This window comes from Polypterus senegalus, chromosome 2 (assembly GCF_016835505.1).
Source record: "Polypterus senegalus isolate Bchr_013 chromosome 2, ASM1683550v1, whole genome shotgun sequence".
Lineage (NCBI taxonomy): Eukaryota > Metazoa > Chordata > Cladistia > Polypteriformes > Polypteridae > Polypterus > Polypterus senegalus.
Window position 1 is genome coordinate 188299206 of NC_053155.1, and position 288358 is coordinate 188587563.

Genomic DNA, 288358 nt, shown 5'->3' on the forward strand with positions numbered 1-288358 from the left:
ATATTTAATTATTCCATCCATCTATCCATCCAGGGTCATGCCAGTCCCAGCAAGCATACAGCACAAGGCAGGAACAATCCCTGAATGAGACACCAGCTCATTGCTACTTTTGTGCCACCATGTCCTCACATGTTTAATTATTAACAGTATACATTATTTAAATGAAGTTAAAATGTATCTCTATAATGTAATACTTTACTGCATTTCATCTTAAAAATGATATCAAGAGCTCCAAGAAGATAGCATTTGGAAATCAAAAACAACTTAGAAGCCAGTTGTCATCATATGTAAATATATGCTTTCTTCAATTAAATTTAATTAAATTCCTTTATTGTTACTGTATGGTACAATGAGATTCAATATGCAAATTCTTCAAAATATAATAATAATAATAATAATAATAATAATAATAATAATAATAATAATAATAATGCGATAAAAAATGAAACATACAATATGAAAGAATAAGTACAATATAATGTACATGTACATATACCTGTAGTGCAGATATTGAAAATGGTTCGAAAATTGGCTCAGGCTGTGCAATATTACAACTGTAGTGCAAGTTTGCAGTGAGGTAATTGTACTTATAAGTACAAACAGTTCCACCAGGAACACTTGTTGGACTGATTGAGTATGCTAGAGCTCTTGGGAAGACATTGTTTCTGAACCATGAGGTCTTCATAGGAAAGGCTCTGAAGTGTTTGCTGTATGGGAGAAGTTGAAATAGACTTGGCTGAGGCTGCATGTGATAGATGTATCCCAATAATCCTCTTTCTATAATCCAGCCTGTATCGCTGGATTGCTGTGATTCCACATTCCGATTCAGTGGGTTAAAATACTCTGAGTGGTGCACTCAAAGTAACAACGCTAAAGCACCTATAGTATTTGGAACAGTTTGGCCATTCCGTGGATCATTATATTGTTACATGTTGATGACAATCAGATGCCTTAAACTAATAAACGATATATGGTTAATTTCAATGTTTTTGATAAAGCTGTATCAGAGATGTGAATCTAAAAAATAAAGGGAAAACACACAGGTACAATTTTCCAGATACAGTAAAACATTTAGAAAACTCAGCCGATGTAGATGAAAGGGAAATTGACAAATGGATGATTTTTTAACCTTTATTTAAATCTCTCTGAAAACATACATTAATGGAATCCCTTATTTTTAATGGTACAGAGTTACATCAAATTGTAAAAAGACCAATATCATAAAATAATGTTAAAACACTACAAGTTACATAAAACAGAGTATAAAAAAATCTAATAAAGCACGCTTCAGTACTACCAAATTCATAATTAGAAACTTTAAATATTGTTGAGTAATAAGTGCTTTCAATTTCAAATTCCAAATACAGTGTAACCTCGGTTCACGACCATGATTTGTTCCAAAACTCTGGTTGTAAACCAATTTGGTCATGAACCGAAGCAATTTCCACCATAGGATTGAATGTAACTACAATTAATCTGTTCCAGACTGTACGAATTGTATGTAAATATATATGTTTTTAGTTTTTAAGCACAAATATAAATAATTATACCATAGAATGCAGAGCGTAATAGTAAACTAAATGTAAAAACATTGAGAAAACCTTGAACAACAGAGAAAACTAACACTGCAATAGTTTGCGCTATAGTGCTAGGAACCGCTCACTAAAAACACTTTTTTTTAATGAGTTTTAAGCACAGGGAAAAAAATGAACATTTGAAAAATCTGTAATTTAATAAACCACCAAGAAAAGTAACATTGCCACAATGCACACTATTAACCGATCGCTGTAAACAGAACTGAAAACAAAAACAAGCCTTTTCTACCTTATGCGTCCAGCCTTCCCTCTCTCACTCGCTCTCTCTCTCTTTCGTGTGTGCATGTGTCTCTTTCGCGAGCCTGGAGTGCCTGTGTGTGTGCCTCTGTCTCGCATGCCTGTGTGTGTGTGTTTCTGTCTCGCGCGCCTCTGTGTGTGTGTGTCTCTTTCGCGTGCTTCTGTGTGTGTATGTCTCTCGCGCACGCGCCTGTGTGTGTGTGTCGCGCTCTCTCTCTCTTGCTCACTCGCTCACTGCACAGGAAATGAACAGGGAGAAACTGAACATGTACAAACCTAAAGGGAAACTGGCTTGTTCGTATACTGAGCGTTTGGTCGTGAACCAAGGCAAAGGTTTTGGCGAACTTTTTGGTTGTATACCGAGTTGTACGTGTACCGAGACATTCGTGAACCGAGGTTCCACTGTACTGTATATGGGGTTGTCTTTCTCAGGTAAGAATAAACAGGAGAATATCAAGTACAAATAATTACATAGGCCGAGTATTATAGGCACAAGTCTTAAAATGTAACAAGATTATATATGAGGGCAGTTTGCTGAAAGAGGCTTTAATATGTAAAACAAGTACAAATGGTGGTCCCTTCTAATACTAGGAGAAGGCCAATTTACTTTTCTATATATATCTATCTTCACTTGATCTAAATGAAAGGTATAACTGGGTGTCATCTGCATACGAGTGAAAATTAACATTATGTTTCCTATTGACAGATCCCAGTGGAAGTATGTAAAGTGAAAATAGTAAAGGTCCCAGTACTGAGCCCTGTGGGACACCATATCTCACTTCTGTGTATAATGATGGAGTACTGTCAGCACATTTCTGTACATATTGGAATCAATTTGATAAATAAGAACTAAACCTGACAAGGACATTGCCTGTAAGTCCAATGTAATTTTCCAGTCTGTACAGTAGTATAGAATGGTCAATGGTGTCGAACACTGTGCTTAAGTCTAATAACATAATTACAGTGGAGTTTCCTTCATCAGAGGATAAGTAAGGGGATAGATGAAGACAGTATCCCTTCGACTTTGAACTCTAGTTTAGTCATTAAAAATCAAACACTAAATATTGTTAATTATATCAAAAATGTCCACAAAAAAATATTCTTTTATTGTGTATCAACACCAGCAGGTAAGTTAAACTAAATATTCAGCCAAAAAACTGGAAATATTCCTAACATGTTCACCTAGAAGTGGTGAATGACCCATCTTACCAAAGCTTCACAATGATAGTGTCATAAGAGCTGATGAGTCACATATTTTAATAGTTTCGGTCATTTTTTTCTATATTGGGCTCCTTTTGTCTTTGAGCTATTTGACATTTTTTTCCCTCAGTCCTGAAAGTTACAACTTGCATACAAATACTTTACCTGGGTAAAATAATGTAACATGGGACATGATCTCATGTTTTAATGGAGTACATAGATAACAAAGTTCCTTATATTATAGGCTTCTATGGAGACTAACATTGAACAAATAGCAGATCATATCAAAATGCACATAAAAAAATCTAAATTTACTTGTATTGCATAATCTGTACATCATGAATCCAGTTGAATGCTCATAACAAATGTACTGTCATGCCCTGATTTATAGCTTAATTTGTGACCGGACATTTGGTGGTATGACAAATTAGATGTATTTGTTTCATAAAGTGTACAGGTCGTTGTAATGGGTCTGGTGTAAGTCAATGGTACACATAATGTAAGTTTACAGACCAATTTTTGAAAGACATTTAAAACAATAGAAGTGACCAAAGTGCTGTATACTTTCCATAAATACACCTATATATATATTGTGGCACCCGGACGGGGCAGGAGCCCGGCCGGAACGCCCAGGAGGACCAGAGGAGGGCTTGTACCTCCTCCAGACCGTGAGGAGGTGTCCGTCCTGGTTACGCTGGTGGCCTCGGGTAGAGGGCATGGAAGCCCAGCCCTGTAGGGGCCCGTGGTCACCACCAGGTGGCACCCCACTTCCAGACCATCTGCCACATCCGGCCAGGACGCCCAGGAGGACCGGATGAGGGCCTGTACCTCCGCCAGACCATGAGGGGGTGTCCGCCCTGGTTATGTTGGTGGCCTCGGGTAAGGGGCATGGAAGCCCAGCCCTGTAGGGGCCTGTGGCCACCGCCAGGCGGCGCCCCGCTGCCTAAATATCCCGAGAGCCCAGCACTTCCGCCACACCAGGAAGTGCTGGGGGGAAGACTTTGGGAGACACCTGGAGAGCATGCCGGGAGGACAGCCGGCACTTCCGCCACGCTGGGGCGTGGCCAAGGGAGGAATGCTGGGAACACCTAGTGCTCATCCGGGAGCTGTATATAAGGGGCCGCCTCCCTCCAGTCATTGGCAGAAGTTGGGTGGAAGAGGACGGAGCTGGAGTGAGGACTGGAGGCGGCCAGGAGAGGACTTTGGGGGATCGGTGCTGGAGGCACTGGGGTTGTGAGTGCACGGAAGACTTTGTAAATAATAGTGGAAATAAACGGTATGTGGTGAAATTATGATGTCCGTCTGTCTGTGTCCGGGCCAGCGTTCACAATATATATATATATATACTCACATTTAAGTTATACCCGTGAATAAGTCGGGGCTTGATTTTACTGTATAATTTCCAGTATTTTATAATGTTTATAATGCAGAAAACTCACGCTATTGGTCAAAGAGATTATGATATGCTAACGCCTACCTGAGAGAGTAACCATGGAGCACACTGCCTTTTTTTTTCTATGTGGGTGTGGCTATGTGCTGTATCAGCACGTGCTCCTAACCTCTCTCTCTCTCTATTGTGCCTACTTGACCAGACGGTAATAACCAAACTATTCTGAGGCAAAGTTTGCACTGTTTTGAGTTTTTTGTATCTCACACCCTCATGCACCTTTGTTGTAAGAGCATCCTTTATCTACGATGGAGTGTTTGATCAGAAGAAAATCTGAAGCTGGTTTTAAATTAAAAGTCGTTGAAGTGGCGAAAGAAATAAGTTACTGCGCTGCTGCAACAAAATTTGATGCATCTGAGAAACTGGTGTGAGATTGGAGGAAGCAAGACGATGTGAAAAAAAAAAAATTTAAGTGTGCCATTTTTGAACGGGCATATAAGTCGGGGTCTGATTTTATGATTGATTTTTTAGGTTTCAAGACACGATTTATATGCGAGTATATACAGTAAATAAAAACTCCACAAATATATACCTACAGGTTTTAAACAAGTTTAAAAAGCTAAGGCAAAAATATAGGCTTTCAGGTGGGATTTAAAAGTGACCAAAGCTGGTGCTGACTTAATATAACAAGGTAAACTATTCAAAAGTATAGGGGCAGCTACTGCAAAGGCACGTTCCCCTCCGAAACACACAATCTCTGTTTTTGTCATTTAAACTAAGAAGATTTAGTGACATTTATATTTTAATGTCTTTCAAACATTCCAATAAAGGTTTAAGAGATTTTGTTTTGCTCTGTTTCAGAGGAAGATATATCTGTGTATCTTCTACGCAGCAATGAAAAGAAATATTGTGTTTTTAAAAATGGATCTTAAGGGCAATAGGTACAGTGAAAAAAAAATAGGCCCCATAATAGATTCCTGAGGATCCTCACAGGTGATAAGGGCAAAGGAGGAGGAGAGATTGCCTAGGCTGACTGAAAAGCTTCTGCCTGTGAGGTATGACCTGAACAATTTCAAACAGTTCTTTGTACACACCCACATACTGCTCACGATGGGCGATAAGGATGTCATTGTCAACTGTATCAAATCCCGCAGTTACATACTAACAGCAACAAGACGGCATTATCCCCAGAGTCACTTATTAGTATGAGATCGTTTAGAACCCTTAATAGTGCAGACTCTGTGTAGTGGCGTGTCTTAAAACCCGACTGAAATACTTCAGAGGTTTGCAGCAGTAGAAAGACAGCCTTCTCCAGAAATTTAGAAAGAAAGGGCAGCTTGGAGATGGGTCAGTTTGACAAGTCGGTAAAGTACAGATTTGTTTTTTTAATTAAAGGCTGGACAACAGCATGTTTACAAGTCTGGGACTGAACCAGTCTAAAGACAACTGTTTATAATGTCCAAAATGCTAGGCCCAATCACATCAAGAAGATGTGTGGGAGCAACATTTACCACAGAAGATGTGGGATTAAGGGGACTAATTACTTCTGCCAAAAAAGAGAGATACAGGCTGAAACTGCTGAAAAGCAGCTTTTCATGTAGGACAGACAGATGACAAAAACGCAAAAAAAGAAAAAACAAGGCAAAACTTGGGTGTGGTTCCATAAAGGCTGAGAAACACTGGTGTATGGAAGGAAGAGAATACAAAGGAATTAGCCACCAGGAGCAGTACCAAGTAAAACAAACCTTAAAGGGCCCACTAAAGGTCAGAAAACATGTGAGACATCATAATAATAATAATAATAATAATAATAATAATAATAATAATAATAATAATAATAATAATAATAATAATGGGCGGCACGGTGGCGCGGTGGTGGCGCTGCTGCCTCACAGTTAGGAGACTCGGGTTCACTTCCTGGGTCCTCCCTGCGTGGAGCTTGCATGTTCTCCCCGTGTCTGAGTGGGTTTCCTCCGGGCGCTCCGGTTTCCTCCCACAATCCAAAGACATGCGGGTTAGGTGGATTGGCGATTCTAAATTGGCCCTAGTGTGTGCTTGGTGTGTGGGTGTGTTTGTGTGTGTCCTGCGGTGGGTTGGCACCCTGCCCTGGATTGGTTCCTGCCTTGTGCCCTGTGTTGGCTGGGATTGGCTCCAGCAGACCCCCGTGACCCTGTATTCGGATTCAGCGGGTTAGAAAATGGATGGATGGATGGATAATAATAATAATAACAATAACAATAACAATAACAATAATAATAATAATAATAATGAAAGATTTATCAATGCGGGGCAGCATGGTGGCACAGTGGTAGCGCTGCTGCCTCGCAGTAGGGAGACATGGGTTCGCTTCCTGGGTCCTCCCTGCGTGGAGTTTGCATGTTCTCCCCGTGTCTGCGTTGGTTTCCTCCGGGTGCTCCAGTTTCCTCCCACAGTCCAAAGACATGCAGGTTAGGTGCATTGGCGATCCTAAATTGTCCCTAGTGTGTGCTTGGTGTGTGTGTGCCCTACGGTGGGCTGGCACCCTGCCCAGGATTTGTTTCTGCCTTGCTGCCTGTTTTGACTGGGATTGGCTCCAGCAGACTCCCGTGACCCGGTATTAGGATATAGCGGGTTGGACAATGACTGACTGACTGGTTTATTACTGCAGCTGGTTTTGGCAATTTCTAGAATATTATTACCATATTGTTTTCCTATGGCCCTTGGCCATAAATATGAATCTCCTCAATTCAGTTGAACATAAATCAGCACATGACTGTATTTTGACTAAACTGTTGATAAATATGGCACTGACATAGTGGGAAGTGGGAAGACTGTTGAGCCTTACCATATTACATAAAGGAGTCGCCTACAATTGAACTGTTCAAAACAAGATTAAAGACTCATTTCTATTCACTTGCATTCCGTGACCTTCAGTAATACTGATGGTTTCCTCATTGCGATTATGTAACATTACTTCTATTTATTATTTATGTTCATTTATTTTATTTCTATTTATGTTATTCATGTTAATTGTATGGATTTCTTTAATTCTATTATTGTAAAGCACTTTGGCCACAGCATTCCTATGTTTTTTTAAACGTGCTATATAAATAAAGTTGACTTTGACATTGACAATGTCTTTGAGAAGTTTATGCATTAATCTTGTGGATTTCCAGTTCACACTATAAAGATATTTTTGGTAGGTTGGTTGATAAGTTGAAATTGATTCAATAAGGGTGAATTTGTTCTGTGATGCATATGTCCCTGGAAACCAGTGAAACAGGGACTTGGGCAACAAGTAACGGGACAGAGGACCAGTGGAACAGAAATCACAGATAAACTTCAGAAGTGCAGGTGCAACAAATGTGATTTTACTGCAAAAATAGTTTGACTATAATAAGGTCCTTCATAAAAACAGTTTGGTGCACTTTTATATCCATTATATAATAAGTAGTAATTAAAATAGTATCTTTGGAAATTCACAATAGAGAGAAGGAAATAAAAAAAACTAACTGCTCTCACATTTTGCACAATAGTTGATTGTCAAAAAGAGGATAAACTTTATCAGAGGTACCTCACAAACAAGGCGTTCCCCTCCCTCCATTCTTTACTTCACAGGTGACAGAGAGAGCTGATAACCACCTGACCTCCACCATGATCAACCCAAAATGAAGAATTACTCGAAAGAACCTTTGAAATCTATTTCCTCAGGCATTTACTCCTGCCCCATGTTATACCTGAAATGGACTGAAATACGTAAACCTCAGGTACTTCTGATATACTGAATATATATAGAACTGAATATATCAATGAAATGTGTAGCAGTTTTGGTTTTTGCTTTAAAACTAAGTTAATTTTAATTTTACAGTAGTTTTCTATAGGCCAACTAAATTATAAACTTCATAATCTGAAATGTATCAAGAGGATGTAAAAATAGTAGGCACACAGTATGGTAAAAGAGCTGTGATTTCAGTATGTACAAGTAAGTGTATATTCAGATACATTTACAGTAGTCCAGATTGTTTACGTTATAATATTACTGTTGTGAAGGATGGCCGGCCATATATTCTGGCCCACACCTCCAAGCCGCCAGATGGAGCCCTCCCAGCAGCATGGAGGTTCCCTGAATTCCAGCAGGGCCTCATGGACCTTGTAGTTTTTATAAACAGCCCTGCTGGATACCATGGGGACCACCAGGAGCCGCTGTCGGGAGGCTTGGGGAGTGCTACGTGCCCTATAACCCGGAAGTACGTCCTGGTCACATGAACAGTAGGAACGATGTGCTTCCGGGGTGAAGGTAAATCAAGAGTGCATATAATATACTCTACAGCATTGGTCTGTCATTCTGTAGCACTTGCAAAACTATATCTATTTCTACTTATAGAGAATGTTTGAATTTGATTCCATGGACAGACCCCATGAATACATTTTTGTAGAAGAAGCAGGGTGCAGTCTCACAAAGAGGAGAAGGAGAGGCCGGACCGTATTTGGCCAGTGTCTTCGCAATGTGACACTGTGTGCTGCCAAAAGCAACCGTGGGGTTCTACGTTATCACGTCACACAGGGACCATATAACGTTCAGCATTTTCCTACATTTCTTGGTGGTCTTCAAGATGTCTTGTTTGGACCTGTGTTATAGTTTGGGACAATGTTAGTTTTCACATGACTGCTAAGTAGTGTTTTTATTTTGGCTGCTTTGTTTCTGAAGACATTGGTTTTGAGCACAGGTTCTGAGCGGATTGTTTGATTTTGCAAGAAGAGTCAGAGGGTTTGTGAATGTAGTTTGACAATGGGATTTTGAGTTTACTGTCTTGAGAAAATGATGCAAGATTTTAGAAAATGTGTTCTAGTAATGTATTATGCTTACTATTATGTTTCTATGTTTCCCAGTTAATAAATGTACTTCAATTAAAGGTTGGATTTTTCTCTTTTTGTGTTGTGAGCCTATATTTTTTGGGAAAAAAAGAATTTATTACAAGCCTAAGAACACATCTTAACCAGGGGTGTCAATAATTGTGGAGGGCGCTTGCACATGCCTTTCCTTGTCAATCATCTCAGTTGATAGTTTCACAGGTTGTTAGAGGGGTGGTTGAATCATGCATAATATTTATTGTATTTTCATGCAATACAAATAAAACCTCTCTGTCATGCTTCAACTGCATTGTTTCACAACTTCTTCTCCATTTTCATCTTTTCCCACTTCTATGTGGAGTTTAACTTCCAAACAGCTCGGTCCTGCATCTCCTTGCCAGTCAAGCTCTTGTTCCAACCACACGCACTCTGTGGTTAATTTTTGCATTTAATTTTCCATCTTGGGCTACCACTGATCATAGATATTTAAATGTATCCAATCTTTTCAATAACCCTCCCTGCAGGCTAACTTCTGAATCCTGATCATCATTAAACCCCATAAATTCAGTCTTCTTACTATTGATCTTCCAAAGCTTTTCTCCATTTTTCCAACTTCCTTTCCACTTCCTCTTTTCTGGTGCAACACAACACAATGTCATCAGTAAATAGCATGCACCAGGGGCATTGGTCTTTCGATTCTGATTAATCTTTGCTCACATTATAGAAGATTACTGGTAGAAAGGTATTTTAACTGGGATCTTGTCTATTACCCTAACGCTGCTTTTAACCCAAGTCTTCCCTCCCACATTCTGTGATGCATGAGTCGGTGCCTTGCACCCAAAAAGGCAAGGCTGAGTCTCAGTACTTTAGCAAATCCAGCTTTATTCAACTGAAAACAGGAACAGCAAGATTATTTATTGTAGTGGAACCTACCATTCTACTATACACAGACATCTCAAAAGCAAGCAGGGTTGAGGTCAGGTCAGTGGCCAAGTTATAATGTTTCCTGCATGATCCATCACGTGACCAGTGCTTTGCACGTTGCATCGGTGCGATTGTAGTTGTTTCTGTGGCATTGAAAATCTGCAGTTGCCTCCTGTGTGTCGTCCTATTGGAGATAGTCTTAAAAGAGGCAACCGCGCTTCTGCGTGTCATCCATTGGGGAAAAGAGACCAGAAGTCTCTCTGTACTCATTTCTCTCTCATGCATCTCCAGACCTCTTGATGTGGTGCTGAAGTCTGCAAAAAATTCCTCCACTTTTTCCGTAATAAAATTAAAAATCTACAAAGTAAATAATTCAACTAATATAAATCCATCATCAATTTATATCTTTCCCTGTCATCCCATTCCATGCAGTTCCTTTTCTAAATTTTCACCTGTCACATCTGCATTTGTTAATGACCCCAACTTTTTTTTGACCCAACACACTTTTTAAATCCTTCCTTCATGGCATAATCCTGACTGTAACAATAATAAATATACCCCTTGACGCCGGCTTTGTGCCAGTCACTTTTAAAATTAACCCAGTGTTAAAAAAGTCTGGTCTTAATGCTGACAATCTTGGCCATTTTTGTCCTGTTTCTCACTTACCTCTTATGTCGAAAGTTCTTGAGCGTGTTATAGCCTCCCAGCTAACCAATTACTTAACTTCACATAGATTGATGGAACCCTTTCAGTCTTGTTTCAGAGTGAAGCACAGCTGTGAAACAGCTCTGATTTTGGTAACTAATGTTTTGCTTATGGCAGCAGACTCTGGACAAACCAGTACATTAATTCTTTTAGACGTCAGTGCAGTATTTGACATTGTCAAACATGACATTTTACCGTCAAGAAAGGAGAACATTCTGGGCATCTCTGGCACTGCCTTCCAGTGGTTTAAGTCCCATCTGACTGATAGGCAGAAGTTTATTAGTGTTGGCAACAGCAGATATAGCTCCGTGGCAGTCACACAAGGAGTTCCTAAGGGCTCTGTCTTCAGCCCTCTGCTCTTCTGTATCGATATGTTTCCTGTTGGCCATATTATGTGTAACTTTTGACCGGGTTATCATTTTTATGCAGATAATACTCCACGTTAAAACTTTATTAGAGTTCTTTCAGCTCATAGCTTGCCTCAGAGAAAGTAAAATCTGGATGGAGCATACCTATTAAAATGAAATTTAAACAAACTTCCTGCAAATTGGCACTGAATCGCAACTGAAGAAAATGAGCTCCTTTTCAATCACTGTTGATCTCATCAGACCTTCTTCACACACATAAACCACATTAAAAAACTTTCTTACTACCACTTTCATAACATATCCCATGTTCACTCACTCCTCTTCTTTTCTAATGCTGACAAACTTGTCCATGCTTTTATCACATCTATTGAAACTTCCTACTGGCAGGTGCACTTTCAAATCTTCTATCACAGCTCCAGTTGAGTCAGAAGTCTGCCAGAAGAGTCCATACATGGATCAGCAACAGCGAGCAAATGACACCCATCTTGCTTTGTCTTCACTGGCTCCCTCTGTCTTACAGGACTGAATATAAAATAAAAAATTCTGTTAATAACCTACAAAGCTTTTAATGGCCTTACACTGGACTACATTAGGAACCTTCTTCATCACTATGGTCCTCTTATTCCTAAAATCTTGTTATGCCACACTAACCTGCACCCTATGGGTGACAGCCTTCAACTGTATAGTGCCCAGGCTTTGAAATTACCTCTCTAAATTAATTAGATCAGCTAACTCAATTAATTCTTTTAAGAAACAACTTAAAACTCATCTATTCAGAAAAGCATTTAACTTAATCCAAAATTCTGCCCCATCTCTCAGTTCTGAAGCTCAGGATAATTTTGGTGTTCATGTTACATCACAAATCATGTTATTTGTTAAGGCTTTTCTTCTAGTATAGTAATTTAGTATTTTATTTTGCCTTCTTGTCTTTTATCCTATTTAATGCTTTGCATATCCTGCAATTTTGTTTTTAGTGTTCCATGCAGATATTCCTTGTATTCAATGTTATATATACCCTGCTGTTCTTTCTGAGGCTGTGTGAAGTGCCTTGATCTACTGTATCTGCTTTGTGGGTGGAACCCCAAGAGGTGGAGCCACCCCTATGTATCATATTCTGAAGTTGGGAGAGGATCCTCCAGTGGTCCATTGAAGTCTGGAAATTTCTGATTCTGTTGTGTGGTTCATGTTAGGATTTTGTACTGTTTGCCTTGAATTTCCTTTTTAGCCAGGTCCTTTTGCATTATTTTACTATTTTTTGGTTTTCTTTTAATGATTTAAAAAGATTTTTCTTTTATAAAGATTATTTGTTGATTTGTTACTAAAGACAATTTTTTGTTATGGGTTCTCTTTCCTTTGAGAAGCATTTTGATATATTTTGGGACATTTAAAGTAATTTGAACTTTTATAGGCTGTTCTGAACAGACCCATACCCTGCCAATGGAGGTGGGAGGTCAGGCTGCTTAGGATGAGGCTTATTCTAAGCAGGCTAGGGAAGGTGCTGGTTTGGGATTGTGTATTAGTTTGAGGCAACACAACATTTTTGTTTCACTGTATGCATTTGGTACATAACTTTTGGTCACTGTGTGTTACTTCTGAGTTGTGATCATAGCTGTGCATATTTCATTTTCACCAAAGTTTGGTGGCATTTTTGTAGGCAAGGCGGTGTTTAAGGATTTGAAATACATACCTGTTTAAGCATTCAGCATGGGGACAATGCTTTACCTTGTGAATGTGTATACAAGTGCAAAGAGATGTTGACAAATTATTAGACAAGTATAACTGATGCTGAATGCTTAAAAAAGCCATCCGCATCAGTCATTGAGGATAAGTTGAAAGAAACCGAGGCCATAACTCTCACTGACAGAAAGACACCGATAAAGGAACATGTATTACAAGGTTGTCAGTTTACACCTGATGGTGGGGTGAAAGAAGTGATGCATAAGTGAAAAAACATTTTTTGAAGGCATTGAAAATCTTGTAGATTGCTGCTGTAAGTAAAGTTAGAGGTAGGATGGCTGTTTTTCAAAGTAGTGTATAACCTAAATTAAAAAAATAATAATTGAAAAATAAAGCACAAAGTATTATAATGTGTTTTACATATTTTAGTCTGTTAACCGTGTACAAGTAAAAATATCCTTTCATTCATCTGTCAATTTATGTATCTAGGATCGCCAGTGCACCTAATGTGCATGTCTTTGGGAGGAAACTGGAGTACCTGGAGACACAGGGAGAACATGCAAACTCCACGCAGGGAGGACCCGGGAAGCGAACCCCGGTCTCCTAACTGTGAGGCGGCAGTGCTACCCACTGCGCCACCATGCCACCCTGTTCTGAATCATAAATATATAAATTATTATCTTTAAATACCACTACCTTAAAATATAATATTAACATAATTTAAAGATACACATAATTACACAAAGATCAAGATTTCAGTTGTTCTATAAAGCAAAATACAAATCCACAAAATTCATGATTACTAACTTTTTCAGAAAGTTAGCCTCCAATTCTAGTTCCAAAGGGCATATGTTATGCATTCTGTACTTCTGTCATTCCAAACAGTGCCAACCTACCATCTATTTCCAGAAAATGTTTGAATTCAATGAATTTAAATAGAATTGCTTTCTTATTTTTTATATTTCTTTATTTAAGAATGCAACACATCTACAATAACAGTCAAAGATAAACTCAGATGAGCAGTACAACTATTCTGTTCTAAAAAAGAAAGAAAGAAAAAAAAAATAATACAAGTAAAAATTAACCAAACCTAAAACAAACCGTTGACTCTCCTTGCCATTTCACCCCAAAAATATTGTTTGGAAATTCCCCAGATTATGACAGAACAGGGAAGGAATTTACTGTTGTAACTTAAGAAAACAGAACTTATCAAACAAACCGTACATAATAAAAAATATACAGTACTTACACCATCTTACATAGACAATATAAATCAATTAATGAGGTAAGTAAGAAATAATGAATATGGAATTATAGCAAAAAATTTATAAAAAAAATAAGGTAGTTAAATTAGTTTTCCAAATGAACTGTTCCAATATGAACTTTTCATATTTAATATTTAGTCTTCATTTAAGTTTTGCAAAGTCTCTAGCAGATCCTGGAACATAGGCCTGCTTTCTGCTTGCTGTAAAAAAAAAAAAGAAGCATTATAAGCAGGCGTTCTTAAGCATATCAATGAAGTCTAGTAGGTCTTAGGCTTGGCATGTTGGTTAAAGCAATTCTAACTTAATTGTGTGTACAATAAATGCAATACCATTATATGTTCATTTTCTTTTTATACTTTATCTTTTATTGAGCTTATTAAAAACATAAAATGTTTCCTACGATAAAGTCAAAACTTAACAAGACTAATTTCAAAACAACTCCACCCATGAGGAAGAGAGGAAGGCAAACAGGCAGAGTAAAAAAATTGAGAGTAGTAAAAACAGAAAGGATCATTCCCCATATAAATGCTTATTCTAAAATATTAATTAGGTCCTGCCAGGTTTTAAAAAAGATTTGAAGCGATCCTCTAACTGAGAACTTGATTTTTATCAATTTCAAATAGTATATAACATCAGTTGGATAAACCGTCCTTGCCATCTGAAACCGGCGAAACATCAACCCCGCGTTGTGCCGACCTCACCCCGCGCTCGTAGGAGCGACGCCGCTGCTGACCTCGGTGGATTTCAGCTATGCAGGGGGGGTTCAAGGCCAGAGCACCTCCATCGGCACAGGCGAGCATTTTATCTCAGAACCGGTTTGACCCTCTCCGCGTCCCCATTTCGCCTTCAGCACCTGGTGATGTATTAGTGGTAGGTGATTCTATCGTTAGAAACCTTAATGTCGCATGCCCTAATGCAAAATCGTTTGTTTCTTGTTTTCCCGGTGCTCGTGTCCGAGATGTAATAAAACGTCGCCAGCAGTCTACGAAACACAAGGAGAGGGCAGTTGGATCAATCGTCTTGCATGCAGGCGTAAACGATATAAGGCACCGGCAATCAGAAATCCTGAAGGCTGACTTCGCAGCTTTGATTAAAGACACGAAGGAGAGGACCCCATCGGCAAAGATCTTCGTTTCGGGTCCACTACCTCTCGTCAGACGATCCAACGAGTACTACAGTCGTCTGCTAGGATTGAACAACTGGCTACAGGGTTTCTGCAAGAAGAAGGATGTCGGTTTCATCAACAATTGGAATCTCTTTTTGGAAAGGCTGCGTCTCTTCAAGCGCGATGGCCTGCATCCGAACAGTTTCGGCGCCCGGGTCCTCTCCGAAAACATATCGAAGGTAATTCGTTTTTCTTGACTATCTATCTCTGCTCTTAACCCCTTCCGAAATAATACTGTTGTGCCAGGACATGATGAATGTTTAATAGAGTCTTCCGTTAAAGTGCACACATTAATACTGTAATAAGCAATCTCAATGCACGTAGAAAACCTAGGAAATACGGCATAAACTCCAATAATCTAATTAAAATCACTATTTTAGAGGAACAATGTATTAAAACTATAAAACAGATCACAGATTAAACAAAAATACACACAGAGCGCTAATAAAATAATTTAGTTCCTATTCCAAATATCAATAACGCATAGTACTCATCTCTGCACCTCGAAACATTAAATATGGCACTATTAAATGTTAGAGCTTTAACTAACAAAACGTTTTTATCAACGATCTTATTAGTGATAAAAATAGATTTTATTGCACTAAATGAAACATGGCTTGTTCAGATGCGGCTGTTTTAATCGAATCTGCCCTCCGGATTACAGTTTTACTCATGCAGACCGCCAGGGAAAAGGGGCGGATTGGCTAACATTTACTCGAGCCGATTAAAATGTAAAGATGTCAGTTTTGGTAAGTTCAAGTCCTTTGAGTATCTCGCCGTTGTTATTCATGGAGATTCTCAAGTTCTAGTACTATCCGTGTATAGACCTCCTAAATATAACGCGTCTTTTTTTGAGGAATTCTCTGACTTAATGTCAATTTTAATTACTAACTATGACACACTCCTAATAGTTGGCGACTTTAATTTTCATATAGATAATCAGTGTGATCTAAAAGTAAAAGAATTTATGAACCTCCTGGATTCTTTTGATTTGAGACAACTCATAAATCAGCCTACACATAAAGCAGGTCATACATTAGACTTAGTGATTACTAAAGGACTGAAAGTTGATATAAAACAGATCATTGATATTGGTCTATCAGACCATTTTCTTCTACTATTTAATATAGAAATAATGATAAAAACACTCATGAGAAGCATATTGTTAAAAACGCTTCTTTGATTCGCAGCAGCTTTAAAACTTACAAACATTTTAAGCAATCAGTCCGTTTATAGTGCCAGCTATAATAGCGAGGATAATGTAAATAGTAAGGTGGAAAGATTTAATTCTAAAGTGAGAGCTGCTGTTGACATAGTTGCACCTGAAAAGACAGTGAAAAAATCTTCTAGCATTGTATACCATGGAAGACCCAAAGAGTGTCTGATTTAAAGAGAACATGCCAGAGCTGAGCGTCAATGGAGGAAGACTAAACTTACTATCCACCATGAAATATTAAAAGTCAAAATAACAGAATACAATAACACTGTCCGTCTTGAGAGACGCTGCTATTTCTCAAGATTATAAATAACAATGCTAGTAATCCCAGAGTCTTATTTTCTACAATTGATCGCCTACTAAACCCAGGTAGCTCAAAGGAATGCCTCCTAAGTGCTTCCAGTGAAACCTGTGAGGCTATCGCTGTATTTTCAATCAAAAATTAATGATATTAGAAATAACATAGTATATCCTCCAACACTAAGGATCCTCCTAAACCCCAGCATCCTGTTATAAACAAATTAAACTCTTTCACTAGGATAGATTTACCTGATTTACAAAAATAATATCTCAATTAAAACCCTCCACCTGCGTCCTTGACCCATACCAACAAGGTTTTTCAAAGAAGTATCAGGCGTGCTAATTGATAATGTTCTTGACATAGTAAATTGTCACTAGATACTGGGGTCTTCCCAGACTGTCTTAAGACTGCTGTAGTTAAACCCCTACTTAAGAAACATAATCTTGACCCCTCAGCTCTTGAAAATTTTAGACCCATCTCTAACCTGCCTTCTTAAGTAAAGTTCTAGAGAAGGCAGTCATTATGCAGTTAAATGACCACCTAAATAAACATGCTATTCTTGATAAATTTCAGTCAGGTTTTAGAACAAATCACAGCACAGAAACTGCACTCGTTAAAGTAGTAAATGACTTGGTGAATGCAGACAGAGGCCATTTATCTGTTCTCATCCTCTTAGATCTGAGTGCTGCATTTGACACCATTGATCACAACATTCTTAGAAATCGCCTTAGTCAATGGGTGGGCCTCTCTGGCAGTGTCTTAAATTGGTTTGAATCCTACCTGACAGGGAGAAAATTCTTTGTTAGTTGTGGAATTACAACTCAAAGACACATGATATGGTGTTCCACAAGGCTCTATCCTGGGTCCGCTGTTATTCTCAATCTACATGCTTCCGTTAGGTCAGATTATCTCAGGGCACAACGTGAGCTACCACAGCTATGCTGATGACACACAGCTGTACTTATCAATAGCACCTGATGACCCTGATTCTATTGATTCACTAACACAATGTCTGACTTGTATCTCAGAATGGATGAATAGTAACTTTCTCAAGTTAAATAAAGAGAAAACTGAAATTTAGTGATCAGCAATAATGGATACAATGAGGCTATTAGAAATAAACTGGATACATTAGGATTAAAAGTCAAGACGGAGGTAAAAAGCTTAGGGGTGATTGTTGACTGTAATCTGAATTTTAAATCACCTATTAATCAGATCATTAGGACAGCATTTTTCACTTAAGAAACATAAGCTAAATTTAGACCTCTTATATCACTGAAAGATGCTGAGAAATTAGTTCACGCGTTTGTTTTCAGTCGACTAGATTACTGTAACGCACTCCTCTCAGGACTACCCAAAAAAGACATAAATCATTTGCAACTAGTGCAGAATGCAGCTGCTAGAATCCTAACTAGAAAAAGAAAATCTTTTTCGGTTTCTTTGTGGTGGTGGCCGGAGCCACCTCCACCTACTCAAAGCTTCATGATGCTCCAACAATGATGGATGGATTAAAAGGCAGAACTCTACGTGACCATCATCATCATCAAGCCCTTCCGTGAGAACCCTAAATCCAAAGAGGACTGTTTGATTTATGTTAGGTAGAATGCCCAGAGGGGACTGGGCGGTCTCATGGTCTGGAATCCCTACAGATTTTATTTTGTCTCCAGCCGTCTGGAGTTATTTTGTTTTTTCTGTCCCCCAATGAACCTTGCTCTTATTCGATGTTAATTAATGTTGATTTATTTTGTTTTCTTATTGTGTCTTTTATTTTTCTATTCTTTATTATGTAAAGCACTTTGAGCTACTGTTTGTATGAAAATGTGCTATATAAATAAATGTTGTTGTTGTAGTTACCCACTGACTTAAAAAAGGTGGGTTAAGATTTTTCCACTTGAGCAAGATAAGTCTACGTGCCAATAGTGTAGTAAAGGCAATTACAGTTTGTTTGTCCTTCTCCACTTTAAGCCCATCTGGAAGTACCCCAAACACAGCTGGCAATGAATCTTTCAAAATCGCTGTGGAGGCATTTTAGTCCACTGTTCTTTGCAGCATTGTTGTAATTCATTAGAGGGTTTCCGAGCATGAACTTCTTTTTTAAGCTCCTGCCACAGCATCTCATTTGTACTCATTTGACTTTGACTAGGCCACTCCAAAGCCTTCATTTTTTTTTTAAGCCATTCAGAGGTGGACTTGCTGGTGTGTTTTGGATCATTGTCCTGCTGTAGAACTCAAGTGCACATCAGCCTGAGGCCACAAACTGATGGTTGGACATTCTACTTTGGGATTTTTTGTTACAGAGCAGAATTCATGGTTCCATCAGTCACAGCAAGTTGTCCAGGTCCTGAAGCAGCAAAGCAGCCCCAGATCATCACACTACCACCACCATGTTTGACTGTTGGTATGATGTTCTTTTCCTGAAATGCTCTGTTACTTTTACGTCAGATGTAATGGGATGCACACACTTTCATAAAGTCCAACTTTTGATTCGTCAGTTCACAGAATATTTTCCCCGAACATCTTGGGGATCATCAAGATGTTTTTTGGCAAAAGTGAGACAAGCCTTAATATTCTTTTTGGTCAGCAGTGGTTTTCACCTTAGAACTCGGCCACTCCTGGGAAGGTTCACTTCTGTTCCATGTTTTTCCATTTGAGGATAATTGCTCTCACCGTGTTTCACTGGAGTCCCAAAGCTTTAGAAATGGCTTTGTAACCCTTTCCAGACTGATAGATATCAATTACTTTGTTTCTCATCTCTTTCTAAATTTGTTTAGATTGCAGTATGATGTTTTCATTTTTGGGATCTTTTGGCCTACTTCACTTTGTCTGACAGGTTCTATTTAAGTGATCTCTTGATTCAACAGGTCTGGTAGTAATCATGTCTGGGTGTGGCTTTTGAAATTGAACTGAGCTTTCCAAAAAATGAGATTTAACCACAGTTTATGATTTAACAAGGGGGTCAATTTCTTTTTCACATAGGGCCATCTAGGTTTGGATATTTTTTTCCATAATAAATAAAATCATCACTTTAAAAACTGCATTTTGTGTTTACTTGGGTTATCTTTGTCTAATATTTAAATTTGTTTGATGATCTGAAACATTTAAGTGTGACGGACATGCAAAAAAAAAAAAATCAGGAAGGTGGCAAATACTTTTGAGTAGAGGCGCCACTGATAAACTATTTTCTAGCTTAAAGTGCTTCCTACATTGGTTCCATATTCTGAGTGAATAAAGGAATGTTGGGTTGTTAGTATACTGATACCTTATATTTACTGGTGTACAAAGCAAGAAATATAAAGAAGTACTGCAGGATTTCATTTCTATTGCAGGCCAAGCTAGTTTGTGTTCATCTATTTGTTTTAATGTCCAGGTTTTTATAGCTTGTATGTTTGCAACCCAGTAATAAAACTGAAAATCAGGTAGAGCCATGCCACCATCAGATTTTGGTTGTTGTAGGGTCGCCTTTTGAATGTGTGGTTTTTTGAATTCCAAATAAATGAGGTTATGATTGAATTTAATTTCTTAAAAAAATATTTGTCAATTTATATGGGGATGTTTTGAAATAGGAACAGAAGCTTAGGGAGCATATTCACCTTGACAATGTTAATTCTTCCTGCTAAAGTAAGATGGAGGGTAGACCATCTATGCATATCTTGTTTAATTTTGTCCATGCAAACAGCAAAATTTTGTTGAAAAAGAACTTTATATTTACTTGTGATGTTGACTCCTAGGTATTTAAACTGATGTACAATGATAAAAGGGAAGGTGTCTAATTTAGTGTTGTTTATGAGAGAATTCACTGGAAACACTTTTGTTCAAATTAATTTTGAGTCCAGATATCTTTTGAAGTTCTGCTAGTACATTTAGGGCTATAAGCACAGAATTTTGTGAGTCTGATATATATAGTATCATATCATCTGCATATGATATCTTCTATTCAAGTCCTTCTAAGAAAATCCCCATTAACTTTGATGTATTTCGAAAGCGAAGAGCCAATGGCTCAAGAGCGATTGCAAATAGCAATGGTGACACGGGACATCCTTGTCTGGTACCGCGTTCTATTTTGAAGTAGTCTATGGATTTTCCAACCTGCTTACCCAGTTCATGTATATGGGGCACTGGTGTCTATGCAAGTCAGGAAGCAATCCAGGATAAGTTTATAGTGCAAACTCATGCACCTGCACTCACTCACACATATCACTTTAGAGTTGTCAATGAATTTAACCTGCATTTGGGACATGAGATGTGGGAGGAAAACCCTGAATGTCCGAGGAAAAACTATGCAGACAAGGGAAGAATGTATAAAGTTTACACAGACTTCGCCCAGGAATTTAAACTGGAGTTTCAGCAGCCCTGGCCACTTCATCCAGTGCTATTCCTATTACATTTACCTCAACCTAAAATAACATAATTAGGTATTTTAACTTCAAGTTCTTTTTCAAGTACATTTTAATAAAAATATTCTTCAAATAGCTTTAAGAAAATATTGTGCATTGTAAATCTGCTAATGAGTCTTTTTGTCAAACAGCACATTTCACAGTGAACAGCATTGAGAAGTATAGAATCACATTATTGTGTTTTACTAAACCTAAAGAAATATTTTGAAGTGGGAACCTTGGGTCAGAAGGCACATTGAGCATCATTAACAGGACTAGGTCTTTTGTTATAGACATAATAATAAGACAGTTGCTTGAGAATGACATGTTGCTACATTTTTAGTCTCGGTCTTCAGCCTTCCTATATGAAATATATTTGTTTTATAGAATCCATATTATCATACAGTGTAGGAAAAAAAACACAATGAATAAGGTGGAAGCATTGCCTAGGAACATAAACTGACTGAAAAATTAAACAAACTCTCACCCATCCATGTATTTTTCTGTAGGAAAATGCCCAACCCTAACAAGGAAGAAGTCTCTTTTTTGAATACTTTAATTTCAATGTTTGAATTAAAAGGACTCTATGGGAAAAGGGAAACTACCAGGCCCTGATGCAATTTCAGTGGAGGTCTTGTCTGCTTTTGGGAAGCAGTTATCACACACCATTTTTCTTATGTCAAATTCTGTGATCTCCTCCTTTAACATGAATATGAATACCTCCATCAATACAACTTTAATTACCTCTACTGCTAAAATAAGATAAAGACCCCTCTAAATGCTCAAGCTATCGTCCAACAATTTTCTTGAATGATAACAAATGTTACTAGCCATATTACTTGCATGTTGACAGCAATAGGTTATACATAATTTATTCCTTCTAGATTAGACTAAATTTATTTAAATTTGCTAGACAGCACACAAGAAGTCATCATCATCTTTATGTTATGGATACTGACCCAACCCTTTGTTCTCCAACTACTTTACTCATACTTGATGCTGAAAAAGCTTTTTATCAGATGAGCTTGGCATTCTAATGGCATGTCCTGGACAGGATGAGATTTGGAAATAAATGTATTAATATGATCAAAACTCTTTACTTTTCTTCTTCTGCTTCTGTTGTCACATATTTTGTATGTTCTTCTTTAGACTTTACAGAGTTCCTAAACAGGAGGGATAAAATAATTGTATCCACATTTATTTTATCCCTCCCTCTTGATCCTCTACCTATATATCTCTGCAAAACTTGGTTTATGAGTTCAATTTATTTATATGTTGCTCCTCAAGCAATCTCATTATATGAAGATGATGTCTTACTATTCCTTGATAATGCCCCATTTAGACCTTCCTCAAATTATGCATTTGTTGAAGTCCTATGAAAAGTCTCAGGTTACAAAATAAATAAGTCCAAATCATCACTTCTCCCTTTGAAACACCTTGTCAATATGCTGATCTTCCCTCTTTGATTCCTTTAACAAACAAAATTAAATGTCTTTGGATTGACATCTCTAGCATAATACAAGATATAGAAAGTTCAAAGTATAATTGCATCTTTAACAGTATAAAACTCTCACTACCAAACTTTTCCTTTTAATAATTATCTTTTAATTCCCATTCAGCGATTATAAAAATTACCATCACTTCCTATGTGACTCATTTTTTGTGGAATGGAAGGAGACTCCTGGTTCACTATTGAATTCAATCTGATTTCTCTCCTTCATTCTACTAATCTTCCTTTTATCTCTATGAAACTAAAGTTGAGACTTCCCAAATTAGACCCACTCTCCAATATGCTTTAACAATCTCTCATTACATATCAGACCTTTTGGTCTCGGCTCCCCTATGGCACCATAATACCACAATCGTTCATAATGGGGCTCTGTAAATTGGGGGAAATGATTTTCAGCTTATGCTGATAAAGGAGTGGTAACTCTTGGTAACTTCCTTGATGACATTGGGCTTAAAAAGTATTTAAAATAGGCTTCTTTATCTTTGAATCTTGGAAATTTTCATTATATAAACTTTTGCTACCTAAACTTTCTGTTATGAGAGAAACAATGGATTTTCCAAAAAAAAAATTAGGAACTGTATCTAAAACTACATTCACCTTACCAGGCTGAAGTGACTCAAATCTGAGTTTTTTTGCCTTAATGTGAAACAAATCTGATGTTTTCAGGGCTGTGTGGACACAAAAATCTGGTCTTTTTAAATCAGATTTAAGTCACTTTCATATGAGGCCCTAGATCAGGTACATATCTGATTTGTGGCCAGGTGAAAAGAATGAGAATGGTCAAATCAGAATTAATGTGTTTTTTTTATCTACATGCATGGGCTGAGTGTTCTCATCATCAGCCAGCACTGACAGCATGGAAAAATAAAAATGGAGGAGAGCTACAGCTGTAACCACACATCTCTTGGCGTAGCATTGCCAGCAATAGCTGTGCAGACAGCAAAAGCTAGCAGTCTGGCTTTTTTCGCCTCCTTGATTTTATCATGTACAGCTGATGAGCTGTTTGCCCTTTTCCAGAGCAATGAATGATGCATACATTAAGTAGTAGTGCGTCTATTTTGTTGGCTTTAGTATCATGAGTCATCTCACAAATATGATGTTTTTGTTGTTGGACATGTAGATGACTTGTGCACAAATGTATAAATGTGTGCTTGTGTGCTGTGTTCACATTACAGTTAGAAAGAGGTCACTTGTTTTAATCAATGTGAACCATCAAGATAGGTGACTCAGATCTGAGTAACAATTCAGAATTGAGCAATGAGGCTTGTAATGTATGCGTAGTCTAGATAGATAGATAGATAGATAGATAGATAGATAGATAGATAGATAGATAGATAGATAGATAGATAGATAGATAGAAACTTTATTAATCCCAAGGGGAAATTCACATACTCCAGCAGCAGCATAGTGATAAAAAACAATACTTAAAGAGTGATAAAAATGCAGGTAAAACAGACAATAACTTTGTATAATGTTAACGCTTGCCCACCACACCCCCCCCGAGTGGAATTGAAGAGTCGCATAGTGTGGGGGAGGAATGATCTCCTCAGTCTGTCAGTGGAGCAGGACAGTAACAGCTGTCTGTCGTTGAAGCTGCTCCTCTGCCTGGAGATGATACTGTTCAGTGGATGCAGTGGATTCTCCATGATTGACAGGAGCCTGCTCAGCGAGATAGTTAAGATACTATCAACTATCAAGAGATAGTTTGTCATCAATAGTGTCAAACTAGATTTCAGTCATTCACAGGGTTTCTGTTGGAGGGATGGGATTGCCAGTGGGTGATATCTTTGTTTTTGTTTCTCCAATTTCTTTTCTTCTGTTTTCTTCCATCTTAGAACTTCATAAATTCAATATTTTGTTATACTAAATCAAAACATGTTTTTGTGATATTTTTTATCTGCCTATTAACAATTGATTACAAACAAAAGAAAATACTTGCCTCATGCCAACAGCTTTTCATAATTTTGTAGATCTCTTCACATGCTAGTTGTGGCCTGTAAAGTCGATATCCCTGCATGATCTTCTGGGCAACTTGAGAGTTATTGAACAATTCATAAGGCTGCTTTCCTAATGAGTAAACTTCCCACATTAGGATCCCTAAAAATACATAAAAAGATTAATTCAACAGGTCTAACTTTCTCATTAGACTAGCTGTGTTACCCATACAGTGGGCTCTGGTTATAGTGCAGTGAGTTAATCAGATGTTTCAGGAGTACTATGTAATTAACTAAGAACTTTTCCATGTAAAATAATTAATTTTTTCCCCAGGCCTAATATTATTAGTTAACTTGAGCTCCTTATTTATGAAAATACTATACTATTTTCTAAGCCCGCTTAATCGTGAGCATTGTCATGGGAGAGCTGGAGCCAAATCCGGCAAACATAGGTTACAAGGCAGGAACAATCCCTGGATAGGGCGCCATTCCATCACAATACACACAGTGGCCAATTTAGCATTGCCAGTCCATCCAATCTGCATGTCTTTGGACAGTGGGTGGAATTCAGAGCACAAAGAAGAAATCCAGACAAACACAGGGAGAACATTCAACCCTCATTCAGGGTGAACAGGAGATGGTCCCCTTAATGCAAGGCAGCAGTGCTACTACTGCGTTTCATGCCACTTAATCTTGAATATGCTACATACAATTGCACTTGAGTAAAACATTATTACTATAGATCAACGTCTGTTTTTCCTGGTGACTTGACTATTGTTAATAGTCATTGCAAAATACGATTTTAGAGAAAAATTGTATTCTTTTGAACTGAAACTGAAAAAGTAGGAATAATGGAAATTTTATGTGTAAATATAATTTTACCCAGTAGCAGATCCTCTAAAGGTGGTACCGTCAGTCAGATTTGAATATAACACTTTTAACTGTCATCTTCTACTTTTTCAAAGTTTTGATGCGTTTAGATCAGAAGTAATATACAGTACACTGAATCGTGGTTTCCTTTAATAGCATTGACATTTACAGGCTGCGCATGTATGTGTTCCATAGAATGAACTGAATGTTTTAAGTACTGCACATTGCGGTCTGATCTCAAAGAGGAAACAAAAGTTCTCCACCACCAAGCTGCCCCTCAACTCTCTGTTATTTGAATTTCGTGTATATAAGAGTGGTCAACAATCCAATTGTATCTGAAGAGGACAGGAGTAAGAAGAAGCCCACAGAATAGTGAGTCCTGAATGTATTTAAGGAGTCCACTTGCTAACCCCAACTTTTCTTCGTCCGCTTCACACCTCATCTGCTTTTTCTGAGCAGGGCAGTTGCCCTTCTTCACTCCCCGATTACAGTGTCACCTTGGCCAGTGGCGCTGTTCTGCTTGTGGCATTCATTTCCATGAGCCATTTCCCCATGTGATTACAGCTGAAGCAAAAAGGAACACACTGCCAAAGAATTTTCCACTTGTTACAGCTTTATTACTGACAAATGTTGAAAAATAAAAAAAAAATGTTAGCTAATTTTTTTCTATAACATCAATTTCAATCAAATCTGTCATGGTATTTTTGAGATTTTGGGATTTTTTTTTGATTGTTGGAGGGGGTTTATCCCTAAATATTGATATATCGCAATGTTCTTTCTTAGTTGATGCCTACTGTCCTGTACCATCCTGTTAAATTTCACCTTTTTAACAAAAATGGGGAAAAGTGTTTTGTTGATGTTGATGAATAGATTTATTCATAAAGATGAAGGATAATTTTACAAGTTTTGTAGATTATAAAATAACATACTCTAACCCCTTTAATTTAATTCTGGTTTGCAAAGAGAAAGAGTGTATTCTTGCAGCATCAAGAAGAAGGCTGGAAGCAACCACTTATAAAAGCATCAACACTTAAGAGTCTTAGCTGCCAGTAAACCTAACAAACATCTCTGTCTCTTTGAGATGTGGGAGAAAAGCTGGAGGACAAAGAGAAGAACTCTGATGTGCATAAAAAAGTGTGCAAACTGTACACAGACACAGGATATTGGATATATGTGACAGCCATCATGGTGCACATCATTCCAAATAAACTTGTTTAAATTGAAGTTTTCTGTTACTGCCACTGTCATTTTGTTCTCATAAAATAATGAGTATAAGAATATACAAAATATTGGGAATGGGAATCAAAAGGCCAGATATTAAAAGGATGACTCTACAAAGATCAAAAGAAGAAGGTGATATAGCACTTTCCAGCTTTAAGTGCAATATATGTACACTTTGACGAATGCTGAAGTTATTGAAACCACACCAGGTTGGCTAGACAAGGCAAGGAAATCATTTAAAATCCTCTTTGTATCCTTTGCTTTCTGTTCCAGTTAACATTGATTGGTGTCATGTTATTATCTAACCCTGTGCTCCGCCATACACCCAAGATTTGGTACCACTGCTGGGCATACTGTAACTTACAATGAAGATTGAAAGCTTCCCTACACTATTTATCCATAGACTAATTTTGTTTAACTAGAAGAATCCTCTGCGGTGGGTTGGCACCCTGCCCAGGATTGGTTCCTGCCTTGTGCCCTGTGTTGGCTGGGATTGGCTCCAGCAGACCCCCGTGACCCTGTATTTGGATTCAGCGGGTTAGAAAATGGATGGATGGTTGGATGGATAGAAGAATCCTACCTCACCTGCCCTACCTTAGTTGCAAAGTGATTCTTTTTGTGAGAAGATTTTTTTTTAATTTGGCAAGAATTAATTACTGCTATTTAAAAGAAGCACACTGGGTCTCTGCTAATCTTTTTTGCTATCTTAATATACATAACCCTAACCCTAACCCTAACCCTGTCTTAATATATAAAGATACTAGTAATAGTTTTTTTTTTAGAAGTACTGCTTATCAGATATTAAGATTTTAATCATGCTAACAGATGTATGCCTATTCAAAATTAATAAAATATGTTGTTGTTGAAGTAAATGTATTTTTTCCCTACCTATCAATGGAGAGTGGCCTTTATGCCCTGTATAATGAGGTGATCATTGACTTCACTGACCTGATCAGAAACCTGTGCCAGTTGTTTAGACAATTAAAAACACAAAACTATAATTTGAATATGAAGTTTCAGAATTCTCAGATGGGTGTCCAAGATGTTACTAGTATAGAAAAGCCATGGACAGATGTTATTTTTTTCGTGACAGATATTATACAGTCATCAGTTCAGAGACTATTCATTGACTACTTTTATTTTCTAAAACAGAAGCCTTTTAAAAGGCTATTTTAAAACTCCTTCATAAAGGCTACTGTCTAGCAGTCTTTTTAAATGCTATTTTTGTTTTCTTAAAATTGCCCTCACTTGTAGGTAGACTATATAATAATGCTTGCTTGCTACTTGATTGAGTTTTCTAACAATGGTGTTTTCAAAGACTACTGTCATCATTAATATCTATTAATTTCATATTACCCTTATCATTCGGGGTCATTTTTGCTAAATCGCTTGTAATTCGACCTCTCCAAATTAGAATCATTGCTGTTATTGAACTATCTGGAGTATAAACACGTTTGGTCTCTTTGTAAAGGTAACATTCTCTAGTTTCACCCTTAGTAGTCAGAATCACTGTAGGTGTGACTGATCAAAAGTTATGCACATTAGAACTCACAAAAAAAACTAATTTTTTTGTTCTCGCCTAAGTTTTTTTATGAAAATAAAGGAAAATAAAGCTGCAGTAGGTAGGTGGGGACAGAAACACACTATGTACCAACAGAATAACTTGTTGACTACTCAAATTTCATTATTTTGAAAAGAATACCTGTAAAATGACATTTTTTACACCAGTTTTTATGTGGGCATGCCCAGGGGCTTTTTAGAGGGACCATTATCCACATTTTGGAACGTATGGAAAAAGTGTAATAACTTTTGAATGCTTCAACCCACAGATATCAATAAGGGCTCTACTGAAAGCTTACACCTAAAGGAATCTATATCTACACACAGTGTCACTCTATTAGTTATGGAAATTCATGTTCCATAATAAAAACAATAAAAAATACACATTTCTATGTAAAAATGGTCAATACAAGTTATGGGCCAAAATATATTTATATTTTTATTTTTACTTTTTTTTATAAAATGCACACAAACTATATATATTTCTTTTACAAACTGTTACAACACAGCTCAGCGTTTTTCCATGTGCCACTTGATGGCAGCAATCACTAGCAAGCAGAAAGCACAAGGGCGTGGCACATGTCGCTCTCTGCCATTAGACGTCTCCTGGGCCGGTTGAATACTTTTGCAACGCGCATATGCATCTATTATTTAATCGAGCGTTTATTTACGTTTAAACTTCTACTTTTATTCATATTTAAACTGCGAAAAAACTTGGCGAAATCACAATAAACAACCACGCACCAACTCTGCAGACTGGCACAAATGCCACCTTCACGAAGCTCCGATTGTTTTTTTTACAAGTTAGCATGGCAAGTTACATATCAAAATACTCGTCTGCTCATTGGCTGTAAGTTTTGAGTGTCAGTCACAGTGTCCAATCAAACTGGTAGATTCTACCAGAGTTCAGAGCTATACGTCACCCTGCAAGCTTTCTGTGACACTGGTTGGCTATACGAGGTGCCAGTCAACCCCAGACCCGTCGTAATTGGCCAATTTAGGTGTCTTTCGAAAGCTAACACTTCCGTGTTTCATGCGGTAGCATGGTTATCGCCGACAGAAACAAATTACGTCTAATATGAGCAATATAAGTGAAAAAAAATTACTTAGGTGGTCTCAAGTTATGAAACATTTTCTGGAGTTTTTGTCCCTTTGAGAATATATCGTGTGTTTTGGACCTAAATCGTTTTACTGGATTATATTCGCTGGAGCCTTACGGACACAATGGGATCAATACTGCTCGGAAATATTGATGTTTGACTTGCAGGGGGTCTTCAAAGGTAGGCACAGTCAACTCTTAAAAGTATGTACTTCTCTGTAAAAAAGGCTTTAGTGTCAGTGCTGTGGTTGTTGTGTGTCAAAATGGTTTATATCATCGGAAAGACGAGACTTTGAAGTTTAATTTGATGTATAGGGTGTCGAGATGCATGGCAAGATGGGCATGCACACATTACTGTAACGTTTTTGAACCGCTGTTATGTCCCGGGACCGGTACGTGTGCGCGTTAAGAGGTTAATATACAGTTTATAGTGCCACACAGAACTACAACACTAATATATAATTTGGTTACAATCATTATTAATATACTTTATATACAGAGGTGGAGATATACTAGTTAGTAACGTGCTTCGATAAAGAAAACTAAATAAGAAAACAAGACATGGGAAGCAGTTTTGCTTCAAAGGTTTCCAGTCATTAACAACTTCTTTTGAAAGCCGTCTAATAACAGAAATTATGACAACAGCACTATTGCTACCTGAGGGTAATGTTGTCACTTACCAAAGTCATCATGTGAACTTGAAAGCTAGTAATATACAAAAAACATTGTTTTCTCCATTTCCTCCTCCCCAGCAGCAGTAAAACAGCTCACAAGAATCAAATCTGCAGCCAGGCCATCCCTGGTGCTATAAGGTCACTGATTCAGTGTTTTGGGAAAACACTTCTTGTGACATTGTTTAGTCAGTTCTTATTCAAAGACGAACAGTCTCCTTCCAAAACCTCAATCCAAGGTAGAGCACCTGACAGAAAAACTGAAAGTTCCACCAATGAACTTTTGTACTGTACATTGTAAAATGTGCAGAATGTTTCAAAATAGGGTCTATGGTACTCACCCTCCATAGGCTGTGTTTATTATTTTGCATGCAGACTGTTTTACAGTCTGGTGCCTTTATTTATGGGCCTAGTGACTGGAAACACTGAAAGAATAGGGGAACTTGAAAGGAGTGCAGGAAACAGAACATGCTTCATCGCATTGCACAATCAGACAAATAGATGTAGGCTATAGATGTAGGTCATAATAGGCATCTTGATGGGATTGTACAGTAAATAGTGGAAGAATATTTTAAAAGCAACACCAGTTATCATATTCTTTGGCAAAAGAGAACTTAATAGTAGACTTTGCTATGATTTACCCCAGCAGTGAAAGACAAACATGTCAACTGGCTCAAAAATTTTCACTATTAAATTTAATTTATGTTACATTTAATAATTATTTTAAATGCATTTTATTTTATTATAAAGCACAGAAAACACAAAGGGAGCAAACAAACACTGTTATGAAAGCTAATGCCACATCAATGTGGCAAAGGCAGTAGGTGCCTTAGATAAGGTTCTGATGTAATCCGTGTTATCTATGACTGAACACTTGAGAATTCTGGGCAAAGGGACTCAGGTAAAATCTTTAATGTCAAATAAAATATAGGCAGAGGACAAACTAGGGAGTTAGTGTAAAATATAGAAATTACGTACAAAAAGACTAAAAAAGACAGTCCTAGAAGATGTGACTTTGATAAAATGTAAATATATAAATTTGGGAGGAGGACTTTGGGCAATATAACTAATTGGCAGAAATTTAAAGAGGCCAGAGTTTGAATAGAGGGGACAGAAGTTGAAGAAAGAGTATTCTGAGGGTGTTTCCCCACTTAGGCAATGTGATTTGGAGATATGCAGACTTTATTATTTTCAGTAGGTAAAATATGTAAAAGTTTCTAATAACTATTATTAATCTATTTTCTAAAGTCAATAATGCATTTTTGAAAAACACAAGTTTATGAAAGATAATCTTTCAATTGTAAAAGCTAATGTATGTATTTACAAAATTGCGTACTGTATAAGACATGCTTAGACCAGTAGGAATGCCGTTTATCTGACTTTGGTATGAAGACTGGGAATCTGCTACTCTAGACATCACTGAAAGGAAATATACTGTACAGTCCAGTGGAACAGAATAAACAAAGGGGATAAGGACCAAGTTATATTATTGAAAAACATGCAGTCAACATACTGGGTTTCAAAACACTGCTCTGTGTTTATGTGTCTATGATGTGTATTACATTTATGAGAACTTTTAAAATCTTAACATACATACCAAATGCCCATACATCTGATTTGCTGCTGTATTTGTTATAATTTAAAACCTCAGGAGAAGACCATTTAACTGGAAATTTTGTGCCAACGGAACTGGTATATTGATCATCCATTGTGTACCTGTAAGAAAGCACATTTGTCATTACAGAAAAAAGGAAAAAGAAAATGGTATTACAGATTAACTACACAGTCAATTCAGAATATCACTATTACAAAGACAGCTTAAAATGGGTATTGCAGTTTCACATACCTTGCACTAGCCACTATCTGCTACTCTTTGTTTTATGAGTTGTGGAGGTGTCCTGAGTCACTGCCATCTAGCCAAGTCATGAATGACACAGTAAAAACTCCTTCAACATCAAATCTTTTATTATGGTGTATCATAACAATAACAAATAACATCACATTTGTACATTGTACAATGTAAAGAGGAACTGGATGGTCTTCTAGCATCACTACCACTTTAGATTTATTTTCTCCAGCATTATTTAAGCTGGAGTTTTTGTTTTACTCTCTTCCTAGGCTATCTGACTACAATGTATATTATTAAACTGAACCCAACTGTTAAAAGTTAATGTAAAGTAACATTTGTTAGGAACTCTTCCACTTTTCATTTTTATTTATTTATGTATTATCGTTTATTGTTTCCATTTTTATTTACATTTTTTATCTTTGCAACTTTATTCTTTTTTTCACTTTGAGGTATGCTTTTCACTTAGAAACATACTATATAAAAAGTATTTTTGTTGATATTGTTCCTACTCTATGCGGTGGGCTGGCGCCCTGCCCAGGGTTTGTTTCCTGCCTTGTGCCCTGTGTTGGCTAGGATTGGCTCGGGCAGACCCCCTGTAACCCTGTAGTTAGGATATAGCAGGTTGGAAAATGGATGGATGGATGTTCCCACTCTGAAGTAGATTGATTGTGTTCAAAAATGGAACAGTAGGAGGATGGGATATTTATTGAACATTAACCTAAAAATATATAATTACATTATAGAATACCATCTAAGAAAATCATGTAATCACTTTTTAATAAATAAGTAGCTGAAAAGTACTTTATGGTAAAAATACCTTTAATTTGAAGTGGAATGAATCATTCAAAAAGGAAAAGAAAAACTAAAGAGTGAATTCGGAGTTCTAAATGTGAAAATGCAAATTACTCAGAACTCGTGATTCAATGCCACAGGAAAACACGCCTGGCTTCCCTTGGAAGCACCTATGGAATCCAGAACGGTTGCACAATGGGACTACAGTTCCTAGCAGGCACTATCACCTAGTGTATCAGGGAGCATACAGGCTTAGAAGGCTGTCACTCCCTGTTCATCCATTTTAATGACCTGCCTGCGAAAAGGAACAATATCCATCCCAGCCGGGACATCAGTCCAGTGTTGCCTCCCATTACTAATATACTGTGTGTATATATATATATACGCCCAGGAGGACCAGCGGAGGGCTTGTGCCTCCTCCAGACCGAGAGGGGGTGTCCGTCCTGGTTATACTAGAGGCCTCGGGTAGAGGGCTTGGAAGCCCAGCCCTGTAGGGACCTGTGGCCACCGCCAGGCAGCGCCCCAGTGCCTGATTATCCCAGGAGCCTGGCACTTCCGCCACACCAGGAAGTGCCGGGTGGAAGACGACCGGGGACACCCGGACAGCTTCCGGGTGCACAGCCAGCACTTCCGCCACACGGGGGTGTGTCCGCGGGAGATTGCCGGGAGGCAGCTGGAGCCCATCCGGGTTCCTATAAAAGGGGCCGCCTCCCTCCAGTCAACAGTGGATGTCGGGTGGAAGTGGACAGAACTGGAGAGAGGACTGGAGGCGGCCAGGAAAGAAAGGCACAGGAACTGTGAGCCCTGGACTTTGGGGAATCGGTACAGAAGGCACTGGGGTTTGTGGCGCATGTTCAATTTGTAAATATTATTGTAAATAAATAGTGTGTGGTGGAACTATGTTGTCCGTCTGTCTGTGTCCGGGTCAAAGTTCACAGTGGCGTAGTCGTGCGCATGATCCGTCTGGTGCAAGACGGGGACCTGCTTTGTTAAAACAAATTTCTGTGAACGGCCCAGCGCAGCAGTGGACCCCACACACTGGCCGCGGGAGCGGGCCGTGCACAATTACCCGGGAGCGGTTCGCCCCAGAGACCGCCGCCGGACCGCAGAATGGCCATCCCCGGGTGCGGAGGAGGAACAGACGTCACCAGAGCGCAGCAGGCTACGAAGGTCGCACTGTCGGGAAGGATAGCCAGGCCGGCGTTGTGACGCCGAAGGCCACACCGAGGCAGGGGCCTCGGAGTGACGGGATCCGGGGGGTGAGTGCCCTGCCCTGCGGCAATCGGCCCTTCGGGTCGCGCTTACCTTTTACCCTACAGGGAGGGACGATCCGGATCCGCGTCGGAGGCAGGAGCACGCTGGGCCACAGGCTGTCGGCAGCACGACGGGAGCAGCAGAGGAGGCTGTAAAATCGCCGAAGCTGCGAGGAGGCACATCACCGCACCCAGAGCAGGGGAGACAAGATGGCTGTGGGCCAGATGTCCCGCCCGCTGACAGACCCGGGATTGGCTGGTGTGTCTTGTGTGCCCGCCAATGATTGGATGGAGGTGGGACCAAGGAATGCCAGTCTCATGCCTAAGAGGGACCCGATTGGGCCAAAGGGAGTGGCCCACAGGAGGCAGGCGTCGAGTGGTGCTGATGGACAGGTAAGCTCACTGACGTCTGTCTCTTTGTTTCCACCAGTGGCTCGGCGCGAGCCGGAGGGGTCCTTTCGGCCCGCTGAGTCGTCATTAATGCAGGTGCTGGGTGATCTCATTGTCCGTTTGGAGCAGCTGAGGGGGAAGGCGGTCGCGTCGGGAGAGACGCCGCGTCTGACGGAGGATCGGCGCGACGCTGGAGCCTTTGGCAATCGAGACACCACGGGGAAGGTAAGTGGTATCGTCCCCGTAAAGAATGAAGGGGGATCTGACGAACATGGTCGCGACTTATTTAAGGAGGACCGGCTTCGAGTAAGCGATCCCCCCACATCGGACGCGGCGGTGCAGACGGCCGATCGGGCGAGGAAAGCGAGTACGCATGCGCTGGCAGGACAGGGGCTGATGAGTGCCCTGGGTCCTAGCGCCCTGCGCTCCAAGCCCGCGGCAGTCTCCTGTCGCTCTGCAGGGACGCAGACGAGGCTGGATTTGAGCTATTGCCGTGCTCAGACTCAGATCGTCAAGGCGTCCAAGAGAAGAAGGAGGAACCGAGGGGTGAATGCCAGGACCTCCGATAGGAAGGGGCGTCTCACTGGGGGCGAGCGCCCAGAGATGGGCCATCCTCTGCGGGGGCAGAGGGAATCCCCTGGGCGGCTGGGCGAGCCGCCTGCGAGAGCGGTCTCGAGGACAGCGAGAGGATGGGCATGGAACCTGCAGAGGAGGACTCAAGCAGGCAAGTCAGGTGGCTGTCGGAGGGGGGCAAGAGCACTGCCGGTATAGAGACGCTCGGGGTGAGTGTCCTGGCAGTGCTTCTGGCCCTCCGTTTCCTTTTTTCACAGGTCCGAAGCCCCGACGAGCGCTGGAGCCGACGTCGTTTGGGACCTGCCCTCCTGGAACGGGCCGCGGGAGGGCTCCCCGCCGGGAGGCCAAAGGTGACCCAGCTGGTGGGGACGGCGGGGGCGAGAGCGGCACAGACCAGAGGGGCACGTTTGCGTCGGAGGGGGTGCCGAACTGAGATGTCCCAGGGTGCCGTGTTGGACCCTGGGGACATAGTAGGACCCTCTCTGGGGACGTGCTGCCCTTTCGGGAAGTGTCGCTCGGAATAACGTGTCTTCGCTAGCGGTGGGGCACTGTGGTCCCTGGCCGGGGATGGAGCCCGGCCAGGACGCCCAGGAGGACCAGAGGAGGGCTTGTGCCTCCTCCAGACCGAGAGGGGGCGTCCGTCCTGGTTATGTTGGGGGCCTCGGGTAAAGGGCTTGGAAGCCCAGCCCTGTAGGGACCTGTGGCCACCACCAGGCGGTGCCCCGATGCTGGTATATCCCGTGTAATCCCCGGCCGGCACTTCCGCCACACGGGGGTGTGTCTGCGGGAGATTGCCGGGAGGCAGCTGGAGCCCATCCGGGTTCCTATAAAAGGGGCCGCCTCCCTCCAGTCAACAGTGGATGTCGGGTGGAAGTGGACAGAGCTGGAGAGAGGACTGGAGGCGGCCAGTAAAGAAAGGGACAGGAACTGTGAGCCCTGGACTTTGGGGAATCGGTGCAGAAGGCACTGGGGTTTGTGGCGCACGTTCAATTTGTAAATATTATTGTAAATAAACAGTGTGTGGTGGAACTATGTTGTCCGTCTGTCTGTGTCCGGGTCAAAGTTCACAATATATATAAGACAAAGCCCTCACTGGCTCATTACTAATTCTCCCACTTTCCATATAAGTGGGAAGCTGAAATTTCGTGTGCTCATTCCTTGCAGTGTACTTACAAAAGTTAGGTATGTTTCATGTCCTATTGCAACACCCAAGGGGGGGAAACGGGTGTACCCCCTAAACTGTATATATAGATAGGGGAACCCCTCCTCACTATTTCTGTGACTTCCAATAAACATAGGAAGCCCGCATTTCCACATTCATGCTCATCCTTTACACTGTACTTACAAACATTAAGTGTTTCATTTTGCGCCGTGCCCCGAAATGAACTTTCGAAAATAATGTCTTCTTTTTGGCGTGTGTCAACATTCTGCCGTAATGAACTTTTGAAACTGACTTCTCCTTTTGGCGGTTTCACTCCTTATTTCTTTTAACAGAGGATTTATTTCACAGCAGAAACGCTCAAGGGCCGCCCCAGGTCCCCTTTCCTTTTTCCGCACGGCCACAGTCTGTGCACCTACCACGTGGTTGGCTCCCTCCCTATATACATTAACGACATCCCGCGCTCATGTGCCTCCTCACTCTTTTCCTTACTTTCCTCAGCTGTTCTTTGTGCTCTCTGCTCCCTTCTTCTCTACTCCACTGCTTCACAGGTGGAAGAACTGCTCATTCTTCTTTCAGGCTACCTCTAAACCTCACTCATACTGATTCTCCCATGTGTAACATATCCAAGCATAGCACCACGGTGCAAGTGCTGCAAGATTGTATGCTCATTGTATGAGATGAATGCACTATGGCACACAAAGCAGGTGTTGAGGCTTTAGACAGGACACTACAAGACATCAGAAACATGACTTAAATTATGGGAGGCTTGGCAGTCTTGCTGGCTGGAGACTTCCAGCAGACCTTACGAGTTGTTCCAAGAGGAACACGCGCCGCCGAAGTTAAAGAATGTCTGAAGTCTTCATACCTACTGTATGACCTAAGACCAATGTTCTTACCATAAGAATAAACATGAGGGTTTACTTGAACTGCAACAAAAAAGCCGGAGAGTTTGCTGCTCTCCTCGTGAAAATAGGTGATGGTAATTTAATTGAACAGAATTGTAAAATCAATGTTCCTAACAATCTCTGTCTCCTGTGGTCTCATGTATAAACGGTGCGTACGCACAGAAATATTGCGTAAGAACGTTTTTTACACTCAAATCACAATATATAAAACCTAAACTTTCCATAAAGCCATGCACATTTCCAAGGTACCTCATACCCTGTCGTACGCAAGTTCTGCACTTAGTTTTGCAGACTGGCGGCACCTAGCGTCAAAGCAGTACTACTGTTCCTGTGTGGTTATCCTTACTTTTCCTGACGCGGCTTTATAAATACACTGAAATTAACTGCATATTGTTTATTAGTTTAATGCATCTGATTGTAATTAACCAGTAACAATATAATGGTCCACAGAATGGACAAACTATTCTAAATACAATATCTGCTTTAGCGTTGTTACTCTCACTGCAACTTCTTCTTCCTCTTTCAGCTGCTCCCATTACGGGTTGCCACATCAGATCATCTTATTCCATGCTACTCTCACTGCACCACTCAGTATTAATATCACTGTATCTGAGTGGGGAATCAAAGAGCTATAGCAACTAACTGGAAAGAGAATTATCTGTATACAGCATCAAGCACACGCTGCCTCAGCCATGCTGTCTATTGAACTGCTTTCATACGACAAACGTTTCAAAGCCTTTCCTTTACGGACATCGCGGTTCAGAAAGAGTTTCATGCCAAGAACTATAAACGCACTCAATCAAGTGCTCCTTGTAGAACTGTTTGTGCTTATAAGTACAATTACCTCACTGTAAACTTGCACTACAGTTATAATATTGCACAACTTGAGCCACTTTATAAAGCGCGTATTTACATATGATGATGATATCATTGTTAAGATGAAATGCAGCAAAATATGTTTATTATATTATACAGATAAAACTTTAACTTCATTTAAATAATCTATATTGTTAATAAATATGTGAGAACACAGTGCTGCAGTGCTAGCAAGGAGCTGTTCACAGATTGTTCCTGCCTCTTGCTGGGACTGGCACAACACTGGATGGATAGAAAAATTAAACAAATACTACGAAGATATTTCAATGTTCCTTAAAAGTTTTGAAGAATCGGCATTCTAAGCTTACAGATGGCTTAACGTCTATTACAGAGCTGATTGTGTGGCAATTGAGTATTTGGGGAAAGAAAAGTAAGGACAGGCATTGGAGGTTAGTATGTTTGAAAGAGACAGTACTTCTGTAATAAAGTATTTCATCGAAGGTTGTGCATGGCGCAGCAAGCATCTGAGTTATGAACAATCACTGCGTCACTGTGTTCACATGTTTAATAACATGATTTAACTCCTATCATTATGAAAATATCACGTATACATCTCAGTACAGGTATTTTAATTATTTAGAGAGCTGTAATATCACGAATGTAATGGATTCTGTGTCCTGTTGGAGGAAGAGAAAGCAGGTAAGCACGTAGTGATTCACACACATAGAAGATCAAATACAAAACAAGCATTTAACTTACTACTTTAGTTACAATGGGATTTGAGAAACTAATAAATTAAACAATTTTAAGATAAAGTTTATGGTGTTCTACTTTAATGACAAAATAAACTACCTGATTAAAGTGGAAATTTCAAGATTAAAGTTGACATTTCGTGCTTTTTTCCCACTGTGTGCCTTTTATTTTCTCTATACCCTAATAAGCTTTCATATGACACTCAGCTGGTGGACTACGACTCACCTTTTCACTGCAACTTGGATCTGTGACAACTTCTTTTTTATTTCGGGCATTGTGCGACTTTGTGAACTTGAGCTTTCGAGTTTCTCTGACTCGCCATGTCACTCAATCGACTTCCTTTTGTTATTTATACCACTGTTTAAACCAAAAAATAGTATGTTTTTTTTTGCCTCCACTTGGTATTCACTGAAATTCTTATATTTTCCCTCTTGCTTTTGCCATTGCCTTTTCACAGAACGCTGAGCTTAAGGGCTATTTATATTGATTTGCATATTCAAAGAGGCGCAATTCTGGGAGGAATTGGGGTGGGAAAGCAAGCACATGCGTTACTTTTCACGCTGATTGGGATTTATGGAGTGGAAGAACCTGGAAGTTGGACTACGCACAGATTTCTGCATCTGGATTTTTCTGTGCGTAAGCACATTTCGGCTTTTGTGCTTATGTCATGTTATAGTGCGAATTCTACACATGGCGTTATGCATGAGGTCCCTTGGTGAATACCTTAGAAACCTTTATTAAAAATGTTTACCCCAACCTGCGAAATCTGCATGAAAAGGACGTCTCATGGTTGAGGGAGAGAGCTATTCTAACACCAAAAAATGACATGACTTTACATATAAACACCATTTTATTTCACCAACTAACTTCCGAAACAAAACATATAAGTCTGTCGACTCTGTTGTAGAACCTCCGCATACTCTACTTTTGAAGGTTGGTGCACCAATTATGTTACTATGAAACTTACAACCATCAAAACTTTGTAACGCCACCAGGCTTCAGATCAGATCTGTGCACAAGAACTTCATTGAGGTAACTGTCTTCACTGGAACTGACTCAGGGGAGACTGTATTTATTCCTCGCATCCCTCTCATACCCTCTGACCTCCCATTCCAATTCAAACATCTCCAATTTCGAATAAGGGTCTGCTTTGCTATGACAATAAATAAGTCACAGAGCCAGACTGTAAAAAAGGTCACCATTGATTTGACACAAGAATGCTCCTCACAGGGCCAACTGTACGTTGCATGCTCAAGAGTAAACTCAGCAGATAGCTTAGTCATTTTATAGCCCGTGGGCAAAACTGCAAACATCGTTTACAAAGAGATCCTTACATCCTAAAAATGTGCATTTCTCATACACAATATTTACAATCATAAATTAAACTCTTTACAATCATCAAATTCACTCTAAATACTAAAATAAGGCTACGACAATTACATTGAAAATTATGTTGCATTATTTTTAAAATGTTTCCTTTTCTTTTTCATAACTTTTTTAACACACTACTTCTCCGCTGTGAAGTGTGGGTATTTTGCTAGTATATATATATATATATATATATATATATATATATATATATATATATATATATATATATATATATGTATATATGTATATATATATATATATATGTAAATATATATACTTTCACTGCTCGACCAGAGATTGGCGCTGTGTTGTAACATCTTTCTCCCTCTGAAGATTGGATCATTGATAGCTACCCACCTTTTCTTAAAAGCAAGAAGCTCTGCAATCTTGGGCAGTTCTGTTTGTACTCGTGTCTGCAGAGATGACTCCACAATAATTACATATTTGTTTTACTTTTGCTGCATCCAGTTATACGGGGTGGCCATTGTAGCATTGCAGCACCTTAACTTTTTATCTTTGCCGTCTCTTTCTTTTACTCTCTCTCTCTCACTCTATATACATGTATATACAGGGTGGGCCATAAGTTTCCATACACAGGAAAAATTAACATTTTTATTTGTATAATAAGCTCTACATCTGCGGTGGGCTGGCACCCTGCCCGGGGTTTGTTTCCTGCCTTGCACCCTGTGTTGGCTGGGATTGGCTCCAGCAGACCTCCGTGACCCTGTAGTCAGGATATAGTGGGTTTGGATAATGGATGGATGCTCTCCATGACTGCCATTGTTTTTAAAACACATTTCAATACATGTCCACCACTGCTGATACGTATTAGGACAGCTGGAGTTATGCTTGTAATGGCATTGATGATACGTTCCCTAAGATGATTTATGTTTCAGATTCCCTAAAAAATGCGTTTGAATAAAGAGCAACAAATTGAAATCATACTGATGGACAGGATTTAAATGTGTTTTCAAAACAATGGCAGTCATGTAGAGCATATTATATAAATAAAAATGGTTTTTCATAAAAAAATGTTAATTTTTCCTATTTATGGAAACTTATGGCCTGTATATATATATATAAACACACTGATAGATTGTATATCTACATTCTACCGGTCAAAAGTTTTAGAACACCAGTTTTTTCAGTTTTTATGGAAATGCACTCAGTTTAATGTCTTAGTGTTTCATGAAATCAAGGCATAGAACAAGTAAGCAATAGCAAATCAAAAAAAAAGTCAAGGAGTCATTAAGTAAACACAATTTAATTCCAAATTTTTATTCAGCGAAGTAGGCACCTTTTGCTGATATAACAGCCGAACTGTGGTAACCCTTTTTGATTTAGAATGTTGTAACTATTTGCAAGTCACCAACTCTGCCTCTAAACAAAAAAATAAAAACCTGCCCATCACAGTTTCTCCTCCATTTTGACATTTAGTATCAAACACTGAGAAATCATCCATCTTTTTGACAGTGTACAAACACCCTGCGTGATGAACCACAGATTTCAAATTTTGATTCATGAGTCCATGAGACTTTGTCCAGTCTGCAGTAGTCCACAGCTGGTATTTCAGGCTCTAATTTTATCCTTTAAGGAATGTCTTCATTATTTCTACTCGCCCTATCAAACCTGAAACATAAAATCTCCTCTTCACAGCAGAAACTGAGACTTGCTTTTTTCAACCAGTGTTAAGCTGAGCTTGAAGCTGTTGTGTTGTGAGGCACATATCAAACAAGCTGGTGAACCTCAGAAACTTGCCTTCTGATTTTGTTCTGACTTTGGGTCTGCCAGATCTCTTCCTATTAGAGTTTCTTTCAGTTCCCAATTGCCTTTGGATTGTATAGGACACCATACTCACTAACACCTTGAGTTTTTTTTTTTTTATTTCTCTAAATTAAAGGCCTTCTGTGGGTAATAATGCTGTCCCATTTTATTTGTTAATTGCTGTTTTCTTGCCATTATCACTAGAACATACAACTTTTGGCAGTGTAAGAGTGTCCAAGTAGGACTTCAGAGGGTGCAGTAGCACAGTCTGTTCCAACTCTGCTTTAAAACAGACAGAGGGCTTTATGTAATCCACAGAAATTGGGACACCTGCATAAATTGTTTTCTTCAACTTGCAAAGTGTCTTTTACTTGAATTGCTGCAGAACATCTGTAGGTTGTATTAGTTGTTCCCTAAAGAAGCCCATTTGTAATATTCAGAAATGTCCATTTTTATTCAGTTTTTCCTAACCTAAACTTTAAATTTATACCACTGGCAGTTTACTGATTACCTTTTCACCATTTTACATCATTCATTGCATTTCAACTGATTTTTTTCAACATTCAACTGATTCATTTCAACTGATAAAATTAGACAAAAAAAATGGAAAAACTGAAGTGTTCTAAATTTTTTGACCGGTAGTGTATATATTTATTAAATAACACAAACTATTTAACTGGTTTATTTGTTATATTTCATACCCTTGTATCAACTTTTGGCATTGTGGCTACGTTTCAGCGTACCTTCATTCTTCCTTGGCTTGTCTACTTGCTCATTAAACAACACATCAGCTTTAAATTGCCTCTACATGATCTGGCTTTGCTCATGAGTTTCCAGTGTTGAGGAGTGTATTTTTCAACGCAGTGCTGGCTCCAATGTTGAACCTGATGCAGTTGTTATGGGCTCTATTTTCCTGCAACTGTGTAATCGACTAAGTTAGGTTCAGAAAATCAATAGATTGATCTTTTAAAGTTTTTCTTTCTCCTTTCTGTTCAGTTTATCTTTTCTCTTTGCTGAAAAGAAGACACTGAGAAAGGTAGAAATGATTTCAACCTACACAAACCTATACATTGGTTATCATCCCAACAAATATGAGATGTAAACATTCTCAGTCCAACTTAACCCAATTCAGGGTCAGAGTGGGTCAGGGTCTTTCCCAGCTACACCAGGGCCAGCTCTAGCTTTTTTGGTGCCCTAGTCAAAAGTGATAATGTCGCTTCCAAACGCATGAAATCTTAAAGGCAATTGATGTATGTATTATTGCATATCATAGAGCAGGGCAGTGGGGTGAGATGGGATTCACCTTTGTGTAGTTAAATGCAGATATGGGATCCCATGGAAATTGACACCACTTACACAAAGATGTGGCGCTCAGTGATGTGGCATGTTACCAATGCCAACGGCTACATCTATTATAATTAATATAAGTGCTATCCTACCTCTAAAGCATTGTCACCTACGTTCAGCTATAAAGTTGCTTTCATTCCTATCGCATTATAGTTTGTAAACTATTAGTATTAATGAGAATCTAAGAATCAGATTTATTTCTTTCATGTAGCACTTACAGAGTGCAACTCTGAATTTAACAGTGACAAATTAAATCGGTACACTTGTACAAATTTTTATCAGTGAATATAAATTCATTGAATTTCTCTACTTTTAGGCAATGTAAAAAGCCACTAAGAATGCTATACGGATGCTAAGTTAAAAAGAAACATTTGGAGTGGCCAAAGGAGGTTATATTTCATCTATAAAACAAACTGCCGGGGCCTCATCTGAAGTACTACATGCAGTTCTGGTTGCTAGACTACAAAAAAGACATAGCATTAGAGAAAGTCCAGAGAAGAACTCTAGGTTGAGATCAGGACTGTGAGGTACAAGTTAAAGGAGTTGAATCTTTTCAGTTTAAGCAAATGGGTATTAAGAAGTGACAAGATTAAAGTTTTTAAAAAATATCAAAGGAACTAATACAGTGGATCCAGGCTATTGCTTTAAAAGTAGGTTAAAGAACATGGGAACACAGGTGAAAGCTTGTTAAAGGTACATTCAAACAGGTATTAGAAGTTTTATTCACACAAATAACCATAGGAATATGGGAAAAATGACCAAGAATTGAAATAGCAGAAATTTAGGGTTGTTCAATACTCCACTTGATGTTATTTTGGAAAAATAATGTGAACAGAACTGGCAAGCTGAATGGCCTGTTATCATCAAAAATGTTATAATGTTCTAATTAATTTTCAGTCCTATACATTGGATAAAGGGAGCTGCAGCCTAGTCACTCATAAACAATGAAAATATGTTGATATCTGGCACCCTCACAAGATGCACAATTACAATAAGAGTACCTCTAATTGAAATAAGAGCATGTCATTATATTTTTTGAGGAATTTTATCATGTAAACTAAATAAAAATGACACCACTGACTTGAACCTGAAGTAAAATTTCTAAAAGCTGATTGGGCTGTTTATAATTCGGTAATTTTCATGCTCCATAAAATAACTCCAAAGAACTTTGAGGATAGAGTCAATGTCAAATCCTAGATTGAGTATTTTATAAAAAAGGAATAACAACAAAGTAAAAACAGAATATAATGAATGAACCTACTTTTATTTTCATTAAAACGAATATAACAATCTGCAGTATGAAAATGTGTGATGTAATGAACACTACCATTTATTGGGTGTAAGAAAAATATAGAACTGAAAATGCATTGACTCTGGGAATATATAAAGTGAGGAAGTTTCAAAAATTTAATATATGCAGAAGTAAAAAAAGGTTTTGAACTGACCACACAACAGTAATAAATAGACCATGGATTCTCTGGGACAGTATGACCACATATTCTTTATGCAATAACAATGTTTCATTGCTACATAAATATACTACCAGAGTTTCAGGTGTTCAAATTAAAACCAGTCGACTGGAAACTGGTGTTTTGTATTCTTAAAAACATAACTTAAAATGGAGTATGAATTACTTTGTTTTTATATAGTCAATAACAAGGCACATAAATATTACCACTAAAATGCAAAGTTTGTTAAATATATATTATTACTAGATGCTGCCTGATAAACTTTACAAGCAAGTGTTAGGCACTTATGCAACCTTCGACATATTTTGTAAATATAGGAGGCATTTAAATGGTAATATAAAATTTTTAAAAAGTGAGAAAAATTTACTATTGCTTCTGCAGTGGCTAGGTTTACAGAATATTCTATAAGCAAAGCAAAATGTAGTAAGCAGCAAATTATATTCACAGTTTGCTCTAATGGGCAAGATTCCATGTATGAGAAGCAGTTTGAAGGTAAAATTGTTCTACAAGAAAAGGTTTTTGTATTTGAGGTGCTAGTAGAAATAAAGGATTGGTTGAAAGTCCTATTTTAAGGTCATCACTGAAGGTATACTCACCAGCCACTCTACTAGATACACATTGCCCATACTTCCTTGTGGGCATAAATTCATCTAGATGCTGGAAACATTCCTCAGGGATGACATGATAGCATCACGCAGTTGCTGCAGGTTTCTCGGCTGTACATCCGTATTGTAATTCTCCCACTCCATCACATCCCAAAGGTGCTCTATTGGATTGAGATCTGGGGCCTTGTGTATAAAGTTGTGCATAGAATTCATACAAAAACATAGTGTATGGACAAAACTGGAAATGTGCATATGCACAAAAAATCTAGATGCATAAAACTGTATGTACACCAGGTTCCACGCACTTCCCCTTTATAAATTCCAATGAACGTGAAATTTAAGGCATGTACACATGCCTATAGCCCCACCCCAACTTCTCTCAGAATTTCACATATTTGAATATACAAATCAATATAAATAGCTCCTTCCTTTCAGTTTTTAGTTAAAAAAACAATGGCAACAAAACATGGAAAAAGAAGGGTTTCAGTGAATGTGAAGTGGATGCAAGGAAAAACATTTATCTTGGGATAAACAGTGGTATAAGGAATAAAAGGAAGTGATGTAGTGATACAGCTCGGTGGTGACACTTGAAAGTTCAGAAAGTCGTACAATGCCCAAATAAAATAGAAGTGGTCAGATATCAAAATTGACCTGAAAAGGTGAATCGCAGCCCACAGTCTGTTTATTCGGTTTCAGACAACATTACAAAAGTTGACCCCCATGCCGAGGACGCGATGATGGTGCTGCTGTGACAAGCACATCTTTGGGCTATGGCTGTGCACACATCTCTACCTTGGAAATCATCGGGCAACCATCTGGTTCTGTGTATTGATGGACGCTGTCCTGGAGTCACAGAATGTAATAGTGAATGCTGCAAGAGATGTGGCCAATGAACTAAGGAATATAATGGCTGTATTATGTGATGTTGACCACAAATTAAATGAATTGGTTAAGAAATAAATGCATCTGATTACCTGTTTTTACATTCTGCTAATTACATTAAAACAAAGATGTAACACTGTCTTTTGGTGTTATTTGGTGGGTCAGGGTCAGGTTAATCATACCACATCTCTTCAGGCAAGCCATGATTGTGTGCTAGATTATGTAGCACGCTACATGAATTCACAATGCAACACACCTTTTGTGGACTATAGTGGATCACATTGACAGAATGGAAATATTTTCTATTTACATAAGCAAATTCATTCTCTGAAAACGCCATTATAGTATAGCATCAGATAATTAGAGTGAAAATTATAATGGTAGACCATGCTAGTTACCTTGCCATCCCAAAATCAGACACTTTTACTGTCAGGCATTTATCCACCAAGCAGTTTCTAGCAGCCTGTATTGTAAATGTTAAATAAAAGAAAAAGAGAAAGAAGACATGAATTAGAAACTAGATTCAATTTTATGGTGTTTCAAAATCTGAGTGAATTTAAATAATTAAACTGTACTAAACTATTATATATACTGTAACTATGTTTTGCATCACAAACATATTACACTTTAGACACTGTGATCTCGACTGATGTGCATTGCAAAACATCTAATTACTTGGTGTGTATTGTCAAATTCCTACCATGACAAGTGAGATTTTAGTAAAATTGCAGCACATAATAACATTCAAAAGTGTACATACATGGGCTACTTACCTTACAGACATTGTAGAACTTGGCAGATAAAATTTAAAATTGTATTTGATATGCTTAGCACTAGAATCCCTGAAGCCTACGAAAAAAGTTGTAATGCTGGGACAACTTAAATTACTTCACACATCCTCATCAGCGACTTTCTTTTACAAATGTGTCAATCAGCACAAGCAGCAGGCAGCCTGCTATCCCACCCCCCACCGGCGCAGCTGAAGTTCTCCTAGCTCAAGTCCCTTTATCTTGGTGTGTGGTGTCTGGAATTGTATAGGGTAAATAATACATTGTTATTTGAAATATATATATTTCATGCGTGTTCCGTGTCTACCACGATCAGGGTAAATGTAGGATGACAGGAAATGCAAGGCAAGAAATGTTGAACAAATAACTAAAACAGAAACGTTTTTAATTTAATAGTAATAATAACAAAATGCTGACGTGAAGTATATAATATGTGAAGTCCAAATATTAAATAAACACTTTCACAAAGGTAAAACAAAACAAGAAAATAACTAAAGAAAAAGAAATCGTTCAATTTACATGTTGCTGTCTATGAGTAAAAGCCCAAGCCCAAATATCTACCAACACAAAATCGATATGTGAGCTTGTCTGGTGCAAAGGTAAGACCTGCTGCTTTGTAATCAAGAGGTTGTGGGTTCAAGCCTGGGTTTTCCCCATTTTGAGTAGTGAGCTGCTATTTTTATTACTATAATATAATAAAAACATATATTGAATTTGAGTCTGTAACACCTGTCTGTAAATTTTTGCTACCTGTAAAAGATATTGCTGAAGGGATATAAACAGACACACAAACGCTTTTGAATCATATCTTCTTGGTACCTTATTGTTGTTTGAATTGTTTTGTTATTCAGTTTTATTCTTGAATAAAATCATTAGTTTTGTTAAATCTTTGAGAAAGTGTTTATTTTATATTCCAGTAACTAACACACGGTGCACACACATATCCAAGCATGAAAATGTCATTATTTGAAAACACTATGTCATTTGAACATGAGTTGTCATTTGAACACCAACAGCATGGCACTGCCAGATCTAAACACTAGTGTGGAAAATTGCTGAATTTGGCTGCAGGTGGAAGTTCCCGTCCCAGATTATTTATGGTTCAGGGCAGAGTTTTATTGCGGTGCTGCAGTCTATTAGCCAGCGTAAACAACATGAAGAAGTTGGCTGTTATTACGGATCTGCCTTTGTCTAGAATCAGCTCCATAAGCTTTATGACCACAGTCTCGGAATTTCTTTCTCCCGTGGGATGACTGGGATCTTTTCCTAAATAAGGGGTGGCATTGCACATGTACTTTGTCTCTAAATCTGCCACAATCCAAAACTTTATTCCATATTTGTCAGGATTGGTTGAGGTGTATTGCAAGAAAGGACAACAGATCTTGGTTGAAAACAGTTGCCCATTAACAGCAATATGTTAATCCAAGTTGTAACTCAAAACACAGTTCACAACAAAACTTTGGCAGATGTCCGAGATCGTAGCAAATCTGTCATTTTTCACACATTCTGAATGGGTATCTTTGTTGTCAATGTGCAAATGCCACATGATAGTCTGATATCATCCTTGAAGCATCATATCTTTGATAGCTGGTAAAACAAATAGTTCTGACCAACCATCATCCACAGCACCAACTGTGACCATTGCTGCTCTTGTGAAAAGAATAGAGATAAACACCATCAACTAAAAGAGGGAGAGGCAAGTTTGTTGTACCACGTGAACATGACTAAGAGAAAAAAACTGAATTACAACTTATTCCGTAGGCTTCAGGGATTCCAGTGTTAAAAAATTGAAAGTTAATTTAAGCATGAGGAAAGAGTGATAACAAATGAAAATGACCAAACTGGAAGTGTGACACAGAATACCATCTATTACCATGTTCAGTCTGGATGGAGCACTAGCTCATCACTTATCACAAATCCATATGCTAAAAGTTTACAATCATTAAATTACTTAACATGTTTCTGAAAAATGGGAGGAAAATGGAAAATCCATAAAAGAGGTGACATAGACATAAGAACAATGTGCAAATTGCATACTAACACCAACCAGACACACAACTCAAACCCAAGATAAAAGATTCATCAGGTAACACTAATCATTGTGCTGCCAACACCAAAAACTATAAACATTTAAAACATACTTAACCTAAAATTAACCATTTTTCTATATGCATAGTGTCGAACTTGGCTTGGGCACAGACAGGCAGACACGTCTAAATCACCTCACACACGTTTATTTAGATAGTCCATATTTACAGTTCAAGCGCTCCACAGTCCCCATATCCCCAAGGTCCTGGCCACAACACACAATGCCTTCTCTTCTTCAGGCCGCCTCTTTGCCTCCTCCCAGACCTTGTTCTTCTCTCTCCTGACTCCTGACTTTTATAAGCACCCGCATGTGCTCCAGGTGTGCTTCGGCAATCTCCCACCGACATGCCCCAGTGTTGCGGAAGTGTCGGCTGCATCCCCGGAAGCACTCCAGGTGTCCCTCCTCTTCTTCACCCCAGCATTTCCGGGTGTGGCAGAAGTGCTGAGGTCCAGGGTCCCCAAGGCATTGGGGGGCCCCCTGGCAGTGACCACGGGCCCCTACAGGGTTGAGCTTCAAAGCTCTGTACCTGTGGTCCCCATACCAACCAGGGTGGTCACCCCCACCTGGACTGAGGTGGGCGTACGCCCTCTTCCGGTCCTCCAAGGTGTCCCGGCTGGGTCGCCCCTCTCAGGCATCTGCCCAATAGCTATGAAGGTACCATTAGTAAAGTTTCATATATAGTGTATAAATTATGTGTTGTTATAAATAATGGCTGTTAGGAAAAATTGACCATTACAGTTATCTTCAAATATAAGAGTATATAAAGAAAACTTGCCTTTTTTGGATAATTTGGCAAGTAATGCACATTTACAGATAAATAATACACATAAATTATGCCGTACTCTAATGTAAAAACAGTAACATGTTGCACTACATTCTACTGCATGTCAGTGTACTGTCATCAGACTTTACATAAATTACAATTTAACATCTGGAAAATATTCACTGTTTTGGATGCAAAAATTGAATCATGAACATTCATGCACTTTTGTTTTTGAAAATTTGAAAATTTCTCAAATATAGCAGGTGCTATTGAATACATTCATAATATTTTAATTGCAAGTTCATAATAAAAAGAATTTCATAAAAAATATGCATGGTGTCACACACGTGCGAATAGGAGGCAGCTAAAGGGCCTGAGTAAGTGTAATGAAACATTTGACCAGGGGGTGGCGGAGTGCGCTGACTGTCTTTCTCAGTTCCCTACAGACCTTTCCCGGGAAATCCTGCAAGGTTCCGGCGCCTCAGAAGACGTCACTTCCGAAGCTGGCCCCTTTGCTGACGTCACCTCTGAAGTCGGCCCCTTTGCTGACATCGCTTTCGAAGCCGGCCCCTTTGCTGATGTCACCTCTGAAGTAAGCCCCTTGGCTGACATCACTTCCAGTTCCGGCCATTTTGATGACATCAATTCCTCTCCCGGCCTTTAAAGACTCCATCTTGGGCTACTATAGCCAGTTCTAGTTTGGATTCTGTGAAATTAACTTGAGATTTATGATTCAACAAACCCTTTTGCAGCTGGGAAAAACAATATATGGGTGGCTGCCCCAAACCTTTATGATGTTTTTGGCGTATAATTATTACAATGGTAATTACTTCCTCATGAAAACAGCCAATCAGATGACTGTCATTATGAGTTAGACAAGATTTAATGTTACTCCAGTTTCAATAGATAAAAAATAATCTTGAATCTAGCAAAGAGATAAAAAAAGAAACCCCAATTCTAGGTCTAAATAGAGACTTATCCAGACCAAAAATAGAGGAGTGATGACACTAATGGAAAGAGACCATCTGAGAGTCAAATGTCTGTGTGCATGGAGGCAGATTGCTTTAGGGTAGGACAGAAATGTCTGATTTATCTTTATATTGTATATATGTGACTAATCACAGTAAATCTTGTGGCTAATTCATGAACAAAATAACAATACCTATGTTTTTCTGTAATATTTATACCATCACTTGGTCATATTCACTATTTTATTGAGTATTTTGGGACCAAATTTGTTTTTGTCCTCATCTGCCAAGCTCATCCGGTCATGACTATCGATGGTGTCGGGTTCAAGAGGCTCCCAGAATGTAATGGGAGCATTGAGCCGACCCACACTGTCACACATGCTCAAAACATTCAGTCCTCCCATTTTTTGACTGTTGAATATACTGAGTATGGTGTACAGTAGTGTACTCACAGGTGTAGTGTACTCAGTGGGAATGGAAATACAAGTGTACTTTTATTTAAGAACATATCCAAAGAAAAAGAAATTATTCAATTTACATGTTACTATCAATGAGTAAAAACCCAAGCCCAAATAACAACCAACAAAACTGAGATCAAGAGAAAGCGAGGGATGCAAAAGTGGAACTGGATTGACAGAGTAAAAGAAGACCTTGCAGAAAATGGTCTGACTGGGGAGGAGGATCAAGCACATCATCTCCCACACAGAAGTGGGAAAACAAGAAGAGGAAGATGAAGAGGAAGAAGAAGAAGAATTGTACTCACTAGGTCTCTGTGTATAAAATTCTTGCTCTCTAGGAAGGCCATTCCATCGCAGACATCAGCACATATCTCAACCAACTGATTACTTTGTAAATCTTTTCCATGATCATGTAAATAGTTAAGCAAACAACCACTGCTCAAATATTCAGCCACAATGTAAATTGGGAACTCTTTAGTACAAACTCCATAAAGGGTAACCAGCTTTGGATGTCGTAGTTTCCTGAAAAAAGAAAACAAAAACATTGTATTATTTCAGCATCGACCAAAGATTCACATATTTTACCTGCGTTTTTACAATTTAATTTTATCAAAAAGTACATATTTCCTTTTTCAAGAGTTAACATTTGAGCACAGTTTCACAGAAAATATTTTAATTGTTATCATTATAAAGTGCAAAAGCCATTGACTATGACTGAACCTTACAAAATGTTTCATAACTAATTTCATAACTGTTCATTGAATTGGCTCTGTATCAAACATGCACAATTCAGAAATTCTGATAAACAGAGTATTGAGTTCTAAGTTGTTATTCACTTGATTTTAAACAAGCAATTTTCCAAAAAAGAATAATAATGATGGCTATTTTCAATTATTTATGAATTTTACAGATGTTTTCATTCAAACCAACTTACAGATCTCAAGTTCATAAAGTTCTAAAGATCTAGTTATAGTTGAAGTGGACCACTGGCAAGCTATGTAACTTTCTCTGGTAACAAAAATTAACCAACTAGTGGGGACAGAACCAATATCCGGTTAATTTACAATGTTACACCTTAGATGCCTAAATGTATGTAAATATTTAAAACAAACCACTTTAAGGGGTTTGATGTAAGGCTACGTATCTGTATCTTTACAGACCGATATGAAATGCCATGGGTCTTTACAAACTCATATATCTGACACTGCACTTCTAATCAAAAATATTTCAGGTAACCACTGTACAAATATATGACTATAATATTTATGCTTAATCATGTGATCACCGTAAAGAGTGTAACAATATCTTCATTGTTTCGTGATAAAAAGTAAATCAAGACAGTGCCTGAAGGATGTTTTCTCTGCTTTCTATTTAATATATCGTCCAAGCTTTGACACCTTTGTAAGCACAGCCAGAACAGTAGAGGGCATATTCTTATATAGCATTATTATATTGTTTTACTTTCATCATTGGGTGAGAAAACCCTGCACGAAGGTATTAAGTTAGGAGTCTCCAAACAGTGGAGGGTGTGCTGTGGGCAAATAATGAGAGGCATAGATCCCTTGACTGTAGCCCTGGCCATATATCTGAGCTTTCAGAGAATAGAGAGGAGACAAGGGAAGAGGTACTATTTGCCTGCTAGAAATAAACTTTCTGATCTTTTCATACCTTTGGGACCTGTTTCATTTAAACATTAGTAGATGTTTATTCTTCTTCTATTGAGAAAATTTTGCAGCTTTAGTTTAACCTCCAGTATTAAGATTTCTAGCTTGCTTTATCAAATTCAAAAAGATTCCCCAGTAATAAAAAATAGAATTGTCGTTGACTTTCATTTTGAATCAATATGCCCATTATACCCATAATCCTTTAAACTTACTATTTATGCCGAACATACCAAATGTTGCTATTCAAAACAGTGAAAAAAATTAATTAATTTTTGTGTTTTTGCCTCTGACAGTTTCACCATGGTTGGCCAGTTGTCCCTAGTTTCGGGGGTAATGAAGCATACTTTACAGTATTGAAGCATACTTTACAGTGCCAGCATCCTTTAGTCGCCTTTAATAGTATACAACAGGGACCAAGATCTTATTTTAAGCCCAGTAAGCACATACATTAGAAAAACAAACAAGCATTTTCCAGATACAAAAATGTTCTAAACATTGTTTGTATTCATGGAAATCCTGGAGTACAGATTTCTAAAGCCACAACCACAGATTGACTAATTTTATGAAGCCTTCATTAACTTCTCTTTCTCTGGACTAGACATTTTCTGTACCAATGAGGAACTCCTTAACCCTTTTTAAAATCAAATTATGTTTCAATTTTCACTACCTGCTTGTGCTTTGTAATTTCTACAGTAGTAATAATTATTTACAATGTGTATTTGAAAAGGAAGAGACACAAGGATATTCTTGAACTTATTGTACCTTCAACAGAGGAAACGCAACTTGTTACAGAAGTAAGCAATTGAAAATGCAGAAGTTAAAAGACCTAAACTGGAAACTGCATTTATAACTGTTTTAATAAATGTATTACATTAAATATGTCCCACTAGGCAGAACACAGCATGACTTTAATGTTAGAAAAAATAAAAAGTGAAAGATATATGTATACTATACATATGATGCACATCTATATACAGTATATAAATATATATAGTTTATATATAGATACAGTATAGACATGTATAGACAGGTAAATACAAAAGTACATCTTCTTTCAATTATGTAATTATGTGATTTAACATATCAAATCTAATATTCATCAGAAAGTACTAAAATTAAATCAATCTAGCCTCAGGTTACAAACAGCACTTTACTTTGTCATTATAAATAAGCCAACATAATGAATACATGTGTGAAACAGTAAATACTGCTCGTAATTCTTTAGTTTATAGAATAACATTTTAGAAGCAAACTCTATGCATCATTCATATTTAAGCTTGATAGGGTGAGATGGGCATTGTTGGCTGATTTTTATTCTAAAGATGCATGTTTTCTTAGATTGGTAATGTGGCACAGTGGTTAAGGTGTTGGGTTTTAAACCCTCAGGTTGCGAGTTTGAATCACACTGCTGACACTGTCATTTTACCTGCCTGTGCTCCAAATGAAAAAAGAAATGAAATGTAATTGTATCTCAAAATGTTATAAGTCACCTTGGATAAAGGCGTCAACAAATAAGTAAATGTTTTTTATGTTGTCACAATGACATTAACCCATTTCCTGGTTATCCTTTACCCTTCTGCTACGTTGTGCTCCCTCAAAACCTATGCATATCCTTAGTCATCCCACTGCTGGCATCATATGTTGTGTGGTTGTCTACATGTTGCACTCACATGAGGCAAATCTGTCTATGGAAAACCTTGGTTAAAATCCATTGGTTGATTTTACAGTTCGTCAGTTTGTCCTTGGCCTTATTTTTAAACTTTGGTCTCCTCATCCTTTCTTCTTTAAATTTTTGAAAACATTAACAGTATATCTTGCATTTTCAAATTTTATTGAACTCTTATTCAGTCCTGCTCAATAGCATTCTGCATATTGTTTTAGCCACAGTTTGATCTGATATTGCAGCTTTATAAACTCGTTTCTTTGTCAACTGAATTTGATGATTGTTCATTTAGTTGCCTTTCTTCCAATTTAGTATTTTCTAAGCAGCTTGCTGTGCAGACGCGATGAAATCTAAGTAAACAAAGGAGACTGAAACATTAATGTTTGCAGCGCACTATGCAATGCATATGTCTCTGTTATATGCCTTTTGGTTTGGAATTCATAAAAGCAGTAGTAATGTTTGTGATGCACCATCTATTGGAATGACAAATGCAATGCCTTTTATTACTAAAATGTTTGTGGTGCACCATCTTTTGGAATGATAGAGACAGCAATTAGACAGACATACAGACAGACATTTATCCTTTTGTTAAGGTTGATGCATCCCAATAAGTGCAATTGGAATGCACAATTTTATCATATCAAAAACTTCTGAAATGCAGTACGTAGGGTAGGATTGTAGTGTGAATGCTTGTGATGTAGATCAAAGCATATCTTTTTATGAGGTAATACATATCGGAATCAATGTGATACAGTAACATTTGAACAGCCTCATTTTGCCCTACAAAGGCTCTAGCAAATCATGCCACCAAAAACTTCCCTCTTTCCCTCTGGAAACTCTTCTCATAATGTATAAACACAAGCTAAGAAAAATAAGAAAATAGAAAAATAAATAATTTATAGAAGGTTTACATATACTCATGCAAATTCAAAACCAGACCGCCAAATACAATAACACACAGCAAACCTTACATTCAGATAATGGGGATGAGGAACAATACACCTTTATACAGTATATGCAGTGTACATAGACATAGTGGGAAGTAGTGACATTTAAAGTAATGGACTGCTCATAGTTTAATGGTTTCCAGTAACTCTTCTACATTAAAAGACTATATTGGGTCTCATTCATGAAACATGAGCAGAACAAAATTGTTCGTAATGCATTCATTGAGGGAAAATCCAGAAATAAAATACTATAGAAATTTGCATATTATAAATTACAAGATATCACATCCTTCAATGGAATCTGGGTCAAATTAGCTACTAGTCTAAAAATTACTCACAACACAGAGGTCTTGTTTTGTTTCTCAGTAAACACATCACACAGTTTTGTACCTAATGGAGTGTAATGTATATATATAAAAGTCAATGTGTGTATGTATGTATGTATGTTCCAGCATCACTTCCGAACGGCTGGTACACATGTTTCGCAATGGTCGACTTAAAATACTGTAGGGTGAGATCAGCCCTAACCCACCCCCTTCTGGATAGGGTGGGGGGTGATCGTACGGTCTTGTATGCATGTTATCATTCAGTTGACACTCAGAATGACCACCAGAGGGCGAACTTGAGGTGACTGCCAGCATTCTTTATTTTTGAGCACCACAGCTCCCCTGTTGCTTTTGAAATTAAATAGAGTTCTTCTCATGCAAGTGTTTGTGTGTTTGTCTGGCCTGGAAGTGAGACTAAGGGAGGGCTCCAGCTTCGAAGATACGCAAGCGAGGCCAGCACACTGGCAAAAGGAAACCTCCTAAGAAAGACAGTCGCTTAGCTGCTAATGCACAAACGATGTGAGCACGTCGGCAACACGAATCCTCACAGCAGAGAGATGCCCAAAGTAGTTCTGACAATTTCAATACTTTCTAGGATCCCACGGGCTTACACAGTTAGTATATAGCAGGCAACTACCAGCATTCTTTACGTTTAAGCAGCACTGCACCCCTGTTGCTTTTCAAATTAAATAGAGTTGGCCGGTTCTAAGCGTTAACTGGATGATAACATACATACAAGACAGCAAAACAAGCACATTAGTGAGTCTTTATTGTTTGTTAATTTATTTTTATTTTTAAAGTTGTGTTTTTTTTAATTATGTTTTTCTCAGACAATTAAAAAAAGCACTTTATTTTCCTCCTGGGCAATGCTGGGTATTTCAGCTAGTTTTCTATAAAAGAGCATCATAATCCTGTGTATCATTCTCATTGTGAATAGGACGTTTTTCTGGTGTAAGGCTCAGAACAGTAGGACAGTAGGTCAGGAGGCTGCCAAGGAGTTGCTGTGCTTGAGCTGGCAGGAGTCTACATGGAGTTGTATGAGGAGAATGAGTCGATAGAAGAGGGCCACAGCCAAACAGTGCCAGAGCTGTGTCCTAAAAAAGTCTACAAGTGAGAATTCTGGCAAGATTAAGTCCTATGAATACCCCATTGATTTAGAGACAAGGGGATGCAATGATAGGTGAAAGAGCCTGAAGTGACTGCTCTCATTAGCCATACAGTATTAGATGAGGGGGCTAAGGGACCAGGACAGGTGGAAGTTTGTGACGGAGCTGCACAGGGAAAGAATAGCATTAGGATAGTCTTTATATAATATACAATTTACTGCAGGGATAGTACTAGGACGCACAGGTAAGAATAAGGGTAGGTATAGTTTTTTTACACAGCAGACAGTTTAGTAAATGTTAGCATAGGGGTTATGGTGTATGTGAGGAAACTCTGACCATTTCACAGTGTGTAAATTTTGCATAGATGTAAATATAGCTTTACATATAGATTTGAATATATACTGATTGGGAAAATACTTTTCTGTATGACCGTAAGAGGAAAATTGATTAAACACGTTAAAAAAATGCTTAGTGTGTTCGAAAATGTATTTATTCCAGCAATTGCTGAAAATATATTGCACACAAAAATTTTGAAATGTTTGATATAAATTTCCAGAATGACTTTGAGTATGTTATTCAGTATGTTAAAGAGATTCCTCTGAGTGTATTGAAACAAGTTTAAGTGTATTTAAGAATGTTTGTTTTAAAACAATATGTGAATATACACTCACCTAAAGGATTATTAGGAACACCATACTAATACGGTGTTTGACCCCCTTTCGCCTTCAGAACTGCCTTAATTCTACGTGGCATTGATTCAACAAGGTGCTGAAAGCATTCTTTAGAAACGTTGGCCCATATTGATAGGATAGCATCTTGCAGTTGATGGAAATTTGTGGGATGCACATCCAGGGCACGAAGCTCCCTTTCCACCACATCCCAAAGATGATCTATTGGGTTGAGATCTGGTGACTTTGGGGGCCATTGTAGTACAGTGAACTCATTGTCATGTTCAAGAAACCAGTTTGAAATGATTCGAGCTTTGTGACATGGAGCATTATCCTGCTGGAAGTAGCCATCAGAGGATGGGTACATGGTGGTCATGAAGGGATGGACATGGTCAGAAACAATGCTCAGGTAGCCCGTGGCATTTAAACGATGCCCAATTGGCACTAAGGGGCCTAAAGTGTGCCAAGAAAAAATCCCCACACCATTACACCACCATCACCAGCCTGCACAGTGGTAACAAGGCATGATGGATCCATGTTCTCATTCTGTTTACGCCAAATTCTGACTCTACCATTTGAATATCTCAACAGAAATCGAGACTCATCAGACCAGGCAACATTTTTCCAGTCTTAAACTGTCTAATTTTGGTGAGCTTGTGCAAATTGTAGCCTCTTTTTCCTATTTGTATTGGAGATGAGTGGTACCCGGTGGGGTCTTCTGCTGTTGTAGCCCATCCGCCTCAATGTTGTGCGTGTTGTGGCTTCACAAATGCTTTGCTGCATACCTCGGTTGTAACGAGTGGTTATTTCAGTCAAAGTTGCTCTTCTATCAGCTTGAATCAGTCGGCCCATTCTCCTCTGACCTCTAGCATCAACAAGGCATTTTCGCCCACAGGACTGCCGCATACTGAATGTTTTTCCCTTTTCACACCATTCTTTGTAAACCCTAGAAATGGTTGTGCGTGAAAATCCCAGTAACTGAGCAGATTGTGAAATACTCAGACCGGCCTGTCTGGCACCAACAACCATGCCACGCTCAAAATTGCTTAAATCACCTTTCTTTCCCATTCTGACATTCAGTTTGGAGTTCGGGAGATTGTCTTGACCAGGACCACACCCCTAAATGCATTGAAGCAACTGCCATGTGATTGGTTGATTAGATAATTGCATTAATGAGAAATTGAACAGGTGTTCCTAATAATCCTTTAGGTGAGTGTATGTGATGTTGTTTGAAAGGATGAAATTGATTAAAATGTAAGATTGTAAACATGTTTATGTTTGGTTGGACTGAAAGAGCTCTTAATTGTAACGGAAAAAATATATGAGTAGGTGGTGTGAAAGGTCTCCAGATCAGGCATGATACTGTATATACACCCCTTTTTTTTGAGTGCTGTCCAGGCTCAAATTTTGGGAAGATCTTTAATAATTGCAAAAGTAAATTTAATGTAAAAGGAGACATACTCTTTATAACACTAAGGAAACTGAAGATAAGAACTGGCTTCCTAAAGGTAGTTTTACGTACAATGCTGTACAAAAAAGGGGTTAACTAACAGAAAGATATACTGTACTGTTTCTCCAGAGTCAACACTCTGGAAAAGATGCAAAAAAACTCTGCAGATATCAGCGAAAGAGTGTGCAAGACGAACTAGCTTTGGAAGGAGGTTATGGGTAAAACAAATCAATTTTATTAAATACAAATAAATTTGCAAACTCTTCTTAAAAAAGTTCTGTAAAATGTAACTGTCAGAGAACCAGATTCTCCAATCTCAAAATGGGTGGGAAAGCGCTGACTTCCTTGAGGGCATTTTAAATCTAAATAGATTTTGAATTACAAAGCATTTGATGTGTGTTAAACTGATTTCTTTCCCCATACCCTTCTTGTGTTATAAGTAATTTATACATATTTTAAATGTGAAATAGAATTGAATTCCAATGTTTGCATGACTACAAAGCCGATAAAAGGTTCACTTTTATAATTTGTTAGGTTAAATGAAACATTCCGGACATTTTAAGATTCGAAAGCCTAGGGTAGCCTAATGTATGTGGTAATTTAATTAGTAAAATTATAATAATAATTAAGATATATATAAAGAAACTTTTAGCTTTTAGATGGCACGTTAAGAGATGTTAATAGATGAATTTCAAGATAATTCTGAATTCCAAGTGACCTTTGAAATAATTAAAGGGATTTTATGTGGATAAATATATATTTTATATAAATTACCTAGTTTGCCTTAGACATAATCAAATGTAAATTTCTTTTGTCAAAAAAGATCTATAACTGCACATATTTGAACAATATTCTATAATTGAATTTAAATATATGTATCAATACTTTCTGATGTCTCAATGCTTTTTAATCAAGTTAAAATAAAATGTGTTGCATTAGCTTCTCAGCAGACAGAAAACTGCCTATACTTATCAGCCCAAGGTCACTTGCCCATTACTTCCAGCAAGTTTGCCTGCTTATTCAGACACCAAAAAGGGGTGATGACAAGCCAAGGATTGTATGTCCAATAAGAAAACTAAGCACCATTGCCTCAGAGATTCAGCTAGTCAATACCTCAGTTCTGAGAGATGCCCGTGCATCAAGAGGCTCTTGTTTTAGTGTCCTAGTATCTTATGTGTGGGTCCTACAGATTCCAATTTAAAATGTAGGAACTGATTAATAAATAAGTTTCAGGCACTTGCACAGGGAAAGGAGTAATGTTGGCAAGTTTTGCTCAGATAATAGACAGTAGATGATGGACATTAGTAGGCTTGAATATTAGGTAAAGGTAGGAAGAACTAGAAGGAAAGTATTTTGCATAGATGGTAAGAAATGTAATATAATCCAATTCAATTCCTAGTTTAGGCACTTACACCATGGTCAAGTCTCTTTGTTACAATGCCGTGTACTCAAGATTTATTCTGCATTCCTATCTGGACTCCAAGACTGACTTTTTTAAGTGAGAGAAGTTTTTTCCAAGACAAAAGCAATAGGAACATAATTATATAATTTTGTAAATGAAACCTACATCATTATTTTCGCCTCCTCTATGAAGTCATCTTCAGACATGCTACCTTCTTTAATGACTTTAATGGCAACTTCATACTGGTCCTTCCATAGGCCCAGGTGCACTACTCCAAACTGCCCACTGCCAAGTTCCTTCAGAAGAGAAATTTCTTTTTTGTTCAGTTCCCAATTACCTACAATCAGAAAAATGGAACAATACAAAAATGTGATAATTACTTATACCCAACTGAAAAGCATTTTAAGACACTACTGCTTTATACCTCTGCTTTATGCAGATGCTAAACTCCTGTTAAAAATAACACACTGATACATCCGACACAAATTATTAGAAGTAGATTAGAAATGCAATTTTAAGAAACAAAGTACTATAGAATAATGATATGCATGCAAACTCAGAGTAGGAACTAAATGAGATATTAGCAGTTGTCTTTTGTTGAAGTGCATGGAAAACAAATCTATTTTTTCCCTTTAACTTTGAACCTTTAAGAAAATATTGTGGTTTAACACTCCTCATTAGATTTTGGCTGTACCCATTCATAAACATACTATATATAAAGCATATTTGATGTTTAAAAGTGATTTAAGAACTTCTAGGAAATTAAACAGACATTTAACTATTACCATAAGCAGAAAATGGTACCATCTTCTCCTTTTTAATGGCTGAATGTCGGAGTCTAGTAATCATTCCTGTAAGAAAAAGTACATTTATTTTAATCATTTCTCATGCATGCACGTCCGATGATCATCTTCTGGGCTTATCGGAGGTAAGCAATACTACCCCAAGGTGAGACAAGGGCACTATCATTGTAGCTGTTTTGGTTTTTTTTTTCACCCGCAAAGGTGAAAAGATGACCAGTGAGGGCAAATGGCTCAGCACCTCCTGGCCAAAGTCCTATAAATGACTTGATGCTCCAAACAGATGCATCTCCATATGGACTCGAACTGAATCCAGTACAGAACTTCCAAAAAGACCCGCTCTGGGTGGTAGGTTCCACTGTGATCTATTTGAATTTTTCAGATCTTCTGTTTTCTCCAGGCATTCATTAGATCTTTTAAACCGATAAATCTTATTCTAAAAATTCTAATTACATTTATTATACAAAGACTATAAATTCTGAGTCTATTCTGAGTCTGAGGATCCTATGGATGGTTGCTGAATGAAACCAGGGCGTATGAAAACTGTCCACTAAATTATGGTTTGGACTATTGATGTCATATTATAAGTAGAAACACATGTGTGTGAAATATACTTGTATCAGGCAGTTTGCTACAGTGGCTAAGGCACTGGATTCCATTAGACATACTAACTTACCAGTTCACTTTCACCATGTAATCCTGAGCAAGTCCTTTAAAGTAAATGTGCACTGCAAAAAATCTTTAAATGGCTGCAATGTATACTGATCTTATTATGTTCATTTTGATCTACTGTAGGTGCTAGTTCATATATATATATGATAACAATGTAATGTAAAATTTGATTGAGCAATAGTGCATTAAATATTATTTTAAGATTTCAGTCTTTTCGTAAAGTAAAAAGTAATACCGTACATTTACACATGCAGATAATATATGAACAAAAACAAGACAAAAAATAGGAAAATAAAAAAATGAATAAATAACATAACACAGCAACTGATGTACTGTCACTGTTGCCTGATTTGTTGTGTGGTAACTCAGCTTTCATCCATCCTAAACCCACTCATTCAGGGAAGAATTGCAGGGCAGATCTGCTTTCTTTACAATACTAATTAAAGTCATAAAAATGAGTGGTCGAGGGTACTAAAACTGGAAAGGGGGCCATGGAGAGTAAGTGTTGGGCCGTCTGTCTCAAAAGTTAATTTTTCAATTTTGGCAAATTTTATGTTTGTAGAGATTCTCGTTTTCATGAAAAACCAAATCCTTTCTGTCAAAATGAAAATTTGTTTTAATATCCCTACAGTACATCATGTTTTTGTTTTTTATTTCCTTTAATTTTACAATCATACAATCAAGTCAAACTTATACAACAAACAACTTCACAGTCAAACTAGAAAAAAGAACAAAAAAAAAAAAAAAAAATGCAGAAACACTAAGAGACAAAACCTAACAAAACAACATTCAACCTCCACCCGAGAGAGAGAGAAGAGAGACAAGATCCTGGGTAAAATTAGTTAGAAAAGAAACAAAAAAATAAATAAAAAGAAGAGAAAATCCACCCGATGTAAATGCTTATTCTAAAATTTTAACACTAAGATCTTATCATATTTTTAAAAAACGTTTTGAACATATACTCTAAGCAAGAATTTGATTTTTTTTCAGCTTCAAATAGTATAAAATATTAATTACCCACTGACTTATAAAAGGTAGGCTGGTATTCTTCCAGCAGGATAAATCTATATGCAATAGTACATTGTGGACAACTGAGGCAATATGAAATTGAGAACTCTCTAGTCTTAAGAACGAGATAGAGTTTGTGTGACTTCCATTTCCAGATCTTTCAGATTTTAAATTTTCAGTGTTAAATAAACTGATATTAACCCCAAAACTCAGAAGTTCACAGAATGTGGCTTGCACATTGATGACTTTGAGGGAAGACATCTGTAAATTTTCAGTTCTCTCCAAAACCCAAGCACTGAGCATTTCAAGTTGTTAAACTCTACATTACAAAGAAACTTTGATTAGATTATATGCCTTTATGAAACTACCCAAATGTGTATTTACTTGAGGCAGGTCCTTAAATATTCTTGTTATTTAAATTTTTTTTTCTTACTTTTCCTAGCAAAATTTGAATCTCAGTGCCTTAAGGTTACGAGTTGGGGTGCTAGTCCCAAGACCATTTCCAAAATTAAAATGTGTTTCTACTTCTCCAATTTTTGACATCTTAATTTAAGAACACCATGAGGAAAGAAGATAATCAAAATTCACGCAGGTAAACTGATTCATTCATTCATTGTTTACATCTAGCACAAAATAATTATATTCCAAATATGCCTTAGTTAGATAAAGAATTATGATTTTTAAAAAATAGATGTGCTTTTAAAGTGGAGTAATATAAACTCCAGTAGTTTACCATATACAGTACTTGTATTGTAAATATGGAGAAAGTCATGATATGGTAACATTTTTAATTTTTTGCAGTGAATATTTTTGAAGTGAATTTTCAAACATTTTAAAGCAAAAAAATATGAAGCACTTAACAAAGTGAAGAAGATTAAAACAAAAAAAAAAGTAAAATGAATGATAACGGATTGCCAATCACTCTATTTTTTAAATTTTGACTTCATATTATTAATTTTATGAGATTTCCACTTTCTGTATATGAAAAAGTTACATAAAACTGACTGATAAAATGAAATATACTCAATGATATTATTACTGTTTTAATATAATCTAATATAATGAAACTATTTTAATATAAGGTAAAATTAAAAAATAAAATATGCTTGATAAGAGTACATCTCTTTAATTCTTAGTTATAAAAAGTACACTTTTCTTTTAACCTTCACCCAGAGAAGGGCTGCATCAGTGCATAAATTGAATTAAAATCAGAACGATTTAGTGAATTTATATGTCAATTTTTGTGTAATTTTTAATCTATAAAAATATCAATATTTTTATTTGATTATATTTATAGTGTTTAATAATAATAATTTAATAAAGGCTACATTTACAAAAACAATATAACCCAAGTGGCAGACTAAACATATTTAACACATTTAAGAAAATAATGGATATGGACAAAAGTTTGATAACAAAATTGTGCTAGTTGTGTTAGTAGTGTACATAAACATTTTAGAATATTTTTCTTCATAATTCTGAAGAAAACAATTAAATTAAAGGGAAAATGTACTGACCTCCTGAATTGTGGCTATGATACTGGATCATTTTAGGTATTGAGTCAAACACATAGTTCTCTGCTACGTAATAGTTTTTATCAGGTGTGACATTAATCCGATAGTGGCAAACAGATCCATTTTTAGCACTGTGAAAGAAAATTCAAATTGTTAACATTAATTTCATACATATATGTATATATTATAAAATATAAAAAGATTGGCATGAACTGTTGAAATCATTTCTTACAATTAAAATGAGTACACATTAACAGGCTAATGTTTAATCTGCTTAATCCAGTGCTGGGCTGAAGAGGCTGGAGCCTATTTTAGCAGCACAGGAAATATGACAGGAAAAAGCCCTGGACACTTACTTGTGCATGCTCTCCCACAGGGTCAGTCTGAAACTGACAATTAGCCTAACCTGCATGTCTTTAAAGATGTGGGAGGAAAGCAGGAGTACCAGGAGTAGAACACAAGCAGACACTGTAAATTCCACCTGGGCAACAACCAGGTGCAGGATACAGACAGACAGAGCATGATGAATCTGTGAGGTGACAGTGCTATCTACTACACTACCCAGGATTTACAGATAAAGAATATTAATCCTTTCTAAAGAACATATTACAGAAATCAAAAACTTTTATTTAAATTGTAATATCAAAACATAAATCATTCTAAATTGTTTTTGAAAATTAAAGTTTATACAAGTTTCATATATAATTCTGATTAAATACACAAAAACAAAATAAATAGCAAAGCAGCAAAACATAATATTGTCAAACTTGGGTCACAGGGCCAGAACCTATATTGGCAGTACTGGACACAATGTATGAACTAGCACTGAGCCAGGAACCAGTCCATCACTGGCTCTACTCACTCACAGACACACGCACAAACACATACTTGCATTCAAACTTACCCAGGACCTAATACATATAGGTGAAAATCAGCACAGACATATGTAAAATGTGACCTTTCTTATAAGCTGTTATAAAAACACAAATTAATTAATTTACCCTAAGCAAAGAGTAGGCCATAACTCTTATTTTTTGTGTAACTGGTCAAATTCTGGAACCACAAAAATATTTCAAAACTAACATGGTGGTGCTCATCCAATTAAATTCCCATTTTTTTGTCCATTTGGTTTATTAGCCTAGAAGTGTAAGACTAAGACATTACAAAAAAACCAACTGACTTACTCATCAGTTAAATATCTTATTGAACATGATAAACACCACATGGAATGATAATGGGCACGTAGAATATGGCATTAAACTGTGGTGAGACAAATTAGGTTTAGTCCATCTTTATCATTCAAAGTATTATTATTACAAAAACGGGTACCTTTTGGGACCACGTTTTAAGCCAGCTGTAGTTAACTAATTAAAATCTCACTAAGAAGGTCTACAGATGCTGTAATTAAAGAATATTTGAATTTTTTCTTTTAAAAAAAACTTTAACCTTTAAAAATAACAAAACTAGCACAAATTCAGCTTGCTGCATGGCACAAGAAACATTTTTGTATCTGGAAAACAGAAATGCTGATGATCTCTTTTTCCAGTTCATCGTATCCTCACAGGAAACTTTAAAATGCTGTTTATTGTATTGTATTGATCCCCTTCTTTTTGACACCCACTGCATGCCCAACCTACCTGGAAAGGGGTCTCTCTTTGAACTGCCTTTCCCAAGGTTTCTTCCTTTTTTCCCTACAAGGTTTTTTTTGGGGTGTTTTTCCTTGTCTTCTTAGAGAGTCAAGGCTGGGGGCTGTCAAGAGGCATGGCCTGTTAAAGTCCATTGCAGCACTTCTTGTGTGATTTTCAGCTATACAAAAATAAGTTGTATTGTATTGTATAAAATATGATAAGACTGCGCATCCTGCCCAGGGTTTGTTTCCTGCCTTGCGCCCTGTGTTGGCTGGGATTGGCTCCAGCAGACCCCTGTGACCCTATAGTTAGGATATAGTGGGTTGGATAATGGATGGATGGATGGAAAATGTGATAAGAATAAAATGTGATTAAGAGTAATTTCCTCTTACAGTGGAACCTCGGTTCACTACCATAATTCATCCAAAACTCTGGTCATAAACCGATTTGGTCGCGAAAAGAAGTAATTTACCCCATAGGATTGTATGTAAATAAAATGAATCTGTCCCAGACCGTACGAACTGTATGTAAATATATTTTTTAAAGATTTTTAAGCACACATATAGTTAATTATACCATAGAATGCACAGTGTAATAGTAAACTAGATGTAAAAACACTGAATAACACTGAGAAAACCTTGAACAACAGAGAAAACTAACACTGCATAAGTTCGCGCTCTAGCGCTATGAACCCCTTGCCTAAAACACTTTTTTTTAATGAGTTTTAAGCACAGGGAAAAAAATGAACACTTCAAAAATCCATAATTTAATAAACCACCAAGAAAAGTAACATTGCAACAATGCACGCTACGAACCGATCATTGTAAACAGAAGTGGAGTAGAGGTTAAAATCCAATAGAAAAAATGTCTTCATTAAATACAACGAGGTTAAAACTATGCTCGAATCTATCTCTTTAAAAGCAAGCCTTATGCGTCCAGCCGCCCCTCCCACACATATACACACACGTGCGCGAGAGTGTGTGTGTGTGTGTGTGTGTTTGTGTGTCTCTCGCTCGCATGCCAGTCTGTGTCTGTGTGTCTCTCTCTCGAGCGCACGTCCTGGTGTGTCTCTCTTGCATGCATCTGTGTGCGTGTCTGTCTTATGCATGTGTGTGTGTCTCTCTCTCTCTCTCTCTTGATCGCTGCACAGGAAGAGACTGAACATGTGCGGAAATCATCTGCGTCCACAAACCGAAAGGGAAACTGGCTTGTTCGTACACAGAGTCTATGTTCGTGAACAGATGCAAAAGTTTGTCGAACTTTTCGGTCGTAAACTGATTTGTACGTGTTCCGAGACGTTCGTGAACCGAGGTTACACTGTATTTTCAATTCACATATTCTTCTAATCAGTTTTTTAGACAGCCTTTAGAAAATAAAAGGTAGGATGGAATAAACAATTACTGTTCTACTGCAGTAAAATCACTATGTTCATTTACTGTAGCTGTGTTTTATGACTGAAAGACAAATTTTTGTTTTGTTTGCATTTACAAGACACCACTTCACATGACATGACCTGACGTTATATTTATTGTCCAAGTTGTAGACAGTGAATAGAAAATTAGACAGGACTGTTTCTTGTGGTTTTCCAGTGTTGCTCACTTCCATATAGGAGACACAAAAATTATGGTCTACTGCCCAGACAGTCCATTATGAAGTACACGATGGGCTTATTCACCTGCATATCATTATGCTTATCCCTTAACATCATGCAAATCTTTCAAAAAATGTTCAACAGATAATATATCTCAATGAAAATGGGACTCTCCTGACACATTTTCTTGAAGAACAAGTGTAGCAAACATGAACAATATTGGTTGTTTCTTGTGGTCAGATAGACATGACAATGATATTAGGTGCTTTTTGCATTATTTGCAAATGCAACTAAAAAGTTATTATTTAGTGAGAAAGTGACAGAAGAATCAGTACAATAGTCACTAAGTTTATTTTTATTATTATTATTTATGAAGCATGTCTGTCTTCAAGGACACACACTACCACATAATCGAAAAAATGTTTTTTCCAGTTAAAAATGTTGTTAAAATATAAGAGAACAAAGACTCTTTAATAATGTAAATTACAATGTCTTCTTTTCCACTTGAGCTGACTACTGCAATGTATTATTCACAGGCTACTCAAAGCATTCTATTTGCTGCTTTTGTTTAATTTGAAATGCTATTACAAGAGTTTTTTTTATAAGATTATGAGGTTGAATATTATGAATATTGAAGATTATGAGGAGAATATACTACATTGGTCCTTAAGTATTTACAATGGCTTCCTGTTATATTTAGGGCTTACTTCAAAATCCTTCTACTTACAATCAAGATTTAAATGGCTTAGCCATATTTATGTAATACAACTTATCAACACATACTTGAGAGTACATTATGATCTTGAGACAGCTGTCTTTTAAAGTTCCCATAGGTAAAAATAGTAAAACTACTATACTTTGGGAAGTCAAACCTTTATCTACAATTCCTCAAAACCTTGGAATATTCTGCCTTCCTATGAAAGACATGCCCCATCATTCTCAGATTCCCGCTGAAGACTTACTATTTTAGTCTAGCATTCACTGATTAACGAATGCTTCTGCTTATTAGATTTTTAGTGTCGATCTATGACCTTATATAATAACCAGGAAGGAGAAGCATATAATTCACATAGGTTATCAAAATTGTATTATTACCTCCTCTTTGACTCTGCAGAGGTGTATTCTCTCCATAAATGTTGTTAACTAGACATTTCATTTTACTCTCCTCTATCCTCTGTTGCTTGCATCTCACTACTAACTTTTAGGCCTTTATATTGTCATTATATATTTATTCCAGTCATTGAAATTCATTCTGTTATACAGTATGTAGGGCTGCAACAACTAATTGTCATTATTAATAATAATCGATTATTAAAGACATTGGCAATGATCATTAGTTTAAGTTAGATCAGGTTGCGTCATTAGGCTGAGTATGTTGTGCTGTGCAATTGCGCTATTACTTCATTCATTTGAAAAATGGCAAACGGTATGCAAATGCCAGAAAAGAGACAGCAACCTAAGACTTCTAGAGTTTACTTTACCCTGAATGCAGAAAAAAAAGGTTGTGAGTTGCAAAATGTGTACGTCTGACGTCCTATGGCACAAGAGCACAAAGATGATGCGTAAACATTTTAACAGAAAACATACTGTTACGGGCTCTGTGGAGGAGTATGCCTCGCTGTCATCACTGTAAGTTGAAGGTTACTTCAGTGTTATGTGATACAGATCTATGAACACAATGTTTGCTAGACTAGGCATAATGACATGACTTCTAGTTTGAAATGAGGAATAATTTGAATCATAGTTCAGCCCCCAACAATGCAAATAAAACACTAGCAAATGCAACAGAGTTTTATGATAGGCAAATAAAAAACGTGCCCTTAGCCTCTAGATAGTAAACATTCAGATTTTTACTTGCCATATTTTTTTTGAACATGACCACTCTGCTAAATTAAAATGCTGAACTATACGCTTGCATTCACGTGCGTCTTTATAAAACATTGTGAAGAAACTTGTCCAAGAAGAATTTTGTTTTCTTTTCAGTCTCATATGCAAAGGAAATTGCAATCTCACCGAGAGGGCAGTGGTGAATCCCACAGCACATGAACCATGATTGAAATACTTATCGTTCATTCCAAGTCAAAAGGCAGATCCAGACGCTGGCTGTCGGTCTTTAAATGGCTTTTATACAGTCTGTAGGAAGACAAGATAATGTGCACGTGCTGCTGCAGCAAGCCTAGAGTAGCCAGTAAAGAGACTTTGTGGCAGGAACAAGTTTTAAAATGTGAAAATTTACAGCACACATCCGACAGCAAATGACATGTTGGCTGCAAGCAAATGTGCCAAAGAATCTGCAGTGCTAAAAGGTTTCCAAACCCAACAAAACAAATGATGATGCAAAACTATATGACCTGTCAGTTAAAATAAACTCATATAAGCATATTACAAAGCAAAGGAAGAACTGAGTTTCACATAAATTTAGTTTAGTGTGATTCTGAATACATAAGCCAATTTGTGAGTTTAATCAATTTATAGAAAACAGTTGTGCTTTTAAGGAAATATTGTGTATATTTTCATTGCACATTCAGAGCCAGAAGTACTCTTAAGTGTTTTATTTCTATTTATTGCTATTTATTTTCAATATATTATTATGCAAAAGTTGTATAAAAACCTATATTGTGTTTAAAATATCTACAGGTAGTTCATTTTAAAATAAATACCTGTCTGAAAATGTATTCAAATCTGTTTATTTGGTGAAAAGTTCCATTTCATGCACTTTGTGCTTAATTTCAAATTAATTTTTTTACAATTCAACTAATTGGTTAATTGGCAAAATAATCGCCAGATTAATCGATTGTGAAAATAATTGTTAGTTGCATCCCAGTTATATGCATGTTGTATGGTTTAATTCATTACTGATTGTAAAAGCCATTTGTTAGTTAGTTAGGTAAGGTTAAATTAATAGAACTATTTTCCTAGTTATGTTAAACTGTTTGCCTATGTATAAGGGCAAAGTTAATGGAAGGTTCTACTATATCCTCTACAAGCTAAGTTGTAAATGGAATATTATAATTATTTCATGTCATTCTGCCTAGACACTTGTTCAGTCTATGATCTGCCTTGCCTTTTAAATTTTCACTAAACTTTTTTAAAGCAAACTTTATTGGAATGTGGAAATTATTTTGCTTTGCATTTGACTCGTGCTGAATCCTACCATGCTAACTCAGTAGCTGTAAATCCAGTATGTCTAAGTCTGTTAATCATTGAAGAAACCTATACAAAAATTACTTGAATTGAATCCTTTAGGCAACTAAAGGTAAAACATTACTAGGGGTTTAAGAGCATATAACAGTATATACAAAATTTAGAGACGCACAGCAATTACTGATATACCCTGCCCTTTATACCCATTTTATATTGATTACATCTTTCTTTTGGTTGTAGCACTTGAAAGTGCTGTATAGCAGCACTATTATTAGAAAAAAGAGTAGACTTGCAATAGGGACTCTATAACCATCTAATTTCAGGAACTGTTACTTATTATTTTCTATTTTAATTTTTTTTTGTGGCTTTTTCAAGTGTCATTTCTCCAAAAGTGGTTCTTACAGTTTCGTAACACTTAACACTTTAAAGATTATTCACTTGCTACTCTATTATTTGTAAGCAAAAGAAAAAGGGAATAGCTGAAACTAATGAAAAGCTGTTGTCTTGTTATATTATACTCAATATATTTTAACAGTTTAACTCGGAAGAAAAATGTTCATGTTGCATTGGGCTAAATGGGTAAGACAGTGTCAATAACAAAATAAAACTACAAGATCTTTTTCAAAACACTGTGCTGTGATTTGAAACATTTGTAGTATAGTTTGCAACTTTTTGAAATAGTTTGTTTAGAAGAAAAATTCTGTCCCATACACAACAAAGAGACCCAGGATGCGAGACTGGATTTAAATCCTAAAATGGTTACTGTCTGTATTGAGTTTCATGGCCTTTAGCATGCCACTGTGGAATATTTCTTTATATACTGTGTAACTCTGTATGTGCATGTACGAGGTGTGTCTATTAAATAACAAGACTGATTAAATAACTCACCTTTATTTATATGAATTATAAATTTAATGCTTGTCCTCTTCAATATACTCCCCATTTGCACTAATATATTCCTGCAGTCTTGTTTTCCTCTGGACGAAGACATGGAGCAAATCAATTTCTGTCAGCTGTTTTAACACATCCGCCGTTTTCTTCTTTACAGCATCAACTGACTCAAAACTTGTCCCTTTAAGCACTGATTTAACTTTTGGGAAAAGATAAAAGCTGCACGTTGCTAAATCAGGTGAATATGGAGGATGTTCAAGTGTAGTAATGTGCTTGTCTGTCAAAAACTGCTTTACAGAAAGTGCTGTGTGAGCAGGCGCATTGTCCTGGTGAACTTTTAAATTTAGCATTTTTTTCAGTACATTACAGAAAACACAACGAAACGAAATAGCGACTCACAATCAACTGAACGTCATAGAGTGTTGCTGTTTGTCATGCAGGTTCAGACATGTTCAATTTCACCACATATGCAGTTATAACCGGTTCTGACTGCTTTGTTTACTAGGTGGAATCACAGTGTCATTATTTAATAGACACACCTAATATATTATACTTCACCTCTGTGTTACACTTATGGATAGCATGGTGATGCAGAAGTTATTACTTTTGACTCATAGCTTTAAGGCTATGAATTAAACTTCCAAGCTAACCCGTGGATATGAGAAGTTCACACATTCCCTCTGTATGGTCCATTTATCCCTGTGAATTATTTATCATCCTTTCTCCTCAAGTCTAGTGCTGATGACCTAAGGCAGTTGTGGGAATGTGAGTCAGGGTGAATTGCAGTACACTTTGCATGACTGGCTGGGAAAACAGAAATCAGTGGATACAAGTTTCAGTGGAAATAACAGGCTGAAGCAGGTTCAGAATTAAGTGCCTCTTGGGATGTGTAGCAGACAGCTTTCTAAAACGTTTATTTTTTTCATATTCCATCAATACTCAATTACTAACTATACTTTTTAATTTCATACTTTACCATTTCTATTTCTTTTATATGTTAGTCCTTAACACTAGAATCCCAGAAGACTACGAAAAGAGTTGTAATCCCAGGCCACCTTAAATTCCTTCGCACCTCTCCATCAGCGTCTTTGTTTTGCAAATGTGTCAGTCAGCACAAAGAGCCTGCAATAACAATCATTCCCCCCGCCATCTCCCCCCACACAGCTGAAGTTCTCTCAGCTCAAATCTGGGTGTGAGGTGCCAGGAATCGTATAGAGTAAATAATAGATGTTTATTTTCGAATACATGCATTTCATGCATGTTCCGTGTGTTTCCTTAAGAGGCATTAGCTCTCCAGAAATGTGTTATTTTGAAATTGCGGCACATTAAGTAACTAAACAATATAGTAATATGACAGAAAAGGCAATATCCCTCCTATCGTGATTACGGCAGTATAAGAATCACATGAGAAAATTATACTTAGCTTACATTTACTGACGGTTGACGCGGTTACAGACGGGAAGCATATGACAGACTTTTATCCAGGTGGGAGTCTGGATCTATGCAGTCTGCCATTTTTTCGTCACCACGCTGAGAGGGTTTTCGGACGCAGGTCCAACACAGCTTCGAAGCATTTGGCTGTTGTCCAAGCCTTTAATACTGTCTGCTTCACTTGCTGGTCTTGAAACAAGAGCAGGAAGGGACTGAACTCCTCCTCCACAAAATACAGAAATAGCATAATGCCTACATGACGGTTCTCATTCTCCCAACAAGGAAAGAAGATTTTGTACTGACAGAGGAGAGAAATACTGTTCTGTGTTTAAGCTGACTATATAATCCTCCAGTTCTCTTTGGCTATCTAGTCTATGCTTGGCTAGCAATTCTAAATGCTGAGCCCCTGTGTGCCAAACTTAGCAAGCACATGTGAATGAAACTCATAACAGCTTGCACAGAGACAGTTACAATGACTCTTAACAGTGTTGTCCAGATATAGTGACATAAATATTAAAGAAAAATGTATTATAACACCGTGTCTACAACAATTTGGGTAAATGTAGAATGACAGGAAATAAGAGGCAAGAACTGTTGAACACATAACTAAAACAGAAAAATTTTCCTTGTTATAGTAAAAATTAATAAAATGTTTACATGAAATATATAATGTGTGAAGGCTGAAGTTCAGATATCAAATACTTTCACAAAATAAGGGTGCCTTTATTCAAGTATATAAGCAAAGAAAAATAAATTATTCAATTTACATGTTGCTGTTAATATGTAAAAACCGAAACCCATTTTATCAATTTCATGGGTGGGTTAGAGGTAAGAGTGGCTGCCTCTAAATCAAGAGACTGCGGGTTCGATCTTGGGTCTTTCCTGCATTTTCTATTTAGAGTAGTAAGCTGCTATTATTATATTATTATTACTATTATATAATAAAAACAAACATTTGATTTTAGTCTGTAACACCTGTTGCAAACTTTTGCTACTTGTAAAAGTGTTTTTCGTTTTTTTCAGTTTTATTCAGTCATGTTCATGTGGTACAACAAGCTTGCCTCTTCCTTTCCGAGCTGATAGCATTTTTCTTCATTCTATTCACAAGAGCAGCGATGATAACAGATGGTGCTGTGGCTGATGCCCGCTCAGAACTATTTGTTTATACCGGCAATCAAACATACAACACCCTTTGACCGCTATCAGACTATCATGCGGCATTTGCACTTTGACAACAAGGACACCCATTGCAGAATGTGTGAAAAATGACAGATTTGCATGTGCATGTGCAATGCTACTCCTTATTTAGAAAAAGATCCCAGTCATCCCACAGGAAAAAGACTTTCTGAGACTGTGGTCATAAAGCCATTTCTAGACAATGGCAGAACCATAACAAGAGACAACTTCTTCATGTCACCTTTGCTGGCTAATAAACTGTTGCACTGCAACACAACTCTGCTTGACACCATAAAGAGGAACGGGAACTTAAACCTGAATCTAAACTCACTTCATTACGTGAGCAATGCTCCACGCTAGTGTTTAAAACTGGCAGTGCCATGCTGACAGTGTATGCTCCCCAGAAGATGTCTGTCTGCATTCCCTGTACCATGCACCATAATATGGAGATTGGGCAAGATCGGAAAAAAAACATGTTCAAATGACATAGTGTTTTCATGCATGGATGTGTGTGTGCATGCATGAGAGAGGCAGAGACCAATTTGATATCATTCAAGTGGTTACTGGAATATAAAATAAACACTTTCACAAAGGTATAACAAAACAATTGTGCTTTTATTCAAGAATAAAGCTAAATAAAAAAAAAATCAAGTAACAACAACACACCAGGAAGACATGATTCACCAGCATCTATGTGTCTGCTTATATCCTTTCAGCGATATTTTTTATAAGTAGCAAAACTTTACAGTGGCTGTTACAGACTCAGAGCAAATGTATGTTTTTATTACATAATAGTAATAACAACAGAAGCTCACCACTCAAAACGGAAAATGCAGGGAACACTCGGGATCAAACATGCTACCTCTTGATTAAGAAGCAGCCATTCTTATCTCTACACCAGCCATGCAACTGGTATTTAAGCTTCATTTTTTATATATGGGCAGCAACATGTAAATTGAATAATTCCTCTTTCTTTGATTATATTTTTGAATAAAAGTACACTTATTTTTATTATACCTTTTGTGAAAGTGTTTATTTTATATTTGGATTTCAGTCTTCACACATTATACATTTCACGTCAACATTTTATTAATTTTAAGTATAACATGGAAAAAAATTTTGTTTTAGTTATGTGTTCAACATTTCTTGCCTCATATTTCTTGTCATGCTTCATTTACCAACATTGTTTTAGACACGGAAAACACATGAAATGTATGTATTTCAAATAACGATATATTATTTACCCTATACAACTCCAGGCACCTCACACTCAGATAAAGAGACTTGAGTTGGGAGAACTTAAGCTGCATTGGTGGGGGGGATGGGATAGCAAGCTGCTTGTGCTGATCGACACATTTGCAAAACAAAGACGCTGATGGAGAGGTACAAAGGAATTTAATGTGGCACAGGATTACTCTTTTTTTGTAGGCTTCAGGGATTCTAGTGTTAATTGCCTTCAATAATTTTCTTGAATTTTTACTCCTCTGTTGTCATACATGCGAGTAGGAGTCAATTAAAGGGCCTGAATAATGGCAATTCCATATCTGACTAGGGGGAGGCGGGGAAAGACTGTCTTTCTCGATCCCTTGCAGACCATTCTCAGGAAATCTCACAGGGTTCTAGTGCCTTTGATGATATCACTTCCGTTTTCTGGCACCTTTGATGACGACACTTCCAGTCCTGCCTCTGATGATGTCACTTCCGCTTCCGGCCCCGATGACATCACTTCCTACACTGGCCTTTAAAGCCACCATTTTGACTATGTAGTAGTCAGTAGTATGTTTTGGACTCAGTTGTGTGAATAACTCAATATCTTAAAAAATACCTTTTTGCCACCAAGGAATATTATACGGGTGGCTGCCCCAAACCGTTATATTGTCTTATTGTCGTTCTTGTGACACTGTCTTTGAAAAGAATTGTTGGTAAAGTAGGAATGACAAAGTTTTTTTTTTTTTTTAGTGCATAACCTACATTTTAAAGATATGTCCTCCAGATAACTGACATATTTAACTTGCCAAGCAGGAGTGTATACATGGCAATGTTTGTGTGTTTCCCGGAAAGTGTTAGTTTCCTGCATTCTTTTAATTATCAAAGACATTTCAGAAGGCTGATAGTTTTGCAGAACGATGGACATACTAATGAACCTCTGACACTTTTATCATGTTCTAGACATTGTATTTATGTGAAGGGGTGGAATGGTGACTCTGTGGTTAATACTTCTGTCTCATGGTACTAGTAGCCTGAAATTCATTTCCAGCCTGATCGCTGTCTTTTCAGAATTTACATGCTTGCCCCGTGTTCAGTGGGTTCTCGATGGCATAAATGTTTGAACAATTATCAGCTCAAAATTGGATTCTACAATGATGTTTTGAGCCTGAGTTTGTCATGCCAAGGGCTTGCTAAGACCCTACATTGGAGTAAATCGGCTCAGAAAAAGACTGGTTGATTGTAAGGAAAAAAATAAATTAACCATTTACTACCAAACCGATGAAATAAAGTACTATATTTTAACTTAATATATACTCTTACTGTGGAATTATTTAGGTTGATCACTTTTAATAATATAGTTATATAGAGGGCAATAACTTGGATACAAAGACAACATAAAGTAAGTTATAAACGACCTAATGAAAATTCTTGTTGCAGAGTTTTGAGCCTATTGTGAATTACTAACTAGTCTAGAGGACTAAAAGTGTGTACTGCTCTAAACGTATTGGTAAGGACCTTACAAGGAGATATTAAGTTGGTCCCATTTTTTTAAAATAAGAATAACACTTTTGTGGACAGGGCCTTTATCTACTTAAGGACTAAATGTAAATTAGATATCATTCAGTTTTACATAACATTCTCACAACAGAAGAAATGTGGCATAGAAATGCCTAGTTGCACACAATGAACATTGACTACATACGAATTAAAATATCATTTAAGTGACTTTAAAAAGCACTTATTTATTTTATATAATAGCTAGTGGAAGAAATTTAAACAGAAATTTTGAGCATTATACATCTGCAAGTTAGGCAACAGGTCGCATCCTCTGCATCTTTGGTCTAAGAGGGCTCTCAGTACTATAAGTGGCAATGTTTAACTGCATTCTCGTAAGTGTGTTTAGGAGCTTAAACACAGTTTATCCACCTTTTTTTAAGGAGATATATGGATTTTTAAGTGGAATAGAGTTCAAAATAAATGTATACACATAAACACCTACAAAAATATCTCCCTATATTTTTTTACTTGTGAATAATAGCAAAATAAAACATGGTAGTAGATATCAACGCTTAAGTATTATATATATCATAACTAAATCAATAAATAAATATCATAAAATTATTTTAATAGGAAAAAAAGCTTGCAAAAGACCAAAAAGAGATTTACTACATATTCAAGTAAAAATGTTTCTATTTATACAAATAGTGTAACCAAACAGGTATTTAATTTTTCCCAGCAGTAAGAAGGATTGTGCACTTTTGACAACATCTTTTCTGTGCACATTACATCTGTTAGTACTGCTCTTGAAACTGCATTGGAGGTAGCCTTCTACATTCAAACACTATGGAACCTGGGATCTTTCTTATATCCACAGTTTTTATTTCTTCTGCCTCATGACTCCAGCATACTGGGTTCCAATCGCGAGCAAGGTCCCGGCCTGTGTGGAGAATGCAGTTTTTCTATGTGTGTCTGTGTGTTTTTCTTCTACGTTTTAAAGATAGTATGAAGTCAATTGGCAATTCTAAATTAACCCCATTAGGATTTGTGGGTGAGTGGTCCTCTGATGGACTGACAGCCTATACTGGTTCCAGCCCAATACCTGGTGCTTCTGAGGTGCTCCATTCCTCCTTGATTCTAAATTAGGTTAATAGGATTCTGAGAGTGCTATTTGTCATTCTTAAACATTTATTATTGTTTCTTGATGTTTTTGTGCATATGTTTACAGACTTTGCCATATATGAATCAGGTATTTTTATTTACAACCTGATGTTAAAAATCTATGGCGTTTACATGGGAAAAAACTGGAAATAATACATATTTTCTAAAGGACTGCCCCATTCTTTGTTAATCATCCGATGTTTATTATGCAAAGTAATGATGTAATTGTTCTAGAAAAATCATTATTTTTAATTGACAAAATGTTGTATACATGAATGAGTTTTACCATGCCTCTTGGTACCCCAATTATTTAGATTTGTATACAACGTATAATTCACATAGGGATGCCTGGGACAGTTTTAGCAAAAAAAATTGGGGTTGATAAGAGCAGTAGTAGTATTGTCATATGTACATAGTACAATTAAATTCTTATATTCATGTCTGACCAACATGAACCACTTCACCTCTCTCAAACATCATGATACATAAGAATGTATATTTTTTTTAAAAATTGTGTTTTTTACTTTATGTATTTTTTGTGTGTTAGTAGTTGTTACGATTACAACTGAACAGTTTAGGAAAATATTCAGTAATTATTCCCAGTATCAATCAACAAACTAAAGATATCTATTTTCCTACCTCCAGATTTTCACAAATGAATCTTTTTCCAAGTGACTCTGAGTCTCTTTTATTAAATCAAGGAAGACCAGATTGGGCAAATGTTTTTATGCTTTGATCAACACAGCACTCCACATTTCAAACCCTAAAGAAATGTGAGTGAGGCTCCAATATAATTCCTCATTGAAATTAGCTGGGGTGCAGACAGCCATTTTACCCCAAGTCAAGAGATAGCACTAGATGACACCAGAGCATCATCCCTTCGACTCTACTGTGAAATTCAGGCTAGCCCAGAAATTGTTCTTTAAAGTACAAACTAAGGCTGAGAGTGCAAGGAACACAAAAATAAAATGTAAAATGGCCTTGTCCCATAAGGCCAGCAGCTTAGATGTATGAAATGAGCAGCATACCAGACTGCTTATATGAGTTGATATGAATAAATGGGCAACATGTAAACCTTGGGAAGGTTACAAGTATGTTTCAAATCTTACTTTATAGCGAGGCATGGTTTGGGGTTTTTAGGTTTTTTTTTATGGTTGGTGTTCATGGGACTCTCCGTGTGATCACTGTCTTTTGTGTGTTTCTGCTGTATTTCTATTTAAGTATTATTTTTTGCTTTTTTGTAGATTTTTGTTCTTCATCAGGATGATTCACAAGATTCAATTTTGGCTGCTTTGAAGTCCCTTTTAATGTTTTAATGCATTTATTTGAGCATATATTTTAAGACTTTAGAGAAAATAAAATGCAAGTAATACTTTTTTTTAACATACTAAATATAATGACATTATTACATTAGCATTTTATTATATAACATATATTTAACATAACATAGTATATATATATAACAAAATGTATATAGTGTTTCAACAGTTCGGGAATAAATATAAACTAGATGATCACTTACATATTTAGGCTTAGAACAGACAGAGTGTAAGTCCCTGGTTGGCTTGAGTCTCTTACAATGAATGTGCCTTCTTTTCCCTACAAACAGGAACATCATCACTTATTAGTCAATGTCACACCATTACTTCAATGACAGTATGATGACGAGTATTAAGTCGATTGAAAGTCCCAAGGTCAGTGATTAACTAATGTTCAGTTAAAGCGAAATAACTCCCTGCTGTGACAAGGTTTCTTAGACATTTGGTGAAATGGGCAGTAAGAGGGAGAGACCTGTGGGTGACATCAAAAGCAGTCCAGCAACAAGATAGAAATTAAGACAACTGTAATCATTATTCCCAACTAGCCCACAAGGTAACACTTTTCTAGTGGAAGTACATCTGGATGCCATTTTACATAAAACAACATAAAGCTCCTAAACTCAGTTATTGCAATTTAAAATTGAGAGACCTATTGCTGGAGCATCTGTCACAAGGTAGGACCCATCACTAGATGAAAGGCGAGTCCATAATGAGGTCAAAATTACAAATTATAGTGAGATTTACAATAAACATCTTTACAATGTGAGAAGAAACTGGGGAGTTCAGAAATGAAAAGCAACAAAGACACATGGCAATCTTGCAAATGTCACAAAGGATAACTATACCAGGATTCAAGATGAGATGCAGCATAACTAACCAAATTAATTTATTACATTAAAGCATACATTCAGGTATTTTCAAATCAAAGTTATTTCTTCAAAATCTTGACATACATTAATTTGATCTAAAATGGAGATTTTTTATTAATTAAAAAAAAAATACCTAGCCTGTTCTTTTACTTTAAAATAGAAGTGAAAGGGCCAGGGTGAAAACATGAAAACAAAAGTGTTATAACCTACCAGATACATCTATTTTTAATATAATGGCTCAGCTGTCATCATGCCCTGACATCTGAAGAAATCCACATCCTATGCAAGGGCCAGCAGCACATGCATACTCAGGTCATGTTTTATTATACTACAAATCAAATATGTATATTTGGGCTAGGAATCAATTAAAAAATAATTAATCACATAAATGTGTGTAATTCATTGTGATTAATTGCATCTAATATTAAAACATCCATCCATCCATCCATTAACCAACCCGCTATATCCCAACTACAGGGTCACGGGGGTCTGCTGGAGCCAATCCCAGCCAACACAGGGTGCAAGGCAGGAAACAAACCCCAGACAGGGAGCCAGCCCACTGCAGGGCGCGCACACACCCACACACCAAGCACACACTAGGGTCAATTTAAAATCGCCAATGCACCTAACCTGAATGTCTTTGGACTGTGGGAGGAAACGCAGACACGGGGAGAACATGCAAACTCCACGCAGCGAACCCGGGTCTCATAACTGCAAGGCAGCAGCGCTACCACTGTGCCACCATGCCAACCCACATTAAAACATGTAATTATAAAATTAATGCATAAATCAGTAAGCAAATACACACTGAATAACAAAATTAATGTAGAATCAACACAAAGGAATTAAAAAATAATGGCATAGTCTAAACTAAAAGAATGATCTTAAACCTGAACTTTTAACAAAATACTACTTGAGCATGTACAACCTAAATGTGAATGACCTCCTAAAAGTCAAGCTAAAAAGAAGGTAATAAGAAAATGAGGCAAATGTATTATTTAAATGGGCATACATTAAAACTTGTGTTAAAACTCTTCAAATATTATCCTCAATTGTTCATCACCATCAATAATAGAAAAATTTACTCTAAACAAGTACTGTGTCTGCGAACGTCAATCTCCGAGTTGCCATTTTGCCGTCCAAACCCCCGTCCTGCCCCTTTGAACAATTTGACATCTAAGAAACTTAATACGTTTCTGGTTGGATATTCATGGTGTACCTTGGAATTTTTTAGGTTACAAAATTGTGCCACCTCAGAAAATTGGTTGGAAAGCACTGCTTTACCTACACCTTTGTTCCTGGCTTGCTAAAAAAGATCTCCATAGCTGCTATCTCACTTAAAAACTAACACTGTGATTACTTGGAAAGTTATGTTGACTTCTCTGCATAAATTAGCAAAGATAGCAAAATTGAAAAATAGGTAGGGATAATCACTACACTTCTGTTTCATTCAATTTTGTCATTAATATTAGGGCCGGCAGACGGGCAAGTGCAAATACAATCAAATCAAATCAAAATCTTTATTATCATTGTAGCAATGAGACATTGTGCAACGAAATTTTAGGGGCAATTTTCCAGTGCAAAAAAAAAAAAAAAAGTAAAAAACACAATTACTCAAGTTAAAACTAAAATAAAAAGGGAATAAAATAAGTATCAAACTAGTCCATAACAGCAGAACAATGTTTTGCACTTACACATACATCATATTGCACCATCCCTTATCCAATGTTAACTTAAGAGTTGTATTGTAAACATGAGAGTGTATTGTATTGTAAACATGAAGGTGCCCTAGGCCACATTGACCACTTAGCAGCATTCAGCATGGTGATGGCTGAAGGATAAAAACTGTTTCTCAGTCTGTTTGTCTTAGTCTTTATGGATCTGAAACGTCTGCCTGGAGGCGTGGGGGTTACGATAACAATGCATGTCCTGGGTGTGATGGGTCCTGAAGAATTTTCTTGACGTTCCTGAGGCAACAGGAATTATGTAGTTCTTCTACTGAGGGGAGAGGACAGCCGACTATTCGCTGGGCGACCTTAATGACCCTGTGAAGCTCTTTTTTCTGTGGTACTGTGCAGCTGGAGAACCACGCACAGAGACAGTAGACCAGGATGCTCTCTACTGTGCTGCGGTAAAATGACACCAGCAGTTTCTCAGGGATGTTGTTCTTCCTGAGCACCCTCAGGAAGTAGTCTCTTTTGGGCCTTCTTCACTGCCTCAGCAGTGTGTGTTCCCCAGATCAAGTCCTCCCTAATGGTGACTCCCAAGAAGTGGAAGTCTGAGACCCTCTCCACATAGTCCCCGTTGATGATGAGTAGCTGGATGTTGTCTGCCTTCTTCCTGAAGTCCACGATGAGCTCCTTGGTCCGGCCGCTCCACCTCATCCCTGTAATAATAAATAATTCTTTGCATTTATATAGCACTTTTCTCACTACTCAAAGCACTCAGCAATTGCAGGTTAAGGGCCTTGCTCAAGGGCCCAACAGAGCAGAGTTCCTATTGGTATTTTATGGGATTCGAACCGGCAACCTTCTGATTGCCAATGCAGATCCTTAGCCACAGAGCCACCACTCATCACCCCCAAAGATGAACCCTATTACCGTGGTATCGTCAGCGAACTTAACAATGGTGTTACTGTAGTAGGCAGGAATGCAATCATGGGTGTAGAAGGGGCTCAGCACACAGCCCTGTGGGGAGCCAGTGCTGAGGCTGATGGGTGTGGAGAAGTAGGGGCCCATTCTAACCCTCTGAGTGCAATCACTCAGGAAGTCCTTGATCCAAAGGCAAGTGGAGTGTGGAAGTCCTATGTCTGACAGTTTGGTCTAAGTCTGTGGGGTAAGATGGTATTAAAGGCAGAGCTGAAGTCTATGAAGAGCAGACGTACGTAGCTCCTCTGCTGCTCCAAATGGGACAGAACAGCATGGAGAACAGCAGCCACAGCATCCTCCATTGACCTGCTTGGTCTGTAGGCAAGCTGGTGCGGATCAATCATGGGAGGAATGAATGACATGATGTGGTTCCTGATGAGCTTCTCAAACCACTTCATAACCACAGGGGTCAGTGCAACTGGCTTGTAGTCATTAAGACTGGTGACGGTCTGTTTCTTGGCCAGAGGCACTATGACAGAGGATTTCAGGCAGGATGGCACAGTGGACTGAGACAGGGACTGGTTGAATATCCTGGTGAAGACCCCAGCCAGTTGGTCTGCACGGTCTTTCAGCACACATCCTGAGATGCTGTCAGGTCCAGCTGCCTTTCGTGGGTTGACAGCCCGCAGCGTGTGTCTCACCTCGTGCTCCCCTACTGTGAAGATGGGGCTGTTGTTGGTATCTGGATGGGATCTGGCTATCTCTCGTGGATCCACTTCAAACTGGGCAAAGTAATGGTTCAGTTCCTCGGCCAGCGATAAATCACCCCCCACAGTTCCGGGACTGGTCCTGCAGTTGGTCATATGCTGGACACCCATCCACACTTGCCTGCCATTGTTGCTATCCAGGTGTTCCTAGACCTTTAATAGTCTGACTTGGCCTCTCGGATGCCCCTCTTTAGACTGGCACGGGCTGTGCTGTAGAGGGCCTTGTACCAGAACTAAAAGTAGTGCTCCTCTTTTTCAGCAGCCTCCAGACTTCCTTGGTAATCCAGGGTTTCTGGTTGGGGTAGACCCGGACACGTTTATCCACTGTGACAGTGCAGTTCTTAATATAACACAGCACGCTGTCACAAAACACTTCAAGGTCTGGGTGTTCAAAGATGTCCCAGTTGGTCCTACTGAAACAGTCCTGCAGCTGCTGAGAAGCTTTAACTGTCCTTGTGCTGTTGGGGGCAGTTTTCCTGAGTGGGATGTATGCCGGAATTAAAAACAGTGACATGTGGTCAGAGTGGCCCAGGTGAGGTAGCAGTGTAGCCCTGTTTAATGTTTGTGTAGCCTTTATCCAATGTGTTAGCTCCTCTGGTGGCTTACTTGACATGCTGATGGAATTTAGGGAGCACAACTTTTAAATCTACATGGTTAAAGTCTCCAGCAATGATATACACACCATCAGGATGCTTAGTCAGCTGACTGCTAATACTGTGGTGTAAAAGTTCTATAACCGATTAGCATCCGATGCTATGTAAGCAGCAGTAATCAAGACCACAGTAAACTCTCTAGGAAGATATATGGGTCTGCATCTAAAAGTCACATACTCCAGGTTCGGGGAGCAGTCACTGTATTTGTAAACCAGTTATTATTTACATACACACACAGCCTCCCTCCTCCACTCTTACTGGAGTCACTGGTCTTGTCATGGCGCTGTGCAGTGTAGCCTGTTAGCTGGATAGCAGAGTCTGGGATCAATGAGTGAAGCCAGGATTCCGTGATCAACAGAACGCAACTGTTCTTTACGATGTTATTTGTTGCCACCTATAGCCTCAGTTCATCGATTTTGTTAATGAGAGATCTGGCATTGGTGAGAAAAACACTCGGGAGCAGTGGTTTAACAGGCTGCCTGTGTAACCTCGCTAATGTACCAGCCCTGCAGCCTCGCTTTTGTTTTCTCTCTCTGTGCTGCCTCCGTCGCCTGCCCGTGGGGATGATAATCCAGGGAGAGCCGGGACATCTCGTTATATCTGCCGGAATGTCGTGGGAGCGGAGAAACTCTGAAGAAACGATCCCCTCACTGCACACTCTGATCTTGAGAAGTTCCTGTCGGCTGTAGATGTTGTTGGCTCGATGACATGCAGGTAAAACAAGTAGTAATACAAGTACACACATACACACTAAACACTGAAACGAAGAGCACCGAGCCACTGCGTCCGTTCGTGACACCATAGCACAACTTCAAGGTAAATACAGAGGTATTAGAAATCTAATTTTGGCTTAGGGCCACTCAAAGATAACTTTTTTAACAGTTATGGGATATGATATTGACTCAATAAAAAAATCTTTGAAACTTTTCTCTAGCATTGCACCAGGACTGCCGGAAACCCAATTCCCTACCCCTTTTCCTTCTGTGGCTCTGCACCTATGTCAGTATGTATAAATCAAGAAAATGAACTTCAATGCTACATATTGATATGTGGGGTATCGTTGTGAACCGCATAATATGAAATGTTAAACTTTCCAATTTAAAAATTATTTATTACAATTTTTAAAGGTAGTATATAAATACATACTGGGTCTGCATGCAATTCCTTAGGTACACACTTAACTTTTTCATATTATTATTTCAAACTGTTAAAAATATATATTTATATATATTACATGAAAATGCCACCCTGAATGCTGGCCCAGGATGAATATTTTTTAACGCATTAAACAAGCCACAATAATCGCAAAAATTAATGCATTAACTTTCCCAGGCCTAATTATAGGCAATGCTTTGTGCACATAACAATAAACTTACAATAGACTGAGCTGATTACACTGCATTTATTATAAAAGCCTTAGATGTTTGAAAGAACAAATGACACCTATACATTGATACTAACTTCACATTGCTAAAAAACACTCTGTATTACACACTGTGATGTTTGTATGAATGCATGATTAGGGCTGCCAACCGTCCTCATCTTTCTGCACATGTCCTCATTTTTAAAATGGCATTGACTGTCGGAGGAATTTATAAAATTTTTTAAAATGTCCGGAATTTTGGCTCCTAAAATTTAAAAATCTCCATATTCTTATCATTGGTAGAAATTGAAAGCCAATCAGCATTTGCATTTTTACTTTTATTCTGGTAGTAAACAACGCAGATATTGACAAGAATAGTCAATGTGTGTTCAACTTGGCTTTTTCACTTTACCTTCTTGGCGAGTAGACAGGTCATTATAAATGTTGTTCCTTTCAATAATTATTTGTAATCTTAATTCACTGTATCTAAGTTAATTTATTCAAAATCAAAATTACAATTTCACATTTTCTATGTGAGATTTTAGAGATTTGTAGGCATAGGGGATTTTTAGGATCGGAAAAGTTAAAAATGCAGGGACATGCTCAAATGTAAGAACCGCTTTAACCCAATTTCCGTTGGTCCTAGAGTGAAAGGGGACTTATCTGAGGAACCCTGATGTCACTTCCCCCCATCACTTCGCTTCTTCCTCCTAAGCATCCATAAAGACCATCTGACTGGAGAAGTAGTCGTTATTCATGACCTGGAGTTCATAGTGTACAGATGTCCACAAAAGAGCTGCCATACTGTGGATCAGAGCGATTCCAAATAACATTGCTTATTTTTTTTTTCCAAGCTTGTCTTTCTTTCCCCTGGACATTAAACAGGGTCACTTCAGAACCCTAACTTTTTTTTTCTTTGTTTCTGAGTTGTATTTACAATATATAAAAAGCAGTGAAGCATAAAGCAAAGTTACTTACTTGGACAAAAGTCATATAGTAAAATACTGTCAAAAGTCACTACAAAAATAGATTATATTCATACCCCCTGCTTTAAAATCGTCTCTGCTTTAGCACGTGTCAGGTTACCTGCATACCATCTAGAAGAAGGAAATCACAATTATTTAAATGATTAGAATACATTGGCTTAATTCTTCGTTGAAAAGATACTGTATATTACTGGACACAAAGCATTTCTATCATTACTGTTCATTCTGAGAGACACAAAAAGTAGCATTATGCATAAGTGTGTTTGAAATATGAGGGATTCATTCTACAGGAAGCTGTAGTTACTTTAAATACGATTGTATGAAAGGGGGCCCTTTAACACTAGTGCGACTTCTTTTATCTTTCACCCGGACCCATACTTCCAGGTAGGGCAGAATCACCACAAATTAGGGATCATGGATCCTTGCAGCCCACACTGGCAACCCCCATAGAATCTGTGAAATCTGCCTGGAACTAGAGTTCCCCACATACCTTGCAGATGTCTGTACATGTAGTATTTCCAAGGCTTGCTGCCACCTAGCGTAACAGAGGATTATGTAGTTCTGATAGGCTGTCTCCACTGTCCAAGCATCACAGTGGCCTCCACATGTGTGCCATCTGTCAAAGGATCCACTCAATCCACGTGTACACTTTTAGGAGTTACTTTGACACCATAAGGGTTAATTTAACAGTTGCTGCACTTAATTAAGCAAGCTGTTATTTCTCAGTTTACAGCATTTGTGCGTCAATACAGAAATTGCAAAACCGAGTTTTATACATTTTTACTTGAATGCAGCAAGCATTTATGTATGTTACATGAGGTTAATTATGTGTCTCATTTTTAAGATTTTCAATACCAATATCATTACTTTCTGTGTTTCGGTTATTTAGGTCATTATTTACTAATGACCATGCTAGTTGGTCTAACACTAATTAAGCTGCAGCCTTTCAAATTTCATTGTTTGCTATTGTGTCTGCTTGTTTTGCTTGTAATTATTTTTATTAGGATACAATTAAGGGAATATAAATTAAATGACAAAAGTCATGGCAAAAATACATGTTTCTAAAAAAAATTGTAAAAATTCACATAATTCTAATTTTCTTGCAATTATAATATGTTCTATCCAAGGAGATGGCTTTCCCTTAACTGTTCCATTTGAGAGGAAGAAATACATTCTGCCTTTTCCTTTCTAGTTTCCAGGGTTAACGACGATAATTTTAGCTAATAAAATTCACACACATCTTTGACAATCTACAATTGCAAATATGCCTTTTTTAGAATAATATGATAAAAAAAGAATAGGTTGGATGTACAATAAATGATAATGATACCTTTTAAAATAACTATTGTTTTGTTTGTTTATTTATTATTATTATTACCTATTTTCTTTTCTTGTAACTATCTCTTTGACATTTTAAAATGCACTATGAGCTACATTCTTTGTATGAAAATATAGAATAGAAATAAATGTTGTTGCTGTTACTATGTATGCATGACAATAAACTTGACTTCTGGATATCATATGGCCAGGCAACTTTTAATTTGTCAGATTGGAAGATAAGCAAATCTCACCCACCTTCTGTATAAGATAGTCCACTGTTTGTCACAGTGCCTTTATAAAAGAATTACAGTCATTTGAAACTAGAATTTTTGCATCTGGGTATATGAAGACATAACCTGTATATATACACATCTATAGACTTTTATTTAGACATGATATGTCTGTTTTTTTCAGCACCTTTTATACTGAGCAAACTTTAAAGGCTGTCTGAGCCACACTTACTCATAGTCTTCAACCTTTTCTGAGCAAATGGAGAAGGAATTAACTGGAATAGCATGTTCACATCTGTTACAAACAAAAATGCAGCATTTAGAAAAAAACACCATTATTTGTTAATAAAGCTCTAGAATAAACATTCAAACAGAAGTAACATACTATAAACAATTCAATAACAACAACAATAAATTCACATACTGCTCATATTTTACAAATAATGTAAGCAACAAAATATATTGTCACTTTCTTTTTTAGGTTCGATTAATTTTTTAGGATTTACACAATGTGTAAATAACTAAAATACAGATCAGTATGACATAGTTAAAGTTGAGCGTGGTAGTGCTAAACTGGCAGGAGGATAGTACAAGATGGCTGCTCAATAGGATGTTAATTCTAAGTGCTGGAAATAAAACCTGGTTTTGACACAAATATTATGTAGTTATTGCACAAATCTTTATATTAACCCTCAGTAGATTTACATAGTATATTACTGGATTAAAGAGGTAAAATAATTATTTTGTTAAGAAAATAAGTCTGAAATGGAATGACACCTATGTAAAGGAAGGACAAGCAACCAAAAAAATATATTGGAGACAATATATTGGGACAAGTCATCAGTGTTTCATGTACAGTACAAACAAAAATATAACTTAAAGTCAAGAACATATGAATATACAAGGTGAAGATTTAATTGTTGTACATAGTGATTAAGTTGCATCAATTCACAACTATTTGAGAGTACACGAGTCTGCCACTAGTGGTCATTGGAGATTCTGGATTGGCTCCAAACACTCCTAAGAAAAGCCCTGCCCCAAAGAAAGCACAAATGGAACTGACAAAATTTAAGAATATTTACTGACAGTTAAAATCAATGAGAATAAAGCTAGCCTAGCAGGAAGGATAAAAAGTAACACTGTCAGTACAGAAGTATTGAAAAAATCAACAGATTTCTCATTTAAAGAAATTGATGATTTGAAAAAAGAAATGAAGGAAGTTAAACAAATAAACAAAGAACAAGAAAAACACATAAAAAAAACTTACAATTAAAGTAAATGAAACAGAAATATATAAAAGAGGGTGGAATTTGAGGCTTTATGGCATTCCAGAGAAGGAGAATGAAGACATTGAATTAAAAGTAATTTAAATCTCACAAACAGTGTTGTTGATATATTGAATCATCAATAGACATTGTGCACCAACTTCGGGGAATAAAACCGACTGGAGATAGTAGATTGAGAGCCATTATCATCCAGTTTACAGCAAGATCTACAAGAAACGTATTGTGGAAAAATGCAAAGGGGAGTGAATTATTGAGAAGCAATAAATTCAGATTTGGAAAATATTTGACACCGAAAGAGATATCAGGAATCAGCTGTGGCCATTAAAAGAGTTAGCACAGAGGTAAGGAAAGAAAGCCTATTTTGTGGGAGTCAAAGCATATATTGAGAGTAAAGAAGTTCAATAAGAAGCAAAGAATTGTTTCTGACTATATATCACCAAAAACTAATTTAATTTAAAAGTTGACACCGTAAAGTTTAGCTTAGTGGCTATACTGTAATTGGTTATATTGAATACTTTATTTGCAGTCAGAGATCCACAAAGGGAGAAAATGAATCATGTATCATAAAGTAGTTTTTATTCTTGAGCTTTCAGCCCCTACCAGGGGTCTTCATCAGAGGATAATGCTTAGACTTACAAGAATCAAAGGCAATATATAGCAATAAATTACGGGTTTTTATGTGGCTAAGTCCGTATTGGGGGTTATTGAGTGTAAAGTCTTGTTTATTATGAATAAGTTCTTCTTAAGTTTGCATATGCTGGATGTCTGTTGATGGCATTCTCATTTGATAACCAGGATTCAGCCAGCTCTCTGGCACTTTTAGTATTGACTTTAAATTTTACTTGTACATTTTCCTAATTAGATGTATGTCGTGTCGTCAAATACAGCCTCTTGTATCCGGCAAAACTGAAAGTGGAATGGCAGGATCAATTCTATGTCTTCGCTAGCAAGGAAGAAGCAGAAAAGGAATTAAGAAAGCTGATCCCGGGAGTTTTGGTCTCGTCCGATGCGAGAGATGGACGTCTGAAGTGGAGCTCCGCTAGCATTGGTGCTATTTTTCATATTATTTGCTTATTATTCTGAGATATCCTGTATTTATTCAACCCGAGAGGGACCGCTACAGTATATGTAAACACATATAAACATGGCCAACAAGAAGGGGTCCGAAAGAATCGAAGACTAAAGCTACATCCAAGCTGCGATCAGCAAGCCCTAGTTCGAGATACGGCCTCTCAGAGACAGACCTGGATCAGATGGGCGAAAGTACAGACTCCTCGGGACCACGGTCCGCTACATCGTCGCCAGCTGAGAGCGAAAAGGGAGCGAAGGTGCGATCGTGAGTGCAGATGTGGATAGCTCGCCGATTGGAGAGGATTACCTGAAACTGGAAAAGGCCGGGAGGTCCGCGGCTTCAGTTACGCAATTACGCGGGACTGGAGCAGCGGGGACACCGGCTTCAGCAGAGTCTGCTGCTTCATCTACGGCACAAGAAGGCACATTTGAGCTATCTGAACTGAAAGTGTTGCTCGCTGAGCTCAGGCAAGATATAAAGAAAAGCGAGAAGGCTAATGAGAAAGCAACGGCAAAGGCACTTGAGAGACTGAAACAGGAATTAAAACAGGAAATCCAACAGGCAAATGAAAGGCTGCGACAGGAATTCCAACAGGCAAATGAAAGGCTGCGTCAAGAGGTACAACTTGAACTTCGACAGGTGCTGGGTAAAATTGAAGAGCGCATTGAGAAAAACTCGTTAAACTGAGCACGCTTGCTGATCGATTGGAGCATCTTAGTGAGACATTCACGAATCGGATCAAAATAGCGAACATCTAGCTGCCAGTGCCGAGGAAAGAGCAGTAAATGTCAGTTCGGAATGTAAAAAACTCGGAGAAAAACTTGGAGACAGACTGGCTGCTTTAGAAGATGGGAATAGAAGGTATAATGTCAGAATTGAAGGCCTGCGGAGAATCGAGAAAGTTTAAACCGGTGAAATTCGCAACTGAACTTTTTCTAAAATAATCGGGCGACTTTAAAGCAGAATCTGAGATAGCAGCGGCTTACAGCGTCTGGATCAAACACCGTCAGACCCGACCAAGATCTTTTATAGTTCGTTTTGAGTGATTATCATTTAAGTTAGAGGTGATGGAACTCCTCAGGAAAAAAAAGGAAGATATTATATATGAAGATTGCCACATTCGCGTCTTCCCTGACTTCTCTCCAGCAACAGCTATTAAACGCCGCCTTCTATAATATTAAACAGCGGCTACGGCAAGCCAATGTCAAATACGGCCTCCTGTATCCGCAAAACTGAAAGTGGAATGGCAGGGTCATTTCTATGTTTTCGCTAGCAAGGAGGAGGCAGAAAATGAGTTAAGAAAGCTGATCCCGGGACTATTCTGATACATAATTGTGAGTCATGGCGGTAAATGATAAAGCTAGGATTAATAATCTACTGTCTGATCTATTTGTTTTTAAAATACGGGTTTTTTATCAGCATATATTCTCATATTCTTATATTATTATTACTTACTTATTACTTATCATTACTTAGTATTACTAGGGCTAAATGTTTATGTTTTATTGTGCTTAATTACGTTTTCCTCCTCTTTTTTCTTTTCTAATTATTTCATGTGTACCCTAAATGAGACTGTTCAATATCATACCCTTGGTTTGCTGTTATTGCTATTACTGCATTAAGACTTGTTATGCTTGTTTTGGACACATCTTTAACACCATCACCTGGGTTTATTATCTGGGGATATCATCTTAATGCACTAAAATTGATGAAGATTATATGTATATATGTATGTGTATATGTATGTATATATGTATGTATATATATATATATGTATATTATATATATATTAAGTGCAAAATTCTTTTCTTTTTTTTTTTTTCTTTTTCCTCTTTTAAAGACTATATTGGTAACAGATATCTCTATCTTTTAACCTTAAAGCGCCACTGCATGGGGGCTTGATGTGCTTTGGACGTGCTCTGTCTCTGGGTATGTCAGAGGACTGGGACTGCATGAAGTGGGTTTTAGCCTCACCTGGGGAGGCAAAAAGGGAGGGTGGGGGTTAAGGGGAAGAGAAAGAGAGCAGGCTTGATCTATATCTAATCTATCATCTCAATCTTTATAATTATAACTATCAACGTAATAATAAGCTGCATGGCAACAACTCTTGGGGGAATAGGAAATTAAGACCTAAACTATTTCACTTCCAGTTAAAGCACAGAGAATTTGTTGATTTAGGTATTTTTAAAAGCCTTAAATTTTACACCGTTTGGCTTGCTCTCTCTCTCAAGGGTGGGGATCGATCTGTTCTTAGCATAATTCTTTTTTTTGTAAAACGTGATTGCTATGTATTGATTGTAATAAAATTAATAAATAAAAAAAAAAAGAAAGCTGATCCCGGGACTATTCTGATACATAATAGTGAGTCATGGCGGTTAATGACAAAGCAAGGATTAATAATCTACTGTCTGATCTATTCGTTTTAAAATACGGGTTTTTATCAGCATATATTCTCATTATTACTTAGTATTACTAGGGCGCTATCTGTTTATGTTTTATTGTGCTTAATTATTCTTTTTTATCTTTTTTTTTTCTTTTTCTTTTCTAATTATTTCATCTCTACCCTAAACGAGACTGTTCAATATCATACCCTTGGTTTATTGTTATTGCTATTACTGCATTAAGACTTGTTATGCTTATTCTGGGCACATTTTAACACCATCCCCCGGGTTTATTATCTGGGTGTATCATCTTAATGCACTAAAATTGCTGAAGACTATATATATATTTTAAGTGCAAAACTCTTTTTTTTTTTTTTAAGACTATATTGGTAAGAGATATCTCTATCTTTTAACCCTAAGGCGCCACTGCATTGAGGCTTGTTTTGCTTTGGACGTGCTCTGTCTCTGGGTATGTCAGAGGACTGGGACTGTGTGAAATGGGTTTTAGCCTCACTTGGGGAGGCAAAAAGGGAGGTTGGGGGGTTAAGGGGGGGAGAGAAAGAGAGCAGGCTTGATCTATACCTAATCTATCCTATTAATCTTAATAATTATAACTACCAACGTAATAATAAGCTGCATGGCAACAACTCTAGGGGAAATAGGAAATTAAGACCGAAGCTGTCTCACTTCCAGTTAAGACTATAAAATGACAACAAAAACTCAGAATCAGTGTCTCCATGATGGGACAGTTAACTTCGTAAGCTGGAATATTAAAGGCCTGAATCACGAATTAAAGAGAAAGAAAGTACTCTCTCACCTAACAGGTCTAAATGCTAAAATAGTATTTTTACAGGAAACCCACTTAATAAGCAAGGATCAGTTCCTGCTGCAAAAAGACTGGACTGGCCAAATGTTCCATTCTAGTTTTACAAAGAAAACTAGAGGTGTGGGAATTCTCATACATAGAACAGTACCATTTATTGCATCCTGAAGGGAGATATGTAATGGTCATGGGAGACGTATCTAACTGTAAATTGATTTTGATAAATGTTTATGCACCTAATGTTGATGATAAGGAATTTATACAAAATTTATTTGCATCCATTCCCAATCTGAACACTCATAAAGTTATAATGGCTGGGGACTTTAATTGTGTTTTAAATTCACTTTTAGATAGGACTTACTCCACTGGGGGAACGGCATCTAACACCTCAAAGATAATTACAAAGTTTATAACTGATCACAACTTATCAGACCCCTGGAGGTTTTTAAACCCAAATTCAAGAACATATTCTTTCTACTCACCAGTACATCATTGCTACTCAAGGATCAATTACTTCTTTATAGACAATAACTTCTTGCCTAAGATTAAATCTTGCAAATACGATGCTATTGTTATTTCTGACCATGCACCTATGATCTTGGAGCTAAAATTACTAAGTCCCATACACTCACCCCGCAGATGGCGCCTCAACCCGCTTCTATTAGCTGACGAGAATTGTACGGAATTTATATCCAAACAAATCAAATTCTTTCTAGAGACAAATGCATCCCCCGAGATCTCTGCAGGAATACTCTGGGAAACTCTTAAGGCCTTCTTAAGAGGACAGATTACCTCATATCTTTCCCACAGAAATAAATCCGAGGCCAAGAGAGTAGCAGAGATAAAAAGCGAAATTATTAAAATAGATGAAGAACACGCCAGACTACCAAGCAAGACTCTACATAGGAGAAGGCAGGCTCTACATTCGGAATTAAACCTCTTGACAACTAAAGAAACTGAACAACTAATCTACAAATCCAGACATCATTACTATGAACATGGGGAGAAAGCTAATAAGTGAGGAAGAGAAAACATTATTATTTAACTCACAGATATCAAGGACTATGTTTTGAGTTGATCATGCTGCAGACAGCTATATGATTTATTCCTCATTTATGCAGAAAAGGAGTTGGGCTGTGTGCACAGCATTAAGGGACTAACTTTTATCATTTATAGGAAAGGCTGACCTCTGATACTATCAGAGGACCCAGTGAAGAATGTAAGATCTTAATGGACTATACGAATATTTAAATTGATTCTAAGTGTGTATAATTAGAAGGGTGTATTCCTTGGGAATGCAAATGGCTGTTTGTTTCATGTTTTAGGACATTCCAGTATGTCATAAATTAAGATTTAACCTTAAGCTATGTATAACCTCAGAATGAACTGCTAGGGGTTTTTTTCCTTTTCTAGGATATAAAAGAGAGAACGGGTTTACTTTAGATATTCTGCTAAAACCCAAATCAGTCGACTGAGTTGGAAAGAGGCAGTCTCACATTTTTTCTACTCACCAAGAATTAAGAATAAAGAAATTATTTTTACTTTAATTGGGTTTAAGTTTTTCCATTGTTTACGACTTCAGCGCTCACATAAGCTTTTAGCTCAACAAATTCACAAGCAAGAAGTGCGCAACGCAATTTTGGTAATCACTAACACGAACAGAGATAAAATCGTCGAACACAAAAATATAATGCACACTTTCAGAGACTACTATAAATCCATATATACTACTGAGTTTAAGGAACACAATACACAATTTAATGCATTTCTGGATACATTACAGATACCACAAATAGTGGTGGAGGAACTTGATAAACCTCTGGCGTTATCAGAATTACTAGATGCTATAAAGTCACTCCAAGGGGAAAGCAGCAGGCCCTGATGGCTACCCTGCAGAATTTTACAAGAAATTCTCCGCTCAGCTAGCTCCCCTCCTATTAGCAACATTTACAGAAGTCAGAGATAACCAATCTCTTCCACAAACCTTTCGCCAAGCACTAATCACTGTCTTTCCAAAACAAAATAAGGACTTATTACAATGTGCATCATACAGACCAATTTCACTTCTGAATAACGACGTTAAAATACTCTCTAAAATCATAGCTAGAAGGATGGAGAAAGTGCTCCCCTCGGTAATATCACAAGACCAAACTGGATTTATTAGGGGCCGACACTTATCTTCAAATCTTCGACCCTGTTTAATGTAATATACTCACCAACTAAATCAAACACCCCAGAAATATTATTATCATTGGATGCAGAAAAAGCATTCAACATGATTGAATGGAAATACCTTTTTACTACATTGGAGAAGTTTGGGTTTGGCCCAAACATTTGTGCATGGATTAAATTACTGTATACTAACCCAGAAGCTTCAGTTTGCATCAACAACATTTGCTCAGACTACTTTAAACTAGAGCGTGGCACTAGACAAGGATGCCCTTGTCACCGCTGCTGTTTGCGATTGCCATTGAACCACTGGCAATACATTGTCGAAATACTGATCAGATAAAGGGGATTAGCAGAGAAGGACTGGAACAGAAAATCTCATTATATGCAGATGACATGGTACTGTATATATCAGACCCAGAAAATTCTGTGCCTGCAGTCTTAGCAGCACTCACAGAATTTCAAAAGATCTCTGGTCTCAGAATTAATCTGAATAAAAGTGTACTCTTTCCAGTGAATTCTCAAGCATATAATATTAGATTAGACACCCTACCTTTTATCATTGCAGAACAGTTTAAATACCTAGGGGTAAACATCACAAGTAAACATAAAGCTCTATCAACAAAATTTCACCGTCTGCATGGAAAAAATTAAACAAGACTTGCATAGATGGTCAACCCTTCATCTCACACTAGCTGGAAGAATTAACACTGTTAAGATGAATATTCTTCCTAAGCTCCTTTTTTATTTCAAAACATCCCAATATACATTAATAAATCATTCTTTAAGCAATTAGATTCAACAATAACCTCATTTATTTGGAATTCAAAACATCCACGCATCAAAAGAGCGACCCTACAAAGACAAAAGGCAGAAGGCGGCATGGCTCTACCTAACTTCCAGTTTTATTACTGGGCAGCAAATATACAGGCGATAAGAACCTGGACACAAATAGAAGAACATACACAGGCTTGGACCGCAATAGAAGTAAAATCCTGCAGTACTTCTTTGTATTCCTTGCTCTGTGCTCCAATAAACACACGCTTATCGGCAATACACTAATAACCCAATTGTGCTCCACTCACTTAGAATCTGGAACCAATGTAGAAAGCATTTTAAGACGGAGAAGCTTCTATCTGTGGCACCTCTGCAAGAGAACCACCTCTTTCAACCTTCACAAACATATGCAGTTTTAATATCTGGAAAAATTTGGAATTAACTTGCTTAGAGATCTTTATATAGACAACGTCTTTGCATCCTATGAACAATTACATTCCAAATTTAACATTCCAGCTACACATTTCTTTCACTATCTTCAAATCAGGAACTTTGTTAAACAGAACCTTCCAGATTTTCCTCATCTTGCACCCTCATCCATGCTGGAAAAATATTGCTCAATCTCAAGGACTTAGACTCCATCTCTACAATATATAAAATCATTTTACAATCCCTCCTTTCAAAGATCCAAGAGGACACTGGGAAAAAGATCTCTCAATTAATATATCAGAAAAGGAGTGGAAAGTAGCAATGCAGAGAATTCACTCGAGCTCCATATGCAAAGCATACAATTATACAACTTAAAATTATATATCGAGCACATCTGTCTCGACTAAAACTCTCCAAAATGTTTCCAGGGCATGATCCAACCTGCGAACGTTGCAACCAAGCCCCAGCCTCACTAGGTCACATGTTCTGGGCCTGCACCAAATTAACATTATTCTGGACAAAATTTTTAATTACCTTTCAGATAGCCTTGGACTCACAATCCCTCCTAACCCATTAAGAGCTGTGTTTGGGGTTCTTCCAGAGGGGCTTAAAGTGGAGAAAGACAAACAAATTGTGATTGCATTCACTACACTTTTGGCACGCAGACTTATTCTGATAAACTGGAAGAACCCAAACTCTCCTCTTTTAAGTCAGTGGGAAACCGATGTGTTATATTATTTGAAATTGGAAAAATCAAATACTCAGTCAGAGGATCTGTACAGACTTTTTTCAAAACATGGCAGGATCTAGTCAGTAATATTTTAAAATAAGTTCATAAAGCACAGAGAATTTATTAATTTAGGTATGTTTACGCCGTTTGGCTTGCTCTCTCTCTCAGGGGTGGGGATCGATCTGTTCTTAATTCAATTTTTCTTTTTGTAAAAACTTGATTGCTTTGTATGGATTGTAATAAAATTAATAAAAATAAAAATAAATAAATAAATGTATGTTGTGTTGATTTAGTACGCGTGTAGATGAATGATAGTAAGTCCTTTCTTCTGACGGCGTTGCGGTGTTCCTGTATAAGTGTTGCGATTCTTTTTGAAGTTTGTCCAATGTATACCGCTGAGCAAGAATTGCAAGGAATGCTGTACACTGCATTTCGTGTTTCTGCTAGGTTCCTTGGAACACATCCTATTAATGAAAAAATACCAATAGAAAATGCACAAGAAATAAGGTGCAATGTCGCCAGCCAGCTACACACAGGACAACCGGCCAAACATATTTCGACAAGTGAACAAAAAGCTCTACGATCGCTACGGAATGACAACAGCATCATTATCACAACAGCCGACAAAGGAGGCGCAACTGTCATCTTAGACAAAGAACAATACACCACAGCTATGGAAGAAATACTTTCTGACACTAACACTTATCAACAGCTGAGTAATGACCCAAAGAAAACTACACTTAATAGAATAAACACTACTCTGGCCAAACTCCGGAATAACAACCACCTGGATGCACAGAATTATTACAGAATGAAATCCAACGATGCTAACTGCCCTGAATTTTACGGACTCCCGAAAATAAATAAAACACCACTGAAATTCAGACCAGTGGTCAGCCTAATAGGCGGACCATCTTACAACTTGTCAAAAAAACTTTTCTAGTTACTCAAACATTTAACTTATGACTCAGAATATTCTGTGAACAGTGCTGAGTTGGCATTGCAGCGCTTAAAAGATGTAACCGTCGCTGAGGATGAAATCTTGGTCTATTTTGACGTTGTGTCGCTATACACCATGATACCAATTCATCTGGCTACAGAAACACTATTAATGAAACTGGAAAGCGACCCCACCATAGACACAAGAACTAAACTGTTAATTAAAAACATAATGTATCTAATATCACTCTAACAAAAAACTCACTTTCATTTCAATGGCGAATACTACACTTAGAAAGAAGGCATGCCAATGGGATCGCCGTTATCAGGACTTCTAGCAGAACTGGTAATGCAGCGATTTGAAAACGTGGCTCTATCTTAGTGCACACCAAAAAAATTGGATATGCTATGTAGACGACACATTCGTCATAATAAAAAAGAATCAGCTGAATGAATTCTACAACCACATCAACTCAATATTCCCTGCAATCCAATTCACAATGGAGAAAGAAATTAACCAACACATCAGCTTCCTGGACATCTAGATCAAAAGAAATAATGACGCCACCCTGACCACTAGTGTTTAATGTAAAGAGTGCTACGTAGACAAGATATTACACTTCGCCAGCAACCACCTGGTATCTCATAAACGGAGCTGTGTTAAAACTCTATTCAGAAGAGTCCACACCCATTGTAATACGAAGGAAACAAAAATGAAAGACAGATGCTATCTCTTCCACCTTTTCACTTTAAACGGATACTCAAAAACATTCATTAATCGAAGCCTACACAGAAGACGCCAAAAAACTCAGGAAACGGTTGACTTGAATCAGAACCCCACACCCCGCCTAGCACTCACTCCCTTATCACCACAATGTGTCTGAAGGTGCAGCACGCATCCTGGCCAAGTCAGGTGTCAGAATAGCACACAAACACACGAACAATCTGCGCACGGTCCTCTTTAATGCTAAAAACATGAAATCGACAGCAGAAACACGAAACGCAGTGTACAGCACTCCATGCAGTTTGTGCTCAGCGGTATACATTGGACAAACTTTAAAAAGAATCGCAATACGGATACAGGAACACCGCAACGCCGTCAGAAGAAAGGACTCACTATCACTGCTCTATACGCATACTAAATCAACAGGACATACATTTAATTGGGAAAATGTACAACTAAAATTTAAAGCCAATACTAAAAGTGCCAGAGAGCTGGCTGAATCCTGGTTATCAAATGAGAACGCCATCAACAGACACTTGGACATAAATCCAGCATATGCAAACTTAAGAAGAACTTATTTATAATAAACAAGACTTTACACCCAATAACCCCCCCTACCCCGACCACACGGACTTAGCCACCCCTCACCCCCCATGTAATTTATTGCTATATATTGCCTTTGATTCTTGTAAGTCTAAGCATTATCCTCTGATGAAGACCCCTGGTAGGGGTTAAAAGTTCAGGAATAAAAACTACTTTATGATATGTGATTCATTTTCTCCCTTTGTTGATCTCCAGCTGCAAATATGCAAACCGTATCACAGACCTTCTCTTCCAGAATACTTTATTTATGCCTATTTCAATGTGTTCTATTAATATCGGGTTTTTTTGTAATTTAAAAAGAAAAGCTGTTTAAAGTTCTGTAGAAGATTTGAAGCTGATTTTTACTTTATTCAGGAAATGCATGCTTGTGGTTCTGATGTTGATTTTTGGAGAAGCCAATGACTAAATGATATCTAGATGTCAAATGGTAGCAACAGTTCTGCTGAATGGCTATTTTAAAAGGAAGTTTTAAACCTAAGATTCTTAAAACAACAATACATCACTATGGTTGATGGATTACAAATTGACAGCAACATGCAAATTGAACAATTTTGGTTTTTTGGTTATATTCCTGAATAAAAGTGCCACTTGTTTTGCTATACCTTTTGTGAAAGTGTTTATTTGATATTTGAACTTCAGTCTTCACACATTATACACTTGACGTCAACATTTTGTTTTTATTACTATAACATTAAGTTTCTGTTTTAGTCACGTGTTCAAAATTCTTGCCTCTCATTTCCTGTCATCCTACATTTGCACAGATTGTTATAGACACAGAACACACATGAAATATATGTATTCCAAATAATGATATATTATTTACCCTATACAATTCCAGACACCTCACTCCCAGATAAAGAGACTTCAACTGTGAGAATTTTGTGTCCGACTTCAGCAGCTTTGATGGGGGATGGAATAGCAGGCTGCTTGCTGCAGACCAACACATTTGCAAAACAGATGCTGGTGAGGAGTTGCAAGGAACTTTAAGGCAACCCCGCATTACAAATATTTTCGCAGGCTTCAGGGTTTCAAGTGTTAAAAAAATACAAACAGTAGAAAACCATCCCTAAATTAGCTTGTTGCTACCCAATCTGCATTTGCAAGCACACAATACCTGTCCAATCCGGAACTTTTAATGTTGCTACACTACCCAATCTACGCTTCTTACTTTATAAAATTAAGGAAGTGTCATACAAGATTATTCATAAAATTTACAGTGTTATGCAAATTTTATCCAGATTCAATTTCAACCTAGATGAAAATTTTGCAATATGGATACAGAAACTATAATGCATTTGTTTTGTCAATGTATTCTTGCCAAATGTTTTGGAAGAACTGAAATATTTTGTACAATTTTCTTTGAATCTTCAGATATCTTCCAATGATTTTGTTATTTTATTAACATGCCTAGATGTGGACAAGAGATTTAAATATATATATATATTGTGGAAGTAGGGGGCGCTAGTGCTCCCTGGAACCCTCAGGTATAACTCCAGACACCAGGTAAAAGTCCAAGACTCTTTATTGTTTAATAAAAATGTGCACAAAGTACCCTCCACACTACTCATTCAAAACAACACTATTCTCTCCAACAGTAAACTCTCCTCCTCGCCCAGACACTTGCTCCTCTACCTCCCAGCTCAGCTCGTTGTCTGGACTGAGGCACCGCCCTTTTATAGCCCCTGACCCGGAGGTGTTCCTGTCCCAACAGTCCACAGTTCCTTATTCCTTCTGGGTCAGGGCAATCAGTCCTTTACTTCAACCCGGGAGCAAATCGTTCCTTCCCGTCACATGACCGTGACGTACTCCCGGCTCATAAGGCACAAAAGAGCCAATAAGCCCTCACACAGCGACTCCTGGTGGCCTCCAAAGTATCCAGCAGGGCTGTGTAAAAACACTACATAGTCCATAAGGCCCTGCTGGAACTCGGGGCACGATCCTGCTGTCGGGAGAGCTCCTCCTGGCGGCCTGGGGTGAGGGCCGGAGCACGAAGCCGGCAGTCCTCCACAATATATATATATATATCCATCCATCCATTATCCAAAATGTCATATCCTAATTACAGGGTCACAGAGGTCTGCTGGAGTCAATTCCTGCCAACACAGGGCGCAAGGCAGGAAACAAACCCCGGGCAGGGCGCCAGCCCACCGCAAGGCGCACACAAACACACACCCACACACCAAGCACGCACTAGGGACAATTTAGAATCGCTAATGCACCTAACCTGCATGTCTTTGGACTGTGGGAGGAAACCGGAGTACCTGGAGGAAACCCACGCAAACACGGGTAGAGCATGCAAACTCCATGGAGGGAGGACCTGGGAAGCGAACCCAGGTCTACCAACTTATATATATTTGTATTAATATTATTCTTGTGTGCTTTAAACTTATTTTTTTTAACTGTTATTTATTGTATCTTTAATGATTATAAATAAATCATTAAAAAAAAAAACAATTTGTGGAGTTGTAGCAGTCTTTCCACCAGTTGTTGGAAGATTGAAGGCCATGCAGCCTAAAGGGTAGGGCACAGTACTGCCAGTGGCCACTAGGATACTAAACAGAGTTTTTTCCTTCTCCACATCAGTCAGAGGAATCTGCTAATAACATGTTGTTATATTGAAGGTGGACAAGTACCAAGCTCTTCCCAGTCTCTTCAGGAGGTTGTCCATCCTTAGCATGGGATAGGTGTCAAAACGGGAAACCTGACTGAGCCAGCAGAAGTCATTACAAAAATGCCAACTCCCATCAAGCTTAGGGACTAACATGATTAGGCTCAGCCATGGGCTGTGACAGATACCCCCAGGTCCAGCATCTGGTGTACTTCCAACTCTACGTCTACCTTATTTGCCTCTGGGAGTAGGTAGAAATGCTTGTGGATTACCACCCCCAGCTCGCTGACAATATAGTGAGCGATCAATGTCATGGCCGAGGATCTACAACCTCTTTAACTGAGGCAATTACGTGACCCAGCTCCTCCTTTTTATTATGATGATATCAAATTACATCAATACAAAATTTACCCATAATATAGTTAGCAAATATATAATATCAAAAGCTAAATCACATTCAAGAGTAGCATCAGCTAAATTATTACAAAAAAGGGATGCACTCAGAATAATATTACAAATTGTTAATAAAACAATTCAAAATCTTGCACATTTTAATTGCTTTAGTGTTTTTTTCTATTTTTTGTACGGTATTTCTAGCATTTTAATGAAAGATGTTAATATAAGGTCTAACATCTTGAAATTTACACTTATGTATATGAAAATTACCAAGCAAGGAAAGCAGAGTTACTATATTTTCAAAAATTTTCTCTTCAAAATTGCATAGAAAAAAGAACAGTAATTGAAGTTAGCTTACTTATAATTAACGTGTTAGTTTCAAGCTTAATTCATTCAATGTCTAAACAATAACAAATATACAGATTTAATAATTCAACTGCAAAAAGAAATAAAAAGGGAGATATTGAGCAACCTTGTTGAATTCCTCTTTTAATATAAAATCTACTAGTGGTCCCAAAAGACAAGGCCACACTTCTGTTTATTCCTTTTTACAGGGTGCAGATATATATATATATATTTTAATTTTTAAAATTTAAAAGGAGATGGATAAAGACACAAAGGAAGCTATCAAAGAAGAGCTGGTTGGTAAAAAAGAAAACAATGGCTCAATTATTTGGAGAGGGTTCTGGTTCAAAGTGTCAGATGAGCAGCTGAATAATGTGCAGTATTCTGTAGAGAATGCAGAAAACAACACTCCACTTCAGTGGAAACCCACTTTTTAAAGAGAAAGTCTGCCTTTTGTTATTTTTGCTCTGTATCTTTTCTGTTTACATTTTCTTAATTGCACAGCTGTGAGTCTTTTGTTATGCTGGAAAAGAACAGTATTTTATTTTATTCAAAGAGCATGATTATTTAATATATTCCAATAGTTTATTTTTGAGCCATTTCTCATGAACATCTACAGCTGTACATTAATAAAAGTTCCTGTGTGATATTTGAGACATGTGGCTTTGACTCAGAACTGTGTTTTTGTTATTACTTTATGGGAAGAAAAAATATTGAGATATATATCATATACCACCATTCAGCTAAACATTATTGAGATATGATTTTTGGTCCATATCGCCCAGCCCTAGGTAAAAGATATTGATAGTAACTTGTAATCAAAATGTACTAATATTATGGGGCACCAAGTTTCTAAATATACTGTAAATGATTCTTATTTGGTTTGGCAATTAATGCTGTAAGGCCTTGTTTCATTGTGATAGACAATTCTCCATTTTCCAAGCACTCATTAATATTGCCCCAAAATTATGTACAAAATTCAAATGGTAGACCATTTGGCCCTGGGGCCTCATGTATAAACGGTGCGTACGCACAGAAATGTTGCGTAAGAACTTTTCCACGTTCAAATCGCGATGTATAAAACCTACACTTGGCGTAAAGCCACGCACTTTTCCACGGTACCTCATACCTTGTCGTACGCAAGTTCTCCGCTCGGTTTTGCAAACTGGCGGCACCCAGCGTCAAAGCAATGGTACTGTTCTTGTGTGATTACTCATTATTTTCATGACGCAGCTTTATAAATACACAGAAACTAACCGCATATTGTTTAATAGTGTAATGCATCTGATTGTAATTAACTTGTAACGGTATATAATGGTCCAGGGAACAGCCATAGTATTCCAAATACCATAACTGTTCTCACTTCTCCTTCTTCTTCTTTTTCTTCTTCTTCGTCTTCTTTCAGCTCCTCCCGTTAGGAGTTGCCACAGCGGATCATCTTTTTCCATATTACTCTCACTGCACGACTCGGAGTATTTATATCACTGTATCTGAGTGTGAATCACAGCAGCAGCTGATCGGAAAGAGAATTATCGGTATACGGCATTAAGCACACGCTGTCTCTGCCACGGCAAAACGTTTCAAAGACTTTCCTGTACGGACCTCGCGGTTCAGAAACAGTTTATTCCCAAGAACTTTAAATGCACTCAATCAATTGCACCTTGTAGAACTGTTAGGACTTATAAGTACAATCACCCCACTGTAAACTTGCACTACAGTTATAATATTACACAACCTGAGTCAATTTATAAAGCGCGTATTTACATATGATGACGATATTATTTTTAAGGTGAAATGCAGCAAAATATGTTTGTTAAATTATACACATAAAACTTTAACTTCATTTAAATAATCTATATTCTTCACTTGGAGTGTCGTGAAGGATAGAATAATTAAACATGTACTACGAAGATATTTCAATGTTCTTTAAACGTTTTGAAAAATCGGCGCTAAGCTTACAGATGGCTTAACGTCTATTGCAGAGCTGATTGTATTGCGATCGGTCACTTGGGGAAAGAAAAGCAAGGACTCTTGGGGCGGCCACGCCAATATATATTGAATATAAAACAGAAAGAGAAAATAACAACACAGCTAAAAACGCAGCGACAAATTTCGACAAAAGATAAATGCTTGTCATGAGCACGAGGCTCATGAAACCCATGTTTAATAATGTGCTTTAGCTCCTATCATCATGAAAATGACATCACGTATACATCTCAGTATTTTAGTTATTCAGAGAGCTGTAATATCACGAATGTCATGGATTCTGTGTCCAGTTGGAGGAAGAGAGCCAGTTTAAGAAGCAAGTAGTGATTCACACACATAGAGCACATACGAGTAGAAGATCAAATACAAAACAAAGCATTTAACGTGCTACTTTAATTACGATGTGATTTGAGAAACTGGTTAATTAAACGATTTTAAGATGAAGTTTATGATGTTCTACTAAATGACAAAATAAACTACGTGATTAAAGTGGAAATGTCGAGATTGAAGTTGACATTTCGTGCTTTTTCCCCACCGTGTGCCTTTTTTCTCTGTACCCTAATAAGCTTTAATATGACACTCAGACAGTGGGCTACAACTCGGCTTTTCACGGCGACTTTGATATGTGACTTCTTTTTTATTTCCGGCACTGTGCGATTTTGTGAACGTGAGCTTTCAAGTTTCTCCAACACGCTATGTCATCGATCAACTTCCTTTTGTTGATTATACCACGGTTTATTTGAACAAATAGTATGTTTTTCCTTTGCCTCCACTTGGTATTCGCTGAAATTCTTATATTTTCCCGTACTTTTCCCATTGTCTTTTCACAGAAGGCTGCGCTTAAGGGCGATTTATATTGATTTGCATATTCAAATAGGCGTAATTCTGGGAGGATTTGGGGTGTTACATAATCGGCGTGCACGGCGTTAGTTTTCACGCTGATCGGGATTTATGTAGCGGAAGAACGTGGAAGTTGGAGTACGCACAGATTCCTGCATCTGGATTTTTCTGTGCGTAAGCACATTTCGGCTTTTGTGCTTACGCCATGTTATAGTGCGAGTTCAACGCACGGCGTTATACAGTACATGAGGCCCCTGGTGATTTATTTTTGGTACATTTATAATTACATAATTTAATTCTTCTAATACCAGTTCATCATAAGGTTTTATAATTATCATTTACTTTAGGAACAAAATAGTGTATCTTATTTAAAAATTCATCACATCTGTTTATATTAAAGGCTGAGGTGTATAAATATTTGTAAAATCTTGAAAAAAAAGAGATCTCTTTTAGGCCAGTCTCTAAAGCAACATTAATATATAATGATGAAATGCACTTCTTATGGCTATATGTTTTTTTTCCACATTAAAGAAATACAGTATACAGAATGTTTTTTTTTTATTTTGTAAAGTATTTAAGGCAATGTTTTTTGAACTAGAAATATGTGAGTTTAATAAGTTACTAATCTTAGTATTTCTGAAAATTACTTTTAATTTTCCTTAACTTTCTGTTTTCCAAACTAAATTTAAATAGTTCTGCATTCATATTTAAATATTTTTCATTCAGATGTTTTAGATATATAATGTTTTTATAGCATTACTGTATGGTTCAGTTTAATAATGCAGTTTAGTTTCCAGTAAGCTGTATTATTTTTCTTTTTATTACCTACTTTATTTAACGTCAGTTCTATACTACAATGATCTGTTAAGGAAGGTATAATATCTGTATTCTTGATGTATCGAATTAAATAATGTGAAATTAACCAAAAATCTGTTAGAGATTTATGGTTTTTACTAGCGTAGCTATAATGTTTTTATTAACAAGTGACAAGTTTAGAATCTGGGTACAAAATTCTGAAGGGATCGGATAAAAGTAATGAGTCACAAAGACACTGAATAACTGAGCTTACATTGTTATGTTGCTGTTTTGGAGGATATCTATTAATACTAGAAATACCAAAGCCTACGAAAAACTCATAAATCCGGCCCACCTTAAATCCCTTCACACCTTTCCATCAGCATCTTTTGTCTTGTAAATGTGCCGATCAAGACAAGCAGCAAGCAGCCTACTATTCCATCCCCCCACCACCGCAGAATGGGCACAAAGCTCTCCCAGTTCCAGTCTTGATTATCTGGGAGTGAAGTGCTGGAGTTTTAGAGAGGAAATAATAGATCTTTATTTAGAAACATGCATTTCGTATGTGTTCCATTTCTACAGCAAACAGTTTCCGTGGCGTAGAGGTAAGAATTGCTGACTTGTAATCAAGGTCCTGGCTCGACCCTGTCTCATATATTTACCATTTTGAGTAGTGAGCTGCTCTTATTGTTAATATTATACAATAAACACATACATTTAATTTGCATCTGTAACAGCCTCTGTAAATTTATAGTACTTGCAAAAGTTAGCATTTTTTTCACTTTTATTCTCTCAGTCACAATCACAATACATACATACGCCCCCAAGGGATCTGACACTGTTAGTTTTTATTTGAAACTGGGAATAACTGTAGATGTGAGTGGTGTTTTAGACAATGGAACTGGAACTTCTCTGATCTTGATGGATAAAATCTGACACACAAATGTTGGTGAATCTGCCTTATTCCTATCTCATTGTCATTTGATTTATTTTTATTCAGTTTAATTGAGTGTTCCTGCTTACATTGAATTAGTATGCACCTTAGGGGCCATGATATTAAAACCGCACTGACAAAAAACAGAGACATAGGTATATATGATATTTGGAATTATTCATTTTATGAACTGTATAGTACATTTGGGAAAATGTTGTGGCATGGATGCAACATATTCACATTATTCATATTCTTCACATACCATCTTGCGGTTGTAATCAGTGACTGCGTTTTTTTTTCCGATCTTGCCCAATCTCCACATTTTGGTGCATGGTGGTGTTTCTTTTGTATTCCAGGACAAGCAGAGGAAAGAATAGTACTGAGACGTCAGTTCTGCGCTATATGCAATCATCAAATTCAAATGTTAACAGTTCCCTCACACCCAAGGACCATCCTTTCTACATTTACGGCATGTGTACCTGTTGCAATGTACACACTTCTCTGTATGCTGTGCTTCCTATTACATTGAAGGGGCACCTGACGCTTACTCAGTTTGCTTTCCTGCTAAATAATATTGCATTAGTGCAATGATGTCTTTGAAATAGTAAGAAATCTTTTGTTATTATTTCATAAAGTCTTCTGTGTTTGGAAAAGGTGGTTGTCAGGCTACTTCAAGATTTGTTTTTTTTTCTCGATGTGGCTAATTATGAATGCATACAGCATGTGCCTTCTTCACTTATACTGACCTGGTACTTGAACATCGACCCGAACATTTGGCGACAAGCAAGAGATAACTCATTATTTATGCAGTATACCATTATCCAACCTGCTACATCCTAACTACAGGGTCACGGAGGTCTGCTGGAGCCAAACATACCCTGGGCAGGGCATCAGCCCACCGCAGGGCACGCACACACACACACTCACACACACACCCACACACCAAGCACACACTAGGGACAATTTAGAATCGCCAGTGCACCTAACCTGCATGTCTTTGGACTGTGGGAGTAAACCCACGCAGAGATGGGGGGAACATACAAACTTCATGCAGGGAGGACCCGGGAGGCAAACCCAGGTCTCCTAACTGCAAGGCAGCAGCGCTACCCCCTGTACCACCTACGTTTCATAAAAATAAAATAAATAAATAATTTGATGAGCGAATGCGAATGCAGCAAATTTGCTGTGAATAACACTTTGGTGAAATTTTCTGATAAAGACTAGTTACCACCTACACTTTAAATAACCAAACTAATATATCACCAGATACTGTACTTAAAGTACTCTAACTGTAAGGAATTACACTCAAACCAAATATTCAATATATTTCTTAGACTGAAGGCAATGAGTTTATTCTAATTTCAAAATGTCTTAAATGTAAGTAAATGAACTCTAGACCCATTATGGCATTCTGATGAAAGGTACAAAACAAGATTGGCCTTGTTCTAATTTATTTGTTTTAAGAAAACCTTTTTCCTTCAATATCAGCAAAGGGTCCTAAGGTCTTCAAATATATGAAATAGATTTTCTTTTAAAAGTAAAGAAAATCTAGAATCTTTTCAAATTTTTTATCGTTGGGAGCATTAAATACATTGAACAATTACTCTCCAAGGCTTCTTACCACACTCCTTTGGGCCAAGGCAGTGAATGCTATCAATGAAGTCACCAAGTTTGTCTTTCAGGTCAGGTAACATTTTTTTCAAACATTTCTACTATTACCTTTTTGATGTTTTCACCTTCTCTCTCTGGAATACCATTTTTTCTTAAATTACACCTCCTTTTGCATCTGTTTAAATCATCACATTTGTGGCGTAACAGTTCATTGTACACTTTTAGCGAATCCACTTCTTTCTGTAATAATTCCACTGTATTATTAATACCCTCAAATTTGTTTTCCTAAGTATTCATGGGAGTAAGCAATATTCTGAATTAAACTCTTCTTTAATATGGTTATCGATAGACTCTAGTCTGTCAAAAAGTAATGTTCTGACCATTCTTTAAGTCTTCAACTGCAGCTAATAAGGTTTCTATGAAAACGTACCCCGGATTGCATAAAGAAACTTTTTTTTTTTCATCGCAGGGCTTCTTAACTTGTTGAACTAGCCTCTATTTCTAAAGAATGCTGCTCTAATGCTTTTTTGCATAGTTGTGCATGTATTGAGCTCCTAAAGAGTTTTGAAAAGTTTCCATTTGTATATCTGAAGCTTTACTTACCAGCATTGCTCTCTGTGTTAGTAGTGTCTTAATGGATTCAGATCATGTACAGATTGCCAAGTATCACGTTTATCTCTAACTGTATCAAAAGTTTTCAGATAACCATAAAGGTTTACTTTGTAATTGCTTAGCAGCAGGAACCTTAATTTGAGTACCAAAAACTGAAGTTTAATTCACACCACCACACCTGATACATCTACTCTGCCATCTTAGCTCCCCTGTGAGTGTCACATTCCACTAGTTCTAAAAGTACATTGCATGTCTCCATAATTGAGCTGTCTGGTGTCTGTCAATAGCGACAATGCTGGGGTTGCTGTGGAGTTACTGGAGCCACTGTCAACCTAGGGTTTCAGGTGGTCAATGTGATACATGCGCTCCTTTAGCTGCCGGTTGGGCTAGTAGACCAGGGGCCTCATGTATAACGCCGTGGGTAGAATTTGCACTATAACATGGCGTAAGCACAAAAGCCGGAATGTGCTTACGCACAGAAAAATCCAGATGCAGGAATCTGTGCGTACTCCAACTTCCACGTTCTTCCGCTACATAAATCCCGGTCAGCGTGAAAAGTAACGCTCATGCATGCGCTTTATGTAACGCCCCAACTCCTCCCAGAATTACGCCTCTTTGAATATGCAAATCAATATAAATCGCCCTTAAGCTCAGCCTTCTGTGAAAAGACAATGGGAAAAGCATGGGGGAAAATATAAGAAATTCAGCGAATACCAAGTGGAGGCAAAGGAAAAACATACTATTTGTTTAATTAAACCATGGTATAATCAACGAAAGGAAGTTGATCGAGTGACATAGGGTGTTGGAGAAACTTCAAAGCTCAGATATCAGTCGCCGTGAAAAGGCGAGTCGTAGTCCACCATCTGAGTGTCAAATGAAAGCTTTTTAGGGTACAGAGAAAAAAAAGGCACACAGTGGGGAAAAAAGCAGGAAATGTCAACTTCAATCTCGAAATTTCCACTTTAATCACGTAGTTTATTTTGTAATTAAAGTAGAACATCATAAACGTCATCTTAAAATTGTTTAATTAACCAGTTTCTCAAATCACATCGTAATTAAAGTAGCACGTTAAATGCTTTGTTTTGTATTTGATCTTCTATGTGCTCTATGTGTGTGAATCACTACTTGCTTCTTAAACCGGCTCTCTTCCTCCGACTGTACACAGAATCCATTACATTCGTGATATTACAGCTCTCTGAATAACTAAAATACTGAGATGTATACGTGATATCATTTTCATGATGATAGGAGTTAAAGCACGTTATTAAACATGGGTTTCACAGCGCAGTGATTGTGCACGACCTTCGATGAAATTATTTATTGCAGCAGTATTCAGGGTCGGCTCTAGGCTTGTGGTGGCCCTGGGCAGGGAAAGAATCGGTGGCTCCTTCACCTGCCCATGTCAATATGGTATGTTATGCACGGCGGATGGCCACGTCTGTTGCGGACACTGCATAGCCGCCTCGTGCTCTTTTGTTGAAATTTTTTTGCGTTTTTAGCTGTGTCGTTATTTTCTCTTTCTGTTTTATATTCAATATATATTGCCGTGGCCGCCCCTGCAATTCTTGCTTTTCTTTCTCCAAGTAACCGATTGCCACTCAATCAGCTCTGTAATAGATGTTAAGCCATCTGTAAGCTTAGAGTGCCGATTCTTCAAAAAGTTTAAGGAACATTAAACTATCTTCGTAGTACATGTTTAATTATTCTATCCTTCACGCCAGTCCCAGTGAAGAATATAGATTATTTAAATGAAGTTAAAGTTTTACCTGTATAATATAATAAACATATTTTGCTGCATTTCATCTTAAAAATGATATTGTCATTATATCTAAATTTTCTTTATAAAGTGGCTAAGGTTGTGCAATATTATAACTGTAGTGCAAGTTTACAGTGAGGTAATTGTACTTATAAGTACAAACAGTTCTACAAAGAGCAATGATTGAGTATGTTTATAGTTCTTGGGATGAAACTGTTTCTGAACTGTGAGGTCCGTACAGGAAAGGCTTTGAAACATTTTGCCGTGGCTGAGGTAACGTGTGCCTGATGCTGCATACCGATAATTCTCTTTCCGATCAACTGCTGCTGTGATTCACACTCAGATACAGTTATATAAATACTCTGAGTGCTGCAGTGAGAGTAATATGGAAAAAGATGATCCGCTGTGGCAACCCCTAACGGGAGCAGCTGAAAGAAGAAGAAGGTGCAGTGAAAGTAACAACGCTAAAGCAGTTATGGTATTTGGAATACTGTGGCTATTCCCTGGACCATTATATTGTTACAAGTTAATTACAATCAGATGCATTACACTAATAAACAATATGCGGTTAGTTTCAGTGTATTTATAAAGCCACGTCAGGAAAATAAGGAGTAACCACACGGGAACAGTAGCACTGCTTTGACGCTGGGTGCCGCCAGTCTGCAAAACCGAGCAGAGAACTTGTGTACGACAAGGTATGAGGTACCGTGAAAAAGTGCGTGGCTTTACAGCAAGTGTAGGTTTTATACATCGCGATCTGAACGTGGAAAAGTTCTTATGCAACATTTCTGTGCATACGCACTGTTTATGCATGAGGCCCCAGGTGATCCACGAACCCCTTTCACTCCTGAACTTCATAGGGGCCTTGTCAATGGACGAGAAATTTGAGATATAGAGACTAAAACCATAACTCAGTCCCCTGGACCAAATTTGAAAGTACAACCAGGCCTGCAAATACATATCCTTCAACAGATATTCTTTTACAGTGTGACACAGTCACTTGAAGCAGTCCTGATGTTCGGAGACATACTTGACTATGTTACAGATGATAGGGGGCGCTACCTTCTCCTTACAGCTCTCGCGCATCAATTTGAGCAGTCTCCAAGACCACCTCCACAGCAACTCAAAAGTGGAGATGATGGTAGAAGCCTGCGGCACCTCCCAGAAGACAAACAAGGCAAGAGTTAAGAGCTGACCCCAGTCGATCCATACCACCTTCCTCAACATTTGCTTGAGTGTTTGGTTAAATCGATCAACCCAGGCTGTCTGTCTGGGGGTGATAAATGGACGTCTCGAGGTTGTGGACTCAATTCTAATTTCTGAGCTTGGAAACTTCCCTGAAAGTCTGTGACATGAAAGGTGTCCCCTGATCAGTGAAGATCTCCTTGAGGATCCTGATCTGCCAGAAGACCCTTATTAATTCCCAGCCAGTGACTTTGACATTAGCTACCTGTAGGTGTATGTCTTTTGTATGCTGGATGGCATATTCTACTAGAAAGAGAATATATTTATGTCCACAAGTTGAGAGTTCAAGCAGATGACAATATGCAAGCTGATTATATTGATTATAGACAAGGGGAGTAGAGGGCACAATCCTGTTGGGGTATTAGGGGTAATTGGCACACCAGACAGGATCTGCAAAATTGATGCACCACTTCGTGTATACCAGTGAAATAAAAGTGTGCTGTAACGTGCTCTAGGGTTTTTCTGGCCCTAAAAGAAACTCCCAATAGATGAGTATGAGCCAGGTTGCATACTGTATCTCTCGGTGGTAAGACCAAGGGACAAGGAACTGGTACTGTGTCCCCTCCTGTTTTCTTGTCACCCAGTACAACAGATAAGACAAAGTAAACGGTGGATCACATGACCCCATCGGTGAATTGTGTGCTAATGCTGTGAAGCTGCAGAGAGGCTAACGGCTCCGACAGCTCCACAGAGTCTCTTGGCACATAAGGCAACTTCATGGCCATGGTCACTTTGTTGTCCACCTGTTCAAGGTCCACAAAATCATACTGGGTAGACGCCGTGTGTTCAAAGATGAGCAAATAAGTTTCAACACTGTCTCATGCCTTCATTGGCATGAGCAGCTACGTGGACCCTTGAACTATTCCACCATGCAGTGCATCAGCAAATCTCAGTATCCAGCAATTCGACCTGTTGCAACTGCCATAATTCCAGCCCATGAATCCGACTAGCTACCCCACTTGTTGTCAGGTACGGTAGTAGACTCAAATTTCAAGAACTTTTAGGATGCCAACTGGGTAGTCGCTTTTATTCGTCATAAGACAAAGAGAAAAAAAAAACTTATAACTTAAATGTAACGTGTCTTTTTATGCCAGTTTCCTGTATGGGAGTCTAAACCAAAGCTTTCAGTTGGGCATGGCTTCTAAAGAGCTCCGTCTTGTGGCATGTTTAGGCCAAAAGAACACCCTGGCTATGTTCCGCACCACTGAAACAGGTGTCATTACTTGCTCTTGCTGAGTGTATTCTCAGCTCTGTGAGAGAAAAAATATATAAAAAAAGATTTTTAAGTGACATGATTTTATTCAGAAATGCAAAAGTAAAAAAAAAATTTTTTTTGGTATTAAGAATTTGTTGGTCATATGTGAGTAAAAATAAAATTGTGGGACGCCCCCAAAAACAAGTTATTTTAATTAAATTAAAATGCATATATTCGTTAAAGTGAAATTTCTAACCAGCTTTACTTTGACTTTTTTTTTATTTGTGTTTGGTTTCATTTTGTTCATTTTGTGTAAAAGTATGATTTTCTTTAATATTGTATTTTTTATTTATGTATTATTCTTGTATTATACTTTAAATATATGTAGTTCTATCAATTGCAGGCCCAGTTTCTTTATGTTGAGCCTAAGGAGGTGGAGCCACCTATCATGCAGCTCAGGTACAGCTCAAGCAACTATTTAGGCATTGCATTTATTTGGATTCCCGTTTTTATAATTTTTTTCTTTTTTTTTTGATCTACTGATTTCAACCTCCTGCTTTGTCTATAAGGTCATGTTTTCTAGATATGTTTGTTTAAGGCTTTGCCTTTTATAGGAAAATATTTTATTTGCTATTTGTTAAACTGCTGCTGTTACCAAAACTTTAGACGACCACGCCACTTAAAGTGAAGGTTTTTTTGAGGTGTGTTTTTTTTTCACCAGTCTTTAAAAATTTGTGCTTCTTAACAAACTTCTTACAGCCTGCAGAAACGAATAAAAGAGCTTGGTGTGAGACTAGTGAGAAGCACATGAGTGAGACTCTTGCCATTTGTTATTGAGAAACCAACCTAAAGTCAGAAAGTTCGAAAAGAGGTCAGAAAAGCCAAGATTTAACAGGAAGTGGAAATGACCCAGTTGAAGATACACACTTAGTTCTGTGACCAAATTCACTTTGACCTATGTAGCATTGATCCTAAAATGTCAGTATAATGTGGTCATCTTGTAGAAGATTTCGATGGTTTCAATGATGTATATCTTTCTTAGGGGATTATGCAAAAGAGTGCAACCGTACCTGCATGTGTACAGCTGCTTTAAGCAAAGAGAATTTTTAGCAGGCCACAAGCAGACCAAACAGTTGTGTTCAGTCCTAAGTAAGTCTGTTTGCTGGAAGCAGTTGTCCAGATGCAGTTGAGGCTGTACACGTGAAATGATAGAAAGCAGATATACAGTATCTAACATTCATACAAGCAACATATTTAACATTAACTGTAGCATACATGAAACAAAATAATGAACAGAAGAACTTCCATGGTAATACACTCAAGGTAAAGATTTAAGAGAAACTGGTGTGGGAGACTGCCATATTCACACAGGGGTTAGCAGCTGAGAACAGAACTTTTCCAAAATAACCAGAACAGTGAGCACACATCTGCTTTGGTGATATACACAAATGCAGCTCAGGTCTGCTAGTTAAGTTTATTTGCTTAAAGCAGCTGTCCAAATGTAGGTAAAGCTGTACATGTGGGGAGCTGTAAAGCAACCCTATTAAAGTACAGGAAAATGTACACCATAAAACAGAAGATGTTGCTGGCTTGCATCAGGAAATATTACATTACTTTATTATAATCTCAAATTTCTAGACATTTTACAGTGTGGTAAGCATCACTAAAGTACAAGAGGATGTACTAAGCCAACAGACAATAGTACTTTATACACATGACTAGGTATCCATAATAAATTTCAGTGATGATGGTTTTAAAGGGGAAATTTCACTTCCTTTCTTTTATTCCACTGTCTAAACCAGTGAAAACCTGCTTATTGTAATGTAACTGAAAGAGGAACTACTTTCTTCCTTGTTTTCTTTACACCATTTTGGCAGGTTAAAACTTTGAAACACTGAAAATTACCAATACGTTAATTTTAGAAACTCAGCTTGTAAAATTAAATGTTTATTATTTCAAAGGAAAATATATACTTTCTCTTAGTTGCCTAATCAGTATATTTTAAATGTACAGTCCAACAGAGTGAGGTATATACAGTGGGATGCAAAAGTTTGGGCAACCTTGTTAATAGTCATTATTTTCCTGTATAAATCGTTGGTTGTTACGATAAAAAATGTCAGTTAAATATATCATATAGGAGAAACACACAGTGATATTTGAGAAGTGAAATGAAGTTTATTCGATTTACAGAAAGTGTGCAATAATTGTTCAAACAAAATCAGGCAGGTGCATAAATTTGGGCACCACAAAAAAGAAATGAAATTAATATTTAGTAGATCCACCTTTTGCAGAAATTACAGCCTCTAAACGCTTCCTGTAGGTTCCAATGAGAGTCTGGCTTGTGGTTGAAGGTATTTTGGACATTCCTCTTTACAAAACATCTCTAGTTCATTCAGGTTTGATGGCTTCTGAGCATGGACAGCTCTCTTTAACTCACACCACAGATTTTCAATTATATTCAGGTCTAGGGACTGAGATGGCCATTCCAGAATGTTGTACTTGTTCCTATGCATGAATGCCTTAGTGGATTTTGAGCAGTGTTTCGGGTCGTTGTCTTGTTGAAAGATCCTGCCCCGGCGCAGCTTCAGCTTTGTCACTGATTCCTGGACATTGGTCTCCAGAATCTGCTGATACTGAGTGGAATCCATACATCCCTCAACTTTGACAAGATTCCCAGTCCCTGCACTGGCCACACAGCCCCACAGCATGATGGAACCACCACCATATTTTGCTGTAGGTAGCAGGTGTTTTTCTTGGAATGCTGTGTTCTTTTTCCTCCATGCATAACGCCCCTTGTTATGCCCAAATAACTCAATTTTAGTTTCATCAGTCCACAGCACCTTATTCCAAAATGAAGCTGGCTTGTCCAAATGTGCTTGAGCATACCTCAAGCGGCTCTGTTTGTGCTGTGGGCAGAAAAAAGGCTTCCTCTGCATCACTCTTGCATACAGCATCTCCTTGTGTAAAGTGCGCCGAATGGTTTAACGATGCACAGTGACTCCATCTGCTGCAAGATGATGTTGTAGGTCTTTGGTGCTGGTCTGTGGGTTGACTCTGACTGTTCTCACCATTCGTCGCTTCTGTCTATCTGAAATCTTTCTTGGTCTGCCACTTCGAGCCTTAACTTGAACTGAGCCTGTGGTCTTCCATTTCCTCAGTATGTTCCTAACTGTGGAAACAGACAGCTTAAATCTCTGAGACAGCTTTCTGTATCCTTCCCCTAAACCATGATGGTGAACAATCTTTGTCTTCAGATCATTTGAGAGTTGTTTTGTGACCCCCATGTTGCTACTCTTCAGAGAAAATTAAAGGAGGAGGGAAACTTCCAATTGACCCCCTTAAATACTCTTTCTCATTATAGGATTCACCTGTGTATGTAGGTCAGGGGTCACTGAGCTTACCAAGCCAATTTGAGTTCCAATAATTAGTTCTAAAAGTTTTGGAATCAATAAAATGACAACGGTGCCCAAATTTATGCACCTGCCTGATTTTGTTTGAAAAATTATTGCACACTTTCTGTAAATCCAATAAACTTCATTTCACTTCTCAAATATCACTGAGTGTGTCTCCTATATGATATATTTAACTGACATTTTTTATCGTAACAACCAACGATTTATACAGGAAAATAATGACTATTAACAAGGTTGCCCAAACTTTTGCATCCCACTGTATTAAATTATGGTTAAACTGAAAAAGCTAGTTCAGGAGCAAACAGGACAATTAACCTTAAAAGCAATATTTCTGTGAATGTGATTATTTTATGGTGAAAATGGTGTAAATTTACACCAAAACTATCTCATTAGGAACACTTGCTGTAATTGGTTATATAGCAACCAATAGAAGCAGCAGATTAAATAAAGCAAAATTATATCTTTTTCACTCAAAGTACAAATATTAAAAAAACTTACTAAATGTAACAGTTCCCAGTATAAGCCCCAATTGTTTTCACTATTTTTGAGGATAAAAACAATTACAGAAATTTTAGAACATATAATCAAGATGTAAAAGTAGAACAAAAATGAACATGTTCATATGGTAAATATGCAGTGCTATCCCTTGAGATGCTGTGTTTTGTAAATTCCTTTTTTCTTCTCCAGAGCCAGAGTTTCATATCATCTTAAAACAATCTATTGAAAGAAGCCTGAACATTTTTAGTACAGTGGAACCTCGGTTTGCGAGCATAATTCGTTCCGGAAACGTGCTCGCAGTCCAAAGCACTCGTATATGAAAGTGAATTTCCCCATAAGAAAGAATGGAAACTCAGATGATTCATTCCACAACCCAAAACTATTCATATAAAAATGATTATTGCAGAATATAAAGTAAAAATACATAAAACAAATTAACCTGCACTTTACCTTTGAAAAGAATAATGGCTGGTGTGAGTGAGTTTCTAAACTCTTGTGGGATTCCACCCAACGGGATGACACACGGAAGAGCATCCCAAAGCAATCACAGTCTCCCAGCGCAGTAGCAGTTTGCCATAAATGTGAATCCGAAAAGATCGCAGACATGCTATAAGCGCCTGCTGTCGATGGGTGATACAAGGAACAAGGAACATTATAAATGCGCAGGGCACAGTATTACTTGGCTATGGCCCTGCCTGACTGCTGTGTCTGTGTATAGGAGAGTGGCAGATCCCGCTACAATAAATAACCGCCCTGTTGCTGTTTCAAGTTGAATAAAGCTGGTGTTGCTAAAGTACTGAGACTCAGCTTCATGTTTAAGGGCGCAAGATGGGAACTCGCACGTCACAGCACACACACACAGTCACAATGCTGTAGTAAACAGTATATGCTCGTACGGATGTTGACTATATGAGAATAGGAGACGATTGCCCACGAGAGAGAGAGAAACACACACATGCACACACGTGCGCGCGCGAGAGAGAGAAGAGCTATCAGCTCAGTTGTGATCACATGACACTCAGCAGACAAAGCGTATCCATACTACTTGTATTGCAAGACCTCGCTTGTTTATCAAGTCAAAATTTATTAAAAATTTTAGCTCATCTTGCGAAACACTCGTAAACCAAGTTACGCACAAACTTAGGTTCCACTGTATATCTGTTATAAAAACTAATTAATCAGGATGCTTAAATGTGGACTAAGCATAATTTAAGGATAATGGATTTTAGAAAATCACAATCAACCTGAGATTAATATACACTGGCAAGGTCAATATGGATGCTTTCAACTTTGTTCCCCTTTCACATGGGGGATTTGAAGTTCTAAAATCTTTGCAATTGTTTTGTTCCCCAAATATAATGAGAAGCTTAAGAGCTGCTGCTCCTGAAAATTATTATATTTTATATATCATTTGATAGGCGGCATGGTGGCGCAGTGGTAGTGCTGCTGTCTCACAGTTAGGAGACCCAGATTCGCTTCCTGGGTCCTCACTGGGTGGAGTTTGCATGTTCTCCCCGTGTCTGCATGGGTTTCCTCCAGGTGCTCCAGTTTCCTCCCACAGTCCAAGGACATGCAGGTTAGGTGCATTGGCGATTCTAAATTGTCCCTAGTGTGTGCTTGGTGTGTGTGTGTGTGTTCCTGCCTTGCACCCTGTGTTGGCTGGGATTGGCTCCAGCAGACCCTCGTGACTCTGTGTTAGGATATAGCAGGTTGGATAATGGATGGATATTATTTGATAAATGTATACTTTTGCTTAAATAAGTCTGCTGTTTCAACTGGATGTTCAGACTATTCCAGTATCATCACCAGAACACCAACAGATCATAGGATATATTTATGGTAATTTTACAATGCTAATCACTTTCCCAATAGATTACAGGAAAGTACAAACGATGTAGGCAGTACAAGCCAACTCCATGCAAAAGACATTCTGCATCATACAGCATTCAAGTTTGGTAAGCTGTAACACTAACTGCTGTGCCACTTCAGCAGAAGTCCTACAAATAAGTTTCAAAAAAAGGGTATTCACCTACATCTTTCCCTATTTGCCAATATATAGAGTCTCTCCTTTGGAACTGTAATATCTAAATATTAATTTCTTCCTTATTTATTAACAAGTAATTGTTCAATATATCAGAGCTACTTTTCTTGCTATTTATTTACTGACATGCATGGTATTGTTTATTTATTTATCGTAAGCTTGTTATGGTAATAATATATAAAATAAGTGAAAAGTAACCAAGAATCAGTCCTATCTTTTGGCAAAGCCTAAAATCAGAAACTAAAAGTTGAAATAAAAAAAAGTGAGAACTGTTAATAAAGCAGTCAACAATAAAGCAACGTGCACTAGAGGGGAAAGTAAATTCAAGTCAATCTCAGGTGAACTTTCCATTAATAAACCCAGTCAGTTCATATGATTATAATGGAAGACACCAGAACCACAACATTTTAATGCTCTAAGTTTAAAAAGAAAAAAATTAAAACAGCAATACTTGCTGTTTAGGGGGCTACCAATTTCAGATTTTCAGTTCTGCATCCAGTCAGAGGGACATTTTGGTCCTGCTTACTGAGGAACTGAAAAGACTGATCCAAGTCCAGTTACAAGAAGATGACAACCTGTTATACACCACATGCTTTGTTAAGAAAGCCAATGAACTCAAGTTCCTCAAATACTCCAAAGCATTACTTACTCTGAGCTCTTCCAATTCTGTATCAGCCTCACAAGATTCATGTCAACAACTTGAACTAAGCAGCGAAGTTAAAGGAACACACAAGCCAGATTTTCTGATGTATTTTTACGTTTTAGCATGGAGTGCAATGGCCATTGTGCCATAGGCAGTGTGGTACTATCAAACAAAAGCATAAAGCCTTTGGCTTTAAAGACATTTGTACAATAAGCCAGCAGATGTGCAGGGCATTGTCTCATTGGAAATTGAATTGCCAAATATAAGCATGCGCACACAATTGCAGAACAACTCATCTTGCTTTGTGTAAAAGGTATGTGCATTATAATTCTAGAAGAGTAAGCCACTTTCAACCTAAACATATTCCTCTCTGCACTCTCTTCACTTACTATACTCCTGATTTTGGCAAACATTTGCAAATCAGACAAGCCCAGGTTATCAATTAAAAAGATAAATTGACACTAAATTTGATTCAGTATTAAACACCTATGTGTCACATTGTTTTTGGATGAGTATTATGTGTATTTCATCTATGTTCTACATTTAAACGTCGAGTATGTATTTATTGTTATTTGTTGATGAGTGCCATGCAGGGGAAAACTTTGGCTAGTTTACTTTAGCATTACTTCTAATAAAGTGTCATCACCATACTAAATAGACAAAACTAGATACTAAGGCCAGAGGTTGAGAACCACTGGGTTACAGGACAAAACAAACCACAAACTTGTTCAACAAACTGTGGGCTAAAGCCTGAAAGTTTTTTTTTTTTTTTTAAAGGACTGAAATTCTCTTTCTCACTAAGTCTTCTAATATTTTGTAAAACAAATGAATATTCACAATTGTTTCCTAACAAGTGGCACAAGCTTATATATAGATAACCTCCATAAACTTCACATACCATGCCATATGTAGTCCTGATGGCCAGCAACATGCAATGTCATATTATTCATTTCACAAAAAGGAAGAACATGAGATATTGGTGAGTTTCTCTTGTGATACTTCTGTGCTTTATTATAGTGTGCTTATTAGATTTTTTCTCCTTAGGCTCAGTTTTTGACTTCACCTTCTGGATTTGTGTTTTTGAGACTTGTTTACTTTTTTTCCGGGAACTCTTTTTTGTCTTTGGACACAGTTTTGGTTACCGAGATCTTTTGTGAAAATACATTTTATCCATAAACATTCCACAAGTTCCTTCTTGTTCCTAGCCAGAATTTGACAGTGTTCCCCTCACTAGCAGTTTGAGGCATTTTTGGGACAGAAAGTGCTTAGGAACTTTCTGGATCAAAACAATATCATGGATTTATGGCGAAAAAATAATAAATAAAAATAAAACAATGCACTTTCTATTTTACTTAATTTTCCCAATCCACTTACTGGTGTTACCTCTGCTGTCTGCTGAGGTTGTCATCTAATATAAATGTACCTGTAATAATGTTTTGTTTTGCTTTATTTCATGTTGGTATAAGCATTACACATTCATTAATGTGTGATGACTTGGGCACCAGTTTGAATAAAACTGACCATTTCTTTATTCAATGTCAGAAGTTTGATTTGATCAGTGAAATTCTCCTTTGCTCTGTTTATTACTGGGAATAACTGACCTAGGGTACAAATTCTGCGAGGAGGCTGTATTTCCCACTGCACTGTCAAGTTGACCCTGAAAATCATTAGGTTGATTTTATGAGTTTCTTTCACATTTACTATTTTGCATTTTAATATGCTCTTAGGTGTTATCTGTTGTTCTTAACATTACTTCATAGATGTAATTGTGATATAGCTGTTTATGTAGGTTTCATTTCATAATTAAATGTGAAGGTTGAAGCAATCCTTTCAATTGTTCAATAGAATGGGTAGAGAAGTTAAATGTCCTGAATAGTTTTAGAATAGCAGAGAAGAGGAAGGAAACAACATGAATGCCAAATGCTTGATTCAAAGAAAATTAGGATAATAAGACCTTTTACGGAAGGAAAAGAAAGAACCAGGCTACTGGCCTGATTGTTTCATTTTATCAGAATTACTATTGCACATATTATTGTATGTTTAGCATGACTTTTATCTTTTATTCATTGAATTTCTTTTTGCAAATTACTTTTATTTATTTTACTAGGGGGTTTCACGTCTCTGCCACTTGCGTTGTGAAGGAATTGGCTGAATGTACGCTTTGGAGATGTGGACAGATCTCCTGCTTGCTCACTGCTCCTCCTGCCATGCTGTGTGTTCTGCTTGTCATTTGATCATTTAAAAGCCTGTACAGCAGCTGTCCTTTTGTCTCACTACTTTGTCTTGCATGACGTTAAAGTGCCTCTTGCGGGATGTCAAAGTGTCTCTCACGGGACATCCGGACTGATTATTACTTTCCTTATTTTCTGAATTTGCAAATAGATTATTATTGTTCTCTTGTGCATCCGATTTTGCCTTCTTTTCTCTCCAACACTTTCGTGTCTCTTTTTGACGCGCTGCTCTTTCTTCTTTGTTTAGATGTTCACGTCCCATCTAGAACGTATAGCATTTTTAAGAGCTGGGAGCACATGAAGTGTGTCTGCCAAAAGCATTCCAACAACTGCAAGGTTAGATATCCGTGAACTTGTTTTAAATTGTTTGTAAGTAGGATGTGATGTGCAAAAGTCACCATCTCACGGGTCTAAGGCTGTAATCTCTAATCTCATGTGATGTCAAAGTGTCTCTCCGAGATGATCACATCTGGCGTGACATCAAAGTGTCTCTCTGACATGATCACGTCTCGACCTAAGATTTTTTTATATAATAGATAGATATGCAATTTTAAGGAATTTGTTTATTCTTTTTAAATTTGAATTTCCTTTTGTTAATAACATACTATTGAAATCACTAGAGACTGGCTGAGATGTAGGGCCTCCAGTGGGTTTACAATAAAATGGCATTCATTAGGCCGGAAAGAGTGGTGTTAGCTAAATCCTTGGGTACCCAGTCTTTGCAAGAAAAGACACAGATTAAATATAAAATGGAAGGGCTATTAAGTTTTACTTTGACCTGGTTCACTGCAGTGTATTAAATAGAGTCTTCAACCACTACGGTAATTTCACACAAGTCTTGTAAACATGGCTGGATTTACCATCAGGGTGACTTGGGTACACAACCTGGGGCTCTAGCATATGCAAAGAAAAAAAGTCTTCAAAACAGCAAAAGTCCACTTTTGCACTGACAGTATAAGACACACACACCTACCCCACTTTGATCCTCACAAGTATAAACTTATTCAATCAGACCCAACTGAAAAGCTTTGAAAACTATAAGTGTTTGGTTGATATGGGTGGGATATGATCAGGTCAGACCTGTAATAGTTTTGTGAGAATATATATTAGATGTACTATTGTGCTGTAAAACAGAAAAAATCCAAATAGATGGTCCTTTAAAATGAGAGCCCAGTGGTGCAGCAAAAAGAAATTAAAAGAAGAAGCGCTAGAGAAACACAGACAAAAATCTAAAATAATGATTTCATTTGCATACAGGAAAAACATATGTCGCTGGACAGTTAACTAGCAATCTTCAAGTCTTTGTCTTTTTTTCTCTCTCTCCCCATTACTACCTACTCTGCTTCTCTCCACAAGCTTCATCCTCCTTCCTCCAGACTGGCTCCTTGAGTTGTGGCAGGTACCTCCTTTTACCTTACACCTGGAAGTGCTTTCAGTGTTCCAAAACTCTAGCTCAGAAGCACTTCCTTGTGAGGTGAGAGCCCAACAAAGTAGGATTCCTCAAGAAACACATTAAGCTTACTTCCCCTTTGAAATCAGAAAATGTCTAGCACTGGTCTCAGCTCAGACCTGACAGAAACCAATGGACCCTGGGGCACCAATCTACAGGAAAGTGTTATTAGAAGTTGTTGTTGTTGATGAAAGAGTTGTGAGCAAAGAGTGAAATAGCACCAAACAACTCATCTACACACACATCACAAGAACAGCTGAAAGCAGGTGCTTTGGACTGATGAGTCAAATTTTGAGGTTTTTGGCTCTAACTGAAAGTAGTTTGTCAGGCAAAAGGCTGGAGAACAGTACATGGATGAATGTCTGCAAGCAACAGTGAAGCATAGTGGAGGTAACCTGCAGGTTTGGTGCTCCATTTTCACAAAACGTTTTTGATAAAATGTGATGGTCCATAACTGCTGAAAGTGCAGGCAGATTCTTATCCATAATGTAATTCCATCAAGGAGGGGATTAGCATACTTCACTAAAGTAAAGATGGATTTTAGAAGGGCAATTATTACATTAAATAGTTTTCAGAATTGTTTAACTTTAACAAGAATTCCTTTAAGAACTGGTGGTTTCCTTTGCTCAATTTGGTACCCAATTTTATCTTTAAATAACTTGTTTGGGCAATCATGTAAGATATGAAATTAACCACAGACAGACAGACAGACAGACAGATAGATAGATAGATAGATAGATAGATAGATAGATAGATAGATAGATAGATAGATAGATATTTTAACTAAAGCCATAGTATTAAATCACCAGCATAACCAGAAGCATACCAGTTGTCTCATAATATAAATTTTTAATGCATTCCTGTAGACAATTTAAATTCCACAAAATAACATTTTCCCACTCATACAATATAATCACTAAACCTGCTTGCATTAATATTATACTACAATAATTCAACTTCAATAGAACATAATAAAATGTTTTACTGATAAACGTTCTGCACATGGTACCATTCTGTAAAATGTAAATGTTCTCTTCTAAATTGCATAAATTGAGGACACTACAGAGAAAATACAAGTCTCACCCTTTACAGTTCAGTGGAAGACAGAATAACAGCGGTGCAGCAACTCCCCAGTATATCGCTGCTCAAGGTTTATCCATGCACACAAACTAGAATATTCACTTAATAAGTCACCTACAGTTTCCTTAGTCATCGTGGCTCTAATAGATTCTGGTCAGCAGTGTAGAGTTCCATTAGTTTTCCTCTAAGCTCAAATTCCATAACACAGCAACACAACTATTTATTTTTGCTTGAAGGAAAGCTGACAACCCTTTTATTAGCATTCAAATAACAAGGGATAGCAAAACCTTGGCGTCACTTCAGGACAGGGGCACACACTTCACCCCTCAAAGGCCACAAGATCTCACCTGAAGCCCATGTCTTCTTCTACACTTAACCAGTGACTTTTAAATTCAGGCTCACTCTAGTGGTTCAGTAATTAGGCTCATACGAATCATCTGCAATATGTTTTGCTTACAACATCAGGATATTGTTCCGATAATACATATCTCAAGATACTGTATTACTCATGCCCATAAAATCTTGTTTGCACAACATTAAGATGATACTGCTTTTTGAGACTTCTGGGACTCCATATAAGATATCTTAAGAACAGTGAAAAAAACACCACAACATGATACTTTAAATTTGAAAACAAATTACTTAGGTGATGACTAGCACAGAAAACATTGCAGTATATAAGAATCACCTTTGCATTTTGCAAATTTGAACACAGATTTCAAATATGATCGTGGAGAAAGTGTACATTCAGTTTCTATGTCTCACAAGTGAACAAAAAGAGAATGACCTACCAAATGAGCAGTGTAAAACACACTATTATACAGTATTCTATTGGCTGTTCCCAAGTAATGCTTAACTATAACTTAAGTTGACAACACACCTGATAGGTCTCTTTTATGAATTTACAGTAGTTTGGTGTGTGTAACAAATAACAAGGACTTGCTGGAAAATATAATGCAGTACAACAGTAGTACTTGACCTAAAAATGTAGTGGGAAAAAAGCAAAATAGCTCTAGATTTACTTAAGTAAAGAACAAATACTTGAAAAATGTACTTAAGGAACAAAGTAGTTAATTATTTTACACTTCTAGAAGCAAGTAAGACAGCTAAAGTCTGCAATGATACCATGACAAGTTCTCCAAGAGGCCTGCAACAACCTACCAAGTGAGTATCTTCAGAAACTGCATGAAAGTGGACATAAGAGAATTGTTGCTGTTTTTAAGGCAAAGGGTGTGTGGATGTTAAGGGTTGCTATTGCCCCTTAAACCCAACAGACAGACACTCTGGACACAAGTTAAAAGCACCAAGAAGTACTCTTTTAATTATTTCTTCTTTCCTGTGCTCCAAAGTACCTCCACCACAACAAACACAATCAATAAACACGATATTTCAATACTCTTCTTTTCCTCCACACCTCTCAGCAAGCTCCATCAACTACCTTCCAAATCCAGCTCACTTGCTGGGTCTCCACCAGTTCTTTATATAGTACTTGACTTGGAAGTGCTTCTGTCTTTCCGTCCATGTGACTTGTCAGCACTTCCGAGTCAGACGGAGAACTGTATTTTTCTTCAGGGCTATGTACACAGTAGGGACTCCCCAGCCTCCCTGCAGCGTCTCCTGGTGGCACCCACAGTACCCAGCAGGGCTGTGTTGCTGAAATCCAAGTCCCATAGTGCCCTGCGGGCATCTGGGGCACCACTGTAGTCCACCGAAGCTGCCATCTGCTGTACTGGGAGAGGCAGTGTCCCTGATAAGCTGCCCTCCCCCATCCTTCCGTTACTGGGGTGTACCGGCCGGAAAAAAATGCCAAACATTGTTTTGATTTGTTTCTTTCTTATTACTTCAATTTCTGTGAAGTTTATTGATTAGTAAAAACTGTTCTGGGAATTATTTATGACATTTTTTACTAACACTGCTATATATGAACAGTATATGACAATGCTGTATATGAACAGTATGTATATTACATATGATACATAAATATAAGATTCAAATGCATTGTCTATATAAGGAGTTCTACCATAAGTTAAACACCCAGCCACAGGGGATGCACAAGCCAGTGTGTTTCTTTGTGCTAGTCCCAAGCCCGGATAAATGGGGAGGGTTACATCATGAAGTGCATCTGGTGTAAAATTTTGCCAAATCAAAATGCTGACAACAATATAAATTTCCATACCGGTCGAGCCCCGGGTTAACAAAGTCTGCCACCAGTATTGTTAGCCAACAGGGTGCTGGCGGAAATTGGGCTTCCGTTGGACGAAGAAGGAGTCAATGAGTCTGGAGGCAGGAGAGAGGAGGAAGGTAAAGAAAGTGGAACCGAGGGTAGTAACTTTGAATGTTGGCAGTATTACTGGTAAGGGGAGAGAGTTAGCAGATATGATAGAGAGAAGGAAGGTTGATATATTGTGTGTGCAAGAGACTAAAAGGAAGGGGAGTAAGGCCAGGTGGATCGGAGGTGGATTCAAATTGTTCTATCATGGTGTGGATGGGAGGATAAATGGGGTAGGGCTTATTCTGAAGGAACAGTGAATTGGATGAAGTGATGAGTGGTGTACCCAAGGGACAGAAAGTGGTGATTGGAGCGGATTTCAATGGACATGTTGATGAAGGGAACAGAGGAGACGAGGATGTGATGGGTAGGTATGGTGTCAAGGAGAGGAATGAAGAAGGTCAGAGGATAGTGGATTTCGCCAAAAGGATGGACATGGCTGTGGTAAATACGTATTTTAAGAAGAGGGAGGAACATAGGGTTACGTACTAGAGTGGAGGAAGATGCACACAGATGGATTGCATCCTATCCTAAGTCAATCTGAAGGAGATTAAAGACTGCAAAGTGGTGGCAGGGGAAAAGTGTAGTTAAGCAGCATAGGATGGTGGTCTGTATGATGACACTGGAAATCAAGAAGAGGAAGAGAGTGGGGCCAAGGAACAAATGGTGGAAGATGAAAAAGGAAGACTGCAAGGTTGAGTTTAGGGAGGAGGTGAGACAGGCACTGGGTGGCACTGAAGAGTTACCAGACAGTTGGGCAACTACAGAAGATGTAGTAAGGGTGACAGCAAGAATGGTGTTTGGTGTGACATCTGGACAGAGGAAGGAGGAAAAGGAAACCTGGTGGTGGATTACGGAAGTACAGGAGAGTATACAGAGGAAGAGGATGGCGAAGAAGAATTGGGATAGTCAGAGAGGTGCAGAAAGTAGACAATAATACAAGGAGATAAGGCACAAGGTGAAGAGAGAGATGGTGAAGGCTAAAGAAATAAAAAGATATGATGATTTATTAGAGAGGTTGAACACTAAGGAGGGAGAAAAGAACCTGTGCTGATTGGCTAGACAGAGGGACTGAGCTGGGAAAGTGTGCAGCAGGTTAGGGTGATAAAGGATAAAGATGGAAATGTACTCACAAGTGAGGAGAGTGTGTTGAGCAGATGGAAAGAGTACTTTGAGAGGTTGATAAATGAAGAGAATGAGAGAGAGAGAAGGTTGGATGATATGGAGATAGTGAATCAGGAAGTGCAACAGATTAGCAAGGAGGAAGTAAGGACAGCTATGAAGAGGATGAAAAATGGAAAGGTCGTTGATCCAGATGACATACCTATGGAAGCATGAAGGTGTTTAGGAGAGATGGCAGTGGAGTTTTTAAACAGACTGTTTAATGGAATCTTGTAAAGTGAGAGGATGCCTGAGGAGTGGAGAAGTGTACTGGTGCCGATATTTACGAATAAAGTGGATGTGCAGGACTGTAGTAACTACAGGGGGATAAAATTGATGAGCCACAGCATGAAGTTATGGGGAAGAGTAGTGGAAGCTAGGTTAAGAAGTGAGGTGATGATTAGTGAGCAGCAGTTTGATTTCATACCAAGAAAGAGCAACACAGATGCAGTGTTTGCTCTGAGGATGTTGATGGAGAAGTATAGAGAAGGCCAGAAGAAGATGTTTTGCATCTTTGTGGTTCTGGAGAAAGCATATGACAGGGTGCCTCGAGAGGACCTGTGGTACTGTATGAGGAAGTCGGGAGTGGCAGAGAAGTATGAAAGAGTTGTACAGGATATGTACGAGGGAAGTGTGACAGTGGTGAGGTCTGCGGTAGGAGTGACGGATGCATTCAAGGTGGAGGTGGGATTACATCAGGGATCTGCTCTGAGCCCTTTCTTATTTGTAATGGTGATGGACAGATTGACAGACAAGATTAGACAGGAGTCCCCGTGGACTATGATGTTTGCTGATGACATTGTGATATGTAGCAATAGTAGGGAGCAGGTAGAGGAGACCCCAGAGAGGCGGAGATATGCTCTGGAGAGGAGAGGAATGAAGGTCAGTAGGAACAAGACAGAATACATGTGTGTAAATGAGAGGGAGGTCAATGGAATGGCGAGGATGCAGGGAGTAGAGTTGGTGAAGGTGGATGAGTTTAACTACTTGGGATCAACAGTACGTAGTAATGGGGAGTGTGGAAGAGAGGTGAAAAAGAGAGTGCAGGCAGGGTGGAATGGGTGGAGAAGAGTGTCAGGAGTAATTTGTGACAGACGGATATCAGCAAGAGTGAAAGGGAAGGTCTACAGGACGGTAGTGAGACCAGCTATGTTATATGGGTTGGAGATGGTGGCACTGACCAGAAAGCAGGAGACAGAGCTTGAGGTATCAGAGTTAAAGATGCTAAGGTTTTCACTGGGTGTGACAAGGATGAATAGGATTAGAAATGAGTACAGTAGAGTGTCATCTTAAGTTGGACGGTTGGGAGACAAAGTCAAGAGGTGAGATTGCGTTGGTTTGGACATGTGCAGAGGAGAGATGCTGAGTATATTGGGAAAAGGATGTTAAGGATAGAGCTGCCAGGTAAGAGTAAAAGAGGAAGGCCTATGAGGAGGTTTATGGATGTGGTGAGAGAGGACATGCATGTGGTGGGTATAACAGAACAAGATTCAGAGGACAGAAACATATGGAAGAAGATTTACCGCTGTGGTAACCCTTAATGGGAGCAGCCGAAAGAAGAAGAAGAAGACCGTAAGTGAAACACTGAGTTTGTTTGAGAAGGTGGAAAAAGGCGTCTTTTCTGGGGATAGTAGTCTCGGACACATACACATCTGCCCCCTGCTGACTGTTTCTGATATGTTGGACTGACATTTGGGGTAACTCTTTGAGCTACATTCTTTGCATTAACATGTGCTATATAAATAAATATTGTTTTATTTGTAATTTTGAACTGTGGAGCAGAGTGGTAAATCAAGGAAAAATTTGTCCCAAACAGGACAGCTGGACAGAGCCATAGCAGGGCATCAACCCAACAGCAGGACCGTTTGAGGAGCAACAGGATGAGCACTGCCAGAGCCCTAAAAAATGACCTCCAGCTGGCTACTGGCATGCATGTTTCTGATTAGACTGTCAGTGGGACCAAACTTACAGGCCATCACCATGCAGCATGATTTGCATTTGCCCGTGAATACCACAATTGGCAGCTTTGCCATTGGAGTTCCGTTCTCTTCACAGATGAGAGCTGGTTTACACTGAGTATATGTGACAGATTTGAAAGAGTCTGGAGATGCCACAGAGAACATTGTTCAGCCTGCAACATCATTTAGCGTGACCAGTTTGGTAATGGGTCAAGGATGGTCTGGGGAGGCATATCCTTGGAGGGTTGCACAGACCCACACATGCTAGGCAACGGTACCATGAGTGCTGTTAGGTACTGGGAAGAAATCTTCAGAGCTATTGTCAGATCTTACGCTTTTGCAGTGCGGCCTGGGTTCCTCCTAGTGCAGGACATGTGGCTAGAGTGCGTAGGCAGTTCCTGGATGACAAAGGCATTAATGCCATTGACTATCACACAGGTTCCCCTGACCTGAATCCAATTGAGAACTTCAGGGACATTGTGCATCAGTGTATCCAATACCACCAAGTAGCAGCACAGACTGTCCAGAAGCTCACTGATGCCCAGATCCAGGTCTGGGATAAGGAGATCCCCCCAGGACATCATCCATAGTATCATCAGGACCATGTCCAGATGTTGTTGGGAGTACATACAGGCAAGTGGGGACCATAAACACTACTGAGTCACATTATGAGTTGCTGTGATGAATTTAAATTTTTGACTTGATTTTCGGTGTGACGTTAAATCCAGCCCTCAATGGGTTGGTAATATTGCTTTCAATTTACCGTTGTTACATCATTTTGTTCTCAATGAGTTACACAATATTACTCTGTAAAGATTTTCCATTTGAAAATATATTGTTCATCAAAATCTAATATGTGATTTAAGTGTTCCCCTAATTTTTTGCAGCAATGTACTTTACATGATGTACTGTAGGATGATTTAAGTTGTGACTTGATTAACTGATACCAATTTATTTTTCTATGAATGCTGAGGGTATGTCTATCAACTGAGGAACAGTAAAGCAGTGGTTAGCGTTGCTGTTGCTGCATAAATCAGGGTTTGAATCCTGGCTGGCCTCTGCATGTGTGGAGTTTGCAGATTACCTCGTGTCTCTATGGGTTTTCCTCACACAGTCCTGCAAGGCATATCTACTTCTGAGAGCTCTATAAATAGTAGCCTTTTTCCAGAAGCTCCTCAATTTTCACTGTTTTTCTTTTTGTTTCTAAACTTATTTATTAGTTACTAGTCTTATTATAATTGCATTAACTTGTCTTCTGGGTTTTCACTGATTTTAGCCACTAGAGATCAGATAAATACATTTAAATGGATTTTATATTTACTGACAAACTGCAATGTACACAAACCCAGGTGCCAGCTTGTCATGACTGCACTTCAAATAGGCCATGAACTTGAATGGAATCGCGAAGAGGACCAGAAGACTGCCTTATATCTGCAACACTGACTAAGAGGGACTAAAAAAATTATACTTGTGTGTAATAAATACTCCTGTAATCAGCTACTTGCCCTTTGATCACGAGTGCCTAAACAGCTCAGTTACACTTCACCACAAGAAATATTTGTCCACAGACGGACAGGGTGATGTACCAGCCTGACAATAAAAGCAAAGCAAAATGGTTTTAGAACTGGTCTACCATCTATTGTCATAGGCAATGTTCACCACTGTTAAATAAAATGAATGAACTGTCTATGCTTACAAAAGTTTTGTGACATTTTGTGTTTTACGATGACCTGGCATAAACCTAATATACCTGACACTGTTTTAATGCTGTGGGGATTTTATCTTATTTGAACAAACATAGATCCAGTGTGGTGTGGAGAAAAGACAAGAGGGGGACTGGTTATCTATGTGAATGAAAAATGGTGTAAATATCCTTCGGGATTAATAAAGTTAAAAAAAAAGAAAGGGAGGGGCGGAACGGTGGCGCAGTGGTAGCGCTGCTGCCTCTCAGTTAGGAGACTCAGGTTTGCTTCCCGGGTCCTCCCTGCATGAAGTTTGCATGTTCTCCCCATGTCTGCGTGGGTTTCCTCCGGGCGCTCCGGTTTCCTCCCACAATCCAAAGACATGCAGGTTAGGTGGATTGGCAATTCTAAAGTGGCCCTAGTGTGTGCTTGGTGTGTGTGTGTCCTGCGGTGGGTTGGCACCCTGCCCAGGATTGGTTCCTGCCTTGTGCCCTGTGTTGGCTGGGATTGGCTCCAGCAGACCCCCGTGACCCTGTGTTTGGATTCAGTGGGTTGGGAAATGGATGGATGGAAAAAGAAAGGGAGCATATTAAAATTATTGCTTGTAATTCAGACATTGAAGTTATTTGCCCAAGGAGACTAATTACATTATCTTTATTAAAGTTTATGTTCCTCCCACAAATGGGGATCTAGCAACAGAAATGTTTCATACTGTCTCCAACACTTCAGTGATAACTCACTCCGACTGTGCAGTTATAATATGTGGTGACTTCAATCATGTGACTTTGGAAGAAACAATGACAAATTTCTATTTGTGACTGGTTCCACTCGAGAAAATAACAAGCTGGACCTGCTGTATTAAAATGTTAAAGATGCCTCTAAGTGTAATGTATTGGCTCCACAACCTGATTCATCTTATTCCCAGCTACAAGCCTGTTATTACACGTCAACTTGTTACCACCAGAATAGTGAGGAAGTGGAGTCTAGTTGCTGAAATGGCTCTTAATGACTGCTTCCAAATGTCAGAGAAGGTAATTATGTATGAGTCAAACAGGGATGATACTGAGGAACTCATTCACCGCATTACAGACTATATTAGCTTCTGTGTTGATACAGTGGTACCCACAAAGACAGTGTGTTGTTACCCAAACAACAAGCCCTTGATTACTAGGTAGCTAAAAGGTCTTCTGAATGACATAAAGACAGCATTCAATTCTAGTTGCAAAGAGTCTTTGAAGGATGTACAACATGTTCTAAAGTAAAAACTGAGTGAAAGAAAAGATGCTTACAAAGCTAAAATAGTAAACAAACTCACTCAGAACAACATGGCTGTCTGGAATGGACTGGTAATAATTACAGGACTCAAGAAGTCCAGTGCTCATGTGCTAGAAGGGGAGATTGACAAACCTAATGGCTTGAACTAATTCTTTTTAATAGATTTTACTTCTGATTGCCACCTTCTTCCAATGACTAGTCTCCCCACACCATCCCTACTATATAAACAACACCAGACACTTCAACTGGAATGGCCAGTGACAAGTTCACCTCTGACCATCAGTGTGGACTATCCATAACCAAAGACCACATAAGGAGGCAACTGAGGAAGTTATATGCATGAAACGTTGCAGGACCAGATGAAGTCAGTCCTTGAGTTCTTAAGGCCTGTACTGACCAAGTTTGTGGTGTCACCTATTCAGTCAGTCCCTAAGACTTCAGAAAATGCCACTGCTGTGGAACACATCCTGCATTGTTCCTGTTCCAAAGAAGTAAGGTGCCTAATTAACCTAATGACTACAGACCAGTGGCACTTATGTCTCATGAAGACCTTTGAGAGACTTGTTCTGGACTATACGAGTCCTCTTGTGATAGACCACCTGGACCCACTGCAGTTTTCCTTTTGCACAAAGATTGGAGTGGAGGATGCAATTATCTATTTGCTTCATAATGCTTATTTTCACCTGGTCAAAGTTGGTGGCACTGTGGGGATTATGTTTTTTGATTTCTCTAGTGCCTTCAGTACTATCCAGCCATGCCTGTGTCCCACATAGATATGCAGGTGGATGAGCCTATGGTGTCCTGGACAATGGACTATCTGTCAGGCCAATTACAGTTTGTGAGACTCGAGGACTATGTTTCTCATATGGATGTGAGCAACACTGGAACACCACACAGAACAGGCCTGTCTCTTTTTCTCTTCACATTTTTGCACACATCTGACTCAAATATAACACTAGGTCATGTTACCTGCAGAAATTCACATATGATTCTGCACTTATAGGGTTTATTGATAAAGGGGATGAGACAGAGTATGGGAGTCAGGTGGAAAACTTTGTTTCTTTGTGCAAAGAGAATTATCTGCATGTTAACATCAGTAAACTGGTTATTGACTTATGCTGCACCAAAGAGTCTGTATGTCCAGTTATTATTCAAGGAGTGGATGTAGATGTCCATTCCTACAGGTACTTGAGGGTCCACATTAATGGCAGGTTGGATTGTTCTGTGAACAAGAAGGAACTATATAAGAAAAGCCAGAGCAGATTTTTTTCCTTAGGTGACTGTGTTTCTTTAATGTGGGAAGTGACATCTTTCACATCTTCTATAATTCTGTGATGGCCAGTGAGATTTTCTACGCTGTGATGTACTGGGTTAGTAACGTCCCACCGAATCAACAAGCTAATTAAAAGGTCAAGCTCAATTTTAGTACTGACTCTGGAACCCCTCGAGGTTGTAGTGAAGGAATTAATTAAAACAAAACTGAGTGCCATTATGAACAATGTTGTACATCCTCTCTCTGACACACAAGCACTGAGTACTCAACTAATGAATTATTCAGCAGAAGTGTGTCAAGAAACACCTTTGCAGATCCTTTATGCCAACTGCAATACGCCTGCATAATGCCACACTGTGACCATGAAAGCCAAATCAGAAGTTTTCTTTCTTTTTAATTTTCGTTCTCTGTAGTCATTCTAGTGTGTGTTCAGACCAAAGTGTGGGAGTTTATTTATTTCCTTGCTCTTCAACATATTTATGTACTTATTCTTTTAAAGAGATTCTGTAAAAGTTCAGTCTTAATGTATCTTATCTTTTCTTATCTTAGTTTAATTGGTAAGTCTAAACTGTCTCCATATACTGTACATAATTGGAACAATGTTTGTGTGTATTCATGTCAGTGGTTTCTTGCCTTTTACTGTGGCATATGTTCTAGCTCCTGGCAAACCTGAAATGGGTAAAGAAGTTTAGAAAATTCATGGATGGATTTAAAAATGGGAGAAAAATGAAAGGACATTATTATGCAGTAAACCTGAAAGAAGTGGGTTATTGACCGTCACATTAAAATTATTTTACCTAAAAATGTAGATTTTTAGTGAAGTATTTTTTAAAGCTTTGATAGAAAATTATGTGAATATGCTTTTTCATGAAAATAAAAAGCTGCTGGAGTGAGAGGATGATTGGGTGTTGATAGCAATATGTGATTTCTCAAAACAGTCGAAGAAGTATATAGCATTCAGAGGAGAAAAAATGAGCAAGGAAAGGCTGAATACAGTTATAGTCTTATCAGCTGAGTATGAGGTTATCTGGCGGACCTCAATAGTGAAAAGACAGTGTTTCCAAGTAGTTCTAAAATTTTGGTATAATTAATTATTTCAGTGTTTCAAATTTGTTTGTGATAATATAATAATAATAATATTGTTATTATTATTAACAATAATAATTCATTTTATTTAAAGGCGCTTTTAAAGGCACTCAAGGGCACCTTACAAAAAAGTACAAAGAAATATACCAAAACAAAGAATTAATGAAATCAATAAATACTAAAAGAAAAAAAAAGAAAACAATACAATGAAAATTAACAATATAAAATTAAAATAACATTATGTATATATAATCATTATAGTAGTAAACTGTACAATCAAGGGAAAAAATCAAGGGGGTTAGGCAAGTTTAAAATGAAAAGTTTTAAGTCCAGATTTGAAGATGGGAAGGGAATCAATGCTATGGAACAAGGAGCAACAAAGCTAAAGTATCTAAACCCCATGGTAGACAAAGATCTAAGAATATGAGCAGGGAGATAAATATGAAGCTGATCTGAAAGTTATGAAAGTGCCAAGCCATGAAGAACTTTGAATGTTAATAGGAGAATCTTGAAATTAATAGGGTGTAGTGCACAAAGAACTGGGGTAATATGTTTTATGGTAGTTGTTACAATAATAACTTGAGCAGCAGAATTCTAGACCAGCTGAAGCCTATGAAGAATCTTGTGAGGGAGGCCCACCAATACAAAACTGCAGTAATCAATACATGATGTTACCAGAGCGTGTACCAGAGCATCTATTTCAAAAAGGCAGTCAGAAAAGATGAAGGAAGGAAAGGCAGAATTGGGCTTGGTATATACTGTAAATACAGCTGGTTGTCAACAGCATAGCAATGAAACTGAATAGCAAATCTCCTAATAATATTGTCGTAGAAGATAGATAGTAAATGAAAGAGGGCCCAAAACAGAGCCCTGGGGAACACCACTAGTGAATGGGGTAGTCTAAGATCTAAAATTCTTGAGTTGAACAATCTGTGTACGACCAGAATGATATGATGAAAACCAAATGTAAGAAATATCACAAATTCCCATGGAGACTAATTTACTAATCTATCTAATAAAATACTATGGGAGACTGTATTAAACACTGCACTCAAGTCAAGCAACACCAAAATGGTCAGCAGCCCAGAGTCAGCGGCCATTAGCAAATCATTAGTAATTTTAACCAAAGCTGTCTCTGTACCATTGAAAGGACAAAACCACACTGAAACTGCTCAAATACAGCCAAGTAAATAAGGGCATAACAAAATGGAGTAACAGAGAAAGAATAATCCAAGCAGTAATAATCCAAAGAGACATGATGTTGAGAGGTCATAGTTGCCAATGAAAATATACAGCCAACATGTAGGCAGCCAGATGAAGGAACAAGAAATTCAGTGACCAATTGAATCTACAGCCATTCCTCAACACAATCATAATATTTTTATTTAAAATGTGAGCTATGGTTTGTTATCAAGGAATAACAGCACAATAGCAATAAACAAGAATAACAATACTGGTGAAAAATAAAAATACCGGCGAGCAGCAGCGACTAGTTGTGCCAGTGTACACTTCCGGACAGTATACTAGGTAAGTATATTAAATTGGTCAAAAATGACTATACTATGTGATTTGTTTCAGCATTGTCAATGCAGTATTACAGTCTTGCAAAATATTCTAATATTCACAGTACCAGCTACAGTATACAACCTTTATTTCCATAAATTCCAGCTCAAATGAAGGGTAGTATTGCTAGTCAACTCAGCTCAGGTCACAACCAACAACTACACGCTAAAAATATCCAAGACGTATCTTTCAGGGTGCTGCAGCCAACAATTTAAGATTTAAAGAACTGAAAAAAATTGTTATCTTACCCACTAACTCCAGCTTTCAATGACACTTTCTTGTTACTTGGGACAGGGGGGAGGCTTGTATTTCGTTTATGCTGTAAAATAAAACAATATTGTTTCACATAAATGTGGCAAGAAATTCTTAATTTCAGCCTTTACTTTTTACTTTATAAGTGTGATCCAATGGATAGAAATATAGAGGTTTTTTTTTTTCCTGTGGAAAAATAATCAGTAATATACTGTAATAACATTCCTGTATTTTCAAAAATAAATATTCTTTATCTTTTCTAAGTCTACTGTGTGCATGAATAAGTGTATAAGACTTTTTGTTTCCAGGTTTATGAACGGAAAACTTTGCAGCATTAATTACTTAAAATTTTAAGGCGGCTAAGGTCAATGATTCAGTGATTTTGCAGAACACCTTCACAATTCACAGCTTTGTAAATTGTTTGCTACAAAAATGACATGATTCCAATCCAACCAAATGCAATCCATTCACTGCATGCTCATAACAGTAAATTCGTGTAGGCAAACACACACCACCCACACCAAACACACACTAGGGCCAATGTGGCATCACTATCTATCTATCTATCTATCTATCTATCTATCTATCTATCTATCTATCTATCTATCTATCTATCTATCTATCTATCTAATTTACTAATCTGTATGTTTTTGGACTGTAAGGGGAAACCAGAGTTCCCAGAGGAAATTCACACAGACCTGGGACACAAACCTGGATCTCCATAATGTGAGACAACAGCACAACCACCATGCCACAGAGCTGCACCTAGGTTAGTCTTTAGAACTTTAATTGATCACATTGTTTGATAAGCTCAGCTTTTATTCTTATATATTCCAGCCTTTAGAAAAGAGCAATTGTGTGAGATTTACACCAAACACTGTACCAGTTTACTGTAGGACTCACTCACACACATAGGTCAGGTCAACCAAATACAATTCATTCACTGCATGCTCATAACAGTAAATTGCAGGAGGCCCCAAATTCATATTTTAGGAGAGGGTTAAGGGTAAAAGACAAGAACAGGAATTAGCAAACTACTGAACAACTTCAGTTTTTCAGTTTCTTCTCTATTACAGTTCTTGTTTTTCTGTTATTTCTCTCTTGTGCTACCACTGCTCACAACTAACTTTTCATATCTTTACCATTTGATTCTGATCTTATCCTGACAGGACTTTACTAATAAAAGCCATATTACATTATTACAGGGAAAGATTATGGCACTGATTTGGTAACTGCAACTCTCTCTGACTCAAAGGATGGCAAAAAACAGTTATGAATCCTGCAGAAACTCTCCAGATAGCCACACTAGCAGCAGGAAAGGTTCTACATAAATCAATATGGGTGTGTAGGCACCTCAGGACAGTGGAATATCCGTATATGTGTGTGTCTGTGTCTGTTGGGGGCCTCCAAAAAGCAATAGCCAGGAGCACCAGCACAGTGAAAGAGACCTGAGACATTGAAAGGAAATGTACAGCGTCCCCCCAGAATACTAGAAGACGGTTGACACAGACTCCAGAGATAATTTAGCCTTACCTCAAAAATATAGTGAGGCCAAGAAAGTTTGGAATCTCTACTGGTTGCCAGTGTACACCAAGGCTGTATACCCTGTATATTTGAGCTGGGCCTTCAAGTTGGGAAACAGTTATGGTCATCACCATAAGAAAAGGATGTTATGACCTTGCCATATACTTGTATGTAATGTTTCTGAAGGAGGCAGAAGGCTGGGAGGTTCACCAGGAGACAGGAATGTGTAATCCACAAGGAAGAGAATATGACAAGAAAGAACTAGGAGGAGTTCACAAAACCTCTTGGTGGAACAGTGATAACTGGTGACTACTAGCTGAAGTGGTTGGGACAAGGTTTCCAGTTTGAAGCAGAATCAATGGGAGGGCTAGCTGGAGGACAGAATTTTCCTGTCCATCCACTAGAGCGGTGGTTTCCAGTTCCAGCCCTGGTGGACCCCTATGGTGACAAGGTTTCATTCCACTCAGTTTCAGAATTAGTCACATCAAGTCACTTACTAACCCACTTAATCCAGGACAGGAGCACAGGGGCACTTAAACCTAGCACAGCTAGCATAATGTGGAAGGCAGAAACAAACCCTTGACAGGGCAGCAGTCTATTGCAGGGCAAACACACACCAGCCACACCAAACACACACTAGGGCCAATGTAGCATTACTAATTGACTAATCTGTATGTTTTTGGACTGTAAGGGGAAACTGGAGTACCCAGAGGAAATTCACACAAACCTGGGACACAAACCTAGATCTCCATAATGTGAGACAGCAGCACGACCACCATGCCACAGAGCTGCACCTAAGTTAGTCTTTTGAACTGTAATTGATCACATTGTTTGATAAGCTGAGCTTTTATTTTATTCTATATTCCAGCATTTAGAAAAGAGCAATTGTGTGAGATTTACACCAAACACTGTACCAATTTACTGTAGGACTCACTCACATACATAGGTCAGGTCATGTTGGGGAGCATGCACTGGTACTGAGCTTTACCGCATCCACCACATGACGAAATATGTCCGGATCCTGGTTGGCAATCCCCCAGGCAGGCATGGAGTCCAGTCCCACCCCCTAGAAATGATCCTCTATCTGCCGCAGCCAGGTGTTATGTGGTGTCCCCTTGACCAGGTCCAGCCACTTGGGTTCTCAACAATGAGGATCCTGCAAGGCAGGACACATGGCCGTAGTGCTGTACCTGACGCTCCCTCACAATCCAGGTAATGTGCCTCATGTGGGACTCCATGAGTAACCGCTCACTCGACACAAAGTCAAATCAGTGGTACCCAAGGATCCTCTGAAGAGGCACAGTACCAAAGGAGTCTAGTCTTCATCTCAGGTCACTGGATAGCTTCCATGTCTCACAACCATATAGCAAGACAGGAAGCAACAGGAATCTAAAGACTTGGACCTTCGTCCTTTTGTATAGATTTCGGGAGCGCCACACAATCCGTCTACTGACTTAATAGAAAGAGTCACCAGAGACATGAAGGTCACTGCCAAGGTAAGTAAAAATCTCAACTAGGTTGACACTCTCTCCGCAGACAGACACACTGCTGATTGCTGTGCCGAAGAAGACATTAAAGGCCTGCATCTTGGTTTTCATCCAGGACCCTTGCAAGCCCAGAAGCTCAGACTCCTCACTCAGTCTCTCGAGAGGCCCGATTACAGCCTCCATTGACTCAGTGAAGATCACAGCATCGTCAGCAAAGTCAAAATCAATGAATTTTTCTTTGTCAACAGATGCCCCACAGCTGCTGGACCCCATGACCTTGCCCAACACTCAGTCTGTGCAAGCACTTAACAGAGTAGAAGAAAGAACACACCCATGATGAACCCCAGAATCAACTGGAAAAAACGCAGGGGGTCTACCTCAACTCTGCACAGCACTCACGGTACCAGTATACTGGCATATATCCAGCAACCTTGAGGGTATCCTGCGAAGTCTCAGGATGTCCCACAGGGCATTTCAATCAACTGAGTCAAACGCTTTGCGAAAATCGACAAAGGCTGCAAAGAAACTTTGCCAATATTCACATATGTGCTCCATGAGATCTCTCAGTGCCAGGATGCGGTCGATGGTAGACTTCTTAGGCCAGGTTTATACTTCATGCGACGCAACACATGCTCCAGCGGACGCTAATGCTACGCAAGTGTTGTACTGTTCATACTTGTGCATGTACTTTACGTAAATCTGGAAGATTCCACCAGGTGGCAGTGCAAGATATTATCACGGTGAGGAAATGTTCGATTTTGCTGTGTTGTGAATTGCCTGAAACATCAATTAAATTCCGAGGACACCTTGCCACAATATCTCTGAAAAAGATGTTTAATGATTACATCCATCAATCCGGGGATGTGCCCATTCCACCAAGCATCGGGCACGAGAAAGAAACAGAATCCCTGGATGGGGTATCAGCTCATTGCAAGATGAACACAATCGCACACATACACCAGGGTCATTTTAGCATCACCAAATCCCCAAAACGTCATTTCTTTGGAAGGAAACTGCAGTACACTCTGGAAACTCACCAGGAAAACATGCAAACTCCAAGCAGGGAACACACATGCCGCCACAACATGTAAGTATTATCATGTTTATTATTTAAATGAAGTTAACAATTTATCTGTAAAATGTAACATACATACTTTAATGCATTTCATCATGAAAATGATACTAGGTATAAATCTAAGGATTCTAAAAGTACAGAGAGCTGGAATATCATAAATGTAATGTGTTCTGTGTGGCGATTGATACTGTCAGAAGGAAGCCCCAGAAGCATATAGCTATTAACAACTAGTCAGTTTTAAGATGACATTTACGATGGTCTACTTTAATAATAAAGTAAACTACGAGGATAAAGTGGACATTTTGTGATTAAAGTCGAAATTTCCACTTTAATCACAAAACAGACCTTATCACCATGCCCTTATTTTTTTTTCCTCTGTGGCTCAAATACGCTGCCATACATTCTGATGATATTGTGAAGGTACAAAAAAAAAAAAAACACGGCACAAAACATGGTATTTGAGACCTTTTAAAATATATTGTCTCATTACGTTGGGGAATATGATACGCTTGAATATAAAAGCACCATGAATGCATTTGTATGTCGGCATTTTGCTTCACCACATCGAACCATTCATCAAACATTAAAGCACACACATTGATCCTGGAGGATCCGCATAGCGACTTTCTGTCACATGTAGATAGTAAACAGAGACTCTGACGTTACATTCCGACTTTTATCACACTGCGCCCCCCTTCTTTTTCCTGGTACTGCAACTCGTGCATGCATCGCATTCATTTCTGAGGACATGCTCAGAGGATGTATCAGATGAACACTGAGAATGTGCAGCAGCCATGATGTGTGCATGTAGTATAAACAAGCCCTTAGGCGTAAAACCAGACTGCTCCGGTAGCTGGTACATAAGCAAGTGATCACGCATCCTATTGAGGATGACTCTATCAAGGACCTTACCTGGCACCGAGAGTAGTGTTATCACCCTGTAGTTGTAGCAATCCAGGTGATCACCCTTCCCTTTCCAGATAGGGATGGCAATTCCCGTTTTCCAGTCAGTTGGGATGATTCCAGTCTCCCAAATGGAAGCAAAGATTGCTTGCAATGCCAAGAGGACAGCCTTATCACCAACCTTTAGAAGTTCACCCCGGACCCCACAAATCCCTGCAGCCTTCCTTACCCTCAACTGGTTAACCACCTGTGCAATCTCACTGAGATTGGGTGGTTCACAGCTTACTGGATGATCAGCCTCAAGAACTGTAGACCCAGAGATATCCAACATCCTATCCGGAGGATCAGCTTTAAACAACTGCTCAAAGTAGCTAGCCCATTGGGTCACAACTGCAGTTTCATCCATTCCATCAGCCAACGTGACTGCGACTGTTGGACTGAGGAACAGATTTGGATGTGCGTAATGCTTTGATTCCTCTGTAAGCAGGACGTGGGTCACTAGACCATAGATGGTGTGTCACTTGCTCACAGATTCCTCTAACAAATGCCTCCTTATCTTCCCTTGCAGCTGTTCTTCATAGTTCTGAAAACAGACTGGAGTTGCCATCAAGCCGTGCGCTGTGACTCCTCTCAATGATATCCAGAGTATCCTGCGACATGAAACACCTCCGTCTGGGAACACTGATAGCACCAACACAACCCTCAGTAACCTTCAGGGTCTTGTCACGGAAGGTCTCCCACATCACATTAGGATCAGCAGTTGCACCGAAATCTGTAAGTTCCTCACACAAACTGCGTGCAAACCCATCAGAAACAGCTTGATCTTGGAGTCTGTCCAGGTACAGCCTCATTTTCCTAGTATGTGGCAACTTACTGAACCTAAGCTGGATCTTCAGACTAGCAACAACAAGTCTGTGGTCAAAATTCACAAAATGGGCACTTCTGTATACCCTGCCTATAAGGATATGATTGATCTCTTTCACTGCACTACCAGCATTGGCATACCAAGTCCAACAATATGGCAAAGTAAAGGAACATGGATCCACTTTCACCACTTGTTACCAGACCCATGGGAACCGACAATCCTCAAAGCCAGCCCTGTCAGTGCCAGTGGTTGCATTGAAGTCACCTATGACCAGAGGAGTGTCAACTCGCAGGCAACTATCAACCACCGAGCGAAGTTGCAAGTAAAATGTCTCCCTCACCAAGACATCACTCACCGTGGTCGGGGCATACACTGAGACTACAGACAAGGCACCCAGAGAGTGCTGTGATCTGAGTCTCGTAATACGCTCATTGAAAAGAGTGATATCGGACACCATCAGAATAAGTTTATCCGCTACAGCAACAGCTACTCCCTCAGTATGATAGCCATCAGAGCGACTAGACCAATAAAAGGTGTAACCACCTACAGAGATCCGGCCAGTCCCAGGTCTGCGCACCTCAGAGAGGGCCGCAACTGAAATGCTGAGTTTACGCACCTCCTCTGACAGTAGAGAAAGATGATCATCATGCTGGAGAGACAAGACTTTCCACGCACCTACCTGGATGGGCCACCTCAAATTAGGATCCGAGTGCTGCAGTGCAGTGGGCACCACCCTAGCACCACACCAGTTCTGATCCCCAACAGGCCTGACCCCATTGGCTCTGCGACGGTTTTGACTCTTCTGGGGATGGGACTCCCTAGAGCTTTCCCCATTCCCCTTCATAATGCGAGTAGCCTTCCTATGGGTGGCTGCAGCAGCGCTACTTCTGCAGAGAACAGAAAGGAGTCCTTTCTGTCGTCTCAGAGCTGTGTGAATTTTTTAACAGTGGCTGGAGTGCCAATCCTGCCACGAAACTCTATAATTTCCCTGCAAGTTAGAAGATCGCTTGCATGGCCGGATGCAGATTAACGTCATACCCAGGACAACACACACACAAAAAATATTATAAAAATATATAAACAAAAATAACCTTTTCAGGTAATGGTTAAGTCTACCATACTGATAAGAAAAAAGATAAAATAAGCTGCACACATATTTTACATTGGTTACTGGTTCCAGGTTTCACATTTTCTTGATGTCTGAGTGGGTTTCTCTGAGCAATGTGGTTTTCATTCCAAATCTCAAAGAGATGGAATTGACATTGACTAGCAACGCTTGTATGAAAAGTGTGCATAAGGCTCTGCAGTGAAGAGATGTCACATAGAAAGTTGGCCCCTGCCATATGATCAAAGCTGGCCATGAATAAATAAAGGAGTAAGGAGTTGAAAAAATTAGACAGAGACAGATGGGTAACTTTAGTTGCTGAAGATATAAGCTTTAATTACATTTTGCATTGACTTTATAAACATTTATGCTCAATTACTGACACAATTTTTTTCTCAAAAGTTTCCATCATTCTACTTGTGAATACAAAGTCAGGAGAACACTTGTTTTAATCAAGTTGCTGCTTATTTGGTTGTTTTATTCCAGTTTTTAATCAAAGGTTAAAACTTTCCCTTACCTGATCAGGCGAATGGTGTCTCACAGTTGAAGACCATTTTTGGTCCTTTTGTGCTGTCAAATTAAAACCAAAAGAATAAATGAGAAAAGGTTTTGGGATTACTTGGAAAGAAGTAAGATCTGGGTATTTCTACAATAACAATAATTAAAATAAAAACTTTAACCAAATTCATAACCACTGACAAACAAATACTCTGTTCTGCAGAATCCCATGTATTTGTTGAACAGCAAACCAAACATTACCTTTTATTGTTACTATAAGCTAAAATTAATATTAAAAACAGGTGCCTCACCCTCATCCCATAAGGTGCATCCAGGAGCTGTTTTCCTTGCCTGCTGACAGCAAAGAAATTTTCCTTTTTTCCAAAATCCACTATGATACTTCAATATAAGATTTGAGTTGTTTTGAATTTCTAAATGAAATAATGTTAACATGACTTTGTCAATATAACACTTCTTGCAAAAGCTCTACAGCTGACATATTCAGTTTTCTTAATTTCTGTACATCTTTGATATTCCACATACTTTACAATTCAAAATGTTACTATTACTGAGCATTCTCAAATCTATCTCTAGACAGATGTTAGACCCATTTTGTTACCAGACATACCTTTATAATGTCAGTATCTGAAATTAGAATTAATTCTGACAACACAATTCCCCCTTTTTTGTTACTTACTCATAGCCATGCTTGTTTTCCCAAAAAAGTCCAATTTGTATTACCCAGTAAATAGAAAATGCCAACTAAGGTTCAATGGATATTGTGACAAAAAAGCTATATGTAGAAAAATGTGTGTTTTTAAATATAAAGGTGCTAAATTACAATACACCTGATATATGTGTCATTCATTATTTTAATAGACATGAGCTGTATTTTGATATGAAAGTATCTTTTTTGTGTTAACAATTCATTTGCTCTGAAGCAAATGCAAATGCCTTCAAGCAGTATTCATAAAAGTGAGTGTCCATCCATTTAATTTTTAAGCTGATTTGCCACTTAACACTCATGATTAGTTTTCGTGTATTCTAGCTTCAATGCATACACATTCATACACACAACAATAACTGACATTTTTTTTTTTTGACTATAGGAGACAATGCATATAAACAGGGTGAAACACAGAAATGCCATTCAAAGGATATCCCTGTTCAAAGGAAACTACGATCCAGGCAGTAGTGTACATCAAAATCACTACCAGTTTAATGGACATTTTTAGCCAGTTGCCCCTTTACTCTTTGTGTGAAGCCCTTTTTTTTTAAAATATCATCCAATACCTCTTCTTGTTACTTTTTCTTCAGCCTCCCTACAGGCCTCATACCACCTCCACCCAGAACACCTCTTAAACAATAATCTTCTATTCTTTACTCTACAAGCCCAAACTACCTTAGTCTGTTTCTCCTTAGCATAACACCTATTGCCTCCACACCAACTTTTTGCCCTAATTTGACCCTTTTCTTCCTCCACCTTTGTGGCACTCTACAAATTCAACTGATCTTTCTTATTTTTGTTCTATATATTTTTTTTAATGTTCTTAATGCAAGAAAGAAGTCTTTAGAAGTCAAAAGGGGGACAGCTCCTGGAATTTCTTCCATGAATTGTATCTCTAACACCTCCAGCCACTGCTGTGACCACTCCTCACTCTGAATTCAACATAGCACATAAGTAGTGCAGCTTCCCTATTTTATCTAAAACAACTTTGCCAATATCTAAATTTATACTTAATGTACAGTATATTACATCAACTTTCTGCACTCCTCTCACACACTTTCTATGAGCAAAGGTTCACTCTTGCTGTCTACACACTGACCTTCACACCACTACACTTTTTATTTACCCAGTTCTAACAGCTTGTGCAATAGACTATATTTCTCCCAATACCTTTACCACCCACACATGACGTATGGCCATGCATGCACTTTTTCCATATCTCCATGCTCTTTTCCACTAACCATCACCTTGGTTGTTCCTGTATTTACTGTGAGGCCTTTCACTTCCAAAATAGCACTCAGTTTTAGTATCTTCTGCTCTAATTGTGCTTCATTTTTTTCCATCAAAACAAAATCACCAGCAGGAGTTTTGATGTCAACCTTTCCTGCACTGGTTATAACCTACATAAGTATCACAAAAAGCAATGGACTCAGAACAGATCCCTGATGCAGTCACACTTTCATCTCAAAACCTTCAATATCCCCATCTGCTATATTGATCTGACACTAATTATTTATCCACACCTAACTTTTCAATGTCTACCTCACCAGTGTAAATTTTGACAATATATTTTGATTTTGTTTTAGTCTTAGTCTTTTGACAAAATTGCATTTTAGCTTTAGTCATATTTAGTCATATTTCATATTTAGTAATTTTGTTATTTACTGTTATTTTTACTCTAGTGTTAGTTTGACAAAATTAATTTTAGTTGAGAAAAAGTATATTGCTTTTAGTCGACTAAAAGTAAATTAGTCAAACAGTCAAAGTCAGATGGATATCTTGTTTAACATATTGATATGCACAGAATATACCATACTTCTAAACTATTACAGTATACTAACATGTACAATAATCATGTACAATAATCAGCCAAACCACATGTAGTGATTACTGAACATAAAATTAAGAGTATATGTAGAAAGGATTTACTCCAAAAGATCTTGGTCAGATAATGGCAGCTTTGGCCTGTCATCACAGTTTTCTGGCCTTCTTCAGCATGCCTTTTACCAAAGAGGGTTGGACCAAGCAGCACACATTTAATTTTTGCATAGGGTTTGTAAAGAATGAGGTCATTATGCACTGCATCTGATTTATCTGACCATGAGCAAATTTTAAAATTATTCTCTGATATTTTTTTCTCCAGTAACTGAAAAGTACTGCTTAAAATAATACTAAAAATAAAATTCAAACATTATTATATCTGTACCGTTGAATTAGTAAATTCAAAAATAAGGATACTTACTTTAGGATACCTACATTTAAACATACCCTTAAAAACTGTTTTTATAATAAAACACTTTTAAAAATTTGTTTTACCAGAGAATCACTCTGTTAGGTTTGCAACATTTGCTATTGTAAGATTTGTATATAGTACATCGTTAGCCTCGGTTTTTAATTTCAACAAGTATTGCCGTCACTGCCACTGTGACCGTATGTGTAAGTGGATGCATGCGAGGTGGTTTCTCCCTTAAAGAACGAATGCAAAGCTTCCACTCCTTTATCAGGACTGTGTTGGACACTGTATTAAAAATGAATACAGTGATCCCTTGCTGTATCGCGCTTTGACTTTCGCGGTTTTGCTCTATCGCCGGATTTTATATGTAAGCATATGTAAATGTATATTGCGGATTTTTCGCTGATTCGCGGATTTCTGCGGACAATGGGTCTTTTAATTTATGGTACATGCTTCCTCAGTTTGTTTGCCCAGTTGATTTCATACAAGGGACGCTATTGGCGGAATGGCTTAGAAGCTACCCAATCAGAGCACGTATTACATATTAACTAAAACTCCTCAATGCTATAAGATATGCCTCCTGCGCGGTGCTCGATTGTTTGCTTGTCTCTGCCTCTATCTCACCCTCTCTGACATTCTCTGCGCCTGACGGAGGGGGTGTGAGCAGAGGTGCTGCTTGCACAGAAGCTGTTTGCCTAGTGGATACGGACGCTCCTCTAAGAAATGCCGCTTTATCGAGGTGCGTCCAAAAGCACACTTATTGATTTTTTGATTGTTTGCTTTAATCTCGCGCTCTTTCTCTTTCTCTCTCTTTGGGACGTTCTCTGCGCTTGACGGAGGAGATGTGAGCAGAGGGGCTTTTTGCACAGAGGCTGTTTGCTTAGAAGATACGGACGCTCCTGTAAAAAATGCTGAAAGGCTACCTTCGCATTGATCCCTTCATTGCCGCTGCTTTATCGCGGTGCTTGCATACTTAAAAGCGCAACAGCCCTATTGATTTTTCATTGTTTACTTTACTCCCTCTCTGACATTCTCCGCTCCTTACGCGCACTTTGAAGAGGAAGATATGTTTGCATTCTTTTAATTGTGAGAAAGAACTGTCATCTCTGTCTTGTCATGGAGCACAGTTTAAACTTTTCACTAAAGGGTGTTATTTCATGTCTAGAGGGCTCTAATAATGTTAAAAAACGTATTTAGAAGGTCGTAAACAGGTTTTCTATGCTCTAACTGCGAAAATATTAGATTTATAAATAAAGAATCCTACTTCGTGGAAATTCATTTATCTGTCTGGAGCGGATTAACCGCGATAAACAAGGGTTTACTGTATAACTGTGCGGAGAATATTTATAAACAGTGTGGGAGAGTTTCTAAGGGCTTAAAATATATAAAAATAATCATACAAACATATGGTTTCTACTTCGAGGATTTTCACCTATCGCGGGGGGTTCTGGAATGCAACCCCCGCGATCGAGGAGGGATTACTGTAATCCCCCTGTTACTTCATCTGATGTAACAATTGTGTGACACTACAAGCTAAACAGTTAAAACTCACATCTGAGGCTCAGCGCATCTCATTGTGTCCTCAAAGCTGCACAAATCTGTTTTTTAAGTAACTCCTAATATTCCCGTTTTCCTCAATCGCACTTGAAGCTTTATTATTACAAGGGTGAACCAAGGCCACAGTTAACCGTATTGGCATTGGGCAAGTTGCCACTTTGATAACATTACACACCTTGGCATGAATCTCAAGATGGCGCACCTCTAGACACCCCTTGTGTCTGTAGTGTTCTTTCCTGTGAGCTTCATTCCACATGGCTTACGTTTAATGCTGGCCCATATTTCTGAACGCTGTTTTTGCCCAACAATCGTATTAGCCGACATAGCGGAGCGAAGTGAAGCAACATTCTTGCTGACATGATTATTTCTTGATGGTGTCCAAACAACTGTTAGCCAATTACAAGCGGGAATACAAGATTTTAAAATTGCACTACAGCATTCATGCTCGTTATTTGCTGGCGGATCATGTCATGTGTGACAGAGATGTGCAAAGAGCTTCACAATGCTCATTGTCCAGCTGTCAGTAATATTTTTCATCAAAAATTATTTTGATAACATAGTTTTCACCATTAAAGGTGCAATTTTATTTAGTTTTTTTGTTTTTATCATAGAAAAAATGTCGTTGAAATTTTTCTAACACATGTACACAAACCCCTGCATTGTCATTAGTGCTCCTCTGATAGAAAATGTTGTACTTTACAATATTTCCACCAAGCATTCTTATGCCTTTACCTGTATATCTTTTCCACTGTTCTCTTCTCCTTTCAATCAATATTTCCACCACTTTACCCAATTTTTCTGTCAAACTTCCAATATTCTAATTCTCAATCTTTATACTCTCCCCTTCACTCCTCTTTACTTAACACCTCTTCTTTATCTCCCTTGCTATACAAAACCAGTTTCCCCAGAGTCCATCAGGTTTCGGACCTTCATAAAATGAGTTTCCCCCATTCCCCCAGTTTTGTTTGACATAGGCAGGTTTTCACTGGGTATTATATACACCAGCCATGCATTGTAAATCTCTTTATCATCATTTGGGGAAATGGAGCAGAAATGTTTAAGGTTTGATGCCCTTTATGATGTCAACCACTTTTAGTTACCTTTTATGACATTCAACAGAGATGGTGCCCTTATTCTAAATCCTGGTCACAGGGGTAGAGATAGAAGTGTACAGGAGATAGAATAAATATTGTAATAATAATATGACTGAGATATTTTTTTCTTGGTCTCTTGGTCTGGAACCCCTACAGATTTTATTTTTTTCTCCAGCCTTTGGAGTTTTTTTGTTTTTCTGTCCACCCTGGCCATCGGACCTTACTTATTCTATGTTAATTAATGTTGACTTATGTTTATTTTTTATTGTGTCTTCTATTTTTCTATTCATTTTGTAAAGCACTTTGAGCTACATTTTTTTGTATGAATATGTGCTATATAAATAAATGTTGATTGATTGATTGTATTTTAAAGGGTTAAATAGTTATACCGTGTTTTAATGCTCTCAGCCATTCTCTCCGAGAGGCATCATCTGGTGCAAATAGGTATAGAATTCCTTCATTATAGACAACCTGGAAAACACAAGCACGTTGTTAATAAAATTTTCTTTTTAGCACGATACTGGGATCATTTACCAAACATTCATTGTAGAACTTGAACATTTATTCAAATGAAATATATTGCCTTACTGCAAGGTCTTGTACATTATGTACTACTGATAATGATTTGGAGTATTACACTAGGGGGCACTCTTGTAACACTTTTAAACTAAAAATAAAGATGCCATAAGTTATTCTTGGGAAAGAATTATTAGAGACAAATAATAGATTGGTAAAACAAATTAAAAATATAAAGTACAAAATAGAAAAAATAACAAATGTAAACTCCTCTGGGACTTTCTTAGATGGTTTTCTGTCTAATAAGTGGGATGACTTTCCAATCACCCATCTTATTACTCCATATGTCAGGCATGTCCAAAGTCCAACCCACGGGTCAATCATGGTCCAAGGTCAGATTTTATACGGCCTGCGCCTTCTATCTTAAAATGCATTACTTATGGCCCGCCAGCACAGTCAAACTGAATAAATAAATCATACAAATTCAAAATGCAATTTCTCTTTTTATCTTATGGTGGGATCACCACTCTGTAACAGTTATACAGTGGTTAAAGTTCCCTTGTAACTGTCTTGCTGTGTGAAATTTGCTCTGACCCTTCAACTGTCATGGCTACAGCAAGTAAAAAAAGGAAAATTGATAATGAAATATTTTTTCACTGAAAACCAAAACAACTGTGTTTGCCTAATTTGTCATGAGTCTGTTGCCTTGCTTAAGGAATATAACATAAAGATACACTACGAGACAAAACATGCTATTGCATACGACAAGCTATCAGAGAGTGACTATGCTGAAAAAGTAAAGTATCTTCAAGATAGCTTAGCCACACAGCAGCAGTTCTTTAGGCTGACCCACAAGTCAAATGAAAACATCACAAAGGCAAGCTGCAAAGTGGCAATGTTAATTGCTACAACGTGGCAAACCTTCTACCGAAGGTGAGTTTATTAAAGAGTGTGTTATGAAAATAGCACAAAACTTTTGCCCCAAGAAGAAGACAGTTTGCTACTGTTTTCCTAGCTCGTAACACTGTGGCACAGAGAACGAAAGAGTGGATTAAAGGCCAGAAGTCCACATGACCGTCATCATCAAATTCTTTCAAGAGAACCCTGAATACAATGAGGACTGATTGACGTCATTTATTTTAGGTAGAATGCCTAGAAGGGGCTGGGCAGTCTCGTGGCCTGGAACCCCTGCAGATTTTATTTTTTTCTCCAGCCATCTGGAGGTGTTTTTTTTTTGCTTTTTCTGTCCTCCCTGGCCATCGGACCTTGATTTTATTCTATGTTAATTAATGTTCCCTAATTTTAATTCTTATTTTGTCTTTTTTCTCTTTCTTCATCATGTAAAGCACTTTGAGCTGCATTATTTGTATGACAATGTGCTATATAAATAAATGTTGTTGTTGTTGTTGCTATCATCAGATATTACATGACAACTGGGACACGGGACAATGAATTAATCTGTGATGAAAGCCCAGACGCATCAGACACTGCTCAGTTACAAATTTTTTTATAAGGCATCGATGAAGACATGGACATAACAGAAGAGATGCTTGACTTCCAAAGTCTTAAAGGGCAAACAAGAGGAACCGATTTATTCCTTGCTGTTTGCTCAGCCATTGATGATATGAAACTACCCTGAAGTAAAGTTACTGGTATTAGTACTGATGGCGCACCTGCCATGGCTGGTGAACAAAGTGGATTGTCCATGCTGATCTGTAACATAGTCAGCGAAGGAGGCAACGCTATTAAACTTCATTGTATCATTCATCAACTGGTACTTTGCACTAAACATCTAAGTTTTGATCATGTTATGAAACTGGTGGTAAAGGCAATTAATTTAATTCGCTCTAAAGCCCTATACCACCGCCAGTTTCAGCTGTTCCTGCTTAACATCCAGGCTGAATATGGAGATGTAATATATCAGAATGACGTGAGGTGGCTCAGTCAGGGAACCGCACTACTGAGATTTTTCTCTCTTAGAAGGGAAATTGGACAATATTTGGCTGAAAAGGGAAAACCGATGCAAGAACTATCAGATACTGAATGGATGGCAGACTTGGCTTTTTAGGTTGACATAACAAAGCATCTGAATGTGCTGAACATCAGCTTTCAAGGACAAGACGCCAACTATATGCACACATCAAGGCTTTTGGAACCAAGCTGCAACTTTTCACACTTGTCACAAATGGAGTCCGGCACCACACGTTTCCCAGCTCTGCAGGGGAGTTTAATGACCACTTTCGGGATTTTGCCATAATTGAACAGGACATGTTGCTGTTCTCTTCTCCCTTAAGCGTGGACCCTGATGATGCTCCACCTCACCTGCGCTACAGTGTGACAAAAAATGGTGCAGCCGACACCAGCATCTCTCTCTCTTGTGCATATTTACCGGCAACTGAATAAAAGCAGGTTTCCAGAAATGCAAACATTTGCAAAGAAAATGCTGAGCTTGTTTGGCTCCATATATTTGTGTGAGCAGACTTTCTTTGTTATGAATACGAACCGCTTGAGATCAAGACTAAGTGACTCCCATTTATGTGACATTTTGTGCATGTGAACCACTGCTCTCGAACCAGACCTGCCCTGTGCACTGAAATTCAGATCTCAGTATCACCCATCGCATTAGTGACAATAAGTTACCTGTTGCTCAGTCATCAGAATTTTATTTTGCCGAGTTTCTGAGTGTTTTGAATTTCTGTTAGAAATTCAGATAGCTTATGCATACAGGGGGTCCTCGGGTTACAACGTCTTGACATACAATGTTTCGAGTTTACAATGCTCACTCCCATAAAAACTTAAAAAAATTGAGATGTGAGTGTTTTGGCTTACGCTGTCAGCGTCATACTTACAGATGACGTGGGCGAACTAGCCTCCTTAAGAACTCGAGGTTAAATATTATGACCAAATAGTATGGCCAAACTTCTGAAACACTGAAAAGAGTAACATTTATGATGATCAAAGTTGTTGTAAATTAGCAGGCAGTTAATTTCAACTTTAAAAACCTTGTTCTGTTTCATCCCACAAATGCTCAAGGGAATTACTATCCAGTGAATGAGGAGATCACTGTATTAAACTAAATATACTTATGTTCCTGATACTACTCCAGGGCTTTCTTAACCTTTTGCCATTCACCAATAAAATGTTGAAAAAATAGACTGCTGCTATGAAGTTACTCACCTTTATAAAAGGGAAAACACTTAAAAAAATATTGAGAATGTTGCTCTTTTTCACAGGAAGTCCATATATCATCAGTCTTGACTTATCTAAATTATGACCAATCATAGAATGCTTTTTATTTGACTCAATTACACAGACTTAGAAAGATTAGCAAATTAAAAAATAATATGTGTTCATGAAAGCCTAATTGGGGAATACATCGTCTAACAATACAATATATACAATTATAATATATCCTGTATGTGGCTGTTATTTAGGTTAACTCGAAGCATATAAAGAGAAGTGGCCCAAATATTAACAAATGTTTTTTTCTACCTTGACCTGCATGGTATGCTTATGTTCACCATCTACCAAAAGAAATAACACACATTACTAGCTTGTATTATGAACACAAATAATTATTATTAACTACAGATACCACCACCTCTAAATACTTCTTTTTTTCTTTTACAACTTATCTACCTATCAATTTTCTGTCAGTTTTTTTTCCTTTACAGGATTATGGGAACATGGACAGTAACAGCCAAAAGTGAAAAGCAAAACTTGGACAGGAAACTACTGCTTTGAATTGAAACTCATATCCACCCAAACTAATATTTACTAATAAAGATTAAGAGTCGCTAATTAATGCAAGAAGTGCAAAGGTTTTTAGTGTGCCACTGTGATCTATAAGGGCTATTCATACACATAATTTTATTTACAATGAGAATCTAAATGACAGGGTGAATATGACAGGGAGACAAGATGAGTCAAGTGTTACATAGTGCTGAAATGCTGATGTGCCATATTGGACACGATCAACATTATGGCCATGGTCAACAGCTATTTGAAGGTTTCCCAAGCAAGCAATCTTTTCAGTAATCATGCTTGTCAACAAACCAATTGTACTCATGTTTGGAGGTTGCATGTTAAAGGTATAAAAATAAAAAAAAAAGCTGTATGAAACTCCAGAGCTTACCTACAGACGGATGGAAGACATCGCTCCTGCCCATGCCTAGGACAATGTTTTCCTACAATCTATCAAAGACTGGACAAGTGCTGATGACAGGAAACCCAGATGGCATCATGCTTTGGTCAAGTATAGCTCTTCTTTGACTCTTATATTATTGTGAGTATTAAAACAATATTAAACAGAAGCAAGTATAATCTTCTGTTAGTGTTACTGATTCTTTTGATTACCATCATACCACTAGGGAATGATATGTATATGTATATAATACAGTACATATCCTTTAATAGAGCTCCAGGTGTCCAATGACCTTCTTATAGAAGATGACCCTTTCCACAGAAGTGATATGCAGTGGGGGATGTCCACAATCGACTCTTTTGTCTTGGTATTAAGGGACAAATTGTTATCCCCACCTACTACTGCTGTATTATCGGCAAGAAGTCCAAGATCCAGTTACAGTGAGGTGTTAACCTGTAACTTATACAAGTTTGATGTATAGTTAATTGCATTATTCAGTATTATTATCGAAAAATTATTATTATTTCATGACAATATAATTACATGTGTACTTTAAAAAGATTTCAAAGTTACGAAAACAGCAAACAACAAAGAAGGGTCTGGGTCTAATTACATATCTTGAATAAATACTTGCAACAAACATAATGGCAAGAGTCTATGTACAAGCAAATGAGCAAAGATAGGATCAAAGTGACATTTACGTAGTGAAAAATGCAAATAACTTTTCATACAAGTGGTATTTCTACATGAGAAAAAATAAAGATTTATCTGTTTACATGCTATGATCTGGGATTTCCAAATTTATCTCCCTGTCATTTACAATGTAAACTGAAGGAATGCTGTACTGTCAGTTTTCCACATTATTATTCTATGATTAAACCAAAATGAGACCGGAGAAAATTAAGGTTAAAGTACTCATATGTTAAGAAAAACACCCTAGATAGGATGCTATGCATTGTAGGGTGCAATAGATAGATAGATAGATAGATAGATAGATAGATAGATAGATAGATAGATAGATAGATAGATAGATAGATAGATAGATAGATAGATAGATAGATTAAATGACTAAATAGCAAGAAAATTAAAAAGAAAGAAAACTTCAGACTTGGCAGTCCCAGTCCCAGTGAAGTATTATGCAGGCATATTCTTCTTGGCTTATTGGAGCATCCATTATGTTTGTTGACACGCTTCTACTGAATAATTCATTTGCTGAAAGTACTCAGTTTTAGTGTGTCAGAGAGAGCATGTGCAGCAGTTTTTGTAATGGCACTCCGTTTTGTTTTAACTCTGTCCTTCGCTATTACCTCCAGGGGGTCCACAGTGCATCCTATAACTGAGACTGCCCTTTTAATTTACATTATTGATTCCGTGGGTCTCTCTTGAAGTGATGTTACCAGCCCAGCTCACCACAGTGCAGAAGATCTCACTGGCCAACACAGACTTATAGTGAAGGATGCCACTACCCACATTAAAGGAACACGGTTTCCTAAGGAAAAACAGCCTGCTCTACCTTTTCTTTTATAGGTCCTCAAGATCTACAAGCTGTACAAGCTAGTGTTGGCAAGAACAGCTTAAGCCTAAGTGCTGTCTGAATAAAAGAGTGCTCATAAGTAGAATTTTCTACCAGGAATCCAAAATTATTCATTTACAGTGGCAGGTATCAGCAAGGGAGCAACATCTACTAAAGATTTAATTTTCTTGCCTATTACAGTATAAAGTATAAAAAAGAAGTGGCACAAAAGTTTTTTAATTGGAAGCATACTTTTAAATGATAGAAGAAATAGGTCTGTAATTATTTTCAAGTGGCCACGATAGGTCAGTGTGGCCAAGAGACTTTTTGGTGTTTTTGTAATGTATTCCTGACACCAGAAGAAGTGTCAGATTGGGTCTAATCTGCAGGACACACTGGATTCAGAGTCAGGAGAAAATAAATGACAGATCTAGGCTTTAGCAAAAAGAAAAAACAATCAAAAAGACAAAGAATTTAACAGTTGAGGAACTGCGTAACTTAAGATAAACAGATTGGCTGCTAGAGTAGATAGCATTCCCAAAACGTGTTAAGGTAATCCTGGAAAAGAATATACCATATATATATATATATTTATTTGTTATTGGCAACCATACTTTAAGGCTTTATTGCATGCCTTTATTTAATAATACTACAAATATATCTCAGTACATGCTGTTTTTGTGGAATGGCTTACATTAATTCACTGATGTACTGAAATATTTGTCTTTCCTGACTATGTAATACCTGTTTGCTTTACCATCTTACTTCCCAAAGACAAAATTTATGTCACTGTAAATCAGGCACTTCTACCATGGCAAAAACCGGCATTTAAGCCTTCTGTCTGTCAAGTTCTTTAACCTACCACTTTTTTCACTGAGAAAAAGGGTAATATGTAAGGTAGAGCTCAGAGAGAGCAACCATACGAGTAATGTGATCCTGGGATTACAATTTAAGTGAAGGAAAGGATTGTGGTTTGTCCTGGAAGAATGACATGAATGTATATTTCTGGCCAGTAAATGAGCTGTCTCAAACATTAAAGGAAAGAATTCATTACTCCATTAGAGTCACATTTGACAGTGTGCTTGAATACATTCATAAATAGGGATTCATCTGGAGACCCACTTTGTTTTTTTATCTCTTGCATTTTGTCCTTTTAAAGTGTAAATTCTGCTACAAGAAAACTTAGATCAGAACCTGAACCTTTAAATGCTTCATATCAATTCACATATTCAGGTATTATGGGTACATAAAAGTCTATTCGAAATTTTTATTTTAAAAATCCAACTGATGCTTAAATAGAATCTCTCTAACTAGTCTTATTTAAATATACTTAATGCAGGGTGTGGACGCGGCCCGGACACAGACAGGCAGACATGTTGTAATCCACCACCACACGTTTATTTACAAAGTTCTATGTACAATAATCAAGTGCACACAAACCCCAAACACAGTCCTGGCCACACAATGCCTTCCTCTTCGGGCCGCCTCCACTCTCTTTCCTGCTTTGTCCTGCTTCCACCCGACTCCAGCCCCGAATGAAGGGAGATGGCCCCTTTTATTTCACCCCGGATGAGCTCCAGATGTTTCCCGGCAATCCTCCCTGGACACACCCCAGTGTGGCGGAAATGCCGGCTGTTCTCCCGGAAGCTCTCCGGGTGTCCTTCTTCTTCCCCAGCACTTCCTGGTGTGGCGAAAGTGCTGAGGTCCAGGGTCTCCAAGGCATTGGGGCGCCCCCTGGCGGTGACCACAGGTCCCTACAGGGTTGGGCTTCCAAGCCCTCAACCCATGGCCACCAAAGCAACCAGGATGGCGGCCCCCATGTGATCCAGGGTGGGCGTAGACCCTCTTCCGGTCTTTCAAGGCGTCCCGGCCGGGTCGTTGCCCCTGGCATCCCTGACAAGGGATAATCAATATTGAAACAAACATTCAAGCTAAATGATCCCAATGACTTAACGCCAGTTGCTCTTACTTCATATATATTGAAGACCTTTGAGAGTCTCGTCCTAAATCAGCTACAACCCCTGGTTTCAGAACACCTGGATCCTCTGTAATTTACCTATTAGACACATATAAGGGAGGATGCTATGATCTATATAATCCACAGAGTATGCTCCCACTTGGACAAAGCTGACTCCACAGTCAGGATAATGTTGTTTGATTTTTCCAGTGCCTTTAACACCATTCTGACTCATTGACTGGGGAAAAACCAAAATGGTTTTGCATCTTGATGCCCCTAACAAAATTTGGCTTGAGTTCCAAATAGTCCACATGATGCTTCAGCTCGACATGCATAATCTGTTTTTGCCTGGACAGCAGGAAACAATGTCAAAATCTCACATTGCTTATGTTGCAAAATCGACATGTGCGGTCATCCAGTTGTATGCTCACAATGTCCCAAATACATGTATTTTTACGAAAATATTTTTAAATAATTCACTAGTGGAAAAGGCTCTCATAAAGTAAAATGGAACACAATCAGACAAGTATTTAAATTGTAGACCCACCTCCGACTATTGTAGTTATATTCATATGCATGTGTGTCACACATGGGCGTCGGAGGACTTCTCTAAGGGCCAGGGAAAGGTACACAATAGTATGCTGAGACGAGAGGGGGGCTACCGCTGACCTTGTCCTGTTCTTCCTCTTCCTCCTCAGCTCAGAGAAACCGCCCAGCAAGGGCACTTAACCTTGCCCCTTACGGAAATACCGCTATAAAGGAAGTGCCGGCAAAGAGAAAGATGGTTTCTGCCGGGATATTGGAACGAGTTGCACCCCAGAGCCCTTGATTTTTGAAAGGAAAGATTATTGTGAAAGAAGTCCCTGTAGGGGACAGCGCTGAAGTGCTATTTTTGTTACTTTTGTTTATTTTGTCTGTTCATCTCGTGACGATTAAACGGGACGGCCCAGTTGGTGTCCCAACATTCTGACTGTTTCCAGTCTGTCCTTCCACTGCCTGACCAAAATGTGACACAAATAACATGAGATTTTTTTAATGGACATTTTTGCAGTTGTTCAGCATTGCTCACCTTACATTTATATTGTATCAGACACTTTTTTTGATTTCCATTCTGCATGAAAACATGAAATTAAAATTTTTTGTCAGCCATCACTACTGTAAAAACTAGATGATGTAAGTAACATATAAAAAAGACATTTTTGGGCGGAGTATTCTTATTACAATATTATAACAAAACTACACATACTGCATGTGAGAATACAACTTAATAAATGACATGTGAATCTAGCACAAGTAGCGTTTTCTTTTGTTCAGTATTAATCCCCGCCCACCCTCATTGAAGCCCTTTGTTACACAAAGTTTGTTATCTCTGCTCTCCATGAAATCATAAAATTAAAATAGTTTCTTACTCATCACACCACAAAAAATATGGGGTAACAGATAAAAAACTGTATTGTTTTTGGATGTAGTATTCCTTTAAAACTAAACTGTACATATTTATTTTTAGAATTTATTGAATTAGGTTTATCACTTATGTTTCAACATTCTGTCTTGCATATATATTTTATTTCATTTCCTGTTATATTTGAAGTTGCTGTATTGGCATATTTCGCTCACAAAAAGAAGTCCAGTTAAGAAGAATTAATTAAATTGAGTAAAGTTGAGCATTTCCCATTAGAACTGATGCTTTAAAAATAATTATACCATTTTTGTTACTTTGCAGCATTTGAATCAATTTATGGATCCAAAATAATTTATTACAAAGAGTATTGTATAAAAAAGTGAATACACATGAATAAAACTGAAGAAAGTTTTAAGCGTAATTCTATCTAATACGACAGTTTGTTGGCTTTACATTATACTGTTTCTTAAAATGTGTGACATCAAATAAATTTAAAATAGAATGTGTAATTCTTAAATAAATATCTTCTGTATGCATCTCTGAAATATGACCATTTAAATGACTACTACATAATTTGTCCTCTGAGGCTTAGGCCTACCTTTTAACAGGGATGGACAGGGATTTTTATGATGAGTGACCATTCTCCATCCAGTGACACAAAACCTCTAATTTTTAAAAATGTATTTATAGGATTGGAGAATATAATTCCTGATGCTTTGCACTGTGGTTGACTTAAGTGGGATTCTGTTGGTGGCTACTAGGGTTAGATGCCCTTAAGACCTGTCTTTAGTTGTGATCCTCAACATTCCTGGGTGTTTTAGCCTTTAAACCACAAGACACCATCAGCTGAGGCACTACAGGTTAATCAGATATGGGTTTGTGTCTAAGAGCTTTTGATTTTTCCTACAGCCCAGATGGTGTCTCCTCTTTTTAACCACAACCAGTGGCTGCACTTTTCAGCAGCATCAGAAAGTGCTTTTACTGCTTTCCTTTGGGGCTGCACTCTGATCCCTAGCTCCTTAAAAAGCCTTACAGTTGGAAATATCTACAAAACTTCTGCCTCCCAGCTTCACTTGGATGAATCTTTACATTCCAGACACAATTTTGTACTTCTACTGCGAAGTTCAAATAACTCAGCTTTTTCCATTCATAGGGCTCCTCTACTGGCTTCTCCCATAGGATTGTAAGTTCTATGATGAAAACACTCTGGCTGGGTTTAGACCAGAGGATCTGTTTAGTTTCAAGTTGGTCTTAGCAGTTTTCACTGGAAAGATGAATCTCTGGCCTAAGTCCATGCTGCTTTTTACAGTCTTTGGCTGCATTTAATGGGCATGGTTTATGGTAATTTAGATCAAACCATCTGCTAGTAACTATAGTTTAATTATTTTGGATGTTTATGATGTGTCATTGTGCCTTGCAACATTGTCTGGCCCAGGGTTGATGTCAGCCTTGAATCAATACTTGTAGAATAGTACAATACTTCCCATAAGCCTGCATTGAAATAAATACAGACAGAAAAATCAGGGTCTTAGAAAAATGTAATATATACAAGTAAATTGAACCCAATGTTATGCAGCAAAACATGCTATAAGCCATTACTATATATGTGTTTGGTAGTCATTGCCATATAAAAGATAAGGATAAATGAGGTCAGATACAATTAATATACTAAATGTACCTGGAAAGGGTACTGCCTTTCTAGTGGAGTTGGTTCTTCAAGATTAACAGCAGCAACACAGCGAATTCTTTCAATCAAAATCGATCCTTTCTTGCTTCCTTGTTTCTAAACAAAATGACATTATTACTTTATATAAATAATATTTCAAATGCTTGCACATGCTTTGCTGCTAAAGTTTTATCTATGCAGGAGACTTAATAATCCATCCATCCATTATCCAACCCGCTATATCCTAACTACAGGGTCATGGGGGTCTGCTGCAGCCAATCCCAGCCAACACAGGGCGCAAGGCAGGAAACAAATCCCTGGGCAGGGTGCCAGCCCACCGCAGAGACTTAATAATGCATGAAGCAATTCTGAGCTGTAGTCCTTCTTTAAACAAATCACTGGATTAGCATTAAAAGTGACAGTATCAAACACAATGTTAACCAGATACTGTACATGTGTAACAGTGAAAATTAAAGGCAAACACACATAATAAGGCACTTCATATTAGCATCTTCACTGCTGTATTACATTAATAAAGCCATTTTATTGGAGTCCACATTCAATTCCCTGCTAATACTGAATTTACTGTAGTTCTAACCATTATTTGCTAATAATGCTTGTGTTCCCAAAACAAAAAAAAATGTCTGTAAAAGTATTGCCTCCCTTGGAAGTTTTCACATTTTGTTATTATACAACATTGATTCACAGTGGATTCAATCTGGATTTTTTTACACTGATGAACAGAAATAGACTTGTTAATGTCAAAGTGAAAAAATTATCTGCACCATGATCTAAGTTAATTACACATATAAAACACAAAATAATTGATCATATACATTTTCCCCTCATTTTAGTGGTTAGTAGATGCACCTTTGCAGCCGTGACAGTCTTGGAGCTGTGTAGACAGGTTTCTATTGACTATGAACATGTGTACACTGCATTTTCTCCCTATTTTTCTTTATAAAACTGCTTAAGCTCTGTCAGGTTGCATGGCTATCATGAGTAAACAGCTTCATTCAAGTCCAGCCACACATTCACAATAGGATTCAGGTATGGACTTTGACTTGGTCACTCTAGGACATTAATATTATTACAATATTTTGAAGCCATTCGTGTGTAACTTTGCCTTCATGCTAGGGGTTTTGATCTGCTGGAAAACAAATCTTTTCCAAAAGTACAGATTTTTTGTGACTGTATCAGATTTTCCTCCAGGACTTCTCTGTATTTTGCAGTGCTCATTTTACTCTCAAACCTCACAAGCCTTCCAGGGCCTGCTGCAGGGAAGCATCCTTACAGCATAATGCTGATAACACCATGCTTCAAAATGGTGATGGTGTGTTTTTGATAATGTGCAATGTTTGGCTTATGCCAAATGTGGTGTTTAGTCTGAAAGTAAAAAGGCTCCATTTTGGTCACATGAGATCATAGACCAGTGTTTCCCAAATGCGGTCCTGGGGACCCCCTGTGGCTGCAGGTTTTTGTTTCCAACCACATTCCTAATCAGTGACAACACCCGATAACACTGCGCTCTTTTAATTAGCTGGGATTATTTTTTTTATTTATTTTACATTCAGAAATGCACAGCAGCATGATTTTTATATTTATAGGACATTTATATATATTTCCGCTTTTGCTATAGATTTAAACGCTTAACTCTCTTTTGTTGATTTCATTATACATTGCCCTTTCTCTGTGCAGTTTTTCCCCTTTGTTGTATCTTAATAATGACAATTTAAAACAAGCAGATCAGACACCCAGGCAAACGGCAATGAATAATCAAAGACTGCAACTACTTTAGAGTCAGACCCACTAATTAGTAAATAATAGATTAATTAAACAATGAGAACACCTAGAAAAGTAGGATGAAAATACTGTTAAAAAGAAAAAAATGCATTATTCCTATATAACTGCTTGGTACATTTAATATATTTTTTTTAGCAAACTTAGTTTTCTAATTTCTATATTGTTCCCTAAACACAGAACTTGGGAAATATCAGTTCACTTAATCAGCCCAGGAGTTCAATTAAAAGCAGAAGCTGGTTGGAACAAAAACCTGCAGTCACAGGGGGTCCCCATGGCCGAGTTTTGGAAGCACTGCCATAGACTATTCTTCCAGATGACTTAAGTGTCACGTATGTGCATTTAGGCAAACTCTCTATGTGTTTTTTTAACAGTGAACTTCTGTATGCCAATGCCCATTTAAGCTGTGGCTGGTGAAGTGCCTGGACAACAGTTGTTGTATTTACAGTCTCTTCAATCTGATCCAGTGTAACTTGTAACTCCTTCATATTTGTCTTAGTTGTCTTGGTGACTTCCCTCACAAGTCTTCATCCATCCATCCATCCATCCTCTTCCGCTTATCCGAGGTCGGGTCGCGGGGGCAGCAGCTTAAGCAGAGAGGCCCAGACTTCCCTCTCCCCGGCCACTTCTTCCAGCTCTTCTGGGAGAATCCCAAGGCGTTCCCAGGCCAGCCGGGAGACATAGTCCCTCCAGCGTGTCCTGGGTCTTCCCCGGGGCCTCCTCCCGGTTGGACGTGCCCAGAACACCTCACCAGGGAGGCGTCCAGGAGGCATCCTGATCAGATGCTCGAGCCACCTCATCTGACTCCTCTCGATGCGGAGGAGCAGCGGCTCTACTCTGAGCCCCTCCCGGATGACTGAGCTTCTCACCCTATCTTTAAGGGAAAGCCCAGACACCCTGCGGAGGAAACTCATTTCAGCTTTTATGGACAGAATTTCTAGGCGCAGCCAGGGTGTTGAAGGGGTCCGGTTTGGTGGACTCAGGATTGGGTCACTGCTTTTTGCAGATGATGTTGTCCTGTTTGCTTCATCAGGCCGTGATCTTCAGCTCTCTCTGGATCGGTTCGCAGCTGAGTGTGAAGCGGCTGGGATGAGAATCAGCACCTCCAAATCCGAGCATGGTCCTCAGCCGGAAAAGGGTGGAGTGCCCTCTCAGGGTTGGGGGAGAGATCCTACCCCAAGTGGAGGAGTTCAAGTATCTCGGGGTCTTGTTCACGAGTAAGGGAAGAATGGAGCATGAGATCGACAGGCGGATTGGTGCGGCATCCGCAGTAATGTGGGCTCTGCATCGGTCTGTCGTGGTGAAAAAGGAGCTGAGCCGTAAGGCAAAGCTCTCAATTTACCAGTCGATCTACGTTCCTACCCTCACCTATGGTCATGAGCTATGGGTAGTGACCGAAAGAACGAGATCGCGAATAGAAGCAGCTGAAATAAGTTTCACAAGTCTTCTTCTTGCTCAATCACTCAGATTTGGTAGATGGCCAGCTCTAGACAGATTTACAGCTGTACGATACTCTTACATTTCTTAATGATTAATTTACTGGACTCCAGCGGATATTTAGTGACTTGGATATTTTAATGTCTTCATTTCCTGACTTGTGGTTTTTCTATCACCTATTAATGAATTAAGTTCCAAGGGGGAAATACTTTTAATTGGCACTGTACTGTTTGCTTTATTTTCTTCTCTTTTAATGCCCTTTTTTCAGGCACTTAAATACGCTACATACAGTATATTGTTGTATGTTGATTTTCTGTTTTATGATTTTTTATCTTACAATTACATTTTGTGGTTGTATTGCAATTGTATCAGTTTAATTATATATATATATAAATACTGCATTAAAATAAATATAATTACAAATACCTATTTCAATTATCTTATTTGATACTTTTTGAAAATAGTAATTTTATCCTTCTTTCCGATTAAGGACTGTTTTATACATCATTACATTCCTCCATAATATCATAATAAAAACACTGAATTAAAAGATGAGTATAGTAAGCTGACAAACGTTTAAAATAAAAATACAAGCCAGGAAATTAAGGTAGCAGAATTGGACAAGATAAAGAGTGGTCATTTAATCAGCCAAATGTCTGAACTAGGAAGTCAATGTCAAAGATTGACATTGGATAAAAATCCACTAAGACACAGGGTCAACATGCATACTTCACATGGACTATGACTGGGCACAGGATTCAAACACAGGATGCTGTAGTGTTAACCACTATGTGCCTCTGTGCCACCCAATGAACATTACATTTTAGGAAAAAAAAAATGTTGAGTGTGATTTACAAGTAAGAGTTACATTGCAGCACTGTATTTTATATTTGATTAAAAGATAAGTGGTGTTGTCACTCATAAAACTGCCCTAGTCGGTCAGGTTTTTCTATCTCATTGCTTTTTCTCACACTCTCTGCACAATATTCACACATTTACACACTGTAATAATTTATCTGTCACTTATAACTGATTTCAGCTTGTTTGTATACCTTATTTAAAAAGACTGATGAGCGTCAAGCAGCATATATTTGTTTACTTAAAGCCTTTGTTTCTAGTTCCTCAAACTTTACTCTTTAAACTGCCCCTTGGCTACATGATTTTAGTGTATAGAACATTAAATTCTCATTTTTACCTGGCTTTGATTTCCTTCCCCTATTTGACTGTTTCATCCTGGTTCCTATTTTGAATGATCTGTGTGATACCCCTTTCCTTTATGATTAACTTTTACTAACATTGAATCTTTCTCTAAACAATATTACTAGGAATTCTCATCTCTCTAGCAAAGGCTAAACCATTGAGAAAAATGGTCGAACCAAAAGAGTTGAAGATTCAGGGTTGGCTGATGATAAAGTTGCACTACAACATTACATAAAAACTTCTTTGTCACGATTGTATGTTTAAATAATGCATACATTTTCAAATACAAATTATAAACATAGAAATTATAAAAATAAATATAACAATAGGCTAAATTAAGTTAAATAAATACAAATGCAAAACAAATGCAATCTATTCTATTGCATAGAAAGAATATTAAAAATGCTTAAATTCCAGTCACTTTTACTTAATGAAAACAAAATCACATAAACTTAAATTACACATTACATCATATAAGAGTTTTGTAACAAGACATTAGCTGACATTACAACCATATACATGGTCATTAAAGGGTAATATAGAGTGTTCTATAACCTATGCAAACACCACCTTCAATTTCTGAAATAAAACACATTTAGAAAGACACATGAACCAGAATAGTAAGTCCAAACAGGTCTTATTCTATTCAGAACTGGCATCTTACCCTTTTATGAACATTGAAATATGAAAGCTCTGTTTCCGTCAATCTGAAGAATCTTTCTTTGCATATTTTTCTTCTTATAATTCTGTTTTGCAGAGACATTTTGAGGAGAATTCCTTCAATAATAGGTGTTTCTGCCATCTTTAATAAAACAACAATTATAATCAATTTAATGTTTAAAGTACCAGCAACAGGTAAATCTAGAAATACTTCTTTATGCCAAATATTGTAACTATAGAGAAAAATAAACTGTTAATGTGATAAATAAGGATCACGGAGAAAAAATAAAAAGTAAAAAATAAATTAATAGATAGTTAGCAACTAAATCTACTCAGGCTGCCCCATCAAACATTGCTTACTTCGATTAATTAATTTCGTTCCCTGATTTAGACATGAAATTACCTTCCCTGTTCATCTTAATGCTGAATACTTTTACTTTAGAGACACTGGTATCACCCTTTCTCTTTACAAGTGGTTCTTCATCCGAATTTATCTTCCTCTAGATTCAGAAATTAGCTTAATGATAGCCCTTGAACTAAAGTCAGAGCCAATCAACCCATTAGGCGACATAGGTGGCTGTTTAGGGCACCATCATCTGAGGGATGTCATTTAGGTAAGTGAAGGGGCACATACTCCAGGCACCATTTAGGTAAGATATGGGGCACAGCTTTATCATATGAGTTTTCACCTGTTCTTCATTTTTCTAAATATTTCATACAATACTGTAAAAGGATAAGCAGCAATAACTAACATATTGTAACAATATTCTCAACGCAGTTAACCCAATTCTGGACTACAGGAGGCCAACATCTATCCATGAACCTTACCAGAGATGTGTAGCAGTCAATTGTAGGGTCCATGATTTAAAGTGAGGTTGCTGGATCTGGGAGACAGTAGCACTATTTTCTGAACGACTATACTACCTAGAAAGATGCTAATAAATGGTGGCGTTAGGATTGTGTTCCTTTTCATTTTCTCACATCTTACTGAATATACAGTGCTTCTTTTTCAAATCTGGATTTTTCATGGTGAGAAATACATTTCTGATATTATTTTTGTGATTTTTAAATGTTCTGAGAATATTTTAATTATTTCAAGTCTTGACACATGCATTTTGGTAGTGTTTTGTGTACTTTCGCAAGCCTAGAACAATCAAAAGTAGCAATGGGTGACGTTACCTTTGCAATTTTATTAAGATCAGAGTTACACAGTTCTTAGATGTCCAAGAGTTGGGATACACTGAAAGGTTTTGCCTGAAGTTAACAATCTTTTCAGTGATGATTTAGAAACTTCACTGCAGTTTATTTGACTCTTATTTTTTTTTTGGGTTAGAGTATTGAGTTTTGTTCTCTTTAGTAAATAGCGAGTTTGGTGCCTTCCCATGCTAGTATTTGGACAGTGAATTTTTGGTAATATCCATACTACTGACTGCACTAAAAATTTTCTTTCTAGCTTTTCCATCCTGATCACAACATCACTTATGAAAAACAGAAATACAAAATAGTGGTTGGGAATTTTTTTTTCTTAGAAAATCGCACTGATAATGTTACTATAATAATGGTAAAATAATAAATAACTAATTAAAAAAAATATTGAACATTATCTGAATGATTCTGGCACAATGGTTGTAGAGAATAGAATAACCATTAAAGAAAACAAGAAAAGGAGTTATTGAAAACAAAAATAAATTACTATTGATTTATTGAGACAGTGTTTTATAATATGGCCACCATTATAGCACACACTGCATTACATGCGCATGTGCCATAGCAATACACACCATCATAATGATAACTATATAAGACTAGCTGTGTAAGCCCATGCTGGGTCCTAGAAACTACTGAAATTGCTAGAAAAAAAAAACTGAAATGTAGAGATGTCATGTAATTGAAAGGTGCTACTCTGGGCATCTCTCTCCTTGGAGGATTTTATTTACCGACGTGCTCACATCACTTATGCATTAGCAGCGGGAGGAAAAGTAAAAGGGATATTATTTTGCTGATGTTAGTGGCTAAGCGACTTTACCTTTCTTCTGAAGTTTCATTTTGCAGATGTGCTTGCCTCGCTTGTGTATTAGTGGCAGGAGGATAAGTAAAAAAGATTTTAGTGTACTGGCCCGGCCTGGCTAAGCGAGTTTCCTGTTTCCTTAGAGGCAGAGCTCTTACTCCGACTCCACCTCTCACTTCCGGGCCAGACAGACACACACACTTCCACACATAGACATTTTTATATAAGATTGTTCATGATGTCGTCATCAAGAAGGTAACAAAAAAAAAAAACAAAGAAATTGCAATACTTAAACTTCTAGAATGTCAAAAAACAGTAATATACAGTATGTGTATCATCTTAGATATCCGCAAACTGGACCTTCCCGGTTATTGTTCCTCTGAGGTTTTAGACCATTTTAGACTGGTTTAAGGGTTTGTCAGCAACTAATATCACATTCATGATGCCATTTTTACATCTGTATGGCTGTCATTTTCCATATTACATCAGACTGACCACAGTGTCTTGTGATACAAGTAAAACATCCTGCCAAGGCATTTTTGGAGTGACATAAGGACAATACAAACAAGCCATGGCCAACATTATCTTACAAGCCCTATAAAGGCAGCATAACAGACACGGTAACTTGACAACCTGCTTATACTGGCACATTTATATTCTGTTATTGTCTTCTTGTAAATTTGATTACTTCTTCTCTGTGTAAAGTGTTTACTTTATAATAATAATAATAATAATAATACATTTTATTTATACAAGGCGCCTTTCAGAGAACTCAAGGACACCGAACAAACAATAAATAAATAAAAGACACAATTATAAACAACTTAAAACATCAGAAAATCTAAAAATTAAAACCAAACAAAACCACTATAATCAGGAGGAAGAAGAAAAAGCCATTTTAAACAAATGTGTTTTAAGTTTACATTTGAAAGATGAATATGATTTGATATTTCGGAGATCCGCAGGTAATGAGTTCCAGTGCTTGGGAGCAGAACGGCTGAAAGCTCTGCTCCCCATGGTGGTTAGACGGGCGGGAGGAACGGTCAGATGGGTGGAGGAAGAGGATCTAATGTTACGGGAGGGAATGGCAACATGTAGAAGGTCAGACAGATATGGAGGTGCGAGGTTATGGATGGCCTTAAATGTTAGTAGTAGAATCTTCAAATCAATACGAAACTTGATCGGGAGCCAATGAAGCTGCTGCAAGACCAGAGTAATATGGTGAAAAGATGGGATTCCAGTGATGATACGTTCTGCAGAATTCTGGGCTAACTGAAGCTTATGAAGAGATTTATTAGGGAGACCAAAGAGGAGTGAATTGCAGTAGTCCAGCCGAGAAGTGACAAGACTATGAACAAGAATGGCAGTAGTATGAGGCGTGAGGGAGGGACGAATGCGATTAATATTACGTAAGTGGAAGTAAGCAGACCGGGTGATGTTATTAATGTGACATTGGAAAGACAGAGTACTGTCAAGGATGACACCCAGACTCTTGACCTGAGATGATGGGGAAACAACAGAGTTATCTATACTAATAAAAGGCAAAGCCCTCACTCACTCACTCACTCACTCACTCACTAATTCTCCAACTTCCCGTGTGGGTGGAAGGCTGAAATTTGGCAGGTTCATTCCTTACAGCTTCCTTACAAAAGTTGGGCAGGTTTTATATCGAAATTCTACGCGTAATGGTCATAACTGGAAGCAGTTTTTCTCCATTTACTGTAATGGAGATGAGCTTCAACGCCGTGGGGGAGTTTCGTGTGACATCATCACGCCTCCCACGTAATCACGCAGTACATAGAAAACCAGGAAGACCTCAAAAAGCGCTGAAGAAAACATGCATTATATAATTGAGAAGGCAGCTAAACAATAAGAAGCGAAGCGAAAGTGACATATACAACCATATTCATGAGTTCTGCTACTCGAAACAAAGCACGATGTAAACCTACACTTTAAATTAAGTTCATAGACAGGCTGCGCTGGCGCTTGTAATTTAGTGCCTGCCCATATAAGGCCGTCCGTCAGCGGCAATCCAATAGCAAACTGCCACGGGTAAATATTCACGGGTGAAGGACTGTGCTTATGGAGAGGAAGATGAGATGGTCAGGGTGGTGTTTGACACAAACTCAGCGAAACTGCGAGAGAAAGTTTTAAGTGCCAGGACTAAGGTAACATTAAATACAGCCATGGACATAGCACGAGATGGCACCAGCACAGCTGGGAACCTTCGATGCATGTACACCGAGTGGCTCACGGAACTGACGCAGTGCACAGATAAAAGCAACAGTTCCAAAGAGCGCTGAACAAAACCGAATTACACAATTGAAAAGGCAGCAAAAATATGAAGCGCCTCATACATACAAGCATATTCATAAATCCAACTACTGCGAAACAAAGCACACGTTGGAAAAGTCAATGTCCCGCTAAAGGAAGACAGTGTAAAAAACCGTGCATGCAGTGTGTCAGGTCTCAGATAAAGAAGAAGACGAGCTGTTTATTGATGCAGTAAGAAACGAATCGATGAATGAAACCTGTCATCTTTACAACGATTGACAAACACGGAATGTAACTTGAACACAACACATCCTACAAATACGAACCTGATTGAAAGAAATAATGATAATCAAATCCTTGATGACAGCAACACTCAGTAACACTCACAAAACAAATACTGTATATTGACAGTCATGTTACGCTATTTTTAAAATGTTCCCTTTTCTTTTCTAGCTTTTTAACACACTACTTCTCCGCTGATACGCTGGTATATATATATATGTATATATATATATATCCCGATCTACATACTCAATAATGGATACTTTATTCGCCATCAATGATTGTTTTGGTAAAGCCATACTCAGTGTATTCATTAGATGAACGGTAAAAAGTAAGAGCGAGGGGAGGATGACTTATTGAGGCATGCAGGCTGTAGTGCGCCAACTCTATCTGAATTGCGATCACATTTGAAAAATATATCTTTTCAAGTTCTATTTAGTCCATATGTGTCAAACTCAAGGGCAGGCCACATCCGCCCGGCGTAATTATATCCGCCCGAGATCATTTTATATACTGTATTATTGTTATTAAAGCCCGGTATATGAAGCGCTGGTAACACAATAAACTACAGATCCCATAATGCAGCGCTTCAGCTGCCTTGCCAACAGTTACCGCGTAATCAAGTCTACCTTAAGATGCTGCAAGTTATTGCGGCTAGCTCACACGATGCTGAAGAGAAAAGTTGATTCTGAAAATAGAGCCTTTAAAACCGATGGGAGGCTGAGTATATGTTTACTGAACCCGTGTGTCTCATTTGTGGAGCTAATGTGGCTGTAATTACAGAATTTAATCTAAGACGGCACTATAAAACAAAACATCAGGGTAACCTGAAAGACCTGAATGCAATGCAGAAGATACAGAAAGCAGAAGAATTAAATAAGAATCTGACACTTCAGCGGACGTTTTACCGTGCACAATCACAAAGTGATTTCAATTGAGCTGCTTTTATGGGAGACACAACCACTTGCCCCACTTTCCCTGTTGCCAAGTAATGTTAAACCAAGTCGTCACTACGGTGTTCCCAAATACGCACTTTGCTGATAAACTGAGCGCACTGAGTTTGCACGGCGCTTTGGTGACTTTGAAGAACAAAAAAAGTCCGTCTACATGCGGCTCGAACCTTGTGCATGTTTGGTAGCACATATCTGTGTGAGAAGCTCTTCTCAGTGATAAAGACTAACAAAACAGCACACAGGAGTCGCCTCACTGATGAGCACCTGCAATCCATCCTGAGAATCTCCACAACACAGAACCTCACACCAAACAGAAACGAACCTGTGCCAAAAAGATGCCAGGCGTCCAGCTCTAAAATGACATATGAGCAAAGACAACTGAATGATTTGATTTGTTATTGCTGAAAGGAACACATTTTATTTATATTTCCAGGTTTTGTTATGCAGCATGTTCATATTTGAATTTGTATAATTTTGACAGGATATATTTTTATGGAGAGCAAAATCTTTTGGGATATTTAAAATCTAAGTTTATTTTTATAAAATATAAAATTACATAAGAGTAAAGAAATTTGAATGTTTGTTCTTTTAATGTTTACTTTATTTCTAACTTGTATAATTTAGACAGGATATATTTTTATGGAGAGCAAAATATTATAAGTTGTTTAAGGTTTGAGTTGATTTATTCAGGAATAATATTCCTGTCTGTTTTTACCATTCCTACCAAAGATATTTCTGTCGACTAAATAAAAATTCCTTCTATTTAAAATTTAAATAGAACTTGAACAAATATGATAGTTCATAATATCCACGCAGACTTGCACGTAAGAGCGGTGTCATCCGTTTTAACAAACAGCGTATTGCACTGATACTGAAATAGCTGTGTGTGTATATATGTAGATATGTATGTATATATATATATATATATATATATATATGTATTTGTGTGTATATATGTGTGTGTATGTATGTGTGTATGTATATGTATGTGTATATGTATAGATATGTATACATATATGTTTGTGTGTGTGTGTAAATATATATATTATATATATGACAACAACACTCATCACTCACAACAGTGACAAAACAATAACATTGACAATCATGTTACGTTATTTTCAAAATGTTTCCTTTTCTTTTTCATTGCTTCTTTAACACACTACTTCTCCGCTGCGAAGCGCGGGTATTTTGCTAGTCAATAATAAAAGAAAAATGATTGGTTTTGGATAATGATGATTTTGAACCAATGAGGAGAACCTCAGTTTTATCACTGTTTAATTTAAGAAAATTTGAAGAGAACCAGGATTTAATTTCAGAAATGCAGTCAATAAGCGAGGGTGGTGGAACAGAGGAGGTGGGTTTACCAGCAAGGTAGAGCTGGGTGTCATCAGCATAACAGTGAAAATTAATGTTATATTTGCGAAAAATATTGTCAAGGGGAAGAAGGTAAATAATAAAAAGAAGAGGCCACAGGACAGAACCTTGGGGCACACCAGAAGTAACAGCGGTGGGTTGGGATGTGAAGGTTTTAAGCTGTATGAACTGAGTGCGGCCTGAGAGGTAAGATCTAAACCAATCAAGTGGAGTGTGAGTAATGCCAATCAAAGATAATCTATTAAGGAGAGTGGTATGACAAATAGTATCAAAGGCTGCACTCAGATCAAGAAGGATGAGAATAGTGATTAGACCAGAATCAGCAGCCATAAGGAGGTCATTGGTAATTTTAACAAGTGCCATTTCTGTACTATGAAGGGGGCGAAAACCAGACTGGAACTTCTCATATAGATTATTGTGAGACAAGTGGGTGTGAAGTTGGATAGCTACTATTTTTTCAAGAATTTTGGAGATAAAGGGTGAGTTAGAAATGGGGCGAAAATTACTGAAATTAGTAGGATCACAACCATATTTTTTAAGTATTGGGGTTATAGCAGCAGTTTTGAAAGATGAGGGAATAATACCAGTAGTAAGAGAAGAGTGAATGATGGCAGAAATAAGAGGGACTAGAGAGGGAGGCAGGCTTTAACCAAAACTGTAGGCAGGGGGTCCAGCTGACAAGTAGATGACTTGGATTTGCAGATGAGATCTGAGATTTCAGAGGAAGTGGGAAGCTGGAAAGAAGAGAAAGAGTGAATAGGTGAGTGTAGTTCAGAAGAAATACAGAAAGGATCTGGACCAAGGTGCTGATGTATCTTTTGGATTTTCTCATTGAAAAAAGACATAAGAGAATTACAGAAGGCAGTTGAGTAAAGGTGAGATGGTAAAGAGTCTGGAGGTTGTGTAACATTATTAAGTAAAGAAAAAAAAGACTTGGTGTTACCTGTATTACAAGTAATTAACTGAGTGTAATAATTAGATTTGGTTTGAGCTATACAATCCTTGTAATAGAGTAGATGATTTTTATACATCTCTTTGTGGACAAAGAGTCTGTTTTTTTTAAACAACCTTTCAAGTTGCCTGCCTTTAGCTTTCAGAAGCCGAAGTTCAGGTGTAAACCAGGGGGCAGAAAAGGAAAAAGAAACAGATCTGGTTTTTAGCAGGGCCAGAGAATTAAGAATACCATTAAGACAAGTGTCATAATATGAGACCAGTTCTATGGGAGTGGATAAATTATAAAAGTCCATTTGCGAATCAATTCTAGAAGACAGCAAATTCAAGTTAATATTCTTAATGTTACGAAGGCTATGAGACGTGGAAGCTTAGGAACAGAAAAGGTAAGTTTAGCGTTGAATGAGAGGAAAAAGTGGTCGGTTATAGTGAGTTCATCTGCTGTAAGATCAAAAGGAATAACAACAGAGCAGCAAATCAGGTCCAAGATATGTCCTTTACAATGGGTAGGAACATCAGTGTGCTGCTGGTATCCAACACTCTCCAGGCAAGATAAAAAGTCTCTAGTGAGAGGGATATTGTCCAGATGTATATTAAAATCCCCCAGCAGAATTATATTTGGAGTAATTACAGATAGATTGGTAAGGAAGGTAGCAAGATCGTTCAAAAAATTGTTGTTAGACTTGGGAGGATGGTAGACAGTTGCAATGATGGTTGGAACTGGCCCAGACAGTTGACACACAGTCTATTCAAAAGAGCTAACAGCAGGAGTAAGCAACGGCAGGACTTTCCACTTATCGCGACACCTCCTCCACGGCCAGATGCACGGGGTTGACAAGTGTAAATAAACCCCGGGGGGGTGCATTCATTAAGTTGTGAAAAGTCTTAAGGTTGCTGCCAAGTCTCAGTTAAACAGAGAAAGTCAAATTTACGGTCAATGAGGAGATCCTGAATGAGATGTCCCTTGCTCGTAAGTGAGCGGATGTTCAATAGACCAAAGCTGACAATGTTGCTGTCGCATTTGACAGTGGTGTTAGTCGACCGAGCTAAGCTGGCCAACACGCTATGGTCAGCGTTCCTATCTGTGTTATGTGGAGGGTGCCGAAAATCAGACCAAAAAGAGTTAATTCCTTTCGAAGCGTCCGTTCGGGATCTCCGGCGGGACCCACGATGGATGTATCTCCGACGAGGGAGAAGTATGACGTCCGGGTCGAAATATAGCACCAACAGCAGAGGCACAGACTGGAGAAGACTCAGTCGAAGCAGCTCAGCAGCTGGAGGAGGCCAGTCGCAGGTTGGATAGCGAGCGACAGAAGACTCCAAACAAACATTAACCAAGCAAAAATCCTACTAGTCCACATTGTAGGCGAGGAGGCTGCAGGCAACTCAGACGTCCAGAGAATAAATCGGTAAGTTTCAAACGAAACGGAGGTTAGGCTGAAGCATCAAAATCACTAGTCTAGCAAAATCAATATTCTAGTTACCAGCGAGCAGCGGCGACCAGTCTCGCCAGAGTTCACTCAAACTGGAAGTTTCATATCACTGAGTACTCCATATTCATAGAAGGTATACAGACCAGGTGCAAACAAGCAAAGAATAATTCCAACACTAAGGAAGGTTATTCGTGATATCACTAGCACCGGCTAAAACCACCACACTGCATATTCAGAATGGTGTCTTGTGCCACTTCCAACCAATCTCTGTGCTGCTGCCCTTCAGGAAAATCAGCCATACCACCTTAACTTCAGAACAGGTAACCCTACCTGAAGCTAAGCATGTCTGGGCCTGGCCAGTATTTGGATGGTTCCTTTTGCAAAAAGTGTTGGCAAGACCACCATGGGGAGCTTAACCTGATTTATGTGTGGATCTTAATGCCCCAGTGCAATGATGGAGAAACTATGCTGAAAAAATTGGCACTGTCCATAAATGATGAGATATGAGATATAAAACTAATGCCCTGGATCTCATTGGTCATTAAAGATCCTTGGGCATCATAGGGAAAAAATAGGGTGTTTTTTAATGTTCTGGCTAAATTGCCCACATCAGCCAGGTTGTTCTGGCTCCCTAATTATCCCTTATCTCTTTTTGGCTGTTTATCTCAGCCTTTCACCAACTAATAGGTAATGTGTGGTGAGTGTAATGGGGAAGAATGGCTGCTGTTATATCATCTTTGTGATGCTACATATTGGTGGAGTTTGATGTGGCTTTCCATTGTGTATTTAAAATGCTTTGAGTACATTATAACAGTACTATATAAATGTATTTAATAATGTATTATTATGAATTATTAGAGACTATAGTTGGTGTTACAGATGGTCTATAAGGCATAGTCAGAGGGACATTACTGCTCAGAAAAGGATAGGCATTTTGTGAAGATTGTATTTTTTTGGAATAATGACACAAGGCAGACCTGGCATAAAGTTTGTGAAATTGGAGGATTACACTGTGTACTAGCCCTAGAAAAGTGAGTGCAGTTAATTCACAAACCTTATATATTCTGGTATATTATATACATCTTTTCCCATTATATAGTGTAGTTAAAGCACTAATTGGCTTAAATGTGATGTAATGAATAATTCATTGGGAATTAAAACACAAGGCTGTGGGTTCAATTTATATCTTTAACTTAATGTGTGACCCTCCATCCATCCATCCTCTTCCGCTTATCCGGGGCTTGGTCGCGGGGGCAGCAGCATAAGCAGAGAGGCCCACACTTCCCTCTCCCCGGCCACTTCTTCCAGCTCTTCCGGGAGAATCCCAAGGCGTTCCCAGGCCAGCCAGGAGACATAGTCCCTCCAGCGTGTCCTGGGTCTTCCCCGGGACCTCCTCCTGGTTGGACATGCCCGGAACACCTCACCAGGGAGGCGTCCAGGAGACACCCTGATCAGATGCCCAAAGCCACCTCATCTGACTCCTCTCGATGCGGAGGAGCAGCGGCTCTACTCTGAGCCCCTCCCAGATGACTGAGCATCTCACCCCATCTTTAAGGAAAAGCCCAGACACCCTGCGGAGGAAACTCATTTCAGCCACTTCTATTCGGGATCTCGTTCTTTTGGTCACTACCCATAGCTAATGACTATAGGTGAGGGTAGGAACGTAGATTGACTGGTAAATTGTGAGCTTTGCCTTACGGCTCAGCTCCTTTTTCACCACGACAGACCAATGCAAAGCACGCATCACTGCGGATGCCGCACCGATCCGCCTGTCGATCTCACGGTCCATTCTTCCCTCACTCATGAACAAGACCCCGAGATACTTGAACTCCTCCACTTGGGGCAGGATCTCTCCCCCAACCCTGAGAGGGCACTCCACCATTTTCCGGCTGAGGACCATGGTCTCGGATTTGGAGGTGCTGATTCTCATCCCAACCGCTTCACACTCAGCTGCGAACCGTTCCAGAGAGAGCTGAAGATCACGGCCTGATGAAGCAAACAGGACAACATCATCTGCAAAAAGCAGTGACCCAATCCTGAGTCCACCAAACCGGACCCCTTCAACAGACTGGCTGCGCTTAGAAATTCTGTCCAAAAAAGTTCTGAACAGAATCGGTGACAAAGGGCAGCCCTGACTGAGTCCAACTCTCACACGAAACGGGCTCGACTTACTGCTGGCAATGCGGACCAAGCTCTGACACCAATTGTACAGGGACCGAACAGCTCTTATCAGGGGGCCCGGTACCCATATTTCTGGAGCACCCCCCCACAGGATTCCCCGAGGGACACAGTCGAATGCCCTTTCCAAGTAAACAAAACACATGTAGACTGGTTGGGCAAACTCCCTTGCACCCTCCAGGACCCTGCTAAGGGTGTAGAGCTGGTCCACTGTTCCGCGACCAGGACGAAAACCACACTGTTCCTCCTGAATCCTAGGTTCGACTATCCTCTCTCCGAATAGACTTTTACAGAGAGGCTGAGGAGTGTGATCCCTCTGTAGTTGGAACACACCCTCCAGTCCCCCTTTTTAAAGAGGGGGACCACCACCCCGGTCTGCCAGTCCAGAGGCACTGTCCCCGATGTCCATGTGATGTTGCAGAGACATGTCAACCAAGACAAAAAAGCACAAATTTTTAGCCTCCTTGAGTGTAGGGAGGCTAGAGATCTTTGCTGTGAATCATAATGTTACCGGTGCAAATCCCAAAAACACCAGAAGCGAGTATACTATGATGGACCCTCGAGCAAGGCCCTTAACCTGCAATTGCTTTGTTCTGGGTATGATGTTAATCTGCATCCAGCCCTGCAAGCAGGTCCCCCAACTTGCAGGGAAAACTTGGGGGTTGGTAGCAAGATTGGCACTCTAGCCATCGTAAAAAACCTCACACTGTTCCAGTGTGGTACTGAGGTGTCACACACTGCATGGCCCTGCACTCAGATCCCAATCCAGGTGGTTTGTCATGTGGTGGGTGCGGCATCATGCTGTATCAGCGCATGCTCCCAACTTCTTGAGTGTAGGTCTTTGCCTATCTCTTACTGATATGCTGACTTCCTCACTTGCCAACCTGATAAATCATAAAAAACAATTCCATTCTTCTCATTTACTCTTTCTGGCACCTTTAAAGGTGTAGAAAAAAGTAAACTTCTCATGTAATGAACAAAAATGTCCAAACAGGTGCATACATAATATGAATGTGAAAAATTATGGAGTCTTTGCCAACGTTTTTTTTTTTTTTTGCATGGGAAAACCTAAACCAAAGTCATAGATAAAACTGAAAGCCTAATAATCTTATTTGAGCAATAGTCTCTGATGGGGTTGGTTTTTTATACTGGTCAAAGTTACTGTGGATTCTGATTTCTTTTATAGTGCAATGTCACAAGACTCACAGAACTATGCCACATTGCCTGGCCCTCTGGAGAACTGTGTGATCTAAAGCCACAAAATGGTTGCACCCATTGAAAAACAAGGGGAGTATCACAAAAATCAAAACAGCAAGAAATAACAATAAGTACCATATCAAAAAACTTTTAGCATATCATACATTAAATACCATTGTATTCTTGACAACACATTAAACAAATGTAAAGAGTTAGGCAACCATTGAATTAGTTGACTAGTCAGTGGAAGCCTTCTCAATAACAATGCCCTCATAATCATAATTGTTCTAGTGGTGCATGAAACCACAGTATTGCTGAGTCTTTCTATGTACTTAGAAAATAAGATATATAAGATATCTATTTTTATGTAGTAGGACTCCAATATTAGCTCATTGTGCTCACCATATACCATTTAAAATTTCAAGAGAATGTAACTTTGACATAATCAGTATATTCTGTTTCTTCTCTTAAACTGATGCTCCCAGAAAACACGCTTTTATGTGTTTGAGATGTCCATAGTCACCCAAAACGTCTCTGTTTATCCACACTGACTTTGGAACGACTCTCCATTTATCATTGAGTCATTCAGTTATACAGTATATCGACTCTGCTTGTTCCTTCTTCTCATCTGTGCCATATTGGGGTTATTTAATAATATAATTTTTACAAATTAAGTACAGATACACTGCAGAATATTGTTTGAGAAACCATCACTTTGTAAAACTGTTTCTTTTACCATGCCTTTCTTAATCAATAGTAAATGCAGAATACATTTAAAACTTCTTTTATTAGCTGTATTTTCAAGTCTATAGAGTCTAACTTACCTTATAAGTACTTACAATATTCTTCTGCAAAGAAAGTGTTGTTGTTTTGAAATTTCTTTCTGTAGACTGAAGAGACATTCACACTATGTAAAAGGTTTCCTGTTTCTGAAGGTATTTGCATGGAACTCTACAATGTGACAAAGTGCCTTTGTATGCTGTTCCAGGATATACTGATGCTTGCTTGGAAACTGTTTTGTATAGTTTCTTCATCAATAATATTTATAATCTAAAGAAAGTAAAGTTCAAAAAATGTAAAGAGGGTAAAACCTAATTGACTTACCTTTAAATCTGCACATAGTCTTGCTGCCAACAATACAAAGGCAGAAACAGTTTAATCACAGAGTACACTCATGCACAAACACCTTGGCAGCATATGTTGTAACTGGGAAAGGAAATCTAAGTCCCCAAAGACCTTGGCAGAAACTCATGTAAATGAAGGGTGCCACTTTGGTGCCATGCCAGCTGGTTCGAGTCCAATTGTTGTAAGGTGATAATAATCACTGCAGCTCCCCCATCTCTATAATGTTCAATATGTTTATTAAGATGTGAATACTATCAATAACTGCTAGAATGCTGCTGTGCCTTTAATGACATAGACTGGTATGAAATAGGTGCTGTGTACATTTTTGTTTGTAATTGTCTAAACATCAAATTTCCTAAGCCTGCATGTTTTATAGTAGACCCACTAAAACATTAGGATTGATGCTGGTAATGTAATCAATATGATTTTAAAATATTTAGTTAACAATTAAAGTAACCAGAAGTAAGTATGGGTGAAATTATTTAGGGTGTCAAGTGGTTCACAATTTTTTCCCAACATAAATAGTTGCCACATGTTGCCATAGCTGAACCAGATTAAATCATATTTTATTCAAACAATAGAGCTACCATAAAACTACTGTAAGCAAATGGGCTGGAACAACAGGTTTTCCCAGTCTAAACTTTTGTTGAAGTACTTGCTGTCACAGAGACTAGGGATTTCACACATTGAATTTTGAATGGAGGACACAACTGCTGCCATTTTTATTCTACACACACTCTTAATAACAAGCTAAAGAAAATTAAACAACGCTTTGTTTGGTTATAATAAGATTTATAAAGTACCAATGACACTTTGAAATAGAGCCTAACTATAAAACATCTATTAGTTGCAATAGATGCTCTATAAGTAGTAAGGCCTTAAGAAAGGCTTGCTTGTATTGCATAGCAATGTGACTAATAGATGTACAACAGCAACTCATTCTGACCTCCTAAACATCCCCTGTCTCTAACTGGTTTACTGGCTCTCACCTCTTTACCACCTAATAGTTAATGTGTTGTGAGCATTCTAGCATAAAAATGGCTGCTGTTGCAGGATCCATGTGGATGTTGAACATTCGTGGTGGTTAAAATGGTTCCTCTACTGTCTATGTAAAGCACTTTGAGTGTCTAGAAAAGCTCACTCTATCTATCTATCTATCTATCTATCTATCTATCTATCTATCTATCTATCTATCTATCTATCTATCTATCTATCTATCTATCTATCTATCTATCTATCTATCTATCTATCTATCTGGAGTTATACCAATGAATTTCACAGCAAAATCAAAAATTAAAAAAGAAAACACAAATTCTTCAGTCTTCTTGACCTAGAATAAACAAGGATCATTGCCTGTCTCTTATTTATACTGTGACTTACTCAATTGCCAACCAGAAATCATAAAAAAATCCCTTTCTTCTTTCATACTCCTTCTCAAAAGTCTGGCACTATTACTGATTACTGAGTTTTCATCCATCCATCCATCCATCCGTCCATCCTCTTCTGCTTATTTGAGATCGGGTCGCTGGGGCAGCAGCTTGAGCAGAGATGACCAGACTTCCCTCTCCTCGCCCACTTCTTCTGGCTCTTCCGGGGGAATCTTGAGGTGTTCCCAGGCCAGCCAGAAGACATAGTCCCATCAGCGTGTCCTGGGTCTTCCCCGGGGCCTCCTCCCGGTTGGACATGCCCGGGACACCTCACCAAAAAGCCGTCCAGGAGGCATCCTGATCAGATCCCCGAGCCACCTCATCTGACTCCTCTCGATATAGAGCAGCGGCTCTACTCTGAGCCCCTCCCGGATGACTGAGCTTCTAACCTTATCTTTAAGGGAAAGCCCAGACACCCTGTGGAGGAAACTCATTTCAGCCGATTGTATAACGATCTCGTTCTTTTGGTCACTACCCATAGCTCATGACCATAGGTGAGGGTAGGAACATAGATCGACTGGTAAATTGAGAGCTTTGCCTTACGGCTCAGCTCCTTTTTCACCACGACAGACTGATGCAGAGCCCGCATCACTGCGGATGCTGCACCGATCCGCCTGTCGATCTCATGCTCCATTCTTTCGTCACTCATGAACAAGACCCCGAGATACTTGAACTCCTCCACTTGGGGCAGGATCTCTCTCCCAACCCTGAGAGGGCACTCCACCCTTTTCTGGCTGAGGACCATGGTCTTGGATTTGGAGGTGCTGATTCCCATCCCAGTCGCTTCACACTCAGCTGCAAACTGATTCAGAGAGAACTGAAGATCACGGCCTGATGAAGCAAACAGGACAACATCATCTGCAAAAAGCACTGACCCAATCCTGAGTCCACCAAACCGGAACCCCTCAATGCCCTGGCTGCTCCTAGAAATTCTGTCCATAAAAGTTATGAACAGAATCTGTGACAAAGGGCAGCCCTGGCGGAGTCCAACTTTCACTGGAAATGGGTTCGACTTGCTGCCAGCAATGCGGACCAAGCTCTGACACTAGTTGTACAGATACCAAACAGCCCTTATCAGGATTCCCTGAGGGACATGGTCGAACACCTTTTCCAAGTCCACAAAACACATGTAGACTGGTTGGGCAAACTCCCATGCACCCTCCAAGACCCTGTTAAGGTTGTAGAGCTGGTCCACCGTTCCACGACCAGGACGAAAACCACACTGTTCATCTTGAATCCGAGGTTCAACTATCCGACGGACCCTCCTCTCCAGGACACCCGAATAGACTTTTCCAGGGACGCTGAGGAGTGTGATCCCTCTGTTGTTGGAACACACCCTTCTTAAAGAGGGGGACCACCACCCCAGTCTGCCAATCCAGAGGAACTGTCCCCGATGTCCATGCAATGTCCAGAGGCGTGTCAACCAAGACAATCCTACAACATCCAGAGCCTTGAGGAACTCCGGGCGTATCTCATCTACCCTTGGGGCCCTGCCACCAAGGAGTTTTTTGACCACTTCGGTGACCGCAGTCCCAGAGTTGGGGGAGCCCACCTCCAAGTGCCCAGGCTCTGCTTCCTCATTGGAAGGCATGTTAGTGGGATTGAGAAGGTCTCTGAAGTACTACCCCCACCAACCCACAACGTCCCAATTCGAAGTCAGCAGCACACCATCCCCACCATATACAGTGTTGACACTGCACTGCTTCTCCCTCCTGAGACGCAGGATGGTGGACCACAATCTCCTCGAAGCCGTCCGAAAGTCATTCTCCATGGCCTCCCCAAACTCCTCCCATGCCTGAGTTTTTGCCTCAGCAACCACTGAAGCCGCATTCCGCTTGGCCTGCCGGTACCTATTAGCTGCCTGCAGAGTCCCACAGGACAAAAAGTCCCGTAGGACTCCTTCTTCACTTTGACAGCATCCCTGACTGCCGGTGTCCACCAACGGGTTCAGGGGTTGCCACCACGACAGGCACTGACCACCTTACGGTCACAGCTCCGGTCAGCCACCTCAACAATAGAGGCACAGAACATGGCCCATTCGGACTCAGTGTCTCCCACCTCCCTCGGGACATGGTCAAAGTTCTGCTGAAGATGGGAGTTGAAGCTACTTCTGACAGGGACCTCTGCCAGACGTTCCCAGCAGACTCTCACAATATGTTTGGGCCTACCAGGCCTGATCGGCATCCTCCCCCACCATCGAAGCCAAATCACCACCAGGTGGTGATTAGTTGACAGTTCCGCCTCTCTGTTCACCCGAGTGTCCAAGTCGATCATCGAACTGAGGCCTAGGGTGTCCTGGTGCCAAGTGGACATATGAACACCTCTATGCTTGAACATGGTGTTCCTTATGGACAATACGTGACGAGCACAGAAGTCCAATAACAAAACACAGCTCGGGTTCAGATCGGGGGGGCCATTCCTCTCAATCACGTCCTTCCAGGTCCAGGTCTCACTGTCATTGCCCATGTGAGCATTGAGATCTCAACAGAACAAGGGAGTCCCCAGAAGGTATGCCCTCTAGCACCCCCTCCAGGGACTCCAAAAAGGGTGGATACTCCAGACTGCTCTTTGGCGCATACGCGCAAACAACAGTTAGGACCCGTCTCTCCACCCAAAGGCAGAGGGAGGCTACCCTCTCGTCCACCGGTTAAACCTCAATGAACAGGCTCCAAGTCAGGGGGCAATAAGTATGCCCACACCAGCTCGGCGCCTCTCACCGGGGGCAACTCCAGAGTGGTAGAGAGTCCAGCCCCTCTCAAGGAGATTGGTTCCAGAGTCCAAACTGTGCTTTGAGGTGAGTCCAACTATATCTAGCCGAAACCTCTCGAACCTCACGCACTACTTCAGGCTCCTTCCCCTTCAGAGAGGTGACATTCCACGGTCCCAAAAGCCAGCTTCTGTAGGTGATGATCGGACCGCCAAGGTCCCCGCCTTTGGCCACCACCCAACTTACATTGCACCCGACCTCCTTGGCCCCTCCCATAGGTGCTGAGCCCATGGGAAGCATTACTGAGTTTTTTCATTTTTTTTTTCCATGGGAAAAATCAAAATCAAAGTCGTAAACAAAATTAGTCAGTCAGTCAGCCAGTCATTTTCCAATCTGCTATATTCTAACACAGGGTCATGGGGGTCTGCTGGAGCCAGTCCCAGCCAGCACAGGGCACAAGGTAGGAACAAATCCCAAGCAGGGCACCAGCCCACCGCAGACAAAATTAGTAGCCTTTCCTAAATAATATGAATGTGCTAGTCTCTCATGAGTCTTTCCATAGCTTGTTACTACTTCCTTTTGCCATGTTGTAAATTTATAATATTCTGTACTTTTCTAAAGAAATCTGCACATTATTCAGTGGACCAGAGTAGATTATCAGCCCACAATCCTTTCCATTTTTATTCTTGCATTTAATTTTATATTGTCTCATAGAGTGTCTGAGTGACACGTTCCTAAAGGTATGTAATACCCCCACAGGGTGAGAGAAAGGGGCATTGCTGCTAAAAGTGTTACCTTTTTTAGCCTTTGCAGAAGCAAGAAGACGTAGTTGCCCTTGAGGTCAACTAACCCCATCCCTTCCTGCCTGAATGTTATAAGAATCCAACACCTGTAAATGTTGGCATCTCATTTGCATGCAGACTTCATTGAGGATGGTATTCTGCCACTGTGACACATACATACATACAAGCTGCTTTAGAGAAAGCCAAGACAACTATTTATGTTAGATTTTGCAAAAGTGTGGGCTTGTTTTGTTAATAATTTGCCACTACAATTAAAAGGGGCAACCTGGCTAGCATCCCAACCATTCACAAAGTCACTCTGTCTTCCTTCCTCCTGTCCACAACATGCATTAATTAAAAAATGATGCACAATCAGCTTAAAATGACTTTTAGTTACCATGACAGTGAACAGAGTCCTTATATTTGCAATTGTTGGATTATTAAGAAAAAAGGAGGCACGACTCTAAATTTTAAAAAAGTGAATCAACCAAAAAATAGAAAAAAATAAGCAATAATAATAGGAAGTGCTGAGCCACAACCCACTGGATGAAGACTAACAAGCAGATCCAGGAAAAGTTGGAGAACGTTTCTCCGGGAAAGCTTGGGTATGTCTGGAAATTATTCAGACCAGCAACCCTCACAAGGAAAAGCAGAATGAAAATTAGGATGTTGATGATGATTATAATAATAATACTAAAGCTGAATCATCTCCTGAACACTAGGTGTAGCGACTGAAAAAAGCATGTTTCTGAAAGTTCATAAAATGTAAGATTAATATAATATATAATATAACATTTTGTTAATTTTAAGTGTTTCTGAGAGTCATCTAATTGAATTACACATTTTATATATTCAAGAATTGTGGCCACTTGACACCTCCACCACAGGAGAATTCCTCCTGTCACCATCTGCTATTACATGTCTTCATACTTCAGCTTTAGTCCTGGGGGATCTTTAGTGCCTGGGTGCTTTTGTTTTTGCTTGTAATTGGACTCCTGAACATGCTGGTATTTCCAAATAAGGTTTGTTTACTTTTTGTATATTTTTAAAAAATGTAAATAAATACATAAAAGTACAAATTTAGCTCGTGCTGTGCCTTTATGACTACTAAACTACAACTGATAAAGGCCAGCTATTTCAACATACAGTATGTTTCAGTTAAAAGCATGACTGTGTCTCTGATTATTACATTTTTTTGCATTGAAAATCTCTTCCCCCTCAAGACTGAGATTGACTCTAACAGACATACTTCATGATCTTCTTACATAACCAGTACAATTCTGACTTTATTAGTTTAACATTCGCTTGAATGTCTATAAGATGTTTGAAAAGACTGAAATTTTGTAAGCAACCATGAGCGGGCATACAATAAACTCCTTTTTCAGTCAAATATATTTTTCAACTCTCCATACCAAAGCATTTTTGCTAAATTGGTGTTTGCTTCTTAATTTCAGAGTTCAGAAGGATTATTCAAAATAACCTCCCAGCATGTCCTTGTTTGTTTAAGAATGTGGTTAAAATAGAAGTGTCCTCAGTAATTAAGAGACCTTCATTTTGCCTCTTTAATGTTTCTATTATGTTGTTTGTCAAATCAATAATGTGGTAAAACAGTCCCAATAAACCAATGTGATGTCATATAATGAGCCTTTTGGAGAAGATACCATATCTATTAGCACTCTCGCCTAGGTCTGTGCAGTAAAAATTCAGTGCAGGTTAAGAAAAAGAATAAAAGCAAGTTACTAATGGACACACTAGCCAGTAAACTAATATGTGTGGATGAACCTGCCTCAACATTATTCTTGTGAATAATTTTAATTTTATAGATTAAAGTTATCAGAAACATTGGCTTGGGGCATATTACATGGTTTTGAGTCTATCTATAAAAGTTATGGGGAATGCTTTTGATGTGATACACCAGATAATACAAATTCAATTTCAGAGTGGAGAAGGTCTTGCCGGAGAACAACTGACATCACTTCCTGACTTTCATCTTGCAACTCATCCACTTCAAATACACTCATAAAAATAAAAGTGATTCTAGGGTGATTCTCCCTAAACATTCTCTAAATGTTTTGCAGTAAATAACCATGAATAGATGGTAACATCCGTAAAAACACCAATGGATCATGATTTTAAAAGGGCTCTTGCTAAATCTGTATGTAACAGGGGCTAAGTCCAGGTTTTCTTAATCTGTTAGTGTCCTGCTAGGTAGCCTACCATACATTAAAGAGTTCAGGTTTTTTTTTTTATATATATATATGGATGTTTTTCAAAGCTCAAACAGCAAACATCATATGCAAATAACCCTTCCCTAAAGGGAATGGTGCTTTTTCAAGAAATAGTTCTTTGAGGAAACATACAACTCAGTAAATAACTATAAAATGCCATTAAAGGACCAGTATTTTTGACAGTGTGTCTTTTCTGGCCTGAACGCCATCATCTTTGAGGTGGAATCCTAACCAGTAAAGTATCACTAGTGACGGCATCATTTACCCTAACCTATTATCTGTTTTCTGTATTTGCTTTTACAAGGCACACAAATGGAAAGGCCTAAGAGAAGGTTTATGGATGTGGTGACAGAGGACATGCAGGTGATGGGTGGAACAGAATAAGACTAAGATGAATAAGATGTAGAGGACAGAAAGATATGGAAGAAGATGATCTGCTGTGACAACCCCTAACAGGAGTAGCTGAAAGAAGAAGGAGAAGATTGAGTCTAATTATAATAATTGTCATTTAATTAAGACAGTACTTATTTTTTTGTGATAAAAAAAACCTTTACAATCATAGAAAAACAAATTGTAACCACAGAAGGCAACAATAACACCCCCTACCAACCCTCCCAAAATTGCCCTGTAAAAAGGGATCCATTTAAGTTTGAACTTCCTACTACCCCAATGGACTAGTGAGAGAGGTCAGATAGACATGGTAAACCGCAAAGGAGAAAAAAGAATAAGAAAGAAATTAGTTATAATAAACTGTGGAAGATATTACAACACTGTATAGCATGCACATAAAGACCTTTCTTGTGACAGCAGACTGAAAATGCAAACAATATTCAAAATTAGGGTTAGGGTTAGGACAATATTCAAAAGGTATCACAGGTATTAGTCTGATACAAACTGTGCCATTGTTCTGCCTGCTTACTTTCACATAAGATTATTTAATTTTGAGAAGATTTTGTTATGCTTTGAACATGAAGATTCTACACAACTAATGCATCAGTGTGAGATTCACATATCAAGTTGTGTAAGACTGGCTCTATTTTCACACTGTTTATAAATTAAGTCTGTATTGAAAATAAGTGGAAAAAGTCTGATGCATAACATCTGAGCTAATTACAACATTACCTTTAATATAAAGTTAGTTTTATTACCTAGCACTCGAGCTAACAATGAAAGACAAATTAAGCAGTGAAAATGAAGCACAGGCTAATCTGCAGACACAAACAGCAAATAATATTAATCGAAAACAGAAAAAAATATTTTGTAGTTTAGATGTGATGAATATGCAGAGTCTTTGGCTACAGAATGAGATGAGGTCTAAATTTGTGCTGTGTCACTATGCTATTGACATTCAGAATTTCTACTATTTATAACTTGAGACCTCCCCTACAGCTGACCAGCACCTCAAATAGCCAGAGCCTTTAGATCGGAACTCCTGCTTTGTTAATTTGTGTACACTTGCAGATATCAAAGGCTGTTACGCTTGTTCAGTATTTCTCCACATACTGGTTTGGATTTTCATGCTTTAGTTTTTTTCCAGTTTTTAAAGTAAGTCTTTCATATAAATGTTGTTTAGTTCTGGTGCTTATTTTACTTATTTCCCATATTTATTAATGGATATTATATGGTGTTGTAAAGGAAAATGAACCTTAATACTAAATGTCTCTTAGATAGATAGATAGATAGATAGATAGATAGATAGATAGATAGATAGATAGATAGATAGATAGATAGATAGATAGATAGATAGATAGATAGATAGATATTCATTTTTTAAAAAGATGGTACCATTTTCTGGTGGTCAGTGTGATGGAATTGGAAAATGTTATGTTTTTCTACAAATGCTAATATAAACAGCATAGTGGTACTGTTACAAAAGTTTTAAATAAAATATGGCCTATATCACTTTCTCATCCATAACAGCAGTATTAGACCATTCACAATTTAAGAAATGCAGCTTTTAATAAAATATATGTTATCTGTCTTTTGCAGTCTGTACAATGTTGGATGTTCTCATCATCGGTGCAGGACCACATGCTTTAACCCTAGCATCCCTCTTAAGGCACCCCAACTTTTCAAACAGCGCTAATGATTCACACATCCTAGATGGGATTTTCCTAAGTAAGACTAGGATGAAAAATGGAAAGTCAAGGACAAAGGGCAAAAATGAAATGACAAAACTAATTGGTAAGACATCCATATCCTAAATCTATATTTTATTTTTTTTGATGTTACATAGCATAGCAAGAAATGTAATATTATAGCCTTTCAAAGCCACTTAATCTAATTTTAGGTTGTTAAGGCTGGTTCTTTTCCCAGCAACAATAGGCATAAAGCAAGTAGTAGGCCTGGACAAAGGTGCCAGTCCATGAGAGGACCAACTCATACACTCAACCACAGAGGGCTAATTTGGAATCGCCAGTCATCTATACCTGTACACATTTAGGGTATGTGGAGGGACAACTGATGTACCCAAAAGAAAACCCACACAGATATGGGGAGCATGTGCACACTTCACAAGGACAACAAGCATGCATGGGACATAAACTGAGGATGTTTAATCTGTGAGGCAGTAGAGCTATCCATTGCAGCACACTGCCCCCTTCAGACCCCTTTTTTGAGTATGAAATATTAAAAAAGTATACTTTGTGGATTTAGGAGGAAGGGTTACCCTGGGCTTAAACCTTTGTATGGGCACCACCTAGGTATTCTAAGGGAACCACAAAAAATTGTATGTAGTGTCAAAGCTTAGATGTCACCTAAACTTGAAAAAAAACCTACACAAGAACAGGAAGTTGTGCAAAAGCATGCAATAAGTGTATGGAAAGAAGCAAGGAAACAGTACCTGAGATTATATATATATATATATATATATATATATATATATACACACACTCGCCTAAAGGATTATTAGGAACACCATACTAATACGGTGTTTGACCCCCTTTCATCTTCAGAACTGCCTTAATTGTACGTGGCATTGAATCAACAAGGTGCTGAAAGCATTCTTTAGAAATGTTGGCCCATATTGATAGGATAGCATCTTGCAGTTGATGGAGATTTGTGTGATGCACATCCAGGGCACGAAGCTCCCGTTCCACCACATCCCAAAGATGCTCTATTGGGTTGAGATCTGGTGACTGTGGGGGCCATTTTAGTACAGTGAACTCATTGTCATGTTCAAGAAACCAGTTTGAAATGATTCGAGCTTTGTGACATGGTGCACTATCCTGCTGGAAGTAGCCATCAGAGAATGGGTACATGGTGATCATGAAGGGATGGACATGGTCTGAAACAATGCTCAGGTAGCCCGTGGCATTTAAACGATGCCCAATTGGCAGTAAGGGGCCTAAACTGTGCCAAGAAAACATCCCCCACACCATTACACCACCACCACCAGCCTGCACAGTGGTAACAAGGCATGATGGATCCATGTTCTCATTCTGTTTATGCCAAATTCTGACTCTACCATTTGAATGTCTCAACAGAAATCGAGACTCATCAGACCAGGCAACATTTTTCCAGTCTTCAACTGTCCAATTTTGGTGAGCTCGTGCAAATTGTAGCCTCTTTTTCCTATTTGTAGTGGAGATGAGTGGTACCCTGTGGGGTCTTCTGCTGTTGTAGCCCATCAGCCTCAAGGTTGTGCGTGTTGTGGCTTCACAAATGCTTTGCTGCATACCTCGGTTGTAAAGAGTGGTTATTTCAGTCAAAGTTGCTCTTCTATCAGCTTGAATCAGTCAGCCCATTCTCCTCTGACCTCTAGCATCAACAAGGCATTTTCGCCCACAGGACTGCCGCATACTGGATGTTTTTCCCTTTTCACACCATTCTTTGTAAACCCTAGAAATGGTTGTGCATGAAAATTCCAGTAACTGAGCAGATTGTGAAATAATCAGACCGGCTCGTCTGGCACCAACAACCATGCCACGCTCAAAATTGCTTAAATCACCTTTCCTTCCTATTCTGACATTCAGTTTGGAGTTCAGGAGATTGCAAATGCATTGAAGCAACTGCCATGTGATTGGTTGATTAGATAATTGCATTAATGAGAAATTGAACAGGTGTTCCTAATAATCCTTTAGGTGAGTGTATATATATATATATATATATATATATATATATATATATATATATACACATACTGTATAGTAGATATAGTACTGTGCAAAAGTTTTAGGCAGGTGTGAAAAAATGCTGTATACAAAGAATGCTTTCAGAAATATAAATAATGATTGTTTATTTTTATCAATTTACAAAATGCAAAGTAAGTGAACAAAAGAAAAATCTAAATCAAATCAATATTTTGTGTTACTACCTTTTGCCTTCAAACCAGCATCAATTCTTATAGGTACACTTGCACAAAGTCAGGGATTTTGTAGGATTCTAGTCAGATGTATGATCAACCAATTATACCAAACAGGTGCTAATGATCATCAATGTCACACGTAGGTTGAAACACAGTCATTAACTGAAACAGAAACAGCTGTGTAGGAGGCTTAAAACTGGGTGAGGAACAGCCAAACTCTGCTACCAAGGTGAGGTTGTGGAAGACAGTTTCATGTCATGGCAAGATTGAGCACAGCAACAAGACACAAGGTAGTTATACTGCATCAGCAAGGTCTGTCCCAGACAAAGATTTCAAAGCAGACTGGGGTTTCAAAATGTGCTGTTCAAGCTCTTTTGAAGAAGCACAAAGAAACGGGCAATGATGAGGATCTTAGACGTAGTGGTCGGCCAAGGAAACTTAGTGCAGCAGATGAAAGACACATCAAGTTTATTACCCTTCGAAATCGGAAGATGTCCAGCAGTGCCATCAGCTCAGAACTGGCAGAAACCAGTGGGCCCCAGGTACACCCATCTACTGTCTAGAGAAATCTGGCCAGAAGTGGTCTTCATGGAAGAGTTGCAGCTAAAAAGCCATATCTCCGACGCGGAAACAAGGCCAAGCGACTCAAGTATGTACGAAAACATAGGAACTGGGGTGCAGAAAAATGGCAGCAGGTGCTCTGGACTGATAAGTCAAAATTTGAAATATTTGGCGGTAGCTTGTACTTATAAGTACAAACAGTTCTACAAGGAGCAGTTGATGGACTGATTGAGTGCGTTTAGAGCTCTTGGGATGAAACTCTTTCTGAACCGCGAAGTCCATACAGGAAAGGTTTGAAGTGTTTGCCATGTGAAAAGCAGTTCAAGTAGGAAGCATGGCTGAGGCAGCATATGCTTGATGCTGTATACCGATAATTCTCTTTCCGATCAGCTTATAAGTACAATCACCTCACTGTAAACTTGCACTGCAGTTATAATATTGCACAACCTGAGCCACTTTATAAAGCGCGTATTTACATATGACGATATTTTTAAGATGAATTGCAGCAAAATATGTTTATTATTATATTATACAGAAAAAAACTTTAACTTCATTTAAATAATCTATATTGTTAATAATTAAAGGACATGGTGTTGCTATGCTAGCAAGGATCTGGCGCTCCGCTCACGATTGTTTCTGCCTCGCACTGTATGCTTCACTGGGACTGGCATGAAGGATAGAATAATTAAACATGTACTACGAAGATATTTCAATGTTCCTAAAAATTTTTGAAGAATCGACATTATAAGCTTACAGATGGCTTAACATCTATTATAGAGCTAATTGTGTGGCGATCGGTTACTTGGAGAAAGAAAAGGAAGGACAGGAATTGGAGGTTAGTACGTTTGAAAGAGACAGTACTGCAGGGGCGGCCTTAGGCATGTGCAAACTGTTGTCTTTTCACAGAAGGCTGAGCTTAAATCACGCTGACCGGGATTTATGTAGCGGAAGAACGTGGAAGTTGGAGTACGCACAGATTCCTGCATCTAGATTTTTCTGTGCGTAAGCACATTTCGGCTTTTGTGCTTACATCATGTTATAGTGCGAATTCTACTCACGGCGTTATGCATGAGGTCCCAGGTCTGGAGTGTACCCTCGTTTCCAGCGAGCACTTTGTAAGGATGACTTGTCTTTAGCATTGTAGAGAATTGTGAGGTTATTAGCTAGTGCCCATTCTTCCACAGCTTCACCATCTTTATTGGTTTGACTGTATCCCCAGATGGTATTGTGACTATTAAAGTCACCTACTATGAGGTGAGCATCTGGTTCAAACTGGACTTCCTGGGGCCAATTAAATAGGGTTGGAGGTGGCTTGTATACCGAGATGATGTTCAGGTGTTCCATTTCTACAGATAAGATCTCAATCCCCTCATTTGTAAAATCTCTGCTTGTCAGGATGGTGGACATATAACACACTTCAGTGAACCGAGCTTGGATGGAAGATGACAAGGTCCATTCATGGTATTTTGGGAGGTGCACAGGTCTTATGGGTCTCCTGCAGGCATATTAGATCACCATTGAGTGATTTAAGGAGTTCGACTTTGTTGGCAGACATGGCTTCAGCATTTCAAGTAACAATTCTAAATTTGGACATTTTTGGGGCAGAGGGTTTATCCTTTTACCCCCCCCGGGATGAGTGCAGTGGACTGTGTAGTGTAGCAATTGGTCTCTGTCTGGTAGGGCAGATTAACAGGGATAACAGGGACACCACGAGAGGGTCTGCTACATGCCCCCAATGGGTTGTAATGAAAAGCTTAATGGCTTTAAATGTGGCATTGTCATAGTATGCCACCTTTGCTACAAGTTATTATGTGAAATGTTTGCTGTGCTAGACCTTCTCCAACCAACTGTAAGTGCAATTATTGCAAAGTGTAATCATCTAGGAGCAAAAATGGCTCATCCACAAAGTGGAAAACCGTGAAAAATGGTAAAGAAGGGCGACAGACTGCTGAAGCACACAGCAGGCAAAAATCGTGGCATTTAAACTAGATTATAAATGTTTAATTTGGTCAGGGAGAAGAATCTTGTTGATAACATTTACTAATGTAGTTGACTATGGACATAAAAAAATATATATTACAATGAAATTAAGTGGCATTCAAATGATACTAAATGTTTTTCTATGCAAAGCCTTATTAAAATTTCAAATACAGTACATTGACATTAAATGATTAATAATTTAAAAATTATTTTGGAGTTAAAATTTAGTTATTCAAAGGGTATGTCAAAACATGACTCAATTACTTGGATTAAGTGGGTTTGGAAATGTCCTCCGATGTTGTTATATTGTAAATCGTGGTCTTCTTTGATTGCTAGGAATTTTATTATCTCTTTTGTGAACAACATGAATTCAATTTAGCTGAATAAATTTCATCCAAAACGTATGCAAAATGTGTGAATCCCTTTCTATGTAGCATTCAAGTAATTCAGACCATTAAAGTAAAACCATTTAAGACAATCATGAAAAAACATAACAATTCAAAGATGTTAAAAAAACTGCAAATAATTCCAGTGATGTCATCTGGGAAAACTTTTATGACTCTCAGGCCATGTTATTGATTGTACATTTTTAGAACAAGCTGATAATCTCCTGAAGCAAGTGGATACTCCTGAAAGCCCTCCTCTATCTGTAAAAGTAGTTGATCCCTATGGTGAATGGGTGACACTGTGGCAAAAGCAGTTTAATGCCTTGAGAATCCCGCATCTCCGTTCCCATACGCTTGTCCACACGGATCCTTTCAACAAGGTAGGAATTCTTTCAAAGGCTGTCTACTTCTTCTCTTCTTGTTTATACTGTTCCATAAGTATGTATAAACAGATTCTACTCATATATGATTAATTATAAATAGAATGAAGACTGTAACTCTTTTACTCTTAACTTTTAAATTTCCCCAAATGTACTAATGTTCAATTATATTAATTCATTGGTTAATTTCACATATGTCTGAAGCATAGTTGTAGAGCTTGGTAGTGTTTCTGATTCTCAAATCCAGCATCCTGACACCTGGTCATTGACTCTGTGAAGTCTACAGATTCTCATTGCACCCATTTGAGGATTTTTCCAGGTCTTCACCCCTTTCCACCCATCACCCTCCTCCCCCCATCCAAAGGTGTGTGTGTTAGGTTGAGTGGCTCTGTGTCAGTGCTTTTAAGTGGACATTTCAATAAATTGGCAACTTGTCCAGAATTTTTCTGTCTTGATGCTTGTGGCATATCCTCTGGTCTTAAGAAATTTAGAAATGAGTTAAGTGTGTTTGAGAATGTTATAATATATGTGTTGCAGCATATATCACTGTAAACAACGTTTTTAATACAAAGATAGAACTGATTTTATTGTTTGTGACTCACAATACACATCTATAATCAAATTTGTAATGAAACTTTAAAAATTCCACAAGCCTTGGAACTAAACTCATTTTTTTATTTTATAGTAATAATTGACAGAAATAGCTGAGTATAATTTGCCAAAGGCTGGAACAGTACATGATATCTTTTCAGTGATTGATTTTGCTAATAAAAGTAAGAGGTTCAGCATGGTGTTATCAAAATAAAAATTAAGCTAAAACAGTTAAAATGTAGAGCTCACAAGATAGTCATGAAAGGTTCATACTATATTGTTGTGCAAAGCCTAAGAAAGACTGGAGCTAATTTCTCTGAATTAGAAATTTTAATGGAGGTGTAGCTACTTTAAATGTACACTGTGGCTTAACATAGATTAAATAAAACTTTGGGTATCACACTATCTTTGGTTACTGTATAAACTGCTGTTTGAGAGCACAAAAGTCCATGGCGACCAGAATTAGTAAATTGGGGACAATATCTCATCAGAACTGGTTTCCAGCCAAATAGAGAAGAGTCTAAAAAACTAAAAGAACATACCACATCAATTGTATTTGTGTCTGTGTTTCTATTTTTCAGTTGCTATGTCTCTCTTATTCCAGCAGATGGAGCATGACAAACATCTTTTATTATAAAATGCATTTCATTTGCCATTCCAATACAGTAGATGTCACCTCATAAACATTGAAACTGCCTTTACAATTCTCAAGCCAAACAGCATGTAACAAAGACATGGGCATGTGTGGTACACTGCAGACATTAACACTGTTGTCTACATTGATTATTTAGATTTCAATCTGTCTTTGATGGGTATCAAAGCGAGTATATGTTATATATTATAGAGAGTTTCCATTTTAACTATTAATTTTATAAACACTTCTTACATTACCTAGATATAACCAAGCACAGATATGAGGAAAAGAAATCTGAGAGGCACTAAAATTAATATTTCAACATCTTCCAGGAAGCAAGAAAGTGACAGTCAATTTGGAAATGGTTTGAGCCAAACATATTTTAAAGAACAATTTGAAAATTATCAAAAAATTTGTAAATAAGGCCTTAGGGGGTGGCACGGTGGCTCAGTGGGTAGCGCTGCTGCCTCACAGTTGGGAGACTCAGGTTCGCTTCCTGGGTCTTCCCTGCGTGGAGTTTGCATGTTCTCCCTGTGTCTGCAAGGGTTTCCTCCCACAGTCCAAAGACATGCAGGTTAGGTGCATTGGTGATTCTAAATTGTGCATGGTGTGCAGTGGGCTGGTGCCTTGGTCATGGTTTGTTTCCTGTCTTGCGCCCTGTGTTGGCTAGGATTGGCTCCAGCAAACCCCTGTGACCCTGTAGTTAAAATATAACAGGTTGGCTAATGAATGGATGGATGGTCTTAAGGTTAGGATTAGGGTTAGAAAAAAAATAAGAACATGACTTGCTCTATCAATAATGCTAACTGATTTAATGGGCATTCGGGGGTTCAGATGTCCTAAATATTTTCTACGCTATACTTTGTTTACCTGCTTTGTGTTTTAATTTAGGCACAAGACGTTTTGTAGTTTAATTAATTAAAGAAACGGAAAATAAAATATATAAGTTATTCAAATAGTTTAATTATACTGTACATTTCTAAAGATGCTGTCTTCATTGATAACTTATCTGAGGGAGGTTTAACATAAGGAGAATATGGATGTGTATTGTAATGACCTAGGGGATGGGGTATTTTGGGCAGATGTCACAGGGCTCTTGCCTTCTGCTATTTTCTTTCCTTGGCTGCCCTACAATCCTGCTGCCATACATGGCCACCCAGAGCTCTTTCATGCAGCTCTACATGCTGTTTTCTGCCCCGTTTTTGAATTTTGTTTTTCATTCATTCCACTGATTTCACTTCATACCTCACTTAGGCTCACTCAGAGGTAACACTATATCTGCCTTAATTTCCCCAAATCTGTGAGGCTGCAGCACAGATGTTGCAAAAGGCAAAATTTATTACTGTTTTATATACTTGTTCTCAAACCATTTTATAAATATCAAAAACATTGACTTTTGGCCTTAGAGGGATTAAGTGTCTGAAAATTATTGTTTTAAAATAAGATTCTGATTCCAGCTAACAATTCTTGTTTATTCATCAGTCTGCACAGATCCTGCCAAAACTAGACAATTTATAATTATTTTCCCCTAAGGTTTTATTTTCTTAAGAGTTATTGTATTATTTTCTGAGATTAATTGTAATTGTACTTAAATGTTCCATCTCTTTGATCTCTCTGCTATCAGCTTTCTTTATATATTTTTCAAATGGTAAACATATAAGAGGGCAAATAGTCATGCGGTTTTCTGTAACACACTGGCATTCCTACTACTCTATTCATGGCCTGTCTTAAAAAAATAAAGAATAATTTAACTGTCATTCTGGAAAGTAAATAAACCCAAATAGCAATGTATATAAAAATATATGTCAATTTCAAGCTCAAGATGGCATGACAGCACAGTATTTAATGCTTCTCTAAGACTCCAAGTTCAGTTCTAGGCCCAAACAACTGTTGGTGTTGAGTCTATACATTATTTGTCTATCTTTCTTTTATTTTATTGAAGTTATTAAAATCAAATAACATGCCATACACAACTCGAGTTTTACAAAAAGAAAAAAAAATGGTTTGAAACAAATCAACCCCCACCCCTGAGAAAGAGAGCTAGGCCAGCAGTGTAAGACTTTATGCTATTAAAGACAAATGAATAGATACAATAATAAATGACTAAAGATAAATGGAGTAAAAGAGGTGAGAGAACCTGCTTCCTCAATTTACAGTGGTGTGAAAAACTATTTGCCCCCTACCTGATTTCTTATTCTTTTACATGTTTGTCACACAAAATGTTTCTGATCATCAAACACATTTAACCATTAGTCAAATATAACACAAGTAAACACAAAATGCAGTTTTTAAATGATGGTTTTTATCATTTAGGGAGAAAAAAAATCCAAACCTACATGGCCCTGTGTGAAAAAGTAATTGCCCCCTGAACCTAATAACTGGTTGGGCCACCCTTAGCAGCAATAACTGCAATCAAGCGTTTGCGATAACTTGCAATGAGTCTTTTACAGCGCTCTGGAGGAATTTTGGCCCACTCATCTTTGCAGAATTGTTGTAATTCAGCTTTATTTGAGGGTTTTCTAGCATGAACTGCCTTTTTAAGGTCATGCCATAGCATCTCAATTGGATTCAGGTCAGGACTTTGACTAGGCCACTCCAAAGTCTTCATTTTGTTTTCTTCAGCCATTCAGAGGTGGATTTGCTGGTGTGTTTTGGGTCATTGTCCTGTTGCAGCACCCAAGATCGCTTCAGCTTGAGTTGACAAACAGATGGCCGGACATTCTCCTTCAGGATTTTTTGGTAGACAGTAGAATTCATGGTTCCATCTATCACAGCAAGCCCTACAGGTCCTGAAGCAGCAAAACAACCCCAGACCATCACACTACCACCACCATATTTTACTGTTGGTATGATGTTCTTTTCTGAAATGCTGTGTTCCTTTTACGCCAGATGTAACGGGACATTTGCCTTCCAAAAAGTTCAACTTTTGTCTCATCAGTCCACAAGGCATTTTCCCAAAAGTCTTGGCAATCATTGAGATGTTTCTTAGCAAAATTGAGACGAGCCCTAATGTTCTTTTTGCTTAACAGTGGTTTGCGTCTTGGAAATCTGTAATGCAGGCCGTTTTTGCCCAGTCTCTTTCTTATGGTGGAGTCGTGAACACTGACCTTAATTGAGGCAAGTGAGGACTGCAGTTCTTTAGACGTTGTCCTGGGGTCTTTTGTGACCTCTCGGATGAGTTGTCTCTGCGCTCTTGGGGTAATTTTGGTCGGCCTGCCACTCCAGGGAAGGTTCACCACTGTTCCATGTTTTTGCCATTTGTGGATAATGGCTCTCACTGTGGTTCGCTGGAGTCCCAAAGCTTTAGAAATGGCTTTATAACCTTTACCAGACTGATAGATCTCAATTGCTTCTGTTCTCATTTGTTCCTGAATTTCTTTGTATCTTGGCATGATGTCTAGCTTTTGAGGTGCTTTTGGTCTACTTCTCTGTGTCAGGCAGCTCCTATTTAAGTGATTTCTTGATTGAAACAGGTGTGGCAGTAATCAGGCCTGGGGGTGGCTACAGAAATTGAACTCAGGTGTGATACACCACAGTTAGGTTATTTTTTAACAAGGGGGCAATTACTTTTTCACACAGGGCCATGTAGGTTTGGATTTTTTCTCCTAAATAATAAAACCATCATTTAAAAACTGCATTTTGTGTTTACTTGTGTCATATTTGACTAATGGTTAAATGTGTTTGATTATCAGAAACATTTTGTGTGACAAACATGCAAAAGAATAAGAAATCAGGAAGGGGGCAAATAGTTTTTCACACCACTGTAAATGCTTATTCTAAAATGTTGTTGATTAGATCTTGCCATGTTTTGGAAAAGATTTGTACAAATTAGATTTTTTTCCAGTTTCAAATAGTATATAAAATCCCCCCAAAAAAAAAATACCCAATGACTTAGAATAGGAGAGTTAGGATTCTACCAGTTGAGCAATATAAGTCCATGTGCTAGTGTATTAAAGGCAATCACAGTTTGTTTGTACTTCTCCACTTTAAGCCCATCTGGAAGTTCCCCAAACACAGCTGTTAATGGATTAGGAAGGACTGTGACATCCAAGCTGTCTGAAAGGCATTTAAAGATTTTGGTCCAAAATGATGTTAATTTTGTGCAGGCCCAAAACATGTGACCCAGTGAGGCCGGAGCTTGATTGCAGGGTTCAAAGGTTGGATCTTGCCCTGTGAACATTTTAGACAATTTTAAATGAGAGAGATGCATTCAACATATAATTTTAAGTTGAATAATTCTATGCTTTACACATATGGAGCGCGAGTGAATAATGTGCATTGCTACTTTACACTCCTTTTCTGAAATATTGAGTAAGAGATCCTTTTCCCACTGTTCTCTTGGATCTTTGAAAGGGAAGGACTGTAAAATAGTTTTATATATTACAGAAATGTTGTCTGAGTCTTCGAGACTTCCAGCATAGAGATAGGTGGGAAGTGAGGAAAATTGGGCAGGTTCTGTTTAACAAAGTTTTGAATTTGAAGGTAGTGAAAGAAATGTGTTGCTGGAAAGTTAAATTTGGAGTGTAATTATTCATAGGATGCAAAAGCATTGTCTATGTACAGATCTCTAAGTGATTTAATCCCGGATGTTTTCCAGGCATTAAAAACTGTGTACGTTTGAGAGGGTGGAAAAAGGTGGTTCTCGTGCAAAGGTGCCACAGATAAAAGCTTCTCTATCTTAAAATACTTCCTACATTGGTTCCATATTCTGATTGAGTGAAGCACAATTGGGTTGTTAGTATATTGTCGATAACTTGTATTTATTGGGGTACAACGCAAGGAATATAAAGAAGTACTGTAAGATTTTATTTGTATTGTGGACCAAGCCTGTATATGTTCGTCTATTTCTGTCCATGTTCAGGTTTTTATAATTTGTATGTTTGCTGCCCAGTAATAAAATTGAAAGTTACATAGAGCCATGCCACCTTCTGCCTTAGGTCTTTGTAGAGACGCCCTTTGGATAAGTGGATATTTTGAATTCCAAACAAATGAGGTTATGGTTGAGTCTAATTTCTTAAAAAAATTATCTATTGATGTATATTGGAATGGTTTGAAAAAAAAGAGAAGCTTAGGAAGGATATTCATCTTAACAAAGTTAATTCTTCCAGCTAAAGTGGGATGTAGGGTTGACCATCTATGGAAGTCTTGCTTAATTTTCCATACAGACAGCAAAATTTTGTTGATAAATAGCTTTATGTTTACTTGTGATATTTACCCCTAGGTATTTAAACTGATCTGTGATGATAAAAGGGAAGATGTCCAATCTAATATTGTATGCTTAACAGTTCACTAGGAAGAGCACACTTTTATTCAAATTGATTCTGAGACCAGACATCCTTTGAAATTCTGTTAGTACTGTTAGGACTGAAGGCACAGTATTTTGTGGGTCTGATATATACAGTACCATATCATCTACATATAGAGAAATTTTCTGTTCCAGTCCTTCTCTGATAATCCCCTTTATCTCAATTGCATTTCAACAGTGAATTGCGAATGGCTCAATGGGGCATCCTTGTCTGGTACCACGCTGTATTTTAAAGTAGTCTGAATTGATGCTGTTAATGCAGACTGAAGCTTCTGGATTGGTATACCGTAATTTGATCCATGCACAAAAATCAAGGGGCCAAACCCAAATTTCTCTAATGTAGTGAAAAGGTAGTTCCATTCAAATGCTTCTTTCTGCATTCAATGATAATAATATTTCCGGGGTGTTTGACTTTCTTGGTGAATATATTACATTAAACAGGCGTCAAAGATTGAAGCTAATTGTTAGCCTGTAATAAATCCAATTTTATCTTGTGATATTACCGAAGGCAGCACTTTCTCCATCCTTCTAGCCAGGACTTTAAAGAGTATCTTAACATCATTATTCAGGAGTGAGATTGGACTGTACAATGCACATTTTAATAAGCCATTATTTTGTTTAGGAAAGACAGTAATTAATGCTTGGCAAAAAGTTTGAGGTAGAATTTTATTTTCTCTAGCCTCTGTAAATGTTGCTAATAGAAAGAGAGCTAGCTGAGTTAAGAATTTCTTATAAAATACGGCAGGGTAGCCATCAGAGCCTGCTGCTTTCCCACTCTGCAGTGAGTTTATAGCATCTAGTAATTCTGATAGTACCAGAGGTTTATCCAATTCCTCTGCCCTAAGAGTATCTATTTGTGGTATCTGTAATGCGTCCAGAAATGCCTTAGATTGTGTCTTGTCTTCTTTAATCTCAGTTGAGTATAAGGATTTATAGTAGTCTCTAAACGTGCACATTATATTTTTATGGTCAATGATTTTGTCTCCGTTTGTGCTGGTGATTGCTAGGATTGCACTGTGGATTTGTTGAGCTAAGATCTTATTAGCTTTCTCTCCATGTTCATAATAATGATGTAATGATTTAAGTATAAGTTGTTCAGTTTCTTTAGTTACTAAGAGGTTGAGCTCTGAATGCAGAGACTGCCTTTTCCTATGAAGCGTCTCACTTGGACACCTAGCATGTTCTCGATCTATTCTAGTAATTTCATTGATTAGCTCTGATACCTTCTTGGTTTCCAATTTATTTTTGTGGGAAAGATATAAGATGGACTGTCCTCTTAAGAAGACCTCTCTCTATCTTTTGCCGGTACATCGATTTCTCCTCACAAAGGCATGCTAGTTAGATTAAATTCTTGCATGATGTGAATAACTCTGTGTTTATATGTGAGCATTTGCCCTACAACAGATTGCTGCCCCCTTTTGTTTGAGGCTTCTGGTATATGTTCTTACACCATTGGCCCTGCAATGGTTCAAACAGTCTTGGCATATATATATATATATATATATATATATATATATATATATATATATATATATACCTTGTCACAAAAATGAGACATACTCTAATAAAGGTTTGGGGCAGCCGCACATATATTCTGGTATCCTGGCTGCAAATTCGTTTTTTATCACAATACACAGCACTGATGTGCATACAAATGAGTCCAAAACAAGACTGAGTGAAAAGGGAAAAAGGGCAGGCTTTTAAAGGGTAAGACAGGAAGTGAGGTCATAAGGATCAGGCCCGTGTTCTTCGATCATTGGATCGAGCCCGGACGTGACATCACAGGGGCCGGAGCCGGTAAGGTCTACTTCCATTGGCTCGGTCCCGGAAGTGATGTCAAGAGAGCCAGGTGGAATCTCACAGGAATGGTCTACAGGAAAGGGAGAAAAAGAGTCAGTGCATTCTGCCACATCCCGGCATGCCTCAGAACTGCCTTCACTCAAACCCTTTAGCTGCCTCCCATGCGCACGTGTGTGACAAGGCCCCTCTCTTAGCCCAGACCCATCGGGTCGGGCGACCCTAACCGAGAGGTTGTGAACCCGAGAAAGAGCATCAGCATTGGCATGGAAAGTGCCTCGGCGATGAACGAGTGAAAACTTATACGGCTGTAGGTCAAGAAACCACTGGCTGAGTAATCGCCCATTTAATCGCCAAAGCCTCCCTTTCCAACGCTGCATACCTGGTCTCCCGGTCCAACAGTTTCCGGCACAGGAACATGATGGGGTGTTCCACACCATTGACACTTTGGCTCAGCACGGCCCCCAGGCCTGTGTCCGAAGCGTCCATCTGGAGGATGAAAGGCAAAGAAAAGTTAGGTGCCATCAAAATAGGTGCGGACATAAGGGCCTGCTTTAAGTCACCAAATGCAGCACCTGTCTTCTCAGTCCATACCACAATGTTCGGGGCCCTCTTCTTTGTTTAATCAGTCAAGGGCGCCGCTCTCTCCGAGAACTGGAGTACAAACCGGCGGTAGTACCCCGCTAACTCGAGAAAGGCTTGGACCTGCCGCTTGGCATCAACTTTGGAGCACTGTGGCCTTACAGTACCCCGACCCACCAGGTAGCCTAAAAATTTGGCCTTGCTCAATCCAAAGAAGCATTTAGCAATACAACTCGGACATGATGTAGGTGTTCCCTCCATGTGCTGGAATAGATGACCACGTCATCCAGGTAGGCAGCACTGTATGAGTTATGAGGCCGGAGCACTTTGTCCACCAGACGCTGGAAGGTTGTTGGAGCCCCGTGTAACCCAAATGGAAGGACACGATACTGCCAGTTTCCGCTAGGGGTACTAAACATGGTTTTTTACTTCGCAGAGTCCGTTAAAGGAATCTGCCAGTACCCTTTTGTCATGTCCAGTGTGGTCAAATATCGAGCCTGTCCAAGCCTCTTGAGGAGGTCGTCCACTCGTGGCATGGGATAGGCATCAAATTGGGAGACTTGATTAAGCCGACGGAAGTCACTGCAAAACCTCCAACTCCCGCCAGGCTTACCGACGAGCACAATAGGACTGGGCCAGGGACTATAACTTTCCTCAATCACACCTAGTTCCAGCATGCACTTGACTTTAGCCCTTTTTGCCTTAGGAAGACGATACGGGCGTTCTCGGACAATAACCCCGGGCTCTGTCACAATGTTGTGCTCAACCAGAGAGGTCCTTCTGGGGTTCTCACTGACTACTTCCCGAATGGCCCAGATAACTGTTTCCAGCTCCTGCCGTTGTCTGGGACTTAAGTCCGCAACGAAGTTAAGGCTGTGTGTGTGAGCGAGGAGTGAGCGGGGGTTGACCAGAGGAGGGGTCAGGATCCCTTTTTCTTCCATGGTTTCAGCAGGTTCACATGATAGACCCGCTCCTTCGGCCGACAATTGGGTTGACTCACCAAATAGTCGACCAGTCCCTTACTTTCCTTAACTTCGTAGGGGCCTTGCCAATGGGCAAGCAAATTAGATTGGGAGGTAGGCACTAGGACCATGACCCGATCTCCCAGGTGACCACGGTTGTAGTAACGGACCTGTGCTGCTTGAGCCTCTTCCATGTGACTTTTAGGAGAGGCCGAATCTTTCCAAATCTATCGCGTAACTGCGTGATATACTCTAATATGTTTGTAGAGGGAAGAGCCTCTTCTTCCCATCCCTCTTTTAGAATATCTAATATGCCCCGAGGTTGTCGCACATACAGTAATTCAAAAGGGGAGAACCCCATGGAGGCTTGTGGGTACTTCCCAATAGGCAAAAAGGATGAGGGGAAGGAGCTGACCCCAGTTCCTTTCATCCTCGCTGACCACCTTACGCAGCATTTGTTTGAGAGTCTGATTAAACCTCTCCACTAAACCGTCGGTTTGAGGATAATACACCGTGGTCTTTAAATGCTTTATTTTCAGTAATCTGGCAGTCTCCTTGAACGTCTCTGATGTGAAATGTGTCCCCTGGTCCATCAAGACTTCATTGGGGATACCCACGCGTGCAAAGACCCCTAGTAATTCCCGTGCGATGGCTTTAGAAGTGGCCGAACACAATGGAACAGCTTCGGGGTATTTGGTAGCATAATCCACAAGGACTAGAATGTACTTGTGTCCTCGGGCTGATTACTCTAGAGGTCCGACTAAATCGACCCCAATTCAATGGAAGGGAATGTCAATCAGGGGAATAGGAACAAGAGGAGCACAGTCCTTTCTTGGAATTTGTCACAGTTGACACTCCGGGCAGGAAGTGCAAAAGCGACAAACCTCCTCATTGATTCCCGGCCAGTAGAAATGGAGCTTGATCCGCTCCAGGGTTTTTTCAGTGCCCAAGTGGCCACCTAGGAGGTGGGCATGTGCTAACTCACAGACCTGCCGCCAGAAGGTTCGCGGGATTAGCAACAGCCTTCTCTCCTGGCCGTCATGTATTGCTATGCGATAGAGAAGGTCATTGTCTAACACAAAGTGAGGACCCTGTGGCATTGACTGGTTTGTGCGCTGGCCGTTGACTAGGACGACTGAATTTTTTGCAAATTTCAGGGAGTCGTTACTCCATTGATCCCTTTTAAAGGAGGCCGGCGTCTCTCTAAATTGGAACCGTAAAAGGGAGAGAGGGTCTGCACCGACCTCAATGGGTATGGTTTCCTCCCGCTCCGCCGGCGCTGGTGGATGACGTGTCAGCACACGACAGCCCGGGAGTTGCCACGTCACTCAGGACGGCCGCTTCGTCTCTGTCTGCCAGCTGATTACACGGCGTGGATGCAGCTTGAGACGGCTCATCTCCATCCATAACTAGGCCCAAGTTAACCCCAGGAGCAGTGTGTGTCTCTCCACTTTTAATATTAGGCCAGTCCCACCCTAGTATCACCGGGTGTGGAGGATCAGGGAGGATTGCCACGGTTAATTTCTGAACTGATCCTCCGTAGCTGAAGACATAAAGGGCGGTCCTGTACCAGGGGGTTTCCCCGTGGACACAGGTTACACCGGCCTTAAACTTCAGCTACTGTTGTGGTAGCACAAATCGGCGGGCCACAATGGAAATGTTACTGACAGTATCGAACATGGTAGAAGTTTTATACGCGTTAACGATCACCATGCCTGTGTGTGGGACCGCCAATGGGTTTGTCAGAGCACACCAACCCCTCTTCCCCCTCCACCTGCATTTCACCTTATTCCCAAGCGGTTTGCGCGCCTGCGGCCTTCGGGAACGTCGGCACAAGCTCTGGGTTGTACGGGGTGGGGGGGGGGTTTAGGTTTTGGAACGTACTCCGATTGAGCTTGGCCAAGGGACAGTTCAGCTCCCCCAGGTTGTGAGGCCATCCTTTGTCTTTGTACGAGCTCTATGAGCTCTGCCATGTTTCTGAATTGTCTAACCCAGACCGGCTGGGTGAAGCCTCGGGCTAGTGTGTCCAGAAGCAGATAGCAAGCTACCTGCTCTATTATTTGAAAGGGCTTGAGTTCCTGTGGCCATAGCCACTGCCCTACCTTTGCCCATAGGGACCGGGCTTGTTGAGGGGTCGGCCACTCTGGGTCGAACCTCCAGTTTTTCAGGCTACTCACCTGTCAGTCTGGGGCACCCCTAGGTGGAAATCGGGGTTTTGGCTTCACAGGGAGGCGGGCACTCTCCTTTGAGAGAGCATAAACAGCCCTCTTTGCCTCCCCCTTCCGAAACAGCCCAAGTCTGTGAGCCCCTCCCGAACACTCCCTGGCCTGCCTAGGTTGCCTAGTGGAGCATGCCGGGAACAGAGCCTGTACCGGGCCACTCCGAAACACAGGACACCCTCTCCACCTGGAAACTCGGCCCCGGTACGCTCCCACCTGGATGTGTTGCAGGTCCTGTCCCCTTTTCTTCCAGGACTTCTCGATCCTGCCAGCTACGCCAATGTCACAATAATGAGACATACTCTGATAAAGGTTTGGGGCAGCCATCCGTATATTTTGGTATCCTGGCTGCAAAGTCGTTTTTTATCACAATACACAGCACTGATGTGGATACAAATGAGTCCAAAACAAGACTGAGGGAAAGGCAAAAAGGGCAGGCTTTTAAAGGGGAAGGTCTACTTCCATTGGCTCGGTCCCGGAAGTGACGTCAAGAGAGCCTGGTGGAATCTCCCGGGAATGGTCTACAGGAAAGGGAGAAAAGGAGTCAATGTATTCTGCGACATCCTGGCATGCCTCAGAACTGCCTTCACTCAAGCCCTTTAGCTGCCTCCCATGCACACATGTGTGACAGCCTTTATACTAGGTGGCCCAAGCTTCTCTTGCTATCAGTCCAAGGGTATATTCCAATATTGTCAAACTTTGGCCTTGACATTTACAGTGGTGTGAAAAACTATTTGCCCCCTTCCTGATTTCTTATTCTTTTGCATGTTTATCACACAAAATGTTTCTGATCATCAAACACATTTAAATATAACACAAGTAAACACAAAATGCAGTTTTTAAATGATGGTTTTTATTACTTAGGGAGAAAAAAAAATCCAAACCTATATGGCCCTGTGTGAAAAAGTAATTGCCCCCTGAACCTAATAACTGGTTGGGCCACCTTTAGCAGCAATAACTGCAATCAAGCGTTTGCGATAACTTGCAATGAGTCTTTTTACAGCGCTCTGGAGGAATTTTGGCCCACTCATCTTTGCAGAATTGTTGTAATTTAGCTTTATTTGAGGGTTTTCTAGCATGAACCGCCTTTTTAAGGTCATGCCATAGCATCTCAATTGGATTCAGGCCAGGACTTTGACTAGGCCACTCCAAAGACTTCATTTTGTTTTTCTTCAGCCATTCACAGGTGGATTTGCTGGTGTGTTTTGGGTCATTGTCCTGTTGTAGCACCCAAGATCGCTTCAGCTTGAGTTGACGAACAGATGGCCGGACATTCTCCTTCAGGATTTTTGGTAGACAGTAGAATTCATGGTTCCATCTATCACAGCAAGCCTTCCAGGTCCTGAAGCAGCAAAACAACCCCAGACCATCACACTACCACCACCATATTTTACTGTTGGTATGATGTTCTTTTTCTAAAATGCTGTGTTCCTTTTACGCCAGATGTAACGGGACATTTGCCTTCCAAAAAGTTCAACTTTTGTCTCATCGGTCCACAAGGTATTTTCCCAAAAGTCTTGGCAATCATTGAGATGTTTCTTAGCAAAATTGAGACGAGCCCTAATGTTCTTTTGCTTAACAGTGGTTTGCGTCTTGGAAATCTGCCATGCAGGCCGTTTTTGCCCAGTCTCTTTCTTATGGTGGAGTCGTGAACACTGACCTTAACTGAGGCAAGTGAGGCCTGCAGTTCTTTAGACGTTGTCCTGGGGTCTTTTGTGACCACTCGGATGAGTCGTCTCTGCGCTCTTGGGGTAATTTTGGTTGGCTGGCCACTCCTGGGAAGGTTCACCACTGTTCCATGTTTTTGCCATTTGTGGATAATGGCTCTCACTGTGGTTCGCTGGAGTCCCAAAGCTTTAGAAATGGCTTTATAACCTTTACCAGACTGATAGATCTCAATTACTTCTGTTCTCATTTGTTCCTGAATTTCTTTGGATCTTGGCATGATGTCTAGCTTTTGAGGTGCTTTTGGTCTACTTCTCTGTGTCAGGCAGCTCCTATTTAAGTGATTTCTTGATTGAAACAGGTGTGGCAGTAATCAGGCCTGGGGTGGCTACGGAAATTGAACTCAGATGTGATACACCACAGTTAGGTTATTTTTAACAAGGGGGCAATTACTTTTTCACACAGGGCCATGTAGGTTTGAATTTTTTCTCCCTAAATAATAAAAACCATCATTTAAAAACTGCATTTTGTGTTTACTTGTGTTATATTTGACTAATGGTTAAATGTGTTTGATGATCAGAAACATTTTGTGTGACAAACATGCAAAAGAATAAGAAATCAGGAAGGGGGCAAATAGTTTTTCACACCACTGTATTTAAAGTCATAGCAAATGCTTAAACTATTGTTTTGGAATCGTCATCTATGCAAAATTAATGGTAATCTACCTGCTGAAGTATTGCCAGTATCTAACCAAATACAAAGGAAGGAATTTGACTTTTCCTGCATGATCACCACTCGTGATTTTGCAATTGAATGTTTATGCAGTTTTACCATTTGTAAGCATGTGCCATTACTTGGGCTTTATTTGTCGATTGCCAACACACAACTAAACTACTACTGTTCTTAGCGGAGGAGATGTTTTAAAGTGAGAATGGCATTTCACATTTTTAAAAGAAAATCTTTGTATGAATAAGAAACTTTGTTTTGCAAAACTATCAGCTAAATAAAACATAAATAAATTAAGAATTTGTTTCCAAAAATTGAATTTTACAGTATAAAACCAAGACATTTTATGATACACAACCCTGGAATCAATTTTCTTTTGTGTCCCAATTTGTCAGCTAACAATGTATCCAGTTTAGATGTCATATCCCATAGCATTGCAAAGTTATACTGTTTGGCACAAGGTGTCCCTCTTTTTGAGAGCATTTCATCTCTTGCATCTAACCAATCTCTTTAAACAAGTATTGCAGTTGCAGTTATATTTTTATTTTTTAGAAAAAATATCTAAATATACACACCCACATACTATATATCACTCTGAAAAAACAAGTAAACAATTTGTAACTATTTAACTATAATTAGGTACTCATCCAAACCTTTACTTTCAAAATTACTTTTCCATGCCAATCCTTGAAACAGATTCTGTTTACCACTACACACATAGAAACATTCAATTTTGTTCAACAGATTGGCATTTTTCTGCTGCTATTCATTCATCTGCTCTCTCCTGCCTTCTGTAGCAGTTGCCCCATAAAGGTTTTAGTGTGTTTCCTTTTATTTATTGATTTATTTTTGTTGTTACTGCTTTTTTCTTAAATTTCACATCTGGAATACACTAAGTAGATACATACATTTTCTTAATAGCTTCTTCCAGTTCTGAGTCACGGGGTGGGGACAATGTTTTTCCTGGCAGCCCTAGGTACAGAGCAGAAAACAACCCCGGATAGGACAGCAGAGCTAATCACACACACATTCACCTAAAATAGGCCTCAATTGAAACTGTAACCACCTGCAGCTCTGCACGATACAAATACATTCAATTGAAGAGAAAACCCCCACGAAAGTTTGAGTGTCCTGACATTTGATTGAGAAGGCCAAGGGAGATCCCCAACGTGAAACTGTGAGTTGGGACATTACTGGTTAAATCTGGAAGAGCACTGCTTGGAATACTAACATTGGGAGAATGTGCAGTTGACAGTCCCCTGGTATGATAACTGAGTCCATGATGCTTGAACTGTAAAACTTTGGAGCTGTGATGCTTCAGACTTATACTCTGAACAATACTTAAAAAAATCAAAGTTAGTGTTGAGTATATTACATTAGTGTTGAATACATTCCTATCAACAGAGCCAAAACTGTGATCTGAATCTGACTCATGGTCTTTATATTCCATATTACTAGCATTCTGTAACATTTCTAGGACTTGCTCAACCAAAGGTTGTGTTTTTTTTATTTTATTTTTGAAGACAAAACTTCAAGCCTTATTGTGTTATCAACCAAAAAATCCCCATGAACTCTCACAAAAGCTTTGTGGATAATGGTGTATGAAGATAAGCTGTTGCTCCTGCTGTCTACTTCTTATCTTTCATGCACAACTGTGACATATTTTATTAATTAAAAAGAGCAGATAACAAGAAAATGTACAATTTCATTCAAATAAGACATCCTTAGGTATATACAAACACCAGTGTTGTTTATGATTTACTTGTGGGATTATTGCAATGACACCTTTTGCATAAATGGCTACTTGAGAACTTATGACATGGTATGCATAACAGTCATTGAACTGGAGTTGCAAGCTACCTCAGACATGTAACTGGGCTACAGGTCCTTCTCATGGTAAGAGGTGGCTCCATGGCTGAGAGTAAAAGAACAGCCTTATGGGCACGCAGGATAGCTAAAAGGAAAAGATCCATGGTGACATCTGCTGACAGTGAAGCACATGACACAGGCCGACTGTTTGTTTTCATTGCAAGTACAAGTCATACGCTCCAAGTGCTAAAGACGGTCATACACAATGTTAGGGCATAAATGAGATGACAGCACCATTAACAGAGTGAGCTGAAATGTTGAGTTTTCTTTGGTCCTTTCTTTGAAGACCAAAGGTCCAAATGTTTCCTAGTGAAAAAATAAAATAACATGCCTAATATAGTAAAGCAGATACTTAACTAAGGATAAATAGTGGATGGCAAAGACAAATTAAAGACCATCTATAATTGAAATCTGGTGGGCAGATAGATTTTGGGAGACCATACTGTTGTTGAGGACTGCAACACTATATCAATGACATCAAAAAACGTAACTACTTCTATTTGGTCACATAAGGCCTTATACCACTAAATTCAGTCCTTAGGACTTTATGTTGAAATCTAGTATTTGGTCAAACCAAATGCTTAGTGAGCTGCCCTTGTATTAAACGTTTGTTCAATTTTTGTGCAGAGTTTGTAACTGGAAAATCAAACAATTAGATCTTGGACCCCAGTATACAAAACAAAAAGAATCAAAGTTCTCAAATAAAAAGTAAAGGTCAAAAACCATAAGTTTCATGAAAATTTGTAAGAAATTGCTCAAAGAATCCTAATATCGGATGATCCAAGAACACCCATGCTGACCTATTTATATGGCTGTGCGGGAGACTTCAAATGCTGTGCATTCCTAGGGATTTTTGAGAATGGTCATCATAGCAACAGATAATGGTATAGTTAGAAAATGGAGATGCCAATATAAATAAAACTGGTGTTGTGGTATAAAATAAAACATATTTCAACTTCTAGGAAATGTCCTAAAAAGAAATTCCTCAAAGGAAAAATAAGCAGAGTAAATGTGCACTTTGTCCAAATCTTTAACAAAAGAAAATAATTCAAACTACAGACCTATTTTCACATACATTGCATGATGTGTATTGTCAATACAGTGGTAGATTTGTCACCTGAGAGTACTTAGATTTATTTTGAATTATTGAAAAAAGACTTATGTTTTTATATGTTCTTCACAATTTAATGTAAGGATTCTGATTTATTCCTCGAATTAAAAAAAAAAAAAAAAAATGAAGTCAGGCAAGTTTTCGAATTTTAAATTTAGAAATATAACTTGGTGTGAATGTGTATGTGTTTGGATTTGCCTGTAATGAACAAGCACTGCTTTCCAGGACACCCAGCATTACATCTGCTGCAAGCAAAAGCTACTTTCTGTGACTGCTAGGGGGCATTGCAGCATCCCAAACCCCTGACACAACTATAGAGACACAAGTCCCGGTTTGAAAAAAGAGGTCTATTCTCACAAATACCTTACACAAAGGTTCAAAAAGTGACATAAACACAACACACTTCTTCCTTCTCTCTTTCTTTTCCTCCGCACCTCCCATGCAAGCTTTGTCCGTCCTCCACAGCCGATTCCAGCTCACCTGGATTGTGTCAAGCGGCTTCTTCTATGTTGGACCTGGGAATACTTCAGTTGTTAGGGCATAGCCAGATGGAAGTACTGTCCTAGTCATTTGAAAGTCCCACAAAGTAGGGATCATTAATTCCATCAGCTCCCACTGGTAGCCCCCACAGGACGCAACAGGACTTCCCCATGGGACTACAGGTCCCAGTATGCCATACTGTTGTCTGTGAGGAAATCCTGACCCAGGAATGCTGCCACCTAGTGTATTGGGGGACCCTGTCAGGACGGATTATAGACTATCTCCCTCTGTCCTTCCGTTACACTGGCCTCCTGGCCAGGTATTGTTCTTCAGTCCAACCATGCCAGGATACAAGCATACTAACTTCTGTACTGGCATCTTCTGCCACCCTCCTAGCTTAGGTAGGGAACACTCTGTCACTCTTTTTGTCCATTTGACACTTGGGCCTTCTGGCCAGGTAAAAAAAGGGAGTCCATCCTGGCAGGGACTAGTCCTGCATGCCATCCATTACTTGAGATTGAAATTAAACATAAAAGAATGTGATGTAATAAGGTTTGTATCCTTATCCACTATAATGGTATTTACAAAATTAATAAAATAAAAAGAAAATGATTGACTCTGCCTTCAGCTCCTTTCAACTTTAGTTGCTGCTTTGCGTCAAATGCTGCTTGAACAGGCTTCTCCTCTCCATTCTAAATTAGAGTATGTGGGTCAGAAAGTGAATGGATAAATAGATAGATGGTTCCATTTATACAATAAGCCTTAAGCAAGGAGGACATAATTGTAAACTGCCCTAGATTACAATAAAAACAAAGTTTTTAAACTGCTCATTAAAAAAATGGCCTCTCTTGTGCAACTTGCCTTAATGAATTACAGTACTATCTCACTATATTTACTGTCAGGATGTTTCCATTACAAAAGGGGGAAGTGCTGTAGGAAGTTACCACAGATTGGTGCATAGTTTTGTAATGCAAATACATTATTAATATTTTCACAGAAAGCCCTACAGGAATTTGCAGTGAAGCATGAACGCACCGAAGAGCTCCACAGCTTGCCTGAACACATTTATATTCAAGATGAAAATGCCTTCTTTAATGATAGCAGGCTGGGCAAGAAGGAAAAGAAGAAACTTTCAGCCAGTGGCGCTCTGAAACAAAGCCTGTATTTTAGCCTTCCAAGTTCAGGACTTGTTATGGACTTTTTCCAGCAGCAGGTTTGACTGGTGACTTGCAGAAGTGGCAGCCAGATATGTTATTTAAGATCTGGATGGTGTGGTGTGCATTTAAATGACATTGCATGCAAGATGAAAAACTCTAATCAGAAAGGCGATGACTATAAATGATCACTTTCCTGGACTGCAGTAAGGTTAGCTCCATTTTTTATCTTCTTTGGTCAGGAATAAAACAATCCATTTAGTATTTCATCACATAGTGTTGCCATCCTGTTGACACCATTGCTGCAATCAGAACATACCTTGATGTTAAAAGCATGCTTAGCAGAACATGAAGTGGAAATGAAAACAAGGTGCATTCCTCATTGAATTCCACTCACGCAACTATTTTCTCAATCTGTTTCCTCATTTCATTATACTCATCGTACTGGGAAAATGTAGAATTAGCAGTTCTCCAACCATGCACATCTTTGTTGTGTTGAAGGAAACTGGAGTACCCAAATATACAATCTCTACACAGAGTGGCTGGAAATCAAGCCTAGCTCCTTTGGACTTGTGACTATGCCATCCCCAAATTTTTGAATGTAATACTAGTATAATGTTTATTTATTTCGTGCCAGTTCCAAGCCCGGATAAATGGGGAGGGTTATGCCAGGAAGGGCATCCGGTGTAAAATTTTGCCAAATGGAGGTAGCAGAGTTAAAGATGTTAAGATTTGTACTGGGTGTGACAAGGATGGATAGGATTAGAAATGAGTACACTAGAGGGCCAGCTCAAGTTGGAGGGTTGGAAGACAAAGTCAGAGAGGCGGGATTGCATTGGTTTGGACATGTGCAGCGGAGAGATGCTGAGTATATTGGGAGAAGGATGCTAAGGATGGAGCTGCCAGGGAAGAGAAAAAGAGGAAGGCCTAAAAGAAGGTTTATGGATGTGGTCAGAGGACATGCAGGTGATGGGTGTAACAGAACAAGATGCAGAGGACAGAAAGATATGAAAGAAGAAGATGATCCGCTGTGGCAACCCCTAACGGGAGCAGCCGGAAGACGAAGAAGATTAGTATAATATTTATGTTAGTGGAGATTAAACCCATGTGGGTTAAGGCATGGGTACACTAGTTCAAGTATACAATATACAGGGTGGTCCAGATCTAATTATGCAGATCCAGATCGTCTGGGTGACTTTGATTTATGTGGAGATGATTCCAGCTCGGTATGAAGACGATTCTTCATGTCATCAGTTCACACACTTCTCGATGATCCAGGATTTTTTGAGTGATTTTCTATGTAATAAATTTAATAAGTTATAGCGTAATGAAAATTGCATAATTAGATCTGGATCACCTTATAATGTAAGCCAATCTTAAACCCAACCAATGAGATCTCTAATCCCAAAATATACTGTATTCCTTATCTACAGCACTAAAATTAATATTCCTATGAATATTTAATTCACCTTAAAACAGATCTTATTAATAATTTCTACATATCAAGAACTCCCCATGTATTTCCACTGTATATTATTTTAAAACATGATTTTAGTAAGGTGTAAAAAATATCTAAAAACACTTTTTTATAAAGCACTATACCAAAAGGAATTAAAATAAAGCAATAGACATATCAATGTGGGATTTACATAGGGTTATTTATTAATAGCTCCGCTCATGGACTTAACATCAGGGTTGTCCTTTTAATCTATTAAGTTAAGGGATGTATTCTTTAAAAAATTTTAAGCTTAGGATCTGGGGTAGGGGTAGGATGTCTTTTAAATAAATATGTTCATAAAGGATTAATTAACCTGAGGACCCTTTTTATTATTTTTAGGGTTAGGGTATAGGGTTGGGGTATGATAATATGTAATTTTAGAATAAGGGCTATGGAAGGAAGTGTTCTTCCAACACCCACCCTCTCAAAACATCTACCAATAAAGAAAAAGCGTTAGTTGTAGTTAAACTGAGTTCTTATTTACAGTATCTGTACCAAATCAAAATAACCAATAATAGCAAATATATCCTCTACAGTTTGATTAAAGTACTCAGCTAACTCATCTGACTCTGCATCCTGTGGACAATCTGGGATTTTATGTATAATAGTTTGGCTTAAAAAATAAAACATAATTTTATCAGACCTGTTTAATTCTGTTCATGGTCATTGTGGCTAGAAGCTCCACATGATCGGGCACAAGGCAAGACCAGCAATGCACAACTCGTTCTTTGCAGGACATCCTCATCTTCACACCAGCCTCCAGTGAAGTAGGGCCAGTTTTGAAAAGCCAATTCAGCTAATCTTCATTCATTTAAGACATGGAAGGAAGACTGAAGAGTAAGACCCATGGAGACATGGGGATAGCATGCAGTTTCTATCAGGCCAGTATTAAAATGTAGTTTCATTGTTAACTAATGATGGAGTCTTTTTACTAGATTAATTTATGTGGCTCTGCCTTTCTTATGGACATGACTTCTTTGTGTAATTTACTGGAGAACATTATCTGAAAGAGTTCTGATATTTTGCATGTTCCTCATATCATAGTTTGCTGCCATCTTGTTTTCAGTTTCATTACAGGATTTTAATCTTTACAAATGGTGAAGCACGTTTTAGAGCAGCTACACTTCTATAAGTATTTTAAAGTGGAAATTATGTGGGAGTGAATGGAGTCTTCTTCTTCTTTCGGCTGCTCCCGTTAGGGGTCACCACAACGGATCATCTTCTTCCATATCTTTCTGTCCTCTGCATCTTGTTCTGTTACACTCATCACCTGCATGTCCTCTCTCACCACATCCATAACCCTTCGCTTAGGCCTTCCTCTTTTCCTCTTCCCTGGCAGCTCTATCCTTAGCATCCTTCTCCCAATATACTCAGCATCTCTCCTCTGCACATGTCCAAACCAACGCAATTCTGTCTCTCTGACTTTATCTACCAACCGTCCAACTTCAGCTGACCCTTTAATGTACTCATTTCTAATCCTGTTCATCCTCATCATACCCAATGCAAATCAGCATCTTTAACTCTGCCACCTCCAGCTCTGTCTCCTGCTTTCTGGTCAATGCCACCATCTCCAACCCATATAACATAGCTATTCTCACTACCGTCCTGTGGACCTTCCCTTTCACTCTTGCTGATACCCGTTTGTCACAAATTACTCTTCTCCAAATTACTCTTCTCCACCCATTCCACCCTGCCTGCACTCTCTTTTTCACCTCTCTTCCACAATCCCCATTACTCTGTACTGTTGATCCCAAGTATTTAAACTCATCCAACTTCGCCAACTCTACTCCCTGCATCCTCACCATTCCACTGACCTCCCTCTTATTTACACACATGTATTCTGCCTTGTTCCTACTGACCTTCATTCCTCTCCTCTCTAGAGCATATCTCCACCTCTCCAGGGTCTCCTTAACCTGCTCCCTACTATCGCTACAGATCACAATGTCATCAGCAAACATCATAGACCACGGGGGCTCCTATCTAATCTTGTCTGTCAACCTGTCCATCACCATTGCAAGTAAGAAAGGGCTCAGAGCCGATGTAATCCCACCTCCAACTTGAATGCATCCGTCACTCCTACCGCAGACCTCACCACTGTCACACTTCCCTCGTACATATCCTGTACAACTCTTACGTACTTCTCCGCCACTCCCGACTTCCTAATACAATACCATAGCTCCTCTCGATGCACCCTGTCATATGCTTTCTCCAGGTCCACAAAGACGTAATGCAACTCCTTCTGGCCTTCTGTAAACTTCTCCATCAACATCCTCAGAGCAAACATTACATCAGTGGTGCTCTTTCTTGGCATGAAACCATACTGCTGCTCACTAATCATCTCCTAACTTCTTAACCAAGCTTCCACTACTCTTTCCCATAACTTCATGCTGTGGCTCATCAATTTTATTCCCCTGTAGTTACTGCAGTCGTGCACATCCCCCTTATTTTTAAATATCGGCACCAGTACACTTCTTCTCCACTCCTCATGCATCCTTTCACTTTCCAAGATTTCATTAAACAATCTGGTGGTTAAAACTGAACTGAATAAAGGCATATTATTTAGTTTGCTTTTAAAATGACATATGAAATCCCACTATAGCAGCGCTATAGCCTGTTATGAGTGCTGTTAAACTGTGTTAAGTGGGAAAATTCTGATTTGTAATTAATCTTTACAGATAATATACTAGATTTTAAGGCATTAATTACTTCAAATAGAGAAATACATTTTTGCTCTTTTATCATTCTGTTAGCTCACAAAATTGCTTCATATTTACTTGGAGAAACACATGAAATCAATTTATTAATCTAAGTAGCTGTGCTACCTGTCTTAAGACAGCCTGGTCTAAATAATCAACATAGACCTCAGCGTTAATGTTTGCAGTGCAGGGTATCCATCTGCTTGCTGTGTCTCTGTTACATACCATTTGGTACAGGATTTGTAAAAGCAGTGTTAATGTTTGTGAGGCTCCATCTGTTGGATAGCAGAGGCATAGCAACTTGGCCTTTAATTAAGAAGGATATTAATCTGTATTTTTTTTTACCTCTTCAGCATATACAGTACATATATATATATACATATATGTATATGTATATATGTATATATATATGTATATATATATATGTATATATGTATATATATATATGTATATATGTATGTATATATATGTATATGTATGTATATATATGTATATATATGTATATGTATGTATATGTATATGTATATATATATATATGTATATGTATATATATATATATGTATATGTATATATATATATATGTATATGTATATATATGTGTATATGTATATGTATATATATATATATATATATATATATATATATATATATATATATATGTAGTATATTGATAGTATTGTGACAACAGAATCAAAATTTCAGCTTTAAGTTTTCAGTGGAGTTATATATTTGATACATTGCTGAAAAAGATTTGAAAACCTTCAATGTGGGGTCTGTCTGTGTCAATGTGAGTCTGTGAAGATAACTGGAAAACTAGCCATACTAGCAGGATTAAAATGAATATAGTTATTACCTTTATTTATTACCAAATGCATTTTAAAATATTTACATTCGATACAAACTGAATTAGGGTGCCCCATTGGAGTAGTGGCAGCACTTCTGCTTTGCAGTAAGGAGACTTGGGATTGTGACCTGGTCCTCCCTGCACAGAGTTTGCATGCTCTCCCCGTATCTGCATGTGTTTCCCCCCACTGTTCAAAGGCATGCAGGTTAGGTGAATTGGCAACACTAAGTTGCCCTTATTGTGTGTTTGGTGTGTGGATGTTTGTTAGCCCTGTGATGGGCTGCACTCTATCCAGGGTTTGTTCTTGCCTTACACCATATGCTAGCTGGCACAGGATCCAGACCCATTGACCCTGGTCTGGATTAAGTGGGTTAGAAAATGACATGACAAAATGAATTAGTTTATTAAGTCCAAACAGCAATTGAACTGGGATAGGAAAATGTCAGAATCAGAATAAAAATCACTTGATTGCTAGCATGTGAAACATACCAGAACTGGCTTTGGTTAGGTACAAAATAAGCGATACAAGACATAACCAACTCAAGACAACACAACTTCAACCCACAATTAATCTGACACTGCAAACCACTATACAAAAACAATTTCTTGAACAAAACATTTACAAACTTCAATAGTTAACTCAAGTAAGCAGAAAAACAATAAAAATAATATAGATATCTAAGAGTACAAGCTGAGCAAGTACGACGTATTTATGAATAGACAAACAGCGCAGTTGCCAGATATATGTTGCAAAAACAGTTAGGAGTAACCCTACTTAAGTTTTTTTAGGATCTGAGTAATTTGAGGAAAGAAGCTGCAAAGATGGAGTGTAGTTCCAGTCGCAATAGACCTGTACCTCCTCTGTGATGGCAATTTAATGAACAGATGGCTGCTGGGCGGGCACAGTCAGCTGCAGTCTTTCCTGCTCTCTTTTTCGCTCTGGCGATTAACACATCTTTTAATGCTGAGAGACAAGAGCCAATGATTTTCACAGCTGAACAAATCACCTGCTGCAACTGATAGTTAGAAAGAGAGGAGGCAGAAGGAAACCAAACAGTGACGGAGGAGGCCACAACACTCTCAATGATGGCTGAGTAAAAAATTAACAATATACACCTTGATATGCTAAGCATTTTAAGTTGGCAAAAGAAGAACAATCTCTGCCTGGTTTTCAACAACATAATTCTTCCATTTAATTCCACATAATAAAATACAAAAATTTTATGCTATAATTAGAGCTTCATGTAGGGAAAGTACTAGATGCATTTTGAATTAGCAACTTCTGGTTATAAATTAAAAGAAAATGTACATGCCCTGAGTTTACAAGAAATGAGTTAAATAAGATTTAAGAATTAACACATGCACAACTCATTATGCAGAGAGAAAAATGAAATTATTCACAGAAACATATACTGTATATTTCTCTTCTCAGATATTTTGCCAGCACTGCACAGGAATATAAGGGAAACCCATGAATTATTGCCATTGCTGGTCACATTTTCCTTTCATCTTGTATTTTTATTGAATAAGACAGCCAATCTGGCCTTTACACTTTTCACTCTTTCTGTTCTGACAAGGTGTAAGACTGAAAAAGTGAAATTTTACATAGTTATAATTATGTACTTCCACGTGATGATATTGCAAACACTGAGATGGAGAAAAACATAATTTTTCATAATTGCTCAAGGTTGCTCAAATCATTCTGGGAAGAATGCATCAACTTCTTGCAATTGGGCTCTAAAATCCAAAATGATGGAGACCACATTGCTAACTACTGTGCCAACCTGGTATAGAAATGACTAAAGGATATCTAGAGAATGCAAAAAAAAATCACATTAGACTGGAGCACTATATAACCTAATCTCTAGAAATACTGTAAGTAACACAGTCAATGTTAGACCATTAGACACCACACAAATTAAGCATAATACAAAATCCATTTCGGTCAACAACTCTAATCTCTTCAATGTGTCATAAATATAAATTGAACATACAGCAAGCAACACAGTTTTGCTTTCCACAGTCACAGCTAATGGCAGTTCCTAAACTAGTAAAGCATACAATATACATTTTTCTACTTGTTGCAGTTTTTATCTTTTTCAAGCATGTAGATTTCACAATTCAGTTTACTCGTAGAAAAGAATATTTAAAAAATACAAAATATACAAAAGCATACAAAATATATAGTATGGATCACTTCTGTTAGATCATTCTTCTAGCATTTCATTGATGCTCAGATGTAATTTCATTTTATCACTTTATACACGAACCAGGGCAGTCCTCCCACAGCAGTGCCCTCTGGAGGTTCCCAAATTACAAGACAGGGCTGCATCTCCAGACTCCAACTCCCATGCCACACTGTGGGTGTCATAAAGTGGTCCAGTCATAAGGAACACTGCCACCTGTTGTGTGGTGTTGTGTGGGGGAATGAACTGTTTCTGGTTAGCTCATTTACCTGCTCCTTCCATTATGGCCTCCTGTCTGGGCTTGAATCCTTCTTTTATCCTGGCCAGGATGCCTGTCCTTCCTTCCTTGCACCTAACAACAGGTAATAGAATAAATTTTAAAATATTTGATATCACTTACCCTGCATGTTCCTTCAGCACCTTTCCACGGTAGTCTTTTGTGTCTGAACCTCTCTTGACTAGCACTCCCTCTCTCAAACGTGTTCTGTAAAGCCTCCTTCTCTGACTCTGTTATTTTAAGGTGCTTTATTCAGCTCTTGTCTGCTACTCTCAGTGTGCCTTCTAAGCCTTTGCCCTTTGTCATGTGTCTCACACTTATGCTTTCTCTTTCAGTCACATCACAAAGTCCAAACTGACCAATCAGATTGCTCTGAGGGACTGAACACACACACAGACCTTAGAGTTTTATAATATAGTAGATCTGCAGAAGACTGTAACGTAACTTATTGTTTAATGAATTAACATCTAATATAACTTAAAACTAAATAATCTGTTCACTAAGAATATACAAAATGTAGCTCCCACTACTGGTCTCTCAACAGAACCACATAATAAAGAGACACATACTGACAAATATGCCATGGAGCACATTGTATACCCCTCGAAGTAGATTATTCAATAATACAATATAATGCAAATTTGAATTATGGGAATGATTTTTTTAATGATTTTTTTTGGTATAGATTCAATAAACACATCCTATAACTGATGATAAAAACATTTTATGCTAAAAATATCTGTTCTTTAAAGAAAGTAATGTTTTCTATAATTTCAATTTTAGGGCAGCACTACCTCTCATAAGTCTATGAAGGTCAAGCTCAAGATGTATATAAGATACTTGTGGCACCTCATCTAGAATATCATATGAAATTTGAATGTCCCATACAAAAGTCCAGAGAGCTATAAAATCTATACAGAATTGCAGGGCATGAGCTATGAAAAATTATTGAAAATGATGGATCTTTTCATCCATCCATCCATCCATTATCCAACCCGCTATATCCTAACTACAGGGTGACGGGGATCTGCTGGAGCCAATCCCAGCCAACACAGGGTGCAAGGCAGGAAACAAACCCCAGGCAGGGCGCCAGCCCACCGCAGTGGATCTTTTCAGCCTAAACAAAAAGATCAATAGGTGACATGGGAGAAGTATTTAAAATGATGAATAAGTTAGGAGGGTGGATATCAGGAGCTACAACATATACATATGAACACAGACTGGAACACAGATCCTCAAAAGTATTTCTTCACATAGGGAACAAAAGATGCATGGAACAAGTGACCAAATTCTATACTTTATAACAGTAATTTGGATTACAAGGTGAACAGGGATTGATTGCTTATGTAAATTTGAAAGGTCTGTTCTAACTCAGTCTTTAATATTTGTATGTTGTCACTGCATAAAACTACCAGCTTTAATTCAAATAACCTAAAAAGGATTTTCCCTTTTCATATGAGAAATGCAATATCAATTATATGCTTATATTCACCCATTTTTTGAACCCACAGTCTAGTCCATCCAGTGTACAAACTAATCCAGGGTAGGGTACTAGACCATCAAAAGGCACACTGATTCCCAATTGATAACAATAATTGAAATAATTAATAATGAACAGGTTAATTTACAGTTGCCAAGTAACCTAAATCTGCATATTTGTGAATGTGCGAGGAAACTGAAGTAATTGGAAGAAAACTACTGTATGTAAAATTAAGTTCCATATGCTTCTGATTTGTATATTCAGACAGTTGACAGCACAATTAGCTTACTCATAGCATCACTGTCATGCTCTGACTCAGTCCTGAACAGTTGTTGCTTAAACTCCAAGAGTCACTTTGAAAAATATTTCAGCTAGTCATCTCCTTCACTATTACATTTCCCAGATCTTGATTATTTCCTCATCCTTAGAATGCTGTAAATACAAATCAGTGTTTTTACTGTAGGGCAAATGGGGAGGATCTTGCTTTCCCAATAAAGTGTTTATGAACACAGAGACAAAGAAATCCTGTCCTGTAGCTGTAATCAACCATCACATGACACTGACAACCAAAATGTGATGCACAGATTATTTCATGCTGATATATGTTTCACATACCTAGAAAGTTGTGCATGAAGCTGCTTTCAAAAGTACATCAAACAAGTAGAGTTAACAATGGCATTTCACCTTCCCATCCTGTCACTTTCAAGCCAATATCCACTGGAACACTTTGCTTGCAAAATTAAAATGGGGTGAATATATAGCACTTGCAACACTTATTAATAACATTAACAGCACTTATGTGTGCTTATCAGTGTGGTCTCATGTTTTTATAATTTATCAAATTTATTTAACACTGACAGCCTTTTCAACATTGTATTTGTTTCATCAGATCCACAGGTACCACTTGGAAAGCATATTGATAAAAGGCACAGTGGAAAGAATAATTCCTATTTTAGCTGTCCACAATGACCAAATACCAAGTAAAAATGAACGGAAATCAGTGCAGCACTTTAACATAGTGCTTCAGAATGGTGATGTGATTGCAGCACGGCAAGTGGTCTTAGCCACAGGGCCTACAAGAATTCAAATGGCAAACATTCCCTCTTGGGTTAAATCAATCCATGAAAGTTATCCTGAAGAACGGCTTCAACACACAGTGCAGTTAATTCATTATCAAGATGGCAAACAAGGTATGTACTGTATACTAATATATATTATGAAATTATATTATAAATTATGTGTAATAAGTTACTGATAACATGTGGGAATTGAGCCAGCAGTATTTTGATTTAAAGTTGATAACCTTAGCCATTAAGATAGATTGTACACCAAATGATTGGTTTGGTGGATAAGCTGCAACACAGTTCTTAGTGGTGTCTGAAATTATGTGATTTTCCTGTTTTCACTTGTTGTTTATTTTTACAATTTTGAGGTATTTTAATGGAGTGATCTCCTTCAGGAAGCTTGTGCACATGTGATGTCATTGTGGCATTATATTTACAGAGACTTAATGCTCTGGATCATTAAATCTCTACACTTTGTTTTCTCATAGAAAAAGACTCATCAGCACAAGAACAGTAGCAGTAGTGGTAGTAGTAGTAATATTGTGTCATGTACAGAGCACAGTGAAATTCTTATTTGTATGTTCAACCAACAAGCAGCTTGTCGCTGTAATAAAATTAATTTTATTAAATTAAAAAACACAAATGAGCTGACCTGAAATATAATATAATATAACTAGGGGGCTTCGCCCACTGCTTGCCAACCCTCCCCCCGGCCTGCGATACACGCCGGCCACTTCATGTCTCTGCCGCTTGCGTATGTGGATTTCACTTTCACCAAACAACAAATCTTTTAGTTCTCATGGATAGGCCTCTTCATTAGGAAGAAACACTACTTTTCCCTGATGGCAACATGAATTAGACGATCTACAAGTCTCAGACTTAAAGTTTAAATCTAAACAATATATTCAAACTCTTTTCACTGTTCTGTTATTTCACCAAGTAATAATTTCCATTTGTTTGCACTAATGCGATCTTTACTATCATTTCTTTGAGACTTTCTAATTTTAGTACTTTCATTATCTCTAACCTGCTCTGCATGTGTATCGTGCCAACATTTTTGAATTCTTTACGACTTTCTATTTTGTCTTTTATTTCTGGCACTGGGCATGGTTAAATCTCTTGGCACAAAGTTTTGTGTCACGGGACTTGAAAGTATCTCTCTGAAAAAGTCACATCTCGTCCCAGGATTTTTTTTATTATAATAGAGAAATATAATATAATATGTCAAATTATAAAGAAGACCATCTCATCTCTGTGATCCTAAAAAATAACTCAACCTACTCGGCATCTAAGGTTAGCTTCTTGAACAAATTCATTTGTTTCCAAATGTTCTTTTTGGTTTATGATCTCTCTTGACTGCTCAAAGGCATATGGTGTCTGCTAACTGTTGTGAACACCGTGAGTAAAACATAATCACTTGGAGGAGGTGAAAGGAAAGGGCCAGCCGATGAAAGGCAATATAAATTCTGTGTGCCAGTCATTTACATATACAGTCTCTGTGAGATTACATAATTGTAAACTATTCAAACACACCAAGGTAAATTTAGCCTATGGGACAATTTTATTCTTTTAACTTTATTTCCATACAAAAAGTATGATGTTTAGTCCTGGACCCATCCTAAAAGATCATGTGATATTAGTCTACCATCCCAGTCTGTCTGTCAGCAAGGCAATGGAGAACAACAGCTTTATTTTTAAAGTGCAAAGATTTAGGTAGACTTATGCACCAGTATATCCAAAAAGGGCACATATTTCTCATTAGAAGAATTTTGACAACAACAGGCCATTCAGTCCAACAATGCTCTCCAATCCTTCTCTAAAATAACTTCACATTGTTTTAAAGGTTCCTGGAGTCTTACACTGTATCACTACTTATAATTCATTCCATGAATCCAAGATTCTCTGCTTGAAGAGAAACTTACGTTTTTGCAAAATTTACCCTTAACAAGTTTCCATCAGTGTCCCTGTATTCTTGCAGAAGAACTTGTTTTAAAGTAATAACTAGGAACCACTATCCTAAATCTCTTCCTAATTTTAAAAACTACAATCCCACTCAGTTTGGTTTATCTGCAGACTGAACCAGCTTGCTATTTATATTCTTATTCAGTACAATTATATATATTAAAGAGAGCAGCGGCCCCAACACTGATATCACATAATTCTGATAAGGTTCCTCTCATCATGACCCTTTGCTTTCTATGTTTGGGTCAATTTTGTACCTATCCACACACTATGCCTTGACAGTTCATTTAGTTTGGTGCCTAGATTTTAATGTGGAACCTTACCAAATACTTTCTGAAATAATATTACATACCCCTTTCTCATCATATTCTTTTTTGTTTCTTTGCAGAATTCCATATTATTAAAATACAACATCCAGTTGACCCCATATTCACTACTTGTACTGTACTGGCAGTGGTTTCCTTAGTCTTTTAAGTAAACAAGATGATTGAACATTTATGCTCAGCTGAGCATGAAAAGAAGCAATAAAGCAGTAGCTCATGTTTTATTCTTCACATGTCCTGTTTAAACGTAGTGCTCCACCATGTATTCCAGAATCTAGTAATCTTGAAGCTAGGAATGTGCTCAAGATATTGTGAATCTCAAACTTGAAAGTCAACACAAATAATATCTTTTCAAGCCATTTTTCATTAGAAAGATGTGAACTCCTGCTCCATTCCCACAAAATTTCATTATGTTCTTATATAAACTGATAATGCTATTACATCTTGAAAATAATTACAAAAATGCATTTTTGTGATACTTAAACAAGCATTGTAAACTTTCTAGCTGGGTTAGTGAGTCAAAATGTACACTGGAGTTCTTCACTTTAATTTTGCTCCTGGGAAAAATAACTTTTCTTACTGGGTGCATGAAAAATTATACTAAGTAAAATATTTTAATTCTAATATAGGAAAAATATATATTTTTTTAAACTTTCAGTTTCAGCTTCTGTCTGCAATTCTGGAGAAAGGGTCCTAGTTGTTGGAGGTGGGCTAACAAGCGCCCATATCATATTATTTGCCTTTCAACAAGGTGCTAGACATGTTCACTGGGTACTGAGGAAACATTTACAGGTGAGACTGTATAAATATTGCATGACTGTAAGTAATTCTAATTTTTTAATTGTTTGTTTTATATTTATCTGTATAGCAAAACAACAGAAAGAAACATAAATGACTAAGAGCCCATACAGGAATTTACGTTTAATTCTGCTATAAGGCAAGATGAAAAAAATCAAAGAAAAAATAAGACTGTTGAAATAATAGGTTGATGAGACTGATGAATCTTCCTTCATTATGGCTAATGTCAACTTCCTGTTTCCTATTAGTTTTAAAAGATGGTGCCAGAAGAGTAGGAATTCAAGGTTGAGTGGCAATGGTATCACTGATCTTTTTTGGGGGGCCATGTTCCTTAAGGCAAGGATAAAAACTTACTTAGCTACTGTGTGTGTTACATTTAGTTTTCAGATGGCCAAAAGAGGCCATCAAGCCCTTACATGTGACAGATGCTACATTTGCAATCCTTTTTAATACAATTCAGGCTGACTGATCAAATTTTGTCAGCATTATGGGGACAAGTCAGGAAATAGCTCTGAACGCATCTCTGGGTATTCAAAGGGCCATCTTTTGCATTCATTCACACAAAAACAAATGCCATTTTACCTAACAAACCTATTTTTGAGGATATAAAAAGGAAAAATGTGAATTGTAGAACAATACACCAGGCAGACACTGAACACATTTACAGATTTCACATAGACAATAACTTGATGAAAATGGTTCCTTCAATCCAAAGAGCTCATCAATCCTTGTACACCTAATGTTTACAAAATATTGCCAAATTCTCTAAAGTACTACAATCAACTATTTATCTTGGTAATCTACTACATAAATACGATTCTCTGCATTACAAAATTCTTTTCACCATTTGACCAGTTTATCATTTAAACAGCTTCTATCTGTTTCCTTGTGTTTTTATTGAAGAACTAATTTTACAATAACAGTTTACATTAACATTAACACCATAAACTCAATTAATTTAAACACTTCAGTTGCCTCACATCTTCATTTCCATCTGCTTCTAATACTTAACTCCATCAATCGTTTTGATGTGTCAGTATCATATAGTACTAAAATCACTGTTTTATTTCTCTGGACTTTCCATAGTACTCTTAAATCCTTTTTGGGATATGAAGGCAAAGATTGTACTGTATATAGCAATCCAATTGTTATACAGCTTAAGCATAAACCTGCTCATTTTATTTTTTTTGTCTGTGTTTTCATCATGAAGGTTGCAATGGCAATGTGCTGACCCCTATCTCTCACCAATCCAACCCCCCCACACACCTAGTTATCCTCTAAAACATTTTTCAACTTCTCCTGACAAATGTGGTCCCTGCAACTTGTTTGCTGATGGTTTTTCTTTTAGAGGGAATTGTATGGTACACCTCCTATGGGAGGCACCACTATATACCCAGAGCACCCAACCTGTCTTCTATCAACATGGAGAACCTGTCATTCTACTCTGAGGGTCTCCTACACTGCTGAATTCTGCCTTCTATCACAAAGAATGAACCCATCAACCCTGGACAGGAAATTAAACATAACCTGTTATTAAAAACATCTCTGCTATCACATGATGGTAAAGCAAAAGGTCTTGATTAATTTACTCTGTACTGAACACTAACGTGCACATTTCAAAATGGCGATAAAAATCCACTAGATGGCACTTTCTAGCTGACAAAGCACAGACACAATTCCTGTTTCACGAAGGTCCCATATCTTTCAATAAGAACTGCAGTACTAGGGTGTTGTACCGTGTTAGCCATTATGAATGTAGAGAAGAGCCAAGCAAAATGACACCTTTTATTGGCTGCCTGAAGAAGGGGCCTGAGTTGCCTCGAAAGCTTGCATATTGTAATCTTTTTAGTTAGCCAATAAAAGGTGTCATTTTGCTTGGCTCTTCTTTACAAGAACTGCCCTATTCATAATCCAAAGATGCACCAAGAGATCATGAGAAAGAGAAAGGGCATTGGCGCTGGAATGAAGAGAGCCCTTATGATGAAGTTTAAGAAACCGCCTGGTGACCAGAGGATTTGACTCTTTGTGTAGGGCCATCCACTGTACGGGTGCATGATCCGTCAAAAGAGTAAATTCCCGACCCAAGAGGTAGTACCTCAAATGTGTAATCGCCCATTTAATCGCAAGTGCTTCCCACTCCACTGCTGCATACCTGGTCTCGCAATCCAACAGTTACCGGCTGAGGTACATGACGGGGTGTTCTACACCATCGACGTTTTGGCTCAACACGGCACCGGGACCTGTGTCCGAAGCGTTGGACTGGAGAAGGTAGAGAGAAATCAGGAGCTTTCAAAATTAATGTATATGTAAGAGCCTGTTTTAAGTCACTAAATGCAGCCTCTGTCGTATTATCCCAAACCACATTGTTAGGAGCCCTCTTCTTTGTTAAGTCAGTCAAGGGCACCGCTCTTTCTGAAAACCGGGGTACAAACCGGCGGTAGTTCTCGGCTATTCCAAGAAAGGCTTGGACCTGCCACTTGGTTCGTGGACGGGGCCATCGTATTATGGCTTCTATCTTTGAACACTGTGGTTTGATGGTACCCCGACTCACCAGGTAGCCCAAATATGTAGCTTCATTCAATCCGAAGAAACATTTCACATGATAGATCTGCTCGCTTCGTCGACAATTGAGTTGTTTTACCAAATAATTGCCGAGTCCTTTCCTCTCCTTAATTTCATAAGGTCCTTGCCAGTGGGCAAGTAATTTTAAGTGGGAGATGGGAACTAAGACCGTGGCATGATCTCCCAGGTGGAACTCTCGGAGGGTCGTACCAAGATCATAATAACGGGCCTGTGCTGCTTGCACTTTTTCTAATGTGACTTGTTAGAACAGGTCTAATATTTCTAAATCGATTGTGTAACTGCGCGATATACTCCAATATATTGGTAGAGGGAAGGGCCTCTCCATCCCATCCTTCTTTCAAAATATCCAATAATCCCAGAGGTTGTCGTCCATATAATAATTCAAAAGGCAAAAACCCCGTAGAGGCTTGTGGGACTTCCCTATAGGCAAAGAGTACGAGGGGAGGAGCTGATCCCAGTTCCTCCCGTCCTCGCTGACCATCTTGCAAAGCATTTGTTTAAGAGACTAATTAAAACTCTCCACCAGATCGTCAGTTTGAGGATGATACACCACGGTCTTTAAGTGATTTATTTTAAGTAACTTGGCAACTTCCCTGAACGTCTCCGAGGTGAATGGCATCCCTTGATCCATTCGGACTTCTTTAGGAATGCCAATACGCGCAAAGACTACAAGTTCCTGTGCGATTATTTTCGACGTGGCTGAGCGCAGGGAACAGCCTCAGGATATCAAGTAGCATAATCAACAAGGACTAATATATATTTATGTCCTCGGGGTGAGGGCTCTAAGAGTCCTACAATGTTGACCCCAATTCTCTCAAAGGGAATATCAACTAAGGGAAGGGGGATAAGAGGAGCACAGTCCCTCCTAGGAATTTGCCGTAATTGACAGTCTGGACAAGAGACACAAAAACGGCGAACCTCCTCATTAATTCCTGGCCAAAAAAATCTGAGCTTAATTCGCTCTAATGTTTTTTCATTGCCCAAATGGCCTCCTAGGAGGTGGGTGTGTGCTAATTCACAGACTTGCCACTGGTAAGTTTGTGGTATTAACAACAGCTTTCTCACTCCCCCTCATGCTCAGCTATTCGATATAATAGGTTTTCTATCACAAAGCGAGGACCCTGTGCCACGGGCTGATGAGTGCATTGGCCATTGACAAGTACTGCTGCATATTTATTATGTTTCAGGGAGTCATCATTCCATTGCTCCCTTATGAAAGAAGCCAGCATTTATCTGAACTGAAAGTGTATTTCAGAGAGAGGGTCCGGTCTGACATCAAGGGGCGGGGATTCCTCCTGGCTCGTTGAGGCAAGGGTTTATGACGTGTCTACCTGCGACGGCCCAGGAATCTCCCCGTCTGCCTCTTGGCCTTCCATATCTCTCTCTCTGCCAGCTGTTTACACGGCGTGGAGACAGCTGGAGACAAACCATCCCTGGCTATAGCTAGGCCCAAGGTTTTTTTTGGGAATAGTAATTGGTACACCGCTTTTATTATCCAACCAGTCCCGCCCGAGAATCACAGTGAAAGGTGGATGCTGGAGGATAACCAAGGTAATTTTTTTCAGCAGTCCTCCATAGCTAACAAATCATCGGGCGATTTTATATTTACGGGTTTTCTTATGTACACATGTAATACTGGTCGTTGTTTTAATCCACTGTTGCAGTAGTACACTTCGGCGAGCAGCAATGGAAATGTTACTACCGGTATCAAGGAGTGCTTCTACTTTATATCCATTAAATATTGCCACTCCCGTATGTGTTAGCGTTAGAGGGTTGGCAAGTGCACATAAACAGCCTCTCCCCGTCCATCTGCATCCCTCCTCGTCCCCCAGCAGTTTATCCGCTCCGAGGCCCAGGAACTTTGTAACAGGCTCCGGTTTATATGAAAGAGACCTAGTTTGTGTGACATAATCCCAACGGAATCCACTAGAGTACCGTTCTGCTCCCTCAGATTGTGAGGCCGATTTAGATTTTTCCAGGAGCTTTATAAGCTCCTCCATATTGTGGAATTCTCCCCAGGCCGGCTGGGCAACATTTTTGAGGAGTCTTAATAGCAAAAAACAGGCAACCTGCTGCACTATTTGAAAAGGTGTTAATTCAAACGGCCTAAACCAATGCGTTGTTTGCTCCAAGAATGCTTCTGCCTGCTCCCGTGTAGATCGCTCTGGATCTAACTCCCAGTTTTTAATATTCCTGCCCGCTGGCCTGGGGAAAGCCCATTTTTATCTGGGATCTTAACCCCAATGGGCGGCTCAGCTCTCTCCTCCGAGAGAACATAATGAGCCCCCTTCGTTTCCTCTAAAGGAACCAGCACATGTCTGTAAATTTCATCCATATTCTTCCTTTGAGAAAATACTAGCCCGGTTTCATATTTAGGAAGCAGAGCCTGCCCCAAGTTACTCCTGACCCCCGAATGAACTCCCCACCAGGAAACTCGGCCCCAGTACTTTCTCACCTGATTAATTCTTTGGTCCTGTCCCGTTTTCTTTTGGGAACCACCCTCATGCCGACTACGCCACTGTGAAGGTTTGGGGCAGCTACCAGTATATTATTTCCCAGCTGCAAAAGTTTTGTATTATTTGTTTACAAGACAGACTACAAAACAGAACTGATTATTTGGAGGTAAGATGGCAGTTTTAAGGGCTGGGAAAGGAAATGATGTCATTAGAGGCACCTGAGCCGGAAGAGACGTCATCAGATGCGCCGGCACCAGAAGTGACGTCATCAGAGGCGCGGGAACTGAAAGTGGCGTCATCAGAGGCGCCGGAACCTGGTGAGACTTCCCGGGGATGGTCTGCAAGAAACTGAGAGAGACAGTCGGTGCACTCTGCCACACCCTGGTTGGGTGTAGTATTACAGTTCCCCAGGCCCTTTAGCTATCTCCTAAATGCACATGTGTGTCATTTTATTTTTTGCAGATTAAATTTTGTGTTTTATAAACTTAATCTATGAAAGTACAGCACACACTTTGCTCCCATAAATTTGCATCAAAGTGATAGTTAACGTTTGGGCAGTTAGGTTAAAAAAATGGCATTGCCTATTATTTTATTAACTAAGATGGTAACACAACACTTGACATTGCTATAAGAACATAATAAAGTTTATAAACTAGAAGAGAAAAACTGTGTCTAAAAAGCTTGTTTCTTTAGTGAATATAAAAGTTGTCTCAATATCTCACACAGCTACATTTTAAAAAGAGGGATATTTGCATCAACTATGGCACTCATTAGTTTGTTGCAGATCTCACAGCTCTTACAGTATATTAACAAGTCTATTTTACTATTTTCTTTCCTCCACCAGTGCCTTAGACTATGCGTCTTAATATTTACACAAGAATAATTCCGGTGGAATTTATGATGCTGAAAATGTGATCTCATTAGTGGCTTGCTGAGTTAGAACATAATGCCCCTTGATTTACTGTATATTGAACAACATTTACGATATGAAATAAAATTTTATTGAAATGTCTTTTTATTTTCTAACTTGATACATGCCAGATATCATCACAAGACTCTAAATGTAATTTTTTTTCTCCTCTATTTTCCTTTCTATCACATCTCCTTGCACCCTGTCACAAGCAAATACTTAACTATTTCGTCACTGAACAGCACTGTTGACTAAAACAGTTTTAAGTAAAATTAAAAGTATTAATTGACTACAGAACACATTAAGGATTCATGTCTAATGTGTCAGATGACCAGGGACCTTGCCCCACCGGGACGCCTGGAGAGTAGAAGAAACCGGGGGAGAGAGGCAATAACTTACCTGGGACATGAGAGGGCAGCCCCCCTGGTTTGCATTGGGGCCATGGGACTGGAGCTTGGAAGCTCAGACCTGTTGAGGACCGTGGTCACCACAAGGGGGTGCTTGGACAATCCCAGAGCCTTGGACTGCACCACACCAGGAAGTGCTGCTGGAAGAGAATCTGGGCGCACCGGGAGTGCTTCCGGGTGCCCATGCAGCACTTCCGCCACACCAGGAAGTGCTGCAGAAAATCATCAGGGTGCACCTGGAGGCAGAGGACAGAGCTTGTGGGAGTGGAGTGGAAGCAGCAAAGGAAAAGAGAAGAAAAAGGAAAAGAAAGGACGTCAGGCATCTTTGAAGAAGGGGTTGCCTTGAAAGCTTGCATATTGTAATCTTTTTAGTTAGCCAATAAAAGGTGTCATTTTGCTTGACTTCTCATTGCATACTAGCTGAAATACTTGCTGTTACCAGGGCACATCTGAAAATACATTATTTCTGTTAGCTGTTAGGAAAGTTGTAAATAAAAGAATGAAGGTAATTTTTCTTTACCTAATTTAAATATAAAATATGCGTTTGTAAACTATGATCATTTATGAATCTATGAATAACCCCACATCTAATTGTAAGAAAATTTTTTTAGGGTTATTGTCTTCCAAAGAAGTCAAAAATGTTTCAGACAATAAATAAACTCTGTAACACTTTAGAATAAAAAGACCTTAAAAGACAAAAAGATCTTAAAATACCTTAACACACATTGTTGCAAAGCATCAATGACATTACTTTATAATAGTGGCTATCAAAAGAACATCTATTAGTAACTTATTGTTACATAACAAGACCTTAACAAAGACGTTGTTTGTGTTGCATAGCAATAAGGCAATATTAGATGCACTTTATATAGTAAGTCTTTTCAGGCCTGTGTTCTGAAGCGATATCCTTATTCTCTTTGTTATCTGGGATTTATATTTACCTCAAATTGACTTTCCTAGATCAGTTTACATTGATAATATCTCATATACTACTTTATATAGTTCATTTATATATTTCCTTCGATTTATTTGTATTAAGTTCAGTCATTTTCAAGTAAAAATCATTATTACTCATGGTATGCATTAATTTGTTATGGTATATTATATTCTTAAGTGATGAATATTTTATAAATAAAAAAAATCTCATTCTTGTTCTTGTACTTTAAAACAGTATCTAAATGTCACCAGTTGAAACATACAAAAAAGCCTTAAAACTTACCTATTATGTTAATTTATAAACCAAGCATGTTTGAGTATTGATCGTCATCTTAGATTGCATACATATCAATGTAAATAAAAAAAGAGTAATGAAAATATCCAACCATTTTAAAAGAAGTCCATCTCTGGTCTCATTTCATGGGAATAATTCTCTTCCATGGTTTGGTTTCTTGTTGCTTATTTTGTGAATTCTGCAATTGCTGCTTTTTGAGATTGACTTAAAAGCTTCGGGTTAAAGGTGTTTTTCTGGAATTAGACAAATATGTTATCATTTTATACCCATTCACACACACACACATCTACTTACACTTACATTTACATTAAATTGGCATCATAAATTCAGCCAACCTGCAGGTATCTGGGGATGTGGAAAGAAACACCACATCTTACTTGGCAAAGAACAAACAAACTCCATTTAGACAAGGACCGGTTTTGACCGGTTTCAAACCCAGAATTATAGTTAATATTATGAACTCACACCAGAATGACTAAAATGAAAGAACATTTAAAAAGAAAAAAAGAAAAGAAAACGTCTGACTTGGCAGTCACAATCAGAGTCACTGCTTTTGGTATAAAGTAGCATTTCTTAGCACACGTCTGCTGAATAATTTGCACTCCTGACTGTGCCATCATGTTACCCTGAATAAGACCTACTCATTTATGCAGTATTTAGTTTGATAATAAACTATACTTCCATTGCTAATACCATATAGCTCTAGTTTTCACCTTACTTTGTTTTCAGGTGCAGTGCAATGACTTACCTGAATAACATTTAATGTTGTATTACCTTTCAGAAATGGGTGATCAGGGACACTTTTGTAGGTCAGATTTATGTTGGTCTTCAATTGAATTGTTCCCATCAGACTACAAGTTGTAACTTCAATTACTGTAAAAGGTTGTTGGAAACTGTACATATGTCATGTTTTCACTGCCTTTTCACATTCTAGATACGTACATTTTGAACCATTTTGGTATAAAGGCTATGTAGTGTTTGGCTGCTTTGGACATGATTTAAAGCAATTTGTATTCTTTATTTAAAAAGACCAGTCCACCCAAAATGGCCAAACTGAAAAGACAAATGAACAAGAATATATCCTTACCTCAGTGTCACAAAGCTCCAAGAATCTGATGCAAGAAACGCTGAAAGTATGTTTTCTGAAATCAAAACCTTTGGTGTTTCAAACACACATATTCAGTAAGTTTTATGACTTTTTCGGGACTGGTGCCCCATAGACTCCAATTTAACCTACAGGAACTGGCACATAATTTTTATTTACAGAAAATGCCTTACTTAAATTACAATCTCACAAGTTATCCTTTAAGAATACATAGCCCTGCTCCCTATACAGTAATAAAAAACACAATATAAAAAAGCAGAGAGATATAAACACAAAACCAAAACTTTCAACATAAAAAGAGAAAAATCTTTTTCATAAAAAATCAAACTGTTTAGATGAAATTGTGAAAGTGGGTAAAGAGATTTTTTTTAGAGAATTTTGAAAAGAGTAGTAGCATGTTCTATAAACTAACTAGGCAAAATATCAGAAACCAAGGAAAAAGGCAATCAGACACACAATCAGAAAGCAAACAAAGAAAAAGTCAAAACCAAAACTGATAACAGAATTGAAATACCTGTAGAATCAGGAATGGGCTGGGGTAAGCCAAAAGGTAAATTTAATGTTGCTTATTTACATGTCACTATCTGCATAATAACCTAAGTCTGCATTCCATTGCTGTACAAGCAAACATGTAGTAATGTACTGTAAGACTCTGCGGCACCAGCATTCATTCAGTACAGTATGACGCACTATAAAGCACAAATTGTAGGACCAACATAGGTCAGTGTGTAAAACATAATGAGCCATTTTTGAAGCAGGTATAACACATGTTAAAATTAATGTTTTTTATTTAAACCCATCCATAATAAGTGAAACAAAGCAAAAAAATACAGGGAAGAGGCCATCAACTAGGAGGCAGAAGAACATGGAGAAGAAATCCAAAAATAGCAAATTAATAAGCTTGAGATCAAAAACAGTTGATCTGAATATGACCAAATCACTAGCCAGAATCTGAAATCCAAAATAAAAAAGGTAGAAGCACATCACAAAACTGCTTAACAAAGGGTTCTTGATGGACTACTGTAATGCTTACACTAACATCAAGTGACTTCTGGGTCTGCTGCTGCATAGCAACAGACACATATAGTTAAAAAACGCTTCTTTGACTCCTTAGCAGCTGTAAAATTTACAAACATTCTAAGCAATCAGTCCGGTTATAGTGCCAGCTACAATAGCAAGGATGATGTAAATAGTAAAGTGGAAAACTTTAATTCTAAAGTAAGAGCTGCTGTTGACATAGTTGCACCTGAAAAGACAATTAAAAAATCTTCTAGCATTGTTATACCTTGGAAGACCCAAAGAGTGTCTGACTTGAAAAGAACATGTCGTAGAGCTGAGCGTAAATGGAGGAAAACTAAACTAACTATCCATTATGAGATATTGAAGGTTAAAATAACAGAATACAATAACACAGTCCGTCTTGAGAGGCGCTGCTATTTCTCTAATATTATAAATAACAATGCTAGTAATCCCAGAGTCCTATTTTCTACAATTGATCGTCTGCTAAACCCAGGTAACACAAAGGAATGCCCCCATAATACTTCCAGCGAAACCTGTGAGAACATTGCTATATTTTTAATCAAAAAATTAATGATATTAGAAATAATATAGTATATCTCCCCAACACTGTGGAACCTCCTAAGCCCCAGTACTCCGTTATAAACAAATTCAATTCTTTCACCAGGATAGATTTACCTGATTTACATAGAATAATCTCTCAAATGAAACCCTCCACCTCGTCCTTGACCCAATACCAACAAGGTTTTTCAAGGAAGTATCAGGCGCACTTATTGATAATATTCTTGACATAGTAAACTCGTCATTAGATACGGGGGTTTTCCCAGACTGTCTTAAGACTGCTGTAGTTAAACCCCTACTCAAGAAAAATAATCTTGACCCCTCTGCTTTTGAAAATTTTAGACCCATCTCTAACCTGCCCTTCTTAAGTAAAATTCTAGAGAGGCAGTAATTATGCAGTTAAAGACCACTTAAGTAAACATGCTATTCTAGATAAATTTCAGTCAGGTTTTAGAACAAATCACAGTACAGAAACTGCACTCGTTAAAGTAGTAAATGACTTGCGATTAAATGCAGACAGAGGCCATTTATCTGTTCTCATCCTCCTCGATCTGAGTGCATTTGATACCATTGATCACAATATTCTTAGAAATCGCCTTAGTCAATGGGTGGGCCTCTCTGGAAATGTCTTAAATTGGTTTGAATCCTACCTGGCAGGGAGAAAATTCTTTGTTAGTTGTGGTAATCACAACTCAAAGACGCATGATATTCTATATGGTGTTCCACAAGGCTCTATCCTGGGTCCGCTTCTTTTCTCAATCTATATGCTCCGTTAGGTCAGATTATCTCAAGTTACAACGTGAGCTACCACAGCTATGCTGATGACACACAGCTGTACTTATCAGTAGCACCTGATGACACCGACTCTCTCGAATCAATAACACAATGTCTTACTGGTATTTCTGAATGGATGAATAGTAATTTTCTCAAGTTAAATAAAGAAAACTGAAATTGTATTGATTGGCAAAATGGATTCAGTGAGGTTATCAGAAATAAACTTGACGCATTAGGATTAGAAGTTAAGACAGAAGTAAAAACTTAGGGTAACGTTGACTGTAACCTGAATTTTAAATCACATATTCATCAGACCACTAGGACAGCATTTTTCACTTAAGAAATATAGCAAAAGTTAGACCTCTTATATCATTGAAAGATGCTGAGAAATTAATTCACGCTTTTGTTTTTAGTCGATTAGATTACTGTAACGCACTGCTCTCAGGACTACCCAAAAAGACATAAATCATTTGCAACGGTGCAGAATGCAGCTGCTAGAATCCTAACTAGAAAAGAAAATCCGAACACATTTCTCCTGTTTTGATGTCACTACACTGGTTACCTGTGTCTTTCAGAATTGACTTTAAAATTCTGCTTATGGTTTATAAAGTCTTAAATAATCTCGCTCCATCTTATATATCGGAATGTCTGACACCCTATATTCCAAATCGTAATCTTAGATCATCAAATGAGTGTCTCCTTAGAATTCCAAAAGCTAAACTTAAAAGAAGTGGTGAGGCGGCCTTCTGCTGCTATGCACCTAAAATCTGGAATAGCCTGCCGATAGGAATTCGCCAGGCTAATACAGTAGAGCACTTTAAAACACTGCTGAAAACACATTACTTTAACATGGCCTTTTTATAACTTCACTTTATCTTAATCCTGATACTCTATATGTTCAATTCATCATAATAACTATTCATGGTGGCTCTAAAATCCGTACTGACCCCTACTCTCTCTTCTGTTTCTTTTTCCGGTTTCTCTGAGTTTCCTCTACTCAAAGCACCATGATGCCCCAGCATTGATGGACTAAAAGCCAGAAGTCCACGTGATCATCATCATCATCATCAAGTCCTTCCGTGAAAACCATAAATACAAAGAGGACTGTTTCATTTATGTTAGGTAGATTGCCCAGAGGGGACTGGGCGGTCTCATGGCCTGGAATCCCTGCAGATTTTATTTTTTTCTCCGGCCGTCTGGAGTTTTTTTTGTTTTTTCTGTCCCCCCTGGCCATTGGACCTTACTCTTATTCTATGTTAATTAATATTGACTTATTTTATTTTCTTACTGTGTCTCTTATTTTTCTATTCTTCATTATGTAAAGCACTTTGAGCTACATTTTTTTGTATGAAAATGTACTATATAAATAAATGTTATTGTTGTTGTTGTTATAGAAAGAGCTAATGACAAAACAGAGAACAGCACTGAGGTTGGATCCTTTTCCATTCTTGACAGTAGTAGAATGTCTTGAAAGTAGCTTTCTTTTGTCAACAAGTTTTTTTATTTATTTTAGGGTACAGTTCAAAGTTAAATAAGTGGGCCTTGTGATGCCCACTTGCCCCTAGGAGCACTGTAGCCTTGAGGCAGTCACTGCTCTGAATGCCAATTGTGATAATGTTTAAGCTATTATTGATGATCATATGGAAGTACAATAAATGATATTTAAAAAAATAAAAATAAACAATAATGCAAATTCTGTTTAAATCCAAGTTGGTAATGACCAAATAACAGGATAAATTAAGAAATAAACAAATAAACCTCACAATTGTCTATTAATTAAGGAAAAAAGAAAGAATTAAGGAGTCTTAAATAGCAAGTCAATTTAAATTAAGGCAAAAGAGTTAACTACTAGCAAAAACTAGAAACCAATTAAGAAAAGTGATAGAATAAAAACCTGTAGCCACAGTAGTGCTCCATATACAGGGCAACTAATAAATAAGTCTTGGTAGCTTGGGCAAGCTGTGAATACACATTTTGCACATTTTGTTCAAAGGCCACATTCAGATTTGAAACAATCGTTTCTGTGTGACTACAGGTTTAAACAAGGTGTATCATGTTAGTGGGTTTCCACATATCATACAATACATATGCATGTTTGAAATGGTTAGTTGGTTAATAATAAACAAATACTTGTTTGAATATTTTGCAGCTGAAGCAGTTTGATGTTGGCGACATTGAAACTCTTGTTGGGCGCTACTCTCACGTTGAACATGGTATTAAGCTGGATGGGCTGGCATATCTGAGACAATTCTACAATGAGAGGAGCCTACATAAGCGTCTAGCCATGATACGTCAAGCACGGAAAGGAGGTGCAGTAACGCCTGAAGCTTACAAACAGATGCAGGAGTTTATTATCAGTGGTGACCTCATGATTAAAACCTACAGCCAGGTAAGAGGATACAAAGACTCATGATCCATGAATCAACTGCAATAAAAGTGTAACAATTCAAACAACCGTATAAAGACAGAATTACAGATAACACAAGACAAGAAAATGAAGTACAGTAGATAAAGGATGAGAAAAATCCAAAGTTAAATGCTTTACATTGAACTTTACTCTTAATATGGTTTTATTGGGAGAGGGTTTGTGTGGCAACATGTCAATGTGATCTGACCAGGCCACCCTATTATCAACAACTAGCCAACCCGCGGCACACCATACGCTGCATAATCAGGCCGGTTTTTTAACAATGCACGGAACGAACCAACACACAATCGTCCGTGCGGCGTAGTGAGGTGGGTGTGTACAAAGTGCAGGAGCATCTAAGAAGACGCATGTTTGTCGCGGATGCGAATTGCTGTATGTAGCGTGTACAACACTTTGCTATGCTGCACGCGTCGTGCATCGAAACCGAAAACTCGTTTTTTAAAAACTGCTCACTTCATTGTGTTTTAACCTCAGTTGTAAAGGAATGTTTTAATGATCCCATGGGATACCCCTCGCAAACAGTTTTACACGCTGCATATGGCGATTCACCTCCGCGAGAAACATGCCTCTATTAACAGTCAACGTGTGGGAGGGGGGTGTGTACAAAGGGTAGGGACGAAAACAGTGGGAGCGTATGGTTTGCAGCCCGAATGGGGTTCAACGGCTTACCCACGCCTAGACACACGCTCAATCTCATGCATAATTATTTATTGAATGGTAAACACTTCTGGAACGACACGGTTGTCTAAAACAGGTTAGTGTGAGAATACAACAGTAAGTGAATGAAAAGATGGAACTCTGGAGAGAGCAAAATACAACACAATAGTGAACCCGTGGCATAACAAACGCATAATTATTTATTGATGGTTGAACACTTCTGGAAAGACACAGGGACACCCCTCGCAAACTGTTCTACACGCTGCATACAGCGATTCACATCTGCGACAAACTGTTTTACACACTGCATACAGCGAATCACATCCGCGACATGATTTTTTCTAGATGGTCCTGTTGCGTCCACCCTCGCACTCAAAGCATACACACCGAGTGCTCATGTGCCCGGTCGCAAGCCGCGTCAAGCCTCGTTCTCGAAGCATACACACCGCCTGGTCATGTGTCCGCTCGCAAGAGAAACTCACAGAGAGCCCACCAGCTGCCTGTGTGTGTGCCTCTGTCTGTCTCTGGCGCGGCTTTCTCTTGCGCTGCCTCTGTGTGAACCGGTGAGGCACAGAGAAGGTCAGCTGCTGACAGAGCGTCTCAACTGTTGCAGGGCCTGCATTGGTGAAGCAGGTAAAACGGTAATGAAACAGAGGCACAGGGCTTATTGGTTTTTAAAGACTGATTCCTTCATTGTGCCTTAACCTGAGTTTTAAAGGATTGTTTTAAGGATCCAATGGGATACCCCTCGCAAACCGTTTCACACGCTGCATATGGCGATTCACCTCCGTGAGAAACATGCCTCTATGAACAGTCAACGTAGCTCGGAGGTACATGACATTAACCTGACCTGCACTGCATGTGGCCTCTATGACAGACGAACATAAATGACGCCATTTTTCTGTGTCGCGTCCGAGTTGGTGGGCGTGGCCCTGCGAAGTTGTCGCCTATCCAATGGTCTTGGAGTTGGTGGGCGTGGCTCCTTCCTGTGTGCGCCATAGGTGTCTCACTTGTCGGCAGCTTAGTGAATCCGCTTTTCATGGTTGTCTTGCCTTAGTGAATTATATATATAGATGCTTCCCAATCCTTCTGAAGAGTTCCCAGATGGTTCTATGTCATTTAGAAAATATATTCACTCCAGCATGTTCTGCATCTTCTGTGTCTTCTTCCATTTTGTAGGCCCCCCTCAACCACCTCCTTTAATTATGGCCAGTTGTACTTGCACACACATTCTTTCTGTCACTACCCTGCGCTAATGGCCTAGGTAAAAATACAGAATGAAAGCTTTATTCAAGGATTAACTGGTTGATCTCACTACCACCAAGCTCACATGTGAACAACCGCCCAAGGTTATTTAACTACTTCACTACGGATTTTGCTCACCCACTACCTTAAAAGAATAAAAGAGGTTCTTTTCTGGTAGAGAACAATGGCCTCAGATTTGGAGGTGCTAGTTTCCACCACGACTAGATCACACTCAGTTGAAAACTAATCCCATGTATGCCAGAAATATCAGTCTGTTAAGGCTGCGACAAACGGCATCACCGGCAAACTTTAACATTCCCAAATTGAATATAATCCAGGTTTACCTTTCCAAGATTACATTGTATAACATTGTGTAAACTAAAGCATTATATAATGCAATGTATCAAATTCAAAAATATGCACAGGAATCCTGTGGGGATGGTCATAGAAAGTGACATTTTTATTGCTTTGTTTTATTTCAAATATGTCAATATTTGCAGGTTTAAGGAACAGTAGGGATGGTATATTGAGTTTCAAAGAGACATTTGGTAGCAAGTCTGCATAATGCATCTGTTGTTTTGCTTGGAGTTTCTTGCAAGCATGGAGCCAAAACACTTGGAATACATGGCCCCATGGTGATTTAGGCCTCATAACATATTCTACTGCTCAACAGTCATTTTGGCTTTCGTGTTGTTGTTGAACAAAACTGACAGGGCACAAACCAGTTGGAGTTAGCCTATAATGTAATTTTTATTATTCTTCTGAAATTCAGTATTTGTCACCTCACCTTAAATTAACATTTGCTTAACAGTACATAATTTAGCATGCATCTTTGGGATGCTGAAAGAAAGCCAAATATCTGAAGAAAACCGGGAAAGGAATCAAAATTAGGTGCCAGTAGTCTGGTAATATGAATGTTAGGTTAACTGGAGACTCTAAATTGACCCAATAAGAGTAGTAAAGATATACATGTGTACTTATTGTATTGATAAATTATTATACAATAAGTGAACTATTTTTAGGAACACTAGACTAATACTGGATTTTTCATTCAAAGCATGGATTCTAAAAGATGTTGAAAACATTCCTTTGAGAGTCTGACTAATATTGACATGATTGCATCATGCAATTTCTGTAGATCTGTCTGCTGTACATTCATACCATGAATCTCTTGCTCTACCACATCCCAAAGGTGCTCTCTTGGATTCAGATCCAGTGAATGGGAAGGCCACTCATTGTCATGTTTCTGAAAGTAATTGTCTAGAGATGACTTTTGCTTTGAGACATGGTGCATTATCATGCTGGAAATATCTATTATAAGATAGGTAAACTATGGCCATGAAGGGATGCAGATGGTCAGCAATGGTACTCTGGCCTTCAAGTTATGATTGATTGGCATTAATGTGCTCAAAATGTGCCAAGAAATTATTTCCTATATCATCACATCACCACTGCCAGCCTGGGCTCTGGACACAAAGCAGGTTGGATGCATAGATTCATGCTTTCGGTTCCAAATTTTGACCCTACTATCTGTGTGTCTTAGCAGAAATTAAGAGTTATTAGAACGGGCGACATTTTTCAAGTCTTCAACTGTCCAGTTTTGGTGATCCTGTGTCCACTGCAGCCTTGGCTTTTTATTCTTGGCTGTCAGGAATGGAACCTGATGTGATCTTCTGCTAATATAGCCCATCCACCTCAAGGTTTGACATGCTATACATTCTGTGATGCTTTTCTGCTCACCACAGTAATACAGAGAGATTATCTGAGTAAGGCCGGGTTTATACATCATGCGACGTGTACGCCTGTGGACGATACTGCTACGCAAGCATTGTACTGTTTATACTTACACACGTACTTTAAGTAAACCTGAAAGATTCCAGCAGGTGGCATTGCGAGATATCATCAATGTGAGAAAACAATGTTCAGCTTTGTTGTGTTGTGAAATGTCTAAAACATCCATTAAATTCTCAGGACACCTTGCCACAATGTCTCTGAGAAGGATGGATGTTTAATGAAATCATCCATCAATCCAGGGATGCTCCCATTTCAGCAAGCATCAGGCATGAGGCAGAAACAATCCATGGATGGAGCATCGACACATGCAAGGTGGATGCAAACACACAGATAAATTAATGTCATTTTAGTATTACCAAATCCTCAAACATGCATATTCTTGGAAGGAAACTGGAGCACACTGTGGAAACTCACCAGGAAAACATGCAAACACCAGGCAAAGAACACCAGGGACGTGATTCCCTGTGAGGCAGCTATGCCACCCCCACATCTGTAATTATTAACAGTATTAGTTATTTAAATGAAGTTAATGATTTATCTGTAAAATTTTACATACATGCTTTAACACATTTCATCATGAAAGTGATATTAAGTATACATCTAAAGATTCTAAATGTGCTGAGAGCTGGAATATCATAAATGTAATGTGTTCTGTTTGACAATTGCTGCCTGCCACTGCTGTCAGAGCAGGAGGAAGCCCCAGAAGCACGTAGCAATTAACAACTGGGTCAGTTTTAAAATTACGTTTATGGCGTTCTACTTTAATGACAAACTAAACTGTGAGATTAAAGTCGAAATCTCCACTTTAATCACGAAAATATACCTTTTTTCTTCACTGTGTCCCTAAGTGTTTGTTTTCTCTGTGGCTCAAATACACTTCCGTACATTCTGATGTTTATGCGAGGTTGTAAAAAAAAACAAAAAAACACAAAAGATGGTATTTGAGACCGTTAAATATATTGCATTATTACGATGGGGAATATGCAACGCTTGTATTGGCCATGAAAAAAATACACGAAGAAAAGCACCACGAATATATTCACATGTCAGTAGTTGAAGAATTGTTTCACCACGTTGAACCATTCATCAAACATTGAAGCATGCACATTGATCTTGTAGGATCTGCAAAGCGGCACGCTGTCACATGTTGATAGCAAATACAGACTCTGATGTCATGTTCCAACTTGAACACACTTGTGCCCTTTATTTTTTTGCTGGTAATGCAAGTTGTGCATGCGTCGCATTAATTTCTGATGATCTGCTCAGAGGATGCGTCAAATGAATGCTGGGAACACGTGGCAGCTGGGATGCATGTGCATATGTGTTCTGAGTGTGAAGTATAAACCGACACTTGCTGTCACCTTTCTGTCAACTCTAACTAGTCTAGCTATTCTCATCTGACCTCACTGATTAGCAAGGCATTTAGGTCCGCAAACCTGCCACTCACTGATGTTTCTGTTTGTCGCAACATTCTGAATAAACTCTACAGACTGTCATGAGTGAAAATCCCATGAGATCAGCTGTTACACAGAAATACTCAAACCAGCCCATCTGGCACCAACAATCGAAGAGGTCATATTTTTCTGATCTTCATCTGCATGAATGTATGCATTGTTTGGCTGCCACATACATGATTGCTGATTTGATGGATGGATGAATAAGGAGTACAAGTGTACCTAATAATCTGCACATTGATGTTATGTTTAAATAATCATGTAATTACTTAGTTAATTATGCTAACTGGGGAGATACAGTGGCTCAGATGTTAACCGTGATTGTCTCTTAGCTCCAGAAATCTAGGTTCAATCCCAGCCTGCCATCGGAGTTTGCATATTCTGTATTGTTTCTGCATGAATTTTCCTCCCACATCCCAAAGACATGCAGGTTAGATCAAATCTATAATTAAGTGTGGGTATGTGTATACACTATGAAACACTAGTTTTAAAAACCCTCCTTTTTGTAGGTGTCTGAAGCTAAATGGTCTTATAAAGATCAGGAATGGAAGATTCTTTTAAGTACAGGAGAAAGTCTTAATATTGACAGAATCTGGCTGGCTACTGGCTGCAAGTTAGATGTTTCACAGGACCCATTGCTTACTGATATCACTGAAGAGTTTCCCATTCAGGTAATTTCCTGCAGCTACATGATGTAAGTTATCTTGTTATGTGACGTGGTGAGAAACAATATTGTTTAATATGACAAAAATGATTTGTGGATTATTTTACTGTGTTTTTCTTAATGGGTGTACCTTTATCGTATCAGCATTTATCTCTGTAAATAAAAGATGACCCAACACATTTGGATCAATGATTAGAGTGTGTTTTTCAAAGTGGCCATAATTTAATAGGCAGATAATTAAAGCAAAGTAAAATAATTTTAAAGAGGTAAACAGGCAATCACTGTTTCAACAACTGTAAAGTACACCTTGTATCACAGACAAGGCGTAGCAATCCTATATCAAAAGGCATTCTTATTAAATTGCTGACTCTTCTTTCCAATAGCTTTTCAACACAGCACGAAATATTGTACTTTTTAAAATAATAATTACATTTCAAAATCTTCTGAAATTATTAAAAATAGGAAATAGTAATGGCTCTTGAAAGATGACAGTTAAAAAAAATCAGTAAAACAATACATGGCACCTCACATATTAAAAAAAAAAAGCTGTGAGTTGTGGCCTGAAAGGTGAGCACCACAAAGTAACAGATTTAGAGAATTCAGAGAAGGAAGCATGAGTACAATAGCAGGCCTTAAAAATTGATGTGATTAAAGTAGAAGTGCTATTGTGTTGTACCCCTGGAAAACAATATCACCAGCAACCAGACTGAAGTTTATAGAATCCCAGGATCTGTAGCTAATCATAAGAAAAGTTAGGACACAGAGATCTGAGTGTAAAATAGGAACAGGAAGAACAAAAAGGAAACATCCATCCATCCATTATCCAACCCGCTATATCCTAACTACAGGGTCATGGGGGTCTGCTGGAGCCAATTCCAGCCAACACAGGGCGCAAGGCAGGAAATAAACCCCAGCACGGCGCCAGCCCAAAAGGAAACATGCAGGGAAAAAAAACAACATACTGATTTTGAATTTGGGTGCTCCTCCAAAGATTCAAGATATACATTATTTAGATAAGAATATACTGTTGTAATGGGTGTACATGGGTGTCAAGACAAAAGCATGTGGAATGGAAGCGTGTCAGCAAATGTGTCTAGTAAGAAATGTTTGAAAGGAAAATTAACAAAGTACATAACTAGTAAAACCACTTAGCGTTAGTTTTATTTATTGAAAATATTTTTTTTAATAAAAGCAATATAGAGTAAATGTAAAAAAATATATAAAACAGCTAAATTGAATGAAAAAAAAATAAGATGAAATACTATACAAATACTATACTACACAAATTAAGAAAAAACACATAAGTATAAAAATAAAAAAGGAACTGTACTGTGTAGTTTATTGTGTGTAATCGTTTGCAACATGTCTAATGGTGGAAACCTATGTTGGTATTAATTGTTGCAGGTGGCAATTAAGCTAGTGTGGAGCCGACCCGGACACAGACAGGCAGACATGTTGTTTGCAAACCACCACACGTTTTATTTACAATTATTTACAATCATGTGTCACTCAGACACTAAATAAAGTCAGTGCACAAACCCCAACACAGTCCTGGCCACTCAATGCCTTTCTTCGGGCCGCCTCCACACACCTCTCGTGCCTCGTCCTGCTTCCACCCGACTCCAGCCCTGAATGAAGGGAGACGGCCCCTTTTATATCCTCCCGGATGAGCTCCAGGTGATTCCCGACACTCCTTCGTTGGCCACGCCCCAGTGTGGCGGAAGTGCCAGCTGTTCTCCTGGCAGCTCTCCGGGTGCCCTTTTAATTCTTCCCCCCAGCACTTCCTGGTGTGGCGGAAGTGCTGAGGTAACAGATCCCCAAGGCATTGGGGCGCCTCCTGGCGGTGACCACGGGCCCCTACAGGGTGGAGCTTCCATGCCCTCAACCCGTGGCTCCCAGAGCAACCAGGAAGGCAGCCCGCACGTGATCCATGGTGGGCGCAGACCCACATCCGGTCCCTCACGGCGTCCCGGCCGGGTCATTGCCCCTGGCATCCCTGACACTAGATAAATCTGGATTTCTATATAGCAGTGTGCAGAATGGACAAATATGTATATCATATTATAAATAAAAATACTGTACCATTACAATGTATTTCCATATTCTTTTTAGGTTGAAATTTGTACAAACAAAATATGTACTAATGATTAATCAATCAAGCAGGCACTCACTGTAGCACTTGTTAATGATCAAATGGATACAATAGCTGGTGTTCTCCTCTCTGACTTGAAATGATGAAAGTGTAGGTCCCTTCTCTGCAACTCATGCTGCTGAACAAATTCAGGACAAGATACAAGTTTGTCCTGTCCTCTCTACCTGTTTAAAATAGTTGGGTTTAAACATACCATACATACATTATCAAACCAACTTAATTCAATGCAAAGTCATGGTTGAGGGTGAAGCCAGCATCAACTCACCAATCAGGTTGAACTGCACATTGCTCTGGGCATTCTTAAAGGTGTGGGTCCACTTATAACAAACAATTCACATACAATTTCACACACAAAGACATTAAGCTTAAAATACTAATACAATGACATAAAATCACATTTACAGTATCATTTTGCATGCACAGATTTGTCCTTTTTGTGGTAGGGCGTGTTTAAATGTGCTTGCAAGTTTTCCAGTAATCCATCCCTCAAGGAGAATTTCATCAATTAAACCAGATCAACCAATTTACCACCCACTCATACACTGACACCTCTAGTCCTGGAAGTAAGGTGTACGCAAACATTCAAATGCAGCTAGCCTCGCATTACAAAGAACAAACCTAAACCTAATGACCTTTAAATGTACTGTGGAAAATTTTCTTTGTCTTCTCCATAGTTAGATAGAGCAATCCAGTACTGAGCAAATTTTTCCTCTATACATTTATCACTGCATGCTTTTGTCAAAACACTTTGGTCAGTGTGCTGTTGTCAGTACACATTGTCCAGGTGATATTTGATTATATAATTTTTAAAAAAGGAAATATACATATATTTCTCACTCTTTCATAATAAAGTGTACAGAGTATATATGCATATCACTTGAGGATATGTAAAGACATACAATACTGTAAAATATGAATGAACAAAGAGTGATTTATGAATCAAAAACAATCTGGTAAAGTTTAGTTTGGTTTAGTTAGCTTCAGGAAAGCAGGTAACAAATAAAAGTTAATACCTAGAACGGTAAAGCATACACAAAATAGAGCCCTGCCAATAAAAGGCATTTTTAAAAGTAAATAAAATGTATAGATGTTGAATGCACAGTAGATGCTTTATACTGATATGCAAAAGTCTGGAACCAGGTGAAAGAAATACTGTGTGAAAAGGAATCTTCAAAGATCAAGTGATCACAAAGATCAACTAAACACTTACTACCTACGAGACTACAGTAAATTAGTGTACTGCTAGGATAAACTGAAAATAGCAAGGTGAACAATATTTGACCTTAGATAAAGGACTTCAGATGTTAAAAATGATTTCTTTTTAAATGTATACTGTTTTACTATACAAACATCAATATAACAAACACCCTCTCTCCCACTGTATTCAAAATTAATAAAAATATGCTCATATGTACATTTTCTAATTAATACAAACTTTCAAGTTTAAATGGGTACTGTACAGTTTATGAAAATATAAATTATAAGCTTATTTCAAATGAGTAATAGTCACAGGGAAAAATAATCTTTTCACCAAAAATGTAAATGTATTTATTTTTAATGTTTCACTATCATTATTTGTAATATTTTGTACCCTGCCTGAGAAATGTGTGTGTAAATGTTTCATAAATTTATTTTAAAAAACTTTTTTTTTTTTTGTCATTTTGGCCATCCACACAGAAATTTCATTTTTGACCTCCAAAAGCATATCCTTTTTAAAATGCTCTCCAAAGTGTGTAAAATTAAAAATACTGCGTCTTACGTAGCAGTGTAAATGGGAAATACTGAACTCTCCATTACATCCGACATATAATTGTCATGTCATCAGGCATTGACTTCAGTTTGTTCTGATAGTTCTTTTTGTGAGCTCATCCTTACTGTCAGAACAGTTAACCGTAACTTCTTTGCATCAGCTGATGGGTACTTACCATTGAAACACTTAAAATATTTTGGTGTATTTATTTTTGCAGGACTCTCAGTTTGTATTTTAAAAGATTTTGACAAATGACAAATGTATTGCTTATAACCTTTAGAGAGCACCACAAAGTAACATTATTCATGTTAACATCTCTGCAGACAAAGAAAGTATATTTTGTTTTTTCCTCTTTCTTTTGACATTTCAATTTTCATTGGGTTTACTCAATATACAAATGGTGAATTCAGGTGATAAACCATGAATGGCCAAAATGCAGAATTTTGGTATTGCCATGTGGATGAGAAACTTTTACAAAATAATCTGAAAATGCTAGCGTACACAGAAAACATTAAAACTAAAATAGCATTTTCAAACAAGAAAGGCATAGTAGGAATCTTTTTGAGTCCATAGCATTAAAAAGATGACTTTACATGGGGGTTACAATTAAACAAGAAACATAAAAAATTGTAAATACCTCTGTGTAACTAGAAAATTTAAAAGCAATGGGTTCCAGTGATTTAATAGAGTTAATGTTTAAAGATTACTGAAGAAAAAGATTAAACCATTACAGAGCCAAAAGGATGCCAGCACCTTCAGTGCACAGAGATCTAACCACAGACCTCTTTCCTTTGATATATTCACATGCTAATATTATCTACATGGCGATATTTTGTCTTGTTGCCTTTTTGAAATATTGTGCACCCTACATGAGAAATGTGTTGTTTCATGTTAAAAATATGACTTATTCAATTTTCAGTGTGTTTGCAGAACAACCAGGATTTAAAACCAGCTCTCTGTATCCATGAGGCAACATTTCTACCAGCAGACCATCAATTCAGTTTATATTTGCTTGTACATAAAATGGTTGCCACAGCAGGAAAAAAGTTAGCTCTTCTGCCTCATAGCTCCAGTATTCTGGGTTTAATTTCAAGTTTGCCCAGTATTACTGTTTCCCTGTACACATCCTTCCAGGATGTGTGGCATGCTGGCGCAGTGGTAGCGCTGCTGCCTCGCAGTAAGGAGACCTGGGTTCGCTTTCTGTGTCCTCACTGCGTGGAGTTTGCATGTTCTCCCCGTGTCTGCGTGGGTTTCCTCCAGGTGCTCCTGTTTCCTCCCACAGTCCAAAGACATGCTGGTTAGGTGGATTGGCGATCCTAAATTGTCCCTAGTGTATGCTTGATGTGTGGGCGTGTGTGTGCCCTGCCTGGGATTTGTTCCTGCCTTGCGTCCTCTGCTGGTTGGGGTTGGCTCCTGTGACCCTGTGTTAGGTTATAGCGGGTTGGAAAATTACTGACTGACTGACATCTTTCCAGTGTATGTATATTATTCTGGTTGACTTTCACATGCCCCAAAAAGGGTAAACTGGCAACTCTGAAGTGTTTCCATGGGCCCAAACCCATTTTTCCATTATACTGTTCTAGAAAGATGCGGCTCAGAATTTAATACTAGATGGAATGACTGTCCTTGTCCACTCAAATTCATATACAATTTATTGATGTCTAAGAACACATGGCTGTCCAAGTTTTATTTTATTTTGTAACTGCATCTGATAAAAAAATATCTTATAGTCAAATTTAAAACACATGCATACATTTTAGTAGTAATTGTCATTTTATTGGAAAATGTTACAGTTTAGCAGATCTGTTGTTGATTTCCTACAACTTAATCGGCCTTTATCTAAAAGTTTCTAAAAGTGAACGATCAAATCCTTAAAACATTTTTAATTATTATTATTGGGTATACAAAATAAAATAAGTACATTATATAAAACATGTGACAGTTAAGATATTCCATAATGTCAATTTTAAAATGAATTTAAAAAATACATCAGGATGCATGGAATGAGATGGTTATCAAAATGAGAGCAAAAACAGAAGATACCAACCTCAGGTTGAGAGAAATCCATTTGTTTGTCTGAATCTTGACAGCAACATTTTGCTTATGGCATGAGATGAAAAAGCATTAAAGAGAAAAGTGTAGTGATCAAAGCAGAACTCTAGGAATATCTATCAGACTATCTCTGTTGGGGAAAATAAAAAAGAGCAGGAATTTTGTCTATATTCTACAGCTGGCAAAACAGAAACAGCATGCTGAAGTCTGAACCTCTCTTCTCCCTTGTTCTCACTGTGTAATGTTTGTGTGTCCAAATTATGCTGTCAGTCTAATATCCATTACACATTAGAACAGAACTGTCACAAGCAGAGCTGGCAACCACCTAATTATTCTAATGGAGCACCACCCAACCTAACTGATGTAAAACTGTGGTGTATGCAAAAATCCTTAATATAACTGGAAATATGCAATGTACTTTAGCATTCAAAAGACACACATCAAACATAAAATAATATGAAACAGTAAATACCATTTAAGACTGTGACAATTGTTAGCGTTGCTGCCCTGTAAGTCTAGGGACTTGGCTACATATCCAGGCTCATTTCTTGTGTGGAGTTTCCAAATTTTCACCCTCTCTAAATGGCTTTTTTCCTTTCATATCCCAAAGATACCCTTATTTTGTAGACACTGTCTTTCTACTGGTAATATCTGAATTAGTCTGTGTGTGTGTGTGGAAACAGAAAATAAATGGAAAAAGCACTTATTAGACCATAAAAATTAATTGACAATTATTTTGTTGTTTGTCAAAGTCATTTTGTGTGAAAGGAGCATTGTAACACTTCATTCTCAACAGTATAGCTTGGGTGCAATTCATGTTCGACATTTAAAAATAGAGATTTTGTTTTACATACAGTGACCTCTGTAATGTTTGAGACAAAGACACATTTTTCCTTGATTTACCCCTCTACTTCACAGTTTAAAAAAACTGTGTATTTATAAAGCCGCGTCATGAAAATAATGAGTAATCACACAGGAACAGTAGCATTGCTTTGATGCTGGGTGCCGCCAGTCTGCAAAACCGAGCGGAGAACTTGCGTACGACAAGGTATGAGGTACCGTGGAAAAGTGCGTGGCTTTACACCAAGTGTAGGTTTTATACATCACGATTTGAACGTGGAAAAGTTCTTACGCAACATTTCTGTGCGTACGCACCGTTTATACATGAGGCCCCAGAACAGTACACTTTCTGGTAATCCAAGATTACAAATAAAAATTGTTTGCTGTTAAATTAATGTTTTCCTGTGTTTAGAATGCAATGCTTCATATGTTCGATTAAGAAATGGCTTTATGTCGTTAGTCCTCATGTCATTCCTTCCTTATGTTCATTATGTTCTTAGTCACTAAAACATTATGTTCCATGAATTTATCCTCCTTGGCTACTTCTTCTGGACTCAGAAAGAGGCTGTGTATCACAGTAAAGTACTTTTCATATAGTTAATTATTAGAAATATATGTAGTAAAGCAATGATGTTGCACTTGTGTTCCCTGTGTATTGAGCTGTGTCCATTAGTTTGTAATTTCTATTAGATTTCACTGTATTATAATGCTAACTTATCTTATCTAGCTCTTATTTTTTAAAAATCAGCAATGATTATCAGGCTCCAGTGCCATTTTTTTTAAAAAAAAAAGCAGTGCATGCTTATGACATTGCTTGATTTTAATCATAATTATATCAATCATAAAATATTTCTGTTTCCTGTGGTTCATACTTTTAGGTTCTTGATGGCTGGCCCTGCCTTTCAGAAAATCTCCAATGGGCTCCTGGCTGTAATTTTTATTTAATGGGACAGTATGCAGCTTTGCAGGTCAAGTATTTTCATTTTTACATTTTAATGAATAATTTTACCTTCATAAGAGTAATTACACACTTACACACACACACATATATATATTATTATTATATAAATTAAAACATAAACCACCTAATAGGATTAGTTTTAATTAAACCTGCTTTGTGCGCTGCCATATTTTGTTAAAATTACCAATCAGAATTAGACATACTAAAAATAAAAACTTCTGTGTGCTTAGCAATCAATGCAGTAACAATATTCTGTAATACATCTGTTTGGAGATACATTAAAAAACTGGTTCACAATGTGCTTATGATAAATTTTGCTCACAACACACAGGTTCTGCACAAAATAAACTATGCAAAAATTTAAGGTATAATAGTTCATGGCTTGCTATGGGATCCAAAAAGTTACTTGATGAGATTGTATACAGAAAGCAAACATTTTATCTATAAATACTGTTCACTAACTTAAAGCATAAAAGATAACACTATATCTTAATTAACAATAAATAACTTTATTAATTTTATATTTTGTTCCCAGGGGAATTATAAATATATGTGTTTCTGATATATCTCTCCTCAAAATAATAAAGGCATAATGATATAAGACTATTTGCATGCTGCCTAAGAAATATGTAGTATACATGTTCCGTGCAAATCGTATTAAAAAAAAAAATTAGATGAATCCATAAATACCAGGAAGGGATAGCTGATCCACTTCACGTTTAGCTCCTCCACCAAAAAACAATTCTTCTCCTCATAATGAAATCTTCATATATAACAACCTGAGAGCCTCTGGTCTGGCTCACAGTTATGAAGCCCCCGATCTGTTACTACGGTAGCCTTTTATACTTAAGGTGTCCATTGTAACACCAAAACTCTTGGAGGCCTTTGGTTGTATAACATTTCACATTTTCAGCCATATTGCACATAATAGGCCAGGCTCCTAAGCCTTTATGTGAGCTGAACACAACTTTACACAGTATGCATGACTCTGCACCTCAGTGCTTTAAAGCTGGGCACTTGTATGGATACCTAATAGGTGGGAATTGGCAGTAACATCCACAGAGAATGTGCTGGATTCCTCCACTATTTAGCACATCTTGGAAGGATGTGTGACGCTTTGGGCAATGTTCTGCTGGTCTTGGGTCCTACCATTCATGTGGAAATTACTTTGACACATACTACCTGCCTACTGTATACACTGCTGCTGACCAAGACCTTCATAAAAACTTTATTCTCTGAGGGCAGTGGCCTCTTTTTGCAGTGTGGCAGGGCGCATTACTCTGCTGAAATGGTTCAAGAATGGTTTGAGGAAAACAACAACGAGTTTGATGTGTTGACTTAGAGTCCAAATTCTCCAGAGCTCAATCCAATTGAGCATCTGTGGAATGTGCTGGAGGACCCACCTCATAACTTACAGGACTTCAAGCATCTGCTACTTGACGGCTTGGTGCCAGATACCACAGCATACCTTCAGTGGCCTAGTGAAGTCCATGCTTCAATGGGTAAGGGCTGTTTTGGTGGCAAAAGGGGGACCTACTCAATAATAGGTGGGTGGATATGATGTTAGGGCTAATTGGTGTATATTGATTTTTCATTTGATTTGTAGTTTGAATATTTTTTTACAGTAAATACTGGTGTAAAAGGCATAGAAAGTTTTATGTGAAATACATTAGAAGTAAAACAATGCAAAGTGTTGTTTTGTCCAGAAACTATATTTTCATATTACTAACTAAATGCTTAAGATTTTAAATATACATATTTCTTACTATGACTGAATGTCAACAAAGCTCCTCTCTATCAGTTATGGTAAATGTTTGTATGTTGTATGTTGAAGGATTTTGTAAATTTGTGGCTATATTTCATTTACAGATTGGACCTCATGCAGTTAATCTAGCTGGAGGACAAGCAGCAAGTGCTCGGATTGCAAAGGCTATTTTTAATAAATACAGGGATTTAGATGATTGTCAGCCATTTGAAAAAGGTGAAACTGAGGAATATCTTCTGCAGATGCATGGGCTCATGTGGCTTTAACTGCTTACTCTGCAGAAATCCAACTACTGCATCTAATCACTGATGCATTTCATGTACATGCTTAATCTGAAGCTAATCCAAGATGGAAAAATATCTTATTACAGGAGAATCCATCCAGAAACTCGTACTCACACATATTGTATCAATTTAATGATGCCAGTCAACATAATCTGCACATTTTTGGATGTGGAAGGACACTGGAATACTGGAAAACTCACATAAACATGGTTGGAATTACCTGAAACCACATAGATAGTGGCCCGGTTGAGCATCAAAACACAACCACAGTGACATTGTGCCACTGCTGTCAAAACATTACTGGAAGCTAGTCTCACATTCATATTAGTTGACAAAAGAGTTTCAATGAGAAATAAAAAATGGTGAAATTCAACAAATTGCTTAATTTTAAGATGTGTCCTGTCATGTATGGGTAGTTCATCCTGGAGTGTTTCCTACTTTGTATCTGTTACCTGTAAAAATATTTAACACAGGTTTATATGTTTTTCCGATTTCAAAATAATAATACTTTTTGTCTTTGCCAGTGCTCTTATGGAATCAAGTGTCGAAAGCAGCCCCGACACAGACAGGCGCACACCAGTGGTTCAAGCACCAACACACGTTTATTCATGTCCAACTATTATTTACAGTGCACACAACCCAGTACCCCGTACCAAACACCCTCAGTCCAGGCCTCTCTCAATGCCTTTCTCTCTCTTCCTGACCGCCTCCACTCCTCTCCTCCGAGCTCCGTCCTCTTCCACCGATGAACTGGTGAGGCGGAAGTGCCGGCTGAGCACCCGGAAGCACTCCGGGTGTCCCTGGTATTCCTTTCCCTAGCACTTCTGGGTGTGGCGGAACTGCTGACATCCAGGGCTTCACAGGCATCCAGGCGCCCCCTGGTGGTGACCACGAGCCCTTATAGGGTTGGGCTATAATGCTCTGTTCCCGTGGTCCCCATACCAACCAGGGTGGCTGCCCCCTCGAGGTCCGGAGGAGTGGTAATCCCTCTTCTGGTCCTTCCGGGCATCCCGGCTACGTACTGCCCCCAGCCGCTCACCACACAAGATAATGTGATGACTAGTCTAATAAGACACACAGTAGCCACTTTTCCAGGGGGAGTCTTCCAAATACCAATTGACTTTTTATTAGATATGCATGATATAAATGTTGCCCTACCGCTTCCCATTGTCTAGGGTATGGGGACACCACCAAAATAATAAAAACAAGTTACCTTTATCCTGTTTACCTCTTGCCTGCCCTTTAACCATTCGCTCTCTTCTCACCCTGATGCTGTCTTCCAACCTATGCTAAATGATTCTCCTCACAACCACATACATACTACTCCTTTTTGCCGGGATTGCACTCTTAATTAACCCTGACACCGTCACTAAGATCCTTCTTGAGAAGTGCCCCGAATCCTTATGTGCTTTCCCCCAAGACTCCACTCCCACAGCCCATGTAGCAGTGAGACACATAGTTCACAAAAGACACCAATACAAAGCAAAACAAAATAGAACACAATTTAACATAATGAAAGAAGAATGTTAAATACAGTGTATCAGCATTATAAACTGAAATAAATTGCAAGAATTATGAAAATCCTCCAAAAAAAAACAAAAAAAACTCAACAGCTGCTGATATTGCAGCTATTTTTAAATAATGAGCTATGTATTATTAATCAGATGACATGTCTAGAGTTTGAAACATCTGACTGCTTCAGCATTAGTAAGACAGCAGTATCCAGCAGCTGGATTAGTTATTCATGGCTTCCCTCCAAACTAATTTTTGAGGCACCATTGTGTGCAATAAATATAAATAAAAGCTAGAAGTATGGATATTGGCATAGCAAACAGCTTTTTACACTGTTGGAAAAAAAACACATACAATCAGTGGTCCAATTTGCAGGAAAACCAACAAACAATAGAATATATTGGTCTAGAAGGGTGCAACATGTTGGGATCATTAGTACCAGGTACATTTCCATGGTGGGGATACAACCAGCTTTGCAATGCAACCTGGAGTCATACAGATAGTGAATGGCATTTTGTCACATAATTGTTCCTCTAGGGCGGCATTCAGCCAGATTGTGGATCAAACTGTGTTTGGCATCGCAGAATTTTTCTTTAATACTTACGTATAGAAAAACCCTGAGAGGCAATTAGTGATAGAAGGATGCTTACGTCATTGAGGTACTGCCAAGAGATGGTAGTTTTGTGTCAATGGGCCTTTTCTTAATAGAAAATGACAGCAAGCAACCCTTTCATCAAACATTTTAAAACCAGTGACATGAACTCCTCCTTGTTATGTGGTCACATTGTCCATAAAAAACTATAGAGGAAACTGACTATCACAAAGAACTGCATTCCCTTACCATACCACATAATTTTCTGCCAGTATGCCACTTGAGATTGTTCTCGATATTGTACCACCATTCATGTTATTTGCATCCTATGGTCTTACGCTCCAGAGTAGGACACAAAACTTATTGCCAAGGATGAGTCAATGCTAGCCCACTGTAGTTCTGAGAACATGACTAGAATCAGTTCACTGTACAAATGTGGACAGCAATATCAAACTGTGGTAGACAACCACTTCTGAGACACACATTAGAATAAGTCATCACACATGGTTTGATATAGATGCTATAACAGCCTACTGAATGATTATCAATTCCTCCCATGTTGTTTTAACTAAAGGCCTTTGAGAACTTACAAAACATCATTCTTCCTGCAAAGAGAGATGTAATACAGTACAGTCGCAACCACAAAGACAAACACTTCCTTTAATATGTCAGGTTGTCCAGCAGCCTCACAAAAAATTAGAGTTGGCCACTTATCAAGTTTGTTTAAATGTCTGTATCATGGACTTGTGTGTTATCCCGACTTTTTGCTGTGTTGCAGCTGCATTAGCAGCATACTGACATCACTATAATGCAACAGATTTTTCAAATACCTAATATGCATCTCTCTGGTGTTTGCCATAAATGTAATGCATTTGAAAAACTAACAATTTGAATACTTGGGCGTGCACGTTTCACAAACCAATTTCATGAAACATGGACAGCCATTTCTGGGTGCTACTCTAACTATATTTTTTACAAATAAAGTGTAGTAGTAGTTGTAATAGCAGCACATGTACAGAGTACAGTGAAAATATTACATGTAGTTTGAAGTGATGGCTGAGAAAAAAATTTGAATCTCATACTTTTACACAGAACAGAGATAAAAAAAAAGTTTATAATACAAGCCAATGGTGACCAATTCTAAACAGTGGCAAATAATGTGAAAAACATCCATAAAAAAAGTCAAATAATCTCATGTTACTTCTGTTGCAAAAACCCCCCATGCCAGTCATACAATCATATGTTCAAAACGTGCAAAACACGTGCATTTTTTGATGAAATATTGTTAAATGAATACTTTCAGAAAAATTAGTGAGTATCATAAACAGGAAAATAATTCACATGGGATTGACTTTTTTAACTTTAACTAATCAAATAAAGAAATTAATGATTCACATCAAGAAATCAGCCTGTAAAGAATTTTTTTATACTGTATATATATATATATATATTTATTATATACACACACACAAGTTTTCTTCCTACATCAGAATTTAAAAGCATAATCAAATGAAGCATGCTAATCGCCATTATAGTATCAATGTGTTCAGCAATCAAGCATATTTATAATAATAAAAATCAGAACAATGGGCTTGCCCTCAACCAAAAAAAAACAGCAGCCATATACATTCAGCTCAAAATTAGAAGATAAAACACAAGACAAAGGCAAAAGAGATCTAATAAAACTTTGTGGCAAGTTTTGGAGATAAAGAACTGGAAGACCAAGCAGCCCTGGACTTGTTCAGCGAAAACACATGTAGTGTAAAAATTAAATGGAGAGTAAACTACTTAACTATTTGGCAGTCATAAACACAGAGAAACTCCTTGAGAGAGAGAGAGATAAAAAAAAAAACTGGATGGGTTGGGGTGGCCTCTCCTTAGTGATACTGCAAATAAAAAAGGGTACGTATGTAACTTGTTTCAGAAATAAAACTTGCTTTTCTGAAATATTAACTATTGTTCCATTTGTTTAGTGGTGTGCAAAATGATAAATGTGCTTTTGGATCTTTAGAGGTGCAAAGACTGCAGTCAGCTGTGGATGACATTGCAATTAACTGATTACATTTATCATAAATGCTTAGCAATAGTGCAACATAAATTCACAGACTCACTTAGGAGTGCCAGTAATTCACTGTGCAGGGTTTGAAAATATTATGTTATGAGAAATACATTGCATGCATTTGTAGAATTTCTAATTAGTGAAAGGCATATTTTTCTCACATTAACTAAAAGTTGGCTCCATATGTTATATGGCATATTTGAAAAATCATTAGATAGGTGTGATTCCCTGTCTAGTCAGTGACTGTATGATGTTTGTAAGATTTTTTTATTTATTCCTAAAGACATGTGGTTAAGCTCATTGTAAATGCTAAACTGGTTTCTGAGGAACATGCTTAAGTTCTTGTGATGAACTAGCACACTGTCCAGGGCTAGTTACTTCTTGTGCCAAATGCTGAAAAAACAGGCTCCAACTTGCTGTGATCCTGGAATGAAGAAGTAGGTTCACAAAAAAAATGGGTGGATGGGAAGGGATAAATATTCTTAGGTTTTTCAGAGTAGTAAATTTCTTAAAAAATCTTAATTTTTTCATGAGAATGTATGCTCTCTTTTATTAATTAAAATTAGTAAAACTAAACCTCAGCTACTGATCATTGTGTCAATGGGGTCTGTAAGCCTGGTTTCTTTTAAGGTATATTATATTATTTATAACATACATACTGAACAATTAATAAATATATTTTAGCAATTTAGCTTATTAATAAAGTAAAGACATGTTAATTGAAATGAGATACAGAAGTGTATTTCTCAAACAGGAGCGAACAAAAACACAGACATTAACTGGGCAGCAAGTTTAATAGTGGAATTTTGTGTTAAGAAATATGTTTAAAGCTAATGTTTAAGAATAGTTAAAGTTAGTGCAGATTAACAGTTGTTAATTTAATCTGGTAAGTTATTTACGGTTGTGTGCAGTGTTCAAAAAAGTATTCTTAAAGTTAATGGTGGTTAGCAAGAAAAAGTATTCTTACTGTATTGGTAACCTTTGGAAAAAAGAACTTTCCCAAGTATTAAATAGCTGAAATCAATCTGTGGAACTTGAAGATCACCTACGGACAGCATGATAACATTCCACTACTCCTAGCACCTCTGAACATTGATAGAGAATTGTGGAAGACTCATCTGAAAAATTGCAAGACACATATACTGTTGTATAGGAGCAAATTTATCATAAAGAAAAATGACTGTATAATATTTTTATGTAAATATAGCCTTTATCTTCCACTGTATTTGCTGGAGAGAAATATGTTTGTTTTAATGTGGATAAGATACTAAATACTACACAAAGGCAATGGGTAACATACAGGATACGACTAAAACAAAATACAAATCTTTGTCACAGAATATACTTCTCTAGTTATATAAAAAGTGGATTGCTATCACAGTTTTTTCACAATTTCTTACTCACTGTGAGTAAATGAGCCAAAGTGATCTGATGTTAGTACTAAATTCACAGAACAAATAAACAACTCCACAGAAATGAAAATACATTCTGCTTGCTTAATTTGCAGTTCAGGTTCACTCATGTTGCCTTACACAGTTCTTACTGTGTAACAGTTGAGAACACTTGTGCTGTGACTGAAAATACACAGTTCAAAGTGCCAATAAACTATAACAGTCTTCACCTGTAAAAACATATCCAGCCAGCTATTTGCTCCTAATTGTTTAACAACAAAATGTCACAAGCTTGAATAATACAGAAGGCAATGGCGCATCAAATGGCACATTGAACAAGATGTAGCAGAAGAAGCAGAGAAAGAGGAACACAACTTGTTTCAAATTAAATAACAACCATCCATGCAAAGAGTATGCATGTAGCAGAATGGAGACTGAAAATCAATGTACTGGGAAACATACGAACCTTCATGACTTAGAACTGGCGAGTGTGTAAAAATTAACAGTAAATTCTAGGATATTTGGCTTTCATAGCAGCAGGGTGACTGCATGGTCGAGTTTGATTTTGTATGGTTTGTATGTAGAGTTCAGAAAAGGCCAGTTGAAGGCAGGTGAAACAATACTCACTCTAGGACAATACTTTAAATTAGTGAAACATGTTTTTAAAATAAAATCCTAAGACTACTAGAAACCCAGTGCCGCATAATAAAAGAAAATGGAACGCATTAGAACATAACATTGTATTCCTATATCCACCATTGATTGCTTAATGAGAAGACAAGGATGTCTATAAATGTGTGTCGTTTGAGAGGAACAATGAACATGTCAAAGAGGTGCACTACTTATATGTGCAGATAAGCTATGCATTTCTACATAGTACTATAATATTAAAGGCTTGGCTTACACAAAGGAGTAGGAAGTACTGTTATGGTACTTTAAGAAATACACAATTTCTTAATCACTAATTATGCAAAATTGTCTTTATTTAGAGAATTCTGGAGCTTAAAAGAAATTGTTCCCCAAATTAGTTCTTCTATGTTGATGAGTAAATACTCAATTGGTCTATAAAACTACAATGGCAAAGTACCATAGGACAAAGTGCAATAGACCAAATGAGGTTCAATTGTCGCTGTTTGTGCTGCAATCAACCCCCAACAGGTTGTCCATCAGCATGCAACACTTGGACCTTACAAATCAATTATCTGTTGACACCCTTTGATATACTGCATGTTTGATTGATCCAACTTGGCTACCCAGGCAACAATTATTTTATCATTTGGGACAACATTTGGTATTAACTGTCAAGGAATGGTTCACCAATCCTCATCAAATCCAGGCCAACTTCCTTTAACCACGTTCCTCATTTTTCACTGCACGGTGATCGATAGTAAATGACCACAGACCTTGTCAGCAAGTGAATAAGTTAGTAATTGTTTGAACAGTTTACAAATATTTTCGTTCATACTTGGGTGCTCAACTTTGGCCTTAGAGGGCTGAAGTGAATGCAAGTGTTTTTCTCCAACATCAGCTGTTTAATTAGAAGCCAATCGCTGCCAACAATAGAATTTATATAGTTTTAGGTCTTCCTTCTGCTATGTCAAGTCATTCTTCTACTGTTGATTTTTTTCTTTCCAAGTATATCACCCAAATTCTTTGCATAGAGTAGATTAGTAACTCTCAGTCCTTGACTTTATCTTGTCCATTTCTTTTTAAATTCCTTTGGGCTCTGCCCACTGCTCGCTTCGCTCGCCAACCTCCAGGTTTGGTTATCTAGATATACAATTTAAAGAGTTTGTTATTTACATTTCATTCATTTTATATTTCTTGATATTTGCCAGTAATAAAGCTGTAGTGAATGAGTTATTCCCCCTCCCTGGGTCTGCTAGTGCCATGATGCATGATCTGCATGTTGCACTGCATGTCAATCTTTTAAAAGTCTGTATAGCAGCTGCTGCTGCTTGTTCCATGCTGCATGACCTGCATGTCGCGCTGCCCTTTGATCATTTAAAAGCCTGTACAGCAGCTATTGCTACTTGTGACATGCTGCATGATCTACATGTTGCGCTGTGCAACGATCATTTAAAAGCCTGTACAGCAGCTGTCCTTTTATCTCACTTCTTTGTCTCGCAGGACGTTAAAGTGTCTCCGAGAATTTGTTTGCAAGTAGGGTGTGTCATGCAAGTAGTCTCATGGAACTTCAAAGAGTCTTCCGTGTAAGTGGTCTCGTGGGACTTTAAAGTGTCTTCCGAGAAGATCACATCTCATCTCCCTCCCATGATTTTTTATAATAGAGAGACTATAGTAAAACACGTACAGTACTTCATGACAGATACATTTTTGTGTACATGGTACAAAGACAGATGATGAACTGCTGGCTGATTTGTTATTTAAATCTCATTTTTAATTGGCAGCTGGTTAAGAAGATGAGAAGCATTAAAAATAGATTATGTATTGGGGTGATGAGTGTCACTGATTTTCTTGAGAGCATATATTTGCACATGATTATTATGCCTGTTTCATAAATAAAAAGGATGACAAAAAAGTGAATTCAGATGTGTAAAATAAAAAAACACATTGAATGCAGCTGTGCGACATTGAAAGAAGCATTTGAAGGTTCGGAATGTTAACAAGCGAGTTGACTAAAAATTAAGCACAAAAATGTTGCTTCAGCAGCGGTAATTGGTATCTAATTAAGAACTGAGTTGGAACAAAAACCTATGAGTTTCCAGGAGCAGAGCTGAGCACCATGCATTATGGTAAGCATGTTGTGTATGGTATTGTAATTGAAGTAAAATATAATCATCTGTGAGCTTTTTTTAAATATTTTTGTTTAATTCATTGCATTCTGACAAACACTGTCTATTTAAATAATGTATCTTAATTGTTTGACTCAAGCATTTTATTGGTACTTTTTGAAAGTTAAACATATGATGCATGTGCGAGTTCAGACCTGATCATTTAATTTTAATGGCTGTATATACAAGTTTTCAATAATTCCATATTTTTTTCCTGTATTAGTTTTGACAGATCTGTTATTTTATACTGATGACAGCATCCATGAATGTTTTGATATTGATTTATAACTGTGAGAGTTATGTGTAAGCAATTGAGAAAAACTGTAGTATGCCATATATCTAATATATAAAACAGAGTCGATGTATGTGTGTGTGTATGTTTGTTTGTTGGCTATACAAATCTGCACCGGGCGTCCGATCGCCACCAAACTGGGGATGGGGCTCCTTTGTGACCAGTACTTTCAGTACTTTCTCCGGTCCTGTTCAGCCTACATACATTGGACTTCCAATACAACTCAGAGTCCTACCATGTGCAAAATTTTGCTGATGACACTGCTATCGTGGGCTGCATCAGGAGTGGGCAGGAGGAGCAGTATAGGAACCTAATCAAGGAATTTGTTAAATGGTACGACTCAAACCACCTACAACTGAACACCAGCAAAACCAAGGAGCTGGTGGTGGATTTTAGAATGACCAGGCCCCTCATGGACCCCATGATCATCAGAGATGACTGTGTGCAATGGGTGCAGACCTATAAATACCTGGGAGTGCAGCTGGATGATAAATTGAACTGGATTGTCAATACTGATGCTCTGTGTAAGAAAGGACAGAGCCGACTATACTTCCTTAGAAGGCTGGTGTCCTTCAACATCTGCAATAAGATGCTGCAGATGTTCTATCAGACGGTTGAGGCGAGCGCCTTTTCTACGCGGTGGTGCAATGGGGAGGCAGCATAAAGAAGAGGGATGCCTGGACAAACTGGTGAGGAAGGCAAGCTCTATTGTAGGCACGGAGCTGGACAGTTTGACGCGGTTCAACACAGACGCTCCTTAGAAACAGAGCACCCCTCCCAGCCATTTTTACCAGTACAGTGCTACTCTTTCTCACTGGCTTTCCCTATTTGTGGTGCTATTTGCTCGCTTTCCGACTCACAGTACAATTTCAGTGTTGCTCTTTCTGACTGACTGGTGCTATTTGTTCGCTTTCCTACTTATTGTAAATAACGTAAATTAATTTAATTGTGGTGCTTATTCCATATGTAATACCATGTAACACATTATAATTGTCCTGCTTTTCGCTAAAAAACACCTATGCCACCAAAAAAAGACGTAGAATTGGAAGGTCCACTTCACATACCACAAGAAAGTCTATTTCAAGGGCGTCTGAAACGCCACAGCAGACAGAATCCAGAGTGGAGGAACTTAGAATAAAATGTCAATCAGAAAACTGTTCTGGTTCTATGTTCTGTTTCTTTCATTTGGGAAATTCACCACTTATTGATTCCCGGGCAACGGCGGGTACTCTAGCTAGTTGATGATGTACCACATTACATGCAATAAAACATTAGTAACATTAATACATTTAGGAATTTTCTGTTTCTTTTGTTTCTGTTGATATTGTACTTTTACAGTGTAGCAATACATTATTATGAAGTGCTGACTTGCTGTGTTGTTGGGCTTTGTGTAAGCTGCTTAAAATCATGTAAATCCAAAAGTTGTAAGTGTTCTGGAGTACAAACAATTCACTTTTGTGGGGTCATATATGGAATCAGCAATCATGTAGGTTACTTCAGCCATTAAGTTACCTGATCTCCGCTGAGTTGCAATGTACACAACTTGCAAACAATATGAAAAAACTCTGTAAATTGCACAGGGTTTGAATTGCATAATCCAAAGAATTATTGGAAAAGAAATTTCAGAAGAGTGCTCTTGTGAGATTGAGCCTCATTTTTGTTTCACTGAACTGAAATAAAACATTGCTGTAAACTCAACTTATAAATAAAAGGTTAACCTGCTATGTACACATGACAACAAAGTTGAACTTGATCTCATATCTTCTTTAAATTAATTAAGTTTCTTATAAGTTACTCAGGTTTTCATAAGAAAGTCACAGAAGCCTACTTGCACAATCAGGGCTAATAATATTGGTATAAAAAGCACTGTTGACGGCTTCATCTTTAAACAATAAATCATTATTTTTCCGTAGCACGCCAAAGCTGCCACCTTGAAATCCAACTAGCATTCCGTTGCCCAAAGGTTATCATGATAAGAATGAGCGGTGGGGGCTATCCTTCATTCTTCCGTTTAAACAAAGTCATCACTGAAACTGGATTGTTCAGCTGCCAGAAATTCTTTGCACGACATGGGGCTGTGACGCTGCCCTCTCTCGGGAAAATTCACGCTGTTTTAGCAACCAAGTGACACGCGAATTCACGTTTCTGTCACGCGGCCTTTAAAAGAAAGTGCTGACTCACCTTGAGTAATCGCTTGTGGCTGCTGGTAAGGAGAAAACTGCCCCCGTCAGATATCGTTTTAGTCATCCTGCTTCGGCGAACAGGTGAGATAGCATAATGAAGAACTGACGAGTTCGGCCCTGTGTATAAGTAGCATAGGTGTTCATAGCAATGCCGATCAGAATGGAAGGGTTGCTTAATAATTTGCAAAGCCTAATTATAATAAAAACAAACTGGAGGAGTGTTATTGTAAACGACATTGGCAGCAACCGACCACAGTCAAAAACACCGTGGGACAGCTGTATCGTCGTCTTTCACACCTCGTAATGTACTGAAAGCGTAGCTTTTGCTTTAAAACGCAACAACGATTTCTGTGCATGCATAATTTAACTTTATGGCGCTGTCAACAAACAAAAAATGTGTAACTTTGTGAAAGTAGAACTCGTGGGCAGGGAGTTTAAATGCGGATTTCCTGCGGGAGCGTATTACATCAGACAGCGTACCGGACATGGTAAGGTCAAGTGTGTATGGTGAGGTGCAGTGCCTGTGAATCGCAAGCGACAAGTTGTATTCTGTTGAAGTTTAGGATCTGGAAGCAAATCGGAGGCAGAATCGGAAGCTCCAAACGTTTATAGTCGATGCAGTGTCTCCTGCCACAACATACTGATTTAGGAAACTTTGAACCTTAATCACGACTGCTACCATTTTTATATTTACGATGATTTTTTTAATCCAATCAATGTCTGAAATTTTGGTCGTTTATACAGGCTTTAATAGCGCGACCTCAGCACTTACCATTTTACAAATGTAGGTGTCCTTGAAAAATTATTTTTTTGGCACAATTTCTCACGACTGTCCTCAGTAGTTTTATTCTAAAACGAGTATGGGGTTCCGATCCTAGAGCACAAATTCGTGGTATACTCATTAAGTACTGTACAGATTAATCGGACTTATCAGGGCCGCGCCCTTCACACCTCACTACACTCATTCTCTGCCATGCTTATTTAGTGCTGCACAATTTAATCAGGACGATGCAGAGGGTGGTCAGTGCTACCAGTGCCCCTAAATATTTCAGAACTGAATGCTAGTTTAATGGTCAGTACTGTCACCTTGCAGCTCTGGAATTCTAAGCTGTAATTCCATGATTTCAATATTTAGGATAGTAAATATCAGGGTTTATGCTTATTGAAGAAGGGACTGAGAAAATGCAAGACTGACGACATATTTTTATGTGTATATTTATGTATGTATGTATGTATGTATGTATTTCTCAGAATTGACCAATTTTAATTGGGCTTAAATTTTTTGACTGTCTATCATCTCATTAAGGGCTGGTTCATGTGTCTACCTAGTACTGATAGAATAAGCTCTGGCATCATGTAACCATATATTAGAAGGAGTGGGTTTAAAAGATGAGTGGCAGGTTAACAGGAATGATGTATGATCAAATTTTTGTGATTTTTGGACAATGTAATCTCATCCTTTAGTACAGTCTTAAAAGCCTAATAAAACAACTCAACTTGTGTCTATGAAAATGTCTATGAATATTATAACTTATCACAAAATCCAAGCAACAAGTATTAAATGGTTTGGGATCGCTAAATGATTTGATCCTATGACACAGATTCTTGAAAGTGTTATAATGAGCCACATCTTTAAAAGTGTGATCTTCAGCATTGAAGGTCCTTGAATATCTATATGTACAATTGTGCTTGAAAGTTTGTGAACCCTTTAGAATTTTCTATATTTTTGCATAAATAGGACCTAAAACATCATCAGATTTTCACTCGAGTCCTAAAAGTAGATAAAGAGAAACCAGTTAAACAAATGAGACTAAAATATTATACTTGGTCATTTATTTATTGAGGAAAATGATGGAATATTACATATTTGTGAGTGGCAAAAGTATGTGAACCTCTAGGATTAGCAGATAATTTGAAGGTGAAATTAGAGTCAGGTGTTTTCAATCAATGGGGTGACAATCAGGTGTGAGTGGGCACCCTGTGTTATTTAAAGAACAGGGATCTATCAAAGTCTGCTCTTCACAACACATGTTTGTGGAAGTGTATCATGGCACAAACAAAGGAGATTTCTGAGGACCTCAGAAAAAGAGTTGTTGAAGCTCACCAGGCTGAAAAATTTTACAAAACCATCTTGAAAGAGTTTGGACTCCATCAATCCAGACAGACAGATTGTGTACAAATGGAGGAAATTCAAGACCCTCTCCAGGAGTGGTCGACCAACAAAGATCACTCCAAGAGGAAGGCGTGTAATAGTCGGCGAGGTTACAAAGGACCCCAGGGTAACTTCTAAGCAACTGAAGGCCTCTCTCACATTGGCTAATGTTTGTGTTCATGAGTCCACCATCAGGAGAACACTGAATAACTATGGTGTGCATGGCAGGGTTGCAAGGAGAAAGTCACTGCTCTCCAAAAAAAACATTGCAGCTCGTCTGCAGTTTGCTAAAGATCACGTGGACAAACCAGAAGGCTATTGGAAGAATGTTTTGTGGATGGATGAGATCAAAATAGAACTTTTTGGTTTAAATGAAAAGCATTATGTTTGGAGAAGGGATAAGGTTATTATGCTGGAATGCAGTGTTTTCCTATCTGTTTAACATGGTGGTGGTAGTATCAGGGTTTGAGCCTGTTTTGCTGCATCTGGGCCAGGATGGTTTGCCTTCATTGATGAAACAATGAATTCTGAATTATATCACAGAATTCTAAAGGAAAATGTCAGGACATCTGTCCATGAACTGAATCTCAAGAGAAGGTGGGTCATGCAGCTAGACAACGACCCTAAGCACAAGTCGTTCTACCAAAGAATGGTTAAAGAAGAATAATGTTTTGGAATGACCAAGTCAAAGTCCTGATCGTAATCCAATTGAAATGTTGTGGAAGGACCTGAAGTGAGCAGTTAATGTGAGGAAACCCACCAACATCCCAGAGTTGAAGCTGTTCTGTACGGAGGAATGGGCTAATATTCCTCTAAGCCGGTGTGCAGGAATGATCAAAAGTTACCGGAAACGTTTAGTTGCAGTTATTGCTGCAAAGTGGGGGTCACACCAGATAGTGAAAGCAAAGGTTCACATACTTTTGCCACTCACAAATATGTAATATTCGATCATTTTCCTTAATAAATAAATAATCAAGTATAACATTTTTGTCTCATTTGTTTAACTGGTTTCTCTTTATCTACTTTTAGGATTTGAGTGAAAATCTGATGATGTTTTAGGTCTTATTTATGCAGAAATATAGACAATTCTAAAGGGTTCACAAACTTTCAAGCACAACTGTATATGTTTGTCTGTCTATCATGTGATTACTCACAAACTAATGGGTCTAGTACCTTGATCTTAGTCTTAGTTGAACGTTTATGACCTGATACTTTCTGAATATTCAAAAAACGGTAGCAGCAGCTATGTGGAAATGTTTATTGTAATTAAAGCATGGTTCCTGCAAGGCAATCTATTGATAATCCCCCCCAGGTCATGGTTCATATATGTTCAGAATTCAGAATCACATGTACTTTCATATATTTGTAAACAATGAGCAGAGAGTTTACTGTTGTTTATGTCTTGCCTTTTGTAGTCCCTTTAGTTTAGGACCACAGGTCTGCGTGTTTCACCAGTAACGTATATTCTTTACTAAGGCAAAAAAACATGCAGCCATATTCAGAAAAAAAGCCTAAGCATTCTGTAGATGTTACTTTTTTGGTGCATGCTACACATCAAGGAAATCCTTGGTATCAGAGTTAAAATATCATACTACATATACAATATATTAAAGGTAGCTCTTTGTACACATTAACCACACACTTTCATGCATCAGGTGGCAATGATGGCATGTGGAGTAGTATGTGCTGTTTTATCAATGTGCTATGTGAGGACCTTGCATTCAAAGCATATTGCTAATGGGCAATAGTATGTCCACCATGTTTTGGATAATGCATGCCGTGCAATGCAGATTTTGATCTTCTCATGTTTTCATTATTGTGAAGTTCAGGGTCAATTATTACACTATTGACACATATCAAAAAAAATCATATATTTATAAACTGAGGGAGTGGTGAGGAGTGCATTAGAGAAGCTAGTTTGTACTTTCTCTTAAATGACATGTTAGTTGACCATGCAATTAAGAAATTCATTGTATTCTGTATATATGACAATACCACTGTTCCTGCTAGAGTATACTGTATATTATTTTCTGCAGAAATGTTCTTTTCACATTATATAGTGTGTTTCTGTGGCAGTCTGCATCAGCTCCATGCTCCCTTGTCACTTCCTTGAGGTACTTAAACCAGAGACCATTGGTAGTCATGAACTAAGATGAGCTAGGCAAATCAGGACACATACAGTCAGAAAAAAATGTCAGGGCTTTTATTAAAATCAAACCAAAAACAAAGTGTCCAACAGTGTAGTGTTCCATCAATTAAATAAATAATCCATGAAATCAGTGAATGTGGAGGTTAAATATCCATCCATTATCCAACCTGCTATATCCTAACTACAGGGTCAGGGGGGATCTGCTGGAGCCAATCCCAGCCAACACAGGGCGCAAGGCAGGAAACAAACCCTGGGCAGGGCACCAGCCCCCCTCAGGTCACTCACACCCACACACCAAACACACCCTAGGGACAATTTAGAATTGCCAATGCACCTAACCTGCATGTCTTTGGACTGTGGGAGGAAACCCACGCAGACACGGGGAGAACCCGGGTCTCCTAACTGCAAGGCAGCAGCGCTACCCACTGCGCCACCGTGACGCTCAGGTTAAATATCCAATAAATAATTCCATTAAAATGAGGTTAAAACACAAGAATGAACATTTTCTCTAAAAATCATGAGCCTTGGTGCTTCCTTCTAAAATCCAGCATCTCCATGGCTTACAATTTATGAATTCTGCAGCACAAGGAGATGTCAACCACCAGGCGCAGACTACCCTTTAATCCCGCTAGGACCCCTGTTGCCCGTCTGCCTGACTGCCTTTACAGGGTGTCTTGTTGAGCTTTGCCCCTTCTCCCACACTCCATTTGGTTTCCATGGGAGCCTCAGCCCCCATCTTGAGCGTTGGCTACATGCTCCTCACTTGGGGCTTATTTTCCCCTCCACCTGCTTCCACTGTGTTTCACCATCTCCCATCCTGTTCCTGGCCTTTTCTGAATCCTTCTTTTCTTTAATCTATATGCCTTCCTTTTCTTTTTGTTCTATTTCTGCCCTCCCTTCTGGAGCTGTGCAAGTTTCTTTTTATATGATCTGACTGGACGCAGGTGATATACCACTACCTCCCAGGTGTGAATGAGAGTTAGCTGGCTGATCTGCTCGCCTTTGCATGTGTATGCACGATCAGCTAAGCTCCCCAATCAACACCCGAGTGAAGCACTCTTGCACATACCTGCACCGGATTGGAGTCCGCACATTCCAGGGCATGATTATTTATTTAAAAACTGCATTGTGCCACAGACCTGTTACCACAATTTCAGAAAGCGCTATTGCCATATGGTTTAAATTCCTTGGCATGTCATTGCCTGCACGTTCTCCTCTTGTTTGCATAAGTTATACTCCCTTGTTCCAAAAACACTTGCTGAGTTAATTAGCATCTTTTAATTAGTCCCTTGTGAGTTTAGGAGTGTGTATGAGTGGGCTCTGCTTTGTAATGCTGCCTTGTTCTTTGTTGTTTTCTGCCTTACACCTAATGCTTATGGGATTGGCTGGAGCCCTTTGTAACCCTGAACTGTATTAAAAGGTTGGAGAATGTTATGCATTATTAAGTTAAAAAATAAATCTTAATAAAAACTAGGTCAGTGCCTATGTTTATCAAGCACCTCAGAATTATATCTAGAAATTTCACTAAAAGTTGGACTTGGATAAGAATATTTCCTACCTCAGAGTGTGACATAAGAAGTATTTAAGAAGCTTCCTATTATTACTCCCAGCTTGGAGTAAACTACTTCATGTTTGAGAATGCCTTTGAGATGACCTGACATTATGGTACCCCAAGCCAAAAATTATGACTCGGTAGTTTTCTAAGGCTTCACCACAAAGATAATAATAATAATAATAATAATAATATGAAAAGAAGAAAAACATAATAAGGAAGGATAATGAACTAAGCAGAAGAATGTTCTTTGCCCTAGGTGAAGCACCTCACAAAATATTATTATACCGTAACTAGCCACATCTATGAGTTACATCCTCTTTTCCATTGTTTCTGATCATACATGGTGGCATGCCATGCCTCTCTCCATGAACCCCCTTCTTTTTCAAGGCTTTATTTTTCCAATGTCCCAGGAGTCTGCGCCTGCTTCTTTAACCTTCCTGGGCTTGTAAACTGTATTGCAAATGTTCTAGGAATGCATGGAGTGGAGAGCTCAGCGATCCTGTTTGACATTTCGTTATCTATCACCCATCCTGTCTTGGTTCTCTTTAGGATGATATTATGGTTTCTACAATACAATTTGCACGCATTGTCACCTGTGTATTTATACTGTGAAATCACATGGAATTCAGGTATGCATGCTCATCCAGACTAGCGGAAATGATCTCTGTGAGCATGCCGAATTGCAGGAATGTAGCTTGCTTTAACATTACTTTATGTGGAGAACTGGGGAAATGTTTGAACTGGCATATTACTTCACTCATTGTATGGACATTCAAAGTTTGGTGTAAAATTAGAGAAATGTGACATACCCAAATCATTGCTATTACAAAGCTGTATTTTGCATGTTATGTTCCGCACGCTTTCATTTCCGCAAACATTCCATGGCTTCTCTGTGTAGATGGAATGATCACATAATGCGCAAGATTTGTTACAAATGTTATTCCATCTCTGTCAAATCAATATCTTTTTAAAAGCTCTTTGCTCTCCATCATTTCCAAAACAATCCACCTTTCCTAGAATGTGTGTGCCTATCTCTGCCTGAACTCCATCTTCTACAGCTCCTAGCAAGCTAGGACAGTTCAGGAGCATTGCTAAATCCTGGTGAAGTTAGGAGTACTCTCCTAAATTGGGTAACTTGATAAAATGCTTTTACTCCTACTCCTAGGTGTAGCAACAAGTATGTGTCACTCTGGTTTTTGTACCAGTTTAGACAGTTTCCCTTCTCTGAGATGCTTAATAAATATGGGCACAGATGTTTTACAAATAAATAGATAATCCTGTCTTTAAATTTCTTACATGTTTTATGAAAGTTTTAACTTTAAGGTGCAATATAAAAGCCAAATGTGTGATAGTTTGTAGAAATTATGTATAATGATACAAAGTATTACACTTGAATGTGCTAGCAATGAACATCTAGTTTGTTCTTGAAAAAAATCTTCTATAAATGTATGTTTTTTTTCGCTCACATGGACCACACAGCTAATCTCATGAAAGTTGCAGAGTTCAATTTCATGTAATATCTTTTATGCTGTATATTTGTTTAACAGTTTAATGAATAAATAAAAAATGTTAACTCAGATAGTTTTTACTGTAATTGTCTTACTCATTGCAACACCAATATTCATTTTGTCACTTGAAGAATTTTCATGATTCAACCATCTTCATAATAATACATTTCTTGCTTGCAGCAAATGACTGCTTAAATTTTTTTCACCTTATTTGCTTTCTATTATACTGAGTTTTCTTTATTACAAGTTGATCTATCAATTTGCCGAGCTGATAATATGAGGTGTAAACGTGTCAAGTTTCATATTAATTTAATGACCTAATAGGGATATGAATTACTTTTATTACATAATTGCAAATTTTATTATTTTAATTAAACAATATTAATTTGCTAAAAAAGATGCTGCTATTACATGCTTATCTGCATTTTAACAAAATATTGTCATTGAATTATAATTGGGGAAAAACAAATGGTACATCCCATTAGTATTACCATAAATTTTTTATGATTTGGAAACTGCATGTTAAAACTGAGGTTCTTAAAAGGCATTAAGAATTTTAATTGACAATATATTTTCATGTTTTGACTGTTATTTTGGTGTGCACATTTTTTGTTGATTAAGTACAATGATTAAGGCTGAAATTAACTGTACTCATTTTATTTTAAAAGACAGATAGATCTTTTGTTAAGTGATTGCAGGATGTAGGTCTTTATGAAGTAACCAAGTCTTATTCACGTTCTAGGCATTTGACATGCTTGTTAGTTTGGAAGATGCCTGTTAATTAATGGTAATGGTAGTTTTTAAAATTATTTTCAATTAGTTTGTAAATAGACTGCTTTTCATTCTCAGTCTAAGCACTATGTATCATGTATTTCATGTTATGCCCAATGTTCACATGCTTTTCCCTAATGCTGTGGTTTCTCACCACTTTCCAGAGATGTTGGCTTTGAATAAATGTGTGTCCCTATCAGAGTTGACTAGTGTCGTTTTAAAATTGGTTCCTGTTAATGGTATAACCTCTAGATCCTCAAATATGTAGAGTATAAAGCAAATGCAGAAAAGACATGAAATGCATTAATGTGTCTAATCATTTAGAAATATTAATTGCATTAAATGAAAGACAAGTCCTTTTTTTAAGGTGTAATCTTCACAAGAGTGCTTATCTGAGTACAATATGTAATTATAATATGAAAATAAAAACCAAATATGAATTATTTGAGAAAAAAGGAAATAACAAATTGTACATTATATGATTATTGGAAACTATGAACTTATTGTTTACTTATCTTTTAATTTCCCAGGTAGAAACTGAGACCTGACCACCTGCCATCATGAGAAGAGTAATTCAGACTGTGCTTAGTGTTGAGCAGGCAGAGGGTGTAGGTGCTCGTGTCCGCAGGAGTATTGGTCGAAGAGAGGTATGGGGTGTTCTTTCATGATCGCTCTCAAGAAGTGAAATTAGTTTAATTTTATTTCATGACCATAGTAATTAGCTGTTTGTAAAGGAATGCGGTCCCCACTATACCATAAACAGAGTAAAGTTGTCAGAGTACTTTAGTTTTTCCAGAAGAATTTATAGAAAGGATATAAGGATATTTATTTATTTATCTATACATATAAAGGAGAGTTGAGATCCGAGAGACTGTGTTTGTGTGTTTGTGGAGGGATGGAGAGTTAAGGTGGGTGGGGGAGTCACGGGATCATCTCCCCTCCCATTCACCTCATTTCATTCACTTCATTTCGCTCCGAGCTGAGCTCCGCAGCTGACGCGGTCTTGCCGTTCTTTTTCCTTAGTGTTTAGTCCTCTCTCCTTTACTGATTTTCTGTTTACTAGACGCAGTACTTACTGAATAGTATTTTTTTTCTTTGGTGTTTCTACTTAGTGTTTAGTAGACGCGGTGTGCTGGGGTTCCCGGCGGTGTTGCAGTTTACTGTTACTTTCTACTTCGTTTTTGTACTTTAGTGTTTAGTAGACTTTTACTTTATCTCATTTACTGTTGTTTTTTACTGTTGCTCCTGGCGCTGTTGCCCTTTTTTAACTTTATCTCATTTAGTGTTTGGTAGATTTTTACTTTATCTCATTTACTGTTGTTCCCGGTGGTGTTGCCGTTTTTCCCGTTTCTATTTTTTATGTAGCATGTTCACGAATTAGTCATAGGGAAAATTTATATATTTTTTCTCCAGGAGGCCAAACCAAAAATGTTGTATATAAAGAAGCTCTATAAGTTGCATGTAGATACATAATTATTCCAACTACAGCGACTGCAGCGAAGCGCAAGTGATCTGCTAGTTTATTATATTACATATCTATTGACTATACAGTATTTACTGTATGTATCTAGATAGCAAATTCTATACATTGCATCAATGTTCATATTGTTTATTACATTTCAATATTGCTGCAACTTCTTTGTCTTGTCTTTGCACAATGTCTTGTCTTGTTTGTCTTTTAATTTTAAATTTAAATTTTAATTCTATTTTTAATTTATTATTTGCACTTCATGTTGTTACACTGTGGACCGTGAGCTTCGCAATTTCGTCTATCTGTATACTTGTATATGGTTGCGATGGCAATAAAGTTCGCTTTGACTTTGACTAAAGGAATTTTTAAAAAGAAAGTATCTGTACAATGCCCCTAAATTAAGCAGCATTCTTTTGGAGTATCCTTACTAGATACTACTTGCTAACCAGGAATACAGTGTGGCAGTCCAATGATCTTACTGAATCCTAGGTAGCTATCCACTACAATTTGTGCCTCTTTGTAACTGTCCTATAGCATGTTTAGGAAGGGAATGCCATAAATGTTGAGCTGTTCCTGGCCAAGCTATAGAACGTTTACCATGACTTGGGTATTCCTGAGTATGTCTACTCTGTCCAAATATGGAATAGAAACTAGATTTTTATGTGTTTTAGGTTACAATAACTAGATCCCCAAATCTGTTTTATGATAACTTCTACCTCCATGAAGATAAGCTTTTTGATTTATTTGTTGATGATTCCCCCAATGTATTGCTGAAGTATAGTAGGCATTTTAATGTTTTGTCTTGTTTGGAGGGAAGATTAGGGTGTGGTCAACATAGCTTAGACAACAGCAAACTTCTGACTTCAGGCAATTTATAAAGTAGTATGTGCTAGAGAAGGAGCATGCTAGGAGCTGTTTGCAAAAATTGTTTTTAGCACAATTGTGGTTTTGTATCTAAGTGTGAACATGTTTTGGATTAAATGTTATACTGCATAAGTATACCACACAGTAGATTAAACAGAATTTTTTTTTTAATATGTTAAGTGGATATTGGGTATATAGTTTGTGGGTTGGCAGACTACATTGTCTGCATTGTGTTATGATATGTCTAGTGCAGTTTGCTAAATAATGCAATTTTTGGCTCCTGCCACTGGCCATCCCCATTGGATTTTACTTAAGATTACTTAAGTTTTCTATGATTGGCATATAGCCTCTCTTTCACCAAAATTCCTACATGCCTCCTCATGGTAGCCAATGATCTTTATTTTTATATTTTTGGTTTTTATTTAGGTTTTGATTTTACATTTTCTTTGTGTGCTGATGCCTCGCAGTTAGGAGACCCGGGTTCGCTTCCCGGGTCCTCCCTGCGTGGAGTTTGCAAGTTCTCCCTGTGTCTGTGTGGGTTTCCTCCGGGCGCTCCGGTTTCCTCCCACAATCCAAAGACTTGCAGGTTAGGTGGATTGGCGATTCTGAATTGGCCCTAGTGTGTGGGTGTGTTTGTGTGTGTCCTGCGGTGGGTTGGCACCCTGCCCAGGATTGGTTCCTGCCTTGTGCCCTGTGTTGGCTGGGATTGGCTCCAGCAGGCCCCGTGACCCTGTATTCAGATTCAGCGGGTTAGGAAGTGGATGGATTTTCTTTGTGTTTATTTTTTCACCATTTTCTAATTTTTTTGATTTTTAGTTTTTATTTCTCTTTTTTTGGTTTTAATTATTATTTTTTTTACCTTTACCTAATTTTAGTTTTTCATTCTTTTTTTATTTTAGGTTTTCAGCAATTACCTTGCTGACACATAAAATTTAATAAAAAAACTGTTCAAATGATATGTTGATGTGAATATCAATGTGTGAGGATAAGTAACACCCACCATAGACATTGCAGCGTCTATTTACTCAACAAGACACCAACAGGAAATGATTCACAAGTGTTTCTCTGTCTGCTTTTATCCATTCAGCGCTAACTTTTAGTAGTACCTTAAATCTACACAGGCTGTTACAGACTCCAATTAAATGTATGTTTTTATTATATGGTAATAATAAGAGCAGCTCACTACTCAAAGTGCTAAATACAGCGAGGACCCAGGATTCAAACTTTTTATCTCCTGACTGCTAAGCAGTAGCTTATCCACTTTGCCACCTGCATAGATCTGAGAAGGAGCAACTTTAGCACTATGACAACTGGTTGAAAGTGAAATGCACAAACAAACACATCCATGCAAATTTTTTTAAAATTTTGTACTGACTGATATTTAGGCTTCAGCAGCATGTCAATTGAACAATTTATTTTTCTTTGGTTTTATTCTTGAATAAAAGCACACTTGTTTTGCTATACCTTTTGTGTAAGAGTTTATTTGATACTTAGATTTCAGTCTTCAGTATGTCCTTACTATAACATGGTAACATTTTCTGTTTTAGCTGTGTGTTCAACATTTCTTGCCTCACATTTCCTATGACATTCTACATTTACATAGATTGTTGTAGACAGAAAACACACATGAAATGTATGTATTTCAAATAACGGTATTTCATGTGCCTGTATAATTCCTTAGCACTCATTGTCAGATAAACGCTTCAACACAGACTTAAGCTGTGAAAATTGTAGCTGCCTGATTCCTTAATCTGGTAGAATGGGGCGTTGAGGGAAGGCATGCTGTGTGGTATTAATTGACACATTTGCAAAACTGAAATGGGCAATTGTCACAGTGATAAGGAGCTATGAGCTTCCTGGTGCATTTCAGGAAAATTTAAAGGAGGTCAGGAACTGCAAAAAATTTCATCCGATTCAGGGACTCTAGTGTTAATGACATGTTTTGTTTTAGTTTTCATTACCATGGGTTGCCGCCAATGTTCTTCCTACTAAGTGGGGTTTTGTGACCCCAGGGTAAATTGGTAGGAGATCTCTGAGCAGTAATGGGACCCAGAGGTAATGCGGTAATCCCTACCATTTATTACCATCTCCTACCCCCTGGAAATTGCAAGACAGAACCAAGATAGCGTGTGCAAGCCTGGATATCATTATCTCTCACTTAAATCTACCCCTTGCCTTTTTCCTTCTTGCCTAGTTAAGCCTCATGGAGACACAGAAAGTCGGAGGGTGCAGATAAAATGATAACTGGAAGCATCCTGCCCAGTCTGCTAATGTACTCCATGAGAAAGAATGCAAGTAGTGTGTAGTATGCCTCCCTGGCAGCTATGCATGTGATTGAGCACGCCTGCGCTGCTCACTCTGAAAAGGGAACAACCTAGAAAAGGTAGAAGTAGCATAACCTTCTCTATTCTACCCCAGTGGCAGCTTGCTACAACCACAGGGTCATTCAGACTGTAGTCCACATATGAGTAAAAACAGTAAAGTAAACCACCAGACATCAACTTGTAATGTGAGCTCAGTACTTGACACACATAAACACCTCTACTGTTTTCACAGAAGAAATACTTTGGTAGATCACAAACTATGCAGAAATATGATAATTCTACACCATCTATTGAAAAGTTTTACTTGAGGGCCCCTTCACCTACATGGTGTAGGCTTTGCCATTAAACCTTGGCTCCACAAAATCATACCTGAATCCACATTTGGAATCAGAGGAAAAATGATGACATGATGCATCCCACTCAACACAAAAACACCCTCATCAGCGCCTGTATCCCTACTTTAAATTCAAGTCAGCAGACCACGGATAAATTCTCTTCTGTCATCTCAGATGCTATTGAGAAAATAAGACAGAGAGAAGCTACTAATTCTTGGAGACTTTAATGCAGGGGTGGGAGCAGATAATGAATTAGGAAAGGGTATATTGGGCAAGCATTAACACTCAAAGTCTAACATCATCTGGTTGTAACCAACTCCCTCTTCATCTTTAAGCTAAACATAACACATGATGGCAGTACCTGCGATCAAAACACTGGCACCTTCTTGATTATATCATTGTGAGGCAGGCATACCTTCCATCTGAATTATTTGTGTGGAAAACTGATGGATGGACCATTAAGTGATTGTGGCAAAATTTAAGTTACAGTGTAGCCCATGTAGATAAAAAAAATCTGGAAAATGAAGAATAAACACCACACTACTGCAAACACCCCACAACACAATGCAACTTGTCACAACTAGCAAAGAATCTCTCAACCATTCCTGACGTCTTCACTCAAATCATAAGTCATTTCCTTTTGCAATCGTCTATCTATTAGGCCAATGTGGATTACCTTGGATTACCCTTAAAAGGCACCAGAATTGTTTCAAGCTAAATGCACCACAGATCCACAATCTCCTTTACTCAAAACTAGCTCATGCAGCATACCTTGCCAACCCACAATATCCTGCTCTTAAAGCACATCTCTTGCTCCTCAGAGCAGAAATCCAAAGGAACTGTTTATATCATGGAAAATGAATTATGGATACGAATGCTAGAAAAACACAACAGTATGTTGACACAACATCATAGCTTTTACAATGCAATAAAATTCACCCCTGCCAGATCTGCAAATGGTATATCTCTGCTCAAAGAGAGGAACAACACCCTCCAGAAATGGGCTGAATACTTCAGAATCCTATTAAACTGGACACACATTACCAGTTCTCAAAGTCAGAACATCTTACTGAGCCTACCACTAGTTCAGAATATTAACACATCACCCAACTCCTTTAAAGTTTGGCATGCAATTATGGGCCTCAAAAACCACAAAAGTGAGGCCCTGTTGGAATACACACAGAGGTGTTTAAATGCATTGGCTACCTCCTTACATGCCACTGTAAGGTGTTTGGACTTCACTTCCAGCAATTTCATAATTTTCAATGGTCAGCTTAATATCTTTATTTGTAAAATGATCAGCTAGACACCTTCACAATGTAGCGTTTTTTTCTGTCCCCACTGCTCTGCACCTTGATCTATATGTGTACTCAGAAGTTTTTCTAAATGATTCACCAATACTCTCAAAGTATTGTTTTGCATCTGAATCTGTCCCATTCACTCTTAAACCTGAGATCTCTGATTGATGTTTATTGCTAAGATCTTCTCATTAAAGAACATGGAAAATATTTCTGATTTTCCTTTCTATTACAATGATTTATAACTTGAACTTTAAAGAGCCTTGTCACTCAACATGCCTTGTCCCATAATTATTCTCTGTCTTACATAGCTGCTGGTTTGATACATAATGCCTAAAACAATTAGGTGTAATTAAGAAATATGCAGACCACCTTAATTAAAATATAGCTGCACCTATAAAGAAAAAAGAGTAGACACATTGTGCACCTGCTGACTTGGTACTGCGATAATGACATTTTTCTGGGTAGGTCCACAGGTGCCAACTGGCTTTTAATTCTGAATGCCATGAACCAAACTCTGTCGTGCTGCTGCCTGTTGGCCAAATCCAAAATAATAAAACAAGTCTGACTTTGTCCTGCCTGTCTCTTGTCTGCTTTTTTACTTTGGTCACTGTTCTTGATGTTCTCTCCCTGTCACTGTCTTATTAACTAACTGGCATCTCTCCTGATCTAAAACTGCTTTGCCTGTGCCTGTTTGACAGCAAGACATGTCACAATACGTTTGCACTGCAGGACTCCAGCTGAAAGCTGCAAGCGTGACCCACACAACAGCGTGAATAGTGCTTCAAGATTTGCAGATGCACTAGTAAAAAAAAAAAAAGTTAAAAACATTAATGTAGTGAAGCATGGTGCCAGCACATGTAGCCCATATGGATTTAAACTCCTTTTATGGCTGCTTTTATGACTCATTGTCCAGGGCTTTTATACCGAGCCATCAGTACTAGACTGATAAAAGAGGATGGTGCAGATGCTCAGGATTTTGATTGCTCTTATATTTAAACAATAGTTACCTAAGCACCACTATAATTCTTCTTTTTATCTCCTGTTTGTATTTGTTTTTGTTGTGCTGGCTAATGCTTCTCTTACCATAATAATAAAGAACAAAAAAGCACCTAGAAATGTACATGAGAGTTCAATTATATTTGAATATATACCTATTTCTAATTTGAGTAGTCAAACTTTATTTTTTGGCTAATTTGACAGCCCAAGTTCTTGCTGTTGTGATTTTCAACATGTGCATTATTGCAGTCACCAATCTTAACGACAAACACCTTGGAAATGACAATGGTGTCCATATACAATATCATCTGGATGCAGCCTATTTAACATCTGACATCTACTAGCCTTCACTAAGATCTCAACTTCTTATATCACTAAGCTCTGGGGCCTCATTTAAAAACGGTGCATACTCACAGAAATGTTGCGTATGAACGTTTCCACATTCAGATGGCGATGTTTAAAATCTAAACTTGGCGTAAAGCCACGCACATTTCCACGGTAACTCATACCTTGTCGTACACAAGTTCTCCATGCGGTTTTGCAGACTGGCGGCACCCAGCGTCAAAGCAATGCTACTGTTCCTGTGTGATTTATCTTTCTTTTTCAGATCCACATCCCTGACGCAACTTTATAAATACACTGAAATTAACTGCATATTGTTTATTAGTTTAATGCATCTGATTGAAATTAACCTGTAACAATATAAGGGTCCACAGAATGGTCAAACTATTCTAAATACCATAGCTGCTTTAGCGTTGTTACTCTTACTGCACCTTCTTCTTCTTCTTCTTTCAGCTGCTCCCTTTAGGGGTTGCTACAGCGGATCATCTTTTTCCATATTACTCTCACTGCACCACTGGGAGCAGCTGATCAGAAAGAGAATTATCGGTATACAGCATCAAGCACACGCTGCCTTAGCCATGCTTCCTACTTGAACTGCTTCTCACACAGCAAACGCTTCAATACCTTTACTGCATGGTTCAGAAACAGTTTCATTCCAAGAGCTCTAAATGCAATCAATCAACTGCTCTTTGTAGAACTGTTTGTACTTATAAGTACAATTACCTCACTGCAAACTTGTGATACAGTTATAATATTGCACAACCTGAGCCACTTTATAAAGCGCATATTTACATATGATGACGATACCATTTTTAAGATGAAATTTGGCAAAATATGTTTATTATATTATACAGACTAGCAAAATACCCACTCTTCGCAGCAGAGAAGTAGTGTGTTAAAGAAGTTATGAAAAAGAAAAGGAAACATTTTAAAAATAACATAAGCTGATTGTCAATGTAATTGTTTTGTCACAGTTATGAGTGTTGCTGTCATCAAGGATTTGATTATCATTATTTGTTTCAATCAGGTTTGTATTTGGAGGACTTGTTGTTTTGAAGTTACATTCCGTGTTTGTCAACCGTTGTAAAGATAACGGGTTTCATTCATTGAAGTATTCACTACACAAATTGCTACTCGTGAATGTAAGATGTTTAACAGGCATTCCCGGTATTAACTTGTGCTAAACGTACCATGGTGTGACGTAAGGGGAGCTGACTGTAAAAAGGCAAGGAGGCGCGTATTTTGAACGAAAAGGGAGAAGACAGTGAAGGAGCGGAAAAGTGAGAAGGAAAACTGTTTAAATAAAGAGCCTGCCAAATTTCAGCCTTCCACCTACACGGGAAGTTGGAGAATTAGTGATGAGTGAGTGAGTGAATGAGTGAGTCAGTCAGTGAGGGCTTTGCCTTTTATTAGTATAGATAAAACTTTTTTAAAATAATCTATTTTGTTAATAATTAAAGGACACGGTGTCGCTACGCTAGCAAGGATCTGGTGCTCCATTAACGGATTGTTTCTGCCTCGCACTGTATGCTTCACTGGGACTGGCGTGAAGGACAGATTAATTAAACAAGCACTACGAAGATATTTCAATTTTCCTTAAAAGTTTTGAAGAATCGGCGTTATAAGCTTACAGATGGCTTAACGTCTGTTACAGAGCTGATTGTGTGGCAACTGGGTATTTGGAGAAAGAAAAGGAAGGACAGGAATTGGAGGTTTGTACGTTTGAAAGAGACAGTACTGCTGCAATAAATTATTTTATCAAAGGTCGCGCAAAATCACTGCGCCACCATGTTCCCATGTTTAATAACATGCTTTAACTCCTATCATCATGAAAATTATATCATGTATACATCTCAGTATTTTAGTTATTCAAAGAGCTGTAATATCATGAATGTAATGGATTCTGTGTCCAGTCGGAGGTAGAGAAAGACGGTTTAAGAAGCACGTAGTGATTCACTCATATAGAGCACATAGAAGATCAAATACAAAACAAAGCATTTAACGTACTACTTTAGTTACGATGGGATTTGAGAAACTAGTAAAGTTTATGGTGTTCTACTTTAATGACAAAATAAACTACATGATTAAAGTGGAAATTTCGAGATTAGAGTTGACATTTCGTGCTTTTTCCCCACTGTGTGCCCTTTTTTTTTCTCTGTACCCTAATAAGCTTTCATATGAAACAGACGGTGGGCTACGACTCACCTTTTCACGGCGACTTTGATATGTGACTTCTTTTTTTATTTCGGGCACTGTGCGACTTTGTGAACTTGAACTTTTGAGTTTCCCCGAAACGCTATGTCACTTGATCAGCTTCCTTTTCTTGTTTATACCACTGTTTAAACCAACAAATAGTACATTTTTCCTTGCCTTCGCTTGGTATTCGCTGAAATTGTTGTATTTTTCCTTGTGGTTTTGCCATTGTCTTTTCACAGAATGCTGAGCTTAAGGGCTATTTATATTGACTTACATATTCAAAGAGGCATAATTATTGGAGGAGTTGGGGCGAGACAGCAGGTGCGTGCATGTGCATTACTTTTCACACTGATCGGGATTTGTGTAGCAGAAGAACGTGGAAGTTTGCATACGCACAGATTCCTGCATCCGGATTTTTCTGTGCGTACGTACATTCCCGCTTTTATGCTTACACCATGTTATAGTGTGAGTTGTACGCACGGCGTTTTACATGAGGCCCCTGGTCTGTAGTTCAATGCCAAGAATACACAAATCTTTATGCAAACTACTTCCACTCTGAACCCACTCTCATTTCACATTACTATCTACTTAATCAGTATTCTTTTCTGTTAATGTAATACAGATGATAATACTCAGCATGCTTACACTTCACTCCCAAAGCCTTTGTAGATCTCCATTCCAAAGTGTTTAAGAACTGTAATCTATCTTCTTTCCCTATAAATTCAGTATACAAAACCGTATGCATTTCCACTCTCCTCTGTGAATCAGAGGGTTGGACACCATACTATAAACACATAAAAACTTAAAAAATATTCCTTGTGTGTTGCTTCTAGCACATCTTGGACTCTGATTTATAGATCCACATCCAAACCCCAACATTCAGAACCTTCTGCCTCACAGAAAACTGTGCTGGTTGGAACATGTCATCCAAATGCCACCATATCCATAGACAAGTCCTCTATGGGTAACTGAGAGATGGATGGTGTTGCACTGGAGGACAGAAGATGAGCTATAAGGACTACATGAAGAACTGTTTGAAGCGATGTGGCATCAAGTCATCAGCCCTGGAATCCCTGGCTCTGGACAGAGACAAGTGGTGTTCTGCCATCCATTATGGTATCGTATACCTACAGGAGGAGTTATTCCAAAAAATGGCAGAGAGGAAGGAAAATATCCACCATAATGCAATGGGACATCCCATCCTGATGTGGCCTATATCTTCCCCACATGTGATAAATCCTGTGTGTCATACACTGACCATTAAAGCCTTGTGCATTGCCATAACTGCCAGGTTGTAAATTGAGAAGGGGAGCAACTTTACCATCTTTAATGATGAATGGCCAGATTTAGAGGGTGTTGGTTTTCAGCACCGTGACCAGTGCCTGGAGATTGATGAAGTGGAACAAATAACCAAGCTGACAGCTGGCAGGCATCTAAGAGATCCAGAAGTCAACAGCAAAAAACCTGGCTTGCTAACCACTGAGCTTTCCTTCTTCCTTTAGGTTCGCCAAAGTTTCACTTTCCATTTTACAACGTGATTACATCTCTTTTTTTCCTGTCCAGGACACTGCCCCATTTCCAGTCATCTATCCACCCTATTGGTTACTGGAGCTATTTGCATGGTCTGTGAATCACTTTTGTCACATCTTTTATTAAGTTAGCATAATATTGATAAATCTGAATAAAAAATATCAACAAATAAACATGTCATCTAATTTTGTTTTTTCTGTAACGTCACCAAATTTCTTATCAGATTCATTAAGGCATTGTTGAGATTTTGGGGTATTTAGTTTTTCTATTGTAGGAGGGTTTCTAAATACCTAAATATTGATGTATTGCATTTTTTTTCTTAATGCATACCTACTGAACCAGATGTATCATCCTGCCAAATTTTAGCTTTTTAACTAAACATGAAATAATGTGATTGTTGATGAGTGAGGTTTTTTTGATGAGAGATGAACATTCATGTTGCTTTATACAGTGGCTAGCTGATATCCTTAAGTACTTGTTACATAGATTTGGAATTCACATAAATTCCATCTACTTTATTTTGGATAAGAAAATATAGCTATTTTAAGAC

The 288358-nt window shown here is 38.3% G+C and overlaps 3 protein-coding genes and 1 long non-coding RNA gene across 8 annotated transcripts in view; 2 read left to right on the forward strand and 2 right to left on the reverse strand.

The window, feature by feature from the left end:
- Nucleotides 1-13916: 13916 nt before the first annotated feature.
- LOC120523606 (cytoplasmic tyrosine-protein kinase BMX-like) lies at nucleotides 13917-181479 on the reverse strand. 3 transcript variants are annotated; one of them, XM_039745051.1, is made up of 18 exons: nucleotides 181400-181479; nucleotides 167647-167784; nucleotides 162558-162662; nucleotides 151737-151818; nucleotides 146048-146167; nucleotides 145756-145808; nucleotides 138276-138346; nucleotides 88381-88443; nucleotides 86655-86709; nucleotides 79576-79652; nucleotides 64329-64456; nucleotides 61117-61182; nucleotides 60497-60668; nucleotides 51411-51627; nucleotides 46438-46502; nucleotides 31706-31824; nucleotides 24693-24850; nucleotides 13917-14388 (listed from the first exon to the last, which is right to left on the reverse strand). In XM_039745051.1, the coding sequence occupies exons 2-18, from the start codon at nucleotides 167782-167784 to the stop codon at nucleotides 14323-14325; spliced, it is 1755 nt and encodes a 584-aa protein (XP_039600985.1). In that variant the 5' UTR covers nucleotides 181400-181479; the 3' UTR covers nucleotides 13917-14322. The 3 variants fall into 3 exon arrangements, with proteins under 3 accessions (XP_039600985.1, XP_039600984.1, XP_039600986.1); XM_039745050.1 differs by lacking the exon at nucleotides 181400-181479 and adding an exon at nucleotides 181120-181185; XM_039745052.1 differs by lacking the exon at nucleotides 181400-181479 and adding an exon at nucleotides 181135-181165.
- An 8508-nt stretch (nucleotides 181480-189987) lies between these two features.
- On the forward strand, nucleotides 189988-257881 carry zgc:113276 (uncharacterized protein LOC553748 homolog). 2 transcript variants are annotated; one of them, XM_039745053.1, is made up of 10 exons: nucleotides 189988-190109; nucleotides 190554-190748; nucleotides 196005-196177; nucleotides 215116-215331; nucleotides 225143-225443; nucleotides 228261-228394; nucleotides 241594-241833; nucleotides 247532-247693; nucleotides 255359-255448; nucleotides 257311-257881. In XM_039745053.1, exons 2-10 carry the CDS (start codon nucleotides 190562-190564, stop codon nucleotides 257470-257472), a joined length of 1665 nt encoding a protein of 554 aa, XP_039600987.1. In that variant the 5' UTR covers nucleotides 189988-190109; nucleotides 190554-190561; the 3' UTR covers nucleotides 257473-257881. The 2 variants fall into 2 exon arrangements, with proteins under 2 accessions (XP_039600987.1, XP_039600988.1); XM_039745054.1 differs by lacking the exon at nucleotides 215116-215331.
- Nucleotides 234972-268395, reverse strand: LOC120523610. Its single transcript, XR_005632670.1, has 3 exons — nucleotides 268313-268395; nucleotides 236079-236220; nucleotides 234972-235011 (listed from the first exon to the last, which is right to left on the reverse strand). It is a non-coding gene; the product is annotated as an uncharacterized LOC120523610 (long non-coding RNA).
- Nucleotides 268313-288358, forward strand: part of pir (pirin) — a 149522-nt gene continuing 129476 nt past the window's right edge. The window contains exons 1-2 of one of the 2 annotated variants that reach the window (XM_039745056.1): nucleotides 268313-268395; nucleotides 276980-277096. In XM_039745056.1, coding sequence (XP_039600990.1) covers nucleotides 277010-277096 — 87 coding nt within the window. In that variant the 5' untranslated portion in view covers nucleotides 268313-268395; nucleotides 276980-277009. Of the gene's footprint in view, nucleotides 268396-268720; nucleotides 268803-276979; nucleotides 277097-288358 lie in introns of those variants that run through there. The other variant, XM_039745057.1, reaches the window with a different exon arrangement.

Bases quoted from the DNA above. Each gene is read 5' to 3' on its own strand.
- zgc:113276 (XM_039745053.1), top strand. From the start codon at position 190,562: ATGTTGGATGTTCTCATCATCGGTGCAGGACCACATGCTTTAACCCTA. The intron at 196,178-215,115 runs GTAGGAATTCTT...ATATTTTCACAG, and splicing joins ACACGGATCCTTTCAACAAG to AAAGCCCTACAGGAATTTGC. The intron at 225,444-228,260 runs GTATGTACTGTA...TTAAACTTTCAG, and splicing joins TTATCAAGATGGCAAACAAG to TTTCAGCTTCTGTCTGCAAT.
- LOC120523606 (XM_039745051.1), bottom strand. From the start codon at position 167,784: ATGGCAGAAACACCTATTATTGAAGGAATTCTCCTCAAAATGTCTCTG. The intron at 86,710-88,380 runs GTAAGTGTGGCT...TCCTTCTTCTAG, and splicing joins GAAAAGGTTGAAGACTATGA to ATGGTATGCAGGTAACCTGA. The intron at 64,457-79,575 runs GTAAGTGATCAT...TTTCTTTCACAG, and splicing joins TCTGTTCTAAGCCTAAATAT to TGCTAAAAATGGATCTGTTT.